General features: G+C 55.9%; 9 protein-coding genes across 47 annotated transcripts; 5 read left to right on the top strand and 4 right to left on the bottom strand.

Moving 5' to 3' along the window:
* Positions 1-10,443: 10,443 nt before the first annotated feature.
* On the bottom strand, positions 10,444-53,297 carry LOC125627376 (potassium channel subfamily T member 2). 14 transcript variants are annotated; one of them, XM_075121751.1, is made up of 30 exons: positions 53,144-53,295; positions 45,033-45,112; positions 44,348-44,450; positions 43,880-43,933; positions 43,748-43,796; positions 42,640-42,699; positions 41,619-41,693; positions 41,093-41,176; positions 40,639-40,736; positions 39,899-40,079; positions 37,344-37,508; positions 34,123-34,259; positions 33,718-33,781; positions 32,667-32,775; positions 31,985-32,093; positions 31,385-31,441; positions 30,862-31,011; positions 30,039-30,337; positions 29,061-29,283; positions 28,341-28,446; positions 27,560-27,732; positions 27,173-27,244; positions 26,696-26,830; positions 26,450-26,561; positions 26,168-26,266; positions 22,623-22,706; positions 19,931-20,059; positions 18,591-18,894; positions 17,736-17,820; positions 10,444-11,386 (listed from the first exon to the last, which is right to left on the bottom strand). In XM_075121751.1, exons 1-30 carry the CDS (start codon positions 53,230-53,232, stop codon positions 11,281-11,283), a joined length of 3,591 nt encoding a protein of 1,196 aa, XP_074977852.1. In that variant the 5' UTR covers positions 53,233-53,295; the 3' UTR covers positions 10,444-11,280. The 14 variants fall into 14 exon arrangements, 13 of the variants coding, with proteins under 13 accessions (XP_074977852.1, XP_074977853.1, XP_074977850.1 ...); XM_075121752.1 differs by having other exon boundaries at positions 26,168-26,269; positions 40,639-40,682; XM_075121749.1 differs by having other exon boundaries at positions 26,168-26,269; positions 53,144-53,294.
* Positions 53,298-56,052: 2,755 nt separating this feature from the next.
* On the bottom strand, positions 56,053-63,001 carry QTRT1 (queuine tRNA-ribosyltransferase catalytic subunit 1). The gene is made up of 10 exons (XM_048831473.2): positions 62,738-63,001; positions 62,218-62,286; positions 60,855-60,993; positions 59,723-59,801; positions 59,073-59,188; positions 58,380-58,518; positions 57,750-57,825; positions 57,453-57,562; positions 57,000-57,084; positions 56,053-56,768 (listed from the first exon to the last, which is right to left on the bottom strand). Exons 1-10 carry the CDS (start codon positions 62,966-62,968, stop codon positions 56,616-56,618), a joined length of 1,197 nt encoding a protein of 398 aa, XP_048687430.2. The 5' UTR covers positions 62,969-63,001; the 3' UTR covers positions 56,053-56,615.
* LOC125627407 (uncharacterized) lies at positions 62,295-69,868 on the top strand. 3 transcript variants are annotated; one of them, XM_048831497.2, is made up of 4 exons: positions 62,295-62,505; positions 67,779-67,962; positions 68,697-68,835; positions 69,347-69,868. In XM_048831497.2, exons 1-4 carry the CDS (start codon positions 62,491-62,493, stop codon positions 69,624-69,626), a joined length of 618 nt encoding a protein of 205 aa, XP_048687454.1. In that variant the 5' UTR covers positions 62,295-62,490; the 3' UTR covers positions 69,627-69,868. The 3 variants fall into 3 exon arrangements, with proteins under 3 accessions (XP_048687454.1, XP_048687453.1, XP_048687452.1); XM_048831496.2 differs by having other exon boundaries at positions 62,295-62,550; XM_048831495.2 differs by lacking the exon at positions 62,295-62,505 and having other exon boundaries at positions 67,548-67,962.
* Positions 69,869-77,408: 7,540 nt separating this feature from the next.
* On the top strand, positions 77,409-141,308 carry DNM2 (dynamin 2). Of its 15 annotated transcripts, none has more exons than XM_075121615.1 (22): positions 77,409-77,672; positions 93,386-93,459; positions 102,245-102,394; positions 102,644-102,847; positions 103,562-103,660; positions 103,986-104,146; positions 104,915-105,057; positions 105,762-105,897; positions 106,758-106,825; positions 108,070-108,208; positions 111,361-111,447; positions 111,900-111,970; positions 113,032-113,061; positions 114,174-114,225; positions 120,267-120,296; positions 123,798-123,911; positions 128,849-128,958; positions 129,901-130,012; positions 131,413-131,577; positions 132,006-132,232; positions 132,595-132,849; positions 138,879-141,308. In XM_075121615.1, exons 1-22 carry the CDS (start codon positions 77,512-77,514, stop codon positions 138,919-138,921), a joined length of 2,631 nt encoding a protein of 876 aa, XP_074977716.1. In that variant the 5' UTR covers positions 77,409-77,511; the 3' UTR covers positions 138,922-141,308. The 15 variants fall into 15 exon arrangements, with proteins under 15 accessions (XP_074977716.1, XP_074977713.1, XP_074977714.1 ...); XM_075121612.1 differs by lacking the exons at positions 108,070-108,208; positions 138,879-141,308 and adding exons at positions 110,625-110,763; positions 133,933-136,588; XM_075121613.1 differs by lacking the exon at positions 138,879-141,308 and adding an exon at positions 133,936-136,588.
* Positions 141,309-143,602: 2,294 nt separating this feature from the next.
* On the bottom strand, positions 143,603-148,822 carry TMED1 (transmembrane p24 trafficking protein 1). Its single transcript, XM_048831498.2, has 4 exons — positions 148,618-148,822; positions 147,523-147,620; positions 146,808-146,991; positions 143,603-146,442 (listed from the first exon to the last, which is right to left on the bottom strand). Exons 1-4 carry the CDS (start codon positions 148,798-148,800, stop codon positions 146,224-146,226), a joined length of 684 nt encoding a protein of 227 aa, XP_048687455.2. The 5' UTR covers positions 148,801-148,822; the 3' UTR covers positions 143,603-146,223.
* A 1,976-nt stretch (positions 148,823-150,798) lies between these two features.
* Positions 150,799-157,654, top strand: C20H19orf38 (chromosome 20 C19orf38 homolog). Of its 4 annotated transcripts, none has more exons than XM_048831491.2 (8): positions 150,799-151,281; positions 152,003-152,326; positions 153,121-153,165; positions 153,422-153,514; positions 155,207-155,234; positions 155,500-155,543; positions 155,977-156,014; positions 157,389-157,654. In XM_048831491.2, exons 1-8 carry the CDS (start codon positions 151,194-151,196, stop codon positions 157,404-157,406), a joined length of 678 nt encoding a protein of 225 aa, XP_048687448.1. In that variant the 5' UTR covers positions 150,799-151,193; the 3' UTR covers positions 157,407-157,654. The 4 variants fall into 4 exon arrangements, with proteins under 4 accessions (XP_048687448.1, XP_048687447.1, XP_074977547.1 ...); XM_048831490.2 differs by having other exon boundaries at positions 156,308-157,654; XM_075121446.1 differs by lacking the exon at positions 153,422-153,514 and having other exon boundaries at positions 156,308-157,654.
* A 1,443-nt stretch (positions 157,655-159,097) lies between these two features.
* Positions 159,098-213,689, top strand: CARM1 (coactivator associated arginine methyltransferase 1). Of its 6 annotated transcripts, none has more exons than XM_048831452.2 (16): positions 159,098-159,282; positions 182,623-182,748; positions 187,029-187,135; positions 187,771-187,875; positions 194,046-194,156; positions 197,090-197,267; positions 203,360-203,450; positions 204,461-204,542; positions 205,900-205,985; positions 206,906-206,995; positions 208,282-208,419; positions 209,261-209,350; positions 209,643-209,755; positions 211,101-211,178; positions 212,108-212,179; positions 212,442-213,689. In XM_048831452.2, the coding sequence occupies exons 1-16, from the start codon at positions 159,135-159,137 to the stop codon at positions 212,576-212,578; spliced, it is 1,752 nt and encodes a 583-aa protein (XP_048687409.1). In that variant the 5' UTR covers positions 159,098-159,134; the 3' UTR covers positions 212,579-213,689. The 6 variants fall into 6 exon arrangements, with proteins under 6 accessions (XP_048687409.1, XP_048687411.1, XP_048687410.1 ...); XM_048831453.2 differs by lacking the exon at positions 159,098-159,282 and adding an exon at positions 179,879-180,253; XM_048831459.2 differs by lacking the exon at positions 159,098-159,282 and adding an exon at positions 179,882-180,159.
* Positions 213,690-214,006: 317 nt separating this feature from the next.
* On the bottom strand, positions 214,007-221,373 carry YIPF2 (Yip1 domain family member 2). 2 transcript variants are annotated; one of them, XM_048831486.2, is made up of 10 exons: positions 221,260-221,373; positions 220,118-220,179; positions 218,757-218,899; positions 218,184-218,264; positions 216,869-216,956; positions 216,443-216,559; positions 215,951-216,117; positions 215,611-215,793; positions 215,129-215,237; positions 214,007-214,713 (listed from the first exon to the last, which is right to left on the bottom strand). In XM_048831486.2, exons 2-9 carry the CDS (start codon positions 220,146-220,148, stop codon positions 215,130-215,132), a joined length of 918 nt encoding a protein of 305 aa, XP_048687443.1. In that variant the 5' UTR covers positions 220,149-220,179; positions 221,260-221,373; the 3' UTR covers positions 214,007-214,713; position 215,129. The 2 variants fall into 2 exon arrangements, with proteins under 2 accessions (XP_048687443.1, XP_074977585.1); XM_075121484.1 differs by lacking the exon at positions 221,260-221,373 and having other exon boundaries at positions 220,118-220,602.
* Positions 221,374-221,390: 17 nt separating this feature from the next.
* On the top strand, positions 221,391-223,005 carry TIMM29 (translocase of inner mitochondrial membrane 29). Its single transcript, XM_048831500.2, has 2 exons — positions 221,391-221,497; positions 222,163-223,005. Exons 1-2 carry the CDS (start codon positions 221,449-221,451, stop codon positions 222,804-222,806), a joined length of 693 nt encoding a protein of 230 aa, XP_048687457.2. The 5' UTR covers positions 221,391-221,448; the 3' UTR covers positions 222,807-223,005.
* The last annotated feature ends 18,466 nt before the right edge of the window (positions 223,006-241,471 follow it).

Genomic DNA, 241,471 nt, shown 5'->3' with positions numbered 1-241,471 from the left:
ATTAGAGCAGGAGGGGCTGGGAGCCTGGACTCCTGGGTTCTCTCCCTAGCTCTGCTGTTCACTAACTAGGTGAGCAGGGGTAAGTCCCTTCCCTTCTCTGAGTAACAGCCGTGTTAGTCTGTATTTGCAAAAAGAAAAGGAGGACTTGTGGCACCTTAGAGACTAACCAATTTATTTGAGCAGAAGCTTTCGTGAGCTACAGCTCACTTCATCGGATGCATACTGTGGAAAACACAGAAGACGTTTTTATACACACAAACCATGAAAAAATGGGTGATTATCACTACAAAAGGTTTTCTCTCCCCCCACCCCACTCTCCTGCTGGAAATAGCTTATCTAAAGTGATCACTCTCCTTACAATAAGAAAAGGAGTACTTGTGGCACCTTAGAGACTGACCAATTTATTTGAGCATAAGCTTTCGTGAGCTGTGTTGGGTCATCCTTCAGGAACACTCTCAGAAATCTTGGGAGACAGGCCAGTCCTTGCCTACAGACAGCCCCCCAACCTGAAGCGAACACTCACCAGCAACCACATACCACACAACAGAACGACTAACCCAGGAACCTATCCTTGCAACAAAGCCCGTTGCCAACTTTGCCCACATATCTATTCAGGGGACACCATCACAGGGTCTAATCACATCAGCCACACGATCAGAGGCTCGTTCACCTGCACGTCCACCAATGTGATCTATGCCATCATGTGCCAGCAATGCCCCTCTGCCATGTACATCGGTCAAACTGGACAGTCTCTACGTAAAAGAATAAATGGACACAAATCAGATGTCAAGAATTATAACATTCATAAACCAGTCGGAGAACACTTCAATCTCTCTGGTCACGCGATTACAGACATGAAAGTTGCGATATTACAACAGAAAAACTTCAAAACCAGACTCCAGCGAGAGACTGCTGAATTGGAATTCCTTTGCAAATTGGATACAATGAACTTAGGCTTGAATAGAGACTGGGAGTGGCTAAGTCATTATGCAAGGTAACCTATTTCCCCTTGTTTTTTCCTATCCCCCCCCCCCCCCCGCCCTCCTTCCTCAGACATTCTTGTTAAACCCTGGATTTGTGCTGGAAATGGCCCACCTTGATTATCATACACATTGTAAGGAGAGTGATCACTTTAGAGACGCTATTACCAGGAGGAGAGTGGGGTGGGGGGAGAGAAAACCTTTTGTAGTGGTAAACACCCATTTTTTCATGGTTTGTGTGTATAAAAACGTCTTCTGTGTTTTCCACGGTATGCATCCGATGAAGTGAGCTGTAGCTCACGAAAGCTTCTGCTCAAATAAATTGATTAGTCTCTGAGGTGCCCCAAGTCCTCCTTTTCTTCTTCCTTTCTCTGGGTCTGTTTGGCTAGCAGCCCAGTGGGGATGGCTCCTGTATGCCACGGGTATGCAAAGTGGCAGCTAGCTAGCCTGCCCGAGGCAGCCTGGAAGTAGAGATCTTCTCGGGGCAGGGGAAGGCAAACAAGGAGAGTCTCTGCCTCTCCCACTGGCCCCTCCCCGCCGGCTGCAGGGCGGCATTCCTGGGGCCCTGCGGTATTTCCTCCACGGCGGGATGCCTTTGACAGCAGTGCTGTTCCAGCACAAACTGGTTGTAAGAGCTGGTGCCAAGGGGAGCTGCCAGAGCCGGGAGCCCGTGGGAGTCCCGGCCCAGCAGAGGATCCTGGGGGAAAGAAGTTCACAGCCCCATGAACCTGTCCCCCGCAAGGCCCTTGTGTACATTGGGTGTAAAGTGCTGTGCGGACAGAGGAAGGATGGGCCTGTGGTTGGGGCTCTAGCTTAGCACTTGGGAGACCGGTGGCAAGTCCCTGCTCTGCCATGGCATTCCTGGGTGACTCTGTGCCTCAGTTTCCACCTGTGTGTGATGCCCTGCCTCTCACGGGGTGTGTGTGTGTGTGTGTGTGTGAGGATCAAGGCACTGCAGATTTGACTCCGCTACTCAGCTGTTGGGGGGACGGACAGAGATTTCCCCTCTAGTGGCTGCTCTGCATACAGGATAACAGCCCACTACTGCCACTTGCTAACAGAGCTGCTGCTTTAGCACAATCCGGAGAGGCTTGTGCTGTGGACTTGAGGTCACAGGGCTGAACCCCCCTGGAAATTATTAGAGTTATTTATTATATCACTAGGATGGTAGCACTGAAAGGCCGCAACCAAGATCCGGGCCCCGTCGTGCCAGGCGCTGCACAGATACAATGAGAGACAGTCTAAATAGACATGCGTGGGGACAGGAACCAGAGACAGTAAACAGGCCACGGTCACACAGCAGGGCAGTGCAGAGCTGGGGACACAACCCAGGAGTCCTGGTTCCCAGGTCTCCCCTGCTCTAACCACTAGACCCCACTCCCCTCCCAGAGCCAGGGAGAGAACCCAGGAGTCCTGGCTCCCCCTCCAGTGCCCCACCCACTCTGCCCCCTTCCTACCAAGCAGGTGTGTAGGAGGAAATCGATTTACCTCCCCACAGCAAAGAGGGGGCCTCCAGTCAGACTTGCCAGGGAACAAGGAATTTGGGGGTCAGGAACTGGGAAAAGGGGGTGACAGGAAAGGGCCAGGCCTGTCCAGGTTGGGGGCTGGGTCCCCGCTGGCTGTAGGTTGGCTCATTCCCCGCTCTCCCCATAGCTGGCGTTGGCTGCTGGGCCTCTGGTGAGCCGGGGCCGCTGGGCAATGGAGGGGATGGCTGAGCGGGCTCGTGCCCAGGTACATGGCGCCTCCTGGGAGAAGGGGATACATCGAGATGGGTCTGTGGGTTTCCGGGTCTAGTGATGCTCACGAGTTTTTCTTTCTTATGGCTGAGCCCACCGGGGGCAGTCCCTGGGCACAGGCCAGGCCCTGGGCTGCAGGGGAATGCAGAGGGGAACACGCCTGCAGGATCAGGCCCAGCGCCTGCCCTCCCAGTGGCTCAGCCTGGGCCCCGTAGGGGTCAGGAGACCCTGGGCGCTCCAGAGCAGGTGCCGCAAAGGGGACATGGCAGCACCACAGCCAGCAGACAGGAAGACGGCAGAAAGAAGAAGCTGCTGCCGATTTGCCACCACGGCCGGAGGAACTGCTGCCCCACACACCTGCTTGGAACGCTGGGCAGGGTGAGGCCCTGCTTGCATTGCTGCTGCCTGGAATCCTAGAAGGGACCTCAGGACATACCTAGTCCAAACCCCTGCTCAAAGCAGGACCAAACCCCAATTTTTGGCCCAGATCCCTAATTGGCCCCCTCAAGGATTGAACTCACAACCCTGGGTTTAGCAGGGCAATGCTCAAACCACTGAGCTATCCCTCCCCCTGGTGCCACCGTCAGTCGAAAGCCAAAGGCCTCCTGACGTAATGCCCAGACTGTTAAAACCAGGCCTGGGAAACGAGGGCAGCACGGGACCAGAACTCAATGGGCCCAAATTGGTGGGCTGAAAATGAGGCCTAAGGTGTGGCCAAAGTCATGGGAGGACGGGCTGCTCTGCCCCCGGCCCGCCTGGGGGTCTCACCATTGGACCTTCGCTGTCCTGATCCCAAGAGATGTGCTGAGCAGAGCAGGCCAGAGCAGGCGACCCAGAGGACACCTCCATCTCTAGGCTGGATCCCAACCACCGCCTGGCATATGAGCCCTTCCCACCCCTCGGGTGGCCTTTTCCTTCCGCACCTTCTAGTTCCCCTTTCCCACTGCTCTCCTTGGGCCTTTGGGTTGCTACGGGTCTTGTTCGATAGCGATTTTGCAACATTGCAGTGAGCCTGTGACCGCAAAGAGTCAGATAAAGCACCACCCAAAGCAGCCTGACACAGGTCTGTGTTTGCTAGGTCTTGGCATGGCTGCCCAGCCCGTGTGCCAGGCTGGTGTTTATCCAGTAATGAGGTGACAAGGAAAAGTTAACGTCAAAGACAACGAACACTGCGGTTCCTGTTCCTTCTTCCCCCTCTGGCTTGTGTTTCTCTGATTTTGTCATCTAGGAACCGCAGCAACACCTGCTCCAGCCCCGCTCAGCCCGTCTCTGTCCCCCAACCAGGCCAGGCTTTAATACCACCCCAGAAGGTCCAAGAGCGGGGCTTTAAACCCCTCCCCAGCTGGGGGCCCGGGGACCCAGGGCTGTTGTTCAAATGAAAACCTTACTTAATACTCTACATTTCAAATGCTTTAACCACCCCTCCCCCCGGCTCCCCCCCACCAGCTTTTCGGTATTGTTAATAAAAGGCTCCAAGGCTCTTTGCTGGTGGGTTTGCCATGTACTGAGCAGAGTCTCCGGCTCCCAAACCCCACCCCCCCTTGGTTTAATGTTGGACAGTTCCCGGGTCGCGTTAACTCCTCTGGCTCTTAGGGTCCATTTAGCCCAGCTCAGTTAATCCCCCAGACCCAGCGCTGGCTGCTGGGCACAACCCGTTGGGACTGGACTAAGGGGCGGGTTTTGATCAGGACGGGTGATGGGCCAGGGCCAGGGCCAGGCCTGGGGTGTTTTCTCCCTCCCTCAGGTGCTTTACCTCGATCTCAAAGCTTTGCTCTAGCTCCACATGAGCTATGGGCTGGACACGGGAATCTGGGTGAGATTGTCAGGCCTGGGCTATGCAGGGGCAGGGGCAGGGTTTGGGGGAAGAACCGCCGCCCTCCAGCTGAGAGACATGAACCAGGGGAGAGTTACCCCAACCCAGACACGAGGAGGGCGCTGCAGACGGGAGGCGGTGGCCCTGGTGCTTGGACGGGGAGATGGTGCTAAAGGACAGTGAGGGGACTGGGGAGAGAAGGCCCCTGAGGGCAGGGTGAGGCCCAGGCTGGCATCAAGGCCCCGGGTGCATTGCACAGACACACGGCCAGAGACAGCCCCCACCCCAAGGAGCTCACTCTAGCTCCATGTCACAGAGCCCCAGCGAAAGGCAGGTTCGGGTCCTGGGCCAGCTACGCAGGCAAAGCTTGTCCTTGAGGTGTCACTTCCCCAGCTATAAACGGGATAACGGAGCTACCCTGCCAGGTGTTACACTTGCGATAAAGGGACGCTGTTGGCAACAGGCTGCTCTGATTGCCCGGGGTGTTGGCTGCTGAGCAGCTGTTCCACACCCAGGAACCGGAGCAGTAAAAATCTTTCTAGAACTCTGGGAGTGCCCAGCTCCACGCACCAGCTTCCCCAGTTTAGAAAGCCTCTTCCCTTTCCCGCTGGGAAGCAAGGGCAGGAGGCGGGATGGCAGGATTGCAGGGGGGTGAGATCTGTTTAGAGGCATTCACGCAGGGAGCCATTAGCAGCAGAGGGGTGTTTAGGAGTAATAGACAGGAGTCGACATTTGCTTTACGAACAGGAAGGCAGCTATGGCAGGCTGCTGAGAGCAGCGGGCTACCCCCAGCTCTGGGACGAGAGTGGGGTCTAGAGGTTAGAGTGGGGGGTTGGGAGCCAGGACTCCTGGGTTCTATCCATAGCTCCGGGAGGTGAGTGGGGTCTAGTGGTCAGAGCACAGTCAGGGTTTCTATTACCTTGTGCAAATTCCTCCCTCGCTCCATGCCTCAGTTTCCCCTCTCTGTAAAAGGGGTGGGAGGATGGTCCTGCCTCTGTGAAGTGCTTTGAATTCCATGGATGGAAAGCACCAATGGCTCTTATCGCCTGTGGTGGGCTCAATACCGTAGAGTCACTAATGGCAGGTACTTACCAGGTGGCCCTTGGGGGTGGACTATTGCTCCATTTCACACAGGGGCCCCAAAGCGGCTCTGTGGCTCACCCACAGTCCGACAGGGAACTGAACCCAGGGCCAGCCCAGTGCTCTAACCACTGAGCTCTCTACCCCCTCACCTACACGGGGGGTGCGGGAGGGAGACTGGAATGAGCCGTGGGGCGTGGGCTGATGGGAGCAAAGGTGACAGCGGAAGCTGGAGCCAGGTCATCTGAGCTGAGTGAAAGGGCGTGGGACAAAGAATGCAGGGCTGGGGGGAATCTGGTTAGAGCACATTTCGGCTGACTAATAACCTGAAAATGTGATTCCCCCTGCACCCCTGGGAAGGACCGGGGCTTGCTGCACCCCAACAGGGAGGGGGAAAGGATCCAACCAGGGAATTGATCGTCTCTTTGAGGGAAGGGCCAGGGACCCTGCTTCTCCCTAATAGCTGGGGAATCGTCCCTCAGAAGGGTCAAGGGCCCCATCTCTGGGGCTAGTTAAAGCCCTGCTAGGATAGGACCAGAGGTGTGTGTGTGTGTGGGGGGGGGGGGGTTACATTCAGCCCCATCAAACCAAGCCGCAGGGAGCGGGCTAGAGACTGGGCCCGATCCTGGAAGCCCTGACAGGCGTGTGCAGCATTACTAGGGTAGCATAGATTACTAGGGTAGCATAGATCACATTGGTGGATGTGCAGGTGAATGAGCCTCTGATGGTGTGGCTGATGTTAGGCTCGTTCACCTGCACATCCACCAATGTGATCTATGCCATCATGTGCCAGCAATGCCCCTCTGCCATGTACATTGGTCAAACTGGACAGTCTCTACGTAAAAGAATAAATGGACACAAATCAGATGTCAAGAATTATAACATTCATAAACCAGTCGGAGAACACTTCAATCTCTCTGGTCACGCGATTACAGACATGAAAGTTGCGATATTACAACAGAAAAACTTCAAATCCAGACTCCAGCGAGAAACTGTTGAATTGGAATTCCTTTGCAAATTGGATACAATGAATTTAGGCTTGAATAGAGACTGGGAGTGGCTAAGTCATTATGCAAGGTAACCTATTTCCCCTTGTTTTTTCCTACCCCCCTCTCCCCCCAGACATTCTTGTTAAACGCTGGATTTGTGCTGGAAATGGCCCACCTTGATTATCATATACATTGTAAGGAGAGTGATCACTTTAGATAAGCTATTACCAGCAGGAGAGTGGGGTGGGAGGAGGTATTTTTTCATGCTTTATGTGTATAAAAAGATCTTCTACACTTTCCACAGTATGCATCCGATGAAGTGAGCTGTAGCTCACGAAAGCTTCTGCTCAAATAAATTGGTTAGTCTCTAAGGTGCCCCAAGTACTCCTTTTCTTTTTGCGAATACAGACTAACACGGCTGTTACTCTGAAAGCTCTCTCTACAGCGGCCTTCCTCATTTGTCCTTGTAACCCGCTTTCTTTCTAATGGTTCTTCCTTCCTTTCATACAGCTTGCTTCTTTCTTTCTTTCTTTCTTTCTTTCTTTCTTTCTTTCTTTCTTTCACATTCATCCATTAACTGTTTCCTTTTCTCTTTCCATTCTTTCTAGCCATTTCTCTCTCTCCCCCACCTCTTTCCTTCACCGTCCTCCCAGCATCTGCCGCTCACCTGTGGGCCGTGCGGTGCCGCCCGTCTGAGCCCTGCTCGTCTCTTTCTCCTGTCCTGTCCCCATCCTGGCACAATTTATTCCACACGCCCTGGGTGCGGTGGGAAGATTGCACAAGGTGTCTGACGACAAAAGTCACACACCCTCCCCACAAATTTCCTGCTTCCCTCCCTTTCCCTGGGCAGGTCCCTGCTGCCCCGCTCCTTGGGGGCAGGGGATGGAGGTGGCTGGCTGGGCACCACACCTTTTACTTTAATACATATTGTAACAGGGTGGGATGGGCCAGCCACTTTCCCTGACGTCAAGGCCCTGCTGTCACCTGGCCCCAGGTAACCAGGATCTGGGCCCCTCCCGGATGTGGGGTCTGGGTCTTGTCTGCCCCAGGGGACCTTCCCCCATCCCAGTCATGGCCAGGTGCTGGGGGTTGGTGATCAGGGCTGAGGATCAAGCACCTGCCCCTGCACTGGGAATGAGCGGCAAGATCCAGCACCTGTCGGTCTCTGGGCCGCCCCCTTGCAGCCCTGGGGCCTGATCCTCCCCCCACCAGCCCTGGGCCTGATCCTTCCCCCACAGACAGCCCTGTCTGTTCTTGTCATAACCCCGTTGATTGCCCAGCGTCCCTTCAGCATCCCAGTGGGGTCCCCAGGCAGCGTTGGGGCTGCTCTCCCCTCCCTGGGTTTTCACCGGCTCTGGCAAGGACCACAGTGTCAGAGGTCGGAGCCAGTGCAGGGCTTGGGGAGCCAGGAGGGGCTCTTCCCTGGGGAGATTTGCATTTGGGCCTCAGGTGGAGGGCATGGCCCTGGCTGGGTCAGGGACGGCGATGCGGGAGCTGGGCTCCATCCCAGAGGTAGCTGCATTTCAGCACTGGGTATGTGAGCCCTGCAGGCTGCCCCTTTGCTCCTTTCAGGCTGGAATCTGACTCCTCCAGCCCCACCCCAAGCCAGGGGCTACAGTACGGACCTGAAGGTAGCAGTCCCCGAACACTTCCTCCCAGAGACAGGGCTAGAACCCCAGAGTCCTGGCTCCCAGCCCCCCTCTGCTCTAAGCCACTAGACCCCACTCCCCTCCCAGAGAAGGGAGAGAATCCAGGAGTCCTGGATCTCACCTACCCCGCTTTAACCACCAGGCATCACTACCTCCTTGTCCTGAGTCGCTTCGCCACCCTTTCGACTCATCTCGGCTCCAGCAGGGGAACGTGCCATGTTCCCAGTTGCTAATAGTGATGTCTGCAGCGCGGCCCCGCCCCGTGCACCATAGGCCCTGGCACTGGATTGAACCCCCAGGCAGCAGGATGCACTGGCCCCATGGGGTGGCAAATACTCCCACACCCAGCACCCGGGAAAAGCTGCTCAAGGCCAGGTTACAGCTCCTGGGCTCTCAGCCAAATACAGCCCGAGGCCCTCAGGGACCTGACCGCACGCACCACTCGCTCCAACCATCCCGGGGCGGGACAAGTAGGTAAGGGCCAAAGAGCAAGCTGCACAGAGGCCGCCCCCAGCAGTAAGATGTAGCCACCTCTGGGGCAGGGTGGGGCCAGAGGGCGCATCCTGGCTGTGGGCTGCAGCCATTCTCAGGCAGAGCCCAGGGCATTGTGGGAGCTGTCCAGACGTAAGCAACACCTGCTAATTGCAGGCCAGGTCGGCTCACCCACTTCCCGGCTTCGGCAGCTGTGGGCAAAGGCCCAAGATTATTTAATGGAACGATGCAAAACTTCCTTCTTGTGTTCCCAGGAGCATCCTGGTACCCGGCTGGCATACGGCCAGGATCCCGGAGCAAGCATCCCGGCACTGAACCTGCCTGGCGACAGCGCCCCCTGCTGGCTGAACCCCGCCCCGCTCCCTGCAGCACAGCGCCCCCTAGCAGGGGCAGTGGCATCTCCTGGGTTCCAGCCAGTTTGGAGCTGAGTTGCTGGCGGCTGAGCCCGGCCCCCCAGTTCTCGCGCACCCGCAGCCATCCCTGCCCAGCCCAGCTGCCCCAGGCCGGGCGGGCACCAAGGCCTCCCCCAGCCGGGGCTCGTTGTTCGAGGGAGCGGTGTGACAGGGTGAGGAGCCCAGTCTGGCCTGTGGCAGAGAACAAGCCAGGCAGGAACCAAACCCCCAGCCCTGCTCCAAGCCAGAACCGTGAATGCCCCCACCTCTCGCCCAGACCCCACCTGCTGCCCTTTCCACCCTGGGGTGGCCCCGTCTCCCCTGCACCTGGAGTCCAGGGCAGCAGCAGCCTGGGCAGGGGGACAGCAGCCTTTCCCACCCACCATGCCCCGCTGATGGGGCCCTCGCTCCCGGGCGGCACTCCAGCTCCGCTGGGGGGGGGCAGGGGGCTGCTCTAAGAGTGCTTTAGTGATGCTCACAGCCCCCACATCCCCTGGGGCCTGAGCCCCCTAAACCTGGGGGGGGGCTAATGCAGAGCAGTGTGGGGGGCCAGAGCTCAGGACCCCATTGGGAGTTGAGGGACCTCTCCCAAACTGGGATTGGGTGAATCTCCCTTGCTCCCCCGAGCCATGCCTGCAGCAGCCTCTGGACTGACTCTCCTGCTGGGCCTAGAACCCATGTCCGTCCGAGCTCACCCTCTCCCCTGCCATCCCTCCAGCACCCGCACCCCAGGGGCACGGGGAGGGGTAAATGGGCCCCGGAAGAGAGCTGCCTGGCCTGAGGTGCCCCAGGAACCGGTGCCCTGTGATGCTGAGGGCAGCGGGGGGTGGTGGTGGTTGGGGGCTGGCCCAGGGGGGAGCCCAAACCAAGCTGCACCCGCAACACACCAGCGCCATAAGCTGAAAGAACCAGGCGGCAAATCGAGCCCCGCTCCCTCCCTTTTGCCCGTGAGCCGAAGGGTTAAAACCCTGCGAAGGGACACAGGTTGGGAGAGGTACTTAGACCCATGCGCTCCTGTTCAAGTAATCACGGATTTCCAACGCCCCAGGCTGGCCGGCAGCCGACGGAGCGAAAAATCACAAGGGCTTAAAGAACCCCAGCCCAGCACCTCAGCTGCCCAAGAGCTGCGGCTTCCAGGGACGGCTGCACAGATTCGCTCACTGTTGGCTAAACAAAAGCCGAATGTCTCCTGTGATCACAGGACTCCGGGAGCTGGAGATTTGTGGGGGAACCCAGGAAATATGGCGAGATTCATGAACACGTGGGGGGAGGCAGGGCTCCCCCCTCACCACACACACACTGATGGAGCGTCTCCAAGGCAGCTAGAGAGGTTTATTGTATCTGTACATCTAAGAGCCCATGTTCACAGTGAGACCAGAGTCGGAGGAATCTCTGGCATTAAGAAGTCCCTTGGCCCATGTCCCAGGCCGGGGAGGGGGGGAGCTACATTCAACCAGTGGCGCGCGGGGAGGGAGGGGGTTGCCAGTGCATTTCCCAGCATGCCCGGCCTTGATCCTTTAACGGGAGGGGTGCCCGCACGGACAGCTCCGGTCCCTGTCCCCAACCCGGTCCCAGCGTGGGAACGGGGAGCTGCCTGCGGGGAGCAGAGGGGCGCACAACCAAATCCAAGCTGGAAGAGAGACTGGGCGTGGGCTGATGCCAAGGAGAAATGCCGTAAGGGCCTTGGCAGCCCAGAGGGCGCCCCCAGCCTGGGGGCCGGATTCCTGTCTCTGGGGCTGGAATGCAGGTGGCGCGGGACCCGTCTCAGCCGGTCAGAGCTGCAGGAAGCATGGGGCAGCGGGCACAGGCATAGCAGGGCAGGCCTGTCTGTCTGTCCCTTGGGGTTCCCAGGAGGGGGCACAATTCTCACAGTGCCCGATGGGTCAGGGCTGCCTGTGCTGGGAGGGACAGGGCTGCTCTTTCCAGAGCCAATGGGAAAGCACTGGACCTGGAACGGGCACGGCCCCCCGGTGCCAAGTTTTCTCAGGGCAGCGCCCCCATGGCTCCGGGAGCCATATAGACTGGGGCCAGGATCGGGCCCGGTGGTGGCAGGTGCCCGGTGCCCTGGGAGCAGATCTTGGCTCGGGGGCTGGCAGAGTCCATTGCCGAGCAGGGGGTCACAGTGTTGGCACGTGTCTCCTGGCTGGGGTCACAGATGGGTGCTGTCCTTCAGGTCCTCGGAGTGGCTGACACTGGCTTTCCGGCTGGGGCTGCTGGCAGAGACCAGGGTCAGGGGGTCGGGCCGGATGAGATACCTGTGGGGAGACAAAGGAGATGTCGGAGGGGCCAGGCAGTCCCCCCGCCAGCCTTCGTTCCCGTCCCCCCGAAATAAGCAGGCCAGCTATACCCCAGCACCTCCCCTCTCTGGGGGGGCTGCTGAGCCCAGCCCCCCTGGGCCCATGGGTGGGGGTGCTCCCTCACCAGGGGACGGCTGGGGGGATCCGGATGGGACTGGGGGCTGTTGTGACGATGTGACTCAGCAGGGAGGGGGGAGTGTTGACCTGGGAATGTGCCCTGGGGATGGGAGACCTGAGAGCCTGTCACCTGAGCCAGGAGGGGGAGGGGGAGGTGACACCTCTGCCCAGGAATGTGAACAGAGGCTGCAGCAGGGAACCTGCTGGGTGGAGTTAGTTGGCAGTTTGGAGGCTGGGGGGAGGAACACAGGGAACCCCAGGGCTGGGGTCTAAGCTCCCTGCTCCCCCAGAAGGACGTGATTGAGGGGTCCTGGTTGTACCCACAAGCTCTGTTGTGGACTGTGGTCCTGTTGTCCAATAAACCTTCTGTTTTACTGGCTGGCTGAGAGTCTCAGTGGATCCCAGGAAGAGGGGTGCAGGGCCTGGACTCCCCCACACTCCGTGACAACTGGTGGCAGCGGTGGGATCTACTGCACCCCGTGAACGGCCGCTTCCTGCAGTAAGTGACTGGGGAACAGTAAAACGAAGGGGAATTGACGGGGACCAGGCGTGCTGAAGATTCAGAGACGGTTTCGGGGGGCGGTTAACCCCTGGGAATGTGTGACCAGAGAGAAAGACTTTTGCAGTAACAGGGTCCCCCGGGGGATTGCAGCGAGCAGTCCCAGGGGCGGAGGAGTCTGCAGCTCGACCCTGGCAAAGAGGTGGTGACCTCAAGAAGGACTGGCACACTAAGGGCTTTTCCTGGAAACCGTGGGAAGCTGCCCGGCCTGCGAGTGGCCAGCAGGGAGATGTACGCTAAACGCCTTAAGAGTGACCTGGTGGAGCTGTGCAGGCAGAGGGGGCTGCGCATCGGGAGGTCCACCAAGGAACAACTGATTGCCCAGTTGGAGGAGAGGGATCGCTTGGATGACCCGATCCCTATCCCTGAGGGGAGCCGCCCGGCAGACGCAGCGTGGGCCCCGGGGCCTGACCGGGCTGGGAGGGGTCAGACTGCTGCCGAGGACATCCCGAGACCCTTCCTACCTATGTCTGGGGGAGGGGTTGGGCGAAGCCCAGCGAATACCGAGGGCACCCTGACCCCAGCACCCAGCAGGGGATCCTCCCGGCGGAGCTCCCCATCCCTGGAGCGGAGGCGGCTGGAATGGGAGAGGGAGATGAAAATGAAGGAGCTGGAGGATCATGAAAAACAACGTCAACATGAGCAGGAGGAGAAGGAGAAACAACGTCAACATGAGCGTCAGGAGAAGGAGAGGGAGCGTCAGGAGAAGGAGAGGGAGCGTCAGGAGAAGGAGAGGGAGCGCCAGGAGAAGGAGAAACAAAGACAGCACGAACTGGAGCTGGCCAGGCTGAAGAGCAGTGGGGCCCCGGCTGTGGTGAGTGAGGGGGGACCCAAGACTGCAAGGAACTTTGATAAGTGCTTCCTGGCCCAGCGTAAGGAGGGGGAGGACATAGATAGCTTCCTGACGGCCTTTGAGAATGCCTGTGAGCTGCACAGGGTTGACCCTGCAGACAGGCTCCAGTTTCTCACCCCCTTACTGGACCCCAAAGCCGTGGAGGTGTACAGCCGGATGACAGGGCCGGAGGCAGGGGACTATGAACTGTTCAAACAGGCCCTGCTCCGTGAGTTTGGGCTGACCCCCGAGATGTACCGGAGAAGGTTCCGGAGTCAGCGTAAAACGCCTGAGGTCACCTACCTACAACTGGCCAACCGGATGCAGGGGTATGCCCGCAAGTGGACAGCGGGGGCCCGAGCTAAAGAGGACCTGCTTGACCTAATTGTACTGGAGCAGCTGTATGAACAGTGCCCTTCCGACCTGAGGCTGTGGTTGGTGGACAAAAAGCTCGAGAACCCCCAGCACGCAGGGCAGCTGGCCGACGAGTTTGTGAACAGTCGGTCAGGGGGTAGCCGGGAGGAGTCCCAAAAGAACAGGCCCCCCCCGATGCAGAGAGAGAGTCACCAGGGGGCCTCCCAGCGGGGAAATAGGGAGAACCCCCTCCCAAGGGGAACGCCTGGCGTCGGGCCCCTCCGACCCGCTCGAGGGGACCAACGTGACCTGAGCTGCTATCACTGTGGCCAGAGAGGCCACGTACGGTCCCAGTGCCCTGGGCTCAGGGACAAACTGAGCAGACCCAACCTACCCAGGGTTAACTGGGTAGGGACCCAGCTGGACGAGGGGCAGACGACTCAGGCAAGGGGGGCTGCCAGTTTACCACCTGCCCCGGAGGGAAGAGTACCCCAGGCCAGCTCCACCAGAGGGCTGGAGGCTCTGGACTCAGGGCGCTCAGTTTACAGGGTGGGCGCGGGGCTGTCCCTCCGGAGAGAGTGCCTTGTTCCCCTGGGGGTGGATGGGAGGAAGGTCAATGGACACTGGGATACGGGTGCGGAGGTGACGCTGGCCCGGCCCGAGGTGGTGGCCCCAGATCGGGTGGTGCCCAACACCTACCTGACCCTGACAGGGGTGGGTGGGACCCCATTTAAGGTGCCCGTGGCAAGGGTACACCTGAAATGGGGGGCCAAGGAGGGCCACAAGGATGTGGGGGTACACCACCATTTGCCCACTGAAGTTTTGATGGGGGGAGACCTAGAGGACTGGCCAAGCAAGCCCCAGACCGCCCTGGTTGTGACCCGTAGCCAGAGCCGGCGAGGGCCACTGCTCCCTGACCTCGGGGAGGGTACCGCACCGGAGGCGCAGGACCCTACCCTGGTGGGAAGGGAGGGCCGAGGGGCACGGCTCAGAGAGGCTGAGGCCTCAGACCTGGCCACTGAGGGGGAACCGGTCCCCATCCCTTCCCCAGCTGCTGAGTTCCAGGCCGAGTTGAGGAAAGATCCCTCCTTGCGGAAGCTCAGGGACCTGGCCGACCTCAGGGTGGTACGGACCATGAGGAGAGGCTGCCAGGAGAGGTTCCTGTGGGAGAAGGGGTTCCTATACCGAGACTGGGCTCCCACAAGGGAAGTGGAGTCCTGTGGGATCAGGAGGCAGCTGGTGGTCCCCCAGAAGTATCGCCGCAGGCTCCTGTCCCTGGCCCATGACATCCCCCTCGCAGGGCACCAGGGAATCCGGCGCACCCGGCAGAGGTTGCTACAGAACTTTTACTGGCCCGGGGTCTTTACCACGGTCCGGCAGTATTGCCGATCCTGTGACCCCTGTCAGAGGGTGGGGAAGGCCCGGGACAAGGGGAAAGCGGCTTTGAGACCTTTGCCCATCATAGAGGAGCCTTTCCAGAAGGTGGCCATGGACATCGTGGGGCCTCTCAGCAGGACGACCCGGTCGGGGAAGAAATACATTCTGGTCGTGGTAGATTTTGCCACCCGCTACCCCGAGGCAGTACCCTTAGCTTCCATTGAAGCAGACACCGTGGCCGATGCGCTCCTGACCATTTTCAGCCGAGTGGGGTTCCCCAAGGAAGTCTTGACAGACCAAGGCTCCAACTTCATGTCGGCCCTGCTCCGGTGCTTGTGGGAGAAATGTGGGGTCCGGCACGACTGGGCCTCAGCTTATCACCCCCAGTCCAACGGGCTGGTGGAGAGGTTTAACGGGACGCTAAAGATGATGCTGAAAACCTTTATGAACCAGCACCCACAGGATTGGGACAAGTACTTACCTCACCTGCTGTTCGCGTACAGGGAGGTGCCACAGGAGTCTACCGGATTTTCGCCTTTCGAACTGTTATATGGAAGGAGGGTGAGGGGCCCCCTGGACCTGATGAGAGACGAGTGGGAGGGGAAGGCCACTCCCGATGGAGAGTCAGTGGTGGAGTATGTCCTGATCTTCCGAGAGAGACTTGCTGAACTCATGGGCCTGGCCAGGGAGAATCTGGCCAGAGCCCAGAAGAAGCAGAAGGTCTGGTATGACCGCACGGCAAGGGCCCGTGCCTACGCCACCGGGGATCCGGTGATGGTTCTCATCCCAGTGAGAAAGAACAAACTACAGGCCGCCTGGGAGGGCCCTTTCAAGGTCGTCAAGCAGCTCAATGAGGTAAACTATGTGGTGGAGCTGTCGAACCGGGCGCACCACCGCCGGGTGTACCATGTGAATATGATGAAGCCATATTATGCCAGGGGGAAGGTGGTGTTTGCCGTGTGTGGACAGTGGGAAGAGCAGGGAGATGACCCTTTAGTAGATCTATTCCCTGGGACCAGAGCTGGTTCCCCCCTGGAAACAATTCCCCTCTCGGATCAGCTAACCCCTGCCCAGCAAGCTGAGGTCAGGGAGGTGCTGCATCCGTACCGACAGCTGTTTTCCAACCAGCCTGGACGCACTAATCTGACTGTCCACCGGGTGCAGACAGGGTCGCACCCGCCGATAAGATGCTCCCCCTTCCGAGTCACAGGGAAAACTGCTCAGGACCTGGAAAGAGAGGTCCGGGACATGCTGGCTTTGGGGGTGATCCAGCCATCTGCCAGCCCTTGGGCCTCGCCGGTGGTGCTGGTCCCCAAAAAGGACGGGTCGGTCCGGTTCTGCGTGGACTATCGGAAGCTCAATGCCATCACTGTATCGGATGCCTACCCCATGCCCAGGCCGGACGAGCTCCTAGACAAGCTGGGAGGAGCTCGGTACCTCACCACCATGGACCTTACAAAGGGCGACTGGCAAGTGCCGCTGGATGCAGATGCCCGGCTGAAATCGGCCTTTATCACCCCTCTGGGGCTCTATGAGTTCCTGACCCTGCCTTTCGGCCTCAAGGGAGCGCCGGCCACCTTCCAGCGCCTGGTGGACCAGCTCCTGAGGGGGATGGAGAGTTTTGCCGTGGCGTATATTGATGACATCTGTGTCTTTAGCCAGACCTGGGAGGACCACGTGTCCCAGGTTAGACAAGTGCTGGACCGACTCCAGGGGGCTGGGCTGACTGTAAAAGCGGAGAAGTGCAAGGTGGGGATGGCGGAAGTGTCTTACCTGGGCCATCGGGTGGGGAGCGGCCGCCTAAAGCCGGAACCAGCCAAGGTGGAGGTGATCAGAGACTGGCCCGCTCCCCACACCAAAAAGCAGGTCCAAGCCTTTATTGGGATGGCAGGATACTACCGAAGATTTGTGCCCCACTTTAGCGCCATAGCCACCCCCATCACTGAGCTATGCAAGAAGGGGAAGCCAGACAAGGTGGTCTGGACCGAGCAGTGCCAGGTGGCTTTCCGGGCGCTGAAGGAGGCTCTGGTCAGTGGCCCAGTTCTGGCAAACCCAGACTTTGACAAGCCCTTTGTGGTGTTCACCGACGCCTCCGACACGGGACTGGGGGCGGTGTTAATGCAGGAGGATGAAAAGGGGGAGAGACACCCCATCGTGTACCTGAGCAAGAAGTTGCTACCCCGGGAGCAACACTACGCGGCCATCGAGAAGGAGTGCCTGGCCATGGTGTGGGCCCTCAAGAAACTAGAGCCCTATCTCTTCGGGCGGCACTTCACCGTGTACACCGACCACTCGCCCCTGACCTGGCTGCACCAGATGAAAGGAGCCAACGCCAAGCTCCTGAGATGGAGCCTGCTCCTGCAGGATTACGACATGGACGTGGTCCACGTGAAGGGAAGTGCCAACCTGATAGCGGATGCGCTGTCCCGGAGAGGGGGCCCCGAACTTCCCCAGGTCACTGGTCACAGTGACCCCGCTCAGTTCAGTCTCGAAGGGGGGAGAGATGTGACGATGTGACTCAGCAGGGAGGGGGGAGTGTTGACCTGGGAATGTGCCCTGGGGATGGGAGACCTGAGAGCCTGTCACCTGAGCCAGGAGGGGGAGGGGGAGGTAACACCTCTGCCCAGGAATGTGAACAGAGGCTGCAGCAGGGAACCTGCGGGGTGAGTTTAGTTGGCAGTTTGGGAGGCTGGGGGGAGGAACACAGGGAACCCCAGGGCTGGGGTCTAAGCTCCCTGCTCCCCCAGAAGGACGTGATTGAGGGGTCCTGGTTGTACCCACAAGCTCTGTTGTGGACTGTGGTCCTGTTGTCCAATAAACCTTCTGTTTTACTGGCTGGCTGAGAGTCTCAGTGGATCCCAGGAAGAGGGGTGCAGGGCCTGGACTCCCCCACACTCCGTGACAGCTGTGAGGAGGGCTAAGCCCAGCGTGGATTTGGCCCAGGGCTGAGGATTGAAGGGGAAGGGTGTAGGAGAGGGTGGAGCAGCCGCTTGCAGCCTGGGCAGAGGGTGTGGGTGCCCCCCAGAGAGCAGCCCCCGCCCCCCACTGGCCGTGCCCCCGGCACTCACACCACGTCGTTGATTTCCAGCCGCGTGTCAGGCGAGGGGTTGAGCAGGATGTAAGATAGTGTGTTGCCTTGGTCCATCATGTCCACTGCAAGTGGGGGGGAGATGGTGAGACCCCTGCCCAGCCCCCCAGCCCATCCCTGGGCGGAGTCAGCCAGGCCAGTATCACCCCCAACCGCCGCTCAGACCCACGGGCCCAGCCCACCCAGACCTCCCCCAGCTCAGCCCGCCCGGACCCCACTCCCAGCTCAGCCCCCGGGCCCAGCCCGCCCGCGACACCCCCCCAGCTCAGGCCCTGGGCCCAGCCCATCCGGGACCCTGCCCAGTTCGGCCCCCCAGCCCAGCCCACCTGGGACCCTGCCCAGCGCGGTCCCCGGGCCCAGCCCCCCCCAGCGCGGTCCCCTGGCCCAGCCCCCGGCACCCCCCAGCTCGGCCCCCGGGCCCAGCCCCCGGGACCCCCCAGCTTAGGCCCTAGCCCAGCCCCGGGCACCCCCCAGCGCGGTCCTCGAGCCCAGCCCCCGGCACCCCCCAGCGCGGTCCCCGAGCCCAGCCCCCGGCCCCCCCAGCTCGGCCCCCAGGCCCAGCCCCCGGCACCCCCAGCTCGGCCCCCAGGCCCAGCCCCCGGCACCCCCCAGCGCGGTCCCCGAGCCCAGCCCCCGGCCCCCCCAGCTCGGCCCCCAGGCCCAGCCCCCGACACTCCCCAGCTCAGGCCCCTGGCCCAGCCCCCAGCCCCCCCAGCTCGGCCCCCGGGCCCAGCCCCCCCAGCTCGGCCCCCAGGCCCAGCCCCCGACACTCCCCAGCTCAGGCCCCTGGCCCAGCCCCCAGCACCCCCCAGCGCGGCCCCCGAGCCCCCCGTACTGTAGCCGGCGGCCGAGAGCCCCAGATGTCTCATGCGGGTCTGCACCAGGGCGCCGAGCTCCTGGCGCTCGGAGCGGCGGGACAGCGCACGGCGCTGCTGGCTGATGCGCTCGGCCGCCGTCTGGCTGGGGCGGCGCCCGCCCTTGCGGCTCAGCCGCCGGGCCCACTGCAGGCTCTTGCGGCGCAGCAGCGGCTGCTCGGCCGGGTCGCCGCCCGTCGAGTCGCGGGGCCCCCGGCGGCAGAGGCGGGCGCCGCGCGGCTCCCGCGTGTCCTCGTCGTCCTCCGCGCTGACCGAGACCTGCGGCTGGGGGGGACGGGGGTCAGCGCGGGGGGGCCGCGGACCCCCCACCCGGGGGATCCGCGGTGCTGGAGGTGGGGGCGGGGCACAGAGGAGTGGGGACCCCCCCTGCCCCCCACGCCCCGCCCTGGAGACCATCCCGTGGCCCCTGAACACACTGGAGGGGGATGATCCTGCTCCTGAAGGGGGGGGGTGAGCGTGAAGTGGGGGGGCCCCAGCCCTGCTCGGGGGGAGGGAGCCCTGATCCCGGGGGATGGGGGCCCAGCTCTGCTCCCAGGGGGAGAATGGGGGGCCAAGCCCTGATCCCAGGGGATGGGGGCCCAGCTCTGCTCCCAGGGGGAGAATGGGGGCCAAGCCCTGATCCCGGGGGGGGGATGGGGGCACAGCTCTGCTCCCAGGGGGAGAATGGGGGCCAAGCCCTGATCCCGGGGGGGGGGATGGGGGCACAGCTCTGCTCCCGGGGGGGGGGGGAATGGGGGCCAAGCCCTGATCCCGGGGGGAGAATGGGGGCTAAGCCCTGATCCCAGGGGGCCAAGCCCTGATCCCAGGGGAAGAATGGGGGCCAAGCCCTGATCCCAGGGGATGGGGGCCCAGCTCTGCTCCCAGGGGGAGAATGGGGGCCAAGCCCTGATCCCGGGGGCGGGGGATGGGGGCACAGCTCTGCTCCCGGGGGGGGGGGGGGAAATGGGGGCCAAGCCCTGATCCCGGGTGGAGAATGGGGGCCAAGCCCTGATCCCAGGGGGCCAAGCCCTGATCCCAGGGGGAGAATGGGGGCCAAGCCCTGATCCCAGGGGGGGGGATGGGGGCCCAGCTCTGCTCCCAGGGGGAGAATGGGGGCCAAGCCCTGATCCCAGGGGGGGGATGGGGGCCCAGCTCTGCTCCCAGGGGATGGGGGCCCAGCTCTGCTCCCAGGGGGAGAATGGGGGCCAAGCCCTGATCCCGGGGCGGAGGGGAGGGGGCCAAGCCCTGATCCCAGGGGGGAATGGGGGCCAAGCCCTGATCCCGGGGGGGGGGAATGGGGGCCAAGCCCTGATCCCCGCACCTCGGCGGCAGAGAGTAGGTGGCACTCGCTGCGGTAGATGCCGATCGGGATGTCGCCCGTGCTGGAGCAGAGCTTCTGGTAGAGGCGCCCGTAGGAGCGGATCCACAGGTCGTCCTCGGTCACCTTCAGCTGCGGGGGAGAGAGATGGGTCACCCTGCGGGGGAGGGGCGTCCCCCTGCCCCCCGAGCCTGCCATCCCCTCCGCCATGCAGCAGTGACTGCTGCCCCCCTACCGGCACCTGCAGGGGGATGAGGAGCGAGCCCCACACCGAGAACAGAAGGGAAAGGGTGGGGGAGACAGAGAGAGGGGCCGTGTGTGGGGACTGAGGGCAGCATGAGGTGACCGACCGGGGGTGCCAGTTCAGATTTCGGGGGGCAACTTTAACCGTGATGCCAGGCCGGGGGCTACTTAGGGATCTGAAAAGTGTTTTGGCAGAGAACTTAGCAATTAGCTGACAGGAGCCCTGGATCTAATTCCTATAGAAAAGAACAAAGATTCAATAAATATTAGACCCATTCAGCCTTAACACTAACATGTTCTGACACCTCGTGGCAAGTCACCTAAGGGACACTGGTTAGGTTTAAATATTTAAAGTTTATTCTTACTTTGTTACTAACTCTGCAGACAGAGAGACTCTGTCAGGACTCCTGGGTTCTATCTCAGCTCTGGGGGTCAAGTGGGGGGCAGATACATCTGGGTTCTATATAAGAACATCAGAACGGCCAGACTGGGTCAGAGCAAGGGTCCATCTAGCCCAGTGTCCTGTCTTCCGACAGTGGCCAGTGCCCGGTGCCCCAGAGGGAATGAACAGAACAGGGAATCATCCAGTGATCCATCCCCTGTCGCCCATTCCCAGATTCTGGCAGAGGCTAGGGACACCATCCCTGCCCATCCTGGCTAATAGCCATTGATGGACCTATCCTCCAGGAACTTATCAGGTTCTTTTTTGAACCCTGTTATAGTCTTGGCTTTCACAACATCTTCTGGCAAGGAGCTCCACAGGTTGACTGTGTGTTATGTAAATACTTCCTTTTGTTTGATTTAAACCTGCTGCCTATTAATTCCATTGGGTGACCCCTAGTTCTTGTGTTTTAAGTGAAGGAGTAAATAACACTTCCTTATTCAATTTTTCCAAACCATTCATGATTTTGTAGGTCTCTATCATATCCACTCTTAGTTGTCTCTTTTCTAGGAAGAAATATGGTGTCATCTTGGTGGGTTTGGAAAAGTGGCATCAAAATTGTGAGCTTATATAGGGAGAAATAATCACAGAACTGGAAGGGACCTAGAGAGGCCGTCCAGTCCAGTCCCCCACACTCAAGGCAGGACTAAGTATTATCTAGACCATACCTGATAGGTGTTTGTCCAACCTGCTCTTAAAAATCCCCAATGATGGAGATTTCACAACCTCCCTGGGCAATTTATTCCAGTGTTTAACCACCCTGACAGGTAGGAAGTTTTTCCTAATGTCCAACCTAGACCTCCCTTGCTGCAATTTAAGCCCATTGTTTCTTGTCCTTGTTAAGAACATTTTTTCTCCCTCCTCCTTGTAACAACCTTGTATGTACTTGAAAACTATTCTCATGTCCCCTCTCAGTCTTCTCTTCTCCAGATGAAACAAACCCAATGTTTTCAATCTTCCCTTACAGGTCATGTTTTCTAGACCTTTGATTATTTTTGTTGCTCTTCTCTGGACTTTCTCCAATTTGTCCACATCTTTCCTGAAATGTGGCACCCAGAACTGGACCCACTACTCCAGTTGAGGCCGAATCAGCGCAGAGCAGAGCAGAAGAATGACTTCTTGTGTCTTGCTTACAACACTCCAGCTAATACATCCCAGAAGGATGTTTGCTTTTTTTGAAACAGCGTTACACTGTTGACTCATGTTTAGCTTGTGATCCACTATGTCCCCCAGATCCCTTTCCGCAGGACTCCTTCCTAGGCAGTCATTTCCCATTTTGTGTGTGTGCAAGATTGTTCCTTTCTAAGTGGAGCACTTTGCATTTGTCCTTATTGCATTTCATCCTATTTACTTAAGCCCATTTCTGCAGTTTGTCCAGATCATTCTGAATTTTAATTCCATCCTCCAAAGCACTTGCAACCCCTCCCAGCTTGGCATTGTCCGCAAACTTTATAAGCGTACTCTGTATGCCATTGATCATCTAAATCATTGATGAAGACATTGAATAGAACCGGACCCAGAACCTATCCCTGCGGGACCCCACTCATTCTGCCCTTCCAGCCTGACTGTGAACCATGGATAACTACTCTCTGGGAACGATTTTCCAACCAGTTATGCACCCACCTTATAGTAGCTCCATCTCGGCTGCATTTCCCTGGTTTGTTTGCAGTTACCTGTGTGAAGTTAACTGTCTCTCTGGGGCTAGGGCAAGCGCTGTGAGCAGACCTCAGGTGCAAAACTCAGGGGGAGCCAGAGCCCCCGCTGCCCTTCCTAAATGGCACCCATTGGACAGACAGAAGACTGCATGTGGGGACGGATGGATGGAGGGCTGTGTGAGGGGACCGATGGACGGACAGAGGGCCATGTGAGGAGATGCATGACCGGCCGGACAGATGTGTAAAGCAGAGGGATGGACAGGACAAGTGAGAGGCAGGCAGAGGGATGCAGACACAGATGCCCAGACGCCAGGGTGAGGGGCAGGTGCCAGGCAGCATCCGGCCGGGTACTCACCGCGCACAGGAAGCCGGAGCCTGGCATGGAGTCGAGCCCCAGGAGCAGGCGAGTGATGGAGATCATGTAATCCTTCACAAACGACTGCAGGACAGGGGGGAGGGTCAACTGGGAGCTTTCTGGGTCACCCCCTGTCCCCGATTCCCCATCTCCCCTTACTAGCAAGGAGGGGATGGGAGCAGATCTCACAGTGCAGATTGGTGAGGCCAGCCTGGCCCCTGGACCCAGCACAGCAGGCTCTGGGCTGCCCCTGCCAGGGCTGCAGGCTGGCATGTCCTATGGTGGGGTGAGGGGGGCTGGGACGTCCCACATGGGGACAGGCTGGCACATCCCACACAGAGGGGGGAGGCTGGCACGTCCCAGGTATGGTGGGGGCAGGATTGGGGGGGTTACCTGGTAGAGAAAGAGACAAGGGGATGCAGGGCTGGACGTGGGGGGGCGGGGCTCCCAGTAGCAGGGAATAGTGGGTGTCCCCAGGGAGGGTACCTGGGGGCAGGGAGGGGAGGTCCCTTGGGGGGTCCGCAGGGACGGGGAGGGGAGGTCCCTGTGGATGGGGGGGGTGATGTTCTGTACCTCGTGGGAATACCCTACACCCCCATGTTTATCCTGTTTGTTTCTTCTACCTGAAGCAGTGCGGTTGGTTTGAAGCGTGTCAGAGGCTCCCCTTGGGAAAACAAGCCTGGTACATCTCAATTTCTTTGTTAAATTGATGAACTCATAGAAGCTTGCAGCGTCCAGCAGCATAACTGGACACTGCAAGACCAAGGTTCCTAGGGTTGTGTCCAGGGCTGGAGATATTGGCCAGTGTCATTCGGTTGCACAATCCAAGGAGCAGCTTCCATGCCAGAGGCTGTGTGTGAACAGCCCAGGAGTGGGGGTCCTCACAGCAGAGCAGGGTAAGGCTGGCTCCCAGGGTCAAGAACTGGAGTGACCGAGCAGATCACCGGTCCGGATAACACCAGAGGGGGACGTCACAGTGGCAGAGCAAGCAGGGTGTATGTGCAGCTTGTTACTCCAAATGAAGTTCACACTTTAAGCACTGATATTTGTGATTTTAAGTGAGTCTTAAGCGCAGTGGTTAAGAACAGTCAGGAGGAGGTCAGAGGTTTGTTATTTTCTGTTTGCGTATTTCGGGAAAGGGAAGTTGGAACAGAAAAGCAGGAAAATGAGTGAAAGCAGTGAAGCGATTGCGAAGTTGGAGCTTTTTAGCCTGAGATTGCAGACAAGGAGCGGGAGCACCAGAGATTATTGCAACTGAAAGAACTGGAGATAAAAGAAAGAGAAAGAGAGAGAGAGAAGAAAGAGAGAGCGAGCAAAAACACCAACTGGACCTGCTAGAGAAGCAGAACCAGAACCTCCCGACCCCAACGACTCCCATCACGCCAAAAATCCACAAGTGGGAACACTTATGTCCTGCATTCAGTGAGGACGATGGTATTGCTGAATATCTGACTGCCTTCAACAGGCCTGTATGTAATACCAGAAATCCTTGATAAGAGTTCCTACCCTGATAGCGAAACTGATGGATGCAGCTCCAATGCCTGTGAGAACAGAGGATTTGAGACCTGGAAGTTGCAAGGTGGTCGTTTGGTGGGAGAGCTGTGGGGAAAAGGTGAATCTGATTGAAGGGTAAACACACCTAGCCCAGAGAGCACGGATCACAGCCCTCTAGTCTAGGGGGCAGGGAAGGACTCAGTGCTGGAGGAGGAAACACTCGGTAACCCCAAAAGGGAAGCTGGATTTTCTGCATGTGTACAGTCCTGGGGTTGGGAGACCACTCCCCAAAGGGCCAGCCAATGTGCAGGATCCCCCTGAACACCTACCTTGCCAGACCCTGAGGCACCAAAACTCCAGAAACATGATTAAATTAAGAGCCCACACAGAGGGAACACTGGAGGGAAGGAAAAGCCAGTGACTGATTCCATGGGAGAGAGTCAAAGGACACCATGGGTAATGAAAAAACTGACCTCAAACCAGACTATCTGAACAGAGGGCGTGGTATCATAAAGATACCTGTAAACGTCCATCTGTGATAAAATGTTTGGTATTAATGTTAAGTTTTGGGGATAAGAATTTTGACACGGATGTTAAACCTTATGGGAACGCTAGTTCTCAGTTAATACATGTAATCAGATTCAAAGCATATCACAGCAGAGAAACCATAACAAACCTGGTTTGCTGTGTGTGAAAGGGGAGACTGAGGCACGCTGCCTCATGGCCATAATAGCTGGATGCCAAGAGAACTATAACACAAACTGCCTTCGAGCTAGTCAGTGACTAACCCTCTTGCAGTAAACTGAGGGGAGATGTGTGATGCTCTGTACCTCGTGGGAACACCCTGCACCCCCATGTTCATCCTTGTAAAATGATTGTGTGGTATCCAATCCAAAGGTTGTCATGTCGGGTGTCTTCAGAAGGCTCATGATGCACTGAGCAGTTGTTATAGTAATTGTTGTTATAGGTTGTAATTTCATGTATATAGTTATGAGGCTGAAAAATGTGCCCTCATGGCTTAAAACAGGGCCAGGCAAAACTCTCTAAGAGCAGAGGGGCAGTTCACACCTCATCAGGGCATGTATGGGACAAACCCAGCCCAGCCTCACAGGCAGAAAGGACACTAGTCTAGGCAGCAACAAAGGATCTGTTGGACTCTGGAGTGAGTCACCGCCCTTCCTTTGGTCAGTCAGGGACTGCAATGAGGTAATGCTCCCCTGACCCTGAAGTGGGGAAGGGGGGCAAAGCCAGGAGGGAAGAAAGAACGTGATAAAAGGAAGAGACATTTGCCAGGCTCTTCCTCGCTCTCCCACCTCCATCGACAGACACCACCACCAAGTGACTGAAGCGCTGATCAAAGGGGAGAGCCTGGCTGAAGGGCAACCACCAGCCTGTGGTGAGAAGCATCTCAGTTTGTAACAACATTGGAAGTGTTAAGATCATCTTAGAATGAGTTTTGCTTTTATTTCATCTGACCAAATATGACTTGTTGTGCCTTGACTTATAATCACTTAAAATCTATCTTTGTAGTTAATAAATCTGTTTATTCTACCTGAAGCAGTGCGGTTGGTTTGAAGCGTGTCAGAGACTCCCCTTGGGAGAACAAGCCTGGTACATCTCCATTTCTTTGTTAAATTGACAAACTCATGGAAGCTTGCAGTGTCCAGCAGCATAACTGGACCAAGGTTCCTAGGGTTGTGTCCGGGGCTGGAGATATTGGCCAGTGTCATTCGGTTGCACAATCCAAGGAGCAGCTGACATGCCAGAGGCTGTGCGTGAACAGCCCAGGAGTGGGGTTCTCATAGCAGAGCAGAGTAAGGCTGGCTCCCAGGGTCAAGGATTGGAGGGATCTAGCAGATCACCTGTTCAGATAACCCCAGGGAGGGTCCCCAGGGGCAGGAAGAGGGGTCCCCAGGGGCAGGGGATTTCCCCAAGGAGGGTCCCTGGGGCGGGGAGGGTCCCTGGGAGTTGGAGGGGGGTTGCTGGGGGTGGGGAGGGAGGGTCCCTGGGGGAGGGAGGGGTGTCCCAAGGGCAGGGGGTCCCTGGGGTACCTGGTAGAGCAGTGTGTCTAGCATGCTGACGCTGAACACCTTCCCTGCAGCGAAAGGCAGACGGAACACGAACACCAGGTTGGAGCCGTTCTCCCGCTCCTTCTGTGGGGACAGAGAGCTAGTGAGTGGGGTGCAGCGGGCCAGGGCACAGCGGGAGACAGGGAGATACAGGGGGGCAGCACGGGGCAGGGGGTGCAGGAGGCCAGGGGGGTAGGGGTGCAGCGGGGGGCAGGCGGGAGGAGCAGGGGAGTGCGGGGCAGCGCGGGGCCGGCCAGGCCGTACCTTCTCCAGCTTGGACAGGGCCAGCGCGTGGCGATCCTTGGCCTCGAACTGCATGAAGCGCATGTTGGCCGGGTGCGTCAGCTCGGTGATGATGTTCAGGCCTGGGAACAGCCTGCCCCGGGCACAAAGACGGGGTCAGACGGGCTCCTGAGCCCAGCCCCCACCCCCTGCTCTAACCACGGGACCCCGCTCCCCTCCCAGCGCTGGGGAGGGACCCCAGGCATCCTGGCTCCCCCGGCCCCATACCTGAACAGCGTCTGGACGTTGACGATGGTTTTGGCGTCGGCCATGTAGTCCTCGTCCGCGATCATGGAGCTCTCCTTGTCCACGACCACCATGCTGGCAGCAAAGGTCACACCGCAGTGCAGCAGGTCGTCCAGGCTGGGGGGCGGGGGGTCAGCTGTTGTGCCAGGCAGCGCTGCCCTGCCCCACACCCCCCCCCCAGCCCCCACTGGCTTGCACCCCTGGGGGCCTCCAAAGCTACCCGAATTAGAGGGGGGTGAGGGCACAGGGCATCACGACGCCAACCGTATGGGGGCAGGCGGGAGGGGGCCGAGCTGGCCCATGCCACCGGCCCCCCAGCTGAGCCCGGGACCGTGCCCCAGAGCCCAGGGCCAAAGCAAGCGTGGCCGGAAATCCAGAGGGGACGAGTGGTTCCGCCTCCTTCCCTCCTGGGTCTGCCCCAGCCCTTGCCCCGGTCTGCCCCGTGCAGCACCTACTCACTTATCGATGGAGCCCACCATGTAATAGACCAGGGGGAACCAGCAAATGGCCTCCAGGAAATGGGTCTCTGGCCTGCAAGGGAAACGGGGGACGGCAGTGGAGGGGCAGACAGGGGGAGGGGCGTATCCCTGCTCCCACCCAGTCTGCATTACTCCACCCCCACCCCCCAGCCTCTGCCCCCCAACCCCACACCCCCAGCCTCTGCCCCCGCCCCACGGCCTGTACCCCCACATGTCCCTGTCCCACTCCCTCTGCCCAATACCCAATGGTGTGCCGGCGAGCCCAGCACCCGCTGTCTGTGCCTGACAGCTGCCCCTCTCCCCCCAGCCCATGCCTGTGCCCTGGTGGCCCCCTCCCCGACCCCTTTACCCCGGGCAGGTCCCTCACATGTTCTCCAGCAGCAGCACGATGGGGTTGAGCTCCTTGCGGGGCCGGTAGTAGGCCCGCAGCGGCACGATGAAGTTGTACAGCCCGTTGCCGGCTCTCTCAGCCGAGACAATGATGAGCTTGTTCTGGAAGTGGTAGGCGCGGGCGTCCTCGTACGGGTAGTGGTGGCAGCTCTGCAGGGCCAAGCGGGGTTCGCCGGGGGGACAACCCCCCCTCATTCCCTGCCAGAGCTGAGACCGGCGCCGGGGACCCCCCAGGGATCTGACTTGGCTGGGGGTACAGCTGGCTTCTGGGGTGCCAGCATGGCAGGGGTTAAACCCCACCGATCCCCCAGCCCAGAGGGGGCATGACCCATCCCCCATTTCCCACCAGCAAAGCGGGGGTTAAACCCCACCGATCCCCCAGCCCAGAGGGGGCATGACCCATCCCCCATTTCCCACCAGCAAAGCGGGGGTTAACACCACCAATCCCCCAGCCCAGAGGGGGCGTGACCCATCCCCCCATTTCCCTCTGATCCCCAGCTGGAGACCTGGGGCTGAGGTGGGGGGGTGACCCCCTCCCCGTTCCTTCCTGGATCTATAAATTGGTGGGGGGGTTGTATCATCCTTTGCTCACTTGTGCCCCCTCATCTGCAGCCTCTTAGGGGGGCCAGCCATGTGTCCCTGGGGTGGCCCCAGGGGGTCACTGGGGCAGGGCAGGGGCCCCTGGGATGGTGCTGGGGGCCCAGCCCAGGGCCCCTTGGCATCGCCCCCGTGGGCGTCTTGCCCAGCCCTGGTGGTACCTTGTCCAGCCGCAGGCAGCAGAAGGGGATCTTCTCCTGGACCAGGTGGCAGAGGGCGGGGGAGCTGCCGATGTAGGGGGAGTTGGTGGGGTAACCCTTTACCCAGCTGGAAGACCAAGAGAGAGGGGGAAGGAGGAGCTGGGGGGCAGGGAGAGGGGGAGGCCAGGCCTTTGGGGGGCCTCGCTCCTCATAGCCCCAAAGCGCCAAGCCGGGCGCATTGGAGCTGAGCAGGATACACAGGCATCCCGCCAAGCCGGACAGCTCCTTCCAGCTGGGTTAGTGCCACGGGGCATGGGTGTCTGTCTGTGCTCTGGGCAGCCCTTAACTCTCGGGGGTCCCTCGTGTACCCCACACCACACGCTCACGTGCCTGGAGACACGCGCACATGCTGTCATTGGCAAACCCCCCTGGGGTCTCCCATACCGGGGGGGAGCATGTGGGCATTGGGGGATTGTGGCTTCCGACCCACGGACAGCCACCTCCCTCCCCACTGCTATAAACATTTTTTCCCATCGGGACCCTGCAAGGGGCGCTGCAGGTCCAGGCCTGAATTCGCGGGGGCAGCACCGGGCGTGCCCCAGAGGCAGGTCCCTACGTGCCCCACTCCCCTCCGTCCCCGTGGCCTCTCCGTGGACGGGGCCAGTCAGGATGCTGAGACCCCCCCAGCTCGAGCCGCGTCACACAGGGCCCCGTGGCAGGCACGGGCGGGCAGGTCCTTACGTGCCGGAGGCGGCTGCGTAGCCGTCAGAGTGGGTGGCCTCGTCCTCCGACTGGTCGCTCAGCAGGTCGAAGGCGGGGCTGGGGATGGCGTCCACCACCTCCAGGACGGGGGCAATGCTGCGGTGCTTCTCAGTGCCCGCCGGGTCGCCCGGCAGGCCCAGCGTGGTCCCGCCCACGCTGTCCGGGCTGCTGCCAGAGTCCGGCAGGTCCATGGCCACCGTCCCTGCACGGCCGGGGGGCAGGCGGGTCAGGGCACTCTCGGGCGGGGGCAGGACCCTGAGCCCAGCCGTCCCGGCTGCCCCCACGTGCCTCCCCCAGCCTGCAGGGGGGCATCTGGGGCCGATTCTGTGACACGCCCCCCGAGTGGGGGCAGGCTGAGCCCCAGCAAACTTGTATCACATGATGCCACCCAGCTGGGCTGGACTGGAACCTGGCCCCCAGCTGGGCCCCGCCCCACCAGCCACCTGGTGCCCTGCCCGGCTGCTTCGGAGAGCAGGCAGCTGGGCCTGTGCTGGGTGGGGATTGGCTGCGGCAGTGCAAAGGGCTGGCTGGGGATTGGTGGGCCCCATGCTGAGTGATGATTGGCTGGGGAAGTGTGAAGGGCAAGTGGGAATTAATAAGGGAGAGTGTGGCCCAGTGCTGGATGGTGATTGGCTGGGGTAGTATGACAAGCCAGCTGGAGATTGGTGGGAGTTTGGCAGGGCCCCATACTCAATAATGACTGGCTGAGGAGGGGTGAAGGGCCGGCTGGGGATTGGTGGGGCACTCTGGGGGGAGTCCCATGCCGGGCGGTGATTGGCTGAGACCTGACAGGCCAGCAGGGGAGGAGGGGAGAAAGCTGGGGCTCGGTGCTGAGTTCCGATTGGCTGCAGCAGGGTGACGAGCCAGCGGGGGATTGGTGGGGAACTGGCGGGCTGCGTGCCGACTGGCCGGAGAGGTGTGAGGGGCCGGCCGGGGTGGGTGACGGGCGGGGCTCACCCATGCTGGCGATGACGCTGTGCACGGGCAGGCGTGTCAGGCCGGGGTAGGCCGGGGTGGGCAGCCGGCTCGGGCGCAGATGCTCCTGCTGGCGGAAGATGAAGGCCGAGTTCTCCTCCTTGGAGATGTTGATGTAGAAGCAGGTATCGGAGGAGGCCAGGATGTGGCAGGGCCCCGGGTTCAGCAGGATGTTGTTCTTGTCCTCCCGGCACACGCCGATCAGGCACACCCCGTACCTGCCGGGGCAGCCGGGGTCAGCGCCTGGTGGAGGGAGGCGTGTGCAAGCCAGCTCGGAGCTCCTGGGGGTGCAATAGGCGTGCAGGCCTGGCTGGGTGTAAGTGTGCTCATGAACAGAGACCACGCGCAAGCTGGATCATGCGTGTGCACAGGGGTGCGTGTGGGCGAGGATGTCTGCGCACGTGCAAGGGCATGCAAATGTGTGTCTGCAGGTGGGGCACGAGTGTACGTGTGTAAGTGTGTGCAAGCACACAGAAGAGTGTGCCAATGTCTGTAAGTGTGTGCATGAGTGTACAAGGACATGTGTGAGCATGTGCACAAGTGTGCGCATGTGCATGCGTGTGCAAGGGTATGCACCAATCAATGTGTGTAAGCATGTGCACCAGGGCGTAAGCTTGCCCACCTGCGTGCAAGCACCTGGAAGGGTATGCCAATGTGTGTAAGCGTGGGCACAAGTGTACGAGCACGTGTGTGAGCATGGGCACGAGCATACACATGTGCGTGCATGTGCGAGGGTACGCCAGCGTGCCGGCATGCGGAGGTGCACACGCGGCACATAGAGCCGCCCTCCCCCGGCCCCGCGCACCTCTTGTGGGCGTGGAAGGAGGCGTAGGTGAAGCTCTTGCCCTGGTATTGGCCCAGGAACTTGCTGTCCCCCAGCCGGACGTGGTAGACCTCGTTGGCCGAGCAGCGGCTGTACATCCTCTGCCATTGCTCCGGGGAGGCGGGGCCGTCCCTGAGGGGGGAGAGACGCCCCCCATGTGCATCACAGCCCTGGGGTCGGGGGGGGCCCTCCCCCGACCCCCGCCCAGGAGGGAGGGGAGCCCTGGCCTGTGGACTCACCCCCGGTGTCGCTGGTGCCTGGGTCACGGCAGGGAAAGTCCACGGGGCTCCAGCCATTCACAGAACGCAGGGGGGGATGTCCCAGAGCTGGGCAGGGTTGGGGCCCCTCCCTCTGCTGCTCGCCTGGCTCTGGATGCGGGGGCTCCAGCCGGGGGTCGGCCCCAGGACGAGGGGCCCCAACGTCTCCTCCTGGCCCGTGACCCAGAGGCAAGTGCGTCCCCTCCCCCCGCAGCACGTCACCCACCCAGGCCCCAGCCCAGACTCACCTGGACAGGGGCTGCCAGGCGCCCAGCCACGGCTTGAAGGGCTCCATGGGGGTGGTTCTGTCCAAAGGCACCAAGGGGCAAATGACAACCGACCCCATCCCTGCCACCCCACCATCCCCCACCCTGGCAATCGGCTCAGGCTCTCTGCACACTCAGGCAGATGCGGCTGGGGCTGGTCTCCCCCACCCTGCTGCTGACTCCTGCCTCCCCCAATGCACCTAATGCTGTTTCCTCCCCCACCCTGGCACTGGCTCCTGCCCCCCTTCTTTCTCAGTGCTGCTGTGGGGGGGCACAGGAGGTCTCCAGGGCAGGAGGAAGTGCTGTGGGGCTCCCTGGTCCCACCCCCCCTTGACTGCCTTCCCTCCCAGAAGAGTTTGAGTACTGACCCCAGGGTGGGTGGAGAGACCTGTTGCTGGGGTGTGATTGGCAGGACCCCCAGAGCAGTGGGGCTGAGAATCAACACCCCACTGGGATGCACTGGGTGGGTTCCCCCCAGCCCGAAAGCAACTGGCTCAGGCTCTGTGCAGACCAGGCAGCGCTGCTGGGTCTAGTGCAGCCCCAGCTGGGGGCGGTCAGCCAGCGACGGGCACCGCTACTCACTGTCCCCGCGAGGTGTGGATCAGCAGCGTGATGAGGGTGGAAGTGGCTGGACACACACAGTTCAGAGCCAACATGGCGTACTTGAATTCTTCTTCGCAGACCACGTGATCTGCAGAGAGAGGCGCACACGGGCTGGGAGCCAGGGCCGAGGCTGCCCCGGAGGAGCTGGGCCTGCTCCCCCAGCTGCTTGCTTCCTTCATCCGTCCCTTCCTTCTTCCCTCCATCCGCCTATCATCCTGCCTCTGCCAGCTCTCCGTCCACCCAGCCACCCGACCACCTTCCCTCCTTCTCTAGCTCTCCGTCCATCCCCGTCCACTCCTCTGTCTGCTCTATTCATCTACCTCCTGCCTGATCCCTCCCTCCATCTCTGTCCACTGTCTGATCTATTCATCTACCCCCCGCCTGATCCCTCCCTCCATCCCCATCCACTGTGTCTGCTCTATTCATCTACCCCCTGCCTGATCCATCCCTCCATCCCCATATACATCCCCATCTCCCCACTTATCCACCCTCATTCATAACCCTCTATCCAGCCAACCCTCCATCCCCATAGACATCCCCCATCTCTCTCCTCTCCCCCGTTGCCGATCACTGCAGGAGCATGGGGCAGGGGCAGGAGAGGGTGCCAGGGGCACAGTGGAGGCAGAGACAGGACAGCGGGGGCCGTGTGGGGGCACCTCACCTGCGAATTTGATGTGGAACTTGTTCTCGGGTTTGAGGATCTGCACGTACAGGGGGCAGTTGGGGGCAAAGTCCTTGACTGCCCAGGCCCTCAGGATGGTCTGATGATCCTGGGGGGGTGGGCAAGATGGGGCAGAGTGTCACAGCCAGGCCAGCCCCCTCACGTTTCCCCCAGCCCCCCGGGTGCCAGGAGGGATCACGCCTCCCCCCAGTGCCTCCCCACAGCCCCCAGCACCCTGCTGCGCAGCGTGGTCCCCAGAGACCCAATCGGCCTGGCGTGGACACAGCGACCCACGCAGGGCGCCATGGCTGGGAAATGCAGACAGCCTGGCAGCTGCTTCCCGCTGCCCTGCACCAGGGGGTCTCAGCCTGCCCAGGTGGGGTCCCTGCGGAGGATGGAGACCCGGACAACACGGCCCCTGCCAGCGCGTATCCCAGAAGCCACTTCAGGAGAGCTGTTGGCCCAGCATCCAGCACGACGGGGCCCCGATCTCGGCCGGGGTCTGGGCAGCGCCCGGCACGACGGGGCCCCGATCTCGGCCGGGGTCTGGGCAGCGCCCGGCACGACGGGGCCCCGATCTCGGTCAGGGTCTGGGCAGCGCCCGGCACGACGGGGCCCCGATCTCGGTTGGGGTCTGGGCAGTGCCCGGCACGACAGGGCCCCGATCTCGGTTGGGGTCTGGGCAGTGCCCGGCACGACAGGGCCCCGATCTCGGTCAGGGTCTGGGCAGCGCCCGGCACAACGGGGCCCCGATCTTGGTCAGGGTCTGGGCAGCGCCCGGCACGACGGGGCCCCGATCTTGGTCAGGGTCTGGGCAGCGCCCGGCACGACGGGGCCCCGATCTCGGTCAGGGTCTGGGCAGCGCCCGGCACGACGGGGCCCCGATCTCGGTCGGGGTCTGGGCAGTGCCCAGCATGACGGGGCCCTGATCTTGGTCGGGGTGTCTGGGTGCTACCCTGTAATAAATACCCCTCCCCCGGTACTATCTTTAACCCTGTGCTGGGTCCGGCTGGGTGGCCCGCAGGGCGGGATATCTATGCGTGGCACCTACCGCAGCGATCCGGTCCCCCTCGAAGCGGTTGCTGAGGATAAAGCAGGCCTCTGCGTCATCCATCCTTTAGCGTGGGGAGAAGAGACGGGGATTAGCAGGAAACCAGACCCCAGCGGGGCAGCTTAGACCACAGATTAGCTGTGGGGAGCAAAGTGGCTGGAGACAGGATGGGACTGGACCCCTTGCTTCCCCATCACAGACAAGGCCAGCTCCCTGCCCCGGCACCCCTCCCTTCACAGACAGGGTGGGGCAGGGCCCCCCCTATGGGTCCGCCAGCTGGCTGGGGGGGGGGCAAGATTTTCTGACCCCACTGGCCAGTTCCATCGATTCCCTCTGTCATTGGCCGACGGGGATGGGAGGAAGGGCCCCCGAGGCATGGGGCAGCCCCGCCTGGCTGGCACTCACTTGGCCCGCATGAGGTCCTGGTCCTTGAGGGCCGAGCCCTGCAGGAAGATGACGCGCTGGGACCAGAGCGGGATCTGCAGCACCCGCCGCACCGCCACGTCCATCTCCGTGGGGCACAGGATCACCACATAGTAGTCCTGCCGGGGAGTCGCGGGGCATGGTCAGGGCACGGCCAGCCCTCTACGCCACCCCCACGGCCGGCCCCCCGGGCCAGCCCCCCTATGCCAGCATGGCCAGCCCCCCCATATCCCAGTACAGCCAGCCCCCTGTGCCAGGTACCTACACCTCCCCGGCCCGGTCCACCCCCTGGGCCAGCCCCCCCATACCAGCCTCTATCCCAGCACGGCCAGCCCCCTGTGCCAGGTACCTACACCTCCCCGGCCCAGCCCACCCCCTGGGCCAGCCCCCCCATACCAGCCTCTATCCCAGCATGGCCAGCCCCCTGTGCCAGATACCTACACCTCCCCGGCATGGCCCGCCCCCTGGGCTAGCCCCCCCCCCCCCCCGCCAGTCCCCATCCCACTATGGCCACCCCCCTCCATCCACCACCCCCACCCCACCCGCTCCCTCCCAGTTTCCCTTTCCCCTCCCGCACCCTTCCATGGGGTCCGGAGGGTTCAGGGAGCGGAGAGCTCCAGCCCTGGGCTACGCCAGCCCTTCGCCTGCCCGCTGAGCCCCTCTGAGCTCTGCACAGCAATGGGCAGCCCCCGCATCCAGGGAGGGTGCAACGCGCATTGCTAGGCCGGACCCCCCGCACCCACACGGCTGCAGAACAGTGCCAAGGCACCAGCCCATCGGGGCCCCCTGGAACAGCCCTTCCCCCTCCCCGCACAGCGCCGTTCCCCTGCACCTCCCCAGCTGGGATCAGGGCTCAGCGCCCCCTTGTGCCCACAGTGCCCAGCTCTTCCGGCTGCAGCACGGGGTGGGGGTCCAGAGCTTCACTCTATGGGGGTCGATGCTGTGATGTTCCTGACGTGAACTGGGACCATGTAGATCATTGTTGCAACCGAGGTCCAGTAGTGGCACCAAAACGTGTATAAAGGGGGTCAAATGAGGTGTCTAAGACGAGGTGATGGTTGGCTGGTTAGGACTGTGCTGTCTGGGTGCGTGTATCTGTTTTGAATTTGAAGTTATCAGTATTGACTCTGTACTGTCTGTAGCTCAAACCTGCGCTCTGCTTCCGGGGGACGCCCCAGACACGTTGGGGTCAGCTCTGCTCAGCCTGCTGGATGGCCCAGTAAGGACCATCAGCGACACAACTGTCCCATTGCGAGAAGGCAGACACGCCTGGGGACTCAGCCGGGCAGGCAGGGACCTGCCCATGGACCGAACTCTGAGGTGTTTCCAGGCCATGGGCTGGGCAGCTTGTCCTTGGGACAAAGAAAGCAGAGGCCACCTGGCAGGAGACTATACAAAGCTACTGCAGCTCCTCCACCTGGTCGTCTGTCCTGCTGCTCACCTCTGGAGGGACGTTGCTACACACGGAAGCTCTGAACCTGGGACCAAAGGACCCCTCCCAGCTGGGGACGTTCTCCAGAGCCTTGATTTGAACCGGCCGCTTATTCCATCCCTGCTACAAGCCTGACCCGAGAACTTGGCCGTTACTGGATGGGACTGATTCCATTTCACCAGTGCTAACTCTCACCAACCTCGGTTTCCTTTGATCAGTAAACCTTTAGCTTTTAGATGCTAAAGGATCGGCAACAGCGTGATTTGTGGGTAAGAGCTGACTTGTCCCGGGGTCTGGGGCTTGGTCCGTTGGATCGGGAGAACCGTCTTTCTTTTACTGGCGAATTGGTTTTCATAACCATGCGTCCCCACAGCGAGCGGCGCTGGTGGGGATCCTGGGAAATGGGCGCGTCTGAGGGCATTGCCGGCCTGACTTGTGGTTAGCCAGTGGGGTGAGACCCAAGTCCTCGCTGGCTGGCGGGTTTGGTTTGCCTTAGTTTGCAAAAGCCCTGCCCTGCTCTCAGCAATGTGTCCTGACTTGGCACGTCTCAGTTGGGTCCCCCCAGAACCAGCCTCGTTACAGATGCCCCCTGCCCCACACCAGCCCCAGGCTGGGTCTGAGCCTGCAACCTCCAGCCCTGCGGTGGAGGAGCGCCCCGCGAGCGGGCAGCAACAGTAACCAACTATCTGGTAGGGCACCGGCCCCTCTGCCAGGGGTACCCAGGGTCTGCCCCCTCCCCCACCCATAAAGCAGCACAGAGCCAACAGCGCTCCATACAGGGCATGACGCCGGCATCGGGACTCCTGGCTTCTACTCCTGGCTCCACACTCTGGAGTAAAGCACCGCCCCTCTCCGTGCCTCGGTTTCCCCTTTGTCTACTTACAGTGGTTACCCTCAATTTATCCTGAGAACCCAGGATCGGGCCCTGAGAGCTTCCAAAGCATGTTTTTCCTGGAGTGGGGAGGGGGGCATTGAGTCAGCTGCCCCACCTATGCCCCCCCCCCCGAGCCCAGCTGCTGGTTCGATTCCTGGGCAAGGGAGATAAAATGGGTCGCTCTGTTCCCTCTGCCCTCCTCCCACTTAGGCTATGCCAGGCACAAAGGCAATGCATGACACAGTGCAGTAGTCTGTGGGGGTGTCTCATTTGCATATATGAATATGCAAATCACCCATTCTGTTAGTTGAGGGCGTTGCTCCTGATTTGACAAGGAGTGAGCATGCTGGCAGGCGGTGGGGGGGCGGTGGGGAAGGGACAGACCAGAGTGTGCAGAGAGTGTGGGAGCGAACATTCACCCCCCCAACATTGCACTGAACCCCCCAAAACCTGAACTGGACCCCCAGATTTTCATGTCCAAATCTTTCCCCAAGCCCCATGCTGATCCCTCAAAACCCTGCCTTGCCCCCAAGCCTCACACTGACCCCCCAAGCCCTGTTCTGTGCCCCAAGTCCCACACTGATCCCCCAAACCCTGTTCTGCCCCCCAAGCTCCATGCTGAGCCCCCCAAGCCCTGTCCTGCCCCCCTAGCCCCACGCTGAGCCCCCCAAGCCCTGTCCTGCCCCCCAAGCCCCATGCTGACCCCCCGAACCCTGTCCTGCCCCCACGACCCTGGCCGAGGACAATGTCTGTGCAGAGCTGGGACGTCAGGAGTGTCAGCATGCCATCGCCCCCAGAGCAGCTGGCACCATCGGTGTCTGGGGGGGCTGCAGAATGCGGGGTGAGCTCCTTAGCCCCCCCGTGCCTCCCGCAGCCTGGCGCCCCGCCTTCTCTCACCTGCAGGCGGGGGTGGGCGTAGAACTCGTTGAGGAAGTCCATGAGCAGGTCGATCTTGAGGGAGCTCACGCACAGCACCACGTGCTTCTCCGTCTGTGCCCGGTACCGGCTGTAGTTGCCCCCCGACTTCTGGCGCTCCATCCATAGGAAGGCCAGCTGCTCGAACTGCGAGAGAGGGCGGGGAGCCGGCCTTAGGGGGCACGCACCCCTCCGAGCTGCTGCTGGCCCCAGCGCAGCGCTAGGGGGCACTGTGCCACCCAGAGCAGGGCGGGGGATCGGCAGGGGGCGCTGGGCTGCGGGGGGCCCTGGGCTGCAGGGAGCAGGGCGGGGGCTCGGCAGGGGGCCCTGGACTGTGGGGAGAGGGGCAGGGGCTCGGCGGGGCACTGGGCTGCAGGGGGTGGGGCGGGGGCTTGGCGGGGGGCGCTGGAGGGAGCGGGACAGCGGCTCGATGGGGGGCGCTGGTCTGTGGGGAGAGGGGCAGGGGCTTGGCGGGCGGCTCTGGGCTGCGGGGAGAGGGGCAAGGGCTCAGCAGGGAGAGCTGGGCTGTGGGGAGAGGGCGGGGGCTCAGCCGGGGGTGCTGGAGGGAGCAGGATGGGGGCTCAGCAGGGGGCACTGGGCTGCGGGGAGCGGGGCAAGGGCTTGGCAGGGGGCTCTGGGCTGTGGGGAGAGGGGCGGGGGCTCGGTGGGGGGCGCTGGACTGCAGGGAGGGGTGCTCAGCAGGTGGTGTGCAGCTAGGAGCAATGTGAGGGTACCTCAGCACTGGGCGAGGGATCCCTGTATAAACAGTCCCCACACTCCACCCCAGAGGTGGCTGCATCTCGGTGCCGGGCGAGGGGTCCTCGTGTATGGTGCACGGGCTGGAAGCAGGCCCATACCATGAATTTGCTCTGGGTTCCCGCCCCCCATTCTGCTCTGGGCCCGGTCATGCCAGCGCCAGGGGGTGGGCTGGGCCCGTGGCTGCTGCCAGCTGGGTTAGCCCCCTTGGGCTGGGATCCCACTCCTTCCTGGCGGGGAACGCGTGTACTGAGAGTCCCTGGGCCTGGCAGCCCGCCAGTGGGGTGGTACCTCTGGGGCTGGGAGTGAGCGTGGGGGGTAATGGGGAGGCAGAGGAGCTGGCAGGCCACTTCTCGGGAGGGGGGTCTGTTCCCTGGGGCTGAGGAGGCAGGAAGCTGCATGGACAGAGTGATGGGGGGGGCGGAATCCCAGCTGCTACAGGTCCCTGTGGGGTGGAGCAAGGGCCCTGCCCCCTCCCTCCTGCTAGAGGGGCGACCCCCCCCCAGCTCCATCTTTATCCCCCCACTAGACCTTCAGCACCAGGAAAAGCTGGCAGCCTGTCTGGGGGGCCCTGTCTCCTGCCTTGCACTGGGGCATCCCCAGGTCCCTTGCCTGCGGGGATGGGGCAGGGGGCCCTGCGGCTCTCACCAGGCTCCGGGCTCCCCAAAAACTGGCTGTTCCTGGCCCTGGGAGCTCTAATCCACCTCTCCCGGAGCTGACAGACGGCAGGAGCCAGCACTTCGTGTCCTCGCCCGCCCCCGTCACCATGTGAGGCCAGCTGCTGCCAAGCCACCAGGCGGGGCTCCCCACACGCCAGCTCCAGGGCAAGGAGACGGGTGGGAAGTACCCGGCACCCTCCAGCCCTGGCCGGGACCATGGACACACAATGCAAACATGCAGCCACACGCAATGCATATGTAGCCACACGCAATGCATATGTAGCCAATGGAGCGAAGGCCACTGATGCCAGCTGGGGATCTGACTCGGTGGATCCTGGAATTTGCCTCCTGTCTCTGGGCCCAAATGCAATGGTGCCGGAAGCACCGGGGGCGGTTCCCCTCCGGGGTTGATCTGGGGTGACCCTGCTGGAGCTGCGTGCTGTCTACACCAGGGCAAGGGAGCTCAGTGGGCCCGATGTGCAGTGGGCCTAGGAAGGAGCGCCCCGGGGCTGGAGCTCCGAAAAGGCAGCGGAAAGGCAGGTCGCCCCTCCTGGCCTGCGGAGAGAGCTCGGCTGCCTCCCTGGCTCCAGCTTTCCCCCTCTGGATTCTCTCCCACCCACCGCACTGACCTGCCCCCCTGTCACCCCAAGTGGCTGGACCCTGCTTCTGAGGAATCCAGGGCCCACCCCGGCCGGAGTCATTGTTTCTTCCCGAGATGCCACGGCCAGAAGGACCTGGTCTGACCCCTGCCCAGTGCAGGACGGCCCTGAGCTCATTCCTGGCTGGCCCCGAGCAGAGCCTGAGCTCAGAGCCGCCAGGGACAGAGACCCCACCGCGCCCCCGGGTTCATTCCCCTCCCTGGCAAACATCGGCGCCGTGTGGCCAGCTGGAACTCGGCCAGCTTCACCCTCCAGCCGCTGAAGCCAGCTCGACCTTGGCTGCTGGACTGAGGAACCGTTGGCTCCCCGTGGAGGCCAGGTGCTCCCCGTGTTACGCTAACGGGACCGAGCCCCGGGAGTGCACCTGGCTCCCCAAGAGTTCGGGAGTGACCCGACCTGCAGGTCCCGCTTTTCCCACCCACCCCTGCCCGTCTGGGCAGCCTCCCGCCTGCCTGCAGCTCACCTGGATGGGCAGCACAATGAGCGCCACGCTGATCATGATGACGACCAGCAGCTGGGAGGGCCAGATCTTGGGGGTGACGTCCCCGAAGCCCACGGTGGAGAAGGTGACGATGCAGAAGTAGAGTGAGTCGAAGAGGGTGAGGTTGTTGCCTGCGCGCTCCAGGTGCTGGATCCCACAGATGCTGGGGGGGAGCCACCGGTCAGCATCACAGCCAGGATCATCGGGATCGCTGGCGAGTGACGTGCCCCGCCTCAGAGCTGGCTGCAGCAGCGCAGCAGGGCGGGGAGGGGCATCCCCACGCTGACCCCGGCAGGAGGGCGGGGGCACAGCATGCCAGGCGCTCAGCCTGGGTGGCTCTGGGGGTTCAAGTCTCCGGGCCCAAGGGGCAGGCGGAAAAGGCCCAGCTGGGCTGCTGTCCATGGTGCTGCCACTGACCTGCCCCTGCCAGCCCAGCTCCACCCACGCCCCACCGGCCCCCAGGGACCCCGCTGAGCCCAGAACCTTTGCTCCTTCAAAGCCCGGCGCACGGGGCCAATAGGGCCACCGGGGGGGCTGCGCTCAGGCCCTGAACTTGAGCCAACCTCAGCGTTGCCCCTTCCCCAGCCCAGCTGGTCTGAGCATTGTCCCTGCAGCTGGGGAGGGGCAGGGCCCCAGCGGGCGGGGCAGGATCCTGCCTCCACTCACCCCGGCCCCACCTCCCCGGGACCCCTCCCAGCCCCTGCTGCCCGGGCCCCACTCACCAGGTGAACATCAGGCAGACCAGGGTGCAGACCAGAATCAGGACCTGGTTAAACATGGCAGAGTGCGTCCGCTGGATGGCGCGGTGGAGATCGTTCTGCTGGGACGAGAGGCGGGGGCTGGGGGGGCGCTGAGGGGCCAGGCGCTGCCGTCCCCTCCCAGCCCCGGCAGGCAACCCACGCACGCACACTGAGCCCGGCACACCTGGGACAGCAGCAGAAATCCCAGGCCCAGCGGGTACACTGGGTGCTGCTCATTGGCATGGAGTGTGCCCCGGGGGTGGGGGGGCGCAACTGTCCCCCAGGGGCCCTGCAGGACGGGGCCAGGGAGCCTTTTGCCACTCAGCTGGGATGGGTCTGTCTGAGAAGGGCCAGCACAGAGGCAAGGGGGGAGGGGGGCCAGAACCGTGTCCCCCACCCCGGGGTGAGCCCCCCCTTCCCCAGCCTTGAGACTCACAATCATGTTCTCCAGGGCGTGCTTGGCCAGCCAGCAGTTCAGGAACACCGGGATGAAGAGATTGCGCAGCGGGGGCCAGAACACCTGAGCAGAGGAGGGGCCGGGGGGAGGTTAGCAGTGGGGGGGCAGAGCCCCCCCCAGCACAGGACAGACCCCTCCCAGCAGCAGGAATCTGCCCTGCCCTGTTATTTGCTGGATGTGGGAGGCTGAGGTCTGGCCAGGGCGGGGGAGGGGATGGTGTCTTGTAGGGATCCCACTTCTGCCACCATGGGCCCCAGTCCTAGGACAGCAACATGCCAAGGGTGTGGGGGTGATGGAACGAGGGGGCGGTTATTGAGGGAAGCAGCGAGATAAGGGTTGGGCTGGGATGGGGTGGTTGTTGGGGAGAATGGGATGGAGAGGTTAGCAGGAGTGGTGGGATCTTTTGGGGCAGAGTCTGGGGGTGTAGTGGGGGAAGGGGGTTAGTGGGGCAGGGGATATAGTGGGGGAAGGGGGGATGGGGAGGGGGCCCCTGGCTCAGACTCACCGTGATGAGGAAAGGTGCCGTGTTCATCATCTCCAGCATGAAGGGAACCCGCAGAACCTGCTCCCACAAGTTCCCCTGGCGACAGGGGAGAGGAAATCAGAACCCAAGACCCTCCCAGCGGGAACAAACAGTAACTGATCCTCCTGCCCCTCATCCCCAGTTCACTCAGGATGGAGGGGCATCGGCTGCCCTGGGCTAGGCTAATGGGGGGCTGGGGGTCGGGATTCAGGGGACCAGCTGAGCTGGGGGGTGCAGGATGAGCAGTTTCCCGAGGTCCTCTCCACACGGCTCTATCAGTCTTTCACCAAATTACCACAGTCTGTTGTAAAGCAGGGGGGGGCCCTCCACGGTGCTTGTCTCCCCCCTGGTCCCACAGCTTTCATGTTACTGCTCAAAGCGGGGAGGTCGTTAAAAGAAACGAAGGGGAAAGATCTGTGAACACCCCTCCCCAAGCCACCTGGGCGGAGAACTGGCCTTGTCAATAACAAGACTTGGGGGGGCATTAAATACATCTACCCTGCCGCCCCCCGCCCCCGGCTTCAGCCTCTCTCCCCTCCAGTCTCAGCCCCACTCCCCCCATCACCAGGGAATGGTCCCTCCCTGCCCCCTCTCTGCCCATCCCTCCTGCCAAAGAGCTCATCACTCCAGGGGTGTCTGCCAGCTGCCCCGGGCTGGGGGCGAGTTCCCACGTATTGGGGGATTGGGGATGGGCTGGAACCCCGAGGGCCAGATCCTGAGCTGGGGTAAACCAGGGTGGGTCTATTGATTTACACCTGGGCAGAGTCTGCCCCCCCGTCTTGTTCAGAGGGACCCCCCTGCTGTAGCAGGTGATAGCAGCAGAAAGGCAGAGATCCCGGGAGGGCGTCAGAGGGGAGGCAGCTGCGGTACCCGCCTCCCAAAGAGAGTCCAGTGCCAGGGATTCCTGCCCCCGGGGCCCACTGCGGGGCAGGGGAGTTGGTTCAGGCCAAGGCGATTTGCACGGAGAAGCCCCCCACCCCCTGCCCCTGCCCCCTGGTTATACCTTGTAGCCGAGATACACCAGCAGCATCGTCTCCAGGAAACTGATCAAAGCCACCAGCACCTGGGGGTGGGAGACACAGGGGGGGTCAGTAAGGGAATGACGCTGACAGCCCCACAGGGAGCCCAGATCTTTCCTCACCAGCGCAGGGCCTCGGGCCATTGCAAGGGACTGGGAGGGGACCCCAGCTCCTGCCAAGCAGCCGGCGGTCCAGCAGGCCCCAGGATTGAGGCTAAGATTGTGTCATGGGTATTCACGGCGCCCGTGACCCATCCCTGACTTTTACTAAAACTGCCTGTGATAAAATGGGCAGGAACTGGGCAGCCGCGGGGTGGCTGGGAGCTCCACCACCTGAGGGTCCCCCTGCCGCCCGCGGCGCTGGGGAGCTGCGGGGATCCCCCTGCTGCCCATGGCGGCAGGGAGTTTGGGGGCCTCGCTGCCTCAGGCGGGACCCTGCAGCTCCCAGCCTCCGGTGCTGATCCACGGAGGTCTTTGGAAGTCACGGAGTCCATCCGTAGCCGTAATGATCCCCTGGGCCCTTGGCCAGAGGGCAGATATCTCACGTCAAGGCTGCCGCTGCTTTCTCCACCCCCACCCCCACCCCCACCCCCAGGCCAGCTGGGGCTTCGGAGTCCTGGGCCTTCCTGGCTTCTGCTCTTCGGGTCAGATTGGTTCCCTTGCCCCTTGTATTGCCCTAAGCTGTTGGGCACCATCTGCCCAGTGGCTGTTAAACTTTGCCAGGTGACCATGCCCCACCCCAGAGGTGGCTGCATGTCTGTGCTGGGTGAGCAATCCCTGTGTGGCGCTGCTGCGTGGCTGTTATACAGCAGCTGCATCCCACCCCAGAGCCAGCTGCATTTCAGCGCCCAGAGAAGCAACCCCTGGGATCCTTTGGGAGGAAAGAGGCTGGTGAAATTGCAGACATGCCACCTCCCTTGATAACCCCTGTGACCAGCTCAATACCCTCCCAGTGGCAGGGGTCCCTCCATGTGTCCATCACACCCCCAAGGCAACCCCCCCAATACTGGGACACAGACTCCTAGGCACCCACAAGTCACTAACCCCCATGCGCTCCAGCCTCCTGCTGCTCCCCCTGGACACCCCCACTCACCTGCAGCCCCCAGAGGGGCAGAGGCCTATTCACCCAGATAATCGGAGTCCTGGAAGAGAAAAGCCACATTGAGGGCACGCTCCAGAGCTCCCCAGCCCTGGCCCAGCCAGCTCGGCGTCTCCGGACACTTACCAGTCAAATTTATGCAGGTGGTGAGCAGAGTGGTTTTGCCTGGGGCAGCCCCAGCTGGAAAAGCAGAAGGAGACAGACAGACAGACAGACTTCTGAGCCCCTGGCCATCTCTCCCCGGAGGCGGAGGCCAGTCACCGGGCCGGCCCTGGTTTCTGCCCCCCACCCCAGAGTGCCCGCTGTGATCTCCATGCCGAGGTTGCTCAGACAGCCTCTCCTGCCCTGCACGTGCAGGCGGCATGTTCCTGGCCGGGGGGAGTGACTGGCGCCCCTGGCCGAACCAGCAAACCAGGTGGTGCCCGCGGCAGAGAGCATTCTGGGTAACGAGGCATGTGGGGTCTGCCCATGGGGCGCCCGTGCCCACCCCACCCTTTCTGTGCGGTTCCCGGCACGGTGCTGCCTGTCTCTACTGGCTGCCCTCAGCTGGGGGGCTCTGAGCTAGTCACGGCCGGGACGGGGGGCCTCACTCACCAGCCCCCTCGGGCCTCCTGGGGGTCATCCAGCAGCACCCGGATGATGTACAGGAGGCAGCTGAGCAGCTTGAGAGAGAAGTTAAACAGACGCACCCGCAAACCTGAAACACACATGGGGGATGAGACTGGCAGTGCCCCACGGGCCACACTGGGGTCAGCACGGACTGCAAGGGCAGAGCCTCCACCCCACTCCCTACAAGGGAACCCAGGAGTCCTGACGCCCAGTCCTCCCTGCTCTGACCGCTAGACACCACACTCCTTCCCAGAGTTAGATAGAACCCAGGAGTCCCTGCCTCCCCTCTTCCCGCACTGCTCTAACCACTCACAAAGTTGGGGATAAACCCAGGAGTCCTGGATCACACCCAGGGATTCCTGCCTCAAGCCCACATCTTATGGTGAAGCTAGAGCTAGCTGGGCACCAAGAAAGACAGAGTAACGCCCATGAGGCGAGGGAGTTGATGGGGCCAGAGGGGAGAAACAGGAGGTTCCTGGGGACTCCGAGCTGTGTTTCAGTCCCATCCCCTGTGGCCCAGGCAGATCCTGTTTGGGGCCCCGGCAGCTGTAGACCCACAGAACCGTCCATCACTGCGGGCTGGCCACGCCCTGCCCTAGCCATCCCAGACTCTGCACCGGGCCCCCCCCCAAAACCCCTCCCAGGACTCAGGGCGGCCAGAGCGACTCACTGGAGCGCTGGTTCTTGATGAAGAAGAGTTTCAGCCGCTCCTTGAAGGTGTTTTCGTTGATGTAAAACGCCACCTGGACCCTGCGAGAGAGATGGGGGCACAGAGTCAGCGGGGGAAGAGCTGAGGCTGCGGGAACCTGCCTGCTTGGAACGGGGCTCCGAGCCCTGGTGATTCCGGGCAGATCCCAGCAGCCTCTGCTGGGCCTCAGTCAGCACCAGAGACAGCTCCCCAGGGTGCCACCTTCCCAGACACAGTCCAGGGGCTTTTATCCACACAGCGCCGCCGGGAGGCAGGGCAGGATCAGTGACTCACCCACGGACACCCCAGGGAGTCGGTGGCAGAGATGGGTGGCCACCCCAGATCTCCGAGTCCCGGCCCAGTGCCTGCATCACACGCCTGGCCACTCCCCCTGGGGTCCTGTCGGATTGGGGTCCCCCTTTGCCTTGTGTCTTGGGCAGGCAGAGCCCGGCTGCTCCGGGCCCCCACCCCAGCGCATCACTTACTGCTGGGTGCTAATTGGCTGGCAGGACCATAAGCTGGACTCGCTTCGTTTGGCCTCCACCGATCGGCATCTCATTAGCTGTGATCACTGAGCCAGAGAGGGAGCCCGGGGTGGTACCAGGCCAGTGGGTGCCAGGCTGGAGGGGTGGGGGGAGGGATGCTGACAGCAGCGATGTGCCAGGACACAGGGAGGAACCAGACATTTGGATTCCAAAGCCCCCTGCGCCGCTGTCTGCCCCCAGAAGAGCAGTGGAGATTGGTCCCTACCCCTCGGCTCCGCTCCAGGCCCGTGGGCGGAAGTGCTGGCTCCGAGACCTGCGAGGCTCCACCAGATCAAGGGCTCAGGTTATGAGACCGGCCCCCAGTCCAGGGCTCCCCCCAGCTCTGCTGGTGCCCCTCAATTCCAGCCTGCAGCCCCCGGCTGCCCCCACACCTCGGTTCTGACCTGCAGCACCTTCCGAAGTAGCTCACTACGTTCAGAGACATCCCTCAGGCTGAGCCAGCTCTCCGGGCCGCCGGAGAAAGACCCCTCTGGCCTCTCCCTTGCTGGACAGGAGCTGATAGGCTGCCCCCCAACTGCTTGCAGGGAGACTCAGCCCAAACCCTCCTGCATCCCCACGGCGCAGCCCTGCTCCTAGAACCGGCCATCTCGCCGCAGGTGCCACATCCCACCCCGGCCCCGTGCCCAGCCACAGGCCTGGCCGAGCGGCTCCCAGCTCCCCACACTGGCACATTTTCACTCCCGCTGGGCCACGAGGCACCAGCTCTGGCAACCTGTGTGTGCCGCCAGATCTCGGCCCTAGGCAGGAGCAGACGCTAACTCCCCGTGTGGCTTCACGTTCAACTGGAACATCCTCAGGGCAAGGACCGTCCCCCGTGCCAGAGCTGGGAAGAGAACCCAGGCGTCCTGCCCTGCCGCACTAGCCATGGCAGGCGGCCATCTCCCCACCGCCAGCGAGCAGCTCCCTGACGTCTGCTGCGGGGATGCTCAGCTGCTGATCTCTTCCCGTCCCTCCCCATAGCAGCTGCCCCCTTTGCATTGGTCAGGGACCCTGCATCAGTCACCCCCATCATAGGACAATGCGCCAGGAGGAGGGAGGCAGCACTGTAATTTCAGGCACTCCTGCTTGCTTGAAACCCAGGACTTGGCTTTTCCCTGGGAACCAGTGGGCATGGGGGGCAGGGCTGGGTTATAGCTCTGCACTGAAACCTAGGCCCAGCACCTGGCATCAGTGCGTGAGAGCAGCCTCGCGACATTCATCCACCAAACGTACAGAATTACGTTTCCAGCCCTCGTAGTTTGCAAAGGAAAACTTTAAAGAACATCAGAACAGCCATCCTGGGTCAGAGCAGGTCCCTCCAGCCCAGTGTCCTGTCTTCCGACAGTGGCCAGTGCCAGGTGCCCCAGAGGAAATGAACAGAACAGGGAATTGCCCAGTGACCCATCCCCTGTCGCCCATTCCCAGCTTCTGGCAAACAGGGGCTAGGGACACCGTCCCTGCCCATCCTGGCTCACAGCCATTGATGGACCTGCCCTCTAGGAACTTATCTAGGTCTTTTTTGAACCCTGGTATAGTCTTAGCCGTCACAACATCCTCTGGCAAGGAGTTCCACAGGTTGACTGTGCGTTGTGTGAAGAAATACTTCCTTTTGTTTGTTTTAAAGCTGCTGCCTATTCATTTCATTGGGTGACCCCTAGTGATTGCGTTATGAGGAGGAGTCAATAACACTTCCTTATTCACTGTCTCCACACCAGGCATGAGTTTACAGACCTCTGTCATATTCCCCCTTAGTTGTCTCTTTTCCAAGCTGAAAATTCCCAGTCTTATTAACCTCTCCTCATACAGAAGCCGTTCCGTCCCCCTGATCATTTCTGTTGATCTTTTCTGAACCTTTTCCAATTCCACTAGATCTCTTTTGCGATGGCGTGACCACGTCTGCACGCAGGATTCAAGGATGAATACTGGATTTGTACCATGGATTTCTATAGAGGCAATGTGACATTTTCTGTCTTATGATCTATCCCTGGCTTAATGATTCCTGACATTCTGTTCGCTTTTTTAACGGCCGCTGCACACTGAGCGGATGTTTTCAGAGAACTCTCCACAATGACGCCAAGATCTCCCTCTTGAGTGGTAACAGCTAATTCAGATCCCGTCATTTTATGTGTGCAGTTGGGATGATGTTTCCCAACGTGCATCACTTTGCATTTATCAACATTGAACGTCACCTGCCATTTTGTTGCCCGGAGGATGGGAGGGCATGTGAGGCCCCAATGTCTGCCTGGGTCTGCAGAGAGCCTGAGCCCATTGCTGTGAGATGGGGAGCTGCCCTGTGTGTGACTGTCGCAGGGACACCAGGGCAGGGGCAGGAGGGACACGTCCCTGACTCCCCACACACACACACACCTTTCAGGACTCACCTGGCAAGGAAGGTGCCGTGCCAGAGCCACAACCCTGTGGGATTTAACCCAGGGGCTGACTCTCCCCTGCCCCCCAGACAAGCCAGCTGGCCAGACAGAGCCTTGGCACTAGGCATTCAGAGTCAGGGCAGGGCCAGACCAGAGTCAGGGTGGGGGCAGACCACCATTCTCACAGTAGCCATGGCTGGCATGACCCACGCCAGGAGGACAGGTGGCCTCCGGGATGGAGGTAGAAACCTCTAAAGGCTGGGGTGCCAGGTCCCGGGGCCATCAGAGACCCTGGGGCACTGGTCCCCAGGGCTATTTCACCAAGAAGCCACTGAGCTGGTGGGAGTTGTCATCATCAAGCTGGTCTCCTCGCGGAGAGAGGCCCTGATTTGTTATCGTTGGGGTGGGCGGAGCCGGGCGCTGGCTTGTTATCCTAGGGTGCGCAGACCCCTATAGTGTTTCGTTAGCATAGGGTCAATCATGAGCAGCTGCATTCACCCGTATGGTAATGGAGGGTCATGCAGAGGTCCGTGTGCTGGTTTGTTATTGTAGGGTCTCTAGGTGCTTTGGGGGCTGAGCCAACCAACCCTATTCCTCAAGTGCCGCCCTGCAACAACACCCCCCCTTAAACCTCCTCACCCGGGCGCCAGCCCCTGCAGCACGACTAAACCAATCGTCCCCCCCATCAACACAGGTAGCCTCAGAAACCCCAATCCTCATTACACCCGGCTGCCAGGACGCAGCCGTGAAGAACAGCCCCCAGGCTGATCGTCCCCACCACCTGCTCCCAGTTACGGCTCCCATGGCTGCTGGCAGGGGCGCTCCGAGCCGGGGCGCTCGCTGCAGCTCCCACGCCAGACAGGCCCCATATTTCAGCACTCCCTGCCTGGCCCTGGGGCTCCCGGCTTCCCAGCCGCAGCGCAGCGTGGGGCGGGGCTGATCAAATCAACCTCAGCCACATGCCTCGGTAAACGTGTCCTGCTGGTAAAACCCACTCCAGTTGGACGCCTGGGCCCGGCGCTGGTGTCAGTCTGGATTCAATCGGGGCAGTTAGGGCCTGATCTCGAGTGTTCCCCGCTTTCCGAGGGGGGCTGGGGGAAGGCTCGGGGGGTGTCTGCAGGTGGGGTTCATGGACCCAATGCAGGGGAAGGGTGGGTGAGTCAGGAGGGGTAGAGCTCGGAAGGGCCTTGGCAAGCAGCGAGTGGTGGGCAGGGGGTGGGGAACCAGCTGGTGCAGACGTGGGGGATAGGAGGGGGGATGTGGCCCCTGCCTGGCCCAGCTGAACACACAGTGCTGGGGGCAGCATGGGCAGCTCCCATAGGCCCCTGGGGCGACTGAGATCAGAAACCAGCCCCCATCCCCCCCACTTCAGGCCAGGAAGTCACACCGGACCTGCCTGCCCCGGGTCTGCTGATGCTTCCAGGGCTTTATCCAATTGGTTCTGCTCCATCTGGGTCTGCCCCCGGGGCCCAGCTGTGGGAGACGTGGGTCACCTCTCCAGCTCACCCTCCCTGGGCCGGCAGGGGCAGGGGCACCAACATATCAGGATCCAGGGGGGCAAGGGGCCAGCTCAGCCCCTCCGGGGGTGCCCTGTATCCATTGCAGGAGATGCAGGCGGAACAAAGCTGTTCGTTCCCACTGTCAGCTGCTCTCAGCGTTCCACTTGGCACAGCCCTCGCGCCCAGAGCCAGCCTTTGCCCCACCCGGCCCCGGGGCACTCAGCCGCCAGCAGATCCCTGCCCCCCATGCACCCCAGAAAGGCCCCGGGGCTGCTGCCAGAGCAAGGCGTCCTGCCCGGCAGGGCTCCGCCAGGTGCAAAATGTTGAACCGGCTGAGACACACGCCAGCCCGGGAGCAGATGACCAGAAGGGACCGTTGTGATCAGCTGCTCTGACCTGCTGCATGCCCCCCTCCCCCAGATCATTCCTAGCGAGACCCTAGATAAATGCTCCCACCACCACATCACAGCTAACTGGCCAAGAGTGCCCCCTGTGACGAAGCGGGACTGTTCTTAATGTTTCCTCTGAATAGTGTGGGGGTGCCTCAGTTTCCCCTATGCAGTTCTTAAGTATCTAGGTGGTGGGATAAGGTTGTATGATCATTGCAGAGCCCTAGAGGGCAGGTGTGTGCAGGGGTCTGGACACAGAGAATGGCCAACACCCTGTTTCCTGGCAACTGATGGCCTGGGCCCTTCCCCCCTGCAAGATGAGAGCTAAAGGGTTGGAGAACAAAGGAATCAGGTGCCCTCCTGGCCCAGGAAAGGGACAAAGGGGGGGGGGGGGGCTGTTTCAGTTTGGTGCTGGCTGGAGACATGGAGTGAAGTGCAGACGGGGTTGTCTGGCTCACTGCCCCCCTCAAAATGGACCCAGCTGAGGGGTCCTGTTCTCTGCACCTACAAGCTCTGTGTTAGACCATGTCCCTGTCGTCTAATAAACCTTCTGTTTTACTGGCTGGCTGAGAGTCCCGTCTGACTGTGGAGTTGGGGGGCAGGACCCTCTGGCTTCCCCAGGACCCCGCCTGGGCGGACTCACTGGGGGAAGTGCACGGAGGGGCAGAGGATGCTGAAGGTGGAAGCCGGGGGAGCTGTGTGTCCTGCAGACAGGCTGCTCCCAGAGAGGAGACTTCCCCGGAGTCCTGCCTGGCTTCATGGGGAGCAGTTCCAGAGCTTCGCCTGGGGATGCCGTGACACCTTTGTCTGTGTTGGCCCTCAGTCCTCCCTTTGTAAGAGGGTGGGAATGATCCTTGGTGAGCTCTCTGGGGGAGGGACGGTCGCTGGGGACCTCTGGAGCTGGGTTGTGGTCTGTGCGCACCACAGCCGGATACACCTGATTAACCACAACAGATCTTCTCCAGCTGTAATTTCCACACAGCCTCTGCCTGCTGGGCCAGATCCAGGCTGGCACGTAAAGCCCTGGAAGGTTCCCCTAGCTGGCACCAGCCGGCAGCCCCAGGTACCTGCTCAGGCTGCAGGGATCTGGCTCCAGGCAGCCTCTGCCCAAGGGGAAGGAGCAGGGGCGACGGGGGGGAAAATGAGTTGAAGTTGAAGAGGATATCCCCCCCACTCCTTCCTGTCTGCCCCCCCCCCCCCGCATCTCCCTGCAACAGCCCGGGGTGCAGCTAAGCTACCCCCGTATCCCTCGCTCCAATGATCAGGCGCTGGAGTCAGGCAGCAGCTGGTGACTGTCGCTGGAAGCAGGCTAGGAGGAGGAGGAGGAGGGGTGTGGGTGGATTGGGGGATGGGGGTGGGAAATGGGCTTCAGGGAAGCTCTGAAAACACCCCCCACCCCCACCCCCAGTCTGGGCTCGCAGCTTCGTTAACCCCTTAGGAGCTGCTAGATCCCAACAGCCCCAGGCCACCGAGACTCGGGTCACTGGAAGCACAGACCCAGACCAGCCTCACGCTGGGCTTCCCCCTGCCCCCAAGCTCTGCCGCTGCCCCTCACTCCTGACCTGCAGCGCCCCGCCGCTAACCCAGCCCCAGAATCCTCCCACCCCCGACGTGGAGCCCCCCTCTGTCCCAGCCCTGGGCTCCCCCAGCCAGCTATGCTGGTGCCCCTCACCATCCAGCCCCAGAGCAGCAGGGACTGGCTGGCCCAGGGGGGTGGGGAATGGGACACGAGGCCTTTCCCCTCAAGGGGACAGCGGCTCCAATCTGACCCCAGGGGCAGGGTCTCCAGGGGGACTGGCTGGCTCAGCCGAGAGGCTGGGGACTGCATGAGCCATGGAGCGTCCCCCGGGGGATCCCTCAGAGCAGGGCTGGGGGTGGGGCACCCAGCCACTGCCTGGAGTCCTTGCCCCCACATGGTGCAGCAGGGGGGCTCTCACTAGGGCAGCCTGTGCCCACACTGGAAGTGCCCCATGGACACGCGACACTGTGGGGAAAGCCCCCAGTGCCTGCAGCGGCCCGGGGGGACACTGCAGCACCATCCCATGCCCCATGCATGCCAGTCAGAGCCAGGGAGACCCCCGGGGACACCAGACAGAGCCCCACGCACTGCCCCAAAAACCCACCCCGTCCCCTGCCCTGCCACAGGGAAAGCGCCCAGCTCCACACACCCTGCGGGACCTGCCCCCATGCTCAGCAGCGCCACACAGAGCCGCCGAGGCCCCTGCTGTGCCCAGGGGAAGCCAGGCAGCCCCCCGGGAGATCCCATACAGCAGCCGCCAAGGACCCTGGGGCGCCAGGTGACACCTCAGGCGCTACGGAGAGCCACCGAAAGCCAGCCGGTGGCCCCTGCCGCTGCCCAGAACCACCCAACATGGGCTTCCCGGTGTCCCCAGGACCGTGCCATCTGTTCTGATCCGGAGCTTACACCTTCCCCAAGAGCTGGGGGGAGAACCCAGGAGTCCTGGCTCCCAGTGCCTCCTGCTCTAACCACTAGACCCCACTCCCCTCCCAGAGCTGGGAACAGAACCCAGGAGTCCTGGTACCCCACCCCCCAGATCACCAGACCACGCTGCTGCTCCCTTCCGCCCCGAGGCAACACCTCCCCATTTGTCCCCATCCCTCTGGCTGAGGGCCCAGAAGCGGCAGGCGACACTGGCATCAGCCGGGGCAGGGAGCATGGGGGAGGCTCTCAGGGTGGTGGCACCGATCGGGGGAGGGAGATTGAGCCCCCCTACCCTGTCCTCAGAGAGGGAATGGGGGGCAGGAGAAGACGAGGGGCCACCCAGCGGAAATCACGCACCCAGCTCCCAGGGCAAAGTGTTTCGGGCAGGCGGGCAGCAGACTCAGAGCCCAGGCCGAGAGCCCGGGGAGGCTGCGGCGGGCAGCATGGGAACCAGGGCACGGGGGCCCCGCCCCAGAGAGCCCGACGCCCCCAGGACTGCCTGGGCACAGCTCGCACCAGAGGTGGGCTGGCAAAGCTGGAGCAGGGACCAGCCTCTCTGGGGCCCCCCATCCAGCCCGCCCCGCGCGTCCTTCGCCCAGCCCCCCCACCCTGCCAGCACCCCGTCCAGCCCGCCCCGCGCGCCCCTCGCCCAGCCCCCCCACCCTGCCAGCGCCCCGCGCGCCCTCGCCCAGCCCCCCCACCCTGCCAGAGCCCCGTCCAGCCCGCCCCTCGCCCAGCCCCCCCACCCTGCCAGCGCCCCATCCAGCCCGCCCCTCGCCCAGCCCCCCCACCCTGCCAGCGCCCCGTCCAGCCCGCCCCTCGCCCAGCCCCCCCACCCTGCCAGCGCCAGGGTGAGGGGCCCCCCGCACCTCTCGTCGGCCTGCCAGTCCCCCAGCAGCAGGTCGCGGAAGCGGTAGCGCGGGGGCAGGGGCAGAACCTCCTTCTCCAGCTCCGCCATGCCGCCTCTCGACGCCGCCGTCCCGCCGGCGCTCGCCTGCGCCCCGGCGGCTGCCGGGCACCGGGCGCCGCTAGCCAGGGCGGCCGGCTACGCCCGGGGCCCAGGGGCACGGCGGGGCGGCGCGGGCGCCCCGGAGCCGCTCGCCGCCGCCGCCGCCCGCTGCCCGGGCTGGGGAGGGAGGCCGGCAGCCGGCGCCATCGGCCTCGGCTCGCCGGCCGGGGGGCGGCAGGTGCCCGGCTCCTGCAGCAGCCTGGGAGCTGCCCCCGCCCTGGCTGCCCCCCCGGGGCGCTGCCGCCAGCCCACGGCCCGGCCCCCGGCGCTGAGCGCGGCTCGGTCTCCGGCAGGGACGGCGGGGGGCGTTTCCAGCAGGAGGGGCCGCGCCGACCCGCCCCTCGCCGGGGGGCTGCTGCCCGGGCTCCCTCCCTCTTAACCCCTCGGGCTCCGGGGACGGGGGGACAAGATGCTCCTCCCTGCCCCGCTTCTAACCGCTAGCCCCCACGCCCCTCCCAGAGCCGGCATAGAACCCGCCCCCCTCTCCCAAACCACCAGACACCACTCCCCCCCCCCCCCCGAGCTGGGGAGAGAACCCAGGAGTCCTGGCTCCCAGCACCCCTCTTCTAACCGCTAGCCCCCACTCCCCTCCCAGAGCCAGGATAGAACCCGTCCCCTCCAAAACCACTAGCCCCCACTCCCCTCCCTGAGCTGGGGAGAGAACCCAGGAGTCCTGCCTCCCACCCGCCCTGCTCTAACCACTAGACCCCACTCCCCTCCCGGTTGTGGCCGTGAACCCCTGGCGGCTGCATTCACGGACAGCCTATCGTATTCTCAGGAAGAGACTCCAGCTCCTGGACCTCTCTGTGTGCGCCCCTGCGTGTGCGCTTGGCACTAGCGTGTGTCTCTCCCCCAGCACCATGGCGCCCTTCCTCTCCCCTATCGCACCCAGCTCCCCCCCCATCCCCAGGCCCTGTTCTCTGCCGCTTCTCCTAGGCCAGGGCACCTCACCCCCACCCTGCCCTCCACGGCGGGCTGCTTACACTGTGTCCGTGCATCACGCCAGGTGCGGCCTGGCATAGGAGATACCTTGCAGGTGGGCCCAACCCATGTATGGCTTAACCCCTTGGTTGCCAACTGCTCTACGTACCTGGGTCCACCACAGCTGGAAGCATTGCCCCGGGCCGGGGATATGTGCCAGGGGAGCGCCCGCCCTGTGATTTTGATAGCCCAGGCAGGGGGACCCCGGCAAGGCCGGTCTCTTTCCCTGGAGGGTTTGCAAAGCTGAATCTGCCCAGAACTGAGGAGCCGCAGCACCACCCTCTCCTACCTGCAGCTCAACAGGAGCCCGGGTAGTGCTACCCCTTCCCAGCACCCTCACCCCTGGGCTCCTTCCCGGGCTGGCAGGGACAAGAGGAACCCGGGTCAAAAGCAGGATGGATGGAGCAGGCAGGGCTAACAAATGCACCGGATCTTCCCAGCCTGCTGCTTTACCGGTCACAAGCCAGGGGGGCGGGAACAGGAACCCACCGGGGGGGAGTTGCGTTGGGTGGCTTAGAGAAAGGGGGCCTCGGAGCCAGGACTCCTGGGTTCTTCTGGTACCCGATCACCCCTCCCCGCAGCAGTCCCTGCTCCAGGACAGCAGAAGCCAGCGCAGGGTCCCCATCAGGATGCCAAGAGCACTTACCGTACAGCCCCCTGCACGCACGCAGCAGAACCTCCCGAGCTCGCTGCAGCGCCACCAGGGCCCCGCTTTCGCCAGGCACCTGCTGCCCCCTACTGGCCGACGGGGGAACCTCCCATTCCCAGCGGCTGGCCCCCCGGGGATGCTTTCCCCATGGAACAGATCACAACCTGCTGGGGGGACCCCCCTGGGGCTGGGCTTGGGGAGCGGGAGAGGCAGGAGTGGGGGCTTGGAAGGGGATGGGAAACGCACAGCGCCACGGGCTGCAGCCGCTCCTGTTCTAGGCACCTCGGGCGCTGCCCCATTTGCCCTCCCAGCCTGCTGGGGAGGCAGGGCTATTAGTGCCACTGGACACATGGGGAAACCGAGGCACGGAGACACTACACCACTGGCACGAGATCACACAGAGAGGCTGCAGCACAGCAGGGACTTGAAGCCAGGTCCATGAGGCCCCAGCTGGTATCCTGGGCCCTGCGTCCCCACCCCCGCCCCCAGCCCAGTGCATAGGGACTGGGGCACCCCGTAGGGTCTGTAACAGGCTGCTGCTGGAGAGTGGCTAGATCTTCCCTGAGCTAGATAGTGGTGGGGGGGTGGGGGGCTGGGGGGGCCCACCCACAAGCCCAGCTCAGCTCCAGGCCTCGGCCACGTCAGCAGCCCTCAGGCACCAAACAGGTCGGAGGTGAGCACCAAAGCTTTCCCCAGACAGCACAGGCCCAGCCCTGCCTCCCAGCGCTCCTGTTCGCTCCATGCACCAAGCACTGGTGCTGTACCGCTGTTGAACAGCTGCCATGTCCCACCCCAGAAGTGGCTGCATCTGAGCGCAGGGGCAAAGGACCCCTGTAGAGACCACCCCTGCACCACAGCCTAGAGGCGGATGCTCTTGAGCAGGTTCAGACCCAGCACAAGGGATGCAGAACAGCTCAGGTGCTCCCTCCCACTGTCCAGGCTGTAAGGGGATTTGCCCACCCTTCCATGTCACAAGCAGGCATGTGCCCTGCCATGTAGGTGTCTCTGGCATCCTGCAGCGGATCCAGGCAGAGGGAGGGGGATGTCGTGCACCTGCCAGACCAGACCGGTGTGGAGGGGCCCAGTCTTTGCCCCAAGCCAGCCACACCCCCACAAGTCAACTCCCCACGACAGGCTGATCCATCTCCACTGGCAGCTTCACAGCCTTTATTGGGGGCTGATGGGCAGTGCCCGGCCCAGTGGGGAGCAGAGCACCTGGCTCCGCCTCGTTAAAAACCCAACCGTTAATTACAAACCGTGTACAAAGAGGGGACGGGACAGTAAAACAAAAAGAAAGCTTAAAATCATTCCCAGGCCCCCTTCTTAATGAGCTTGGAAGCTGCTGGGTTTTAACTCTTTTGACCCCACAACCCAGGCCCTGGCACTGCTCCTGCCACGAGCCCGATCGAGGGCTCCCGTGTTACCCAGAACCCTTTGCACAGAGGAGCTCTGTGCTGCAGACTCACCGACCCCCCCTCGTCCCATGGTGGAGACGCTACGAAGAGCCGTCACCGCTGGGCACGGGCATCAGAAGATGGGGCCGGCTGGGCTACAGGTCTGACCCCTCCGACTCCCGGGGTATCTGCTGGGGGCGGGAAGAGCTGGGATAATCCAGGTCAAGAAGAGATTCTCTGTGCTCCTCCAAGCTCATCTTCTTTGGAGGGGACAGGGAGTGAAAAACAACCTCCCCCCCACCCCCCCATCACTCCAGGGTGATATTGACCGAGGCCAGGGCCTCCACAGCCCATGGCGGGTACCGCTCCTGGCTGCCGTACATGGTTCTCATGAAGTCCCGAACGAACTGCGGGAACCTCTGCTCCACGATGCTCTCCCGGATCGACCGCATCAGATTCAACTGTAGGGGAGGGGAACAGATTACACCCTGAACAGCTCAGATACTTCCCACGTCCCCTCCCCACCGACCGGGGACAGACCCAGGGGCTCGCCACACACCCAGAACCCGCCTGGCTCCCGGGAGGAAGCAGCAGCAAATTTAACAGCCCTGCTGCGCCCCCCCCAGCCTCCAGGGCTGTTAACGCCCGGCCTAGAGGGCAGCACTCCGGCGGGTGGCGCCCTGGGGACCCACCTGGTAGGCGATGTTGTGTACTGTGAGGAGGTGCATGGCAACCGTCTCGCTGCGGACCAGGGCGTGCAGGAAGGCCCGGCTGTACCTGGGACGGGGAAACGTCGCGGTGAAGGAGGTGAAGGCCCCAGGAACCGACCCTCCTGGGGCAGCCTCGGAAGGGACAGAGCTCGAGAGACGCATGGGAGCCCCTTGCGACGAGCCACGGCTGAGAGAAAGGCTGGGATCGGGGGTCAGTACCCTGGGGGAGGACAGAGCTGCCCTCACACCCCCCCTCACCAGGGCAGGAGATCTGTGCCGAAGGTGGGGACCCAACGCCCCCCACCCCCAAGCACCAACTCACTTTGAGGTGCCCAGCACAGCAGCTGGCTCCCAGCCCATCAGCGGGGCGAGGTGGCCGCCACAGGGAGGGGAACGACCCTTGCCTGCCCCCCTCCCCCGACCCAGGGCACGCACCTGCGGCAGGTGGGGCAGTCGCAGTTCTCGTCGATGGGCCGGAAGTCCTTGGCGAACTGCTTGTTCTTTACTGGCAGGGAGCCCCAGGGCACCAGGGCTGAGCCGAAGCGCTGGGAGGGAAAGGATCCGGCTGGTCACTGGGACTGTGGCCAACAAGGGGTTATGGGGTGGGGTGTGTGATCCCAGTTACCTGCCCATCACTATGGGGCATCCCAGCAAACAGAAGAGCAGCCCAGGGTGTAGACAGACAGACTGACCCCCCCACCCCCACCCCGTTCCCTGAGTGCAGCCACTCACCGCTGTCCGGGTGGGGAAGACGCAGTCAAACATGTCGCAGCCCAGGGCAACGCAGACCACCAGGTCCGTGGCGTAGCTGGGGGTGGGGGAGACGACAGCTCTGCAAACTGGCCCGTGAGCACATCAGGTCTCAGCCTAGGGCCCCAGACACCCAGCACAAACCTGGGGAACCTCAGGAGAGAGAGCGAGACGACCCAAGGCCCTCTGGAGGGCAGGGTGAGGCACATGGGTGGGGAAGGGGTGTTAGAATTGGGGCCCTGCCCTGCCAGAGTGTGGGCCATACCTGCCAGCCCCCGGGCACCACCCTCTTGGTGAAGGGTCACATGCTCCCCTCCCATGACCCAGGAGGAAGTGGGGTAACTAGGCAGCCATGTTTCGGCTTCAACTTGCACACTAGGCCTCAAGCGCCTGAACCCCCTTGGTTCCCTGCATGAGGCACTGCTGCCCCAGGCACCTGAACCCCCTAGGTTCTGCAGCATGAAGCACCCCAGCAGCAGCAGGTGCTGCGTAGACGGGACAATCCCTGAGCCCAAGCGGAGGGAACCAGTCCCCCGAGATGCCAAGCCCAGCCGAAAGCCCCAGAAGAAGGGGGGAGCCAGCAAGTGGACGCTGCTCGGCGTCGACACCTACCCAACCCCCATGAGATAGCGGGGCTTCCCCCTGGGGAGATGGTCGGTGCTGAGGGTCACCATCCTCCAGAAGTGATCCTTCGCCTCACCGCCGCTCAGCCCCCCGATGGCGAAGCCGGGAACGTCCCGCTGCGTCATCTCTGGGGATGGAAACAGAGCTAGGAAGGTCCCGTCCCTAAGGGGGAAGGGGTAGGGCAGGATCACTCCTACCCATGCCCTCGTGAGGGTCTCCACAGGCTAAGGGGGAAGAGGCAGCTTCTACACCCCCTTCCTTCGCCTCACCCCCAGGGCATGCCCCCATCCCACAGGGTTAGTCCCCTCCAGCAGCTCTAAATCCTACCCCAAAGCCAGCCGGGAGCTTCCCGCCACAGGCATCATGGCCCCACACAGCTCCCACGACCACAGTAGGGCTGGCGAGCCCAGACCCGGCCCTGCCCGGCTTCCTGGCAGCTCTGGAGAGGGGAAACCGCTCAGCAACACAGGTACGGCCGCCCAAGATCGGGCCCGTGCCAAGGAGCTCACGGTCTATCTGGACACGGGAAGAATTACCATTGTCCAGATGGGAACTGGGGCCCAGAGGGAAGCAGGGACTTGCCCACGGTCATCCCAGCCCCCAAGTCCAGCCCATCCATCCCCGGGCTTGGAGCACAGAGACCAGCTGTTACCGGAGGGAGCAGAGCCAGGTCTCCGTTACCTTCCAGACACTTGGTTCGGAGGGCAGGGTCCAGCCCACCCTGGATGATGGCGAAGAGGTTCTGCTCATCGGGTTTGCTGTTGGCAGCAATGCAGCGGTCCAGCCAGCGAATCGACCTGCAATGCACCCGGCCCGCTCAGTCCCTGCCACCCCACAGGAGAGTTGGAGACAGCGGGGCCTCATGGATAAAGCCCTGGACTGGGACTCGGAAAGGCTGGGTTCTGTTCCTGGCCCTGCCCCCCAACCTGCTGGGTCACCCTGCGCAAGCCGCTTCACTGCCCTGTGCCTCAGTTTCACCATCTGTAAAATGGGGATAGTAATGATAGGGACCTGCTTTGGGAAGCACTTGGAGATCGATGGACACACAGCTCAGCCACACGGGGCGGGGGGGGCGAACTAAGCAAGACGGGAACGCCCTCCACTCGCCCGCAGCTGGGACCCGCCGGCGATGAGGCTCCGGCCTGCCCAGGGTTAAACCCACCCCGTGGAGCGAATGGGGCGAGGAGCCTAGCACCCCACCAGGCTCCTAGGGCGAGGGATAAAGCAGGGGGTGGAGGAGCCCGAGTGGGGCGCTTGCTTCGGGAAGGCTCAGCTGGGCATTATCCGCCAGCCATAGAGGTGGGGGGGGGCGCTACAGAGATTGGACAAACCTGTACATGGCTTCCTCCACCCGGGGCCCCGTGACGGTGCTGCTCACCACGTCATCCAGCTGCATCATGATGTCTGAGCCTAGGAAGGGAACAGGGAGAGGCAGCCTGAGCCAGGAGCCTGCGGCAGCTCCCACTTGCCTGGGGAGGGCCCCGCGAGCCAGGGGAGGGCCAATCTCTAGGGGGATGGCTCTGATTCTCTGCCCTGAGCTTCACATCCCCTCCCAGAGCCCAGAACAGGACCCAAGACTCCTGGCTCCCAACCCCCTGCCCTCCACTGCAGCCCACTCCCCTTCCAGATCAGGGAGAGAACCAGGAGTCCTGGCCCTCAGCCCTCCCAACTCTAACCACTAGACCCCACTCTGCTTTAACCAAAGGAAAACCATCCACAGCACTTAATGTCTTCTGTGCTTTGAAGACGTTAAGAAGTGGGGGTGGGGGTGTTATTTACCCACCCCTCTGGGAGCATCTGGCACTTGACGTGGTCTGAGATCCACCAGACTCATTCCACTAAGCCGCCAGCAGACGGCCATGACTTTCCGTCGTTCCCGCCGCCGGCAGGATTCGAAGGAACCAGAGTGACCCGTTCCCTGGTCTCTCGCGACACTGGCGTGGCAGTATTCGAGGCCACATGCAACCCACGGAAGCAACACACCAGGGCTCAGCCCCACCGGGAGCTGGATTTCCACAGGCAACAGGGGATTAGGGTGGCAGAATGTAACAGAAGTGGGGAGGTCTGGCCAGAGCTCACCACAGGGCCTGAACTCCATATGGAGCTTCAATAACCACAGGAGAGGATCTCACTTCCCCACTTCTTCCCCCAGAGCACAGCAACCCTCCCGTACTGCCCCAGGGCACTGGGATAAACACTCCCAGATGAGCGCCCCACCCTGCCCCGGCAGTACAGCACTGGGGTCAGCACTGCCTCCAAAGGGACAGTGCCCCCCACTGAACCCCCACAGCACTGGGGCTGCAAGGGCGAGTGCTCCCTCCTGAGTTACCAGCTCAGACTCAAAATTCCTTTTCTAGGTCGGTCTGCACCTTGGGGATGCCTTTTTAAAGGATGGCCCCATTGTGCACAGCCACTGGTAGGCACCAGGGACCCAGCCAGCGGCTCCCAAACAGCACAAGTTACCCAGCGTGTTCTGGATTTCGATGGATTTCTCCGGCGTCAGCAGGATCTCTTCCCCATTGTACGGAGACTGGAAGCGGACACCCTCCTCCGTCACCTCGGACAGCTCCACCAGGGAGACCATCTGGAACCCGCCGCTGTCCTGCGAACAAGCCCATCGAGAGCTAGAGAATACCAGGCCAGGGGGGGCTGAGATTTAGGTCAGAGATACTGTCTAGGGGTCACAGGTGCAACATAGGGAGAAGGGAGGCTGGATAGCTTGAGGGAGGGGGACGGAGACTCCAGGCCTCTGCTTTGAGCCCACTCCAGGCTGACAGTGGCCCATCTACCTCAGTTGTTCCATAGGCCCCCATCACTGGAGCATCTGAGCACTTCAGTCATTAGTGAGCTTCCTTACAATGCCCTCTTTACAGATGGGCAAACTGAGGCACAGGTAGTCACTGACTTGTCCAAGCTCCCGCAGGGAGTCAGCGGCAGAGCCAGGAATCAAACCCAGACCCCCCAAGTGCCAGACCACCGCCTTCACCACGAGGCCGCTTGCTAGTCATCCTCTCCCAGGTGCTCAGTGAGGCAAATGGTGCTAAACAGCAGCCTCAGAGGCTTCCCCGCTCGCTGCTGGGGGCAAGGGGCCCCGCTGGGGCAGCACAGAGGCATGTTAGCCATGGGCAGGGGCTTGCCCTGCCGGTGCCCTGGCTGACCCTGTAGATACATAGTGCAGAAACCGCTTCAACGTGGGACGTTCCACTAGCACTAAAGGTACACTCTGTAGGCCCCCATCGTGGCCCATTGTGCTAGGGGCTGCACATTATGTATTACGTGTATTACGGTAGCCCCTAGGCCCCCATCGTGGCCCATTGTGCTAGGGGCTGCACATTATGTATTACGTGTATTACAATAGCCCCTAGGCACCCATCGTGGCCCATTGTGCTAGGGGCTGCACATTATGTATTACGTGTATTACGGTAGCCCCTAGGCACCCATCGTGGCCCATTGTGCTAGGGGCTGCACATTATGTATTACGTGTATTACGGTAGCACCTAGGACCCCATGGCTGTACAAGGTGCTGTGCAAACCCTGAACAGAGCAACAGTCAAGAAAAGCCCCAGATAAGAAAGGGTTAACACAGGGGAAACACACCGGGGCTCCATGCTGCAGCCCAGCTCTGAAATGTCCTGGCACACTGCCCAATCCGGACCACCCACCCTGCCCAGAGGGGCCCCCGATTCACCCCCCCCCCAGAGCCAAGCTCCCATGAGAAGCTGCCAGAGTGCCTGGCTTCCAACCTGCTCCCCCTCTCACCACCAACCCACGGGGACCAGGCCTCTGAAACCCGCCTCCTCGCCCAGCCCTGGTGAGCCCCACTCACCGTGAGCAGGTTCTGTTGCCAGTTCATGAACCCGTGAAGGCCGTTGGCTTGTTTGATGAGCTCAGGCCCCTGAGGTGGGTTTAGAAGGGTGGGAAAAAGCTTGGTTAGAAATTTGAACACAGGCCCAAGGATTCTCCAGAAATCAGAACTCCAGAAGCACCAGCTAACCCCCCCCCCCCCCGCCGCAAAAAACAACAACAACAAAGAACAGGCTTTTACATCCACCCGACAGACTAGGCCGAGATTGCAGGGACAGGGACACTCACTGACCTCATGACCACGTGGCAGGTGAGCAGGGAGGGTCAGACAACCACAAGCCTCACTCATAGCCAGGTGGAAAAGTGTGGGGGGGGAATTAGACCCCTGGGTGGGGGGGGCGGTTGCGCACCGGCCTCACGCCCTAGGGGGGGTGGGGGGGGCGGTCGCGCACCGGCCTCACGCCCGAGGGGGGGGTGGGGGGGGGCGGTCGCGCACCGGCCTCACGCCCGAGGGGGGGGTGGGGGGGGGGGCGGTCGCGCACCGGCCTCATGCCCAGGTGGTAGGTGTTGCCCAGGCAGATGCGGCAGCCCAGCCCCTCCAGCTGCCGGGCCGTGATCCCCTTCATGGTGCCCTGCGTGCCCACGGGCATGAAGACCGGGCTGAGCACGGGGCCGTGCGGCAGCCGCAGCTCGCAGGCCCGGGCCTTGCTCAGCCCGCACTCGGCCACCACGCGCAGGGACAGCGCCGGGCCACGGCTGCTGGGCGCCGCCATCTTGGCCGGGAGTCACGTGACGCCTCCCTAGGCGCCACCATCTTGGGCACGGTCACGTGATTCCGAGCCGCCCTCGTTGCCTGGGCAACGCGGGAGCGGGGGTCGCAGCGCAGCTGTCATGTTCAGGCTTCAGCCTCCCCACTAGGCCCGAGCCCCCTCGTGCCCCAGAGCGATACCCCCCCTCTGACCCAGGCCCCCTGCTCCTGCCCCGAGCCCCCTCGTGCCCCAGAGTGATACCCCCCCCTCTGACCCAGGCCCCCTGCTCCTGCCCCGAGCCCCCTCGTGCCCCAGAGTGATACCCCCCCCTCTGACCCAGGCCCCCTGCTCCTGCCCCGAGCCCCCTCGTGCCCCAGAGTGATACCCCCCCCTCTGACCCAGGCCCCCTGCTCCTGCCCCGAGCCCCCTCGTGCCCCAGAGTGATACCCCCCCTCTGACCCAGGCCCCCGCTCCTGCCCCGAGCCCCCTCGTGCCCCAGAGTGATACCCCCCCCCGACCCAGGCCCCCTGCTCCTGCCCCGAGCCCCCTCGTGCCCCAGAGCAGTACCCCCCCACTCTGCCCCAGGCCCCCTGCTCCTGCCCCCCCATGGCCCGAGCCCCCTCGTGCCCCAGAGTGATACCCCCCCCAGCTCTGGCCCAGGCCCCCTGCTCCTGCCCCCAAGGCCCAAGCCCCCTCGTGCCCCAGAGCAATACCCCCCCCCACTCTGGCCCAGGCCCCCTCCTCCTGCCCCTCCATGGCCCGAGCCCCCTTGTGCCCCAGAGTGATCCCCGGCCCGCTCTGGCCGAGGTTCCTTGCTCCTGCCCCCCATGGCCTGAGCCCCCTCGTGCCCCAGAGCGATTCCCCCCCCCCCAGCTCTGGCCCAGGCCCCCTGCTCCTGCCCCCCATGGCCTGAGCCCCCTCGTGCCCCAGAGCAATACCCCCCTGCTCTGCCCCAGGTCCCCTGCTCCTGCCCCCCATGGCCCAAGCCCCCTCGTGCCCCAGAGCGATACCCCCCCGCTCTAGCCCAGGTCCCCTGCTCCTGCTCCTGCCCCCCAAGGGCCCAAGCCCCCTCATGCGCCAGAGCAAAACATCCCCCACTCTTGTTCCCCCCTGAGCATCCAAGCCCCCTTGTAGCCTAGAGCACAACACGTTTGCTCTAGCCCCCCAAAAGCAAGATACTGCCTTAGAGAGAAATCACCTCCCTAAACCTTATTAGAAAGCAGCTGGGGTTGGTTGGGGGGGCCTAATAAGGGGCAGATTGAATTAGGTGTGGCAAGGGTCAGGTGTGAGGAGTCAGGTTGCTGAGTGAGGGCGTCAAGGCTCCTCATATATAGGGCCAGGGGTGGCAGCTGCAGGTGTCTGTCAGGCAGGTGTAAAGGGAAAATAGCTGGGGGGGTAAGTAAGGTTTAGTTTTATTTTTGCTTGGGTGGCTAAGGTTTCTACGTAGGCTCTGCTGTGCCCCATAGAGGAGTGCAGGAATATTAGTCAGGTAGGGGGCTTAGTGGGGTAGGATTGGTGTTAGGGTATTTTTCTACAGCCCTAGGGTTATGTGTTTTTATTCCTGCTGTGAATAACTTCCAATACTGGGTGTAAGAGGAGGCCCATTTTGTGTGGACTGCAGCTAACTACAGGACTAAAACTTGGGGCAGCCCTTGCAATGAGGGATGTCTGCCTCTAATCCTTCCTAGAGGGAGATGGCTGGGTGTGTTAGTTATGACTGATGACCTTGTTGAGGTAGGGACTGTCCTGACAGGGAGGCTGGTGCTCTTCCTTAACCATGGCAGGTATCTGGCCCTGCAGCAAGGTGGGAATGGCATAGCCTCTGTGCCTACCTAGATCAGGAGGTGGTGAGCAAGAGCCCCAAGCGTGTACAATAAGGGAGGGTATTGGAAAGAGCCTGCCAACTTCTACTCTCCATCTTGTAACACAAGAGCATGGGGACAATTAAAATGCAAAGTGGCAAATTCAAGATGGATAAGAGGAAATACACTTCCAACTGCTGTATAATTAAACCGTGATATTTATTGTCCTAGGCTGTCATGGAAGCATTAAGTATTAGATGACTTTGGCAGGGTTCTCTGGAGTCCTTCTAGCCTGTACCTTTTGGTAAAGGTTTTCAGAAGGGCTCTAAACTTCATGATTTTCCTTCGCAGCAACTAGGTCTGGCTGCTGTTGGAGACTGGCTAGCGAGCTACATGGACCTGGGGCTGAGCCGATCTGGCAGCTCCTAGGTGTCTTTTCTTGTTAGTTGAAAAGTAATGGCCTGTTGATCTGTGTTTGTACAGTGCCTAGCACAATGGAGGCCAGGTCCATGGCTGGTGCTCTGAGGTGCTGCTGCAATAGAAATATGTGGTAATATAGGGGACTAGACAGTAAAGGCAAATGTGGCTTGGGGCGGGCTCTGCCTGCTGGCCTGGATATGGGGTGTGGTGTGAGTAGCAAACCTCTGGACAGATGAGCTTTGCAAGCAGAGGGGGCTGGGTGTTGTGCAGGAGGTGCAAACTCTGTTCATGCTGCATGAGCTCTGTTGCTAGAGCGGCTGAGCACCTCCAAGGAGACAAATCCAGCACCTTTCTCCCACCACCCTGAAAGGCACAGACTCCATAGCCCAGCTGTGCCAGGCTGCCGCCATGGCTCCAGAACAAAAAAGGTTCCCCCTGGCAGTGCTTTGAGTGTGTGTGGGGGGGTGCATTTCTAGGGAGGTTATGGCAAGAATGTGCTGCCCCTGTGTGCTAGAGGGCTCTGTGTGCTAGGTGCTAAGGATACCTAACGAGAGACTGAGAGCCTGACTGAACAAGGAACCCATTGCTCCCACTTCACAGATGGGGGAATGAAGGCACCCAGCTGATGTGAGGTGCTCAAGGGAGTCTATGGCAGAACCAGGAATCCAATCCAGCACCAGAGTTCCAGCCCAGCACCTCAAGCATGAGCTTTCCTCGTAGGCTGAGCTCTGGCCCTTCATGAATGGTTTCCTAGCAGGGCTCTGTCTCGAGTGCAGCAAGAATCCGTAGGAGAAGCCTGGCCCATTTACTGGTCTGAGCTCCCCTGCGTGGGCTCCCGAATGGAAACCAATCGAGGGCTGTCTCTGTAGCTAGCAAACAGCCAGCTGGGAAATCTGGGTAATAGATTTGATCTGGTGAGGGATTTAATTAGTTCTATCCAGAAAGCCGGAGGTGGGGAAAAGAGAAAAATAATTAGCTGCTGGCCCATCACTTATTTTTATGGGCTCCCTTGTCACCTCTGCAGTTCCATCGTTCTGCCTGTTTAGCTCCGGTAATACCTCTCTGCAGCCACAAGCAAAACCCCAATTGTTTTTCTTGTCCTTTCGGAACACTGTGTTCTCCCCTGCACAGCAATTCGGTCTCTGCCAAAGTGGTGCGTTTTCAAGTGAAACCATGGACTCTGGCTGACAAGTGGGTTAAATTGCCCACTGTGTGGGGCATCACGGACTCTCAGGTGATGGGGGTGGGGGGGGACGACAAGTCTTCTCCTTCTCCAGTGCTCAGTTATGCTCCTAGTCGCTGTGCAGCGTTGAATGTGTTGTACTGGCAGGAAGCAGGGCTACCTGCTCTGTGGAAGGAGAAAATATCAGGCAGCGAGTGCCAAAGGCAGGATGTGGGGCTAGCTGGACCAACGGTCTGACCTTGTCTGGCAGGTACAGGGCAGAGGAAAGCTGCCATGTGTCTATCGAACTGAGCTGCTGTGAAATACAAACCAGGTACAATCTGGCCAGGATCACAGAATCTGCAATTCTGCGACTACTAGGCAAAGTGGGGGTGGGGGTGTGAGCATGTAGCATTGGTGGAGGCCCTGCTCTGCAGGGTTATCAGTCTTGCTGAGTATGCAGAGAGAGGTAGCTCTTGACCCAGAAACCCTGAGCTGCGTTTCTGGAAGGGCTGAGCAATTAGGGAGCGAAGCTGCCAGAACACCAGGTGGGTGGGGGTGATGACCCCAGCTGGAGGCAGAGGGGACCAGGACACTGGAGATCTGGGTTCTAATCCCAGCTCTGCCACTGAGTCTGCGTGACCGTGGACAAGTCACGGAGCCTCTCTGGGCCTTGGTCCCCTCCAGTGGGGACATCCCTATGTAGACTGAGCTTGTTGGGGCAGGGTGTGACATGAGGGGGCCCTGATAGCTGTCTGAGCTCTTGGTGGTGTGACGGCATGCCCTGACACCTCTTCAGGCTGTGTAGGTGGCTAGCCCCATGTGTTGCTTTGGGGTCACTTGGGTAGGGCTGGAAACCAATTGCCGTGAGGGCTGCATGCCATCCTGAAGGCCTTGTTTAGCATCAGACCAGGTGTAGCCCAGACAGCAGCAGGATCACCACAAGGGGTTCCCACCAGTGGAGTGTGTGTCCTGTTGTGTCCCTGGGTGGGTGGTTGGCAGCGGGGATCGAACCTGTGATCTCTGAATCTGAAAGCCTGAGCTAAAAGAGCTCACCACCGCTTGTGTAGGTTTGGGTGCCACACAGGATTAGGAGAACATCCCTTTAAATAGCTTGTGAGCCCACTAGGGGTGCTCACTGTGTTGTAGGGGCTTCCCTAGGCCAGATGGTGTAGTAGGATGTACATAGCCAGGCCTTGTATCTCCATAAACATGGGCAGATGGTCCCCATGGTGCCTGTGTGGCTTCTGCGTAGGGGGTTGGTGCTGGGTGAAGCGCGAAAGACCCAACACCTGCAGCCTGCTCCACTGGCACAGCCAGGATCACCTCCACTCGCATGCCAGCTCATAGACCTTCTCCCTGGAGTATTTTGAAGGGTACCAGCTACGGGCTCTACCCTGAGGGTGGGGAGTTGTGCTGGCCCATTCCACCCTTCTGCTCTCTCTCCAAGCCGAAGATGAACGTGGTGCATGCTTTGCGCTCGGAGCGCCGGGCTGGGCCGGGAGTGGAGGCGATGGAGCGGCCGAACCTGCGGGCAGTGGATCAGCTGAGCCCGGAGATCAAGGTGGAGAAATACGTCCTGCTGAGCCTCGATGGAAAGCTGCTGGGGCCAGAACTGAGCCGGATCCGGAGTGGTAGGGCCTCAAGGGGGGAATTTGGGCCTTGACCCTGCTGGGGCCCAGTGGATCCTGTATTGTCTCTGAGGATGAGCAGCCTTCACCTCTTAGGGACCCTGTGACCCCAAGTGCCTGCCAAGATTTGAGCCGAAAAGAGACCGACCCTGTCCCTGAGAGCACCCAGCCTAGGCAGACCAGGGGTGGGAAGGGAACCAGCAGCTCAGAGGTGAAGTAAGTTTTTCCCAGTTCATAGAGCCAGGAAGAGATCCCTGAGTCCCAGGCAACCCCCAAGGAGAAGCTTAGAAGTGTCTCGGTCGAAGATGACCATGGTGCTCCGTCCAGCTTAGCTCTGCGGTGTTGCTCCCATCAGACCATTGGCCTGTGGTTTCACCAGGGCCCCAGCCCGGCACAGCTCCCCTTCTTTGACTGGGGCACCACATACCTTCCTGCCCCTGGCCGGGCCCAGTGCCTGGGGCAGGGTGTCAGCACACAAGCCTCCTTTCACTGTGACTTGGTGCAGAGGGTCTGGAATCCCAGACGCTCGAGTGTCATCAGTGACTTGAGCCTCTCCGTTTTCCTTCACCCACATGGGGGGGTGCTGCTTGCCCAGCTCTCTGACCAAAAGGCTGGTGGAGTCGGTGGCAGGACTCGTTTCAGAGCCAGTGCAAGCGCATTAGCTTTAGGGCACTTTCCCATGGTGGCCCTGGGCCAGCATTACTGGGCTGACACCTCCCTGTCCTCTCCATGCTCAGAGATGGCTCTGCCCCTGGAGCGCCTGGATGTGGAGCTGCCCCAGGATCTGCCCAAAGGCTACCTCTCGCGCCAGCGTCGCTCCCTGCCTGCCTTCCCTTTCTCTCCTGCCAAGAGCCCCTGCAACTCTCCAGGCCTCAGGTAACTATGGGATATTGGCTGCTCCTACTAGACCTGGCATGCAATATAGCCTGTTGCCTTGCCTTGACCCAGGATATACAGCCTGGGGAAACTGACTCCCAGCATGCAGTGCTTCCCCTTGAGCTGAGCAGTCAGCCATTTGGCATTGCAGTGGCCTATTAATTATTTAGTAGGCACAGAGCCCCAGCCGTGGACCAGTTGTCCGTCGTGCTAGGCACTGTACAAACAGTCCTTGTTCCAAGGAGCTGACAATCTAAGGAAACTCATAATCACTCAGATGCCACTAGGCTGCATGCTGTGACCATGCAGAACTCCATGAAGCTGGAACTTGGAGCCCCCTTGCTCCAGAAGGCCCTGTCACTTGAGCTCGAGGAGAATCTCCATTAGCTGTTTGTGCTATATTACACAGCAGAGCAGTTCTGGGCCCATCCAGTAGGAGGTGGTGTCTATTCTGGAAGCTGTGTCCCTTAGCGCTTTGGGGAGGGCAGGCTGACACTTCTTTCTCTTCCAGGAGCCCCAGGAGGAGCACAGAAGCACTGTGTGCTGGCCACTTCCCCTTGGGGCTCAGTCAGCTTGTGACAGGGATGCAGAGTCCTGGGGTGCGAGCCCCTGTGTTGGCCTCTCCTCGGGGCGCAAGAAATCCATCTGCACAACCCAGCGTTTCCCCAGCCAAGGTCACTGGCAGCAAGACCAAGGCAGGTGAAGGCCTATGCCACAGCCATGGGCCCCGGATGCAGCCGGAGTCTGACAGGAAGCAGCAACAGACAATGGGTGGAAAAGGGGCCTGCTAGGAATGACTGGTGGGGCAGGGGGTGGTGGAGGGGACATGAGTCCTGCTCCTGGCTGGGCAGGACTTGTATCCTCTGGGAATTGCTGGTGTCTCAGGGAGGGGGTGGAACTGTACTCGAGAGCCAACTGTTTTACAAACCCAGCAGGGGCCGTGAGTCCTCCAGGCACAAAGGGCCTGGCTGCACCCAGCCCTGCTCCCCTCTGCAGTTAATGTTGTAACCAAAGAAATCCTAAATAAAAGACACTCTGCACTGTGAAGGCTCCTGGGGGCTCGTCCTTGTTCCAGGGAACTGCTTTAACTCAACCCCCCGCTGGCAAGAGCAGGGGCCAGGCCCTCTATTGACAACAAGGCCAGCTCTGTGCCTTGAATACTGGGTGTTACAATAGCACTGATGGACCCAAACAGATGTGGGGGGACAATGACACTGTGCTGGGCACTGTACAGACAGTGAGACTGTCCCTGACCTGAAGAACCTCAGTCTAGAGAGACCAGTGGTGCAGGATGGGAGATTCTTCCCATTTTACATGGGGGAAAATGTGGCACAGGGAGTTAGTGGCAGAGCTGGGACTTGGACCCAGGTGTCCTGAGCCCTAGGCTGGTGTTTGAACCGGGGGGGGGGAGGGGGCTCTACCTTCTGTTGGCTTCCCACCCCAGCTCTGGAATGTTTAAATCCAAACCACTTTGTTGTGTTAAAATAAACCATTAAGACCGTTCTATTCCTATTCCATAGAACAGCTCTCTTCCCTCCTTCACCTGCTACTAGAACCTTGACTGGTGGGTGTAAACTAGGCTTCCACTCAGCTTCTGGTTAATTAAGGGATGTCTTACAGGTACCAGCAAGCTAGTAATTAGCTTTCCCCTGGCTAATGGCACTTACCGCACTAGAGGGAGCCAAATGAGTGACTCCAGGATGTGAGCAAATATATTTCAATGTAATTGATGCTCCCCAGGGGGCACCCCACAGTTTTGGGGGTAGTATCTCCCCATCACCTGCTAGCAGGCAAAGTCTTATCTGTGGATCAGCTCCCTGAAACCACCAGCCTCTGGCAACCCAAGCATGGCTTCACAGGCCTTGCTTTCTATGGACAGGTTAGCAGCTGCTTCACCCTAGCCACTGCATCCTTGGAGTTTGTCCCCTGTAATGTCCAGCCCTGTTCTACTAGATTCGCGCCCCCTCCCCCCAGAATGACCAGGCCTGCTGTTCCCAAAGGAATAATACACAGCAGCTTGTTGGATTCCATTCAGCATCACCACTTTGCTTAACGCCCCAGCACTTAGCCTTGTTTTCACTATAAATGCATCTAACATAACCAAAGAACAGTGGCTGAAGGAGGATATTGGAAACAGTGGTTACATACAAAACAATGACAGGTTTCAGAGGAACAGCCGTGTTAGTCTGTATTCGCAAAAAGAAAAGGAGTACTTGTGGCAACTTAGAGACTAACCCATTTATTTGAGCATGAGCTTTCGTGAGCCACAGCTCACTTCATCAGATGTGTACGGTACACATCTGATGAAGTGAGCTGTGGCTCACGAAAGCTCATGCTCAAATAAATGGGTTAGTCTCTAAGGTGCCACAAGTACTCCTTTTCTTTATACAAAACAATAACATCCTCTAGAGACCGCACTTAACTAGCGGGTTAACCACCTCTCTAAAGATGCTCGTCTCGTCCAAAGTCCTCACCAGTGTTTTCAATCAAATCTGGTTGAAGGCCATTTGTTCATGGAGAAAGTTTGCTGTCTGGCTCCTCTGGAGGGTGACGGGGTGTGTCTTTGTCCTCCAACTATATTCAAATGAACTTTGATGTGCGCATCAAGCTAGGGTTCCCCTGACCTGCTGTCTTTCTGGTTAGTTTCTTTCTGAAGTCCCCACTGACTCTTCATTAGCTATTTGACTTGGAGTGCTACTGGTTGCCCATTAGAGATCAGGTGGGTGAGGGATCTTTTATTGGACCAACTTCTGACAGTGAAAGAGACAAGCTTTTGAGCTTACACAAACTGCTCTTCAGGTCTGGGAAAGGTACTCTGCATCATCGCTAAATACAAGATGGAACAGATTGGCTAGCATAAGTAGCTAACATATTCTAAGACCCGGGTCAAACTGAAGTGACCAGCTAACACCTCTGCAGTCACTGGACCCCCCTGCCCCTCCCCCCAAAAGGGGGGATGGTTAATGGATTACAGATTGTTGTAATGAGCCATAAATCCAGTGTCTTTAAGTCCTTGATTTGTAGTTTCTAGCAAAGTTATGAATTTAAGCTCATCTTTTGAAGGACAGGCCTTTGAGGACAAGGCCTCAGAGGTGAGATATGGAGTGATTGCTCTGTGACCAGGGTTCACCCACAGGTGATGTGGGGTTTGTGTCTTTTATTGCTCCTCTGTGCGAGTTTGTTTCAGAACATTGTGATTGTCTTGTTTCACCCATGTTGGGGCATTTTGTGCACTGGGTGAGGTATGTTGCATGTTAAGGTAGGCATGTGTAGGAGCCATAGATCTCGAAAGGTGTGTTTGGGGGCTGGGGGATTGATCATCCTAGCAGTGGAGATAGGGCTGCAGGTTTTGCATCTGTTCTGGCAGGGTCTGGTGCTGCTTTGAGTTGGGGGGCAGGGGTGGGTCCTGGTCTGTGCAGAGATTGCTTCTGGTGAGGAGGCTGGGGGGAGGTGTTTGAAGGCCAGAAGAGCGGGTGTGGGAAAGATTTCTTTCAGAATGTGGTTCTCATTGAGTATGGGTTGTAATGGTTTAATGATACCCTGTATGGGCTCCAGTGTGGGGTGGTAGGTGACAACTAGGCATGTGAGGACCTCCTGAAAGAGTTCTGGGTATGAGCCTGAAAGCTTGTCTCCTCAACAGACATGGGTCCAATGGAAGGTGTTACCTCCCCCACCTTGTCTTTCTAACATATTTTCTATTAGAGACCTCCCATGACGCTCTGTAAATACCAGGCTCTGGAGTCTTGTAACCCTTATGCCCTCTACTGATTGGCACCAGGAGGTCTGGGTCAGGCAACCTCCAAAGAAAATACAAGGGAGAGTCACAGCAACCTACCCCCCTCTCCCCTGCTAGTGGCTCTGGGGAGATCTGTGTTCTAGTCCAGCTTTGCCACTGACCTGTTTAGTGACCTCGGGCAATCGCTCTGTGCCTCAGTTTCCCCTCCCACCCTGTGTCTATTTAGATTGTGAGCTCTTCAGAGTAGGACTATTTCTCACTGTCTGTGCAGCACCTGGCACAAGGGGCCCCCGGTCATGGTTGGGGCCTCTAGGTTCTAAGATGATATAAATACTAAATGTGGTGCGAGCTCTCGAGTTGTGCTGGGAGAGCGCTACAAAGCAGTGCCTGAGTGACTGGACTTGGCTGCGCAGAGGAACGCGGCGTGTGCTGCAAAAGGTGCAGGCAGCCTGGTTAGCCAACCAAGATTCAAGCAATAACACACACGTAATAACCCAAGTCTATTCTGATGGTCCCAGAGCCCATGGGTGAATCGCTTGCAGGCGGAGCGGGTGTTCCTGAGGGAAACAGGTTGGGAATCTTTCTGCAAAACTTTTTGGTGGGGATATGGATTCCTCAAACCTGTTCATGACACGGGGCTGCTTTGGATGAATCTCCTGACCGTTGGCAAAAGTTTCCAAGTGTCCATTTTGTGTGGGCATTTTTTCCCTTTAAATATCCAACTCCTGTTTGAAGCGACATTTTGCTTTGAATTCCAACCTAAGCAGACGAGAAACAAAACATTTGGCCTGACCCCTGCCAAGTTTTTTGTTGAGGCTGCAGCAATTTTGATTCAAACTCTTGCAAATACTTGCCTGCCTGGAAAGTTTCCTGCCCAGCTGTAGTTGAGTTTGGGGCAGTGTAGATGGGGGAGCAGATGTTAACATGATGCCCAGGACGCTGCTTATAAGAACTGGGTTTCTTGCGTGGATTAGAAGGGGCAGATCCTCCCAGCTGGCTGTCTCCTCTTTCCGTAGGAAACTGGCTTTATTTTCTCTCTGGGGCTCATATTGCATGTGCAGAATAACTTTGTAGACCTTTTTTTCTCACAAAACAGATTTTTAGTAGCTCCCACTCTGCTGCCAGTTCTTGGGCCTGATCCTCAAGGTTGTTGGGATTTGGGTCCCAGCTACATTAGACCCCATCCTCACCTGTGAACAGCCAGGGGGTTGAGCTCGGCTGGGCTGCTGCAGCTCCTAGAGCCTGCGTGAAGGTCCCTGTGCAGGAAAGAACTTCAGCACTTTTGGCTTCATTGTGTCTTGAGCAGATGCTTTCCTGAGGTGGAGTCACCTGTGGGCAGAAGCAGGCATGAGCTGTGTTCGATGGCAGGGAATCTGGCTTGAGGCAAACGTCCAGAGGAGAGCAGGCCCAGCCACAGTCTGATGGTGTTAGGAGATGCTGGGAAAACTTTGTCTTCAAATAGGCCATTTCTCCCTCAGACTGATATTTGGGCCTAGAGTGACCACCTAGCAAGTGTGAAAAATCAGGGCAGCAGTGGTGAGGTTTATACTTTGCTTATATAAGACAAAGCCCCTAATAGTGGTATGATCCTGATCATATTGGGACATCTGGTCACCCTCCTGAACCCCAGAACTATCCCTCCCCTGAGACAAATCAACCTTTAAAAAAATTATCGTTGAAAAAAGCCCAGCCAGAAATTTCTCTTCTCTTCCTTCTTGGGGGTGGGGGGGAGAGAATTAGCAGAACCTCCATGAAGTCTCCTAGTTCCTTTGCCACTGATTTATGTGGAAAGTGCCCAGAACCTGGGGTGATGGGCAGTTGCATGAAAATCCTGGACTTGATGGGAGTGGCCAGAGTACACCCCTGGTACTTCCTCCAAAGGGAAAAACCGGGTAGAGCCAGAGACTCTATTAACTGTCCCAAACCTTTGTATGTGGATTTAGGGTTGGCCAGTGGGACTGTGCGCCTGTCTGGAACATGGACAGGGGCTAAGTGTGCAGCTTCTCTGCAAAGCCCACGAGGAATCTTGCTATTTCCAATCTACCAAGGATGCATGGGGTGGGTAGCACTAAGCCTGGGGACAGACTAAAGTGGCACCAGGAGCCTGCATGTGGTCTCTAGATGCTACTGTAATAACTCTGACAAAAATAGAATGCATATAAAATTACCAAGTTTTAAAATGTTCTGGCAAATATTTTGAGTAGGGTGAGAGATTCATGTCCCTCTAAGCGTGACACTGCTGAACCATGCATTGGGGAGATTCTATACAGGGAAATATAGTAGCTTAATGGTGGGCTTCTATACAGGGCAATATGATATATGGGAGGGCAGCTTCTCTATGGAGAGCTATCCCACCACAACAGGGGATGGTTTCTCTAGGAAGAAATATGGTGTCCTCATGGTGGGTTTGGAAAAGTGGCATCAAAATTGTGAGCTTATACAGGGAGAAATAATCACAGAACTGGAAGGGACCTAGAGAGGCCGTCCAGTCCAGTCCCCCACACTCAAGGCAGGACTAAGTATTATCTAGACCATCCCTGATAGGTGTTTGTCCAACCTGCTCTTAAAAATCCCCAATGATGGAGATTTTACAACCTCCCTGGGCAATTTATTCCAGTGTTTAACCACCCTGACAGGTGGGAAGTTTTTCCTAATGTCCAACCTAGACCTCCCTTGCTGCAATTTAAGCCTATTGTTTCTTGTCCTTGTTAAGAACATTTTTTCTCCTACCTCCTTGTAACAACCTTTTATGTACTTAAACTATTTTCATGCCCCCTCTCAGTCTTCTCTTCTCCAGATGAAACAAACCCAGTTTTTTCAATCTTCCCTCATAGGTCCTGTTTTCTAGATCTTTGATCATTTTTGTTACTCTTCTCTGGGCTTTCTCCAATTTGTCCACATCTTTCATGAAATGTGGCACCCGGAACTGGACACAACACTCCAGTTGAGGCCGAATCAGCGCAGAGCAGAAGAATGACTTCTCGTGTCTTGCTTACAACACTCCTGCTAATACATCCCAGAAGGATGTTTGCTTTTTTTGAAACAGCGTTACACTGTTGACTCATATTTAGCTTGTGATCCAGTATGACCCCCAGATCCCTTTCTGCAATACTCCTTCCTAGGCAGTCATTTCCCATTTTGTGTGTGTGCAACTGATTGTTCCTTCCTAAGTGGAGCACTTTGCATTTGTCCTTATTGAACTTTTTTCCTATTTACTTCAGCCCATTTCTCCAGTTTGTCCAGATCATTTTGACTTTTTATCCTAACCTCCAAAGCACTTGCAACCCCTCCCAGCTTGCTATCGGCCGCAAACTTTATAAGTGGACTCTCTCTGCCATTATCTAAATCATTGATGAAGACATTGAACAGAACCAGACCCAGAATCGATCCCTGCGGGACCCCACTTGTTCTGCCCTTCCAGCTTGACTCTGAACCACGGATAAACTACTCTCTGGGAACTATTTTCTAGCCAGTTTTGCACCCACCTTATAGTAGCTTCATCTAGGTTGTATTTCCATAGTTTTTTTTAGAGGTCATGCAAATTGATTGCTTAATTATTTGCTCCATTATCTTTCTGGGTACAGAAGTTAAGATGACTGGTCTCTAGTTCCTCGGATTGTCCTTATTTCCTTCTATAGGAAGATATATGGTAACAAAAAATTAAAGAAAAAAGAACAGGAGGACTTGTGGCACCATAGAGACTAACCAATTTATTTGAGCAGAAGCTTTTGTTAGCTACAGCTCACTTCATTGGATGCATAACGTGGAAAATGCAGTGAGGATTTTTTAATACACCCAGACCATGAAAAAATGGGTGTTTATCACTTCAAAGGGTTTTCTCTCCCCCCACCCCCTCCTCTCCTGCTGGTAATAGCGTCTCTAAAGTGATCACTCTCCTTACAATGTGTATGATAATCAAGGTGGGCCATCTCCAGCACAAATCCAGAGTTTAACAAGAACGTCTGAGGAACAGTGGGGGGGGGGGGGGAGGAAAAAAACAAGGGGAAATAGGTTACCTTGCATAATGACTTAGCCACTCCCAGTCTCTATTCACTATTTCCACTTTATGCATCCGATGAAGTGAGCTGTAGCTCACGAAAGCTTGTGCTCAAATAAATGTGTTAGTCTCTAGGGTGCCACAAGTCCTCCTGTTCTTTTTGCGAATACAGACTAATACAGCTGCTACTCTGAAAAAAATTAAAGGTATCTTCCACAAGGAGACATACACTAATACATGGCTGGGCTAAATTGAATGCGCGTTCTATCTGAGGCAATACGGTAGCCGATCTCCTCTAATACCTCCTCCGTCGAGTGGGGCGGGAAGAGGAACAAAGAAACCAATCATGATGAGGCACACTGTGATTGACCTTCTGATCACGAATCAGATATGGCTTCTCTACAAATAGCACCCAACCTTTCCTCGAGAAGCCCGCCTCCCCAAAGAATTGGATGGTGTGGTAGAGTGGCAGAAATTCTGACCAATGGAGACAGGGCGGAGTGAGTTTTTTTTTTCCAGAGTGCGTCCCTCTTAGATAGAGCGACAGTCTTCCCCTCCAATGAGAAACCAGAAAAAAGATATTGGGCGGGATCTAAAAGCGCCGCCTTCCTCGACAAAGTCACGAGTGAACTCCATTGGGCGGAAGAAAAGAGTGACCGGAAAAGCGACCAATAGCCATGTGGAAAGTAGGCGAAAGCCGCTAAACACCGCCCCCTCAGATTGAATGACGGGCTGCACGACCGCTCTTTGGGTTAGACCCGCGGGGGTGACCGTGGTGCCGACCAATAGGAGCGGCCGCTGACGGGCCGGGGGCGGGGCGGAGGGAAGGGGTAGGGGCCGGGGCCGGGGCCGGATGAGGAGACGCTGAGGGGAAGTCTGGTGGCTGCCGCCCAGAGCCGCCGCCGCCGCCCGAGCAGCGGGGAGCCCGGGCCCCGCGGCCGCCATGGGGAACCGGGGCATGGAGGACCTGATCCCGCTGGTGAACAAGCTGCAGGACGCGTTCAGCTCCATCGGGCAGAGCTGCCACCTCGACCTGCCGCAGATCGCCGTGGTGGGCGGCCAGAGCGCCGGCAAGAGCTCCGTGCTCGAGAACTTCGTGGGCCGGTGAGTCCCGGGGGGGGGCCCGCCTGCCTCCCCCCCCGGCAACGGCCAGGGCGCGGCGTAGCTCGCCGCAACTCCGCGGGCGAAGACTGCGGGCGCGCGCGTACGCCGTCTGCGTAGACCGCTTTGAGGGGCACGGCCAGGATGCTACGCTGCCGGCGTAGGTGGGGTCTGTGAATCTCGCCCGGCGGCGGCGTAACGTCCTGCGCGCCGCGCGAGGCCGCCGCCGCCGCGGCCCCCTTTGCGGAGAGCGCCTACGTCGGTTGCGTTGGCTGCGCCCGCCCGGGGGGCCTGGCGCCCGCGGGGCCGTGCGCGGGTGGCGTAGGGCCCGCTGGTGTGCTTACGCCGGCGGTGGTAGCCGAGCCCCTTCTCGATGGCGGGGGTGGGAGCGCGCTTGGCCTGGGAGCCTTGTGTGGACAGGGCGGTCCTTACGCCAATGGCTTAAACCGAGGTCTTTCCAAGGGGGGGAGGGCGCCTCAGTGGACGCACTTGGCGTAGACCGGTGTGTGAATAGCAGTGGAGCGTGGTAGTTCCCGGCTGGCTGAGGGGCGGAGGCTCTGGCCTGTCATCCCGGCCCTGCCTCGGGCGGGGAGGGGCTGCTTCCTGGCCCTAGGTGAGGGGGCGCCTCCCTCCTCATCTGTGGGGGCCCAGGAGCACTCCCGGGCGTGTGCCCCCCAATCCTGGGACACAGGGACACTTCCCCCCATTTGTCCCCTGCCCCAGTGGCTGGGGCACCTCCCCCTATCTGGTTAGGAAGCTCTGCTCTCCCCTGGAGTGTCCCGTCCTGCCCGGGTAGCAGGACTTGGGTGCGGGCGGTGGGGGGAGATGCAGGATTCTGCTCCTACCGAGCTGTCCTCTTGCACCTCGGTGGTTGGAGGATGGGGTGGGAGTTATCTGTGACTTAAGGTGGGGCTCACACTGGGCCTGCCCCAGTCCCTCCCACCCTCCTGAACCTTGAGAGCAGGGCTGAGGACTTTGGCACCACATGTTGTGGGCCTTGTGCCTGCTGAAGGGACCCTTGCAACTGTGGCTTGCAGGCTGTGAGGTGCTGGGACTGCATCTTAGGATGGGGGGAGACTGTTAGCTGCCAAAAAACAACTTTTCCTTAACTGCCTCCCTCCCTGGCTCCTGCAGCAGAAGCTGAGGTCTTGCCCACTTTATATGTTCCTCAAAGACTCCATGGTGCTTTTCATAAGGTCCCAGGCGCCACCCTCTTGCCTTTGTCCCCAGATCCCTTCCCCTCTCCATCTCCATGGTTATCCTGGTGTGTGCTGTATGTTACCCCAGAGAGAGAGAGAAGAGGGGTAATCCTGTTTGTCTTGTGGTTAAGCTGTGTCCCTTTCAAGTCAATGGGATCAGAATTGGGGCCAGTAACTTGTAATGCCCGTTGGGATCCTTTATGATGCAAGAAGCTAGAGATGCATGAAATGAGCAGAGTAGGCCTGCTGGTATGGAGGGTTATTCTAACATCAGTCTTAATTCCTTATGCTCCAAGGAGGAATGTCTTTAATCTTTGTACTGGTAGGAGCCAGCACCATGCTTGATATTACTGATTGTACATTAAACAAATTTTCATGTATACCCTGAAGACACTGGATCTGCATTATGGTACTGAATGGACTATGTAATTTGAAGTGATGGTCCCCAGTCCAGTGATAGTTTTCCAAACCAGTGAGAAATGGAGCAGCTTGGGTTGTTGTGTTACTGACTGGCACTTACCTTGCAGATTAATTTGGGTTGATGTCAGCATCTTTGAATTCCTTAATCTTTACCTGCAAGACACTTTTAAAAATTGTACAAGGATCTACAGGAGAACAAGTGTCGGAAGGGGGCGGAGGGAAGTCTTATGTCAAAGTAGCTGACAAGGTATCCTGAGAGCAATGCTTAGTAAAAGGCCTCTAGAAACTGGAACCTGTTATTTTTAATAGTGTTCAACGTGACTGTATTAATTTACTCAAGTTAATCTTAGATTTAAAGCTGAGTCTGTGTTTTCAATCTTTTTGCTATGACCATGGCAATAATGTCCAGTGGTCTCAGTTCAAATTGGGTCTGCTAGTGCGGTGTACGCACAGACTGGAAACTAGACACCTGTATTGGAGTCATTAGGCTTCTGCATGGGACCCACCCTTTCTGGATCTGGCTGCAGGATCCAGGAAGACTAAAACAGGCCCCTGCTCTGAGAGAGTTCACATTCAAAGACAAAATGCAACAAGTGGGCTTGACAGACAAGGTGGGGAGGTTGGGGAGAGGCTGAGGTGATAGTGTCAAGGTAATGTGGTGACAGCGGGTAGCTACTGCACAAGTGGACTTCAGATTCCATAAAAACCCAAAGCTTTAAAAGACTTGACTTACACCTGTCTGACTCTCTGGAGATGAATAGTAGCTTTTAATAATTTCTGCTTCTACAGTGCCTAACACCTGTGACCTGGGGAACAAAGTCACTTCTTAGGTCACAAATTAGGACTTGTAAGGGGCTGTATTGTCTTGCTAGAGTGATCTAAGTTTTCTGTGTGTGTTAATCTCTGCCTTTTCTACAGCTTGTTCTAGCTTTAAAGGATGGTGGTGAAGGGCTGGTAACTGTGTGACTCTTGCTACTTGTAGGATTTCTTTATAATGTACTAACAACTTAACTAAAGGGGTATATCTAGGATCTGTATCTCCAGTAGTGCCTCACGGTATCGGATGGTAGATAGTTTCAATAAAGATCAATTAGGCACACTGGGAAGCACATGGTCCAATGGATAAGACACTGAACTGGGAGTCAGGAGGCTTGGGTTCTAGTTCTTGCTCTGCCACTGACCTGCTGGGTGATCTTGGGTAAGTCACTTTATCATGTTGCCTTTCTGAGGCTCTGTTCCCCTCCCACCCTTAGTCCTGTTTTAGACTGCATAAGGTCTCTTGGGCAAGGATGGCTTCTTAATATGTCTGTAAAGCGCGCAGTACAGTGGGGCCCCATTTGGGTTAAAGCAGATGCTGTATTAGGGTCGTCTTGATATGTAGAGTATCTGAGTGTGCCTAAAACTCTGTCCTGAAATTCCACTCCCCCCATCCTCTGTAATGCCTCTGCTTGAGTTGAAGTTGTGCCTTCATCTCTTTTCCAAAAAGCAGTGTTCTGTTTGACTCAGGCTGGGCTGTTTTCCCTACATTTTTGGATGCTTTAGCCTCTTAATCACAATGATCTCAGACCAATAATTTATTTTTTCTGTTAGAAGAAGGTCACATGGGGTTTTTCAATGTCTTGCTCCTGTGGTTAAACCTTTTCATTATTTAAAATTTTCCTAGGTTGGTGACCATATGTGCCCATATGTTTGAGATCAGAATCAGGGGCCTTGTGGTGTGGCATCTAATGCTTGGTCTTTCATTATCACATGGGTTTGAGCCACGTTTTGGGTTAACAGCTTTCCAAAGAGGTGTTTGTGGTAGGGGGAATTGGAAGCCCACTGATTCCATTTTTATTACTTGCTAGATTTATAAAAGGCAGCTGGATCAATTGAAATCCAATTTTGTAAAACAAAACTTGCACCTGGACTGGTGCATTGCGCCAAGCTTTGTCCCAACTGGGATCAACATGGTCATGTTATTATCTCCTCAAAAGCTGCCAATGGATATACTGGCAGCCTGTAATTATAGTGACACTGAAAGCCCAGCACCATAATTAAAAATCTTTGTTTCATGGCTTTTAAGCCTTCAACAAGGAGGCCTTTAATAAGGGGTTAACCAAAATCTATAGAATCTCTTTCAATACGTGCCTGAATTAGGCAGGTTTTACGTGAGGCAAAATCCTTGTAAAAAAATTTTTTTTTGGGTAACCTGGAATCTTCCACACGAATCTTGTATTACAGTGAGGCCCTTGTGTTCATAACTGAGGGTAATTATTATGTCTGTGTTGAATTTTGCCTTCACTTGGTGTCCTCAAAGTAGCGTTTCAACACTCTAAGCCACAAGATCAAGAAGATTCTTACTGTGTGGTAATAACAATGGCATGGTACCTTCCACTTTTCTCTTTCATGTAGTTCTTTCCCTACATAACTACAAAAGCATTTGGGACAAAATTAAAAGGGAATGTAGCTCTAAATACCTATAGTTATAAGTTTCAGAGTAACAGCCGTGTTAGTCTGTATTCGCAAAAAGAAAAGGAGGACTTGTGGCACCTTAGAGACTAACCAATTTATTTGAGGATAAGCTTTCGTGAGCTACAGCTCACTTCATCGGATGCATCCGATGCTCACGAAAGCTTATGCTCAAATAAATTGGTTAGTTTCTAAGGTGCCACAAGTCCTCCTTTTCTTTTTATAGTTATAAGAGTGCTATTCTGTTCTAGCTGCTGCTTTGCAGTAGGGTTCAGAATAAGGGATTAGTAGCCCTGACACAGGTAACCCAGCATTAAGATTGTAAGAAGTTCAAGGCTGGGACCATCTGCTTGTATTATGGCACCATGTTTAATGCTACGTGTTACAACAATACAAAAGCTTACTAAGTTCCATGTTCTAATTCTGCATCTGAATGAAGGCTGTACACTTACTCTGAGATAGACCTGGATTAGTCTACTTTGGGACAGATCTAATATTTTGTGTGAGAGAGGGTGGGGGCTGGATGTTGGACAGTTCAGGCTTTTCGGAATGAATGCTGACTCCATTGTGCAGGGTGCTGTACGTTGAACAAAAAGATGGTCCCTGCCTCAAAGAGCTTCCAATCTAGGTACAAGACGAAATGACAGGTGGGTACAGACAGATTGATGGGCGAGTAAAAGGAAACAATGAGACCGTATGGGTCAGCGTGGAAGAAGTACACTCAGCACACCAGCAGCTTAATTGTTAAGTCTTTGTAGGCATCACAACAAAGCAGAGTTTGAAACAGGACAACGAGGGAGCTTTGTACATGTTTACAGGGAGCTGCTCCCACATGCGAGAGGCAGCTGGGGGGAATACATGAAGGGGCATGAAAATGTAACAAGCGGGTGCTGGGATCTTGGCTGGTCAGAGATGGAAGTTGACATCTAGTGAATGAGAGAGAAGGCATAAATGCCTGGCAAGTGAAGCCAAGCAGCCTATGTTTGATGCAGTAGACAAGGGGGAGCCGTTGGAGGGATGCAGAGAGAACCATGCTGCATAACATTTGTTGTAGATAGTGAACCTAACAAGCTTAAGGTAAGGTGGGTGAGGTGGTATTTTACTGGACCGGTTTCTTATGGGGAGAGAGAAGCTCTTGAGCTTGCACAGAGCTCTTCTTCAGGTCTGCATGGTTACAACAACACTGCTTACAAGCTTAAAGTAAATCGTTAGTGGGCCAGAACCTTTGAACTCTTAAGCACCTGCTTAATTTTATTTGCAGGAGTAGTCCCATTTATGTCAACAGGACTTCTTGTATGTGTAAAATTAAACTTATGTAGGTTCTGGCCCTGACGGTGATAAGTGTCCTAAAAGAACCTGAATAGAAAACCAAACATCTAACCTCCTTAAGAGCCCATAGGCTTTGAGTTTTATTTGCAACACTTAATGGAAATGTAAGTAATTTCTATGTAAATCGTCTGTTTGGTTGTCAACATCTCTGGGGGATATTTGCAATCCAAACAGAATGGTACTGGGCTGATGCATGAAAACAAGGTGGTGAAATAGACCAGTCCTGTTTGTTGGTAAGGTTATGGGGAGCTGAGTGAAGAGTTGAAATGTGAGTGACACCAACAAAGAAAAGTCAGTTAGGTTTTTTTTTTTAAACTTCGCTTTTCATTGGCTCTCACCATGGCATATTGGAATAATGGCTAATGTTAGTAATACATGAAATTATTTTGATCAGTTTCCATCTAACAATTTACCAGCTTTGTTTATAAAAATGTCCATCCTTTTGTGTTATGAAACTACTGACCCTCTTGTCTATAAATGGAAATATTTTATGCTGGTAAATTACCCTTTAAGATTTTTGTTTGCTCTATCATACTGGTCTGGTTTAATAGTAATAAATTGGAGGGCCAGCTAATGTGTGGGTTGTAAATTATGGCCTAGGAAGTGTGTCATTAATGGCCGAGCAATTTCAGTATCCTGTCCCCGGAAGTGTCGGAGGAAGGGGCAAGATTCTCCAGTGACGCCACCACATCTCAGGCTACCTTAAATTCAGCGCTGCCTTAATTAGTTAGGCACAGAGAAATCCTGAGAGATGCCTGGAAAAACTACCACTTTCTAGCAGTAATGAGAGGTAACATTTCAGGTCCGCTTCCCTTGATAGCAGAGCGTGTTCCCAGGCTGTAATGGCAGCTGAGCTCCAGTACTTCCTGTTCAGAAAGCAAGGAGAATGCTTTGCTTTACCTGCTTGGGTTAATCACAAGCCTCGAGGCTTATTTAGCTTATTTGCCAAAGATAATGGGGGGGCGGAGTGGCACAGTGAGGGGGTTTGGATCCTTGTGACATAAGTTAATTATTCAAAATCAATTTTGATGTATTTGTTTTGTGATAGAGCCTAGAGGCCTCAATTAAATTGGGAGCCCATAGTGCTGGACACAGTGCAGACACAGGAAAACAGCCCCTGCTCTGAAGTTCTCTCAGTCTAAATAGATGAGACAAAGGAAGGTTTATGAGCCCCGTTTTACCAATGGGGAAACTGAAACATGGACAAAATAACTTGTCCAGGGTCACATAAGGAGGCTGTCGCAGAGCAGGAAGTGAGCCAGTGTAAGTATGCTAATTCTTCTAATGAGATGCAGGGATTAAAATGTATTCAGGGTGAAGCTATTTTGCCCTTAATACCCAAGGGGAAACAGAATAGTGGGTGATCTTGCCAATCATAATGCACCTCTCAATAGAGATGAATCACTTCAACCGTCTTATGGAGAGAAACGTGTAAGAGGAAATATAAAGTGGTGGATTAAAATTGCATTACGAACAGTATTATAACCCATCCTGTTGATGTCACAATGAAATGTGCATTGACTAATCCATCTTTGGAACCCTTACAGTGTCAGTACAAATGTGCTAAATGCTCTGAGACTCCCACTGGCCCTGCAGTGGCTTTGTCAGTGACATCCTGACAAATGGAAGTGTAAAAGACATTTCAATCTACATAAAATTTGACCGTTGACTTGTAGTGGGTCCTTGGCTCATTGGGCCCGAGGATCACAATGGAGTCATTGTGAGCCACATAGTTGGGAGGTCTGTCCATTGACATTTGATTCCTTGAATATATTGTCAATGTGGCCATTATATCTTGTTCATAACATGTTATCAATACTGTTAGTGGTTGTAAATAAAACATTAATGAAACCAGGAGGGATGCAGATGAAGTTTCTTGGCAACTTTAAATACCTCAGTTCTGGTGAAATGCAGCAGAAGTTGTGCTTCTGAACAGCTCTGTACTCATCCCGCATGCATCCTGCAATCTCTAGTAAAACACGTGCAGTCCACCATTAATAGTGAAATGTTGGCGCAACAGCAATGCGCTTCAGAGGAAATGGATCAGATAGGCAACAAATAAATAAATACGTATTTATAAATCTAGCCTAAGGTGGAGAGAGAGAGAACTTCCAGAACAATGCCAATGGAATATTTTGATGTTTCACGGTAGGATAAAGATACAAATGACCGGTTCTTACATCAAGTTGCTGGGTAGTAATACTCAACAAATGGTCTCAAGATTTTCTGAAATCGATAGTGGCAGGTTTCAGAGTAGCAGCCATGTTAGTCTGTATCCACAAAAAGAAAAGGAGTACTTGTGGCACCTTAAACTAACAAATTTTATTTGAGCATAAGCTTTCGTGGGCTACAGCCCACTTCATCCCTAATAGGAGACTAGTGCAGGGAAGCCACGGAGCCATGAGCCTGACAAGTGCAAGCAAGACCTTCCAAGTGGTGAAATACAAAGAAACTTGAGAATAGGGAGCTGACTTTAAGTGCTTTTGCTAATGGAGATGGTGCAAGTAACAGATGGGTATTAAGTGGCATCCTGCTAGCTTCAGAAAGTGGCCCTCTGCCCTGTCAATCTAGCTAAGTAAGCTAGATGGGCTGATATTGGGTAAACTGGAGGCAAGTTAGCAGGTGCAGAGCAGCAATAAAGGAAGTCTTGTATGCTGTGGCAGTGTCTTGAAAAGACAAGGTGGGTGAGGTAATGTCTTTTATTGGACCAACTTCCGTTGGCTTTTGAAATATACTTTTCACATGCTCAAACCCTGGCCACTAACAGCTCTCAGAACTGGCTATTCCAGTTCCTGCCTCACTTAAGCCTGATGGCTATGTACAACAGAGCCATTTCGACCCTAGTATTTTAAATGGGGAAAGGACCTTTGTGTAGGGTCCTAGTCCCCTTTGACACGTCCTCTGGACTGAAGTTTCTCATGGATAAGAAGACTCCCATTTATGCTGCCCACGAGATAAGCGTGCCTGAACCGAAGTGAATGTGGCAACGCCCTTCAGTTGTAAAACGCCCACACCCTTTCCATTCATGGACACCACTTAGGAATGGGCTGGCTTCTGTACCACACAGAGCTTGGCTTACATCTCATTTGCAGCATAGGAGTTCCCTCTCCCCCTCAATAAAGTAATCTCTTGTTAAACAGCGGATACAGAATCTCCCTTGTAGCTTTACATTCAAATAGAAGGTCACCCTGCATTCTCCTGCATGATCAAACCATGTTCACCTTTGACCCTGGGACTTAATGGCAAACAAGTTTGTGCTGTATGGCCTGATTCCTTTGGCACTGTGTGAAATTAACATGCAGCAGGAATCGGGTTCTGTTTTCTGCCTCTGCCCTTGACTCACAGTACAGTCCCACTTCCCTTTGTCACTGGGGTTGTGAGCACTAATTATTGTAAAGTGTAAAGTCTTGTGTGTACTCATGCTATTAAACCTGATGGAAGACTAGACAAAAATCCGTGGAAGTGCAGCTTGTTGTGTTAATAACCTCTGCTTTGCTGCACTGTAACAGATTAATATGGTATTGTAAAGAGCTAACCGTTTATAGAGAATTGGGTGTGTGTCTCTTTACAGTCTAAAAGAGCAAGGTTCATGCACAAAAGGATCTTAAAATAGAGCTCAAAATGAACTTCTGTTATGTAGGGGAGGGAAGTGAATGGGCACTGAAGGCAAAAGTCACAAAGATTTAGCAGGTGAAATGGGGGGGGGGGGGGGTTGTAAAGATAAAGCCCCCAATGAAATCTCAGAAGGTTGCCCTGGAGAATGTGGGTGACTCTGAGTTGAGGCTGGATTACGCAGCCTGCTCAGGGGTCACCTTTTAGAAAAACAAAACAAACATGGGTTACAAGAAACCTTTTGGTCTCCTAGTTACAGAACACAGAAATGAAACATTTCCCCCCCGGGCCGCCAGTAGAGGTAGCCTGTACTTTTATCTTGGGCCTTCCCTGTCCCCCAACTTATTAACTGGGCAAATAGTGCATGGGCCTTAAAGTGGTTCTGGGCTTTCCTAGCCTCTCCCATTTAGTCCATAGCATGGTTTAATCATAGTATGGACAGAACCTAAGGTTTCTAGAATTGTATTTCAAGGCTCCCTCTACACTGCTTTTAATTCCGCTTGTCCAGCTGCTGTTAATGGGGCCCAGACACTGAACCCACAATGAAAACAACCTTTTAAAAAGAACATACATTTCCTAATTAGAAAAAGGGACCAGAACATCCTTAGAGATAAATGGTATGTCAATCATCAGTGTGCTCTCTGGTCCAATACAGAGAGTATGCCACTCCAATTCCAAACAGTTTTAAAATGGTATTTGGAATGTCTTCTGATGATAGCAGCCATGTTCCCGTTCTTTCTGAACAGAATGTTATCATTTATGTATCTTGGTGCTCTAGGGCCCCAATAACCTTGGTATAAAAGTGTCATGCAGGTGCATGATGTTTTGAGATCAGGCTCCTGAATTGGACAGTATAATGTAATTCCAACAGTCCCTGGTGAATGGGAGAGAGGCAAACAGAACAGGGAACAGGTTACTGAGAGATATGGTCTTATTTTATCACCCATGTTTAAGATGGGTTTTAACAAACAGATCAGGTCTCCAGCAGTGACCATGAGATGGTGGAGTTCAGGATCCTCACAAAAGGAAGAAAGGGGAGTAGCAAAATATGGACCCTGGACTTCAAAAAAGCCGACTTTGACTCCCTTAGGGAAGTGATGGACAGGTTCCCCTGGGAGGCCAATATGAGGGGGAAAGGAGTTCAGGTAAACTGGCTATATTTTAAAGAAGCCTTATTGAGGGTGCGGGAACAAACCATCCCGAAATCTTTGGTGAGCTTAAACACAAAAAGGAAGTTTACAAGAAGTGGAAACTTGAACAGATGACTAGGGAGGAGTATATAAAAATTGCTCGAACATGCAGGGGTGTAATCAGGAAGGCCAAAACACAACTGGAGTTGTAGCTAGCAAGGGATGTGAAGGGTAACAAGAAGGGTTTCTACAGGTATGTTGGCAACAAGAAGAAGGTGAGGGAAAGTGTGGCGCCCTTAATGAATGGGTGAGACAAACTAGTGACAGATGATGTGGAAAAAGTTGAAGTACTCAATGCTTTTTTTGCCTCTGTCTTCACAGACAAGGTCAGCTCCCACGCTGCTGTCCTGGGCAACACAGTATGGGGAGGGAGGTGAGCAGCCCTCAGTGGTGAAAGAACGGGTTAAGGACTTTTTTAGAAAAGCTGGATTTGCACAAGTCCATGGGTCCAGATCTAATACATCCAAGGGTGCTGAGGAAATTGGCTGATGTGATTGCAGAGCCATTGGCCGCTGTCTTTGAAAAGTCGTGGTGATCGGGGGAGGTCCTGGGTGATTGGAAAAAGGCAAATATAGTGCCCATATTTAAAAAAGGGAAGAAGGAGAACCCGGGGGCCTACAGACTGGTCAGCCTCACATCAGTCCCTAGAACAATCATGGAGCAAGTCCGCAATGAAACCCTTTTGAAGCACTTGGAGGAAAGGAAGGTGATCAGGAAGAGTCAGCATGGATTCACCAAGGGCAAGTCATGCCTGACCAATCTGATTGCCTTCTATGATGAGATAATTTGCTCTGTGGATATGGGGAAAGCAGTGGACATGATATATCTTGACTTTAGCAAAGTTTTTGAAACCGTCTCCCACAGTATTCTTGCCAGCAAGTTAAAAAAAGTATGGATTGGATGAATGGACTAAAGGTAGACAGAAAGCTGGCTAGATCGTTGGGCTCAACGGGTAGCGATCAACGGCTCGATGTCTAGTTAGCAGCCGGTATCAAGCGGAGTGCCCCAGGGGCTGGTTTTGTTTAATATCTTTAGTAATGATCTGGATGATGGGATGGATTGCATCCTCAGCAAGTTTGCAGATGATGCAAAGCTGGGGGGAGAGGTAGATACGGTAGGGTAGGGATAGGGTCCAGAATGACTTAGACAAATTGGAGGATTGGGCCAAAAGAAATCTGAGGTTTAACAAGGACAAGTGCAGAGTCCTGCACTTAGGACGGAAGAATCCCATGTACCACTACAGGCTGGGGACCGACTGGCTAAGCAGCAGTTCTGCAGAAAACGACCTGGGGATTACAGTGGGTAAGAAGCTGGCTATGAGTCAGCAGTGTGCCCTTGTTGCCAAGAACCTAACGGCATATTGGGCTGCATTAGTAGGAGCATTGCCAGCAGATCGAGGGAAGTGATTATTCCCCTCTATTCAGCACTGGTCAGGTCACATCTGGAGTATTGCGTCCAGTTTTTGGGTCCCCCACTACAGAAAGGATATGGACAAATTGGAGAGAATCCAGTGGAGGGCAACAAAAATGATCAGGGGGCTGGTGCACATGACTTACGAGGAGAGGCTGGGGGAAGTGGGTTTGTTTAGTCTGCAGAAGAGAAGAGTGAGGGGGGATTTGATAGCAGCCTTCTACTACCTGAAGCGGGGTTCCAAAGAGGATGGAGCTAGGCTGTTCTCAGTGGTGGCAGATGACAGAACAAGGAGCAATGGTCTCAAGTTGCAGTGGGGGAGGTCTAGGTTGGATATTAGGAAAAACTATTTCACGAGGAGGGTGGTGAAACTCTGGAATGCGTTACCTAGGGAGGTGGAGGAATCTCCATCCTTAGAGGTTTTTAAGGTCTGGCTTGACAAAGCCCTGGCTGGGATGATTTAGTTGGGGTTGGCCCTGCTTTGAGCAGGGGGTTAGACTAGGTAACCTGAGTTCTCTTCCAACCCTGATCGTCTGATCCCTCCCATAAGGTGGGAGTAGATGGGGCTGGAGTAGAAGTTAGTGGCAGGAAGCCAGTTGCTGATTTGTGAAGGAGTGTGTGGCTGCTTGGCCCACATCGGGAGCAAGAGAACAGTGATCATGTTCCAAATGGCATGTAAGGACTGGTGTGAGACTTCCATATCGTGGGTTATTCTGGGGGTTGTGGCTGGAAGGTGGCACTAGAGAAAAGCGAAGCACAAGGGAAAATAAACCAAGGAGAGCAGACCTCCATGACAAACTAAACACTTGGTCTTCCTGCTGGTTTCCGCCCGTGGCTATTGCAGGAGCAGACGTTATGTCCACAGAATCTGTATTTCCAGTCTCGTGGGAAGATGTTTGTTCCACATGCTTGGTGTGAAGAGTTCGTTGGACTTTCTCGGACAGCTCATTTTCTCGGCTCTACCCCAGTTCAGCTTATCTGTGCTTGAGCCAGGTGTAGCACCGCTCTCTTCATGCAGCGCGCTCTGTGTGGCATGCTTCAAGACCACATTTTGCTACCGAGCTGTGAGGCGCTGCCGCACAGGCCACCAGCTGGGCATAACAGTGTCCTCTCCCAGCCTGGTCTTCGGAGCTGGCCCATATTGCCGCCCATGATGGTCAGATTCTGCACAACTCAAGCTTCCACTTGTTGGACGCTAACCTTGCAAATGTGAAGTGTGGTCTCACTGACATCTTCTTGAGTCTGCAGGCAGCCTGAAACAAACCTGAGCGGAAAACTGCCATAGCCTGTTAACCCTGGGGTCTAATGAGGGCACCCAGTGTGCCAGGCTTTCCAGTTTGCACATCTAGTATGTAGAATTAACACACCTGTACACAAATGTCACTCACGTGTAATAGCTAAATAAAGGGCAAAATAGTGGAGATGCCTAGCAGGCTTCTTCATACTGGTGATGTGCTTATCTTACCCCTTATCTGAGGGAGCAAATGGCACAGCTGCAGAGCATCACAGCAATAGTGGAAGCGATAGGAGTAGGAAGACCAAAAGCTTCCCACTGCAGGGGGATTTGGAGAAGTCCAGATGACTCTGTCTGGTTGAAACAAATGGGAAAGCTCTCAGTGCAGTCTTTCCTAGGGAGCGTTTCTCTCTCCCATTTCAAAGCAAGTGAAGCCATGAATGCTAGACAAAAGAACTGCTCAGAAAACCTGCATTAAGTGCCCCTCACTCCTGCCCTAGCAGCTCTTGTTCTCAGTGCTGTCATAGAGAAGAACTGTAGCCATTCAGTCTTCAGTAATTGTCTCTAACAAAACAGCACCCAGGATGTGGAGGAGCATGATTTCCAGGCAGAAGAGTCCAACATGTAGGCCTCTCACAATGGCTCTGCCCACTTGAGTTTCTCCCCAACAGAAAGGGGCGGGGGTGACTCGCTCCAAGACTTCTGTCTGTGTCCAAGGAGTGTTGCCAGCTCTTTGTCTTCTTCTGCAGTTGATCAGAAATCCAGCCCTTCTGGGAAATAACTCGAAACACTTAGCCTGGGTGGCTTCCAAGAATAAAGAAAATGACTGAGTGTCTTTCCCCTGTTAAACAGTCTGTCTTTGAGCTCGCCATGATGAGCACACACTTTTTAACAACGCTGCAATCTGATCATTATTAAAATGTTGATGACTGGAAAACCAGACCCTTCTGCTGTGAACCTTGATATCAGCCACTTACAAGCTGTAAGGCCAAGGGGAACCTGAGGACATGGGAGCTGTCCCTCCCTCTGTTTCACAGTGTGTGCTTCTTGTCTCTCCAGATACTAGAGCAGGGGTGGGCAACCTGTGGCTCACGAGCCGATGTTTAATTGCACACTGCTGCCTGCCGGGTCCCAGCCACCGGGTCCCAGCCACCGGCCCCGCTCAGCCTGCTGCCGAACCCAGGCCAGGACTCTGGCAGGCAGCAGCGTGCCATTAAAAATCCTTCCTGCCCTGGCCCACTCTTCTCCGCATGCCCCCCCCCCCCCCCCCGCAGGCTGAAAAAGCTTGGTCCTGCCGGCTGTTCCCCTTCCCCTGCCATGCTGGGTTCCTGCCCCTCCTCCTCTCCCTCCCTGCCACCGATCAGCTGATGGCCCTTGTGAGGGAGGGGGAGAAGCGGAGCCCAGTGCTCGCTGCTCCAGCGAGAAGGCAGAGAAGAGGTGGGGACGGGGCCTTGGGGAATGGGGGTGGAATCAGGGTATATCCCCTCCAGACCCTGCTGTGAGCCCCCCCACGACCCCAGCCCACACCCTCTGCCCTGCACCCCTCCCCACGACCCCAGCCCTGACTGCAGCACCCCCCACACCCCTTGCTCTGACTCTTGCACACCCCCCCCACATTCCCACCTGCTCCCCTCGCACCAGATGGGAGCTGCCCAGGTAAGCACTTCACTCCCAAACCTCCTGCCCCAACCCTGATCCCCCTCCCTCATTCTAGCTCCTGGCCAGACACTGTACCCCCCAACTCCCAGCCTGCTCCTTCACCCCCAGCCCTGTTCTCAGTGCACTCCCACCCTCAGCTCAGTGCAGAGAGAGGAAGAGAATGGGCTAGAACCAGGGAGAAGGTAGGTACCCACTCTATGTGGGCAGGACCAGGATCCCAGACTGGCAGCGGGCTGAGCGGGGCCAGCAGCTGGGACCCTGGCTGGCAGGAGCTGGCAGACGGAACCCCAGACCGGCAGTGGGCTGAGCCACTCAGCCCACTGCCGATCTGGGGTCCTAGCCGCCGGCCCCGATCAGCCCGCTGCCGGTCTGGGGTTCTGGCTGCCGGCCCCTTGCCAGCCAGGGTACTGGCCGCAGGCCCCGCTCAGCCCACTGCCAGCCTAGGTGAACAGAACCCCAGGCTGGCAGTGGGCTGAGCAGGCCGGCGGCGTAAGATCAGCATTTTAATTTAATTTTAAATGAAGCTTCTTAAACGTTTTGAAAACCTTGTTTACTTTACATATGACAATAGTTTAGTTATATAATATATAGACTTATAGAGAGAGACCTTCTAAAAAACGTTAAAATGTGTTCCTGGCATGCGAAACCTTAAATTAGAGTGAATAAATGAAGACTCGGCACACCACTTCTGAAAGGTTGCTGACCCCTGTACCAGAGCATGATGTGCATGTAAATACAGCTCCTTCTATCTACACCAGCACTGCTGTAGCAAAAAACTGGCAGCATCCTCTCCAGAGGCCTCAGGAGAGGTTGTATTCTGGTAGTCAGGAGAATATGAGAAACTCATTCCTGTAATGAGGGTCCAGCCTCTTTCCTGTTTTCCTCTCTCAGAACTGTAACTATGAGAGACTAACTTAAGTTAAAAACTGAATGGAAGGATGGTCTTGTGGCTGGAGCGCTGGGTTCTGCCACAGATCCCCAGTGTCTGTCTTTTGTTGTACCTCAATTTCCCAAAATCTCCTCCATTTTACAGATAAGTCACTTGCAAGCTCAGCAGGGCCAGGAGCATGTACAGGGTTTGTCACAATGGAGTCTCTAGGTGTTACCATTATACAAATAATAAGGTGCTAGTATGCTACTGCTCACTGTAGTATCTGAATGCCTTACTTGTTTAGCCTTGTGAGTAACTCCATCTCTTTTATTTCCTTACAGAGACTTTCTTCCCCGTGGGTCTGGAATTGTCACCCGACGTCCTCTTATTCTTCAGCTAATCTTCTCAAAAACAGGTACAGTGCGGGGCTGAACAGCTTGTTGCTCCATAAATCAAAACACCAGCTGTTCCCTTACGGATATGGGTTTGGGGATGTTTGAAGTTTGTTCTTCCATTTGGGTAACAAGTCTAGTACCCTTGGCAAATACTTCTTTCAATATTCACAGCAGATCAGAGAAAGTGCAAGTCTGTTTGAATGTCTGTCTGTGTTTGAAACCCTTGTAGTCTTGCCACTTAACAAGTTTATGACTAGGGCACAGCTCAGGCTCTCTTAATGCTTGTGGGACAAGATTTTTTTTTTTAAACTGCTGGAAAGAAAACGTGCACTCAGGAGATGAAAGCTGCCTTGTAAGTGGCAAATGAGCTAGGAGGCTTGTTTTGTGTAATTTGGCGTTAGTACTGTCATTTCAGCATGCCGCTAATCAGGAACGTTTACCACAGGCGTAGATCACTGGGTGGAAACTCTATGGCAAATAACTTCTGCATTATTCTGTCAGTTTACACTGCAAGTTAAGCAGTATCGATTAGTCCATATGAACTTATTCTGATTTGTTTTAAACAAATCCAGTCCTTCATAAACACAAAACTCTGGCCTCTTATAGTGCAGTAGATTGTCATAATGGTCTCTTCTAGCCTAAAATCTCAGAAATACGTGATGTCTGAAAACCAGCTGTAGCCCTAAAGGTTTTGAGAACAAACCCACTTCTGGTCTGGGCAGGGGTCCTAGCACTGACCATGTCACAGGCATTAACACTGCAGGCATTAACATTACCTGAAAGTTTCCTTTTCCTTGTTAGTTTTCATTTTCCTCTCTGTCCCCGTCCTCAGTCCCTCCTGGGTCATGCAGCAATCACTGATATTCATGCTGCTATTCTTCAGAGCAGAGAGAGAGTTGGGCAAATTGATCTCTTCCCATGTAAAAGACCAAATGGAGCTGTCAGGCTGAGCTCCCTGCTGATACTGTGACATGGTCAGTTAACACAGCCATTCCTGTTCTCCCAGCGATAAGCTCGGGGAGTTGCTGCTTTACCAGAGCTGCACTTTGGAGAGGGTTTAATTTACTCCACCAGATTGTGAAGGCGGTGCTTTTTAAAGAAAAACAAACAAAAAAACCTGAGGCACTGAGACGCTTCGTAGCTTCTCTTACATGATCCGGAGCATTTAGTGATCCCAAACCCCATTCTCCTGGTGTGAGGGGGTGTGATTTTTGCACAACTTCTTTAACTCTTCATGAAACAAACTTGCTTATAAAACTGGCCTATGTCTTTTCTCCTGCCACTCTAACTGTTACTCCTTACTGTGTGAGTGTCAGAAGCAGTAGAAACAGACCTTGATATTGGATCATGGCTCTCTGCCCCAGAGATACTGATCATGATAAATGTGAAAAGGCTAAAAACAAGCCACAACTCTAACCTGAGCACATGCTTAAAATGCCAGCGAACCTGATCTCAGGGAAGATTTCTCTTGGTACGTTACTTTGAATGAAATATGCATGATGATTCCCTTGCTTTGTCCTTTTTCCAGGAGGGGTGGGTGTGCCTCTCTACCTCTTGGGTTTGGAGAAGTGTAGTCACAACAGTCTACAGCCATGCATGATAGTGGATGGCAAAGCACCATGAGGCTGTGTTGTCAGGTGGGAATTCTGTATTGATTACAAGATGGGCTAATTCTTTTGGAGAGAGTACTTTCCTTCAGATCTCTGAGGGAAGTGGGGGAATAGACCACCAGCAGTAAACTCTTGCATTGCCACCCCTGACAACAGGTAGGGAGCAGGAGCTACTAAGGGTCTATTCGTATTGATCTGCAGATGAGGTGGTTATCGCTAGCCCAGTAAGCTAGCATGTTGTTAAATGTTATGGAAAGCTACTGCAGCTTTGCAGACTTCTCTCTTTGGAGCATTGACTGAAACCAATGCCCCAAATGTGACTGCATCTTCGTGGCATTCATAGAGCAACAATCCTGATATCTGGTGTGCAAAATACATGAAGAGTTAGCAAAATTTCATTCAAACTGTGCTCATTGGTTTGTATAAAGAAGTGGGGATTTTCCCTTGTTGTATGCAAGTCTTACTGTTTTCAGTGAATGCTGTGTGTGCCTCACGTTTCAGAGTGGTAGCTGTGTTAGTCTGTATCAGCTAAAACAACAGTCTACAGCCATGGATGGAGTGGATGCATCTGATGAAGTGGGTTTTAGCCCACGAAAGCTTATGCCCAGATACATTTGTTAGTCTCTAAGGTGCCACAAGGACTCCTCTTTGTGTGTGCCTCAGTTTCTCTGTGTATTGCACCAATGTCTAGGTGGTGGGAATAAGCATGTGTGACTTTTGTGGGGGCTGCTCCAGCTGCCTGCATGAATGCTGTGGCCACCCCTCGTAACCTGAGACCCGGAGGGGGATGCGACCAGGTGACTCTTGGCCTGGGAAGCGAGACAAAGGCCAGAGGAGGAGCAACAGCAACGGGCAGGGTAGGGCAGGGGCCAGACAGCAAGTGAGTCAGTCTCAGCTGGCTTGGGGAGGAGTCTGTTGCACAGGACCAACTTCAGGGACCTCTGGAGTGCAGAGGATTTGTTTCCAGCCGAGTCCTGGCCTTGTTTCCAGAGGAGTGTAGGCAAGTAGGAGTAGCTGGTGTTGCTATGATGCAGTGCTTTTTGCGCTACCAATGGAGCGACTGTGCTGTCGGGCTGAATGCCCATTAAAATCAATGGAAGACTCTTTCCGTTGACTTCAGTGAGCTTTGGATTGGGGCCCTAAACTCTCATCTAGGGCAGGGGTTTTCTTTCTGAGGTCCCCCCAACATGCTATTAAAAACTCCACAGCCCAGCTGTGCCATAACGGCTTTTCTGCATACAAAAGCCAGGACCAGCATGGTGGGGTAGCAAGCAGGACAGTTGCCTGGGGCCCCACAAAGCTAAGTTGCTCAGGTTTCGGCTTCAGCCCCATGTGGCAGGGCTCGGGGCCCTGGGCTGCAGCCTTGGGTGGCGGGGCTTTGGCTTTGGCTTTCTGCCCTGGGCCCTAGCGAGTCGAACGCCAGTCATGCTTGAAGGACCCCGCAAAACCTGCTTGTGGCCCCTGGGGGCCCCGGACCTCTGGTTGAGAACCACTGGTCTAGAACTTAGCACAGGCACCGTTGCTAGCACTGAGGAGACTTGCACAGGCGTTTTAAATACGGCCAAGGGTCTCTGGTTGATTTGCTCACTGCCTTGCATACGTACAGGCAGCAGCTGCTTTTGGTGCATCCGGCATAGTTCAGTTCAGCCATTTCAAGCCAACCACTGGTTCGAAGGCATCCCCAAGGTTAGAGGAATGTGGCTGGGTTAATATTTACATGCTGTCTCCGCAATAAAATTGCTCACTGGTGAAGGTGAGCCTCCAAGCTCTTCATCTCCCAAGACCCAAGTCCAGGGTTCTTTGCCTAACACAGGGGTCGGCAGCCTTTCAGAAGTGGTGTGCCGAGTCTTCGTTCATTCACTCTAATTGAAGGTTTCGCGTGCCACTCATACATTTTAACGTTTTTAGAAAGTCTTTCTATAAGTCTATAATACATACAACAATAGTGTAGTTATATAAAGTAAATGTTTAAGACGCTTCATTTAAAATGAAATGAAAATGCAGAGCCCCCCCGGGCTGGTGGCCAGGCCTGGGCAGCGTGAGTGCCACGGACAATCCGCTCACAGGCCGCCTTTGGCACGCATGCCGTAGGTTGCCTACCCCTGGTCTAACAGTTCGGTGGGTGGCTGCAGGAGAAAGTGAAACCTGAGCGGCAGGTTTTGGCTGATAGGTCAAGGAGGGGAAGTGATTTTCAGCTGCAGTCAAATCTTGCTGCGTTTTCTGCTAGATTGCAATGGAATGCTCCGTGCAAGTGATGACTAGAGAGTTCTGCTTGAAGTGCAGAACTTGCCAGTGTGGGGGCATTGGCACTTTCCGGGAGTCATGCTGCTCTTGTCAACACTCGCGGGATGTTAAATCCCAAATCATCAACTCTGTTTTCCCTCTTGTCTTCCTCTGATTGGATGGAAACTGCTCTGGGACTGGATGGGTGCAAGCCATGGAGCAAATTAAGATAAGACAAGGAGTTCCTGAGGACTCAGTACTTCACGTGGGCTTTGAAATGTGCCCCACAACCAGCCAGCTGTTTTGGGGGACCAGAGCCTGCCTGCCTGCTCTCATGGCCCTGAGGCAGGTGACAAGAGCTAGTGATAAACCCTTTTCCTAACTTTATTGCCCTCATAGAAAATGACCTGCTTCTGGGAAATGCCAGTGAGGTCAGAGCTGCTTTCAAACTTTGCATGCACTGCTACCCTCGGTGACAGAGGTACAAAGAGTCACATGAGCTAGCATTTGATAGAACCTCCGCTCCTTTGTGGCAGGGCCTGTGTTTGTGCAGTGCCTAGCTGTCTCGGGGTCCCCGGGCGATGCTCGGGAACTGCTCCCTATGAAGCCAGTCAGGACTCTGCGGGAGTCTCCTTTCTGTGAGCAGCCTGTCTTCAGGACACGCAGCTCACCCAGCTTCCACCTTCCTGGGTCTGACCTCGGAGCATTCAGCATCCTCTGCCCCTCCATGCGCTTCTCACAGCGAGTCTGCCCGGGCGGGGTCCTGGGGAAGCCAGAGGGTCCTGCCCCCCAACTCCGCAGTCAGACGGGACTCTCAGCCAGCCAGTAAAACAGAAGGTTTATTAGACAACAGGAACATGGTCTAAAACAGAGCTTGCAGGTGAAGAGAACAGGACCCCTCAGCCGGGTCCATTTTGGGGGGCAGTGAGCCAGACAACCACGTCTGCACTTCACTCCATGTCCCAGCCAGCCCCAAACTGAAACTCCCTCCAGCCCCTCCTCCTCTGGGCTTTGTCCCTTTCCCCGGCCAGGAGGTCACCCGATTCCTTTGTTCTCCAACCCTTTGCTTTCACCTTGCAGGGGGGAAGGGCCAGGCCATCAGTTGCCAGGAAACAGGGTGTCGGCCATTCTCTGTGTCCAGACCCTTGCACACACTTGCCCTCTAGGGCTCTGCAACAACCATACACCCTTATCCTACCACCTAGATACTTAAGAACTGCCTAGGGGAAACTGGGCACACAATATTCAGAGGAAACATTAAGAACAGTCCTGCTTCGTCACACTAGCCCAATGGGATCCTGGGCCATGAGGGGGGATCCCAGGTGATACCATAATACTATTACCAAGTATGCCAGTTAGGGGCATCAGTATCATGAGAGAGCCCCCGACATCAGGCTTTCCAGATAGCATGACTGCTCTCCCAGAGGTTCCAGCCTGCAAACCCCTTGGCCTCATTCACTGAATGGGCTCTTCATAGCAGTGGTGGGAAGCCGCCTCAGCGTGACCCACGGGATCCCAGGCGAGGCTCAGTCTGTATGACTTTCTTTTCCTTGGTCCAACTATTGAAATTCATTAGTGCCTAGGGGGAGGGGAGAACAGAGCCCCTCCTTCCTTGCACTGCTAACCTAGATTGTGCCAGGGGGAGGGGGCTGCAGAGCGGGATGGTCTTGTCTCGATGCTGTGTGTTTTGTCTCAGTGGCAATTGGTATCGAAGTGTGAGTCGTGGGGAGTCTAAACGTTTATCTTAGAAGTTCTCTGGCCTGTGTTATACGGGAGGTCAGACTAGATTACAATGGTCCCTGCCACCCTATACTTGGATTGTAAGAAAATTTGAGTCCGTGTCCGTTTTTCCCCCATCCTCCCTCCCCGCCATACACACAACCACACACCAGTGGCAGAGCTGGTGGGGTGTGTGTGTGTGTGTGAGAGAGAGAGAGACAGACAGACACACTTCCATGCCTCAGTTTCCCCTCTGGGAGGACACCCACCTCACTCCCAGCGATGTCTAGGATTAGTGTTTAAAGAATGGACAGCGCTAACCTGCTGCTCCTCACTGGAAGTGAAATTAATGTAGAACTTTTGTCAGCACAGATCCAAACAGGGCTGATAGGCAGTGACACCTGCCATACTGATAGATCCCTGAATGGGAGCAAGTCATGTGAGCTAAACATAACGCTGTATCTGCTCCTTCACGGCTTGGTGGCCAGAAGGGCTCTCTCATGGTCATGCTGTGACTCTCACCTGGCATTCACACGCCTCAGCGATGAGCTGATAAGAACCTGCGCCTAGAATGTTGCAATTTGTTTCCTCCCAGTCCACAGGAGCCATTCAGATGCAGCCAGTGAGTGTCTTGGCAGGTTAGACTCAGGTCTTTCTTCAGGGCTCGAAGACCCAGCAATAAAGTGTTTAAAATGATGGGCAGAGAATGAAAGGCAAACAGTCCTTCTGCAAACAAACACGGGCATTGATGTCTAGGTTCACCAGCCACCACTAGTGCTGGAACCAATGCCCAGTTTGTGCCAGCATCTCACCCCTGGGCCGTTTCCCCTCTGGAAAGGAAAGCATCCCTTCATGTCCACATCAGAGCCACTGCTAATAGCACAGAGGCTGCAAGAAAAACCTTGGCTGGTGTAACCTTAACCTGTAGAGCCAGCTGCCTTCCATTGCCTCACTCCTTCCGCCTTAGCCAGAGGAGACTGCTAGACCGGTTTAATCCTGGATTAGCAGCAGCCCCAAATAAACACACACAACTGGGTGACCTCTGGGGAAGGGAGGGCCTCTCCTTGGGTTGCTTGCTGGCTTTCACAGCGTGACTATTTGGCCAGCTTGAACCTCTGGCTCTGTTCCACTTGCCACAGAATAGGGCTTCCTTGTTCTACCCCTTCAGTGGGCTAGAGAGGGCCACCTACAAAGCACGGTGAGCATGTCTACACGTGGAACTATCCAGGAACAGCTCTTGCCCTTCACATTCATACCGCTTACCTTTAATTCAAATTAACTGGCAAGCGTAGACAAGCCTTGGGCCCTCTGATGTGAGGGGCACAAGAGCAACGTAGCTTATGGACACTAGGAATCATTTCAGTTCAGGGGTGGCTTTGTTTCTATAATGGCCTTGACTAGAGCAGTGCAACTCTAATGTACAGCAGAACGGAGTTTGTGGAGGGCTAGCAGGAGTTTGCATGGCTAATCCGGTCTCCACTGTAAGAGGTGGTGTTGTGTTAATATAATGAAAGAAATCTGTATTGTCCTTCAGTTACCATGACTTATGGCTGGCAGCAACATAGCTTCTTAATGAGCTAAAAGGGCAAGCAGGTCCTGAGCTGTGCCCTGTACCTGTAATCTTAAAGGCAGGTGGACTCTCAGCCTTAGTTTGGGAAGAGAGGTTTATTATTGGTGTTTAAGCTCTGCAGGGGAACAGTCTATGAAAGTTCACTTTGAAAACGAAATGGCAGTTCACCCCCTCTTCAAGTGTACTCAGTGTGTAGCACTAGGACGCCTGGCTTCTATTCCCAGCTCTGCCACGGACGTGCTGGGTGACCTTGAGAAAATGGCTTCCCTTCTCTGTGCCTCAGTTTCTCCTCCTACCCCTCATCGATTTAGATTGTCAGCTCTTTGGGGCAAGGACTGTTTCACTCTGTGCAGCACAAAAGGGCCTCGATCTAAGAGCTTGCTGGCTGGCTGGAGGAACAAAACAACTCGGGCCCATGTCCTCCTTGGAAAGCTACTTCTCTGTGCCCTACCCTCTGCTGTGTGGGCTCCTGGACCTCTAAAAGGAGAGACCTCCATTTCTTTTTCCCCAAGGCACCCGGAGATCCTAATCGGGAACGAGCATTTCAATTGTGCTCTGTGCTGCGCAAACCTACAGGGTCCCTGCACCAAAGGCTTAGCTGAATTTGAAGGCAAGGTGCTTGTCGCAAACAGGAAGGCAGATGTGGGTTGGCTCTAGCAGTGAGCTAAGGTCTAGGGGGATGTGCTCCCCCCTCTGGTAGCTGTTGGAAGAGCACTGGAAATGATGTGCTAGAGAGAGAATTCTGTCACTTCCTGGTGTTATGAAAAACCTCTGTAAAATCATGACTGGTGTGGAGAAAGTAAATAAGGAAGTGTTATGAGAAGGAGTAAATAACGTAAGAACTAGGGGTCACCAAATGAAATTAATAGGCAGCAGGTTTAAGACAAACAAAAGGAAGTATTTCTTCACACAGTGCACAGTCAGTCTGTGGAACTGTTTGCCAGAGGATGTTGTGAAGGCCAAGACTACAACAGGGTTCAAAAAAGAACTCGATAAGTTCATGGAGGATAGGTCCATCAATGGCTATTAGCCAGGGATGGTGGCCCTAGCCTCTACTTACCAGAAACTGGGAATGAGTGACAGGGATGGATCGCTTGATGATTCCCTGTTCTGTTCATTCCCTCTGAAGCACCTGGTACTGGCCACTGTCGGAAGACAGGATACTGGGCTAGACAGACATTTGGTCTGACCCGTATGGCCATTGTTCTGTTCCACAGTACCAAGAGAGGCAGCTCTCATCACTTTTGTACGCTCGCAAGTGTGGTGCTTCTGAGAGGAAGTGTCACCTCTGGGGTTGGGTGGATGTGGTGGGGCTTTGAATTAGTCTCTAGCAAACATTGTTGCCTTCTCCTGATTGGCCCGACTCCTGCATTAGACTGTCCTGTCTTCCTGCCCCCAGCTCTGAATCCCCATAATGCTCACAAAGTGTAGTGTGACTTCATGACTGCTTTCTGCACCAGCATCTCTTCTCTGGCGTGTAGCTCAGGGGGCTCCCGTAGAGCTGTTGCTGCATTGCTGAGTTTCAAAGAGCAAGGGCCACATTCAGGCTTGGTGTAAGCAGCAATTTTGCTGGGGCCTGGGTCTGTTTACATTGGGACTGAACTCAGCCCTCTTGCTGGTAAAGGAAGGCTAATTGCAAACCAGTGTGTTTCATTACAAACCTGGGGGGTATCTCTCTTCCAGAATATGCTGAGTTTTTGCACTGCAAATCCAAAAAGTTCACGGATTTTGATGAGGTTCGGCAGGAGATCGAAGCAGAAACAGACCGGGTGACAGGAACCAATAAAGGAATCTCTCCTGTTCCCATCAACCTGAGGGTATATTCACCACATGGTGAGTGAGACTTCCATTCTTCCAGTCAGTAAAGAAACAGCACCGCAGAGGTAGATTTGAAGGTCCCCAAAGACCAGGATCTGTTTCCGCGCAGCAAGCTTTGCAATGACCTACGGAGGACAAACAGAATATCCTAGCTGGTCATCTGTGCACCCCTTGCATGCCCCTTCCTTACCCCATACACTGCAGGGATAAAATGTTCTGCTTCCCTTCACACAGCATGAGCTCTCTGCTTTCCTATCTCCTCAGTACTGAATCTGACGTTGATCGACCTTCCGGGTATCACCAAGGTGCCGGTGGGAGACCAGCCCCAAGATATTGAGTACCAGATCAAGGACATGATCTTGCAGTTTATCAGCCGAGAAAGCAGCCTGATTCTTGCAGTGACTCCAGCCAACATGGATCTGGCAAACTCAGATGCTCTTAAAATGGCTAAGGAAGTAGATCCTCAAGGTAAAACAAACGCACCCACCTGCTGTATAATCCTTTAACAAAGGGAGGAGAATATCGGGATTCCCATGTGTTCTGCTGAGCAGCTTTCGCTACTGTGAGGAATCCCGGCTGGCTCTGCCGAGTGGAATGTGCTATTAGAACAGGGTATTTTGATGTCCTCTAATCTTTGGAAGGAAATCCTGGCTCTCTTCTCCTGTCCCCATCAGGGGCAGTGGTTGCTGGTCCAGCCGGGTCTCCTGCTGACAAGTTCCCCACCTGTGACACTCTTCCTACCACCCTCCTGTCCTCTGTCTTCCACTAGGTGTGTTCTTTATCTCCCATAGTCTTCCAGGCAGACTCACAAGGTGACCTGTTGGCTTGCTTGGCTGACAGCTTTCACTGAAGGGTGTGACTTGACATGCTGAGGTCTTGCCTAATGAGTTATGTGACTCTTGTCACTCAGGGTGCTGCACTAAACTGTCCAGTCATGGAGTTAATAACTAGCTCATCTCGCCACACAAGCCAGCTGTGAACGTTGAAACTGCAACTTAAGTGCTGCAGGCTGATTTGAGGGTTATGGCTCCTGCTTACGGAAAGTGGGAGCTGTTGTCTCTGCACGTCTAACTACAGACCTGGTCAGCTGCTCTCAATGTATCTGGCAAGGTGGGGGATGTGATGTTGATTAGCTGCTTCTCCAATGATCTTTCTTACCACCCCCCCTCCCCCCACACACAGGGCTACGGACAATTGGTGTGATCACCAAACTAGACCTGATGGATGAGGGCACCGATGCCAGAGACATCCTGGAGAACAAACTGCTTCCTTTAAGAAGAGGTAGAATGCCACCATCCTTATGTAATAAGCGTTCTGCTGAGATCACAACACCTTCCTCTCTTTCACTATTTATAGAAGACAGGGAAGTCCCAGGCTCTTCTCTGTTGCAGCAGCTGTGCATGGTATCTGCCAGCAGGGGGTGTGCTCTGCAGAAAACCCTAGTTACCTTCTTGGAGATATTCTCCTTTGTGCAAGCAGTATAAAGTTCACCTTTGTAACTGTATCAATCTCAGGGTCCCTTGCAGGGAGCACAGGAGTTCAAGGCTGGTGCGCTAGCTGTGTCATTCTCTAGAAAGAGCTAGCATGTGGAATTGTCCCGTTGCAGGCTACATTGGCGTTGTTAACCGGAGCCAGAAGGATATAGAAGGCAAGAAGGACATCAGAGCAGCGCTGGCCGCAGAGCGGAAGTTCTTCCTTTCTCACCCAGCCTACAGGCACATAGCAGATCGAATGGGCACACCTCACTTACAGAAAGTCCTCAACCAGGTAGGCCAGCCTGAGGTTCATGTCAGTGCTTCGGCCCTACTTAGTTGCTTAGGTGGAGAGTCAGTTAACTAACAGCTCTGAGTTGAAGTGGGGAGTGCATTGTCAAGTGATTAGAACAGGGGATGGGAAGTTAGATTGGATCAGTGCCTAACCCACATAAAACATAATGTGTGATCTTGGGCCAGCCGGGGGTTCCCCATCTGCAGAATGACTAATGAAAATCCCACTTGTCTGAACACCTGTGCATCTACCAGTGTGAATTCTAAGCAACGCTAAAGATGCTTGTAGCCAACAGAATGGAGGGAAAATCTCTTCTACTTGGCTTAAGTGGTGCAATTGGCCACCAGTGTGCAGTCAGTTTCGTTATTTTCCCCATATAGACAGCTCCCCTTGTTCATGTGGGTCTTTTTCACAAAGCAAGAGAAGGCAAAATGCATTACAACTGAAAAATCTGACTTGTAAAGCTGCAGAATGGGGCTGGTTCAAGGCCTGAGACTGTCCTAAAGTCTTTGAAACTGATTAGTGTCTCTTTAAATAAACAGTAGCAGACCTGGACTATAACTTATTTCTGATCTTAATAGAGTGACCCGTTCAGTGAAAGCATTCAAACCTGATCAATAGACAAGCATTTCCTCAAGTCTCCTGTTGTGCAGTGTTGGCTCTTGCCTCTGGCTTGCCTGTCCATTCTCAAACATCGCTTGTAGTGATGGGCAGCTCGTGCAGGTGGGGGGACCAGTGGCACTGACCACTTCTCCAATCCTCTTGTAGCAACTGACCAACCACATCCGTGAGACCCTGCCCTCACTGCGCAGCAAGCTGCAGAGTCAGCTACTCTCCCTGGAGAAGGAAGTGGAGGAATACAAGAACTTCCGCCCTGACGACCCCACACGGAAAACCAAAGCCTTGCTACAGTATGTTGTTCCAACCCCTCTTCGATATGACAGGCGCTGGATTTCGGCCAACCTCGCTAATGAGAGGGGAAGAGAGTCTAGCCTGAAATTGACACTTATGGGTTTTAACATAGGTCCATATTTAACTAGCTCTTTGCTTGAAGCACACAAATCCCCACTGGCTGCTGATCCCAAGGAAATACACAATGCCCAGCACTGGCATTAGAAATTGGCACTGTGGGGGCAGGACATGCTAACTTTAACGGATGGAGCCATTAAGAGTTGGCATGGACATGAGACTAAATATCCTGCAATGCTAGGCTGATGGGAACATTGGGAGGGCTCGTTAAATCTGTAGCTATGATGCCTGGCAGAAAAGCTCTGTGGGCAAATAACTGGCATTGTCTTGGTTTTGTGTGCCTACAACAAGGATCCCCTGTATAATCCACTTTGTTAAAAGCCTTGTGTAAAAGCAGAGAACAAGCATGTACGTTCTTAAGATCTAAAAGAAGGTGAATGACCGTTGTTTTTGTTTCCCTAATTGTAGCAAAAGGGAGATGAAATTCTCTCCCCGTAGGGTTCGTGGAAGTAGAAGAGAATTCTCAAATGGCCCTGCCCAGATGAAATCGAGATTATGGCTAGTGTGGCCGCAGCCTGAATGGCTGGTCCGTTACAGCCTTTGCCGTATTTGGCTAATGTCCGTTACTCCTGCTGGTTCTTTGCAGGATGGTCCAGCAGTTTGGGGTGGACTTTGAGAAGCGGATTGAAGGCTCGGGAGATCAAGTGGACACACTAGAACTCTCTGGTGGTGCCAGAATTAATCGCATCTTCCACGAGAGATTCCCCTTCGAGCTGGTGAAGGTGAAGCTAACACTGGTTTTAATACTTCTGTCCAGTGGTGTTGATTTCTCTCTCCACACAAAGCGGAATGTTGCTGGTTGCCAGCCATATGGCTGGGGGGAGTGTCTCCAGTGTCTATGCCATTCTTCAGGCTTTCTGCTTGTTTAACAGCCAGCAGAAGGGTCTGTTGACCATCCTTCCCTGGTGTTGGGTTGATCTACTGCTCAGCTAAACCAATGAGCTGGTTAGGAACCTCCCTCTCCTGCCACTTATCCATTGCTGCATGGCATAAGAATCTTTGCCAGAGCAGAGCTGTGAGATGCACACAGACTAGCTTGTCTCCTCATCTTGAGAAGACTGAGGGATGGGATGTTGTCGTTGGGATCAGCTGTCCTGGGGTGTGGCAGAGCAGCAGTTGGTGCTGATGTTTCTAAGTAAGCAAAACCTCCTCCCTGACATATAAAGCAGGGCAGCCGAAAGGTGTTCTACCTACCTACCTACTCCAGACACCCCATAATAAAGCAGAAACACATCAGGTCTTACGGGAGGGGGGGGCAGTCTGCTGTACCCCCACCTCTGTCACACACAGGGTGGTAACCAGATGTGCTGTAATTCACTGCTCATTCACACAGCCCTTCTACTGCTTACCTACATGGCAAGCTCCCTGGGGGAGAGGGGCAGTGTCTGTTTACAGGTCTGAAGTACTTAGTGCCAATGACATGCTATCTCCATCTACAAACAGGTAAATGTATGTTTGCCTCTTGTGGCTGTACGAGAAAGCAGTTTAAAAATGAACCACCTTCAGTTTGAATCCTGAGCCGTGATTGTGCTTCACCCCAGAAGGGCCGTGCTGTAGAATCTAACTGCTGTTTCTTTTTTAGATGGAATTTGATGAAAAGGACTTGAGGCGAGAAATTAGCTATGCAATTAAAAACATCCACGGCATAAGGCAAGTATCGGAGCAGGAGATCTTTAGCGCCAATAACACGTCTTGTTTTCCTGTGAGCAGTTCGGTCATGTTTGTACCATTATTCTGTGGTAAACACTTGTACCATGAACCCTATGTAGCTGTCAGTTCTGAACAGCTGCAGCCAGCTGGTGTGCCATGTGGGAAGTAAAAGGTGTTTGGAACTGAAATTCTTTATTGGAAATGGGTAGAGAGAATTAGAGGGTTAACATTTACGTTGCCGATGTAGTTTTCTTCCATGTGTCTGGACAGTGTAGGATTTGATCTAATGCTCTGATTCTGGAGTAGGGTTCTCCTGGCTCCACTAATGGAGAAGGCTCCTCTTGAGAACCAAGAGCAAACTCTAAATGTTATCCCTGTTAGTCTCGCTGGCAGAGTTTAGTAAAGGAGAGAGATCTGTTTCCTCTTGTCCCTTTAAATCAGAGGATAAAAGAATTCCTCCATTGCCTTGTGCATCTTCCCAGATGGGCAGAAGATAGCGTGTGGGGAGTGTATATTTTGAGATCTAAAATTCCAACTAAAGGAAAAGGGATCCAGGTTATTGCTGTACCGTTGTGCTTGGGAAATTCTGGCTCAGGGATGCTGTCAAAGAAGATGCATTCCGCATGGACTGAGCTCAGTGATGGAGCTGCACTTGGATGAATCCAGACACTCAGCCCGTACTGTCCCATGCTGCACTGAGGATGTAGCTCTGAGAACTAGGGAACCGTAGGCCTGACAGGGCTGAGTGTATCATCTCAAAGAGGCCTCCTCTTAGCATGTCTGCCTTCCTGGGCTGCTCCGACTTGTGTTCCCTCTGCCCGAATATTGACTCGGGAATTGCCTACTCTGCTCTTGAAATGCTGCATGGGGTTGAAAAGGCTCCTTGCCCATCCACTTGCAGCATAGATGTGACCTACAATAAAATAGCCTTCGGTGTCTCTGCACTAGGCAGTGACTCCAGATCCCATGTGCTAGAGAGCAGCTTTGTGTGCATCTAAGTCACAAAGCAGCATCATGCTCTCGATTTGAGGCTTAACCCACCCCCACTCCACGGTATAATTGTGGCTGCACACCCCCAAGAGAAGGTCCTGTTAGTATCGAGGCCTGTCTGTCTTGGGGAGGGAGTCGATGTCTGCTGCTCTCTCATCAGGTCACAGACCGTTGCCTTTAAACCTGTTCACCCATTTTGTTTTTTCTCTGCCATGTCTCTGCCCTCCCTCACCCCTGCGTGTGGATGCCTGTAGGACGGGGCTTTTCACACCAGACTTGGCATTCGAGGCCATTGTGAAAAAGCAGGTGGTGAAGCTGAAAGAGCCTTGTCTGAAGTGTGTCGACCTGGTTATTCAGGAGTTAATCAATACAGTTAGACAGTGTACCAGTAAGGTATTGAACCTGCTGGAGGCTCTCCAGCCCCTTCCTACTAGTGGGGTGGCAAAGCCGGTGTGCTGCCAACATGGCAATGTCCTCTCCTGCCTGGAAAACTCCCCAAAGCTGGATGTGGGTAGGCAAAAGAGATCACGCTGACACTTCACTCCTAGCCTGCTCACTAACCTAACGTGAACACCTCATCATGGACCTGATTGGCATGCCTGGCCCTGGACAGAGGGAAGGAGGGTTGCCTCCTTCACACCTGAGATGCTGGCATTGCCCAGCTCTAAGGAATACCGTCCCCACCTTGGGTCGTGATAAAGATCCAGGCACTGTCCAGCACCATGGGACCTCTGTCTCAGTGTGGCTTAGTGGATAGAGCACTGAACTGGGACTCCGAAGACTGGGGTTCTGTTCCCAGCTTTGACCCTGGCCTGCAGGGTGACCCTTGAGTGTGTCACTCCCCTTCTCTGGGCCTCATATCCCGTTTGTAAAATGGGGTTCATGTTACTGATGTGCTTGGTGTAAAGTACTTCAAGATCTACTGATGAGCAGTGCTATGTAAGAGCTAGGGATGATGATTCTCCTAATGCACATAAAGTCTCTGGGCTCTGTCCCTGTGGGAGGATCTATATCCATGTGACCTCCAGCTGCAGTGATCTGTGGCCGATTGGAACAGATGTTGCCAAGGCTTTTGCCTCAGAGTGCTTTGGAGTCTGCCAGGCAGGTGGGCAGGCTATTCCTGGGCTCTGGTGCCTGTCTTAGCATGTGTCTTCTCCATCTGTGAGTTCAGCTGCTGCTTTGCTACACTCTGGGAAGCTGTGGAGAATGGGAGCAAAAGCCGGAAGCAGCTATTGTGGTAAATGATATTTACGCTCATTGTGGTGTATTTATAAATCCTGCAATTAATGAAGTGCTTGATAGTGAGCACCATTTCAAAAGGGTTCTCACTCTCCGGAAGTGTTAATTTCCCTGGTACTATGTCGTAGCCCAGGATAAATCAGCCACTCCCATATTTAATAACTAGCTTCTTGGGACAACTCTGCTTTTTAGCTTCATCTGGTAGTAATGGATTGAGGAAATTTCTTTAAAAAAATAAATAAAAAAAATAAAAATTCACACCTCTAAAACTAGCTGTTCCGAGGCAGGATCCTGGGTTAGAGGGATCCTCGGCTCTGATCCAGTCTGTCAAGTTCTGGATGTGCCTGGTAGACAAATGTTTATGTCCGTAGTAAAAGGCCATTTGCCACTTTGAGGCCATTCCAACAAGTGAAATAGCCCCCAGCTCCTGCTTCCCAAAGTGTCTTGCTTGAGCAGAGAACTTCAGCACTCATCCAGTGGTGCATATTGTAGGAGCTGCGGGGGGTTGTTTCTGGGTCAGGAGTGGTGCTCTGTTTTGCTGTGGTTGTAGTGATCTGTGTCACATGGAGAAGCCAGCACTTGCTGCCAAGGTTCCTTCAGTCCCAGCTAACATGGTGGGGAAAACTCTGACTTCTTCCTTGGAATGAGTCAGCACGGTGGCTTGCAGGAGTAACATGCAGATGAGTTCTCGTAGGCATGTCTGCTTCCACGGGAATCCCGATCCAATCAGAACAGCCTGGTCAAGCGGGGCTTGAGATGGTCTCAGCAGGAACTTCTCTGGCGCCAGTAGTGCTCTTTATCAGGTACCACCCACCTGGTCTCGACATGCCCTGTGTCACTGGAAACAGGTTCTAGCCCTAATATAAACCAGTAGATTGGGGAATCTGGAAATGGCGGCAGTCGGCTTCTTCACCCGTCCCTCAACTTCCCTGTGATGCGTAGCAGTGGATCTCTCAAACGGCTAAAGAAAGAAGCGGGCGCTTCATGCCGTCAAAAGGCAGCAGGCAATGTCACTTTGCCCAGGGTAAAGCAGCAATCTTGAAGCCTAGCAGGGCCCTAGATCAGCTGCTGTCTTGAAGCTTGGGATGGAGGGAAGCAAAGGAACCTTTACCTTTATTAAAGGTCCAGTTGAGCAAGACGTTCAGGGCTCAGGTTCTGGTGGGATGTCATCTCCTGCTTTTGGCTCCTGGAAATGCCAGGGGGTGGGAAAGATTCACCATCGTCCCACCTGTTGTAGTCACTTTGTGCCAGTGTAAATGATCACATAACGGGCACAGCAGTGGTGAGCCAGTGAATGACAATCAGATCCTTATGAAGTCCAGGATTTAACCAGATGAATTAAGAATCTGATAGTAAATGAATTAAATGCATTTTTAAAATGAATCTGAGGAAACTGAAGGAATTTCCTGGGGCAAGTGCTGCTGCTTTTTCCTTTGCATGTTACTAACCTTGTTTTTGGTTTAAAAAAAAAAATCTCATTTTCTTTTCTTTCTGTCTTTGTTGCTGTTTTTTCCACCCTGCGTGCCTTTTGGTGTCTCATCTTTCCGCTCTTGTGCTCTGCATGAGGCAGGACGGGGCTCTTCACACCTGACATGGCTTTTGAAGCTATAGTGAAAAAACAGATTATAAAGCTCAAAGAGCCCAGTTTGAAGTGTGTTGATCTGGTGGTCTCAGAGCTGGCCACTGTCATTAAAAAGTGTGCGGAAAAGGTAACTGGTCTTAATTCTTCCTCTGTCTAATCTGAACATCTGGAATGTATTGGCTCGCAAGACCCAGCTGATCAAAGTGAGTTTGAGACCATTAAACTAACATTTTGGGGATCCGTGTCCATGGACATCTGAACACCTTCAGCCAAGGACACACTTGCAAAGTCTAGACTCATAACGTTAACTTGGCTTTCTGGCATGGGTCCTGCAGAGGCATATTGCACAGGTGTTACTTCACACCATAGCAACAAAGGCTAAAAATGCTCCTGAATTCAGTTAGCCTTGCTTAGCATTAGCCCGTGCTTCATGCCTGGGGGATCTGCTTATCCGTGGGGGATGGGGAAGAGACAATACATTTGCCAAACACACTTAAGGCCCACCAAAAGCTGATCCTGCTGATCTCTTCAGAAACAGCAGAGAACTGACTTTTCTTTGCTGTCCTCTGAGCCCCACTTCTGTCCTACTGACAAAACTGGGGGTTAGTCCAGTCCTTTCCTGCCCTCTTCAGTTTTGTGAGTGCTTCTATGTGTCAAGCTTTTTGTGGCTACCGTGATGGCTGCTGTGATCTGATCTTACACTCTCTTACTCCCTGCTTCTCAGCTTGGCTCTTACCCCAGACTACGAGAGGAGACAGAGAGGATTGTTACCACTTACATCAGGGAACGGGAAGGAAAAACAAAGGACCAGGTAAGCTCCTTTTGTGATGTAGGGAGTGTTTCTGTTCTGTGATGCATCCAGCACTTTGGGGGTTGTGATCCATATGGAAGGCGAAGGAAAACGTGACTTGTTCGGGACAGGAGGATGTCTGACCTCAGTGCTGTTTGGGGAGAACCTGACACTCCAACCAGAGCCGTACGGTAAAATAATGTCCAGCTCCACTTTGCGAATCCTCTGAGCCCAGCGCACCTTTTGCACAGGGCACCAGCAATCCTACAGTACCCTCTGCTGGTAGCAATGCAAACTGCACCTTTCTGCAACCGCTGTTGATCTCTACAGCAGTGTGCCGGGCTTTCCAGACCAGTCTTGGTGCTGCGAAGCAGCTTTGATTGACCAGCGCTGACGCCTGTTGTGCTGAAAGTGGCACTTTCATTGTAGGCCTGTTACTGTGTTCAGCTGACTCGGGTGTACGTGTCTTCCAGATTCTCCTGTTGATCGACATTGAGCTCTCTTATATCAACACTAACCATGAAGACTTCATTGGATTTGCCAAGTAGGTTCCTCCCTGCTGTAGCTGGGAAGTGTGGGTTGCAGGACTTCTCGGTAACCAAGGCTCTTAATTGCAAGTAATCGATGAGCATTGAAGGGATGTAGCAGCAGCTGCGCAGAGTCCATAGGGCAGGGAGCTGCAGGGTCCTGAAAGCTGCAAACCTGTTCAGTGGATGTCAGAGACGTCGCCTCCCTCTGTTACGGCTGCTGAGCTGCTGGCCGGGCTGGAGTCAGGTGCCTTAGGGCTGGGTGCGGTCGGTGGGGGCAACACTGGCTTCACGTATGCCGTTCCCATTGCTTCTCTAAAGTGAATCTGGTAAAGTACCTTTGTTCTAGGCCTTCGCCTGAAGGAGGCAGGGGGTGTAGTGCTTAGGGACCAGCCAAGGTCTGGGGCACCATTGTGCTAGGTGCTGTACAGAGTAATGGAAGACCCCTGCCCCAGAGAGCTTAAGATGAAAATAGACCAGACAGAGGGTAGGGGAAAGGGTAGTAAGTCTCTTATCGGTCTCACTGACTGGTGCTTGTGTTTTGGCCAAGGAAACAGGGATCTTCTAAATGTCCACCAGAGCAGACAAGATCTTTTAACGTCTCAAACAATGTAGAGGGTATGAACTAAACCTTCCATAGCAAAGGAAGAACAGAGCCAGGGACTTGTCTGCACATGCAAATTAATCCCTAATACGGTAGAGCATAAATTTAAAGTGGATTAACTCTTCCTGATTAACTCCCTGTGTGGATGCCTGTATCTGGAATGAGAGTATCCACAGCTGGAGCTAATAAAGAACAACTCCCCTTGTAGGCAAGCCCCAAGGATGGAAGTGCCCTCTTGTTGGTTGAGTGAATGCAATCAGCCCAAGGGCTGTTTTATAGCAGCATGATCAGGGCTCCCCTTCTCACCTTCTTCTGATTCATTTCTGGTTTTCCTCTGGTTTTTCCCCTCTCTTTAAGTCTCTGCTTTTTCATACTTCATTCACGGTTCCTTCCTCTCATAATTTTTCCTGTTTTTCCTTTGAACCACCTCACTCTTTCCTCTGGACTCTTCTGAATCTTCTCTAACGCCCCCAGCTGTTACACTGAGCAGCACTTGACAACAGGGTGGGTACCTGTCGGAAACAGTATGTAATTAGGGTGACTTGTGGGAACGGACTCCTGCTTTCCTTTACCTTCAGCAGCGTGGAAGGATGCGGTTACAGTAGCTGGAACAGCCTTGTGAATGCTGATTTTAAATTAGGCAGAGCCAGAGTGCCTCATGGAGTGATGCTGAGCATTTGACAAACAGTCCTGCCTCCCAGCCTGTGAGGGAGCAACTGTGAGTCAGTTACTCCGGTAGCTTTCAGGTGCATGTCCAGAATCTAGTCAGTTGCACCCAACTTAACTGCAGGTGTCTCCCCACACAGACACCCTTGGATTTCCTCTGGCCATCTGCTAGTCTCCTTCAAACCCCACTTCCCCAGCAAACTGCTACCTGCTACTACAGCCTTGGGCTCTTTGATTAGCCTGTGGAGGTTGCTGTGGAGCTCTGGGCAGCACCCCCTGGGCATGCCCCATGCCAGCGTGGGGAGCAAAAGGACTGTAGATACATCTCAAATATCTAATACAGAGCAAAAATGTTCAAACTACCCCCTTGGATACCATGGTGATGGGCATAGCCCACACATGGCTGGGTTCACTAACCAAGGCCTTGAATTCTTTATCCTATTGCCCTTTTAGTGGCCAAATACAGCTAATGTGTGACGCTTCCTCCACAACAAGCTGTAGTCTGTCCCTGCCGGCTGCCCAGGAGGAAGCGTTGCACTAGGGTGAATCAGCCAGATGCTCTGACCTGGAGGCTCCCGAGCTGCACTGGTTTGAAAGCCCCATAGTGCCCCGTGAGCGCTGGTTGTTTGTGCAGCTGATAAACAGAACACTTCAGAAATCTCCTAGCCTCTCAAGTTCAGAGCTCCGATAGCCTCAGATGCCATCAAAAGAGACTCAGTGTTGTGTTCTGTCCTGCAGGCTTTACCCCTCAAGGACTAGGCATTTCCCTATTCCGCTCCTCTCCTCGCTGTCTGACTTAACTAAGTGCTTGCAAGGTACTACTTAGCGCAAACTGCTGATGTAGATGGTAGCCAGTGAATGCAAGTTGGGTCTCAAAGGCCACAGTAGCTGAGTGTTTATCAGTCACCTTGTGCTGTTGATGTGAAGCTGTTTTGCTTTTTTTATTTCAGTGCCCAGCAGAGGAGCACCCAGCTGAACAAGAAAAGAGCCATCCCAAATCAGGTACTACGCACCAGTTGAATAACTGCATCTCTCTTGGTAGCATAGGCAGAAGTGGCTGAGTATGTTTGGGTCCCACTTGAAGACATGTAAACCTATTCGGTACAATCCTAGAGCTGCATTTTGCAGTCCTAGAAGTCTCTGTGGAGAGCTTAATTCAGACTAGTTGCCGCATTATCCCCCTGTCTGAAGGTGCAGAAGGTTCTGTTTTACCCTGTGTATTTGCAGACACAAAATACAGATATATGCTGCAAGGGGTAGAACCTCCAAATGCCTATATAGCTAGCTGCCCACCTGCATCCGTTCTTAGGGGAATAGGTCTTTACACATGGTCTAGGCAAGTGGGAAAACAGCACCAGAGGGCATGTGTAAAATATCTGTGCCCCATCTTATCACAAGCCAGATGTCTAGCAGGGGACGGGCGTGGGGAAGGCTAGCATCAGAAAGTACCAGGTAGTGATGTTAAACCTTGATTCTCTCTCTTCACACAGCCTTCCAGTTCTGAGTGGTATTGCTATTTAGTCTGCATGATTTGAGAACAGGATTAGAAATGTCCCCATTGCATGGTGTCAGTATATGGACATTTGCTTCTTGTTTGGAAACACTGTAATGAGACATTAACACTGTATAAATATAATTAATAGCATGTAATTGTTTTCTTTTGCTGTTTTTCTGCTTTTTTTTTTCTACCATTTTTGTGCTTCCTGCTTCTTCCCCCTCATCACTTTGTTTTCCTCACTGTTCTGTCTCCTCGTCCTTTTTTTTTCCTTTTTACCTGCAATCCTAATTTTGCGCACCTAAAGGGTGAGATATTGGTAAGTACCTGTATAGTGTGATAGTGAACTATAGATGAAGCCTAGTGATGGAGACACCCCGTTTAAAACAAAAAAAACAAAAACAACCCCCCCCCCCTGCAAATCTAAGAAAGAGGCACTTCTCTTCTTAAAACCGAGTACACTTACTGTCTAGAAAAGCAGGCACCTTCCAAATGGAGCAACATGGCTTTTGTTAGGATCCTCCTTTGCAGAGGGAAACCTTGTGGGATCACCTGATCTGACTTAAAAACTACTGGACTCCTGGCATATTGTGGGGAAAGAGACAGGTGTGAAGTGGGGGGCATAGACAGCCCTGGAGGCTGAAATGCCTGTTTATTACCTAAATCCCCTGTGCTGTCTCCTACCTGCCCTGGACGGACCCAACAGTCTTGGACTGAGAGGGCAACTCAGCCCACAGTTCATAACACTGCAGCCCTTAACAGATGTTGATGCCCTGAAGGTGGGGTCGAGCCATAGAAATACCTAGGATAGAGGCAGTGAGAGATCCTATTCCCCCTTCGATCTCTTATCTCTCCATCTGCCTGCTTCCATGCTCCTAGGGGCATTTGTGGGGGAAAGCGTATGGCTGGAGTACATTGCATTATGGGCACTTTCTGCCATCTGAGGCTAGGACAAGAAGCAGTGGTCTTAAATTGCAGCAAGAGTGGTTTAGGTTCATAGAATATCAGGGTTGGAAAGGACCTCAGGAGGTCATCTAGTCCAACCCACTGCTCAAAGGAGGACCAATTGCCACCTAAATCATCCCAGCCAGGGCTTTGTCACGCCTGACCTTAAAAACCTCAAAGGAAGGAGATTCCACCACCTCCCTCGGTGACACATTTCCGTGCTTCACCACTCTCCTAGTGAAAAAGTTTTTTTTTCCTAATATCCAACCTAAACCTCCCCCACTGCAACTTGAGACCATTACTCCTCATTCTGTCATCTGCTACCACTGAGAACAGTTTAGATCCATCCTCTTTGGAACCCCCTTTCAGGTAGTTGAAAACAGCTATCAAATCCCCCTTCATTCTTCTCTTCTGCAGACTAAACAATCCCAGTTCCCTCAGCCTCTCCTCATAAGTCATGTGTTCCAGTCCCCTAATTATTTTTGTTGCCCTCTGCTGGATGCTTTCCAATTTTTCCACATCCTTCTTGTAGTGTGGGACCCAAACCTGGACACAGTACTCCAGATGAGGCCTCACCAATGTCTAATAGAGGGGAACGATCACGTCCCTCGATCTGCTGGCAATCTCCCTACTCAGACAGCCCAAAATGCCGTTATCCTTCTTGGCAACAAGGGCACACTGTTGACTCGTATCCAGCTTCTCGTCCACTGTAACCCCTAGGTCCTTTTCTGCAGAACTGCTGCCTAGCCGCTCAGTCCCTAGTCTGTAGTGGTGCATGGGATTCTTCTGTCCTAAGTGCAGGACTCTGCACTTGTCTTTGTTGAACCCCATCAGATTTCTTTTGGCCCAATCCTCCAATTTGTCTAGGGCCCTCTGTATCCTATCCCTACCCTCCAGCGTAGCACTCCTCCCAGTTTAGTGTCATCTGCAAACTCTCTGAGAGTGCAATCCACACCATCCTCCAGATCATTAATGAAGATATTGAACAAAACCAGCCCCAGGACCGACCCTTGGGGCACTCCGCTTGATACCAGCTGCCAACTAGATGTGGGGCCATTGATCACTACTCGTTGAGCCCGACTATCTAGCCAGCTTTCTATCCACCTTATAGTCCGTCTATCCACCCCGTACTTCTTTAACTTGCTGGCAAGAATACTGTGGGAGACTGAATCAAAAGCTTTGCTAAAGTCAAGGAATAACACGTCCACTGCTTTCCCCTCATCCACAGAGCCAGTTGTCTCGTCATAGAAGGAATATTAGATTACTCAGGCATGATTTGCCCTTGGTGAGTCCATGCCGACTGTTCCTGATCACTTTCCTCTCCTCTAAGTGCTTCAGGTTGGACATTAGGAAAAACTTTCTAACTGTCAGGGTGGTTAAGCACTGGAATAAATTGCCCAGGGAGGTTGTGGAATCTCCGTTATTGGAGATTTTTAAGAGCAGGTTAGACAAAAACCTGTCAGGGCTGGTCTAGATAATCCTTAGCCCTGCCTTGAGTGCAGGAGACTGGACTAGATGCCTCTCAAGGTCCCTTCCAGTCCTACAATTCTCATGGGAAGCAGAGCGTGAGTTGGAGTAAGTGTGGCTAAACCCAGTGAGCAAGATTGGCTGACTGGTGGGTGGGGGGCAGGTCTCTTCCTGGCTGGCTGGCTGCCAGCCCTGCTGCCTGCATTCCAACTCCTCGAGTGGCTGCACGAGTGTAAATGGCTGGTGGCACCCAGCACTGCCTGAAATCAAGGTTAGCTGCACCAGTGCAAACTGCCCCCTCTGACAGGGATCTGCCCCCAGGCAGGTACCCTGGGGAAGATCCCCTCAGATGATCCTTCCTTTTGTGTAAGGAAGAGCTGAGTAATTTGCCTGCCTGTATGAAAAGCTGCCAAATAGGGCTTTTCCTTTAAGTGTACTTGCTTCTAAGGGAGGGTGAGGTCTCTCTGAATGAAAACCAGTTTGCCTTCTCGGACGAACAGTGCCCTCTGGAGGGGGTGGGTCGTGAACTGGCTGGTGTGTACCTGGGGCTCAAATCTCAGACTGCCCAAGAAAATGGAAATGCGTGCTGCTTCTGGCTGGAGGAGTCTTTAACCTTGGTCAGGGTGCCCCCGCTGGTACTTAACAGCTGCCGAAAACGTCCTTTCCCCAATGTTCCCCTGGAGATATACACAGACACACTGGAGGCAGTTTAGGAATGGCTCGTGAGAAGATCCCTTCTGTCTGATGCAGTCAAACCTCACGAGGCTGTGGTGGGGCAGAGGTAAAAGGAGCTTTAACATCACCACCTTCATAGGGAGAGAACGGCCCCCTTTTCCACGTGGACTGGAAACGTGCCTGACGCTGGGTCCAGAGGCAGACCTGGTCCGAACTGGGATTGGAGAGAAGTGGTGCCAACCACCCTGCTTCTCTCCAAAGTGCTTTATGAGGATTGGCCGTCACATGGTGGAGCAACTGAGGCGCAGAGGGGAAGGGCCCTGCTTGAGTTTGTCACACCTGGGAGTAGAAAGCTGGGTTCCCTGCCGCGCTGCCGCTGTGCTCAGACCCACTAGATGTTGGTGTGAGTTGAATAACTGAGGCTTCTGGCCACTTAGTCTATGGCAGGGGTTCTCAAACGTCATTGCAGTGCAGCTCCCTTTCGACAATAAAAATTACTACATGACCCCAGGAGCGGGGACTGAAGCCTGAGTTAGCCGGAGCTCCGGGTGGGGGGCGGGGCAGCCAAAGCGCAAGGGCTTCAGTCCTGGGCAGGGGCCTGTAATCTGAGTCCTGATGCCCAGGACTAAAGCCTTTGGGCTTCGTCCCTGAGCCCCAGCAAATCTAAACGAGCCCTGGCAACCCCATTAACGTGAGGTCACGACCCACTTTGGGGTCCTGACCCACAGTTTGAGAACTGCTGGCCTCTGGGGATTTTAAGTGTTTATCTCCCTGCCAACTGGGTGGTTTTGAGCCAGTCGTGGGTCCCCTTCCAGTTTGTAGTGGCTCAGTGTACAACAGAATTTGGCTTTGACCCTAGAAGATGACACGTACCCTTATGGAATTCCAGCAACCCTTGGCACTGCTCTGGGTATCCTCAACCTAAAAAGCTAGCAAGGAACTGCGTGCAGCTGCCACTAAAAACGGCGAATAAACTAAGGGGACCCTGAACCATCTGCAGGTCCAGGCTCTCAGGAGAGAAGCATCATAGGAGCATCGGGGTATCTTATGAGCCTGGCGAAAGCCTCGGCAGCAGAGGCGTAAAGAAGGCTTTGCTTGCCATCAGACATTCTCCTGGGATAGTGGCGTTTTGCAAGGCACCAGTCCCAGGCAAGAAGGCAGGTTCTGATGCAGGGGTTGTTGATGAGACAAACCAACCCCTCCCACAGTTGAGTCAGTGCCCATTCGTGCTCTCCCTGGGGAAGTTTGCCCACATAAAGATGGCATAAATGGTATTGCCCCATTAGTCATTGGAGCTACAGTCACTTACACCAGCTGAGGTTCTGGCCCAAGTACCCGTCTAGTGATCTAAGCTTGATCTCCGTACTTTTGGAAACTTACAAGCCTCTATCTCAGCCATTGGTAGCCATCTTGTAAGTTTCCCAGAGTTCTGTTGCTTCCATTTCCTTGTGGCGTCACATGGACTTTTCCGAAGCACTAAGTGAATCCTCCCGAGGGCCTGTCTGTTGCCTCCCGTGTCTCCAATTCGGTCCCCTTAAGGCTGGTCCTCCATCACTGGCTGAAAGAATGCAGATTGTAATGCGGTGATGGGAAGGTGGAGATCTGACTATCCGGGACGTAAGCTACCAATCATGCTGGGCCGCTTCTGATTTGGAGTGATGCAAAGCTGGAGGCAAGAGAGTTGAATTTACATGCTCCAATCCATCGCTGCAGAGGGATCCCACCTGCGGTGCCAGCCCCAGAAATGTGCTTCACGCACTCCCTGTTGGGGTCTCGCTCATCAATGAAGGGGAAGTATTCACTCTTCAAAGGAATCTCCTTCTGGGTGTTCTGCTGTGCTGCTTCTGTCACTGGAATGCTGTACAAACGAGCTAATCCGCTCCACCTTCCTGGGAGCTGGCTTGGTAACAGTGCCTCACTTTGCCCATTTCTCAGGGGCAAGAAAGGTACCCTGGGCCTCCCAGCTAGTCCGTGCCAGAGCTGAGATTAGAACTGGGCATTTCTGGCTCCCAGGAATAAGTCCTTCCTTTCTGCTAAAACTTCTCTTAGCTCCATGCTACATAATTGATCCCTTAACATCCAGGCCTCTGCTGCCACAGCTCTCCCGCCCTGCCCTGTAACTGCTGTTCCAGAAACAGCTGTCTCTTATCTTTCCCCGGTGCTGCTGATCATTGTCTTCCCAGGAGTCCAGGTTTAAGCCTCTGGATCTGCTACTAATCCACCAACCCAAGTCCTGTTTCTCTGCGCTGTGCCTACAAGCCAACTCTGTTCTAATTCTCTCTACCTCTCAGACGCCCTGCTTCCGCTCTTCTGCCTCTGGTCCTTTAAAACCAAATTCACTTCAAATTCAGATTTGTTTAAATGGGAATCAGAATCTCAAATTTAAAAGAGAACCTAAAAGGGAATGAATCTAAGGGGTGAAATCTTTAACCTGGTTTCCTTTTTGCCGTCTCAATTTCAGGGCTTCTTCCTTCCCTCCACCAGAAAATCTGTATGAGTTAAGTTTTAGCTCTAGCAGCCTGTGCCCGCTGATGCACTGAGCTTTGTGTGTGTGTGTGTGTAACATGTTTGCCTTTGTTGTGGCTTTTATGTCGGTAGCCACCTGAGCAGCTTTGACAATGAGAACAGCCTTAGTGTGATTCCCTTGACACTAGTTCCCAAGCAGCATCTGGAACAATCATGGCATGAAAGGCTTCTCTTGCTTCGCACACTAATCCTGGCACTAGAAGCTAATATGAACTAAAGTCCTGCCCTAGTCAGATTCTCAGCCACAAGTTCCTGGGACTCATATCACTGCTGCTGACAGGTGGCTCCTATATAAGCAATAGCAAAGAAATTCCGAGATCTTGCGTGTTCACTTCTTCTCCACATACCCACGTGGGTCACTTACCCCCCTCCAATCCATCCATTGGACTGATTTGAGTCAACCCTCTAGGCATGTGCTGAAAGCTTTTTCCCTAGTGTATGTGCATTACTAACCGGCATGGTGATACTAATGTGTGCGGAGCGCTTGGGTAGAGTGACCGTAGCCCTCGATGTTCCTGTGATCAACCCTGCTTGGGCAGCCGAAGCCTCTTGGCCCCTCTAAATGTAGTCTATGTGGATGACTTTAGTTCAGGCCTACGCCCGACTGCAGTGCAGTGTGTTCTGCTGGAAGCACAGAGTCTAGGCACTAAGTGATCATCCTATTGTGAGCCCTCTAAAAGAGGGTGGGGTTGCAACGTAGAATGTGTTTCAAAAGAAGCTATTGAAGCCCAGTTCTTAGGATATTGTAACTATTGAATGTTGGGCCAGAGAACAGTTCTCCAGACTGTAATCTCTTCTGGGTTTACCAAGCCTGTGCTGTTACTACAGGATCTGATGCCTGTTAAATGGCTCTGTTTATAACAGGCTTCTCATACTCCCTCTTATTGGTTTTGCTGTTCATCATAAGTAGCTTCCCAGACAATCCTCCACCCTGAGGAGTTCAGCAGGCCAGAAATAGAAGATTTACTGGCATCTGGTAACATTAACGTTCAGAGAGCTGATAAAGGCCGTTTGGCCTGATCTAATGGAAACGAAAACCCAGGCTTGAGCAGTTGGGTCCCCTTGGCATCTGGAAATGGGTCATGCAGGCAAAAAGGACTAGCAGAAGACTAGCATCAGGTATCTGTGTGCTGTAGTCTTTGGGCTGGGCCAGTTGTGTCTCATTGGCTTTCACAGTAGTCCTTTATGTGAAGACCCTGAGGTAGAGGTACAAGCATGTAGGGTAACGCTGCGGACGAGACAGGGAAAGACTTTCCAGAGGCAGAGGAAGGGGGTCTGTTGTATTCAGACAGATCGGGAATAACCTGCAGTACTCCTCCCCTCAGTGGCTATTGCACAACAACAGTGAAAGGGCCCAAAAGGCATGGAGCAACTCCTTCCTGATTTGAAACACCGAAAATTCTCACCTTGCCAAGTATTTTGGGGCAGGCTCTGCCATACCATTGTAGTCTCCAGTGCTACTGTCTGTCACTGAAGTTACACTGATCTAACAGTATACAACCTAGCCCTGTTTGGCTGAGCAGTGAGCTGCTTGTTAGCCCCAAGGTTTTTTTTTGGTACAAAACAAAATGGGATTGTCTGGAGAGTGGCACCAATGATGACTCAGGTTTCAGACCCTTTTTCAGTGGCCCATCGGGGGGCTGCCAAGACTTGCCTTTGTGGTGATCAGTTATGAAAAACTTCAACAAAGGCAAGGGGTAGCAAAGACAAACACTGGAATATCCAGACTGGAGACTTCTTTATACTGTTCTAAAGGACTGTTCTTTATACTGTTCTAGGGAACCCACTGCTGGGAGTTGCTCTCCAAAGTCCATTGCCTCTAGGACAAAAACCCATCTTCTAGGACCAGATCCTTCCCTGGCTTTAGCGGAGCGAGCTGTGTTCAGAGCAGGGATGAATGTGGCTCAGTACATCTCTGAGCACTGGGATTATGGCAGTCAAGACTCAGGTTGTTCTTTTAGGTGGTCTCCAGCTACTTTTTCCTCAGTGGAAAGATAAAGGGGAGAGAACAGTGCCTTAGTTGTTATCAAGAACCTTTGCAGTGAAGGTGATGGTACATGCTATAGATCAGCCAGTACTAGAGATCACACGCAGCTGTAATTCGGCTTTCTCCTAATGCTGTGCTGTGGGGGGGACAGGATGTTGGCCAGAATTAGTCCCCTTCCAGTCCAAATTATGATCAAGATAAGTGCATGAACAGGGTTATCTGGCAGGGTGACCTCTGCTAGCAGATGACCTAGAAGGTCCCTTCCAGCCCTACGTAAGAGGGGTCCGAGTCACGCTGGCCTCTGTTTGCTCATTGTGTGGTGGGAAACGCTTCTGCCTGCCCTGGAAAAGCTGGCTGCTGCGCAAGCCTCCAGACCATGCAGTGCTTCCTCCTCGTCTCGTAATGTGCTGCTTGCGAAGCTGGGCTTGGGCAGTACTGCTTCACTGCTGCTGGCCCCGGCTCCCGTTCTGCTGTTGCCGTCCTGTGCGTGTCACTCAGCACTGGCTTGGGGAGCCCCAGCCTTTCCGAAGGCCATGCAGGAGCAATGGTTTCACAGGCTTTCCAGTGGGAAGTCCAGGGCAGCCTCGAAGGAAGCCGGATGTGCTTCCTGCTGTGAGTGAGTGCAGCTTGGGGAGCGGCAGAATGGAGGGATGGGGAGATGCTCACCCCCCTGTTCAAACTAGCCATAGTGTTGTCCTGGCCATTCTCAAAGGGGGCGCAAGGTCATGCGGACTCACTTCCTGCTCTGAAGGGGATGAGGGGAACAAATACCCTAGTTCCTGGACTGGCTATTCAGGGGGTCCATTGAGCCTGGCTTATTTCCAGAAAGCTCTTTGGTCCCCTGGGTGAGTAGCACCCGGGTAAGCTATAAACTGCAGGCTCAGATCTCCCGTCCCCTCGATAATATTGCTGTGGCAATAAGAAGCTGGATTTGAGTGCATCTGCTCTGCATTTCTGTGACCCAGACCATTGGTGGCGGCTGGCGGAATCACCAGGGGAGAACTCTGCAGTGTGGTCTTGCTGTACAGACGCTGTGGCCAGTGCCTCTCTGGTCTGGATTCCCCCAAGGGGCCCCTCCCCCTGCCTAGAGAGTTGTAATCTAGGTGTGAAGGCTGCTGAGATGGCCAAATCTGCAGGCCTGTCCTATTACTCTTGGTAAAACCTGCTTTGGACTCCTGGCTGGAAAAAATGTGCCAGGCTCCCTTTGAGAAATGGGGCTGCTTCCCTGCCTATCACTGGTAGGTTTCCATGGGGCAGACCCTACTCACAAGCTCTCCTGCCAAGACGCAGAAGGAAAGTAGGGCCCAGGTTAACGATGAGCAGCAAATTAGGAGTCCCAGAGAACCCCAGACCCCTCTCTGCTCTAGGCAGCTTAAAGTTGAGCGGGTGGCCAGAAAATAAGGATTCCAAGCTAGCCTGTAACCTATTCTCTCTCCCCTGCCCCACCCCACGTTTTCCCACTCCTCTTGTTTCCTTCAGGTAATCCGCAGGGGCTGGCTGACGATTAACAACATCAGCATAATGAAAGGAGGCTCCAAGGAGTACTGGTTCGTGCTGACTGCAGAGTCTCTGTCCTGGTACAAAGATGAGGAGGTGTGTATTGGCTTGGCTGGTGACCGTGAAAGGTGGTGCTTATGGTCCGCATCTGGCCTGGGGCACTCTGCCCTGCCACTCTCTGGTAGTGAACGGCCTCATGCCACTTCACCACCAGGAGCAGCTCATTCAACTGCTGCTGGTGGAACCGGTTGGGTTGACATGCAGCTTGTACATCACTGCAGAAACCCAGGGGGAGGGCAGGTTTTGGGCCGATCAGCCCCTGGATTCAAACCCTTGAACTGTAGCTGCATTATGGGAATGTCTAGAAGAATGTGACTGAGCAGCCAGTTCCTGGCACTTACCCTGGATTTGTCACTATGGCAGGTTGTGAGTGTGGGTCCGACATGCTTTGTAACAGCATGTCCTGGGGCTGGCTGCTAAAGTAAAACCTCTCTGTGGTCATTGTGAGCTTCTGGGGCTGTTACCAGTGACTGCTTTCCTGCCATCACTTTAGAACCCTGTTGTTGCCCTCTGAGCAAGGTGATGGGCATGGCCATGGGACACAGGCTGTGGTGGGGGCATGTGGGATTGGCAGAGCAGGGAGTTACCAAATTCAGCTGCCCGTGAAACCGAGGGGAACATGGGTTAGTCTCAAAAGATGCTTCGGCTCATACCCTTCTCATGAATCCAGTGTGGTAAAGTTTGGCTGACTCCCCTCAGGAATAGCCGGGGTGTGGGGAGCGTGGACTTGCGCTGGGCCCGAAGTCTTGGTTTGCTGGTTTTGAATCCATGGAAGGTTCTGCTGACGACCCCACTGGACTGTCCGTGATGCCCAGCCATCTCCCTGTGTGCTAAAGCGCACACAGGAATAACCCCGACTCCTTGTCACTATATGGGCAGCCATTCTGAATCAGCAGGGTCCCAGCCAGCACATTCCATGTCTCCAGGCACTCCCAGGGAGCTGTCTGTTGTGTAAACAGCAGATAAGAAGTGAGCTAGTGGGACTCTTACAAAAGGCAGCTGCCTTGGTTTAGTGGAGACCAGGTCTAGTGTGGGCAGCGGATCGCACACCGCCATGACTGCAAGTGCCAAACAGATCATCATAACCATGTCTCTACCCCATTGTCTCGGTGGTTTTTGTCTGATGTAACCAGCATTGCAAGAAGCTTCCAAAATCATTAGCCCCTTGGCTAGTAGAGAGAGCAGGGCCCCCCCTCACCTCAACTGAACCAATGTACACTGAAATACACAAGATTTCAGACCCGAAGGGGTACTGAGCCCCTAGGGAACTCTCCGCGGTACAGATCCAGTGTGTGCACACGCGCCCTAAACAAGGGAAATTTAAATAATCCAAGATGCAGAATTCTCCTGGTAAGTGCAGCTAGGGACATTGCAGAGTAGTTCAGAGAGATTTAGGAGGCTTTTTAATAACCAGTGTCTGTAGAATAGTCATTTGGGTTTAAACATTGCAGGGCTGTGCCGGTGCAGGAGAGCCAGAAAGGTACGGGAGGTCGAGTGAATTTCACTAAGTAAAAATCAGTGGGGCAATCCGCTTCATTGTCGGGTTCTAGCCTTAACCTAAGGGAATCCGCTAGCTGGTGAGCGTGGGTCCGACACGCTTCAGAACAGTGTGTCCTGGGGCTGGCTGCTAAAGTAAAACCTCTCGGCATTCATTGCAACCTTATGGGGCTGTTACAACTAACTGTTTTCCAGCCATAACTTCAGAACCCTGTTATTAACCTCACAGTCTTATGGGAGTTGGGAGCGCTCAGAGTAATATTCTATGCTGGGGAAGTGTCTGAAAATTCACCCTTGGCAGTATCCTCTCCGCAGTCCCTCAGGAGGTTCTTACTGGGTTAGTAACCCATGTGCTGAGGTGGTACCGAGTGCCTCCCGCATGCAGTTATTGGAGTGGACAGGGAGTGCCTTCAGGTTTAGACAAACGTGATCTGGGCTTGGCAGTAGCTGGCCACTGCCTAGCCGGGTGCTCTCAACAAAGGTAGCCCCTAGCGTGCCAGATCTCCTGAACTCGAGGCTGTTGATTGTCTCTCCTGGTCCCTGGAGGAAGGGATAGTGGTGCTCAGAAGCAGAGGTGGCCATGTGTGGTGTGGGCACGCAGCTGGGATGTTCAGAATGCAGTAGCAAATCCCTCTGATCTGACAGGCATCACTGCTGTGTGGGCGCAAAATTGCCATGTTGTCATCCTGCAGGCCCCTCGGCCAACTGGACGCGAGGAATTGTTACTGAATAACACCTGGCTCTTACTTAGTGCTTTTCAGAGGTCAGGATCACTGGCCCCATTGTACAGATGGGCAAACTGAGGCACAGGGAGGGAAGTGACTTGCCTACAGTCACCCAGCAGGCCAGTGGCAGTGTTGGGAATAGAACCCAGATGTCCTGAGTCCCCAACCATTGCTCTGGCCACTAGGCCATGCGGCTTTCCTAACATTCACTGGATCAGTCCCCATAGTCCCCTGCTTTCTGCCTGGAAATTAAAATGTATTACGCCAGTGCGGCAGGTCTTGGTGAAAGCTGGTGCCTCTTTGGGCTAAGCCCTCTTGGCTAGGGAGATCGGGCCAGAGCTGTCGTATCCTAGCCTGTGCTCCTCTCAGCTGCAGGGGCTGGAAGAAGAGGAGGGGAGGCAGTGTCCCTTCTTAGCACCACTCGGTGTCTGGAACCGAGACACCACACTCACATTTTCCAGCACTTCCACCCCCACAGTCTGAAAACCGGATATTTTCCCTCCCCATGTCACCCGTCTCGCAGCCAGGCTCCAGTGGCTTGGCGTTGGTGCAGGGCTGGGTGGAGAGGGATGGACCAGGGGGCAGAAGAGAGATCGTGAGCGGGAGGCTCTAGTTTCTGTGAACATGCTGCTCAGAAAAGGAGATGTTAACAGAACTTTATTTCCCCATCTCACTGTACAGTTTAACATCCGCTCCAGGAGGCAGCCTCCTTACCCGAGGAAGACCGACATTCTTTGTTCTTGTCCTTTCTTCCAAGGAAGCTGCAAAGATTAACCTCTCTCTGCAGAGAGGCTGTAAATCTAGATAAATTTAAAAAAACTTAAATCTACCTCCTAAAAGAGAAGGAAACATGTAGAACTGATACATTTCATTCTAGCCTATTCCCCTACCCCCATCCCTGGCAGCCTGTTTCCTGTGAGGAGGCCTCTCTGGGGGCGCTTGTCTGGCCCCTCTGCTGTGGGTAATGAGAACCAGCAGGCTGCAGATGAATGAGGCTCTGTATTCAGCAGGCACAAATTGCCTACCCCCCATGCCACTAGAAATGAGCTGCTGCTTGCAGAGAATTTCCAGAAACACCCAGCTGCTGCCGGAAAAGCACTTTAAAAATAGCACCCCATAGACCTGGTCTAGGCAAATGCGAGGGAAAGCATATTAAATATGGAATAATAAAGCAACATGGGTTTAAACATCAATCCGACTAACCCATCTGTGACTGGAGTAGCCATGCAGCCATAAGAACTCATGCACCTGGTTAATTCTAGCCGATAAGAACAGTAACGATAAACATTTGCTCCAAGGCTTACGGTAAACGAGGGCAAGCGAAGTCTCGAATAGCTGCATACGTTGCCTGCCTTACCTGGATCTGCTGAGCTGCTCCCGGCTGCCGCTTTACCAAACCCAATCTAACCAATGTGCAGACTACTGTACACCTTTATAGCCTCCTGAACAGGTAGTCTGAACACTGGGCAGGCTGGGCTGGAATCTGTTTCAAACCTCCCCTGGCATCCATGTTTTTTGTGGGTTGTGTTTTTTTTTTTTTTTTTTCTTCCCTTTTTCCCCCTCCCGGGTTTTTATAAGAGAAGCTGTTCGGTGAAAAGGATCCGCTTTGTCTCATCTGACGTGGCAAAGTCTGCAACTGAATCCAGTCTGGAAAAAAGTTGTGGGTTTTTCAGGAAATCGTATGGAGGGGTGGGGGGTGGCTGTGGGGGGAGGGTTTAGGTTCATGGCCTCTCTACAAAGGAGAACGTCACTTTTGGGGCTGTGTGTGCGCAGCATCTGGAGACACAGGGCAGTTGGAGTTATAAACAATTCCAGATGTGGCGTTTCGGCAGCAAGACGGCTTGTGTGACTCAGTTGGGTGGCCCCTCACTTCACTGGCCTGCAGCCTGTTAAATAAGCAGTGTCCTTTGTGCCAGATTCCTAAAACCGCTTCTCCCCGCTCCCCGGGAAGGGGAGGGGGAAAGACGCATGGACTGTGTCCATAAGCCCCTCGGAGCTGTTTACAATGCAAAATGGGTTTACAGCTGTGCTGCAGCTGACATAAAGTCCCAGCACTACCCATGGGGCCTGTAGGGGACTGGATCTCTTCCCCCCCCACCCCCCCGGCCAACAAATGTAGCCTCCGTTCTAGCACCTCTTTTACATTTATGTTGAAATGAACTAAGCCCAGTGCCCTTAGGACCATGTGGAGAAGTACGGCATGACATTTTTAGCCTGTGGTTAATAATTTAGACTCCGATGCTAGGGCTGGGGATTGTCAGCCTGGATCTAGAGAGCACTGCATTGCAGAGCTGAGTGTCCCTGCGCTTTGGTGGATGTGAAGCATCAAAGTTTCCAAACTATTTGAGGTTAGGTGGGAACTTTCCCTGGAGGCAGGTTCTCCCATTACCGTCTTCTGGACAGTGGTGGTTCTGAAAGCAGCTGGTACTGGCCTCTGTCAGAGTCCAGATACTCGACGAGATGGGGCCCCTGGACTGAACCAGTCTGGCAGTTCCTGTGAACACACTTAGTTGCTCAGCTGAAATGAGTCTGTACCTCCAACAAGGCTTGCTGTGAGGTAGAGGAAAAACCTGGTCCACTCAGTCAAGGGAATCAACCCCACTCTCTTCACTATGTGCCATGGGATGGATTCCTCTCTCCCCCCCCCCCCCACTGCAGTGCTTGTGGGGGTGTCGGAGAGTAATTAGAGTGGGGAGGAAACGCTGCACAGGTCCCAGCTCACACTCATTCCTGCCCTTTTCCCCCTTCCAGGAAAAGGAGAAGAAATACATGTTGCCCCTGGATAATCTGAAAATCCGGGATGTGGAGAAGGGCTTCATGTCTAACAAACACGTCTTTGCCATCTTCAACACAGAGCAAAGGTAGGGAGTGTGGAGACAGATGCCTCTGGACAGAGCTTGAGGGGTCTTTGACAGTATTTCCCAGACTCCTAACAGCTGAACCCATCAGGGAAACCAAAGCAGTTATGCTGCCTACCCTTTAGACCCACTACAAGGGGAGGCCTTGTCCCAGACAGCTGGGCACCCAGTGTAGATTGTACGTAGAGATGGCCGAGGAGATTCATGTCTGACGGCCCCATTCTTATGTGCTCTCGGTGCTCCAAAGATCAACACAGTTAAGTCATCGCTGGTGAATGGGACAACTCGTATCACTCCAGCAATCTCCGGCTCTCTCGAACTTACATCATTATCGCTGCATTGGTTGTGCTTCGGAGGCTTCCTTTGCAACCATGATGATGAGAAACGCTTTCCCTCCCCCTCCAACTAAAGCAGCCGCTTTGGAGAGCCCACACCTCTCCCAGTTAGCGTGGGGCGCCAGCCCAAAAAACTCTGGAAAAGGCTGCCCTAGCCCTTCTGTGCTTGGCAACGCTCGGATCACATGCCGTACTGGTTAATTAGACTCTGATTCTGTTTGGGGTGGTGGGCGCTCATCTTGAGGCGGGTGGCGTGCTGGGCTTCGCTAGGGGGAGCGCTCCCGGCGGGCAGCAGGTGGGGCTTAGGGCGGGGGGGGGACTTGAGTGTTTACTGTCAGAGGTGGGAGCGGCTGTGATCTAATGAGGATTATCCTAGGAGGAAGGAAAAGCTGCCAATATTTACACAGGCTTTCTGAAGGGATTTCAGACTTCCCTGTCTGGGGCCTTGCATTAGCACCATGCCTTGTCTAGACCAGCCCTGTAAGAAAGAGATCCTGCATGTGCCAGCAGGGATGGTGGATTCTGTCAGTGGCCTTGAGCTGCCTGGTCTAGGCCATGATTGTAGAATTCCTTTCCTCTGATTATATCCCTGCTGTTTCTTCGTGCCTAGGAATGTGTATAAAGATCTCCGTCAGATTGAGCTGGCCTGTGACTCCCAGGAAGATGTGGACAGCTGGAAAGCCTCCTTCCTCCGGGCTGGTGTTTATCCAGAGAAAGACCAAGTAAACATTCCCTTTGCCTTGATGATGTCCTGGAACTGGCTGGGGTCTGTTGGGGGTGCCAGCTGTGAGGGCCAGTGTGGGGGCTGCCAGCAGCAGCAAGTACAGGAGTGTCAAAAATGGACTCATGGCATAGGTTCCCAACTCTGGCTTGTCCAGTCCTGGGCGTATGACGGTAATACCTAGAGGCCCTAGCGGAGATTAGGCCAGTGCACAGAGGCATAGGAAGAGTGGTTAACTTTGGAGCAGGCTCCCAGGGGAGGTGGTGAACTCTCCCCCTCGTGATGTCTACAGATCCAGCCTGGACGATGCTTTAGCAAAACACAAGTGACTGGAGTAACAGGGGAAGTTCTCTGGCCTGTGCTATCCCGGAGGCTGGGCTAGGTGATCGAATGGTCCCTTCTGGCCTTAAATGCTGTTAAAGCTCCAGGCTCCAAAGAGCTTCCAGTCTGAACAGGCCAGACAGGGGGTGGGGACAGAGAGGTCAAGTGTCTTGGCCAGGTTCACCCAGTAGGTCAGTGGCAGAACTGGGTTTAGAACCTAGGTCTCCTGAGTCCCAGTCCATGAGCCTACACAGCCTCTCCCATACCACCATGTCTCCTCACCAATGGCAGACGTACCTCCTTTCCCTCTCGTTAGCAGTTCATTGCTGTGATTGCAGCCTCTGCTCTGGAGAGAGGAGGATGAAGGCCAAGATTATCAAAAGTGATGTGTGGGTTTTTGGGGTGCCTCGTTTAAGACCCCCTTAACGGGGCCTGACTTTTGCAAAGTGGTGAACTCCCTCTCTCTGAAAATCAGGTCTGTTCTAGTGTCAAGCTGGGCTCCTGAACTTGCCAGTCACCTCCCAAACTGAGCTTTCTGGGTGGGGGTGGGTATGTAGAGCACCTAGCCCACTGGGGCCCTCAGGATGCTACTGCAGTACAAATACTAGATGAAAACAACAAGGAGGCCGGTGGCACCGCAAAGACTAACCGATTTATTTGGGCATAAGCTTTCGTGGGTAAAAAAAACCACTTCCTCAGATGCAGGGAGTGAAAATTACAGATACGGGCATCAATATACTTAGTGTATATTGATGCCTGTATCTGTAAACTATAAATATACATCTGTAATTTTCACTCCCCGCATCTGAGGAAGTGGGTTTTTTACCCACAAAAGCTTATGCCCAAATAAATCGGTTAGTCTTTGAGGTGCCCCCGGACTCCTCGTTTTTGTGGATACAGACGAACACGGCTACCCGCGATACTAAATACTAGATGATGAACTGGGAAGGTCTGTGAAATTGGCACAGGTGCTATCGATGCATGTGATGCGCTCACCAGTTCTTAAGGGGGACACTGTCCACAGCTCCAAGCTGGGTGTCTGCAGAATCCCCGAGTGACTGACCCGCTTTCCCCGGGCAGGTGGAGAATGAGGATGGGGCCCAAGAGAACACCTTCTCCATGGACCCGCAGCTGGAGCGCCAGGTGGAGACCATCCGCAACCTCGTCGACTCCTACGTGGGAATCATCAACAAGTCCATCCGAGACCTCATGCCAAAGACCATAATGCACCTCATGATAAACAATGTGAGTGGGTTGGGCCAGCTGGGGCTGCTGATCCGCATCGCTGGGCACAGAGAGGCGCTGTCCTCGCCATGGCCTGTTTGTTTGGGGGGGGGGGGGGGGGAGCCTCTGGGCTTGTCACTGTGGACACGACTCCTTTCAGCACCAGGGGTCAGATCAGTTGCACCGGGTACTCCTGTGCTGAGATACGTAATTATGTATTTTAATGACCGTTTGGTCCTTAACTCCCTGTCTTACCGAAATCAAGGGGTAAAGCCTGTAAGGCCAGACTCTGATTCCTGGCTTTGTCCCAGACTGCTACAGCAACCCAGTGACAGTGGCCTAGAATGACACCAGGAGACCTGACTCCCGGCTTCCCTGCTCTAACCACTCAACTGTACTCGAGCTTAACTGCCACCTGCATGTTGGTTCCCTTGCTCCCATCTCTGCAGACCAAGGATTTCATCCATTCGGAGCTGCTGGCCTACCTGTACTCATCCGCAGACCAGAACAGCCTGATGGAGGAGTCGGCCGACCAGGCGCAGAGGAGGGACGACATGCTGCGGATGTACCATGCTCTGAAGGAGGCCTTGCACATCATCGGGGACATCAGCACCAGTACGGTCTCCACGCCGGTCCCGCCGCCCGTGGATGACGCATGGCTGCAGAGTGGGAGCAGGTACAGCTAACTGGGGAGCAGGTGGCATGGGAGACTCTTGCCATGCTGCCTCTAAGCGAGGATGATGGCACTGGAAGGGGGAGGGGCAAGGGGCTATTTGAGGTGGGAGTGGGGTTGAGGATGGATGGCCTAGTGGGTAAAGCCCTGGCAAGCTGGAGACCTGGGCTCTGTTCCTAGCTTTTCCACAGACTCCCCGAGACAACCTTGGGCCAGTGCTTTGGCTGCCCTGTGCCTCAGAGCAGGAGAAGCCTCCTGCCCAGGGGTGCTAGAAACGATCAGGTGGGGAGGAGGGACAGATAAGGACCTAACTACATCGGTAGGGATGGAGACGCTAATTCTGCTGAACTTCCTTTCCCCTGCAGCCCGACGCCCCAGCGCAGACCTACCTCCACCGTGCTGCCGCCGGGCAGGCCCCCAGCTGTGAGGGGCCCAACTCCAGGGCCCCCTTTGATCCCTGCCCCTACAGGGAGTCTCTCTTCCTTCGTGGCTCCTCCCATCCCCTCGCGTCCTGGACCTCAGAACGTATTTGCTGCTAATAACGATCCCTTCTCAGCCCCTCCTCAGATTCCATCGCGGCCGGCACGCATTCCCCCTGGCATTCCCCCGGGCGTGCCCAGGTAAGAGATCCCTGGACCCGCTAGGTCGCTCCTCTTCCTCCTGTCATGTCTCCAGCGATTGGCTCAGTGCTGGGGCTCCAGTTCGCCTTGGGTGGCGTGAGATGTGCCAGCACGGAGGGTGGTAGCAGGGCTCTCCTGTTACCAGAGCTGGAGCCATACCGGGGTCACGTGGCTTGTGGGAGGTGCTGAGCTTGTATCAATCCCTAGAGCTGGGATCCCAGCCTTGTAGCTCAGGCCAGGTCTGAGCTATTTCTGCTTTGATTGCTGGTAATAAGGGACTAAATTCTGCCCTCCGGGGGGGTGTGTGCAGTGGGGGGGGTGTTGCCTCCTAGAGTGGATGTGCTGCATGTGTCTGAGGTTGGATTCCCACGGGACAGACAGTGTTTCAGTGTAATACAGGAATGACCCCTGCATCCGCCTCGTCTCCAGGCAAACCCCAAGGGACAGGGTTAGAAATGGCTCCCCTCCCAGCAGGCGCTGTGCCCTGAGGCCACTGCAGGTGACTTGCTCCCCCTTCAGCCAGAGCCTGAGTGGGCCAACCCCCTGAGTGGCCCTCACGTGCCCTTTCCGGAGACAGCTCCCAAGGGCTGGGTGTCAGGTCAACCTCTGACACAGCAGGGGTGAGAGCTGCCCTGACGCCGTTTCATGCTGATCGGATGTGGTTGCTTGTGCCCTTGTCTGACCCCTTGCCACCCCCGTCCCTTTACAGCTTCTGGACCAGTGCCCCGGGGTAGCGCCGGGTGGCAAATGCCAGGGTCCCATCTGGATAGTGGAGCCAGCTCAGCAGCCCAAAGGCCATCGACACATCATGCAGAGGGCTCTGACGTCGGCCAAGCCTGTGCCCTGGCGGGGTGGTGCTGGGAGAGGGCGGTGGCCTGCAGCACTGCACCCAGCCCTCCTCAGTAACCTGCTCCAGGCACAGGAGCCCTCTGGCTCCAGGGCAGGCGGGGGACCCGGTCAGGGTGTGGCCGTCGCTAGCCCTCTGTCCGCACAGCGCCCAGGATGCTAGCCACCCCGTGGCAGTGACTCCTGCTCTGCTCCTTCCCGACTGCTCTCACCTCTCTGTTCCCATTCTCTCTGCAGCAGAAGACCCCCTGCGGCGCCGAACCGGCCGACCATTATCCGACCGGCTGAGCCCTCCTTGCTAGACTAGCCCCCCAGGGGGCTGCTAGTGACTCCTGTGTGCCTGTTGCGGCTGCCCCACACCTGCTGTCTGGGGCAGGGAGGAAGAGGGGAAATCCCCCCCATGTCTAATCTCTTGTTTAAAAAAAACCTTACAACTGTGATCAGCTCTGCAGAGTGGCTTTAGCCAAGGCCAATTCCTGTTAGCCTGGTGGACTCCTTCTCTGGGACGGGCGCAGCAGGCTCCTTCCTTGTAAATACCAGTGGCATCTGTTAAGGACAGTCGCTGGGTTCCTTGTCCTGATGGCCCTCCCCTCTACCCAGAGCTCTCTGCTCTTCGAGCTAGGAAGTGGGTAACTGGCATTATACTCTGGGGGGTTGGTTCAGGAGAACCACCACCCCTCTGAACAAATGCCCCAGCGTGGCCCCCGCCCCCACCCCCCGCTGTATAATAAGCAGAGGATTCTATTTTTGGGGTTGAATTTTGCACTTTGTTGAGTAACACACACAATGAACCCCAGCTGGGTTCTTGTGTTGGGATCATCTGAATGTAGGAGGTAGAGACGGGAGTTCTGAAAGGGAGTTGAAACAGACTGTCCTGTTTCTCACTGTGCAGAATCTCCTTAAACTCCTGCTATTCAGGCTGATCAGATTTCTGTGTCTCTGGCTCCTCTTCCAGCCCCCCCTCAGCCAGCCAGAATTGTTTTGTATTGTTAATATATTCTGTATAAAACACTTAATGATTTCCCCTCCCGAGGCCCTTCCCTAAACTTGATTGCTAATCTGATCATAGGCTATATTTCAGTTCTATAGCGTGGAGAAAGATTTATATATGAGAAATAATGGGACTGCAGATAGCGATTTGCTAATTAAATCTAATTCACTGCAAACAGGAGCAGACTTTTCAGGTTAGCCCTTTGTCAGGAGGTGCTTAGTTGATTGTGAACCTCAGGTATTCTTCATGCAATATCTGCCCCTGTGCCCAGCCCCCCAGTGGGGGCGTATGGTCAACTAGTAAGCGACAAACTTTGATTGTGTTCTGTGAAAGAAACACTTAGCCGAAGGACCCTGGGCTGAACACAACACTGTGATGAGCAAAGTACCAAGCCAGGTTCAGCCCCAAATGGGCAATGGAACGAGCATAAGGGAGACCTGCAGAGCGCCAAAATAGCGGGTCCTCTGTAAGCAGCAACTTCTGTCACCAGCTGGTTGCTTTGCTCCTGTTCTCAGCTTGGTAAGGGTCCTAGGCCAGCTGGAGCAGCGGAGTGTCTAGTAACCAAAAGCCAGGGCTTGGACAGCTGCGAGTAGGTTTGAGGGCTAGTGCAGGCTGTGTCCTTTCAGTCGTAATAGGCGATGTGGACAAAGGTCTGTCTGAAGCCTTTCTAGGAGCAAAGGAAATGTGAAAACTTTCCCTGGAGCTCCACGTCCCGTGTCCATGAGAGACCAGCTGTGTGTTCCCTCCTGCTGGTGGGCAGCACTGGTTGTAACAGGCCCTGGTGTCTAAAACCTCAGGTGGAGAACGTGGGGTGCCTGCCAGATGAGGGCAGGGAGGCTATGGTGCCCACAGTGCTATGGACGTGTATCTAGCCCAGGAGCGAGAGGCTCTGCTGCCCTGTGGGCATGTGACTCCTCACTGGGGAGGAAGCTGAGGGGGTGTATTTAGCAACTGGAACCTTGCTGGGGAAGGCTTTGGCGTCTTATCTGTTCTGTGCCTCTCCACGCACCTCCCCTTCCTTCGAGCGGCGCCTTCTCAGCTGCCTTGGCAAAGCACTCCGCCCCAGGGCTGGAAGCAGAGGCTGAGTGTGTGTATATATAAATATATATTTTTAAAGATTATGAATTGTAAAATCTCGAGGTGTTTGGGGTTTTTTTTAATCCAGTTCAAGCTCAACCCTCTGCTCTCCGAGAACCTGTAGGGTTGATACTTCGCCCAACAACCTCCTCTAGCCAGAGAACTATGGAAAAGATCCACGAACCAGCCTGCCTTAAATAACCTGTTTCAAAGAGCTTGTCTTCAGCGTGGCCTCTCTCCTTCCTGCGTGGTGGGAGGGGACCCTAACCCCTTTCTTGCATTGGCAATTGAACCTTAGGGCAGGCACTGGTAACCAAAAGCGTTAATGCTTGTATGGAGACAGGGCATGGTGGCAGAGTGCAAGCTGACAGCTGGCCTGGGCAGCCATGTTGCTGGCTTCACGAAGCAAACCAAAAACAAGTTGCTGGCCATTAAAACTCGGCTCTAGCATGGGGCAGCCTGGCCTGCTGCTTGTAACAAGCTCTGATTGACTGCAGAGCGATTTCCTTGCATTAGTAGCAGCTGCTTTGCTCTAGGCTGGCTTGTGCAATGCAGTCCTTAGCCGGCTCCAGTCGGTGCCTGCACGGGGGTTCCTGAGGTCCCTTTGCTTGTCTGTTTTTTACAAAATCCAATTGCCTCTGTTCCGCCTCCTGCTGGCTCTCCCTGATGTTCTCACATGTGAAGTGGGCTCTGGAACCTCTCTCTCATCTCGTGTTGATTACAAACCCCAGTCCACTTCTCTCCTGTTCCTTCAGTTTGCTGGCTGTGTAAGTGCCTCCCTTCTGTATCCTATTAATAAACTAAACAATAAAGGGAAAAAAATTAGCTGGTGGCAAGTCTCTGGCACTTTGTGGTGTGTTTTCTGTCTCCTCCTCCCTTCTTTTCTCCTTCTGTCTGTTCCTGAAGGGGGGAGCCTGGGGTAGAAGGGGCTGTGCCGCGTCTCGTTAAAGCACTCACAGGGATGCCAAGGAGCTCGGAGAACCTACGGCTGACAGTCCTGATGCTCCTCTTGTGACCATGGCCATACCCAACCCAGCTCAAGGGTCAGCTGTTCTGAAAAGCTCCCTGGCACAGTTCAGACCCAGTTCCCATTGCGATGTCATGGGAAAGAAGCATTTATTGGTCGCAGGGGAGGAGCCCTGCTCACGGAGGAGGACCCTATTGTGCTGTACAAACAGACCAAGCATCCACATCTCTTCTGACTCGACACAGCTGCCCATCACTTGGTATCTGAGCCCCTTTTCCCTTAAGCAGCTTTGAAAAATCTCAGCAGCCAGCACTGTTGTAGGTGGTTTCAACCATATTTTTACCAAGGGTTTGGCTGCATGGTGACATTTCTTCTTAAATCAACCAGCCTCTTTCTGCTTTTGTCAGGGATCTCTTCAGAACCTCCAGCTCTCAAACACTCTGCACTATCCCTCTTCTCCCCCTGATGTGGCAGCCACCCCAGTCGAGTTCCAGTCTTGCTCTTTTCTGTATGTACTTCATGGCCCAGCTAAGCTCCCTAGGAGCTGCTGGTGAGCTCTGGTGCAGCCTGACAGCTGCAACTGTGGGCTGAATCCCTTCAACAGCACGCCCTGCTCCACGAGGGAGAGGATGCTGGGCCACAGAGAGGGCACCAGTGTTGGATTCGCTGGTGGGGCATGGCCTATAACAGCCTTATGTTCATGAAGCAGAACCCTTGGGGAGCGAAGAGCGGGGTGATCAGGTTTCATGGGTGAGCTACTGCTCCCCTCCTTTCCTATTCACTTTGCCTGCACCGCCAGCCTTAGGCCTGAGCTGGAGCGGTGTTGATTTAAGCAAGGGTGAGCTAATCCTCCCACCTGGACATCTTAGATACTTGAGAATGGGCCATTGCTCGTCAGGCTTTTCTGTCCTTTCCCCACTGCCAAGGAACGTCCTCTCTGTGCAGGCAGGAAGGAATCGCAGCAGCCCTTGAGTCTTAGGGCAAACCAGCCTGGGTTTGTCTGTAAGAACTCGTAGCTAGAATGGGAGCTGCACAAGGACGGAGCAGGCCGGTCCCTAGCCAGTGGTGCAGGCCCTTGGATTAAAGCTGTTTGCTCAGAGCAGGCTCTGCTGCAGCTCAGTGAGGCGAAGTCCACGCGGGAGAAGAGCAAGTGTGCGCGGCAGTGGGAGCGCGCGGAGCCCTTTCACGCGGCCCTGCCTGGGAGGGAATTTCTGCCTCACGGAGTGTGGGTTGTATCTGCCAGGGGTGCACAGGCCACCCGCTGTGTAGGAAGCTTTAGCCCCCTACCTGCTTGCAACAGCAAAAGAAACCCCTCTCGGCTCTAGCTGGGCGCCGCCTAGCAGTGGCTGTGTGGGAAGCACGTCATTGCTCTTCCCCGGGTGGGAAGCTGGGGTAACTGTTGAAGTCCTGCACTCGTTCATTTACAGCTGTGGCTTAGAGCAGACCCCAGCCAGTTCACTCGTCTCCTGCAAACCGGCCCAGGGCCTCGCTGCAGTTGGTTTGCGATTGCCCCAGCTGCTGTTCTCTAGCCTCCCGGCAGGCCTAGCTCAGAAAATCCCTGGACGAGCGTGGGTCAGGCTAGAGCCTGTCTGAGGAGTCACTGAAGGCTTTTGTCTCGGACGTGGGCACCCACCCAAAGGAAAAGGGAATCTAGCGAAGGTGGCTGCATTTCTAGTAGGCTGATGGAGAACATAGAAATTTAAATCAACTACCTCAACCCTGCTGGGGGCAAAATTAACCATCTGGCCCTGACTTCGCTAAGGGATGCTTTGCCGTAGCCCAGCTGCAGATCTCAGCATGCCTTAGGAAGGCAGCTGCTACCCTTTCCCAGAGGCAGGCCCTGAGTCACAGTGATTCACTTGCAGTCATGACATCCTCTGTGCTCAAGCCCCAGGAAGGAAGTAGGGTGAAGCTGTAACGGGGCAGCTGATCTCTGCTGGCAGCTGCTTCGAGAGTTCTAGGTGGAAAAAGCGTCAGCCTCCTCTCTAGGCCCCTCCCAACACCCAGCCTGATCTCCCTGGGCTTTCCATCCCTTCTCCAAGGGGGCTCCCCCAGGCGGCCGGCAGGAGCCAGCCCCCACCAACGCTCACAGCTGAGAAACCTTTCAATGGCGTTTTTGTTTTGTTTTTCTCTCTCTCTTGTGACCAGGCGACCGGCTCCCTCTGCTCCCTCCCGGCCTTTCTTCAGATGAGCCACCTCTTCCGAGACCCATCGCTGCCCCCCCAGTCATTTAACCCATTTGAACCTGCTCCTGGGGATTTTGCTTTGTTTCTATCTAGACAACAGCCCGCTCCAGCCAGAGGAGAGAACCTAGCTCCATCTCTGTCCCCCTAAAGCACCAAGAGGGGCTGCGGCCTGGCTGTTGTGCTGGGAACAAAGCATGCTGAATGCTACAGTCTGTGCAAGAGGTGTAACGCCCCTGTCAGCCCACCCAGCAGAATACCCCCTCCCCCTGGAAATCAGACTCAGGGAGCGGATCCTCCCCTGGAAAAACCATGATCTCGTGGCGTTGGACTGGGCTTGCTCAGGATGAACCCTGGCTGCCATTTTCTTCTTTCCTCAGTTATGGTGAACGCTTTGTGATCGAACTGAAAACAAACACGGCTGGGCCCCTCGAGCTTGGAAGTGGCCCCAGCTAACGGCGACTTGCTGTGGTTTCTAAACGGCAGAGTTTCCTTACCGCCCTCACCCTACCAACTTCAGGGCCCAACGTTGCATTGATGAAAAGGGAGTTTTGTCCCATTATTTCTTCACCTCCTGCGGGACCTTGGCTGCCTCCTAGCCCCACCCTCACTACTCCAGCTGGGCAGTGATCTATAGAAACAGGCCGCTGAGGATTTACCCCCTTCCATCCCCTGTCTCGAGTGAACCTGCCCAGCCAGCCCCTCCCTCCATGCCGGGTTAGACAGGGCAGAAGCACCAGCCCCAAGCAGTTGTTTACCAGCTGAACTTTGTAAGTGCATTTAGTAGTGGAGCGGGGTCCTTATTGAACACTGTGGTTCTTGCTTTTATTTATAAGCCATAGTTCCCACCCCCGTTCCCTGAAAGCAACATTAGCGGGGAGGGTATTTTTCAGCCCATTCTTTCTTACGTGCCTGCTAATGCTGGGAAGTTGGTGAAGAGGCTCAGTTCTCCCAGTTCCGCATGGTCACTGAAACACCATTTCCCCCATCCCGGTGAGCAGAAACTGGGCAGGAATCAGCAGAGAGACTCCCGAAACAGCGGGAAGGGGGATTCCTAGTCACACACTCGCATGCGTCTCCCTGCAGCTTACGGCTAGCACCGGAGCAGGGAGAAAGGCCGGGTTCTGTCCTCCACTCTCGAGCTCAGCGGCATTCGCCCATTTCAGTCCTTTCCACTGCGTTTAGGTAAATGGGCTTTGGACCCTTCCTGTCACTCCCCCCCCTGAACCTTTCAGGCAGGTGGATATTAGAGACCTCAGCACTGGCCCCGTGGGACTCCGGGCCAGCAAGGGTGTTGGCTAAACACAGCCAGGGAGCTAGCCTTGTAGACCTTCGGTCTGCAGATGCCAAAGTGTAGAACATGCCCCCACGGGGAGGCCTGATGGATGAGCTGCAGGAGGGGGCTCGGCCCGGCCTGTCATTTCTTCTCCAAGCTGCGCTGCCCTTTAAAAACCAGCCCCCGCTGTTCTGGTGACAAAGCAAAGCTTCAAGGCGGGAGCTGAGAGTATCTGCTGTGCCAAAGACATTTCCTGAGGGGGCAGAGTCTGAACCAAGAGCTCAGCGGTTCAGCGGAGACAGACCCCAAAGCCAGTGATGTCAGTGGTCCCTGCCCAAAGCTTTGTAACAAAGGAGAGGACGTATCTTCTTAGGAAGAGCTATTCTGAGCCCAAAACTGGGATAGGACCTACAACGGATATGGCAGCAGAGCACCCAATTGCTTTCATTGTCCTGGAGCAGGGGACTCAGCGGTCACAAGCAGGAGCAAATGCTGCCCTAATTCAGCTGTTTAACAGACGGCCTCACAGGCAGGCAGCGCTTCAGAAGTATTCTGGTAGCACCGCGCTGGGCACCGAGGCCAGAACCTAGCATGGGTAAAAGGCAGTGGACAGATGGGTGCAATAAGATGGTTATGAAGTTATCCTTGCTCCCTCCTTTGAGCAGAAGACGCCACAGACCTTCAGTGAACATCAGAGCAAATACAGATTTAACCGGAGCAAGGGGCCAGCCCCACACCTGCCCTTCACTCAATTCTGTTGTCATACTGGGCCAGCGGTGTGAACTGACCCCACAACCTCCGGTGAGTTCCAGGATGCACCTCTGTTAGCTCAAGGGCTGTAGCAGACTCAAACTACCTAATGCAGCCACTAATTCCGGTATCACCCTGCACCCCGTACGGGGTCACCGATCAACAGCAGAGCTCGTGAACTGCTCTGCTTCGCTCTACCCTGCTGTCGGTACCTGCATGGAGCCAGCAGTGTCCCCTCCAGCCTAGTGGCTTGCCGACCAGTTGCCCCGTGGTGCCCTCTGTACAAGGTGTGTGTGTGTGTAAAGAGGACAGCATGACCCACCTCTGTATAATTCTTCCCCCTCCCACAATAAAAAATCCTGGATCTCAGGGCCAGTGTTTCATGAATGTCATTAGCAAAGGCTGGGCTAGGTGCATGGCCCTGTACAGTGCTCAGGGTGCTAGCAGTGATCGACAGTGGAACAGCATAGTCTCATTCCTCCACGCTGCCCCCTGGGGAAAGCAGGCTGGCCCCCTGCCTTGCCCTCATTCACCCTGGAGCTGGGGCTGGGGGGAGCAGCTCCCAGCTGCGATTCTGCTCAGAAAAGTGACTAAAAAGACCATCAGGGCATTGCAGAGCCTGGCCGATTGGCCGAGAACAGTGATGTCTAAGCCCCCATCGCTGTTCTGTCTGTCACACGCTCACAGCGAGTACCACAGCCGCTCAACTGCAGCATTTCCGGGGCACGTTCTAGACTGCGCTGGTCAGAACCCTCGGGCCTGTGGTGAAAACTGGAGAAGGAAATCGGGGGGGGCACAAGGGACATGGAGCCCTGGGCATCTTCTGAGTAGAACTAGCAGCTTCAACCACCTCTTCGCCTGCCCAACCTTCCAGCCCGCTAATCCCTCCCCTTTGAGCTTGGTTCGTATTCCCAGTGGTTTGAAGATGCTGACATCCTGACAGGAGGGATGAATGGTGGGGTGGAAGGGGGGGCACAGAATTCCTGGCACAGGGGAGAATGGGTGTCTGGTGTGCCAGCTCTTGAGTCCTGAGCCAGCAGCGTCCCCTGCCCCTTCTCACTGGGCAGGTAGGCAACCTTACCACCATCGACAGGCCATGCTGCAGCCCTTTCACCAACCCTCGTGCAGGCAGGGAGCGAACCCTCCTTGGCACAGGAGTAAATTGCACAGATGCAACTGCAGTTGGTCTCAGCTGCATCCCGCAGCTGGACAAGGCCTCATCCATTCATGGTTTTACTCCCAGCTGCTGCTGATCGCAGAGTGAGCTGGAGTCTGAGCACTGGCAGGAGCCTTTCAAGGACAGCTGCTCTTCCTACATTGCAAAGCCCCCCTTCAGGGACCCTGCCACCGCAGCTGCCCCTCCTAACACTGCCCCAGGAAGGGCTGGGCTCAGGCAGTTGAGTTTTACTGCTCGGCTCTCACCCTTTCTAGGACAGCTTTGGATTCCCCTCGAGTCAGACCCACCCGAGTGATGCAGTTGCAGAGCGACCGAGCAACCACAGTTAAGAGGGACGTTTGCTCGGTGTCTATGAAAACCAGCCCCTTGTGCCAGGGAATTAATCAAAAGAAACCGGATCCTTATGGCACCTTTGCTACAGGCGATTTGCTTTTGACTCTAGTAGGCAGGGGCAGCAGAGCGTACCGTGTCCTTGCCCCGGCTGCAGAGGGTGGGAAGTTAGAAGCCAAGGTGACCTGCTGCAGCCGATACACGCCCATCCCCTTTCACTCACCGTTACCAGCTCTTTATTGCTGCAGAATTCCCTCACATGTGCATTCGCCATCAGGTATCACCTAGCGCCTGCTTTCATACCATGCATGGCCAAGGATCCATGGCAGGCCCAATCAGAGGCTGTTTCCCTTCCTTCTGGAGCAGGACATTCTACCCCATAATGAGTCATTCCCTTCCGCCAAACCCCAGAGAAAGCATCCAAACACTGGCTTGGGACAGCAGAAAGTGAGCTGGTTGGCAGGGCTAGGGGGATGCAGGCTGCTACAGGGAGCGGGAGCAGCGAGTAGCAAAAGGGGCTCTCACCAATTTACCAGTTGTGTCAAACAAAGCAAAGAGTCATACTTAATAAAGCTCTCCAAGAAAAGTCAATGTCCCAGAAAGAGGAGTGCCTTAGCTCTACTGGGAGACGTCAGTGTCTGCCGGGTTATCACAGCAGACTCGTGGCCTGCTATTAGGAATGGAACAGGAGAGCTGCTGTCTTAGCACCTCGAGAACAAGCCGCTCTGGACAGTCGAAAGGTTCTGCGGAGGAGAGTCAGGTCACTGTTACATAATAAGCAGGAATTCAGATTCTTTCCGTCTCCTGGACAGTGCACAGAGTTACAAACCAGCTTGTCCAGTGTCAGTCTGGCCGCTCTGACCTTGGGGAATGCAGGGCTCTCTAAGAGGCCCTGAATTCTCAGTCCTGCCAGAACACATGGTGCTGTATCATTCAGCTGCCACTGAGTTGCGCACTTCCATGCCCAGTAACAATTTAGCCATTGAAGGCAGTTTTCCTTTGGAAAGATGGATCATGTTCTCTGCATGGTTATACGTGCAGTTTAGGCTACAGATAACGGGAGTTTGGTTGTCTCAGATGTCAGAACGCACTCTACAATCAGCAGCAGTGGGGGGGAAAGGAGCGCAGGCCCAATACGGATTCACAACGACACATCTTAAACAACTTCATTTAATGTCCTTTCTTTCGTAACGTCAAGAATAAATACTAGATTCCTTTGTAAAAGGCTCCGCAATATGTATTTGCTAGAGAGAATGGCTCCATAGCCCTTTGGTCATTTTAAAAAACCCATCACAATCAGCGCCCCACATGCATACATGTCATGTGTTACTGACGAGACCAGGCTGCAGCTTCCACTACGAAGCAAACAATCCCTGCGCAAGCGTCGGCTCAGAACTTCACTGGGTTGTCACAATACCTGCAGGGGGAAGTTGAAGGAAAAGGGTCCCCAGTGTCAAGTCTGATCAGTCTCAGTTTCGCTGCTCAAAGCTGGAGTCAGCCCCGGCCAAAGCGCAGAGAAGGGGCACAAAGGACATGAAACAGAAGTTGACAGCCCTTGGCAGGTTCCAGGCTGCTATTCATACACCTCTCTCCAGAGTCTTGGTGAGATCAGCCACTTGTGCTGTATGCAGAAAGTTAAAAAAATTCCAAGCCAGGTCCGTGTCTGCAGGAGATTCTGGAATCACCCACCACGCAGGCCCCCTAGACATAATGGTGGGCAGATCGGATCAGAGCACCCGCCTGTGACAGGGCAAAGCAGGCACCATCATGGAGTCTCTCCAGGCACCTTGGCTGTCACACAACAGGTGGTGATGGGGAGATCAGGACTATTTTCCCAGCGGGGGTGGTGTGAGGAGGGCACTTTGGCACATGCTATGGTAACAAAGCAACACCAGTGGCCTCATCAGGCAGTAGCAGCCCCTCCTTAGAGTCAATCTTGAGGAGAGGGGGTTGGATCAGCCGCCCCCAGGAACCCAGCTGTCCTCGGCAGATCCCACTAACACTTCCTTTCCCTTTCTCCAAACATGTCTCAGTGCTGGCCTGGAGAGGCCTGCTCTCCCCGGCCCTCTCACCCTTAGCCCCTCTGCTACGGCAGAGAATGGGGCTATTGACAGTGATGGCTGGTGGTGCAGATCGTTGCCCACAGACCAGCAAATACATTGAATCCTTAATGACTGCATCTCTGGCTCTCAGCGCTCCAGATTCCATCAGCCCAGAACTACCCCGTGATATGGAATCTTGCCAACCCGCCCATGCCCTCAGGAGTCACTGTCTACAGCTTGTCCTGTTGACTGGAAGCAATTCCTCACACCCCTGCTGCTGCCTCAGGGCACCCCCCACAAAAAAAAAGTCTGATCTGAGCCCAGCACTGAAGAGAGACCAGCTCAGCCCAGGAAAGGAGTAGCAGGGCATTGGCAGAACTCAGCTCTAAAGCAATGGCAACTCCTGCTCAACTCAAATCCTGAGGACCCAGCCAATCTCTCCCTCCTACCCGCAGCAGGAGACGCACACCTTCCCCACTGCCAAGGTGCCCACAGTCACTGCCCCACTCAGATCCATTGTCCTGTGCCACTCAAGGGACTAGTGAAGCTAAGATCTCAAAGCAGACAGGCAAACAGGACAGTGAGAAAAGGCACTAGAGGCAGGGAAATCACAGAAGGGGTACAATCCACTGAGAAGCAGAACTGGGTTTTTCTTCAAGGATCTGAAGGAAACTGGCCTGTGATCTGATCCATGAGACCTGAAGTAAGAGGTGCTCATCGGAACAGGGCAGCAAAAGAAGTGAAATGTCATCCACATACAGCCAAGAACAGTGGCTTCCATTGCTATCTGGAGCAAAAGGGATGCCATGGAAACAGGGGCAAATTATACACACAGCGCTAAGCAAACCAAGCCACACGGCTGGACCCAAAGCCAAGGCTCTCCCGCAGCAGCCACACTGCAGCAGTAAATAGCGAAGAGGTTGCTTTTCCTCCAGGGGTCAGTATGGAGGCCAACTGGAGCCAATTCACTGCTGCACAGGGGGCCAGAGTGCGGGGAGACCCTGGAGACATGGGGGAACATTCCCCACCTTCTCTGCTAAAAGACAGTGGAAACAAGGCGCTAAAGGGGCAACAGGACACAGCAAGGCCGGGGCTGAGGTCCATACAGGCCAAGAGCTGCTGTTAAGGCACATAGGAGGTTTCTCCTTTGACAAAAATGCAGACCAGAGGAGAGATTCTGGACAAGGAACAAGTTCGGTTGCAGGCCAGGGGATCCTGCCCACCTGTAATTGGCGACGGTCAGAACCAGAGGCTGCAAGGCCAGACCCCGCTTTACTGAGTGGGTCTAGGTACCGAGACCACCTGCTGCTCCCCTCAGCTGCCATCCACCATGCCCTGCCTTGCTTTATTCCTTCATCCCACCCTCAGGGATGTGTATTATGGCACAGGCTGGTGGCTGTAGAACCCCCTTCCCCCAAGCCTAGGGATTCAAGTCCATAGAGAATCAATTTCAACCCATACTGCCCATCCCATCAGTCAGACCTCTACGATCCACCCCCCTCCCCCAATGCCCTCTGGCTTCAATGTACCTAATGTGAACTCTGGTACAAAGCAGGCCCATTTAATCCCTCTAAAGTATGCCCAGAAGAGAAGCTGCAGCAATTTGACAGAGCTATACACAGTTGATCTATCAGATGCTGGGGTGTCGGGCTTTGAATTCACCAACCTCAGCACCAGTCTGGCTCTGTACCTGCCCCTTGCAGGAGATATGGAGTCCATTTCTCTCCCTCTCACGCTACGTTCGGACCTGCCTCTTGTCTTCGAAGAGGCTCTTCAGCATGTAGACCTGGAGGAAGGCCACTACCACCAGCACCCCCAGGTTAATGGCTGACCAGAAGTTGACGCGGCTCATATTGCTTTCCTGCAGGTTGCGGTCTCTGGCTTCGAAGGCTCGCAGCAGTGTCTGCATCTGGATGCTCCGCTCCAAACGGTTCTTCATGGTCTCAATGGATTCCTGGAGGACAGAAAGGGGATTGGGGGGGGGATATCAGCTACTGCGCACAGGTGCAGGAAGTGCTGATGATGCTGGAGTGCAGCTAACAAATACCTCCCCAAGAGTTCAGTTCGCTGGGGGCCAAAGCCTGTAAGAGTTTTGACTCCCTGACACTGGACACCCCACCGACTCAGATCACAGGGACAGATCAGCCATCTCCTGAGATTTCAAGGCCAGAAGGGATCATGAAGATACAGCCTGCCTGCTGGCACCACATGGGACACAGAACTTCACCCAGTGGTTCCGACAATCAAAGCCCTACTAGCAAAAGGCTCTGCACTGCATTGCCCAAGGCCTCATTGCCCCCCCCCCCCCAAATCACCCACCTTAATATCTTCTATCTTCATATCCAGCATCTCCTCTGGCTCCACCACCTCAGACCAGTTATCCCCATCCTCGTCCTCCTGGGGGCTGTCAAAGATGAGCTCGAAGAAAACCAGCTTCTCCGAGATGGTGCTGAAGGAGTTGTCAAAGCACAGTTTGTAGTCACCTGCTTCCGTGGGCTCAATGCTGGGGAAAGAGGTAAACACTGTGAGGATGAGTCAGTCCCGCACTCAAAGCTCACGAGGCCAAGGCAAACGAGCAGTAACTGTGACATGTCGCTCTGTTGGAAAACAAGTGTAACTGCAGAGTTATGCCACCAAGGGCAGTGAAACCACAGTGGCTGACGGAGACATGCTCCCGGGGCTGGGGGAGAATGGGGGACCTTGGACTGGGGGAAATGAAGTCCACAGAACCCCTGGTGGGGTGGATTGAGGAAATGGGATCACTGAAAACACCTGGCATGGGGGGGTGGGGGGAATGGGGACACAGGGAACCCACAGAACCCCTGGTAGGGGGAGACTGGGGAGACCCTGAAAGAGAGGAGGACAGCATGCAGGGAGTGTGAAGAGCGCAATGGGGAAAAGCCAGGAGCCCCTGGTGTGTGTGATGAGCTCAGCTTATACAGGCTAAGAGCTATGTGCTCCCCCCAACGACCAGGCTGGCAGGGGAGTTTGGAGGTGCCTGGGTGCCGCAGGAGGCAGAGCCAGCAACACTCACGTGTGCACCCCGTCCGATTTCCGGTACTCGTTGATCAGCAGCATGCCCGTGGGGCTCTCCAGGGAGAAGTCGATGTCCAGGCCCGCACCACCGATAACCTGTAAGGCACAACCACAGGGGTGAGTGACAGGGTCACGCTGCAGGGGGGTGAACGGGCCCCAGCACAGCCTAGGGCCCACTCGCGGCTCAGATCCGGTGACTGGCTCGCTGCCTCTACCCTGGGCCCTGGCCCATCCCCACCATTGTGGTGACCCCCCACCCGAGACCCAGCCTGGGCCCCTGCTTCTTCACCTCCCCCACCCCGGCCCCCTGCAACCCCAGATCCTAGTCCCTAGCCTAGCCCAGCCCCATCCGACACCAGGCTGAAGCCTCTGTTCCCCCCCATTAACAGCAAGCCCACTCGGTCCCAGTTCCCCTCCTCTCACCCCCCCAGCTCACCCCACCCCCCAATTCCCTCAGATCCCAGCCCCCAAATGCCCCCTGCCCCCCTCCCCATTGACATACCTGCGTTCTCCTCCCCACAATCCACCACCCGCCCCCCCCCGGCCGGCCCCCCTATCCGGCCCCCCCCGGCCGGCCGGCCCCCCTATCCGGCCCCCCCCGGCCGGCCCCACCATCCCAGCCGGCCCCCCTATCCGGCCCCCCCCCGGCCGGCCCCACCATTCGTCCCCCGTTCCCTCCCCCCCGGCCGGCCCCCCTATCCGCCCCCCCCGGCCGGCCCCCCTATCCGGCCCCCTTTCCCCCCTCCCAGCCGGCCCCCCTATCCGCCCCCCCGGCCGGCCCCCCTATCCGGCCCCCTTTCCCCCCTCCCAGCCGGCCCCCCTATCCGCCCCCCCGGCCGGCCCCCCTATCCGCCCCCCCCGGCCGGCCCCCCTTCCCCCCTCCCAGCCGGCCCCCCCCGACCGGCCCCCCCATCCGCCCCCCCCCCGGCCGGCCCCCCATCCGCCCCCCTATCCGGCCCCCCCCCGGCCGGCCCCCCTATCCGCCCCCCCCGGCCGGCCCCACCATCCGCCCCCCGTTCCCTCCCCCCCCGGCCGGCCCCCCTATCCGCCCCCCCCGGCCGGCCCCACCATCCGCCCCCCCGGCCGGCCCCACCTGGAACTCGGCCTCCATGGAGCCGTTGCCCGGCGCGGCCTGGTAGAAGCACTCGCGGCGCCCGGCCGGCAGCAGGAAGGTGAACTCGGCGTCCTGAGGCGGCGGCAGCGCGGCGCGCGAGCCGCCCCAGGGCGCCAGCAGCAGCAACCGCCACCACAGCGCGCGCCAGGCGGCCGCCATCATCCGGGGACCTGGGCGGGGCGGGGGGGGGTTGAGCCACGCCCTAGCGCTGAGCGCGCTGATTGGCCGCCCCGGCCGCTGGGGACGGTCGGGGCGCGGAGAGGGTGCTGGGAGGGCCCCGATGGGCCGCGGCGTGGGGCAGAGGTGGCGGCGCTGAAAGCCTGATCCGGGGGCAAACGGACGCAGCAGCCCCTACGCGGCAGAAGCCTGCCCGTGGGCAGGGGCCCCGCCGCCGACGCTAGGGAAAGCCGTGAGCGAACAAGCGCAGGCAGGTCTGTCAGGCACTTGTGTAGACACCTAAAGATGGCCAAGGCGGCCCTCGGGGGTCTTGGTGGCTCTGAAGGAGGGATTGGCCCAGGCGTGTCCCACCCTCTGCAGTATCGGATGAGCTCATTGGTCCAGCCAGCCTGACCATCATGCAGAATCAGAACAGTGCGTTGGCCGAGCTGGACCCAGAGTCCCCGCCTCCGCCAGTATCAAATCAGGCCATTGGTCCATCGAGCCCAGCGTCCCAGCCCATTTGCCCATTGGTCCATCTAGTTCCCAGCCCATCAGCCCATTGGTCCCGCTATAGCAGCGTCCCAGCCTGTCACCCATGGGTCCATCTCGTTTGGTCCCCCCTGCAGTGGGCAGTCTCTGATGATGCTACAGAGGGAGCCAAACTCCCATAATGCACCTGGCGAAGTGGTCAATGGCCAGGGCCAGGGCCAGGGCCAGGGCGGGATGGATGGATGGATGGAGAGGGTGGGCAGGGAAGCAGAGGGGGCCCAGGCAGGACTGGGGGTGCGGCGGGGACCAGACCGATGGAGGGCGTCTGGCCTTTGACTGCCCCTTTGCAAGTGGGGCACATTCAGGGAGCAGAACTTGGGGTGTGTGTGTGGGGGGTATCTCCTCGGGGAAGCCCCCCTCACGCCCCCCTCCAGGAGGATGGGCTCAGACAGGAAGGGCGGCTTGGCTGGGCTTGTGGGTTAAGGCACTGGGCTGGGACCCAGGAGATTTCGGTTTCAGTACTCAGCTCTGCCACTCTCCCCTGTGTGAGTCACTTCATCAGAGAACGAGCCTTCCCTGCCTCACAGGGCTGCTGGGAAGATAAATGTTTTCATGGGGCTCAGAAGCCATAGGGAGTGGGGCCGGATAAGTGCCTGGCTAGGCACGGGGAGGAAGTGGTATGTTCCCCTCTCACCGTGCAACAGAATTGGAAGGAGGAGGCTGGGACAGAGCCATGACAGAGTCCATCTTGCGGCTGCAACGAACAAGAAGCAGCTGCCAGTATCCCAGGGACTCAGGTGAACTTTGAGTCACAATAATTTGGCGTCTCATGAGTGTGGCAGTGAGAGATCCTCCACAGAATAAGGCTGGCTGGAAACCACGATATGAACTCCTGTAGGCACAAGCAAGGCTGATGTCAGCCTAGTAGGGGGCTGTGATGGACACGTGCTCCACACACCGCTTGTGTGTACACACTCTGTCTACCCGTGCACAGACACCACTCACGCAAACAACACTTGAACGCACAAATTTATATGTGATGGCTACTATCTTGGCCAGCATACCAGAGACTGAACAGAGAACTTTGTGAGTTTCTACAAATTAAAGAGCCAAGCTCATGGTCTGAGAGCTCTAAGAGACACGCACTCTCTGGGTTGGGCGCAGAGGGAGAATTCATAACACGTGCACACACAAGACCACGTGCAGGTACAGATACATGTGCATCATTGCACCGCTGATATTCAGCGACTGCATTTCTACTTGTGCTTGTTCATTCTACTTGTCCCTACTGCTAACCTTCAACTGGGGCGTCTTTTCTACCAGCTAGTCATGAGGTTATTCATCATTTCCTGTCAAAGTGTTGTGCAAGCCGTGCTGTGTTCCACTTCAGTAATGGGGGAAATGATTTCTATATAACTTGGAAAGTATTTGGAGATTTAGAGAAATATAAATGGTTCTTAGCCTTGGCCTGAAAGCTGCAATCCATTGATGTACTGTAAGATCATAGGAAAATGCCACAAGATTTAGGGCCTGAGTTAGATCTTAGTTACGCTTGCTGTAAATCTGGAGTAACTCCACTGAGGTTACTCGGAATTTACACTTGTACAGCTGAGATCACTGGGCCCGACAGTAACTGTCGAAGTCAGTGAAATCACACCAGTATCAAATTGGTGTGAGAAGAGAATTGTGCCCAGAGCCTAGCATGTAACTTACACCATGGCTGAGGTGACCGGCGGTCTCAGTCCTTTGGCTTTTATGTGAGGCTTTAAATTCTATTTGCTGTAGGAAAAGGAAGAAAAGCCCTTTTATGTTCAGGGACATTCTGTAATTTCCTCCCGAGATGTTGAAATTCCATCTTGGGCAAAACTTCCTTCTCCTTTTCATTTACTTCTAGCTAGGAACTTTCCATGCATGTTGGGCTCCTACTGTCTATTTACCAAAGATCCAGGATGCTCTGCAGAAAGATGAGCCTGAGGATTCTCTTTCTCTTAGCTGGTATGTTTTCTTCCCCTCTATTTAAACTGTATTTGAAGCTTTCCCTCTGAGTGTTCCTCCAGGACGAGGGACCTGAAGAAGCTCATGCTGTATTGTATGTCTGAGGCCAGTTATAGGTGGGAGGTGAGGGGAATAAGTGACCGTAGAAATTGCATAATGATTTGGTAACCGTAGGGCATGGGGGTGAGATGCTGGGCTTTATCTCCAGAAGGGATCTCAGCAGGAAAATGGAGGGAGCTGTCAATGCAGCAGGATCACGTTTATTTGACCCATTTGAGCCTTTGGGTCAAGTTTATCTCTGGCGTGAACTTTGGAGGGCTCTAGCCCCAGCCCAGACATCTACACTGCAATTGTTAGCCCTGCAGCCCAACCCCGGGCTCTGAGACTTAGCACCACAGGGGTTTTATTGCAGTGTAGATGTACCCTCTGAGGCCTCTTTTGGAGAGCTGTGGATCAACTCTTGGGTGTTTCCTGAAGCTCGCGCTGCTCTGCTTCCCTGTGTCCCCAGGGGCAGGACAGGGTGTGTTGGAGGCTCACTCCAACTAACTTTATTGTGCCTCCAGGGGCAGGCAGGGCAGAAGCTGGCATTGCCACAGCCCATGCTGTCCCCAGTGGGCAGGACAGGAGCCCGTCCTGTGGCGTGCAGGAAGCTGCCAGTACTATGCCAGTCTATGGGCACCTTGCATCATCATTTCGCTCCATCTTCCCCTGGCTCTTCCAGGCTCTTTGGCAGGTCCCAGCCTAACTCCCGCCCCACTTTTTTACCTGGACATGTCTTCCGACCCCCCTGCCCGAGGAGACTCCGCCAGGCTCGTGTGCATCGCGCCGAAAGCCTACGTGGACAGCGAGTTCTGGTTGCTGAAGACAGGTCTGGCTCAACCTGTACAGATGCTGTTTGCCTCGGAGGCCCAGCACCGCGTCACTTTCATCCTGGAGAACATCACCGGGAAGGACGCCGGGCAGTACCGATGCAAGTACCACAGCTACAACGGGAGTGCCAGGCAGATGTCAGAGTTCAGCAATGTGGTGGAGATCGCGGTGGCAGGTGAAGGGCTTTTAGATCCGAAGGAAACTGGCTGGGATGCCAAATTCCTGGCTGGGATGATTTAATTGGGTATGGGTCCTGCTTTTGAGCAGGGGGTTGGACTAGATGACCTCCTGAGATCCCTTCCAACCCTGATATTCTATGATTCTATGGCTGAACTGAGGAGAGAGCATGGGAGTGTGGGCAAGTGTAGTGCAGTTCTTTCCTCCCCGAGCTCTGCCGGCACCCCTCAGTCCTGAGCCACGGGCCCCGGCTAGCCCAGCCCTGGGCGCCCCCAACCTCCTTTGATGCCTCTCAGCCCTCTAGTGCTCTTCCAGTCCTAGTCCGCTGGGGCGAAAGGTTGGTGCACCAAGCCAGCTAGTCCAACTAAAAGTGGCTGGTGGAGGCTGAGCTGAAGAGTTTGTGTGACAGGTGCCTTCCTGGTGGTGAGAGCAGGGAGATGCTGTTGTGAAAGTTACTAAGGAGTGCTTGGGTGTTAGACTTCTGGGCTGTGATCCTGGTTCTGGGAGAGATTTTGGTCTAGCTAGAGCAGGAGGCTGAGACAGGACTCCTGAGTTTCCTTCCCAGAATTGGGTGGGAGTGGGGCCTCGTGGGTCAAACAGGAGGGCTGGGCGTCAGGACCTCTGTGTCCTGGCTGGAGGAGGGAGTAGGGTCTAGTCTTCAGAGCAGGGTGTGGGTTCCCAGGACTCCCGGGGCCTGATCTTGACTCTGCAAACCGGTGTGAATAAAACAACTTTTCAAACTGTCTCCTCCTTTCTTTTCCAATGAAAATATGTCAACATCCCCTCCCCCAGCAACTCCGACGGCCCCTCCCCCAGTTTCCATGGCTGCTCCAGAAGGTAAGGGCAAGGACAGAGGGAGGCAGGGAATCTGCCAGGGCTGGGAAATGAGACTAGAGCCCGGAGGAGGAGGGGGCGGGGCGAGAACCATGGGGAAGGCCATGGCTGTGGTGGAGATTGGGGGGGTGCTCACCCTGTTTCAAAACTGCCCAGTTGCAGGTACAGTCTGGTGCTCGGAGTGGGGAGGGCTGTGTGGGGTCCCTTTGATATCTGAATAGGGCCAGGTAACGCCAGCTGCTTTCTCTGCATTGCCCAGGTTCCCCGTGGCTGCTCCCTGTGTCCCTCAGCGTGGCTGGAGCTTTGCTTCTGACCGTGGGCCTAGTGGTAGCAGTCGTGGCAGTCAGGCGAGGTACGAGGAATGCAGAAACTGGATCCTGGGCTGCCTGTGATGAGCTGTAGAGGCCACCTATAGCTCGGCTGGTGTGGCAGGGTGTTGTTATACCGCAGGGGACTGGGACTCAGGACTCCTGGGTCTGATCCTGACTCTGCCACTGGGTGTGTCCTGGCCAAGTCATTGATGACAGTAATATTCCAAAGGGTCCACTAGCCAACTAGACCCCCCTAGCCTGATATACAGAATTGTTGAGAACCCATAACTCCCATTGATCTCAACTGGAGACGTGGGAGCTGAGCAGCTCTCTCTCTCTCTCTTTATCTAATTTATCTATCTATCTATCTCTCCCCATACGCCCATCCATCTATCTATCTATCTATCTCCATACACCCCCTCCATCTATCTATCGATCCCCATACACCCTGTGACGTTGCACTCCATATGATTTTATGAAAATATGCTAATAAGTGTGAATATAATGTAACTGGAATATGCTTCATGCAAAAGGTCTCTTGTAAGGTATCATTACAAAGCTTATAATCCACTGAGTGTAGTCATCCTATTTGTATGTACGTATCATTCTTAGTATCTGAAACTAGCAATATGAAATATAACTCTGAGGTCCTATTGTAATTATGCAAAGATTGGGCCATTAATGGTGGTTTGGAATCTTGATGGCTCCCATTAACCAGGACAACTGACTGTAGATGGCTCTGTTTACTTGCAAGCCTTCCTGTGAGTCAGGCCTGGAAGAATGAAGGCTTGAGGGGTCTCACAGGACATGTGACCATGTCCCCTGGTACTGGAATCCGTCTTAAACCTGGTGCTTTTCCATTTAGAAGAAGGGGTGGGGACCCAGAGAGACAAAAGAGTCCCACCTTGTGCCAAAGCTATAAAAGGGGGTGGAGCAGAACAAAGGGGGCTACAGTCATGAGAAATCCCCTAGTTACCACCTGAGCTGGAACAAGGACTGTACCAGGGGAAAGGATTTGGCCCAGTCTGTGGAAGAAGGTTATTGGAACATCGCCAAGGGCGAGATTTCATCTGTATTCAGTTTCCTATTGTATTAGGCTTAGACTTGCATGTTTTGTTTTATTTTGCTTGTAATTTACTTTGTTTTGTCTGTTATTACTTGGAGCCACTTACCTCCTACTTTTTATATTTAATAAAATTACTTTTTGCTTATTAATTGACCCAGAGTAAGTAAGTAATTCCTGGGGAAGCAAACAGCTGTGCATATCTCTCTATCAGTGTTATAGAGGGCGGACGATGAATGAGTTTACCCTGTATAAGCTTTATACAGAGTAAAACGGATTGACTTGCGGTTTGGATCCCATTGGGGACTGGGTATCTGGGTGCTGGAGACAGGAACATTTCTTAAACTGTTTTCAGTTAAGCCTGCAACTTGTGGGGGACGTGCTTCAGACCTGGGTCTGTGTTTGCAGCAGGCGAGTGTGTCTGGCTCAACGAGGCAGGGTACTGAAGTCCCAAGCTGCCAGGGAAAATGGGCTCAGAGGTAGTCTAGGCACATCAGGTGGCTGTCCCAGGGGGGTTTCTGTGACCCAACCCGTCATACACCCATCTATCTATCTATCTATCTATCTATCTATCTATCTATCTATCTATCTATCTATCTATCTATCTATCTATCATCTTACCCCCAGCATTGCTTTTATGACACCATAACATCTGTTTCCTTTTTACCAGTTAACGTCAGAAGACAACAGCTGAAAAGGTGAGAGACGCTCAGGAAATCTAATGTCACTTAGGGACAGTGACTCACATGGCCTAAGGTGAAACTCTCCCCACTTTCAAAAATCACTTAGGAGCATAATTCTCATTGACTTTCAATGGGATTTAGGTGTCAAAGTGCCCATATCCCTTTTGAAAATTAGACTTGGGGTCCTAAGTCATTTGGATGATTTTGAAAATGTCTCCTGGGGCTGGAGCAGGGCAAAGTGTCCTCGTTAGTTATGGATCTCACTGTGTCTGTTTTACAGGGATCGGGAATCGTGCTGGACAGAAACGAACTTTCCCACAACAGGTCTGTGTTAGAGTCAAATACCAAGTGCTTGTGAGGTCAGAGTGACCCTGACACAGCCTTGACAGCTGCCAGGAGGAGGCTGTGGGTGACGTTTTCAAAGCAGTGTGTACGGAGGCAGAAGGACCGGGGGCCAGGACTCCTGGGTTCCACTCATGGCTCTGCGAAGGCTTGTGGTCTGCTGGTTCAGTCAATGCATAGGCTCCTGGGTTCACTAACTTGCAAATGAAGTAAGTCAACCTCTCCAGGCCTAAGCATCATTTCCTGGCAGTTTCTGTCCTGTCGGGTGGCATTGCTGTGCACTGTGAAATAGTTGTCATTTTCCACCCCAGAGGCAGTTGACATCAGCAATCGGCAAAGCGATCCCTTTGGGGTGAGAGGGCTGCAGGTATGCAAGACCTGGCCCCAGTAACCTCACTCCTCTCTCCTTTTGCAGACATGTCGTTCGATAACTGTCTGTTCACCGTCTCAGCGGTAAGTCGTCGACCGAGGGCTTTGCAGAGGGGGTGTGAGCTGCCATGGGGGACATGGGCTGTTCTCAAGCTGAGCTCGGCTGCTGGGTCCATGGGCGAGTATTTCCCGGGGCAGCCCCCTAGTCAGGGGCTGAGCTTGCATTGCAATGGCATGATGCAGCCATCTCACCCCAGAGGGTGCAGTTTGCAAAGGGTTAATGGTTACTCCCCCACCCCACCTCCAAGCTGAGCCCCCCCATAGATCCTTACTTTACCCTCTCTTCCTGTCTTTCCCCCCACCTTCCATTTGGCAAGAAAATGGACCTGGAAGCCACAGGCAGCCAAGATGCCTGCATCTCCCCAGGCTCCAGAAAAAGACTCAGCTCAGCTTCCTCTCTGGGAACCAACAGCTTCAGCACATTCAAGTCCTTGCAATGATGGCCCGGGTTGAGGCCGGCCCCAGATGCTCCAGCTAGTGACCCTGGCCCCAGGCCCGGCCCTGCCCTTAGTTCTTCCTTGGGCTCAGTGTCTCCCCCAGAACGAAGCATCTGCCAGAGGGGCCGTAACTGGGGTGTGATTATACGTCTTCTTCACTGGGAGGAGAATGAGCTTCAGTTAAGCCTTGTGGCCCGCTGTGTGCCTCCAGGGCCACGTGACATGGGCACCATGAAAGGACACCCAGAATATAGTCTACCTCCCTCATCGTGAGCAGCATCACCGGCTCAGCCCTGGCAGCTGCATCGATCCCTGGGGCTGATGCTAGAAGCAGGAAGAGCCCAGCTAGGGTTGCATGTGGTGGGAGCAGGATTTGTGTGGCTGGCAGTGGATTCTTCCATTGTAGCCAGAATGACATTCACACCAGCCAGCCACCCCTTTCTACCCCTCCACAATCCCCTTCCTCCAAGCAGCGTTTCCCCAGGATGACCCGAGATGGGGGGAGAGCCAAAGACTCCATAAAGCCCACTGCCATGAAGGCTGTCGGCAGGCTATTGTACACGGAAGGTGCTCCTGGATTGTGGTGATGAGCAGCAGCTCTAAACCTGAGATGGACAGAGGATGCAGATAGGGATGGATGGATAGATAGAGGAGTGTGTCTGTGGATGGATGGCTGGGGATGGACAGGTGTGGCTGGGGATGGACATATGGGGACGGATAGATGGGTGCATGGGAGTGGGGATGGATGGATGGATATGCGGCTGTGTCTGGGGATGGACAGTTGGATTTGCACACCAAACACATTTAATCTGGAATCACCGAGAGAGAATGAGCGTGGAAGCCCCAAAGGAACTGCTTTCCCACCTAACTGCCCCCAACTCTAACTCCCTCTTCTTTTGCCTGTGACTTTCACCGAGGGGGCCGTTCAGAATGTTTATATGTTTGCTTTTTGTTTCTGTAGGAAGTGAGTGTGGTCTAGCAATTAGAGCAGAGAGCCAGGACTCCTGGGTTCTATCCTCAGCTTGTGATGTGACCTTAGGAAAGTCTCTTCTCCTCTCTGTGACTCAGTTTCCCTATCTGTAAAAGGGATGATAATTCCCCCCCTTGAGGATTGTTTCCCAGGCTCTTTGAAGATATTAAGCCCGGAGTATTACAGTGGTTCCAGCTGCCACTGGAAACTGTAAGGTCATTTTCTGATTCAATAAAGATGTAAATTTGTTGTTGGGAGAGGTGTGAACTGTTCTGGAGAATTCTCTGTCTCCTTGTTGATGAGCCGGAGAATGTGTCTTGTCACTACTGTCCTCTCCTGGACGGAATCAGAGCTGTTTGGTTGGGTGTCACAAGCCCTATACTGCTAACAACAAATGGTGATCCTCTTTTCACTCCGGGAGGATGAGAGGATGCACTGGGGACAGAAGGAACTGGGTTTTACACTGTCTGTCGCACTACACAGCGTGGCAAGGGCTGCGAAGAGTCGTGCTGCAGAGCCCAAGCTTTAGTTCTTTAAAATCAAATCGCTCTCGCCCTTCACAGTGTGAGCCGCAGCAATGCTGTGTACCTGAGTCTGCAGGCAGCCTGAACCCTACCTCTGAGAGCAGTGAACTGGCGTGTTCACAGACACATAGAAACGGGGGGGCTGCCAGGGACATCGAGAGGTTGCCTAGTCCAGCCCCCGGCGCTGGGGCAGGACCAAGTAAACATAGACCAGCCCCGACAGGGGTTTGTCCAACCTGTCCTTAAAACCCCACCAATGAGGGGGATTCCCCAGCCTCCCTTGGCAGCCTGCTCCAGAGTTTCACTCCCCTGGGCATTAGAAGGGTTTTCCTGGCCTCGAACCTGGATTTCCCGTGCTGCAGATTAAGCCGATTCCTTCTGGCCCTCCCCTCCGGGGGCCACGGAGAACAGCCGATCCCTGTTCTCCCGACACTAGCTTTGGATACCTGGGCAGGCTCATCATGCTTATGGCTGTTGACTCTGGAGCCTAATGACCATGGCTGGATGTCTGCACCTTTGACTCTCATGCTGCTGATGGCCTGTGCTCCCCAGGTGCTGCCCCCGGCCCGGCCCCCTCCCCGGCCCCTGGAGCTCTGCTGACATCATCCGCGGTGGGGTGGGGAGCGGGTGTCCTGCCCCATGTGGCCAGGCCAGGATTGGCAGCGAGTAGGTGCCTGGTGCCCACTGCTGGAAGGAGGTGCTGTGGGCGTGGCCGGTGAGGTGCTGTGGGCGGGGCCGGGTGGGGAGCGGGGCCGGTAGGGGGCCCTGGGGGCGGGGCCGGTAGGGGGCCCTGGGGGCGGGGCCGGGCGGCGAGCGGAGGGCGCGGCCCGCAGGGGGTGCCGGGGGCGGGGCCTAGCGGGGGGCGGGGCCCGTAGAGGGCGCTGGGGGCGGGGCCCGCTGGGGGCGCCGGGGGAGGGGCCGAGCGGGGGGCGGGGCCCGCAGGGGGCGCCGGGGGCGGGGCCGAGCGGGGGGCGGGGCCCGTAGAGGGCGCCGGGGGCGGGGCCGAGCGGGGGCGGGGCCCATCGGGGGCGGGGCCCGCAGGGGGCGCCGGGGGCGGGGCCGAGCGGGGGCGGGGCCCGCAGAGGGCGCCGGGGGCGGGGCCGAGCGGGGGCGGGGCCCGCAGAGGGCGCCGGGGGCGGGGCCGAGCGGGGGCGGGGCCCGCGGGGGGCGCCGGGGGCGGGGCCGGGCGCGGGGAGGCGGCGGCGGAGCCAAGATGGCCGCGGCGGTGTCCGTGTTCCCCGGCGTGCGGCTCCTCACCATCGGGGACGCCAACGGCGAGATCCAGCGGCACCAGGAGCAGCAGGCGCTGCGGCTCGAGGCGCGCACGGGGCCCGACAGCGCCGGCCTGGCGCTCTACAGCCGTGAGTGGGGCGGGCTGCGGGGGCGGCCGGGCACGAGCCTGGGGGTACGTGGGGCGGGGGGGGGCTGTAGGTAGGGGGTGGGGCACGGGGAATGGGGGGGTGTCGGGGTAGGAGCCTGGGGGTAACTAGGACTGGGGGGGTGTATGTCGGGATGGGGGCTGGGGGAATAGGGGGTGTCTGGGGGTTGGGGTAGGAGGCTGGGGGTAACTAGGACTGGGGGGGGTGTATGTCGGGCTGGGGGAATAGGGGGTGTCTGAGGGTTGGGGTAGGAGCCTGGGGGTAACTAGGACTGGGGGGGTGTATGTCGGGATGGGGGCTGGGGGAATAGGGGTGTCTGAGGGTTGGGGTAGGAGCCTGGGGGTAACTAGGACTGGAGGGGTGTATGTCGGGCTGGGGGAATAGGGGGTGTCTGGGGGTTGGGGTAGGAGCCTGGGGGTAACTAGGACTGGGGGGGTGTATGTCGGGATGGGGGCTGGGGGAATAGGGGGTGTCTGAGGGTTGGGGTAGGAGCCTGGGGGTAACTAGGACTGGGGGGGTGTATGTCGGGCTGGGGGAATAGGGGGTGTCTGGGGGTTGGGGTAGGAGGCTGGGGGTAACTAGGACTGGGGGGGTGTATGTCGGGCTGGGGGAATAGGGGGTGTCTGAGGGTTGGGGTAGGAGGCTGGGGGTAACTAGGACTGGGGGGGTGTATGTCGGGATGGGGGCTGGGGGAATAGGGGATGTCTGAGGGTTGGGGTAGAAGCCTGGGGGTAACTAGGACTGGGGGGGTGTATGTCGGGATGGGGGCTGGGGGAATAGGGGCTGTCTGGGGGTTGGGGTAGGAGTCTGGGGGTAACTAGGACTGGGGGGGTGTATGTCGGGATGGGGGCTGGGGGAATAGGGGTGTCTGAGGGTTGGGGTAGGAGGCTGGGGGTAACTAGGACTGGGGGAGTGTATGTCGGGATGGGGGCTGGGGGAATAGGGGGTGTCTGGGGGTTGGGGTAGGAGCCTGGGGGTAACTAGGACTGGGGGGGATGTATGTCAGGATGGGGGCGGGGGCTGGGGGAATAGGGGGTGTCTGGGGGTTGGGGTAGGAGCCTGGGGGTAACTAGGACTGGGGGGGGTGTATGTCGGGCTGGGGGAATAGGGGTGTCTGAGAGTTGGGGTAGGAGGCTGGGGGTAACTAGGACTGGGGGGGGTGTATGTTGGGATGGGGGCTGGGGGAATAGGGGGTGTCTGAGGGTTGGGGTAGGAGCCTGGGGGTAACTAGGACTGGGGGGGGTGTATGTTGGGATGGGGGCTGGGGGAATAGGGGGTGTCTGAGGGTTGGGGTAGGAGCCTGGGGGTAACTAGGACTGGGGAGTGTATGTCGGGATGGGGGAATAGGGGGTGTCTGAGGGTTGGGGTAGGAGGCTGGGGGTAACTAGGACTGGGGGGGTGTATGTCGGGATGGGGGCTGGGGGAATAGGGGATGTCTGAGGGTTGGGGTAGAAGCCTGGGGGTAACTAGGACTGGGGGGGTGTATGTCGGGCTGGGGGAATAGGGGGTGTCTGAGGGTTGGGGTAGGAGGCTGGGGGTAACTAGGACTGGGGGGGTGTATGTCGGGATGGGGGCTGGGGGAATAGGGGATGTCTGAGGGTTGGGGTAGAAGCCTGGGGGTAACTAGGACTGGGGGGGTGTATGTCGGGATGGGGGAATAGGGGGTGTCTGGGGGTTGGGGTAGGAGGCTGGGGGTAACTAGGACTGGGGGGGTGTATGTCGGGATGGGGGCTGGGGGAATAGGGGATGTCTGAGGGTTGGGGTAGAAGCCTGGGGGTAACTAGGACTGGGGGGGTGTATGTCGGGCTGGGGGAATAGGGGGTGTCTGGGGGTTGGGGTAGGAGCCTGGGGGTAACTAGGACTGGGGGGGTGTATGTCGGGATGGGGGCTGGGGGAATAGGGGGTGTCTGGGGGTTGGGGTAGGAGGCTGGGGGTAACTAGGACTGGGGAGGTGTATGTCGGGATGGGGGAATAGGGGGTGTCTGGGGGTTGGGGTAGGAGGCTGGGGGTAACTAGGACTGGGGGGGTGTATGTCGGGATGGGGGCTGGGGGAATAGGGGTGTCTGAGGGTTGGGGTAGGAGCCTGGGGGTAACTAGGACTGGGGAGTGTATGTCGGGATGGGGGCTGGGGGAATAGGGGCTGTCTGGGGGTTGGGGTAGGAGTCTGGGGGTAACTAGGACTGGGGGGGTGTATGTCGGGATGGGGGCTGGGGGAATAGGGGTGTCTGAGGGTTGGGGTAGGAGCCTGGGGGTAACTAGGACTGGGGAGTGTATGTCGGGATGGGGGCTGGGGGAATAGGGGGTGTCTGGGGGTTGGGGTAGGAGCCTGGGGGTAACTAGGACTGGGGGGGGTGTATGTCGGGCTGGGGGAATAGGGGGTGTCTGAGGGTTGGGGTAGGAGCCTGGGGGTAACTAGGACTGGGGGGGATGTATGTCAGGATGGGGGCGGGGGCTGGGGGAATAGGGGGTGTCTGGGGGTTGGGGTAGGAGCCTGGGGGTAACTAGGACTGGGGGGGGTGTATGTCGGGCTGGGGGAATAGGGGTGTCTGAGAGTTGGGGTAGGAGCCTGGGGGTAACTAGGACTGGGGGGGGTGTATGTCGGGCTGGGGGAATAGGGGGTGTCTGAGGGTTGGGGTAGGAGGCTGGGGGTAACTAGGACTGGGGGGGGTGTATGTTGGGATGGGGGCTGGGGGAATAGGGGGTGTCTGAGGGTTGGGGTAGGAGCCTGGGGGTAACTAGGACTGGGGAGTGTATGTCGGGATGGGGGCTGGGGGAATAGGGGATGTCTGAGGGTTGGGGTAGGAGGCTGGGGGTAACTAGGACTGGGGGGGTGTATGTCGGGCTGGGGGAATAGGGGGTGTCTGGGGGTTGGGGTAGGAGGCTGGGGGTAACTAGGACTGGGGGGGTGTATGTTGGGATGGGGGCTGGGGGAATAGGGGGTGTCTGAGGGTTGGGGTAGGAGCCTGGGGGTAACTAGGACTGGGGAGTGTATGTCAGGATGGGGGCTGGGGGAATAGGGGGTGTCTGGGGGTTTGGGGGCAGCTGGGAGTGCGACATACGTTTGGGTCAGGAGGCGCCTGGGGCACGGAAGAGGCCTGGCCTGTGTTAAGGGGCTTGCGGCCCCGTGTAGCCCTTCGGCTCCTGAGCTGGCTGCGTCTCCCCCTCCAGCAGTGGGGCCGCAGCAGCCCCCTGGTGGCTCAGGGGCCACAAGTCTCCTCTTCTAGCCGTGCTCGCGGTAAAGGTCGCCATGTGTCAGCCTCTGGTAGCGCCAGTGCCTTCTGTCACCTGGGTCTTTGCTCTTGCTTAGGCGGGCGGGTCCCTCCGTAGGGTTCATGGGGGCCCTTTACTGGTGTGCCAAGCTCGATAATTGTCACCAAAGTGCAGGCAAGGGCAGATTCCCTGGCAGGAAGCAGCTTGAAGTCACTGAGTGTTTGCCCGGGAGGGGCCCTTACCCTGTGGCTGGGCTTTAATCCCTTGTTTCAGTTCGGATCTTGCAATATTTAGTCTTGTCTTCCTTGTTTTTGTTTGGGGAGGGGAGGAATTGGAGGCGGCGGGTGCAGGGTGCAAAGTCTCTGGGACAGGTCTGTGGAGGGGCATGTGTCTGGAAGCTGGGCAGGAGCAGAGATTGCTGGGTGGTGCTATGTCTCGGGTGAGGCTGTGTTCCGTTTCTATGGGTGCCTAACCCGAGGTTGTTTCCACTGGGCAGGAAAAGCCTCTGCCAGACCTTGGGGTGGATGCTCGAGGCCACTGGAGGCAGCATCCCTGTGCCATGCTGCATTTCCTAGAGAAGTCACCCCAGTGGTTAGCGTGGCATTCCTGAGGGGTGGCTAGCAGCTCCTTTCCCTTGGGTGGAGTGACCGTCAAGAAAACTTTCTTGCCATTTGATGTGGGTAGTTTGGTTTTGTGGAAGGCCGTTAGTGTCTGCTCTCCCTCCTGGAGCTGCTGTACCAAGGGAGGGGGCATGGACTGCAGTGTTACCGCCATGTGGCCTAGCATCTTGAATCACTATCATGGTAGGAGCCGCAGTTGAATTTCCTTCACCCCCAGAAGCAGCGTCGCTGGGGTTAAAAGCAGTTGCTCCAGGGGTGTTCCTGGATGAAGTTAGCTGCCCACCTTGAGGGCGGTCTGGCCCGGAGTGTCACCTTGCTCTGCAGAAGATGCACTCCCTGCAGAGTTGGGGAAGGAGTGCATATCCCTCCCTAGTCCCACCTTCTCTGATCATCTCCGCTGAGGGCTTTGGAGACCACAAGGGCCAGGCTGCCTCTGGAAGAGGAGCTGTCAGGGCTGGGGGAATGCTGGCTGCTGTTCAATTGTTCATTACAGTCTCGTGCTGTTCTTGGAGTTCTGGGCCATGCTGCCGGGCCAGCTCTTCCTTCTGGGGTCCCTCGCTCGCTTTCCTCCCCGCAGCAATCTTCTGAGCACTGTGATCAGTTAACACTGCCTGTCGTGGGTAGGAGTGCACAGACTGGTTGTAGCTGGGGGTACCCAGGGCCCAGCGCCTCTCTCTGTTTCCCACCTTCAGTATGCCTCACCTTGGCATTCCCATCCCCAAAATTAGGGGTTGGTTTATGTGGCACAAAGCAGATCCAACACTGGTAGTATAAGAACCTTCTTTCCTGAGCGAGATCCCACGCGCTTTAATCTTTATAGCAGGGTTAGTTTATACAGCGAGACCAGATTCATCAGCCGTGCAGATTATATTAATTAGATAATAATGTAAACTTTCAAGTGAAAACCTTCCCTGTGTACTGCTTGCTGCCTCAGCCAGAGGACTGGATAGTGACAGAGGTAATGGGGTCTAATGGCTCGGCCACTGGCATGGGGTTCAGGCCTTAGTTCTGTTCATGACTCTGATCTTGGGCGAATCACTTCACCTTTCAGTGTCTTTTTTTGCCTGCTTCCCTCTCAGTCCCTGTCCTGAAGAGCTCAGAAACAACCACCCTCTTGTGCCTGAGCAGCCACTGGCATGTTGGGGCCTAGATCTCAGTTGAAGCCTCAACATGCTACTGTAATATAAATAAGTGAAACAGACAAGGTTATTTTCATTGTTTGCCTGAGACCCACATAACATGCTCTTTAAGTGTTCTCTGTTTTGACATTCACGTGGGGCTAGAAGGAAATTTGCTTTTGAATGTATTTTTTTTAAATCTGATGTTATCCCTTTGTCAATACAGTTCTGAAACCGCTTTTGAGTCAATAATAAAGCACTAATACCGAGATCTGATTTTCATCAGATTTCAAGATGTTCTATTGACTTTCCGCATTTGATCCCCTTTGACCAGTGCAACATTTTCATGGAGTAAATCTGACACAGTTCAATTGATTTCCCCATTATTGACTTCCACTTGCACCAGCTGTCCAGCTCTCCAAGTTTTGAGACAAAAGCGTAGGTGAGCTATTTGGTGAGCTGACCAACATGCTGCGCTCAGTCTACGGGGTAACAGTGCACAAAGGACGTGTACTCATGAGTTTATTCTTGGGGGATGCTGTGTCTGAAGCACCGTCCTGTCTAAAGTTCTGTACTGGGGAGAGGCGTATTACATTTTTAGAAATGTGATGTTCTTTAGCCTGACATCTGGGATGCATCCAGCGTGACCGTTTGGCCTGGGAGGGTAGTTAGGATGGGAAAGCAGGTGGTGGTGGAAAGAGACAAGGTAATGGAAAATGTGAATTTGTCCTAATGCTCCATTTCAATGCAGTGTGCATGGCGGGGAGGTGTCTAAGTCCTCCTGTGTGGGGTTTCTTGCTTATTTATTAGAAGTCTAACGTCCTGCCCCACAGATCAGTGCCAGCTGATCTTTAAGCATTCACCAGTGCATGTGTCTATGCAATTGTTGGCCTCATACTGAGCCTTTAGTTTACAGTTTCTTAAACTAGGAACATTCCTGCCTCCGATTACTGGGGGGGGCTTCCTTTCTCACTATGATTTGCTAATGCAGCCGCTGCTCTGAGCCATTGGAAACCTGTCCCAATGCTCTGGAACGAGAGTGACCTGGCCTTAGCGTCCCCCCACGAGCCACAAGGGATGTTGCAGTGTTACACCCCAGAAAAGACTGAGGTGGAACTTGATCCCCTTCCTTTGATCTGAAATAGCATGAATTTGTCGCCTGTCCAGGTACCCTACAAAACGCCATCTTTCTGAGAGGATGTGTGTCCTATAACGATGGAGGGTTGGCCAGGGGTTTCTGAAGGTGTCTGCCTGGCTGTGTGCCTGTTGAAATGATTTATACAATGTTGCTAGGATTTTCTTGTGCTGCTGAAGTATGTGTTTAGGGCATGTGGGGCCACGGAGAAGCATCTTTTTAATATGATCGAAATAAAAATAAAAAATAGATTGGTGTTTGTCAGGGGACATGGAAATTCCTGTGGGTTAGTTTTTCAAAGCAGAGCTTTTTCTTTTTCCTTAAGGTTCATGCAACAATCTTTCCTTTCCCAAAGACACGCTTTTTATGCTCTGCATTCTGTGCGATAGCAAAGGCACATAGCCTTCACTTCTATTTTAAAACAAGGATTCCCAAGCGCACACAGCTCTCCAGATATCACTAGACTTAATTTCTCTTCCTTTTTGTTGTCTTAAAGGGACAGCGTCAGGTTAAAATTAATCTGTTCAATAAACACAAATTTCCTTTTCTGTTACTAATACCTGAAAATGATTAAAACCAATAGAATTTAAAACAAGCAAACAAAAAACACTAAATGTCTCCATTCAAGCTGTTTGCTTTGTTTCACTCAGGTTGGACAATGAAATAATTTAGTCAATTTCAGCTCTTGTTTGTAATCAGTTTCATGTGCAGGTTATCAGGTTGCAAATAGAGATGCTTTAATTCAAGCAATCTCCTTTTTTAAAATCCTGAAAATATTCTTAAAATAACCCTCTGAACATTTGGCCTAACCTATCCAATTGTTCCCCTTTACACTGACACATGGAAGCTTGATTTTGCTATCGTATCTTAGGAACACAAGAATCTCCAGACTGGATCAGACCTGAGGTCAATCTAGCCCAGTATTCTGTCTCTGACAGTGACCAAGGACAGTGCAAAAAACTCTACAGGCAGATATAGGATGATCTGCTTCTCTAAAGGTCTCATCCGAATCCGTAGTAGTTGGAGATTTAAGACCTGATGCGTGAGGTTTTGTATCCCTTCAAAAACTTTTTGTAATTATTGTATTCATGTTTATTGCCGTTGTGCCCGGGGACAGCCAAGAACAGTGTTTGCTATTTTAATTCTTGCTATTCTTGTTATCCATATCAACATCTATTTTCAATCTTGCTGAGTTCTTGGCCTCAACGGTATCATGTAGCAGTGAGTTCCTCAGGCTACAAAATATTTCCTTTCATTTGCTTCCTTTTAGTTTTATTGACATGGCCCCTTGCTCTTTTGTGATGAGGCAGGGAGAACAGACCGTTCCAATGTCAGTACCGTTGATTATTCTGTACACTTTCATCGTGTCTCCTTTTTTTTAAAGTAAACTATCCCTGGCTTTTCAGTCTCTCTTCATATCGCATGCTGATGCTCTCCTGCTAAATATTGACTGTTTGAAGTCCTGGCAGTCCAAGCCAGGCGAAAGTTTCTCTGTGCCAGATTTCTTCTAGTAGCATGAGTGTCTCAAACATACAGCTCGCATCACAGTTTGAAAAGCTAGCGAATGCAAAGCAGATGCCTAGGGCACCTGTTTGGCATCTGTAATCAGAAAACTAAATATGGGGGGGGGAACTCCTTTTAAACCTTTGAATATTTGTGCCCTTTTCTAGCATGCTGTAAGTGGCTGCCTAAATGGGAACACGTGGAAAGCAGATCTGAGTGCACGGAGTGATCTTTGTGCTTTAGGATGTCTTTTGCCGACTATCAACAAGGTGTAGCATGGCCTGTAACATCACAGCTGGCTGCATGGTCCAGGCCTGTCATTGGACACAGGGAGTCCTTGCTGAGTGAGTTGCCACGTGGGCCCAGCCCCAAGGAGTTTAACTGCCTAGCTGAGGCACTTAGGCAGTCCTTGTTACTGGAGTCTGGCCTCGTGGATAGAGAACTGGACTGGGTTTGGGGAGACCTTGGTTCTGTTCCTCGCTCTGCCACTGGCCTTTTAGGGGACCGTGGGCAAGTCCGGGCCTCGCTCTCTGCCTCAGTTTCCCTGTCTGTAAAATGGGGGTGGTGATCCTGGGCTCCTTGGTAAAGCGCTTTATGATCCATGGCTGACAAGTGCTGCATGGGAGCGTCCCTCGCAACCCTCTCATGAGGCAGGGCAGCGCCCAGAGAGACAGGGACTTGCCCAAGGTCGCTCAGGGCGTCTGTGTCAGGGCAGGGAATTGAACCCCAGTCTCCAGAGTCCCAGGTTGCTGTCATGAGCCCTGCCCCATCCTTCCTTTTCCTCTTGCAGCACGAGCTGCGGTCGGCATAGGAAAGCTCTGTTCAGAGGGGATCTGCAGGGAAGGTGCCCCCTGCGGGCACAGTGGAGAGTGACACGAACCCTTCATCAATGGCATGGTTCATTCTGAGGCCCTGGGATGCTAGGACGGAGCTGGCCTGAGTGACAATGGCGTTGTACGCTCGGTGGCATGGTTCTAGCTGCAGTGTGCATGGGGCCAGGTGTGACGTGTTTCCAGGCTGCTCGGCCCATGCTGGCTTCAGTGCACCCTGGCTGCGGCTTTGGGAAATATTTTTCCCACTTTGGACCTTCCCTTGGTTAGTTTGCGCACTTCAATGTGGGTGGGAAACGCCCTCCTCTTGGTGTAAAGGAAGATCCCAGAGAAGGTTTTGACTTCAGGCTTTTCTCCACGGTAGATGCATGGATCTAACCTATTGGTGGCTACAGAAGGAGCGTCTCTCAGGATCTGTAATGTGCCAGCTTTGTTTGTGGTCCGAAGAACCTCAAGACACTCGGACTAGGAACCTTGGTTCTTTCCTCTTTGCTGTTGCTTGGGGGATGCTCTGTAGAAACACAGTTCCTAAAATCCAGAGAGAGGTGGTCCAGTGGTTGAGGACCAGGAATTCAGGACTTGGGAAATGCTCTTTTCTGATTCTCTTTCTAGTCTGGAGCATGTCTGTCGCCTTCTCTGCCTCAGTTTCCTCATTCTGCCTTACAGTGAGACTTGGAGAGCTCAATTGATTTAGCTTAACAAAGAGAGGGTGAAGGGGTCACTTGATCTCAGTTTGTAAGTGCCTAGAGGAGGAACAAATATTTGACAATGGGCTCTTCAACCTAGCAGAGGAAGGTCTAACGGGATGCATCAGCTGGAAGTTGAAGCTAGTCAAATTCAGACGGGAAATAAGATGTCAATTTTTAATGCAAGAGTAATTAATTAACCACTGGAGCAATTTCCCAAGGGTCAGGGTGGATTCTCCATCACTGACCATCTTTAAATCCCTATTGGAGAGTTTCCGGAAAGCTCTGCTCTAGGAATTCGTTTGGGGCAGTTCTCTGGCCTGGGTTACGCAGGGAGTCGGACTTGCCAAATGATCCCTTCTGGCCTGGGGATCTCGGAATCCAGTTTGTCCAAGAGACGGTTGCCTGTGGTGAGAGGGTCGGTGATTATCCTAGTGCGCAGGAGTTTCCGTCTCTCTCTCACTGTCCTTTCCAGGATATTTGAGCTCTCACAATTATTGTCCCCGCTAAGCAGTTTGAACAGACTAAGTTAGATTTTACAAAGCATCTCGGGTGTTAACAGAGATCAAAATATTTTAAAAAATACCTGTTTGTTTAAACTGATGGTGCCTCTTCAAGTCATTCAGACCTGCAGAGAAAACCTGAACGGGAACAGTCCTGGGTTGGTTGGAGGCTCGATTAGGTGCAGCAGGTCTCCTTCCCTCTCGGAGCTCCATGGCTCAGTGATGGGAGTGGGCGAGCTGGGGAGAGGACCTAGCGCCGTTCAGAGGGCAGCTAAGCCATGGGCTGGGCTGGATGCGTCGCTCAAGGATTCTGTCCAGAATGCTGTTCAGAGGAGTGTTCTGTGGGAGATGGGGTGTCCTGGCCGCCTGCTGACCAGTGCTACAGCTGGTCTGCTTTGCTGGCCTGCTTTGCTGGCCTGTTATGTATCTGTCTCGGCCAGACAGTTGTCTTGTAGACTTGTCCTGTAAAGCACTGGGAGTGGGATGGAAAAGCAGCAGCGTGGAGAAGGTTTACATTTATGATTTCCTCCCACAGACTTGAGTGTTACCCAAGGTCGCTCGGAGAGTTAAGTCTACTCCGCTTTCATGCATCCTGCAAACGTTGCATGAGTGTAAAATGCTCCAGGTATGGGGCAAGCAGCTTCTCTGAGCCAGAGTGCCTCTGATGCAGCGCTGGCTCTGTCTTGATGCTTCACTCAGTGGCTCTGGGCTTCCCCTGGGGTTTGCCAGCCCCCCGTAGCTAGCGTTGCTGCGATCGCAGTCGGGGACCTGAACAGGTGCAGAACTAAGGTATGGGAGCTTCTCTGTTGACTGGGGTGGCTCAGGTGACGCTAACCTCTCTGACATGGGAGCTCTTAGCCTTCCCTGAGGCTGTCCTTGGGCTGAGGGGTTCTTTTTGACCAGGTTTCAGAGCCTCTGTTGGGAGGGACCTAAGGCCAGGCCCAAGACACTTGGCAAAGCACTTTCTGCCCAGGTTGGTTCTTGCTCTGCTGATGGTGTTGGATGTTGGAGCAGGGCGGAGTAGGGGTCGCTCAGCACACAGCTGCTTCTCGGTCACTGTCCGCCCCACCCAGCGCTGCATCTGTAACAGGCAAGAGTCCCCTTTGGACGCTCGGAATGGCGTTTCTCGGGGCAGCCGGGGGAGCCTGTGATGCCACACCAGGGATGAGTTTGAGCCCCAGCTGCCCACGCGCTGGGCCAGCGTGCATTAGCGAACTCCTACTTGAACCCATGTGGGAGCTCTGCTGGGGCAGAAGCAGGGAGAGCCCGCTGTGCACGTGGCGGGGGGTAAAATCATGGCGCTCCCTCTGCCTCTTAGCGAATACCCCAGCTGCAAGTGTTAAAACAAACAAAATTCCTTTGGGCCTGAAAGTTCCCAGTCTCGGGCCAAACCGTTCTGCCGCTGGTTTTTGCTCCATTTTCTGAGGGAGCCTTGTCTAGTGAGTAAAGCACTAGTGCCTCGAAATCCAGGTGCTGTTCCATTGCTGCCTCACGTTGTGCCTCAGTCTCCCCATCTGCAAAAATTCCCCTTTAAAGTGGGTTGTAAGGCTTGGTTACTTGCTGTTTGTAAGTGCTTTGAGATCTACATGGATTTGATGGGGGGGCCGGGGCGGAGGAGTGACAGTCTTGCTGTCAGTATCCACTGGCTCCCCCAAGGTGGGTCTTGGGCATTTAGGAAGGCAAAGACCATGCAGCCTGTGGCCGTCCTTGGCTAACTCCTCCCTCCTGTCAGCAGAGGAGTTTTTGTGATGTAGCCAACTTCCTGTCGGTCTCCCGCTGCCCCAGGAGCACAAGGTCTCGCCCACCTAGCTAACCTGAGGTGGCTGGAGCTGCGGCAGATTAGATCAGCTCTCCTTGGGGGTCCGGGGCTGCTAGGAGAAGGGATCTGCCCTTCTGCACCTTGGCTCTTAGCCCCAGTTTGCTGCCTGAGTCCCCATCAGGTCGGGAGACCCTCGCTGCCTGGTTTAATTACAGCCTCAGTATAAATGGCCTCCTGCTTCGTGGGGTTTCTGGCAGTGCTGCTATCCTGCTGTGTTACTCTGGGAAAGGGGTATTTAGTGTTTACACAGCGCTTTTCCTCTTCACACTGCTTTGCAGACGCTGCCTACTTCATCCCCCGAGTGAGGAGGGTCTGGATCCTTATCCTCTTTAGACAGCGGGGAAACTGAGAAACAGGTGCAGTCACTTACCCACAGTAAGTGGCTGATCCGGGACTCCCTAGCTCCCAGGACTGTGACAGGACGGCTAGGCCACGTATCTTCCTTCCTTCCTTCCTTTGTCTAAAGGCCCTTCCCTCCTCATCTGCTCATCCCCCTTGCTCCCCGAGTGGTGATCTCTCTTGAACTGAACCTCAGTAAGCTTTGAATCCCTCTTAGCATGTGTGGCTGTTGTGACTTCAGATTTTCTCCTTCCCCCGCGTTAGTGAAAGCGCAAAGTGGTTCTGAAAAGTGACTTCGAGGCCCAGCCCCTGTGGAGGAAAATGTCTCAAGGTCCAGTATGTTTAGGGCCTGCTGTTCTGACCCAGCCTGTCCTTCCTGCTGGCTCAGAATCCTGTCCAGGCTTCGAGGCCCAGCTCCCAATTCTGTACTGCCTCTCCAGCCCTAGCTACGGGCGCTCCCTTCAGAGGGTTGCCCGCACTGCTGTTTCTTAAACCATCAAAGGAGGAATAAACTCCCCTGACCAGGGGCCGGCAACCAAGCCTTTGTGTAAAGGCAGGGAGGAGGGACAGGGACCCCCCTTGCACATAAATAGGGACCCTCGCTAGGGTAGCCTCTCTGTAAATTATTCGCCAGCCTTTCTGTTCTTTCAGCCTGCCTGGAAGCCCAGGGCACATCTGCGGTCCCTTTTATTGCTCACAAAGAAGCCAGGGGCCCTGCTTGACAAGCTGATTAACATGGATGCGAGAAATTTGCATTTAATAGCTTTCAAAAGCAGCACCTTGAGCGGCAGAGGGCTTCTCTTTGGCTGGGATTGTGCCACTTTCAGGAAACCCGCATGCTTTGGGGTCCTTCCCCTCTCATTCCCAGCACAAGTCAGTCTCCCGGACATTGTCCTTCAGGAGGCAAACCTGTTTGGACGCCATTGTTCTAATTCTCTCTAAGTGAGGATGTGTTCGCCTGCTGAGCCGTGGCCAGGTCTCTGGCCTCACGTAGCCCTTGCCTGAATGAGCAGCCGCTGGTTTCTGCAACACGGGTTCTTTGCTCCTTCCTCGTGGCTGAGATCCCTTCCTAACAAGCAGGAGATCTCTGCGACTGGGACACCCAGATTGTCGGCACAACTTCCCCCTTCCCTGCCTGGTGCGTCTCTGCAGCCTTTGAGAGACGGAGCGAGGTGCTGGAGGCGCAGGATACAGCAGATCGGCAATTGGAGCATTTCAGAAGTGTCGGTTGCGTTGCCACTTCGACAGTTTGCAGCATCCCAGGTTTAAAAAGAGAAGCTGGGTCTAAACACCTGATTTAATCTTTGCTACGGAAAGCTCAGCTCCTCCGAGCCCCCTGCTGGTTCCTCTGGCTGCTCCGCAGTAAAACCATGGGGCGACTCCGTGGTTCATTTCTTCACACATTTGGCACTTTAAGCCAGCAGGGACTTTCTTCCTGAGTTTTTCACTTAACTGGCAGCGCTTCCCTCCTCCCAAAATTAAAGTAACTCAGTGAAAAGTGGGAGGGGCTAGGAGGCAGCCCTGGGGATGCAGCGTGGGGCCTGGCAGCACGTCTCTGGCCTGCCCTAGGAGGACAGATGAGGGGAGTTGGTTCTCCAAGACTGGTTCGATCAGTAGTTCCTCTATTGAGATGGCCAGTCGCTATCTGACTTTTGCCCCCTCCCTACCGAAATCAGAGCAATAGCTAACTCCTTAGGAGGACAGAACTGAGTGGTATTGTGCTCCAGACAGATCAGATGAGGGTCGGGGGCTTCAGGCAGCAAAGGGGGACCCCCACACGCACCCAGGGAGAAGAAATCCACAACCCAGATTCCGAATGAACCTTTCCCATCTCCTCCCTGCCTTTATGGCACCGCTTCAGCACTGGAGCATCCTCTGTCCTGTAACCCAGCCCTCCCGGTGCTGCAGGGTGGGGAGACAGGAGAGGATGGCTGGCTGCTGCTTTGCTCTCCTCCGTGGGCCAGATCATGCGGCCTGATCACCCCCTTTGTTGCTTTTTGCTTTCAAGGTAAGATGTAAGCAGCTGCTGTCATGTTCCTGATCTGATTCCTAGCACTGGCAAAATCAGCGTCAGGGTAAGGGCTGTTTGCACAGAACTGTCCCTGTCCCCACTGCTCACTTCCCTCCCAAGCCCCCCTTGCCCACAGGCAAATCTCAGGCTGCAGACTTGGGGTGGAAAAGGTTTATTTTGGCTAGGGGCAGCAATTCTGGCTCGGAGTCATGGGCCCATGAATGAACGGATCAGAGCCCAGCGGCTGGCCAGTGTGCTGGGCAAATCCATGGCTAGGAATCCACATTTGCATGGGTCTTGAAGGCAGCGCGTCTGAGGTTAAATGAGGCTGAAGATGCTTTTGCTGCTGTCTCCCTCTCTGAGCGGTAGGGAAAGGGGGTCGCATAAGCAAAGAGCACATTTATGGTTGGGGGGTGGGTGGGTTGGTGTTGGAGAGAGACCCTGCATTGGGGTAACTGGCTCTGGGGATCGGAAATCTCCTCTTGGCTCATCCCTAATGTGGGTGATGGGCCGGGGTCTCTGGCTCATTTCTTTCCTTCTCAGCTTGATAGCTCTCTAGAGGGCCACCCCTAGGAGCTGAGGAGGCTCGGTCGAAAGCTCTCGGGCTGTGTCAGTTTCCCTGTTCGGCCGGTTCGACTTACTGTGGGGTGCTCTGCAGATGCAGGGTTCTACGGACATTTCCCGGACGCACTGATGCAGCGACTCTCTCGGGTAGCGGGTGGGTGTTGAAGAGATGAAGCCAGATCCCTCCCTCCATCCCCTTCGCAGGGCCCATTTGCCTCCAGGTTTTCTATTACTGCCCATCACCGTAGTGTCTGGGCACCGTCCGTGTCACCCCCCCCCCCATCGGGGGAGGCGTAAACGGCAGAGAGGATGGGTTTTCTGGTGTGTCCATGTGTCAGCCTGAATGAAAGCTGCATTTTCTGGCCTTCAGAGGGAAACTTCCAATAAACACCCAAGACTGGGGCTGTATGTGCAAATAGTGACCAACGCTCATAGATCTACATAGGGAAATGGTGGGAGGGGAAACTGAGGCACAGAGCGACTGGGACTTGTCCACAGTCACCCAGCAGGTCAGTTCCAGAGCTGAGAATAGAACCCAGGGAGTCCCAGACTAGTGCTCTAGCCACTAGGCTATTCTGCCTCTCCATTTGGCAAGTAAGCGGCTTCAAATGAATGACTCCTCTAACCTGTGCTGGGCGAGAGGCTGGTGTTTGGAAGTGTGGGGAGGGACTGAGAGGCTGTGAGCTCAGTGGAGAGATCCAGGAGAGACAGCCTTTGTTCTTTCTGCACTGCACCTTGCCCAGTTGGCTCCTGGTCCATGCCTGCAACAGAAATCGGAACGGGACCTGTGGAGACCCAGTCCGGGAGTCGTGATTTCTCCCAGCACGGACTCGGATCACCCCTCGTAAGAGAATGCAGGTCTGGAGCCCCGGACCCAGCCTGGCAAGCGTGGTGTAACGCAGAGCAAGCAGGATCTGCCTCTGAACGTGGTCTGAAGAGAACGCTTCCTGACCTGCGGCTTCGCTAGGCTGGAGGCGTGCTGGATTCGCCTTGCGTTCGCTTGCAGGGAAAACCCCCTTTGAGTAATGACCAGGGTGGAGCTGTGCAGTTGGGGTTTTGGCTTGGCGGCGATAGGACTGGGAAGAACAGCTTTAATTACAGCATCGGCATGAGAGCCTCTTTGATTCTGGGAGTAAGATGTGTGTGAGAACCCAGCTTGTGTAGGGATTAATGATACACTCAGCCCTTTCTGTCTTCAAAGCTGCTGGCACCCAGCCCTCTCCTGGCAGCAAGGTCAGCATTAGCCCTGTTCTGTAGACCGGGAAACAGGTGTGGTGGAGAGGAAGGGTGGTGCAGTGGTTAGAGCACACCTTGTGACTTGAGGGACTTGGGTTTGAGTCATTGTCTTCTGACCTCTGCAAGTCATTTTAGCTTCTCTGTGCCACAGGCCCCATCTGTACCCAGAGGCGGGGGGATTTCTGTTCTCAGAGGGATGTGGGGAGGATAAAGTCATTGGAGACTGAGGCGCAGATACTCTGATAACGAGGGCCATGTATGTGCCTTAGATGGGACTTGCCCGAGACTACCCACTGAACCAGCAGCAGAGCTGGGACCTCAGGAGACCTGGCTCTCAATTCTGCACTCAGCCCATGTCTTGGATTTCTGCAGAGCTGGGAGTTAGAACCCTGTATCTGTGGAGGAGATTGGCCTATTGCAGCTGAGAGATGGGGTGGAAGTGAAGCATTAAATTTTCCACGTAACTAAAGGCAGATGGAACTTGACAGGTGAGGTTGGCTTAATGCCTGTTGATGGATTTATGGCTGCAGCTAAAGGCTCGCATCAGTCTGACTCTGCCCACTAGACGATGCTCCCTCCCCGTGGCACGTGGACAGAGCTGAGTGAATGAGCAGAAAAGTCTCATCGTGGAAGCTAGCAGGGGTGGCCTGGCCAAGATCTGACCTCATGGTCCAGTGGCTGTGGAACTAGGGGGGAGCCCTGGGTTCGAATCCCTGATGCACCAAACTTCCTGTGTGACCCTGGGCAAATCCCTTAGCCTCTGTGAGCCAGTTTTCATGTGCACCACAGGGATAATAGCCCTGCCTCCCAGAGGGGCTCTGAGAGTAAATACACTGGAGATTGTGAGGCGCTCAGGGGCTCCGGTGATGGAAGCCAGGTGAGTACCAGAGAGAGACTGACCCTTGGCATCTTCCGTGTTGCTGGACCGGAGATGACACCATCAGCAGCAAGCTGTCAAGGCCCCCAAAGGAGATTCACTGATTTTTGGGGTCAGCCACAATTGAGCAAGGACATGAGCCAGAGGGGGCCCATGAGGCAGCAGCTGCTGCTCTGGGGCCCTGGGGAAAGCTGGAGCTCTGGTTTTATTAGTGACTTTGGCTTTTTAATGATTTTCCCTCATTGTCATCTTTGTCTTCCCGGGCTGTAGAATCTTTTTCCCCTTTAATGGCGACAGCTTGAGTCTTTATTTCCAGGGGGAGGGAAGTGCCATAAAACCCTTTGCATTTGGCTGAGCATGTGGTTTTTTCTCTTCTCCCCCCTGTAAGTCTGCTGAGATAAATAGCTCTAATTATATTTTTATACAGATTCTGTAGCATTCAGCCGGCTAGCGAGGGGGAGGGCATGAAACACACAGTGCTCAGAGCTTTGCCCTGGCCTCTTCCGCCTAGCAGACAGAATTCTGAATTAAACAAAAAATTCAGGAAGTGGGGATCCAGGCCGGTAAGTTTCACTGTGGGTCCTTCACACCTTTGGCGGCTCGAGAGAGCATAATTGTGCTCTTACTTTTTTGAGTTGCAGTCTGTTCTGGCGGGTTTGTTATCCAGTGGTTAGCATGGCGGTCAGGACTCCTGGGCTCTTTTCTCTGCTCTGAGGGGAAAGTGGCCTAGGAACGTAGGAATGATCAGATGCGAGGTCCATCTAGTCCAGTGTATTGTCTCTAACAACAGCCAGAACCAGCTGCTCTGGGCACCCATTGCAGGGGGTGGATTTGAGATATTCAAGTCCCCCCATAAGTCTCCTCCTGGTCTCTCGTAGCCAGGGATTGGCTTGAGCCTTGAGCTTCAAGGCTCCTGGTCAGAGCAGTGGTCTGGCAGACAGTACGCCTGGGTTCCATTCCCAGTGCTTCAGGAAGTGGGGTCTAGTGGTTAGAGGAGAAAGGACTGGAAGTCAGGACTCTTGGCTCTGGTCTCAGCTCTCGGAGGAGAACAGGGTCTAGTGGTTAGAGGAGAGGTCTGGGAGTCCAGATTCGTGGCGTGTTACCAATTCGGCCACCAAGTGAGCTCTTGGGCAAGTCACTAAATATCTGCCCCTGGGGGTTCGTGAGGAACGTGAGGCTTAAATCATGTGTTTTGAGGTCATGTGACGAAAGGCTCTGTAGATAGGCACAGTGCAGTGAATTGTCTTCTCCAGGAGTTCAGGGAGGGAACCCACCGATCTGATCTGTGATCCACGCTGGCTTTCCAAGAGCAGCTAGCGTCTTCTGGATGCTCAGCCTGAGGCTCCTCGGAGAGGGCTGTCTTCAGAAAGCTCTGAGCACCCCCCTGTGAAAACCAGGCCCCTGCTAGGTCCCCAAACCACTAGCTCTTGAAATGTCTGGTCCGGGGCTCGTCAGATGCATTTGGTTTGTGGTTTAATGTGCATCCTGCATTGCTCCTGAGTGCGTCCAGTTCCCAATCCGTGCTGTTGGTGCCGAGCCACTACCCATGCTCGGCCTGTCTGTGGGATTCTTCTGGACGGCGGTTCCTGATGCGAGGCAGCCCAACGGGGGGCCCTTGAACGAGGGGAGGGAGTTTGGAGGACTCAAGTTCAGCATGAGTGATCAGGAGCCCCTGACTCCCAGCTCACTTGGCATCGAACCCGGGCCAATAAGGAGTGGAAGATGCTCGATCTGATGGCCGGTCGATAACCTGTCTGAGATGAGTTGCCAGATCCAGATTGCCAACCTAGCGGCATAGCGTCTCCCTTGCTGGCAGGCAGCTCAGGGTTGAGTGGGGCGTGGAGTTAAGCTGGCTGGGGCAGGTGAGGCTTGTGTGTTGGGATCCTGAGATTGGTCCCTGCTGCCAGTGACTTGTTCCCGTGTCCGGCGCCATCCGTTGGACCAATGCCGAGTCACTTACAGGCAAACGAAGCAGGAGAATAAACTCTCTTTCTAGAGAGGCTACAGCCTTTGCACATCCTGCCTCAGGCAAGGACGATCCCCACCAGAGGGAAAGCCCAGAGCCTGCATTTATCTGTCTTGGGTCCTTATCTGGCCCCTGTCACTGCAGGGTGTGCACACCTCCCAGGGGTAGGGGCATGCTGCTGTCCCTGTCAGGCACATGGAGCCTGGTGGCAGAGTGGGATCTTGAACCCAGAGACCCAGACTAGCTCTCTGACTGCTGCCCCATCCTTCCTCTTCCTGCTCATGCCCAGCACAGTCTGCAACATGACCCCCGCTCGGCTTGGGGTGCTGCAAACCCCCGCCCTTTGTCTGCTGTCCCTCGTGGCGTGTCAGTAGCCGGGGGCAGCGCGGTGACATCTGAGAGCCAGACTTGCCAAAGGAAGGCGCTTCGGGGAAGGAAGTGCCTGCAGCTGAGAGCGTCCGTCTGTTGGAGACGGCATTGGAGTCTCTGTGCCCAGCAGCAGAAAGCATCTGCCTTTTGCAGTGTAGCAATCGCCAGAGCCAGAGTCGCCACGTGCCACAACAGGGGGAGGTGGGGGGTCGCTTGCCTGATTTCCACCAAGGAGGCTTCTCTCCAGCTCCTCTGCTTTTGGCGCCCCAGATCTCGCTCCGCTGGTAACGGGACAGCTCGGAGGATGGGGAATAGGGGATGATGGAGCTTTTAATAGATTCCAAGGTCAGAATAGATTCCTTGTGATCTAGTCTGACCTCCTGTGTAACAAGCCAGAGACCTGCCCACAATAAGGAGCAGAGCTGTTAGAAACACATCCCGCCTTGATTTAAAAATGGTCAGGGATGGGGAATCCACCAGCCTGCCCCCCCCCCCCCCCCCCCCCCCCGGAAAATGGTCCCAATGGTTAATTGCTCCACCCATTAGACACTGACCCCTTATTTCCAGTCTGAATTTTGTCTAGCTCCAACTTCCAGCTGTGGGAGCGTGTTCCACCTTTCTCTGCGAGAGCGAAGAGCCCGTTGTTAAATCTGTTCCCTATGTAGATACTTAGAGTATGATCCAGTCCCCCCTTAACCTTCTCTTTGTTCAGCGAAGTAGGTCGAGCTCCTAGAGTCTCTCACTTTCCGGCAGATTTTCTAATCCTCTCATTATTCTTGTGGCTTTCTGACCCCGCTCTGATTTGTCGGCATCCTTCTTGAACTGCGGGCCCCAGAACTGGGCACAGGAATCCAGCAGCAATGCACCAGTGCCAAACTTAGGGGTAAAATAACCTCTCTGTTCCTACTCTAGATTCCCCTGTTTATGCACCCAGGATGGCATTAGCCCTTTTGGGCACAGTGTCGCGTTCGGCGCTAATGTGCAGTTGCGTATCCACCAGGGCCCCCAAATCTCTTCCCCCGCCACCCCCCACCCTCCCCCCATGGATCTCTGGTTCCCGTCCAGTCCAGGTCGGGGGAGACTGAAGTCTTTCACCGTTCTGTTACAGAGGGGCTGTGTGACGTGGGTTTGCCCAGTTCCTAGTGGAGTAAGTGGCCCAGAGGCTCTCACTCATGTTTGTGGCTGGATTTTTGGTCCAATTCAGATACACGTGAGTGTGCTCAAAGGCAAAATGTCCCCGAGTTTCCTCTCCCTCCCCCCCCCCTTACCAGCATCTTGGCCTGTTGACTGTCCATCTGCAGCCTCCCCCCAATTTCCCCCCCCCCAAGAGAATAACCCTTCCCTGGAGAGGGACTTTCTGCTGCTCAGAGAGCTAGCCCTAGAATTGTAGAGAAGTGGACTACAACTCCCATCATGCACCAAGGCAGACCAGCTTCATGCAGGCGGGTTTGAAATGCCAGGACTAGGGAGCCTGCGCTGTCCAGCTCCCGCTTGGCCTCTGAGTGTGGAAATCTTAGGGGGTGGGGAGAGCACGCCAGGCGGCGTTGGCTTGGCCCTGGGCCTTGTACGGGAGCTGAGTGGTGCAGATAAACCCCAGCCAGCGCCCTCGCCCGGCTGAGCTATCTGCATGGACAGGCTGCTGCTTGGGCCGCAGATGGGGGGGATTTGCAGAGGGCTTCTCATCCCTGGTTCTGCGTGTGCTGATAACATGAGGCCCCCATGGCTAAGTCTCCTGGGAGCTAACAAGCCCTCCTCCCCTCCCCCTCCAGCGCATCCATTAATCCTGCTGTAATAGGCCGAACCCCTTTGAGGCTCTGAGCAGCAGAAAGGGCTTGGGAGGGGCTCTCCTTTCGCTGTGCCCATAAACAGCAACGACTGCGAGGAGCCGGTGGAACCGGCCTAGCCAGACGCCATGCACAGAACAAGGCTTCCCAGGAAACTGGGCCTGCAAACTCCTCTGTCTGCTGCAGAAAGGCTCCTGCGTGCGTGGTAGCTGCCTGCCAACTTGGGCCAGTGTCTCCTCCCCAGCTTGCCCAGCATGAACCTCCAAGCACCTGGCTGATGATCTCATTGGCGAGTAAAGGGGGAGCAGCTCACTGCTGTGGCTTTTCTGGGGTAGTTGGAAGAACCCAGGAGGGTGCTGCCCGGTGCAAACACTTGTCTTCAAGTGAGCTTTTGTTTGTTTGTGCCGAAGGCCATTTTAAGGGGGCACCTCACCTGCAGATGGGTTACAGGTGCCAAAATCTGGGGCTGTTCCTCCTTAAGAGGCCACGGGAGCTGGTGAAAATAGAACAGTCAGTGAACTGGTGTTTGTCCAAGGGGCAGGATGAGTGGGGGGAGGTGGGTTAAGAAACCCCCTTTAGAAATCAGAGTTGGCTCACAAGTGAAATGAGTGGGGGCCAGGGGGCTCAGCCTCCTTACTGATGGACTTGGGCCCAAGTCACCGGATAAACTTGACCAGACGTCCCTGCTTGGGAGGAAAGGGGGCGAGACTGAAGCAGCTGGAGATGCTGCAGATGGAGATTGAGGGGCATCTCGGAGCCCAGGGCTGGGCTAGCAGGGGGCTGTGGATCGGGACTGAGGGGCACCGGCAGGGTTGTGTGGTGGAGTCCAGGGCTGGAGCAATAGGGAGACCGGCAGGCCAGGACTGGGGGCTGTTGGGAGAGCTGGAAGGATGTTCGTGGGGTCCCTGCTGCGCATGACGCCATTGTTGGGTTGCTGAGCGGTCCCATCCATCCCATTGCTGCAGTGTAGCCTTCAGCTGGTCTCTCCCACTCCTTCCCTAGGTCTGTCCCGCTCCCCAGAGCTGGTCCCTCCTGCAGCCGGCAGGATGGTGTTCCTGGGAGGGAGGGCATCTCTGCGACCCCAGGGCTGCATGGCCACACTGCAGCCAGTGCCTCGTACGTAGCGCACAGGCCGGCCGCCTGAGACAGATTCATCAGCGCGCGACAGGAACGGCCTGACCTGTCGGCGTTGGTTGTCTCCTCGGAGCGCCTGCCCCCACAGTCAGGAGTGCGGATCCGACCTCTCCGGTTGGAATCTGCTTGTCAGCCAGGTGCAGCCCAGACCGCCCTGCCCTCGGCACGCCCATCCTGGCTCAGCGGTGGGACCCGTTCCTCAGCAGGAAATCCTTCCCAAGGCCGACAGGAGTGTGTGGGAGAAAGCCAAAGGGATCCAACTAGATCCCTTGAGGCCACGGGATGGGCTCTCCCCGCTCACGGAGGATAAGCTGTGACATTAGCGCATCCTTAGTGGCAAGAGGAATTGTGGACCCCTGAGGCTGCATTTCTCAATTAAGACTTAAAATATGCTGGTGGCCAAAGAGGAGCATGGCTCTGTTGTGCTGTGTGTGTGTGTGTACACCTCCTGCCCCAGGGACCTTCCAGGCTCAGAAAGCAAGTGATAGAAATATACAGGAAGCCAGTGCCCTCTGTCCCCTTGCCCATCCAGCTGTTGCTGATTGGTTGGCGTCTCCGTAAGCATTACAACAGGAGTGACAGGTGGCCTTACCGCTCAGTCCAGGGGGAACGGATTGTGGGTAAGGGACAGCTGGGAAGAGGGGACAGGTGTGCGTGTGACGGGCATAGAGGCTAGCACTGAGAGGGGAGGAGGTCAGGGAGAGAGGCTGGCAGAGAGGCTAAATGGCTGAGTCAGCAGGGGGAAAGGGAACAAAGTGGCTGCAAAGTTTCAGCCTCCCCAGATAGCCTTGGCGATGATCCGAGAGCATCCAAGGAGGAGAGGGTGGAAGTGGGTGAGAGCAGAGGGCTGAGGAAGGTGGTGGGGCATGGGATGGCAGTGACAGCTCCGTGCAGGAGAATGTAGAGCTAACTGGAAGTAGCAGGGGAAGCAGACCCCTACTCCCCAGCAGGCTTCTCTGGGGATGAGTCTAGGCGGGTGAGGGGTGCGGCTCCTTTTCATCTGTTATTGCTCAGCACTTCTCTAGCGCCAAAAACATGACTCTTCTGATGCATGCCCTGCCCCGCCGATCCCAAAGCACACTGCGCTCTTGCCTGCTGATTCCCACGCCTCTCTGATCCCTGCGTGTGGAGGAGTTCAGTCCCCTGAAAGCTCCCGTACCACTCTGCCAAAGAAACGCCCAGGTGACATGCCCCTCCTGGTGCTTCTGAGGCCAGAGCAAGTGAGATTAGAGCTGTCTGCCTCTGGGAGGGTGGGATCCAGAGTTCTGGGGTGGTCTGAGCATTGGCTTCTTGCTCCAATGCTTCTCAAGACCGCGGTCGCTAGATCCGCATTGGAGCATAAGTGGGGAATCAAAGCAAGGCGAGAATCGGAATGATGGGATTTGAAAGTCTGACATCTCTGGGAACCCCTCCCACCCCCCTTGTTTGGGGAGCTGGTCCTAGGTCTACCAGGCCTTGTGCCACCCTGTCTGTGCAGCGCGTGAGGCCTTGTGCTAGCCTGGCCCTGCTTGCTGCTGAACTGCAGCCGCCTCTGGGGTTGAAAAGTGGCACGTGCCCCATCGTGGGAAGCGTGGCCCCCGTGGGACACTAACCCCTTGTTTCTCTTCTCCTCCCCCAGATGAAGATGTGTGCGTATTTAAGTGTTCTGTGTCCAGGGAGACGGAATGCAGCCGCGTGGGCAAACAGTCCTTCATCATCACGTTGGGGTGTAATAGTGTCCTTATGCAGTTTGCAACACCGACTGGTATGTCCCCTGGTCCTTTCTGCTTGCTAGTGGGCGGGGGGGAGGGGTTGGCTGCTTCACACCTCTGGGTTGTCCCCAGTTATACCCAGAGGAGACGCTTCGGCTACCCTATCAGTTGCTGTTCCAGGGCAGGCTTGTTCCCACAAGTTGATTCGCCAAACTCCTGGCTCTGGGACTCAACCAGCCTTCTGGGGCCTTTCTCTTTGGCCAGTGGTAATTGAGATCCCACCCTCAGGGCCTGGCCAACCGGACAAAGCCCTGGAGCACCTGCTGCAAGGACAAATCCAGCCCCTATGATGCTAAGCTAGTGGGGGGTTAGGGTGGGGTTCTCTTCCCCCTTCTCAGTAGTATCCTGGCTGTCCTGTGAGTCCCCCTTACCCCCATTTCCAGGCCTGGCTGCCTAGCCTCAGTCCCTGCAATGAACTGCCCCTCCTTGTACAACAGTGACCCCAGCTGGCTGCTGTGTGGAACAGCACAGAATAGAAATTAGGGGGTCGGTGCTGGTGGCTGGGCCCCCCCAGCCTACCAGGGAGGGGGTGAGTCCTATGTGCATCTCTGTAGTCTAGTCCCTGTTTCTAACTCCTGTGCCCAGATCCCCCTCCTTAGTGAATCGAGTCCTTCCCCCTCCCCTGCATTTCACTAGCAGCCTCAGGTCCACCAGCAGAGCTCTGTGTAACCTGCTGGGGTCTCTGTTCACCCCTTGGGTGCTGATCTCTTCTCCTGTCCCCCCCAATCCCAGCCAGCTCCTGTTCCGCTGCTTTACAGGAACCTTCCCCTGAAATGGCTGGACTGTCTGGAGTGCTGGCCCCTCCCTACAGGCCGTGTGCGCCAGCCATGCCTGCTCCCCGCCCCTCCCCTGGATTCATGTTCTTGTCTCTGAATCGGTGCTCAGGAATGTGAGCAGCGGCTGCTGGCTGGAGCCAGGCAGGTGCTCTGCAGACTTGTTCAGCATATGCGCCTCTGTCCTGAGCAGCAGCGCCCCCTGCTGTTCCAGTCCTGGCACGGGCGCCCAAGTCCTGACCCCAGCACCTCTGGCTCTCCCAGTCCTGAGCTGCTGCGGCTCCTCGCCTCATAGCGATGCTCATGCCCCTTTTGGATTATTATATCCTGGTCGGCTCTGCGAGCCGCCCTCTCCCCCCGAGCCAGTCCTGTCGCCTACCCAGGGCAGAGTCTGGTGGGATCGGTGTGTTCAGCGGCTTGGGCCCAGTGGCCTGGAGTTAGTCTGCCCAGGAGGCCATGGGTGCAGCTACTGACCAAGCCCCACGTCTCGTACCTCGCCAGGATTCTTGGAAACATTTCCAGCTCATCATCCTGGGCCATCGGCTGCGTCTCCACCTCCTGCTAACCTGCCCTTGCCCTGTCCATCCGTCCCTGGCATCTCTCCGAGACTCCCGATTTCAGGGCATAAAACCCAACCGTGCTTTCCTCCGTTCCCAGCTGCAGTTGATCCCAGAGGATCCTCTGACTACGTCTCATACAAATCTCTGGGTAAAGAGAAACGGGGTAAAAAATAGCTGTGACATCATGGTAGTGACACTACTAAGGTCGCCAATCAGGAAGAGGAGGGGGATGAAGCGTTTCTAGAACAAATAGAAGAAATATCCAGAACCCAGGACCTGGGAGTAACAAGGAACTTGAACTGCCCTGGACACCTGTTGGAAAAGTAATATAGCAAAACAAACCTTTCCACTAAGTTCTTGGGGTGTGCTGGGGACAACTCTGTCTGTTTCAGGAAGTGGAGACAGTAGCTGGGGGGCCAACCATTTCAGGCCTGATTCTGACCAACTGGGAGGAATTGGTAGCAAATCCGAGAGTGGAAGGCAGTGTCGGTGAAAGGGTTCGTGAGTCGGAGTGAGTGCAGTAGACTAAGGACAAGGGATTTCAAAGAATTGGACTTTAACAAACTCCAAGAACTGGTAGGTGAGGTCCCCGGGAAGAAAATCTCAGGGAAAAGTTGTTCAGGAGAGTTGGCTGTTTCTCAAGGAGATGGTGTTAAAGGCACAACGGCAGCCTAGCCCGAAGCAAAGGAAAGGCAGGAAGAATTGGAGGATCCATATTCGCCTCTTGCTAGAGCTCCTTAGTGACCTGGGAATCCAAAGAGAATTCCCCGGGAAGTGGAAACGTGGCCTACTTGCTAAGGAGGCGTACAGACAAATATGACAAGCACTAGGGGCAACATCAGAGGCTCTGACACACGAGTTACTCCTGGCAAGGGCAGAGAGGTTCTTTAAATACCTCAGGAGCAGGGGAGAGCAAGGCCTGTACTTAGCGGGGCCAGAGAACTAATAATTGACTTCAAGAAGGCTGAGGTGTTTAATGCCTGTTTTTGCTTCAGACTTCACCAAAAAGGTTAATGGCAACCAGGTCCTCAGTACAATTAATATTACCAAGGAGGAAGGAATGCAAGCCACAATAGGGAAGGAACAGGTTAAAGACTTTGATCAGTTAGCTGTATGCATGGCAGGGCCTGATCAGATTCATCCGAGGTACTGAAGAAGCTGGCTGAGGAATCTTGGAACCGGTAGCAATTATCTTTGAGACTTCTGCAGGGTGGGTGAGCTCCAGTCCTCCAGGACAAGTGCAAACATAGTACAAAGGGTCCCGGGCACTATAGACCAGGCAGCCTGACTTCAATAGCTGGAAAGATACTGGACCAAATGACTAAACCATCAGTCTGCCGGCACCTGGAGGATACTGGGGTTAGAAGGAATAGCCAGCACGGCTTTATCCAGAACAAACCCTGCCAAACCATCCTCATTTCCTCCTTTGACAGGGCTTCTGGCCCAGGGGGGAGCAGTAGGCATGATAGATCTTGCTGTTTTAGTCAGGTTTTTGACATGGCCCCATGTGACGTTCTCAGGAGCAAGCTAGGGAAGTGTGGTCTAGATGGAATTACTGTCAGGTGGGTGCACAACTGGTTGAAAGAGCACACTGAGTATGCTGCCAAACTGGGCGGGGTCCCTCTGGGGTCAGTCCTGGGTCTGGTACTGGTCAGTGTTTTCATGAATGACTTGGATAATGGAGTGGAGAGTGTGCTTATAAAATGTGCAGATGACACCAAACTGAGGGGGGGTTGGAAGCACTTTGGAGGGCAGGATTAGAATTCAGAACAACCCCAGCAAATGAGAGAATTCAGAACAACCCCAGCAAATGAGAGAATTCAGAACAACCCCAGCAAATGAGAGAATTCATCTGAAATCGACTAGATGAAATTCAATCATGTGCTACGCTTCGGAAGGAAAAGTCCAACACCCAAGTACACAATGGGGAGTTATTGGCTAGGAGGTAGTACTGTTGAAAGGGGCTGAGGGTTACAGGGGATCACCAATTGGATGCACGATGTAGTTGCCAAAAAGGCTAATATTCTAGCGTGTGTTAACAGGAGTTGGATGTCAGCCATAAGACATCGGTGTCCTGGTCTACTGGTGGAGTCCTGTGTCCGATTATGGACTCTCTGCATGTTAGGAAAGATGTGGACAAACTGGCAAGTCCGGATGAGAACAACCAAAATGATCCCAGGTTTAGAAAACCTGAGTTATGAGGAAAGGTTACAAACTCCCTGGGCAGGTTGAGTCTGGAGAAAAGACTGCAGGGGGGCAGAGGAGACTGGAAAACAGTCTTCTGATATATTCTGGAGAAGATGGGGGTCAGTTGTTCTCCATGGCCACTGGAGGTAGGACAATGATCCGCTTAGTGTGTAGTTTGGTTCGACACTAGGGAGAACTTTCTAATGCTAAGGACTGTTGAGCTCTGGAATAGCTTCCAAGGGAGGCTGGGGAATCCCCATCGGTAGAGGGTTTTAAGGACAGGTCGGACAAACCCCTGTCTGGGCTGGTCTAGGTTGACTCGGTCCGGCCTCAGCGCTGGGGGCTGGGCTCAGCGACCTCTCGAGGTCCCTCCCAGCCCCACGTTTCTGTGATTCTGCCCTGCCCATGGCTGTTCCTTCTCCTTCCTTGCCCCTGCCCTGATGGTCAGGGATCTCTGGTTCCTGTGATCCCAGCCTCAGGGCAGTCCTTAGTGCATCTCAGAGGCTTCCCCACTCATGGCTCTCTGCAGCCATATTTCCCCTTTGTTCCAGTGACCCTTCCCTCCCATTCAGCTTTCATTTCTTGCCCCTTCCCCCACTGCAACCCCATGAGGACCAACTGGGGCTGTCCTTGGCCCCGTTGGCCAGTGGGGCACACGGCTCATCAGGTGAGGCGCTTCCCCCCCCCTCCCCCCCGTTGGGTCTCTGCCAGCGATGACCCCTCTAAAGCCCCAGCGCTTGGTTCTGCTTTCAGATTTCTGTTCCTTTTATAATATCCTGAAAAACTGCCGGGGTCACAACATAGAGCGGTCAGTGTTCAGCGAGCGGACGGAGGAGTCTTCCGCAGTGCAGTACTTCCAGGTAGGAGGGCCCGCTGCTGCCCGATCTCCTAGGAGCTGCATGTGTAGATCTGCAGCTGTCCCTGCCTGGGGAGGCCCCCCGGCCCGCAGAAAAGGCCATGCGGCATACCCTCAGCAGTCCGTGCTCCGGGGGAGGGAGGGCAGCGTTGAATTGGTCCAGGATCCTCTTGCAAAGTGTGCCCCAGATTCGTTAATGACACATGGGAGGGAGGGTGCAGCAACCCAGCGCCCCTGCCCCATTCGGGACAGTAGCTGGCATGGGGAGGAGCTCCATTTAGCCCTGCTGCTTGCGGGTTAGCACCCCCTAGAGTGATGCTTGAATGTTGGGCTCAGTATTGACCATGATGGATGTGTGCCCAGCGCTGTTTTCTGCAGTGCCTTGGGTTTTCCTTGGAGATCTCCTATCCCAGGACCAACTGGCCCGCCCTGCCAAGGCCGCAACCTGAGATGGCATGGCCCCCGAGCTGTCTAAGGGGAAAACCCACCAGCACCCTGCCCCTCTCCCGAGCAGTCACCCAGCTGCTCTGTGCCGGCTTTGTTTTGGGAACCTTCGTCTCTGGCAAGATTCCATCCTCCCCCAGGCGAGACCCGCCTCCCTTTCTGGGGCGTAAACGAACTCTCTCATGTCTCCTTTAGTTCTACGGCTACCTGTCCCAGCAACAGAACATGATGCAGGACTACGTCCGGACGGGCACGTACCAGCGGGCCATCCTGCAGAACCACAGTGACTTCAAAGACAAGGTGAGGAGGAGGAGAAATCCTGCTACCCCTCTGTCAGACTCCAGAGGGGGGGGCTCATGGAAGAGGGCGTGGCCGGCACAGCATTGGGATCTCCCCTGCGGCAGTTCTCCTTTCTGATCACTGGGCAGGTCTCCGTACGCTGTTTCCCCTGCCTAGGGTGTAGGTCAGGGATGTATTTGACGAAGGCTGGGTTAATCTTCACCCAACCTCTGAGATGCTGTCACCGCCCCTGCTAGGATCCCTGTAGCCTTTCTGCATTGGGTTTGGGATCAAGCCAGCAGAAGGTGTTGGACCGGCCGTGTCCCGCGAGCCCTTGGATCTGTGCTATGGCGCTGAACCCTGTGTTTCGTGCTGTCTGGGGTCGGATAGTCGTGCCCACCACCAGGTGTGGGGTTTTTTGTTTTTTGTTTTTTTTTGTTTTTTTTCCAATAAAGTAACATGCAGCCAATAGCCCCAGTTCTCCGTGCGCTCAGCTAGTTACACCCGGGCTCCGGGCTGCTGGCCTGATCTCGGCTCATGTCTGCTGATAACCACGGAGAGCAGCAGCTAATGGAATATCCTGGGCAGCATGTTAATTGAAAACCTGCGTTGCTGGCCAGAGCCCCTCTCTTCCCATGTGAGCTTCTTGCCAACGCGTGCAAAGAGAACGAGTACGAGCTGCTGGCCGCGTCGGGCTGCTGAACTGGGTTTTCCGCTGTCTTTGCCAGGCCTGAAGCATCATTAGATCTAGTCTGAGCTCCTTTGTAACAGGAGTCAGAGAATTGCTCCCCATCCCCCTGCACTGAGCACAGTCCCTGGGGTCTGATTAAAGCATCTTGTTCCGAAAGGCTCCTGATTAGCAGATCTTGAGAGGTGGAGCAGCCGCCGTTCGCTGGCAGTTTGTTCCCCTGGTTAATCGCACCTCGCTGTTAAAAGTGGGGCCTTGTTTCTGATGAGAATGTCTGGCTTCAGCTCCCAGCTGTTAGTTCTTGTTCTCCTTGCTCCGCTACGCTAATGAGCCCTCTGGCACCCCCCGGTTTCGCCCCAGGAAGTTTGTAGACACTCTAATCAGGTCCCCTCTCGATCTTGATGATCCAAAAAGATTGAGCTGCTTCAATCTCTCACCCGAAGGTGTTTTTCAAGCCTCTGAATCATATTTGTGGCTCTTTTCTGCACCCTTCCCACGTTTTCAACCTCTTTTTTTAAAAATGTGGCCCCAGAACTGGCCACAGTGTTGGGCTCCCAGTGGCGCTTCGAGGTGAAATCGCCTCTCTCCTCCCCTGTTTTATATACCAAGGGTCACACCAGCCCTTTTCTCCATACAGGGCACTGGCAGCTCCCCTTGGTTTGCTTGTCTGCCATGAGCCCTACGTCCTTTCAGAGTCGCTGCTCTCCAGTCCCCCGTTTGTTGGGCTGGCTGCCAGCCCTTGTTCCTAGAGGGATAACTTGGCATTTGCCTGTGTTGTAACTCGTGTTTGAATGGGCCCAGCCTGCCAAGCGATCCAGATCACTCTGCGGGTCTGTTATATTTATCAACAAACTTGTCGTCGTATCAAAAACTGCACTCAGGTTTGTGAAATGTGACCTATTTTTCCATGTTGACTGGCAATAATTAGATTCCTCTTCTTTAATTCTTTGAATCCCATATCAGGTTTTTTACTATTTTGCCTGGGATTGATGTCCGGCTGGCTGGCTTATGGTTATCTAGGTCATCCTGCTTGTCCTTTTCGAATATGGCCACAAAGTCAGCACTCTTCCAGCCTTCTGGAATTTCTTTGATATTCTAGGATTCATGAAAAATTAACAGCGGTCCAGAGATCTTCTCCTTGCCCAACTATTTTAAGTCTCTTGGGTGAAAGTTATCCAGACCTGCTAATTTAAAAACGTTTCTACCTAGTGAATGCTGTTTAATGTCTTCCTCTTTCGCTAATGGACTGGAAAGTCTGAGTACATTGTCCTGCTTCATTCCAAATACAGGACAGAAATAATTACTGGACACCTTTGCTTTTTCTGTATCATTCATAATTTGCCCGTTTCCGTCTGGTAATGGGCCTGTACTGTTGGCTGGGGTTTTTTTTGGTTATGTGGTGAGTGTAGTGGGAACCAAAGTTGTCAGGTGTGGATCTGGTCCCAGAGAAGGTGGTGGCATTTCTCATCACACTGCACCTTCCGTCCAAGGATCCTGAGGCTTCCTGGCAGTAACTCCGCCCTCTGGGAGATGGGGAGTCTGTTATAGAGGAAAGTGAGGCACGGAAATGGGAAACGACTTTCCATGCGGCTGCGGCGGAATCAGGACTCAAACCCAGGAGTCCTGACTCCCCATCCGCTAGAGGGGACCCTAGTGCTGGGTAGTGGCTGGGATGGCGAGAGGAGGAAAGAAGGGCAAAGCAGTAAAAATGCAGCCTAGGTTCTCCGTGACTGCTTTTGGGGGGATCCTAGTGGTGCTTTAACTTCCAGGTGCCCTGGGAGGGGTGGGGTAAATCCAAGGGCTGTATCTGCCGGGACAGCTGTCTTCTGAAACAAAACTCAGTGTAGAACTCCCCAGGGCCGTGGGTCCCGTGGTGATGGGTACCCAGAGTACTGGCTCTGTTCAGACTCTTAGCCCCTCCCGGCCGGCTGTGATACGGGGCCGTTGGCCATGCTCGGGAGGAAAGGCAGGCGGCTTCGCAAGGTGGGCAGTGGGATGAATTATGACAGGGAGTCAGGAGCCTCCTGCCTCTGGAGTGGACTCCCATGGGAGCTCCATTGCCCGAGCAGCTAGACGAGACAGCGTGCTAGGAAAGGTTCTGCTGGGAGCTACTCTCTGGTGGGGCACTGATCACCTGCTCATGCCGATAGGTAGCTGCACCCAGAACGTCCTAAACCAGCCTGAGGAAGACAGCAGCTGATCCAGAGCCACGTGTTTCAGTCTGCGTGGTCTGATGCCTTCCGACCCTGCAGGGCAAGGGCCGGGACCGGAGAGCCCCGTTCTGGTACCGGCAGCATCGGGCTGAGCCGTGTAGACATTGCTCCCGCCAAGGGCTGTGCCAGGGATCGCACTGTGGCGTCGCTGGGTACGGGAGGGATTTCAAACACTGGGGCAGCAGGAGCCTGGTTCTCTCCAGTAATGGCCTCAGCCAGGCCTTGGGAGTGCCTGTCCACCCCCATCCTCCTCATGAGAGAGGTTGTGTTCCTTCCAGTGGGGGAGTTCAGTGTCTGACTCAGACAGTCCTTGGTCTCTCGGCTGAGTCTCCCCTTACTGTGATGGGGGCACAGAGCTAGAGTGGGCCCCCGCCCTTCTCACAGCCAAGAGCCATCAGAGGGCAGTGACTCCTGATCACCAGCGGCTGGGCCAGCTGTGAGCCAGCGACCTGGAGGTGACCCACGGGTGGTGCCTGTGGGTATGCCGCCCCCCTGCTCCCTGGATGAGGCAGCTGAAAGTATCGTGTATTTTCCGGACAGGCAGAAGCTTGTGAGTGGTGATCAGCGCCTAACCCAGTGGGATCCTGGTCCGTGCCGGGGGCATCTAGACGCTACCGCCGTACACCTTCTAAATACAGCAGGGGCTCCCTAGTCTCGGCTCTTGGCTTGCTTCCTGGGTGCCGGGAGGCACTCTGTTCCTAGCAACCACTCCCCTAATGGACCCACATGATCTGGGCACTAGACTGCCTGACTGACGGGTATAGGCATTGATGGCCACACCCACTTCATGCCATCTTGGTCTATGCATGTGACCATCCCAATTCCCACCATCCATCACAAGGAGACAGAGTGGCCTAGTGGACAGGGCAGCGACTGGGACTCTGGAGACCTGGATTCTATTCCCAGCTCTGCTGCTGACCAGCTCAGTGACCTTGGGCAAGTCTTCCACTCTCGGTGCCTCAGTTTCCCCTCCCAGCTTTTGGCTATTTAGCCTGAGATCTTTGGGCAGGGACTGTCTCTCGCGCAGTCTGTGCAGCACCTGGCACAAAGGGGCGCCCCGTCTTGGTCGCGATCTCTAGGTGCTTCTGTAATACACGTAATTAATAATTGAGATTAAGACTAACCAATTAGGCCACGCTGTCAGCCAGGGGACCAGCTGGCTTTGTATGTGAACCTTGTTCCTGGAGGGTCTAATTAGAACTCGCGCAGCGGGGGAATCGTGTGGAACTCGTGTCTGCGCTTGCGTCGATTTCATCTCCTGAGATTGGCAAGGGAGCCATTTGTATCAAAAGCTCTTTCTCTCTCTTTACCCTTCTTATCCTGACTTGGGCAGCCAGGTGATGGTTTGGTCTGCGGTGAAGATCCAGCTAACACACCTGTGTTGGACTCACTGGGGATGGGGTGAACAGTATGATCCGGCCTGGAGGGAGGATGGCAGATGCTCCTCCTGCATCGTCCCTTCACGTGCCTGGTCCTGTGGTGGGATTGCTTGGCCTGTCTGCCGGGAAGATTTGCCTCCGAGGAAAGGGAAGCTCAGCAGTTCTGGGCTAGTGGCAGGTGCTGTAAAGTCCCTCCCATCCCCATGGGAACCGTTCTCTGTGGGTGCGACCCGAGTGACACTGTGCTCTGTCAACTCGAGGGCTTGGCTTTCCTCACTAGCCTCGGGAGGCGCTAGGCCTCGGTCCTGAGTTATAGCCAGCGATTTTGCCTTGCACAGCCCCTGCCACCTGAGACCCTCAAACCACCCACAGAGACTTCACTGAACTGCACCCCCTGATGGGCCCGTTTTACAGAGGAGACAGCGTGGTGGGAGGCAGGTGACTTGTCAAGGTGGCAGCCAGTGGCATATCTGGGAATAGAGCCCGCTCTGTCCTAACCCGCTAGATCCCACTCGTGGGGATAAAACCCAGAAGTCCTGACTCCCAGCACCCCCATCCTAACCCACTAGATCCCACTCCCCTCCCAGTGCCGGGGATAGAACCCAGGAGTCCTGACTCCCAGCTTTCCATGCTCTTCCCACTAGTTCTCACTCCCCTCCCAGAGCTCAGAATGGAACCCAGGAGTCCTGGTTCCCAGGGCCTTTTTCTGCCCTTTCAGCTGTGCTTGCTTTCAATATTGCAGACGTACAATGTAGCATTTGTACACTGCTTTAAGCTACTGTGGGAGTGCTCAGCGTTGCTGCTGTTTGATCCAATAGGGTTAATTGGGAGTAAACATTTTTCCGTTTTATTGCCTCCCGGGGTGGGATTCTCTCCGGAGCAAGCAGGCGGTGAAAACCGTGACTCTGCCAAGGCAGGGGACCCCGTTCTGTAAATCTCCTGACAGATCAAGATCTTGGTGAATCTTTTTTTTTTTTTTTTTTTTTAAATGGGGCAAAGTTAGACACTTGAAGCAATTTCTCCCACCGCAAGCAGAGCTCTGAAAGCCGCGTCTTTCTGCCGGGAACGGCTGTTTTGAAAGTCTGTCTTTGTGGATAAGCTTTTTAATTTCAGTAGCTTCTTATCAGAAGCCAGCACAAAGATCTACATGCGCATAAGAGCAACTGATGCAGACGGGCGGTTCTGTCTTCTGCCGCCATGTTGCTAATTAAACGATACGTGCTTTGTGCCCTGAGAAGTCCCTGCAGCCTCGGTTCGCTTGTATTTGTGAGTCATTGTCTATAAAAGGAGCCCAGTTAAAATTCACCCAGTTGGAGCCGAGGCCGTACGACCCCCAAGACCGCTCTGAACTATGGACAATCCCAGACTCTTAGGAGCTGCTGAAATGCAGCTCCCTCTGGGGTGGAGCTTAGCAGCCAGTGCATCGCCCAGGGGAGATTTGACCCAAAGACATGGGGACCAAACCCCAGCTGTTGTGTAAAAGGCTGTGGGATCGTTTTGGTCCCTGCTGGTGAGAGCTTGGTTTGAGGTCTCGGGCGGGAGACTGGCCTGGCCCATAGGTGGCGGGATCTGTGGGGAGTTCAGAGGTTTCAAAACAGTTGTGGGGGGACTTAGCTTTCCTTTCTCCAACTCAAGCAAATATTTGGGAGCGCTCCTTTCCGAGGGGCGGCTTGTTTTCAATCCTCCAATTTTGGTGGATGGCCCTGAAACAGGAATTCTTCCATCCTGAGCTGCATTTTCAACCTGGTCTCTGGCACAGGCAAGCTGCTGGGAGAGCGAGGCATGCCGTTCCCCGCGGCGCACATGTCTGAACCAAAGGGATTGAACGAGCCCACTGGGTCAGTCGGTAGGTGGAGGGCGGGGGGGACTATCGGCAGCTGCTTCCTCACTCTCTCCCTCCTCTCTCCCCAGATCGTCCTGGACGTCGGCTGCGGCTCCGGCATCCTCTCGTTCTTTGCCGCACAGGCTGGGGCGAGAAAAATCTATGCAGTAGAAGCCAGCACGATGGCCCAGCAGGCGGAGGTCAGTACGGCTCACATGGCAGCTGCCTGCAGGTCAACACTCTTTGCCTTGCAGGGATGCTCCTCTGCCAAGGCGCTGTGGGCTGCTCTCCTCAGCCAAAGAGGAGACAGTCCCTGTGCAGCAGGGTGCTGGGTGCGGGAAGATCATCCTCCAGGTCAAAGAATCACATGATTGTGAGGGAGCTGAGCTGCAGCCTTCTGGGGCAGGCTTTGCCAAGCCAGCCAAGGCGTTACCTGGCTTGAAATCCTGTCAAGCATTCAAGCTTCCTCGTGGGGCTCCGTCAGGACTGGTGCCTCTCTCAGCCCTGGGGATATGGGAGCGCCAGTTCAGAACGGTGGCTGAGCCAGCGAACCGGACACCGGTGGAGCGTTGAGGAAGAGCCACCGTGGGAACTCAGCATTGCTCAGTCCAGCGTCCCAGCGCTAACTTCTGGAAGCCGGACCGGCATCAGCCCAGGCATCTGGTGAAGCGCTGCTTAGAACAGCGAAGGCTTCGTTTGATGGCATCTAACCGATGCGCAGACGCACCAGGCTTCTCTCTGTGCTGCGGAGACTCAACAGGTGCTCACGAGAAACAGGCCACAGCGCAAGACCTGGTACACGATGCTGCTTTTATACTTGGGCGTCAAAAGGAGCTGAGGGCCAGTGGGAGGCTCTGGAGCGACATGGTGGCACTTTGGCTGTATTATGAAGCTAGCCATTCTCATTTAGAGAGAGCCCCCCTCGGTCAGCTGGGTCCTAACCTCTTTTTATGGATGGGGAAACTGAGGCATGAGGAGGGGATGTGATTTGCCCAAGGACGCCTGCCATGTTGGTGGCAGAACCAGAAATAGAACCCAGGCATCCTGCACTCTAACCATGAGACATGCAGGACTCCGGCGCTGGAGTGTTTGCGGGACATAAGGAGATAAGCTGAAATAGTCTGAAAAGCAAAGTTTGGAGCCAGTTGATGAAACTGGGCCAGCACCAAGCCCAATTGGTTTATCCAGAGTGTGATTGTCAGGACTTGGACAGTTCCCAAGAGCGGAATTCCCAGGTTTGGCAGGGTCTGGGGAAGATGGAGTGAGATCAGAGCATCCCTAAAAAAAAGGGCAGAGAAAAACTGGCCACGTAGTTTGCTGGCAGAACTGGTGCTGGCAGGGTCCAGTGCACACGGTGGCTGGGAGGAGCCAAATCCATGCGGCTGGTGGAGGCTGGAAGGATGTACTTCAGATGATGCCACAAGGGTAAGGTCATGGCAGAAGGAGGCCGTGGTGATGTGTCCCCAGGACGGGGTTCAACGTCAGGGAAGCAGTGCTTTTCTGTCTCCTGAAGCCTCCAGACTGGCTGGCTGGAAGACAAGTGTTGGTCCAACACGATCCAGTGAGTTAATCCAGGGGTAGCTGCGTGAAGTTCTCTGGCTTGCTATGCAGGAGCTCAGGCTGTGGGGGCTCCTGGTCCCGTCTAGCTGTCAGATCTGTGGATGGGAACGAGCAAACGGTCAGCGTGCTGGCGGTGGGGATGACCTGGTGGGGTCTTCCCCATCAGGAAATGGCAGCTTCCTTGGAAGCACACACCCCTGCGGAAGACAGGAAGTGACTGAAGACCCCACTGAGGAGACAGGCAATAGCTGCGCTGTTGATGAGGAGTTGCTGCTGCTGCTATCTGCCTACTTGGTTGCAAGTTATGGCAAGTGTGCGGAAATGCCGGATAGCTTCGGCATTCTTGTATCTCCCGGCTGCTGTGGTCCTGCCCTCGGGACCCCAGGATGCTGCTGGTTAGTTGACTCTGAAAGCAAAGACCCGACAGGCAAGCTCTGGAACCGTGGTTTTCTTCTTCCAGGAACTCTTGTCCTGGGGTTCTAGATCCCTTTTGTTAACCGGTCACTCAGCTGATAAAGTGTTGCAGACCCCACATAAAGCACGGATTATTTTGGGCTCTGTGCGGAGGGGAGCCCTGTACTGATGCTTGGACTCGGAGGCAGGAGCTGAGTCGGGTGTGTGCGGGGAATCTGAGAGAAGACCAAAAACTGGAAGGAAACTGTCTGATGTATTGGCCCAGAGAACCTGGGGGGTCTCCTTGAAAGGATCCTCCTGGATGGCTCACCAGGATTCTAGCACATCAGGAAAGGGAGAGCTGGGATTACTCGTGCTTCAGGCTGGCAAGGCCTATAGGGAGAGGAGCCATGAGCCAGGGTCTCTTGAAGGTGTTCCAAAGACCATCAGCCCAGAAGTTGCTCATTTCGTAGCCTCTTCCTGGTTCCATGAGCTCAGGTCTGTTGCTGTGTATTTGCAGCTTGGTCCATTTTTCCTCCCTGAAACGTTCTCCCCCAGTCAGTGACCAGAAGCCCCCATCCATTTTGTATCATTCCCTCTCCCAGTGAGGATCACAACCTGAATTTCCAGCCTATACAGACCGAGCTTTGACTGGTATGCTCTTGACTCAGTCTGACCTGGGGCAGGTCACGTCCTCTCTCCTGCCTCGGTTTACCCATCTATGCGATGCAGGTGTCAGGAGGTGTGACCAGGTAACCAAGTGGTTGGAAGATGCCAAGTGCTGGATCCGGAGAGGAAAGTGGGGTGAAAGGACTTGAATGTGTGGGCTGGAACATGACCCTGACTGGGTTATGCATGGCACTCCCTGCCACGGTTCCTTGTCTTCAGAAGATCCCCTGCTCTTAAAGACTTTGGCCCAGTCTCGCTCAGCTGGATGAAATTGACTGACTTTGCCCTCCTTTGAAGCTGTCTCGCAGACGTTCAGTTAAACTAGATCATTTTTGCCCTGATGTATTTTTAGCACAATTCGTGATAGTCCCAGCAAACCCCACTGCATGTTCCTGGGCTGGTGCCAGCAGCAGATACCCACAGATCATTTTGGATCATGTGGCTGGCTTAGACCCGGGAAGTGGGGGCCGCTTCTCTTTTCCTTTCTCTGACTTTTTTTCTCCTCGCCCAGGTTTTAGTGAAAAGCAACAACCTCACGGACAGGATCGTGGTCATCCCCGGCAAGGTGGAGGAAATCTCGCTTCCCGAACAGGTGGACATAATTATCTCGGAGCCTATGGGGTATATGCTCTTCAACGAACGCATGCTGGAAAGCTACCTGCATGCCAAGAAGTACTTAAAGCCCAGTGGTAAGTGATCAGTGCTGACCGAAACACCCCATTCCACAATATTCCTTTCCCCACAGACATGGGGAGGGGTGTATTCAGGGGCAGGTGAAATCAAATCCCTTTTCAACCAGTCTCTCAATGTTTAAAGGCAAGCTGGTTCAGTGTCGGAGGTGGGGATGGTAGGGCAGATAATCGGCTTTTGAGGATGCTCTGGGATTTCCGTTGCTGGGGGAATATCAGCCGTGGAGCCCAAGAGATCTGGGTCTGTGGGCCAGAGCGTTACAAACGATTGGGGCTGGCGAGGGCGCGAGAGCTGGGTTTCGTTGGCTGGCTGGCTTTCTCGCTATGCTCCTCGTTCAAAAACGTAGCCCACTGGCGCGCCCGTGGGAGCTGCGTGTGCAGGCTGCGGCGTCTTACGCTGGGTCAGAGAACGGCGGCGTCCTCACTGGGGTGAGGGATTCATGTGTCACGCTTAGCGTGCTTAGTGACTGGGGGTGGTTCTTGTGTCCATTTCGTCCTGGCTTCACCCATAGGTGTCTAATGCACTGGGTAACGTGGTTTCATGACCCCGACAGCGTGAGGATAGCCACTCGGTGAGCTGCAAACCGCACGCAGCGTTCAGCCACCCAGGGGCTCTGAATACAGACTGCAGGGCCCCACACGCAGCTGCTCCGGCGTGAGCCGAGTGGCCCTATAGCATTGCATGCTGGGACGGCTAGCCAGGCAGCTCCTCCTGTATTCAGGGCAGCTGGATCTCCTCTGGTCTGGAGACCAGGTCCGGGCTCCCAGGCAATACGGCCCCTCTGCTAGGCAGAGTCTGGGCTGCGTGAGCTGGTGCCCCTGGATATGTAGCAGGCCCCTCCAGCGGAGACGCTCGCTCAGGGGCCTGATTCGATGACCAATGCTGCCTGGTGGGGTGGAGCGGAGAGCCAAGGCCCCGGCAGGGCGTGGTGCTGGTCTCCACCTGCTGGTAGGCTGGGGAACAATCGGGCGTTCCAGGCTGGTGTGTGAGTCGTGGTTTGACCCCTCCAGCCCAGGAGCAGCTCTGCTCCTCCGTGAGGGCTGAGCTACACCATTGGGCGTTTAAGCAGCTGGCTGCCCTCCTGGGCCTCGGGGCTGGTGCGAAGAGGGGCCTGACTTCATCTTGTGACCCCCCAGGCTGAGCCCACCAGGCCCCTCCGGCTCTTCAAAACAAAGTTCTCTACAGCCAAGGGGCTGCTGCAAAAATGTGACCACAGGAGAGTGGCTGCAAGAGCTTTCAGGCTGGGGGATGACTCGCGGCACCCGCTCCTGGCGTGGGAGGAAAGCAAAGGGGGCTGCCTGCTGTGAAAATGGGAAGGCCTGGGCTTGTCTGTGGGGAATGTTCTCACATGGGGGTTGGGGCGGGGGATGCAGGGCAGTAGAGAGAGAAGCTGCGGCTATTGCCCCTGGAAATGGCTCTTCCCCCCCCCCCCCCCCCCCCCGGCCTGGTGATGGCCAGGCTGCCCGAGCGCGGGGATAGCTGGTTTGGAGCTCTGTCTCTTTTTAAAAAAAATCTTTTTTACTGTTCCCCCCCAACGGATCGCTTGCCATCAGACAGCGGCTTAGCCAAAGGCTGCATGTGCAGCCGCCGGACTCCCGAGCGGAGAGGTGATTTGCAATGCAACGAATCTCGAAATGTCATTAAATTGTGTTCCAGGCAATTTCCCAAAGGAGCTGACATGACTCATCAGCCCTAATGTATTCCGCCCTCTTGAACAGGCCTGACCCCGTCCGTCCCTTTGGCCGTATTTTAGTCCCTGCCTTCATCCAAAAGCAATGCTCCTAGAAAAATCAATAGCCTAGGGCATGTGTAGTTGCCTTCCTTACCGGGGGTGGGCTGGGGGAGGGCGGGACCAGATCAGTTTTTAACTTGCTGGAGAAGGGATCTGGAACAGTCTGTTGCTTCTGGTGGCGAGAAAGCAGCATGTGTGTATGCTCTCGTTAGAGGTGTTGGTATTTGATTAAGCTTGGCAAATTAAACTGTTCCAATATGTTGCACAGAGGTGGTGATGGACTCTTACCATCTCTAGTCCCACACTGTTTTGAAAACCCTCATTTTTAACTTCTCTGCCACCTGTCTGCAAGGAGCAGCCAGCTCCGTACGGAACACGTGCTGCTCAGAAGAGTCTCTGTAACACGGGCCCGGAACCGGTTTGTGAGAGCAGATCTTACAACACGCCTGCTTGAGGCCTGATCCTGCAAACTCAGCTTAGCTTCAGGCTGAGCGTGGCCACAGGCTTGGGCTCTGACTCCGGACATAGAATCCCCCTGACTTTGTCAGTTCAGAACGGTGATTTGCGGGTCTTGTGTTTCATATCCCCTAACCCACTAGGGCTTCTGCAATGCTGGGCACTTAACTAGCGACTTGCGAGCTAGGAGCGCTGCCATTGATAAAGAGCAGGGGAGGGAGACGTTACGCAGGTGAAGAGCTGTTTTAGGCTGAAATTTAAACAGGGAAAATCATCCCCCAGCCTGCAATGGAGACCAAAGGAGGGGCGGGGGGAGTCTTTTTTGCATTTAACATGCGGGCAAACTAGTAACATCTACCACTTCGATATTTCTGTTCTCACCTGAGTCCCCTGCCAACATGCTAGTCTTGGTCGCCGCTTGTGTTCGCAGCAGCAGTGCCTGACCTCCACGCTGATTATCCCCAGACCACCAGCCTTCAGCAACCCCCGGAAGCCCGGGTAGCTTTTTTGGATATAGATCATTAGGAAAATGGACACACTGAGCGCACGGGGGTTTTTAGTCCCTCCACTGAATTGCAGTGGCTGCACCAAAGATTAAAGGTGGAAATGGGAATGTGACTGTAACGGCCCTGCCCGCGACTTTCAGCCCAGGCTCCCTGCAGAGCGATTGCTGCCGGCCCCGCGGGCTCACCAGCCCTTTGAGCCACTTACCAGAGCCGCTCCGAGGACCGTTACTGTTTGGAAATGTTGCAATGTCTCCAAAGCACAGACTTTCAGACCCTGACCAGGATCGGGGCCCCCTGCCCCAAACAGCTCAGCTGGAGGGGAGGCACCAAAAGGGGCAGGAGGCTACACAGCAGGTCAGCGGTGAAGCTGGGCACGGGAGCCAGGTCTCCTGAACTCCAGTCTGGTGCCCTGCCCTGGGCCACACCAGCTCTCCTGGCGACCAATGCGTCTTTAGTGGGGGTTGGGAGCAAGGTGTGGGGTTTTGTAAGTTCAGTCTGCCCTAGTCATAGTTCCCACTCTCTGCCTGCCCCTCCCGGTCCCTTCCCCCCTCCCCTGATGCTGAGAAGATGGTGGGGTCTGTCTACACTGCAGTTAGGCACCCACGGCTGGCCTGTGCCAGCTGACTGAGGCTCGTGGGGCTGTTTCATTGCCGTGTAGATGGCCCTTCCCCTTCACAGAGCCCTGGTGCCCGGGTGCCAGGCTGAGCATCTGCGCCACAATTAAACAGCCCCTTGGCGCGCACCTGAGTCAGCTGGCAGGGGCCAGCCGTGGGTTTTGCACTGCAGTGTAGACGCACCCAGAGGCTTCGCCACCCCTCCCCGCCCCTTGAGCTGCGCCTAGCTCCTCTCCCTTCAAGGGGTGGGCGTCAGCCAGGAGGAAAGGAACCCAGTTGTTTGCTGGGAGGGAGGAAATGAACCCGGGTCGGCCGTCGTTTTCTGGAGCGGGGCTCAAGTCGCTGAGCTGGTCCCGAAGAGGTCTGGAGCTGCGCTAGGTAATGGGGAGGTGAAGAGGTTTTAAACGGAGTGCGTAAAGCGAAGGAAGGCTCGGCCAGGCAGCCTCCGCCAGCTGGAGGGGCCTGGAAGAGCTGGGCTACCAGTCTAGTCCTGGCCATGCCACGCTGGGGTGGAGGCAGTGCTGCTCTCTGGCACGGTGAAATCTGGAGGGCGGGACCCCCATCAGCCTGTGGATAAGCAGGGTCGCCAGCTCTCGGGATTTAGAGCCCAAGTCGGGGAATATTTGGGGGATTTTCGTAAAGCCTCTGCTCCTGGAGCCACGTGCGTCGGAGACTCTTGTCTCGAGTCCGTTTTTAACCCTGGAGACTGGAGAGAAGCCTGGAAATGTGAACCCCCCCCCCAGGCTGTTCTCTCACACGTTTCATTTTTAGGTAATTTTGATTTCTCTGGGCTCTCAGGGTTGGCAGTTCTGCCAAGGTCCTGGGCTAGCTACAGTTCCAGCCCGGTTTAGCTAACAAGTCAGATGTGGCCTTAGATGCTCCACTCTTTAATCTTGAAACTTTAACCGCTAAAGCCCCTGAGCTGTGCTCCAATCCCAAACTCTGCTGCCTGGCTTCTTACAGTCCAGGCTGTCCCCTGTCCTGGAGAACCCATGTGAGGGACATTCGGGCATTAGCAGGGCTTCAGAGAATGTTAAAGGGCGTGATTAGGACCTGTGAAACTCTCCTGGGGGGAGAGATTGCAAAGAGTGATGGCTGACCTTAGAGAGGGGACATAAATCTCTGGCGAATGGGGGAGAGAACGGCAGATCAGGCTTCTCCCCATCTCATCAACCAGGGACTCAGTGAAACTGAAACAGCAAATTCAAAACCAGTCCGAGGCGATCCTGTTCCACATATCGTGACACTGCGGAACCCACTGCCACTGGATGGCTTTGGGGCCAAGGACTTGGATGGATTCTAAGAGGTGTTGGCATTTTCTACAGCTCCCCAGAAGAGCCTGAGTAGTTGTTAATGGTAGAGTTCTGGAGCTGTAAAGCCATCTGCTTTGGGGTGCAAACGAGTCAAACTGTTAGAGATCGGGAGGCTTTTGTGGGGGGCAGATTGTTCCATGTCTGCTACCGCAGGCCTCTCGCACCTTCCTCTTCAGCATCTGCTGCTGCCTACTGTCGGAGGTGGGATTGTGAGGTAGATGGGCGTCGGGTCTGACCCGGCCTGGCAGTTCCTTTGAGGGCTGGCGTAGCTATCGGGGTGGGTGGTGAGAGCGGCCTGCCTGGAGGAGACAGAGCGCTCTGGGGGCTGCCGGGGAAGGGGATAGAATCGGGGGAAGCATCTTGGGCAGTGTCGATGCACATAGCTATCGGCAGCTGTGGCCATGTGGAAGAGAGCCCAGATCGCAAAGCCAAGGGGAACCAGCCCAGCCAACAGCCCTCTGCTGCTGATCTGCCGCAGGCCGCGCTGTTTGAACATTCCTCAGTGACCTCGTTCGGTCGAGGAGTTCGGTTTGTTAGCTAGGGGGATCGGCTCTGTGCCCCTGCCGGTCTCCGTCCCGCCCAGCCATAACCCAAGTCAGACATCGGAGGGGGGAAGGGTGCGGCTGGTGGGTTCGATGTGCTTGAGACCTGAACAAGGCAGGAAAATGACGTGCGTATCTGTGCATAGCTCTGAGCTCTGCTTTGGGCTGCCAAGGGGGTTTTGTGCCCATGCACATGCCAGCCCTGCAGCCCCCGCACAGTTCAGTACCTACCGAAATGCACCAGATCGGGTGGCATTCGGGCCAGCTGCTGCCTGGGGCGGGGGTTGGCCAGAGACCCAGGCCAGATCCCAAATCAGTCCTCACCTCCTTCCGAACACATGATGCATTGGGCCTGTACCTTTGGCTCTGTGCTGGGGAAATCCCTGGAAAGGGGCCGGGCATTGCTGGGGTGGGCCAGGCATGCTCTGACCCAGCCAGGGCTGGGCTGGGGAAAAATACACCCTGGAAAATTTGGGGGGGGATTTGGTTTTAGTTGAAAGTTTCTGCTGAAAACTTGAAAGTTCAATATTTTTGCTGACAGTGAGTGGTGCAGTGCCTCATGGGAGATGTAGTCCAGCTGGGGATCCCTGCCCATAGAGGAGAATGAGGACACAAGGTGCAAACTGCATCTCCCATAATGCATCATGGTCTCCCTCCCAGGAAGGGGAAGGCCCTGGTGTATTGTGGGAGATGTAGTCCTGGTGGGATTCTGCCTAGCAAGAACAATGGGGACCCAAGGGGCTTTGAGATGTTTGCGCTAAAAGCCGACACTTTTCCTGACACATTGTTTAGCGGCTGAAGCGGTTGGGAGGGAAAACTCCCATCCAGCGCCCTAGTAACCTGGCGTGCAGGGCAGCCTGTGCTGGAGGGGTAGGAAGGGACTTGGCGTAGCCCTGCGGGGCGCTGACCCCCTCTGCTCCCCTTCCAGGTAACATGTTCCCCACGATCGGTGACGTGCACCTGGCCCCGTTCACAGACGAGCAGCTCTACATGGAGCAGTTTACAAAGGCCAATTTCTGGTGAGTCCTTTCCCTGGCGCGAGGCTGGTGCCCTGCCCACCGGGGTGGGCCCAGGAGGCGCTGGCTGGCCCAGCAGCTGGTTCAAAGCACGGCGGGGGCTGTCACCGGTGGGAGATAGTGCCCCCACGGTGGGAATATTTGGGGGGGGGGAGGGTGGATCTATGTTTCTGTCTCTCCCCCAATATCTGGGAGGCGAGCGGCCTCGGAGCAGATAGGATAGCCCGGTCCTGCCTTCCAGCCGCCGCAGGTCCTGGCAGAGACACCCAGCCCGGGGCAGGGGCGCATTGTCAGCTGCCTCGATGGGGTGGGGACTGCGTTTGTTGGGGCTCAGGGGGGCACCAGCCGCTAAGGAACTACCGGGACTCCCCTTCCCAGTCTGGAGCTGCCGCACCGCTCCCTCCCCCTCCTTCACAGGGAGTTTCCACCCCGGCTTTAGCCCCAGTGTAAATGGCTCCATAGCCCAGGTGGGCGTGGACCCAAACCCCCCACGTGTCACGCGTTTGGGTCTCACTCCAGTTCCCCAGGGGTCAGGTGCCCAAAGCCTGTCGGTCCCGTTGTGGTCAGCCTTGGCCGAGGCTAAGGACTGAATGGCCCCTAGAGATAATCCCCCCCCGCGCCCCCCCTGGATGAGGGGGGTTTCAGTGCTGGTTGCCTGGACTCTCTGGGATAACGCCCAGGGCACGTGGCACACGCTGCTTTGATTTGGCGCCCGCCTGTCTCTCAAGATGATGCTGAGCTGTCGTCTGCTAATACTGAGTCCCTCGGGGCCGGAGGGCTCCAAGCGGCGCCCCGATCTTCTTGGCTTCCCCGGTCAGCCCCAGCTCTGCCCCGATCCGCCTTGTGTCTGCGCCGGAGCCCCAAAGGGAAGTGACTGTCAGCCACGTAGGCTTGAGCTCTGCTTCTGGGCAGCTGTGCACCTCCGGCGGGTTTCCACACCTCCTGAGCCGGCCCACGTGGGCGGGTGGAGCTGGTCAGCGCAGGCGGGTTTCCATGGGTGTCTCCTCTTGCAGGTACCAACCGTCCTTTCATGGTGTGGACTTGTCGGCGCTTAGAGGAGCCGCGGTAGATGAGTATTTTAGACAGCCTGTTGTGGTGAGTTGTGGGAGCCAGCCGCCTCTGCCCCCAGCTCCTCCCTCTGGACCCAGATCGGGCCGTTTAAACGGGCTGGGAGGGAATAAACCGGGATCGCTGGGCGGCGGCTGCTGGAGTGAGACGGTGGTAACTGGTCACCAGAATACAGCAGCATTGTGCAGCTGCTTAGGGCAGGAAGAGAAGGCTGGGCCAGTGGGTGGAGTACCGGACTGGGGTGCAGGAACCCTGGGTTCTGGTCCTGGCTCTGCTGCTGGGTGACCTTGGGCAAGTCACGTCTCCTCCCATACCTCAGTTTCCCCATCCCTCAAGCGGGGAGGGTGATACTGACCTGCTTTGAGATGAGTCATTTATTGAAGTCACTGGTGAGCCGCCGAGTAACTAGCAATCAGATGCTCAATAGACTCCCAGGTTGTGCGGGAGCCTCCCCCTGGAGGACATTGCTCTGGGGAAGCATTTCTGCTCTGCGCCCTTTCCTGTACCCGTCCCTCCTGGGGTCCGTCTCGGCTCTCACAGCGCTTACATTAGCCCTGTGCCCAGGGAGGTCACACCCGGCACCTCACATCTTGAAGCCTGATGTCTGTTGCTGGAGCAGGTTCCTCCGCCCTTCTGCAGCCCAGCCTCCGCTTGAGGGGACAGAGCGCCCTGAGTAGGGCTGGGCTATGCTTCGTTCCTCCCCTGGCAGAGCTGGGATGGCTTGCCATTCGCTGGCCTGGCTTGCCGAAGGCTAGGGGGTGCTGTGCTGAGAGGTGACCTCTTGCTTGAAGAGCCAGATCTGCAATTCTGACCCTCTGATCCTTTGGGACCCCTGGCACTTCCCAAGAGAGTCAGGGCATTAGCTCCAGCATGCTGCCCACGGTCGTTACATGCCACCTTCCTGCGTCCCCCTGGTATGGGCTTGGGCTTGACTTCCCAGCGTTTGCTGTAGGGTGGTGTTGCTCTGAGCTGTTCAGCTGCCTTCCTCCCCAGAAGTGGCTGCATTTCCAAGGGAGTTTCCGGGGCTTCCCAGTGTTCATAAACCCGGACAGAGCTGAGTATGTTCTCCCCAGTTCTCTCTCAGTGGGATCCTAGCCCGACGCGGGATGCTGGCAAGACCATGAGCAGTTTGGGCTGCTCAGTAGCAGGATCTGTTTGGTTCCTCGGGTTGCCCCGCTGAGTCCCTTTTCCTGTTTTCCCTGCCTCTGCAACTCCCGACTCAGTTTCCTTCCCAGAAAACGCTCTTGTGCGCTGTACTGTGTGCGCCCATTAACGGTGCGTCCTCGCTGCCAGGCTGGAACAAGGCTGCGCTCCGCGGTGCCCTTCGGCTGGTGCACCCTCCGATTGCGGCTGGGACACTGACCAATGTGCCTCTCTCTCCTAGGACACCTTTGATATCAGGATTTTAATGGCGAAGTCCGTTAAATATACAGTCAACTTCTTAGAAGCCAAAGAAGGCGATTTGCACAGGTAGCTGTTCGCTCTTTCCTAGCGGGAGGGTGGGGAGGTGGGAGCTGATCCCCGCGGGTGGCAGGGTAGAGGGACCAATGCCCACCAGCTGCCCCCCAAGCATCCCATTGTGCTGCAGGGAGGTGGTGTCGTTAACCCCGCCTCCCTGTCTGATGTGCTTTGCTTACTGTGGAGGTGCCTCTGGCAGCCAGGATGTCCAGAGCCGCAGCCTCCAGGCTCTGATGGAGGTTCCCAGGCCCTGCCTGTGAGTGCCAGTCACACGCCCACCCGTCCCTTCGCCCACACCTGTGGGGCTGGAACCCGGAGGGGGGACCCCCATCAACCCTGTCAGCCACGGCAGCATTTAACGTCCCACAACGCAGTCCCGCCTTGCCCACCCCTGGCAGGACCCCCCAGGATTGCTAGGGCTTTGTCCAGCCTAGTCCTGAAATGCCTCCCCCGGGACTAGCGCGGGATTGGACCCTGAACGGAAACCCACCGGCCGTCACGAAAGATCAAAACTCCATGGTGGACGCTGGGCGGTATTTATTAGAGGAATTACGGTAGCGCCCGGGAGCTCCAGTCACCCCCAGACCCCCATTGTGTCGGGCGCTGGTACAAACAGACCAAAGACAGGCTCCGCCCCCACAGAGCTCCCGTGGCTGGTCAGTGGCCACAAGCCAATGCACTGGAACGTGGGGGCTCCGTAGCTCGGCCCGGCTTTCTGTCAGTGCAGAGGCGCCCCCGGCTGAGGGACTTGTCCTCACGCCCTGGCCGGGGGGCCCACCAGAGGTGGGGCGTGTGTGGGGAGCTGTGAATTGGGTGGGAAGCGATGATCTGCTGTGGGGGGAGCCGCTGCCAGGCTTTGACTCCCCACACCTCTGGGTGCATCTCCCCAGGTGCCCCCACCCCGCTACTAACTGCTTCTCTTTGGTTTGCAGGATAGAAATCCCCTTCAAGTTCCACGTGTTGCATTCAGGTCTAGTCCATGGCTTGGCTTTCTGGTTTGATGTAGCCTTCATTGGTTCAATGTAAGTGGTGGAGGAAACAATGCAGAGCCTGCCCCTACCTCCCACCAGAGCTTGGGGTTTGTAAAACAAATAACTGGCTATCGCTCCTATTCTACATTGCAATAAACTGGCAAGTTCCAATTCCGTCACCTTTTCGCTTGTGGTCCTGTCTCGATACCCGTACACGCTTTTGCCTAACCCCGCTGCAGTGAGATTTCTTTAGCAAGAACTCTGAGCCCAGCCCCCCCCGGTCTGTTCTGATCTGCCACAATCCTATGCGGGGGCTGGGGGTGCTCTGTGGGGAAGCCAAAATCCCCCTGGGATCCTGGATATGCCACGAGATTTGGGGCGGGGAGGGGGCGGGTGTTCTCCCTGTAGATTCTTCCTAAAGAGATTTGACTGTAGATGACCGTTTTGGCTGGCCTGAGATGGCGTTGTGTTTTCAATACGTGTATGTTGACTGAAGGTGCTTTGAATTTCTTGGTGCTTAACTTGGATCGGCTCTAGGGCCAGGCAGGAGGGGAAAGGAGACGTGTCCCATCCCAACAAACTCTGGCAGCTGTTTCCGAGCCATAACGAGACGCCAGAGTCCTGGTCCCACCTGTCTTAACTGCATCAGTGCCTCTGGCATAAGTGTGATCCGTGAGATGGCACCATCCCGCCGTATGGGAAAGCAGCTGGTCGGTTACCTGGACTGCTGTGCCACCTTCTCGCCTGTAACTCCGTGCCCCAGTGCCCCTCCGGAGCAGTGGTTCCTAAGCCCTAGGGAATTGCCTCTGCCTCTCTCAGTGAGCGGTGGGTGCTGTACCCTCACCGTGGAGTCAGGGCTGACGCTGCTCCTTCGCTCCCAGCCCTGTGGCAGATGAGACCAGGAACCTGAGCTGGAGGCTGGGACCACAGAGATCTTGGTTCAACCCCTCACCTCCCTTCGTGTCTGCCCCTGGCTGCTGGGCTCTGCTGGGCCAGCTGCTGCCACCCCAGGGGGAGTTCACTTCTGGAGCTCGTCCTTAGCATAGCTGAGACTCCGATGTCCTGGGCCTCCCCCGCCCGGCTGGACGGGCCCAGTGGGACTCAGTGGCTGGCGCTGCCCTGTCCCCATCACTATGGGGTGGGAGGCTCCGGCAAACAGCCATGTGGGGCTGCAATTGGTTGCTTTACAAACACCTTGGGCCAGCAGAAGACACCTCTGCCCCCCACCTCCCCGTTCCCCTGGTGGTGTGGCTGGAGCGGGCTGGGCTGGCAGGACGGTGATTGCAGCCAGTCCCCACGTCTGTTGCTAACTAGGCGCTGTCCCCTCTCTCCGGCAGGATGACAGTGTGGCTCTCGACGGCCCCCACCGAGCCGCTGACCCACTGGTACCAGGTCCGGTGTCTGTTTCAGTCTCCACTTTTCGCCAAAGCCGGGGACACGCTCTCAGGGACGTGTCTGCTCATCGCCAACAAGCGGTAAGGCAGACTCCGCGGGGCGCGGGTTTGGGGCTGGGAGGGCTACGGATCCCAGCATGCACTGCTCCAGCAGCCAGGCTGAGCTGTATTCCAAACGGCTCCCTGCACTGCACTGCACCCCGCTTCTGGGCTAGTCTGTGGGTCGTGCTGCTGTGGGGCCTGGCCCTGGGTCTGTGGTCGCCTGCCTAGCCCAGGCCTGGGGGCCCTTGGAAATACCTTCCGTCAGCTCAGCCCAGTTGCCCCGTCTCGAATGGATTTCTCCCTGCGGCCAGCAGGGCAGGGCTGTCACCCCCACGTACAGCTGGGAGCTGAGGTCCAGCAAGGTCAAGTGACTTGCTCAAGGTCACATGGAGTCTGTGGCAAAGCAGGGGTTTGAGCCCAGGTCTTCCAAGCTGGTGCTCTAATCACTGGGCAGCCCTCCTCTCTGCCCAGCGCCAGCCTGTCCTGCCCAACGCACCTCCAAGCCCGGCTAGAGCAGCAGTGACCGGAAGGCCTGTGAATCAGGTTCGGGGGGGGTCCTCAGGCCAGTTCTCCTTGGGGGGACATGCAAATTGCCACTCCCCATCAGTTGCAATTTGGGCGTCTCCTCCTCTCCACAGTCAAGCCCTCAGCGCCCCCTTGTCTGCCCCTGCACTGTCCCAGCATTCGGCCCAGCCCTGCCAGAGATGGAATTCGCCCTGGGGGGGGGCGTCTCTGTCCTGAGGTTTCTCCTCTTTCCCGGCTCGGCCCTTCCCATCTTGCTGGGGTCTGCAGCTCCAGCAGGGCCAGCCCTCGCGGGAGGGTTGGGCCAGAGGGTCCCGCGCCGGATCAGTCTCTGACATGCGTCTCCCTCTCTCCACAGTCAAAGCTACGACATAAGTATTGTCGCCCAGGTGGATCAGACGGGTTCCAAGTCCAGCAACCTCCTCGACTTGAAAAACCCCTTCTTCAGGTACGGCCCCACCCTGCAAGCCGGCTGCCTCAGCGGCGCCCCCGATCCGCTGGCAAAGGCAGCAAGACCCTGCGCTGGCCATACCCTCCCCCCCGGCTGGGAGGTGCAGGGTCACTGGCCCCGTTCTGCCTTTTGCGGGAGCCCGGTGCTGTGTGGGAAGCCTCGTGCCGACAGGCTGACCTGGCTGGGCAGCAGCCCGTCCCCCTGCAGCCGCAGTGACTGGCGGTGGGGCCGAGGTTTCTCCCGCCGCCCGTCCAGGCCTCGCTGACGTGTCGTCACGTGTCTCTCACAGGTACACAGGCACGACTCCTTCCCCTCCGCCGGGCTCCCACTACACGTCTCCATCCGAGAACATGTGGAACACGGGTGGCGCCTACAACATGAGCACGGGGATGGGCGTGGCCGGTAATGTACCCTGCCATCCGGGGGTCCTTGGGGGGGCGGGGAGCCCATGGGGCAGGGAGCCCATGGGGCTGGCCAGTGCAGACACACAACCCGCTCTGTGCTGAAGCAGCTTAATTGGCTGCTGGATCCATGTCCTGCTGAGCCATGGTGCGTGCAGCCCCTGCCCATTCACCGCCATGCCCCTCCTGCTCTGGGCACTGCCATTGGTCTGCACTTCCCCTTGGGAAAAAGGGAGGGATCAGTGCCCAGCACCCCCAAGCCAGGCCGATCCGGCCCAAGCCCCTCAGTGCAGCTGCTCAAGCCAGACGCCAAGCCTGGCCCGTTGTCTCTGCTGAGCTGGGATCGGCTCTCTGGGGCTGGGACCTCGGGAAACTCCCCCTGGTGCAGGGCTGGGCCCCAGCTGTCCGTCCTCCCCTCCCCCTGCTGGCTGGGAGCCACCCGGGCTCCAAGCCCGGCGCAGCCCGGCTGGGGACGCTGAGCAGCTCAGGCTGTTGCTAGCTGAGAGTGGAGGGTTCCCTGCTGCAGGACTCGTCCCACCCTGCTGGGCTGGGTGTCCTCTGAGCCTCACCCCGCAGCCTTGGTCCCAGTGGGGAAACTGAAGCCCCAAGCAGGAGAGTGACTGGCTCCCTGACTGAGCCTCCAGCCCCTCCCTCCATTTCTGTGCCTTCCTGCCACCCTCCCCTACATCCTGCCATGGGCTCAGGGACCCGGCCACAGGGCGGCATGTCCTGGAGCCCCAGATTGGGGCCTCTGGGCCTGTTTCATGGCCGGCTTCTCTCCGGCCCCCTCTTGTGGCAGGCCCTGCTGGCAACTCCCAGCCTCCCTGGGCCCCGAGGCGGCTGCTGGGCAGGGCGGCTGCCCTGCCCTCGTCATGCCAGCCTGTGCTCGGGAAGAGCTGCTGCCCAGTCCCTGGCCCTGGGATCCAGAGCCCTGCAAGCAGGGGCCTGGCGCGCTTCCAGGGGGGGCTGCTGGGCAATGCTACTTCCTCTGGCCACAGTCCCGGGGCTGCTGAGCTCAGCTGGCCAAGTGCCCGGCCCTCCCCAGGGCACTTCCCCATGGCAGAGAACCCTGAAGCCAGCCTCCCTGCCCAGCCCCAGGGACTGTCCTGGGCTGCCTTGGCCATCTCCCCGCTGGCCTGTGGTTCCCCTCGAGCCAGGGCCCCCAGGCTGCAGCACTGGGCAAATCCCGGCCAGCCCCACGCTGGGGACCCCTCGGCCGCAGGGGGGCAGACGCGGAGGCCCTTGGATGGATTCTCTGGTTGGTTTTGGGGTCCCCAGTGCCATGGCTGGGGGTTGAGGGGGGCGTCCCATTGCTGACCCCTCCCCATCTCTCCCCCTTGGTGCAGGGATGCCCACGGCCTACGACCTCAGCAGTGTTATTACCGGTGGCTCCAATGTCAGCCACAACAACTTGATTCCTCTAGGTGAGTGTCTCAGCATCTGAACGGGAATCCCCCGGCAGGAGGGGTCAGCCCTGGAACTGGGGTCCTGCAGGGGGGGCCCCTGGTTGCGGGTCTCTGGGGGACATGGCCCCTGGCAGCTCTGGGCTTCAGTCATGGCAGAGGGTTTGACGTGTGACTCTGGGGGAAGCCCTAACTGCCTGGACCAGCTCACTTCAGCCCGCAGGTGCCGCAGTGTCCCGTTAATTAGGGGTCGTGCCTGGGCCCAGCTGAAATGGGGGGGCCCCGTTGTGTGGGGTGCAGCACAGACCCCAGCTGAGAAGGGCCTCAGGCTGAACATCACATCGGAGCCATGTCCGTAAGACCCACGTGTTGCTCTGGATCCTGTTTGGTCCAGTCCCGGGGCTGGCTGGTCTTGTCTCCCTGCTCCAGGCGTTGCGGCTGTGGGGGTCCGCGGGGCCCAGCTGTGGTGACAATGGTAGGCCGGATTTGAGTGAGGGGTGCTGCAGCCCCAGGGCGAAGGCCCAGCCCCCTCTCACCAAGCTGGGGGGCAGGGCCAAACCCGAGCGGTGCGACCACCCCGGAGCGGGGGAGCCGGCACTGTGGGGTGAGAGCCAGGCAGAGCCCAACCCCTCCGGGGGGCAGGATCTGACTGAAACCGCCCCAGGGCCTCCACCCCCAGCCCATCTACTGGGTCACGACTGGCCATGAACAAATGGGTCCTGAGAACCACTGGACTAGAGCCTTGCTGGGAGTGGCTTTTTGGGACACAGCAGCGCCCACTGCTGGCAGGTTGTGGGAGTGCATCTGTAACCCTCGGCTGTGGAGCAGCTGCTAGCCCCTGGGCCAGAGCTCCCTGGGAACGGGCCTGTGCTGCCAGGGGGTTGGGGGAGGCCGGGACCCTGGGGGGGGCCCTCCCCTGCTCACGCAGCATCTCCCGTGTCTCCCTGCAGCGGCCAGCGCGGGGATTGTCAATCACACGCACTCCAGGATGGGCTCCATCATGAGCACCGGCATCGTCCCAGGTAACGCTCCTGGCCGCGCCCAGCTCCGTTCCCCAGGGATCTCTGCGTTCCTGAGGGCGTCCTCCCGCCTCCACTGCCACCCGCCATTGGCCTTGTCCACGCGCCTGTAACTCGGGCGGTGGCCTGAGCTGCAGACTCCCCTCTGCTCTCCCAGGCAGCCCCCCAGCGGCGGGCGGGGGAGGCCTCGGCTCGGGGCACCACCCCGCTGGAGCTCTCGCGGGGTGGGCGGATCTGATGGCGACTCCTTTTGTCTCCTCCGCAGGCTCCTCCGGCAGCCAGAGTGGAGGCGGTTCGAGCGCTCACTACCCGGTCAACAGCCAGTTCACCATGGGGGGCCCCGCCATCTCCATGGCCTCCCCCATGTCCATCACCACCAACACAATGCATTACGGGAGCTAAAACCCCTCCGCCCCGTCTCTGAACTGACAGCGCCAGGAAACCAAATGAAGATGACCCTTCCCCCCTCCCCCTGTGACAAACTGTTCCCCCCTCCCCCCCCGCCAGCTGGCTTGCTGGGGCTATTTTTACCGGCCCACAAGCCCAACCCACCCATCAGCTCCTCTGCTCTTTGATATCGGACTTGGACAGTTTTTTATGAAATGTCAAACCTCAGATTCTCCGCCCGTGTCGAGCCCCCAGTGCTAGCTGTCCCCTGCCACCCGATCATGTAGTGAAGTCCTTTTAGTTCACCATCTTCCATGCTAGCCGGGGCTGTGCCGCTCGGCGGCGCCATGGCCTTGGCTGGGCATTTCACAGAGATGGCCGCGGCAGTGCCCGGTGTCCAGGATTCCTCCCTAGCTGCAGCTCTGGGGCTTTCAGGCCCGGCCCCCTGGTCTCCCCTTGCTCCCTGCTGGTGCAGGGCACCTGGGCTGGGCAGTTGTTTGGCCAGGCAGCCGGCAGCAAGGCTGTCAGAGTAGCCCAACGGAGCCCCTGCCCCCAGCGACTGCAGCAAATCCCGTGCCTCATTGGGGAGAGTTTTTTTTATCATCCCAGCCCTAGTCTCTGCTGATGTCTGAGGCGGTGGCCTGGCTGCTCATCAAGGCAGCTGTGACCAGCAGGCCTGGTACCTGCCTCCAGGGAAATGCTGGTGTGGCAGGAGAGCATTCAACAAAACTTAAATGTCCCTAAAACTGTGGCTGCCGGCTACCTAACTCCTTTATGCCACGGGGACCAGCAGTGCCAGGGTCTGCTGCCAGCTCCACGTCCCCTCTGAGCAGGTGGCTGGAGCCTGCTGGATCACCCTGCCCCCTCCTCTTGGCAGAGCAGAGCCAGCCTAGCCCATGGCCCTGGTGCCAGCTGCCAGGGCCTGGAGTTAAGGAGCTGTGGCCTCTGCTGGGAAAGCCCCCTGTAGCCCCCCAGGACAGTGCAGTCCGGTAGTGTAACCGCCACCCAGGTAGAGCGCGGATGGTTTTTGTTTTGTTTCCTTTCCAAGAGCCCCCCGTGGTGATTTTCGAAAGGATTTTGCAGGGACCCCTCTGGAGAAAACGAAATAAAGGAATTATGTGTTTCATGGAGGCAGTTTCCTTCAGCTCTGGGGCCGGGCTGGGCCGGCCCAGCCTGGCTGGGCCGCCCAGGGGGGCACAGAGCTGCTGTGGCACCCAATAAAGCAGGAGGGGTTTGAAGGGCTGTTGCCAGGGTGGTTGTTTGACACCTCTAGCTGGAAGCTCCTTCCCTGCAGCCTGCCAGGGTGGGCCTGGGGCCTGTTCTCCCAGCCTCTGGCACCTGCTGCCCCTTTGCAAAGCAGCCTCCTGCCAGCAGCAGGGAGGGGAAGGAACCCAGCCAGTGTGAGTGATGCCACCATCCCCCCAACACAGGCACCAGCCCTGGTCCTAGGTGGGGCAAAGCCCCAGTTTATTTCAATCACCTTTGAATAGAAAACAGCTGACAGCTCCCAATCCTTGGGCCTTGCCCAGGGAGCAGCCAGCCCTACCACTGCCCCCCATGCCCTAGAGATGGGGGTGGGAGAGCCCGAGTACCTTGCTAGCAGAATCCCCTTGTCCATTATCCCTCCATAGCATGTGTTCTGTCCCAGCCTAGCCTGGGGGGTAGCAGGAGAGCTGTTCCAGGTCAGGGGCAGCTGTGCTGTCAATCAGGACCTGGCAGTGCTGAGATCTGCCCGAGGAAGGGGCTGCAAACATCAGCCCTGGGGCCAGCAGAGGTGTCTGCCTCCCGGTGCTGCAAGGACGCCCTGAGAGCAGGGCCCGGGCTCTGTCCTGGCGGGACTCCTGCCACTGACTGAGCCAGGCTCGAGTTGGAGGCTGGTCTGGTCACTGGAGCTGATGCCCCTGCTCCCAGCTGGGAATGAGCCAGGGCTGAAGTGCTGATGCAGGAGGAGAGGGGAAGAATTAGACGAGCCGAGTGTCCTAGGCTCAGCCACTGCCAAGCTGCCGCCCCCTCCCTGTGCAGCGTGGCTGAGCTCCACGGGCCGGGGGACAGGCCGGAGGAAGGGTCCTTCCTAAGCCGGCCGGAGCCTGGACCGTGGCCCAGCAGTGGCTCCGGTCTTTCGCCTGTGCCCAGTGCTGGGGGATCCACACCTACAAAAGCAGAAGCCCACGGTGAGAGAGACGAGGTTACAAATCCCCACCTCGGCTCCTGTGGGGCAAGAGCTCAGCCTGGTTTGGCACTGGGCCCAGCCCCCAAGGGGGTTCCATGGCTGGAGGGGGCAGGCACTAATCCAGCCCCTCTGAAGACCAGATCATTCCCAGCTACTAGGGCCCCATGGGCTCCCCAGCCCCCTGCAGGGCACATGCAGCTCCCCAGTTTTGCGGGCAGAGAGACTGAGGCCAAAGATCTCACTCTGTGGGGAAACTGAGGCACAGGGGCCTGCATCAGAGCTGCTGGCCCATCCCCAACTCCTGAGGAGCAAGTTCTGTCTCTTTCCAGCACCCATAGCCCTCGCTTCCCCCGCCTGCATGTTCCCCCAGGGCCCGAGTTCACCTGCTGGCTTACCTCACTGGCGGAGGGGGACCGAGGCATTGGCTGGGGGAGGGGGCTGCTGGGCCGTGACCAGCGTCTGCAGGGGAGAGACGGTGCTGGGCAGCGTCCGGAAAAAATAGAGCTACAAAAAACAGGAGGAGGGCAGGATCAGCTGGGGCCAGAACTGGCCCTGCCCCTCTGGCTGATGGGGGGAAGGGGGTCATGCCCCACAGAGGACCTTCCCCAATGGAGGGGGGCTATGCCCCTCGGACTGCAGAGCACCTGTCCCCTGAGGCTGGAAAAAAGCCATCTCCCCCAGATCTTCTGTGCGTCAGTTTCTCCATCTGTACTGGGCCAGTGCCACGTTTCAAGCAGGGTCCCCAGAGCTCAGGGCCTGCATCTCCTCTTGCAGCAGCCACGCTGGGGAGAACAGGAGCCGTCTAGGCCCTGTGGGTCTCCTCTCCCCGCTGCGCAGGGCAGCACCCCGGACAGGCGGCCGGAAGCACTGTTCATACCTTGCAGCCGAGGGCCAGCAGCACGTGGAGCGAGACCATGGTGGCCAGCGTGGCCAGCGTGGCCGGCTTGCTGTCGGCGCGGAGCAGCGGCCAGAAGGCAAGAACCAGCACGGAGCCAGAAAGCGCTGCAGCACAGGCCAGCAGGACCCACTGGAGCCAGGCAGCCGGGATCAGCCACAGGATCTGCCAGGGGGTGGGAGAGAAGGGAAGGGGGGTCAGGCACCCGGCCCCAAGGGAGGCGGGGCTCCCCCCCTCAGAGGCTTTTGGGGCACCCGATTGACTCCCCGCCAGGGCAGGGGTCTGCCGGCGGGTTTAGCCCCTCCATGGGCCGGCCGCTCACCGAGGTGGGGATGTAGACGAAGAGCGAGTAGCCGTACACGCAGACCGTCTCCAGGAAGCTGTAGGAGCCCACGTGGAGGCTGAGTCCCTTGCGCCACTGCAGGTAACCCCAGAGGGCCAGGGGCACCAGCCAGGCGTAGCAGTAGATCACGACCCCGGCGACGGTCACTGGGGGGGGGCAGAGACACTGGTTACCGGCAGGGACGCGCAGGCAGGGAGGAGCCAGGGCTCTGCCGCCTGGCCTTGCCCACAGATAACAGCAAAGACAAACCACCGCCCGTGAACAGCAGCAGGGGTTAGAGCAGGGGGCTGGGAGCCAGGACTCTTGGGTTCTAGCCTGGCTCTGGGAGGGGAGTGGGGTCTAGTGGTTAGAGCCAGGGAGGGGGGGCAGGTGCCAGGACTCCTGGGTTCTGTTCACACTTCTTACTCGCTGCGTGGCCCTGGGGGAAACCTCCCCAGTGTGGAGAAGAGCCCTGCCCCCGCGGGCGCTCACCTTTGTGGAACTGGGGGCTGTAGTGAAAGGCAGGGTCGCCCCGTTTCTCCAGGGCGTGGGACACGTTGCTGCTGACGGCGAGCGTGAAGGCCAGCGTGGCGCAGATCCAGAAGGGCCCTGGGGAGGCAGATGGGGGGCAGGGTTAGGAGGGGTGTCGACAGGAGCCGGACACCAGCGCCACACCTGGCAGCCCTCAGGGCTCCCCCCAGATCCCACCGTGGAAGCTGACCTAGGACAGCCAAGGCACCAGCGCAGCCGGGTCGGCGGGTGCGGGCGTCTCGGCTCCTGGGCCGGCGCTATGGCTGCCGAGCCGAGGAGAAGGGGTGCAGGTTAGACGAGTGAGTCGCTGGGAACCCAGAGCTGCCCCCGGGACGTCGGGGACCACCAGGGGGTCTGTGCGGTTCGGCCCGGCCTCGCCGTACTCACCGTACAGGTCCGGGTCGTTCCGTAAGTGGTGCCGTACGAAGTTCTTCCCAGGCAAGGGCAGCAGAGACCCCTTTATCCTGTCCAGCACCTGGCGGATGGGACCAGACCAGGGTTAGTGGGTCGTCTCCAGAGCCACGACTCTGGCCTGTCACTGCCTCACGTACTTCGCCTGCGAGCTCCGTGGGCCAGCACCTACCACAACAGGGACCTGCCCCTGCCCAATGGTACCAGCAAAACTCCCCTTTAGCCCCCCGGGGCACTGCTGTGCATGCTACGCCCCGAGTTACCGGCTCCAGGCCGGGCTCACGGGGCACAGGGATCGGGCCCGTGCCATGCAAGAAGTCAGAGGAGACCCACAGCGCTCTCAACCCATTTCCGTTTCTCGGTTGGGACAGTGCCGTGGGGCTAGTCTGTGTCGATCTGGTTCCACTTCCCCGTCCTCGGGTCCCAGCCCAACGCTGCAGGCCGGGTCGCAGAAATGGCCAGGAAAAGGAATCCGAGGTTAAGGCGTTCAGATCCTCGGACGAGCGGCAGAGCAGAGAGCTCGTCCGCACCTCTGTGGGGGTGTAAGCAGGGAGAGCCACCCCAGGGACAAGTCTGGCCTGGCCCCAGCTACAGGGCCCAGCTGTTTAGCTCAAGCTCTGGCTGCTCATGGCATTTCAGTCCGGAGAGCCAGGATTCAATCCCCAGTAGCGGGTTTCCATCCACACCAAGCAGGCTCCGAGCAATGCGAAGGCCAATGCTGAGACGCACTAGCTTTGGGCCTAGACATCCAGCCAGGCCTCAGCGTTTCCAGTCACTGGAAGCTTTTGTTTTAGGTGCTTTTTGCCTTCATCGGGGAAACAGGCTTCCCTCCAGCAAGTGCCAACCGGGGGTCCAGTTGTAACTACCTGCCTCAGTTCGTTCTAAACTCGGCTGAGATCCGGCCCCCGTCGGGCCGGGCGCTGCCCAGAGACATGAGGGGAGTTCCCTGCCCTGAAGACCAAGGAAGGGTCATTTCACAGGCAGGGAACTCCCACGGCGTGACTTGCCAAGGTTGCCCGGGCTGTCTGCGGCAGAGCCGGGAACACCTTCACAAGACCAACCTCCTTGCCAGGGGGAGGCGTGTGTCCATCTGGGGACGTCCCTGCCCACACCGAGTGCAGGTCCATGTCCTGCCTCCCTGGAAAATGGAGCCGCCGTTTTGGCAAGGCTCCTTGGGCCGCCATAGCCAGGTTGGCGCGATGGCCCGTTTGCCTCTCCCGAGTTTTGCTGCTCCTGCCCGCGTCACTTTCCAGCCGACCGGCGGATACGTTAGACAGGGAGATTCTGTTACCTGGTAGGTGTCGACATCAAAGAAAGTCTGGTAGTATTCGAAGGTCCAGAAACTGGGCTGCTTCTTCTGGCCACTGAGGAGCTGCGTGGATGAAAAGACGCGTGACTGGATGGTCCTCGGCCCACGTGCCAGACAGCCGGATCTGGCTCGCGGCAGAAATCTGAGCCGCAGCCAGGACCCTCTGTGATGGCGGACAAGCCGTCAGCCTTTCTGCTGAACCCGGGGATCAGGGTCGATTTCCGGTGCGAGTGACTCCCTCCCCATCTTGTCCCCTGGCCGCGGCTGTCAGAGCCAGGGTTCTTCTCGGCAGCCAGACAGGGCCCCGATTCAGGGAAAGGTTTAAGCACGTGCTTGGGCCCCACCCAGCGCAGTCTGGGCTGGTGATTTTGACAATGAGGATACTCGGGCCAGGGGCCCCTCCAGGCTGCCTCAACTGGCAAATGGCAACTAGTCACTGCTGATGGGGCAGCTGGGGCCCTGGGATGGGTTGGGTCTGGTGCCTCCTGGAGGGGAAAGACCCTGTAGCCCACTCAAGCCAGCCAGTCCTCCTCCCTGCTCAGCTTTTCCTCTCACCTCGGTTTTATCTGTCTCCTCCCCTAGCTCACCCTCCTCGTAGCCGGTGCTCACGTCCACGGCCACGTGGCTTTGCCGCTCGCTGATGCTGGTGGTTGTGGCGTCAGGGTTCACGGCCAGCAAGTCGGCCGCCTCGTCGAATTCTGCAGGGAAACCCCCAGCAGTCAGAACAGGTTGGAAATCAGCATCCACAGCTCTGGGATCTCTTTGGCTGGCAGCTGCGTCCCGAGCCCTGCTCTGGTGCTCCCCGGGCAGGCTAAAGCCCTGTCCATTCTCATCGCCTGTGCTGGCTCAGATCTGCCCAAGCACGGGTGAAATCCCTGTATCAAACCAGCTCCCAGCCTGCCCTTGGGCAGCCTCAAGCACGACCACTATCGTCCCCCTCAAAGGGTTCAGACCCCCCCTCCTCCCTGGGGAGGCCCAAGTGAAACTGAAAAGGGGAAGAGAAGGGATGGGCCAGTTAGCTCTTTTCTTACTCGATGGATTTCAGTTAGGCCACAGCAGGGGATAGGTCAGATTAGGAACACAAATATCACCAGCTGGGGTCAGCCATGGGGCCCAACCTGGCCAGGACCAGCTGCTGCAGAGGAAAATGCAAGAAGCCCTGCAGGTGGGAGTGATGCGATAACCTGCCCCCAGGGGCAGGTAGCTCCTGATCGCTGCTGGTCACAGGTTAGATCAAGCCCTGAAGCATCTTCCTAACTTGTTTATTTACTATTCTGACTCTGGACACTTCTTGTTATCCATAATAACATCCAGTCCTCTTTTAGACCCTGTTAAGTGTTTGGCTTCAGGATATTCTTGTCGTGGTGAGTTCTGCAGGCTAACTGTGGCCAATCACTGCATGGCTTTGCTTTAATCAAAATAATAATCCCTAGTTCTCACATAGTATTTTTCATCCACCAATTTCAAAGCACTTTGCAAACGAGTCAGTATCATTATTTCCATTTACATATGGGGAAACTGAGGCAGGGAGAGGGGAAGTAACTTGTCCAAGGACAGCCAGCAGGCCAGTGGCAGAGCTAGGCATAGAATCCAGGTCTCCTCAGTCCCAGCCCAGTGCTCTATCCACTAGCCTCCTTTAGCTGAGCCTGAGGGGGAAAGAAGCTAGCAGGACAGATCCTGGAGATGAAGATGGCCCCAGGCCTGAGATGCAGAGTAGCCTCCTGAAATGAACCAGCCTCTAATACACATTTTCAGGGGGTGACGTTCTCCCCAGTTAGGGGAGACCCAACTACGTTACAGGACCCAGAAGAGTTTGGAATCCTATGTGAGAAACAACAGACAAAAATACCCATCTCTTCCTCCCCCACGAATTGCGATGCTCGAGACTGAAACCTTTATGGAAGGCAAACACTCACCATGAAACTTGAGCTCATCTGACGTGGCCATTGCTGCAGGTTATCGCATGTCAGGGACTCTGCTGCCAGGGCAAAGCAAACAGCGTTTGTGACGTGAAGGCTGGACAGAGCAGCTGGGAACAGCTACGCACTGAGCCCCTATGGGGCATGACCGAAGTTCCCCATCTCGCCCCATTGTGCAGGTGGGGAGAGGAGTCGCCGAGAAGGGAAAGTGACTTGCCCAGGGTCACACAAGGAGTCAGCGATGGAACCCAGGTGTCCTGAGTCAACCCACTTCCATCCACCAGACTACACTCCTTCCCAGAGCTGGGAATGAAACCCAGGAGTCCTGACGGCCACCCCCTGCCCCAGCTCCTACCACTCGAGTGCCCGGAGCTCTGGTACTTTGAAGCTACTTCCCTTCCTGCACATGCATTTCATGCCAGGCAGCGGGCGAGGTCCTTTTAACGCTCGGATTTCGCCGCACGTCCAACGCAGGGACGCCTTCAGCGCCAAAGCAGCCAGGCCAGGAACCCTGGAGGGGGGCAGGGCGGGGGGAGCAGCAGGTGGTTTGTTTACCCGGCTGCCTTCCAGATCTGCCCCTGCCCAGCCCCACGCACCAGGGGAGCGGCTCCTCCAGGGACAAGCCACGCCGGTGCCAGCGTGGCACCGGGCGCTGCCCGTGTTAGAGGGGCGCCCCGCGCCCGGGAAGGGAGCTGGAAGGGGCAGCCCGGGGCGGGCAGCGGGGCCCCCGTTTGCCCCACCCGGCTGACAGACGCTCCAGGGCGAGTGGGGGGGGGGGGACCCTGCTGAATCCTTTGGCCTCCCCCCGGCCCTTCCCCGCCCCGCCGCGACCTCCCAGCAGGGTTCAGGCCCACTGTCCCCATTCTGCGAGGGGGGGAAACTGAGGCAGGGAGCAGGCTGGGGCTGCGAGCCATGGGGCGGGTTAGAGCCGCTGGTTCCTGCCATGGGGGCACCTGCCTGGCCGGGGGGGGGGCACCCCAGCTAGGGGAGGAAAGGGGGGGCCCAGACTGAGCCCCCCCCCCGCAGAGCTGGGGGAGGGGCTCATGAAGCAGCCCACTGCCCCTCCCCCCAGGTCCCCAGCAGCCCCCCGAGTCTCCCCTGTCGTCGTCCCCCCCCCCCGCCTCTCAGCCCCCCGGTACCTGCCCGGCCTCCCCGCCCCGCTGCTGCGTGTCGCTCTCCGCCCGGCCTCGCGCACCGCCCGCGCGCGCGGGGGAGCACGAGTGTTTCTGCCCCTCCCCCCCGCGGGCCCGCTGAGATGGTCTCGCCCGGGTCCGTCCCCATTTCCCGGCCGGGCGGAAACCACTTCCGGTCCGGGCAGCGAGCGGCCCATGGCGGGGGGTGGGAGCCGCTGGCAGCGGATCGGCTCCGGCCGTTTGGGTGAGGGGGCGGCCCGGACGCCTGGGTTCTTTGGGAAGGGGGTCGGAGCCGGGGGGCGGCGGCGGCCCGGACGCCTGGGTTCTTTGGGAAGGGGGGCAGAGGCGGGGGCCCGGACGCCTGGGTTCTTTGGGGAGGAGGTCGGAGCGGGGAGGGGCGGCGGCCCGGACGCCTGGGTTCTTTGGGAAGGGGGTCGGAGCCGGGGGGGGGGCGGCGGCGGCGGCCCGGACGCCTGGGTTCTTTGGGAAGGGGGGCAGAGGCAGAGGCGGGGGCCCGGACGCCTGGGTTCTTTGGGGAGGGGCGGCGGCCCGGACGCCTGGGTTCTTTGGGAAGGGGGTCAGAGCGGAGAAGGGCGGCGGCCCGGACGCTTGAGTTCTTTGGGAAGGGGGTCAGAGCCGGGGGCCGGATGCCTGGGTTCTTTGGGGAGGGGGTCGGAGCGGGGAGGGGCGGCGGCCTGGACGCCTGGGTTCTTTGGGGCACGCATTAGATTAGGGCGCTGGCAGCCCGGTGTCCTGGGTTCTGCTCCCCCCCCCGCGATCATCCCTAGACTCTTCCCCTACTTGAGCCCAGCCCCCCCCGTACCCAGACGTACCCGCCCCCAGAGGCCTGGGGTGTTCGGGCCTCGCTCCCCGGAGCCAGCAGCACCTCAGCTTTCCCTCCCGGCACAGGTCTGTGGTGCAAGAGCCTGCTGCACGATTACGCTGACGCCTGCCGGGATGTGGCCCTTGGCTTCAAGGAGCGGCCTGGGAAAGCCGGACTCTACCTCTCGCTGCTGGCTGGAGCCACCGCCTGCAGCCTCCAGGTCCCCTGCGACGCCTCGTTCGAGTCCTCCCTCCTCGAAGCCTCGGGCACCCTCCTCCTGCTCTCCCCCTGGATCCGGAACAGCGGCTCTGAGGGGCATGTCCAGCGCCTGATGAAGCTCCGGAACCAGGGGCGGCTGCGCTACCAGAGCCTGGTCTTCTTCTCCCTCGTCTACCAGGCCCCCTTTGATGCGGAAGCTGCTCTGTACCAGGCTCACTGCAAACACCTGAAGCCGCGCTGGACGGACTTTCCCGGGCGGATCCTGGATGTGGGGTTCTTGGGCCGCTGGTGGGTTTTAAGTTCGAAAATGAAGGATTCTGACATCAATGAAGAGGAATTCAAGTATCTCCCTGAGCATCTCAGGACCATCTCCCCCCAGAACCTCCACTCGGCAGCCAACGAAAAACTCTTTGATGATAAATACAAACCCGTCGTCCTGACAGAGGAGCAGATTGAGCGGGCGGAAAAGGAGGAGCAGCAGCAGTGGCCTCCGGGAGCCTTAAACCAATGATCTGAACAAAAAGACTTCTGTTTTCTGTGAGCTCTCAGGGACAGTCGGTCTAGGAGCTAGCACTATGGGAGGATGGGAAGATGAAATACGGAAAAAATCCTATAGTGAAATATAATTGTGCTGATCCAAGCTATTGCTCGCTGCCTCGTGGCCCAACTGTGCTGAGGTCAATAAATCAGTTCTGTGAGTTTTCCATTCACCAATGAGCTGTTCCTGGGATAAGTTAGCCACTGGTTCCCCTTAACTCGCAGTCGCCATCGCTGGCCCGATGTTGGGTGTTCCTGTCTAAGGCTGGTCCATATAAAGGGGCTGTATTCCAAAAGGAAACCACCTCCTTGTTCAGTCATTGTTTGGGTGGGGGACCTCAGTGGAACAACAGTGCACTAAAGAACGGCCAGACTTGGGCAGACCAAAGGTCCATCTAGCCCAATGTCCTGTGTTCCGACAGTGACCGGTGCCAGGTGCCCCAGAGGGAATTAACAGAACAGGGTAATTATTGAGTGATCCATCCCCTGTCATCAAGTCCCAGCTTCTGACAGTCAGCGTCTTAGGGACACCCAGAGCATGGGGTCCCTGCCTATCTTGGCTAATAGCCATTGATGGACCTACCCTCCATGAACTTATCTAGTTCTTTTTTGAATCCTGTGATAGTCTTGACCTTCACAACTTCTTCTGGCAAAGAGTTCCACAGGTTGACTGTGCATTGTGTGAAGAAGTATTTCCTTCTGTTTGTTTTAAATATGCTGCCTGTTAATTTCGTTGGGTGACCCCTTGTTCTTGTGTTATACAAAGGGGTAAATAACACTTCCCGATTCATTTTCTCTACCCCAGTCATGACTTTACAGACCTTTCTCACATCCCCCTGGGTCGTCTCTTTTCTAAAGTGAACAGTCCCGGTCTTTTTAGTCTCTCCTTATACGGCAACCATTCCATCCCCCTTATCATTTCTGTTGCCCTTTTCTGAACCTTTTCCAATTCTAATGTATCTTTTTTTGAGATGGGGTGACCAGAACTGCACAGAGTAGTCAAGGTGGGGATGTACCATGGATTTATATAGAGGCTTTATGATATTTACTGTCTTCTTATCTATCTTTTTCCTATTGGTTCCTCACATTCTGTTAACTTTTTTGACTGCTGCTGCACATTGAGTGGGTATTTTCAGAGAACTATGTATAGTTGAGATTGTTTCCCAAGATACATTACTTTGCATGTATCAACATTGAATTTCATCTGCCATTTTGTTGCCCAGTCTCCCACTTCTGTGGGATCTCTTTGTAACTCTTCGCAGTCTGCTTTGGACTTAACTATCTTGAGTAATTTTGTGTCTGCAAATCATAGAATCATAGAATATCAGGGTTGGAAGGGACCTCAGGAGGTCATCTAGTCCAACCCCCTGCTCGAAGCAGGACCAATTCCCAGTTAAATCATCCCAGCCAGGGCTTTGTCAAGCCTGACCTTAAAAACCTCTAAGGAAGGAGATTCTACCACCTCCCTAGGTAACGCATTCCAGTGTTTCACCACCCTCTTAGTGAAAAAGTTTTTCCTAATATCCAATCTAAACCTCCCCCACTGCAACTTGAGACCATTACTCCTCGTTCTGTCATCTGCTACCATTGAGAACAGTCTAGAGCCATCCTCTTTGGAACCCCCTTTCAGGTAGTTGAAAGCAGCTATCAAATCCCCCCTCATTCTTCTCTTCTGCAGGCTAAACAATCCCAGCTCCGTCAGCCTCTCCTCATAAGTCATGTGTTCTAGACCCCTAATCATTTTTGTTGCCCTTCGCTGGACTCTCTCCAATTTATCCACATCCTTCTTGTAGCGTGGGGCCCAAAACTGGACACAGTACTCCAGATGAGGCCTCACCAATGTCGAATAGAGGGGAACGATCACGTCCCTCGATCTGCTGGCTATGCCCCTACTTATACATCCCAAAATGCCATTGGCCTTCTTGGCAACAAGGGCACACTGCTGACTCATATCCAGCTTCTCGTCCACTGTCACCCCTAGGTCCTTTTCCGCAGAACTGCTGCCTAGCCATTTGGTCCCTTGTCTGTAGCGGTGCATTGGATTCTTCCGTCCTAAGTGCAGGACCCTGCACTTATCCTTATTGAACCTCATCAGATTTCTTTTGGCCCAATCCTCCAATTTGTCTAGGTCCCTCTGTATCCTATCGCTGCCCTCCAGCATATCAACCACTCCTCCCAGTTCAGTATCATCCGCAAATTTGCTGAGAGTGCAATCCACACCATCCTCCAGATCATTTATGAAGATATTGAACAAAACCGGCCCCAGGACCGACCCCTGGGGCACTCCACTTGACACCGGCTGCCAACTAGACATGGAGCCATTGATCACTACCCGTTGAGCCCGACAATCTAGCCAACTTTCTACCCACCTTATAGTGCATTCATCCAGCCCGTACTTCTTTAACTTGCTGACAAGAATACTGTGGGAGACCATGCCAAAAGCTTTGCTAAAGTCAAGAAACAATACATCCACTGCTTTCCCTTCATCCACAGAACCAGTTATCTCATCATAGAAGGCGATTAGATTAGTCAGGCATGACCTTCCCTTGGTGAATCCATGCTGACTGTTCCTGATCACTTTCCTCTCAAGTAAGTGCTTCAGGATTGATTCTTTGAGGACCTGCTCCATGATTTTTCCGGGGACTGAGGTGAGGCTGACTGGCCTGTAGTTCCCAGGATCCTCCTCCTTCCCTTTTTAAAAGATTGGCACTATATTAGCCTTTTTCCAGTCATCTGGGACTTCCCCTGTTCGCCACGAGTTTTCAGAGATAATGGCCAATGGCTCTGCAATCACAGCCGCCAATTCCTTTAGCACTCTCGGATGCAACTTGTCCGGCCCCATGGATTTGTCACCTCACTGTTTACCCCTTTTTGCAGATCTTTTCTACATCTGTTGAACAGCACTGGTCCCAGTACAGATCCCTGGGGGAATCTCGCTGTTTACCTCTGTCCGTTCTGAAACCTGAATGGAGGTCAGTAGTACATGGAGGTCAGTAGCTCCAGATTTTGAGCTCTAGAATCATTGGTTTCGTATTACTTCTGGCTTCTTAGACAAAAAGTAAGACTTCAGCCTGTGTGTGGGTCTTCAGGGGGCATGCCCAGAGCAGCATTGCATTGAAAGGGATCGATCTGGTTAGTGTTTAGCAGCAAGGCCTGACTCCTCCATGATACTTGTCTTTCTAGAGTGAAAAGAGCTCGCACGCGGACATTCGCGGCTCTGTAGAGCTGCGTGAATAGCTGACTCTGGGTCATGGGCCAAACCAAAAACCGTTGTGGCTGGAATAAAACGTTCCCTTCGACCCATAACCACATGGTTGGTTTTTACTTTTTTTCACACTTTAAAAAAACAGCGAAATGAAACTGAAGCCGATTTCTAACCCAAAAGCCATTTTGAATCAAAATGTTGGGGATTGAAAACATCAATGTGAAACGTTCCTATTTCTTACATTTTTTTTCCCCAACCAAAGCGATTTGGCGAATTTGACACAATTTTAGGGTCCTAGCGACACGAATTAACAAAGTGTTTCCATCTGCATTTTTTTGTTGTCGGTGGTGGTGGAAAAGAATTGTTGTCTGTAAAATTTCACCTAGCTTTAGTTTTCAGAACAAGTGGGAACTTTTTCCTGTTGGATCCTAAAGAGGCAGCAGAGGGCACTAGAGAATTAAGGAAAAATTCCCCTGTGCTGCTTCGGCGGAGGTGTCGCGCTACCTCTTGCCGTTCTCTTTTGGGCGGACGTTCTCTGTAGCAATAGGCCATGGCTGGGTTGGCCCCTGTGGGAACGGTTCCATGGTCAATTGGTGGGTGTTGCAGATCTGCCCTGGCTTGGGGGGAACTGCCAGTCCAGTGACAGAATCACACTGGGGCAACCGGCACTTCTCTCTTCTGGGAAAGGTGATGGGGGAAGGCAGGAAGGGGAACATGGCTTCACAGACCAACCAGACTGTTTGGCGGCTGGGTTGGAATTGCGAGGCTGCGTACAGGAGCACGTCGGGTTCTTGTGAATGCTGTCCGAATGATTTATTAACCTTTTTAATAAGTGATCAAACAGCTGCAGGGCCAGGCTCTGAGAGGCTTTCACAGCGGAGGGATTCCTCTTTGAGTTGCCGGAGTCTTTGATTGCGGCACGTCGGCTCAGCCTGCCTTTGAGCTCCACTCGAGACAATAAGTGGCCTCTGGGCTGTGCTGACTCTCGGTTCTCTGAAGGCCCCTTTAGGCCGATCTGGGTCCTCTGACAATCCCTGCTGGGAAGGGGCCTTCCTCCTGGCTGGTGTGGAATTGGCATAAAGGCCCTGCACCCACCTTGTTTCCAGCCTCCGGTGTGGAGGGGCAAATCAGGGGAGCAACCAGAGCTTGCTGCATTACAGCTATTCTCTGCTTCCCAAGGGCTTGAGTTAGAGCAGCCCCAACACTGCTCTAACTTACACCAGGGGTCAGGCAGCCCCAGAATGCAGGAGCGCAAAGGGAACTTAAAGCCACCAAACCCCTTTCCTTCTCCAAGCACAGGAAGAGGGGAGCTGAGAATCAGACCCACAACCTATCCAGTGCTCGTGCCCCACTCGCAGAATGAGAGATGGGGATGGTGTGTTAAACACACACTGTGTGTGTGTCTCTGTAAAGCTAGAAAGCCCATGAGCGTGTGACAGAAAGCAAGAGGGAGGTGTGCAAAGGAGTCTGGTATGTGGTGGAGAGTAAAGCTAGAAAAATGTGTGTGTGCGCACGCACCCAGAGAGAGACAAGGGAGACTGAGTGTGTTTGCAGCGGTAGAACTGTAGGTTCTGTGCGTGAGAGAGAACTGGAGAGACAGAGATGCTGTGAGTAGCTATGTTCATGGTGTGGGAAAAGAACGACCCATGATCTCACCATTCTCCGCTGTCCAGCGGTCAGGCATGTAGGACGAGGCCCAGCTGACCGGAAGCCTCAGTAAATCCTTCTGCAGGAACAGCCCATCTCTGCAAAGCTGCAAGCCCTTCCTGGCGGTGGGTGGGAACGGGAGCCCTGCAGTTCTGATTGGTGCATAAACTCTCAGTGCCTTTGGTACAGAATGGCTTTCCTAACCCAAACTGCTCTGAAGGTCTCTGCGCAGCAATATGTGCTGTGTAAACACAGAGGAAATTTGGGTTTCAGTAGCAAACTGTTCCTGTTCTGTGTTTCTTATTCTCCTTTGGCGTGAGCTTTATTGCTCCTACCTGGTTAATTTCACGCCGTGGCTTGTTTGTCATGCAGACCTCTTCTTTATGGCCTTCCCCTTGTCCTGGGAGCAGTCCCTTCCAGAGAAAAAGCGTTGTCTGTAGCAGAGTCGAGCCCTGCACACCGAGTAACACCCCTGGCTCCGATCTTGGCGCCGTCCAGTTTTCCAGAGATTCCTTTCTCTGGTTTTAATGCCACGGATGAGCTAAAGCAAGACAAGCAGCAGACGGGTGTAGTCACGTCACGCTGTTGCCAGAGATGGGAGGCATTTGTGCAGTGTCGGCCTTTTAAGGGTCGTTGAAGGAGTTGGTCTGATGCTCTGGACAGGCCAGCTCTTCAGCAGAAGAGAACGCCTGGCGCGGGTCATGTACTATTGAGGTCTAGTGCCCCTGAGGACCTGTGCTCACTGGGACCGTACTGGAGTGGGAAAGCGGTCAGCAGCAAGTGGTGACGAGGGCGCTCCCCTCTCAAAGCTAGTGCTGTGCGGGGGTGGAGGGGTGCTGTTGAAAATACCATTTGTGCAAACCAAGCTGAGGTCCTGGCCACTTGTGGTGATGAGAGCCCCCCATTGCAGGGCGTTCGCCTCAGTTCCGACGTGGCCGTTCTGCCTCCCTGATGTGCATCGCTCTGCTTCTGTCCAACGCAAAATTTTTCTTTGCACCTGGTCTGAAACCACTGGGAAGTGTTTGCTGTGAGCTGCTTAACAGCTGCTGCCTCCAGCCCAGAGGTGGCTGCATTTTAGCAGTGGATGAAATTGTAGCTCCGCCTTCAAAACTGGACTAATTATACCTCCTTTCTTCCCACCCTTGGTTTATACAGACTGTGCGCCCTTCAGAGCAGGGCCTCTCACTCACTTAGTGTCTGCAGCGCCCAGCACGATGGGGTCCCCAATCACAGTTGGGGTCTTCGCAGCGCCTGCCACGACTGGGGCCCTGATCTTGGCTGGGGGTCTGGGCAGCATCTGGCACAATGAGGACTCCGATCTCCTTTGCTTATGATAGACACTGGGACCCTTTAGGCTGAAAATCTCACCACTTAAGTACTCAGCTTAGGAGCATCTGGGCAATCGCAGACTCGATGGCCAATAAACTACACCTGTTAGTGAAGATTTCTCTGGGGTGATCTCTATTCTAGATGGAACTGTGGCTTATTTCCCTGGTGCCAACCATCCTAGTCAATGCAGCTCAATCCACAGGCATCCTTTTCTGTTGATGGAAAAGTCACAGCTTCAGCCTAAATGCAGGTCCCTAACCTTGACCAGACACGGGCACCCAGAGACAGGTCAGCGTCCCTGGTTCTTTGCCATATTGTGTCTTCTGTTGCCATTTACTGCACTGCAGGAGCATTTCCTAGCTCCCCAGGCCAGAAGCGATCGCTGTGACCATCCAGTCTGACCTGCTGCATACCCCAGGTCAGAGACCTGCCCCCAATTCATTCCCAGAGCAGAGCTTTTCAGGTCACATCCAAGCAATGATGGAGAATCTACCCCCACCCTTGGTACGTTATTCCCAGGGTCAGCTTCAGAAAGAGGCGCTGGAGCAGATTGGTGGGGTGGTTTGAGGAGGCAGCAAGTAATCTTGGTGGCTTTCTTGTGATAAAGGGTTTGGGTGGAACTTGCTGTCTTTGGCCACATGCTGCTGCTACCTAGGGGCTGTAGGCACGTTGTACGTTCACGTGTTTGGGGACTTTGGGGGGCGGGGGGAAGAGATGCGTTTCCCCACGTTGGGAATGTTCAAAGGAAGAAGGAAAGTGACCAACCGAGAAATTGGCCTCCTTGAAGGGAACAGGCTCTGCCAGTGGCAAGCTGGGTGACCTTGGGCAAGTCCCTTCACCTCTTTGCCTCAGTTTCCCCTCCCACCCTTTGTTATTTAGACTGTAATCTCTTTGGGGCAGGAACTGCCTCTTATATGTTTGTGCGGGGCCTATCTCTGGTGCTTATACAGGCCCTATTAGCGTAGTAACTGAGCCCCTTGCACTCTTCGTTAGGTACCACTGAGGTCCAGAGAAACGGCGCATCTTGCCCGAGCTCGTACATGAAGCCTGTGGCGGGGCAGAGAATTGAACCGGGGTCTCCAGAGTCAGGCAAATACCCCCTGTGGGGCAGCCTAGGCTCCTCGTTCTAGCCGAGCAAGGGAAGACTTCACACTGTTGTAAAAGGCACCGGTAAGGCCCTCACCCGGATACGCTCTGATTCTGGACCAGGTGCAGGGAAGAGCTGCCAGGCTGATCGGGGAATAGGGGACCTGTCTTCGGAGAGGAGACAGAGAGGCTGGCTCAAGGAGCCTAGCAAAACGAAGGGAGCAGATCATGCTCTATGAATACATCAAGGGGGAACCCACTGGGCAGCAGAAGAGCCAGTGAAGCTCAGGGCAAGGCGGGCACAAGACCAAATTTGGATGAACTGACCGGGAACAGATCGGGGCTGGCCACGAGAAGCTGAGGACGGAGGGTCTGGGACAGTCTCCAGTTGGTGCAGGGAGGACAGCAAGCCAACTCGTGTGCCGATGGAGCAGGCTGGGATGAGGGAGTCACTGCGGTAGCAGGGGCTGGACTCCAGGAACCAGGAGCTGCCTTCCAGCCCTGGGTCCTTTATTCCAATGAGTCCTAGACCCCTGCCCTGCCCATCTTCTCCTCCACAAAGGGACCCTGATCTCTGTGGGGATCTCTAGGCATGGCTGTGTGTGTTCTGTGTCGGTGCAGCAGCTGCCCTGCCCTCTGACTGGCTCCTAGGCACTACCGTAATACACCGAGTAAAGAACGTACAGCGCCAAGCACAGCGGGGTCCTGATTCGTGATTGGGGCTCCTAGGTGTTACCATAATACACCTAATAAATAATTCAAGACACAGATTAATAAGTGACTCAGGGACAATCTGCCATGGAAAAGCATTCAGCTGTAAAGACGCTAAACACAAGTTTTTTTTGTCTCGGCCCTGAGGTCAGTAAGTTGTTTGTGGCTCAAAGCTGCTGGCTCCGAGTGGACAAACAGCAGCAGTTTTGTGAAACAGATTTGAGTTGGAGACTTTAGCTCAGCTCTGGTAACAAGTTCAGTTAAGTCTTTCCATTGGGTGTTTTATGAAGAGCGGCTGTCTGGCCACTAAATGGAAATTGATTTGTTAAGAACACTGTCACAGGTTTTAAACCTCTGTATGCAACGCATGCAAATATCAGCAGCTTCTTAAATAGATCTTAAATAATTAATTCCTGCAAAATGATTAGCTAATGGATCCTATGAAAGGGAGAGTAAATGCGCATTGCAGACACCTTTAGAAATGTTACTAAAGACACTGATCTGAGCTTTGAAATTCTTCATGTAGGGAGTCCCTCCTGGTAACAAACTTTTGTCATCTGAACTTCCCCCCCTTTGTGCAATGTTGAGAAAGGAATTCTCTTAACTAGTTGAACGGACAGTGCTGAGATTAGGGCAGAATGCTTGCAGGGTCCCTGCGAGAGATGCTAGCAGGGGAGTACGTATTAGTGATTGGAGCAGGTTGGCCAACTATTCCCGGTTGGTGACCTCCAATCTGACGTCAGAAATGTTCATGACCCCCTTGCCTGGCTGGTACAAGTGTGGGTAGAAATTGTATCAAGGCTAAGCCCATGGAAACGACTTGGCGCGTGGAATCCTTCACCTTGAAAGGTCAGCATGCGTGGAGGTGAGATTTTCTTTGCTTTAGATTGCACTAAAGATATTCACTGCCTCCACAGCTGGCTTTCAGATCATGACACCCCCACCCACCCCCCATTGGAGAAACCCTGGGTTGCAGCAAGGAACTGGCACTCAGAGCCGAGAGTGAGCCGAACTCTCCTCCCAATTAAGGTTTCATTAATTAACATCTGTGCAGCTGGTTAAGATCACTGATGAATGGCTCTGGAGACGGGCAGCGGATTATTAAGCATCAAGGGCTGAGTTGTTTTGCTTGTGACTGGAGAGGCTTGTCAGGCCACTGATGTGAAAAGGGCCGAGGCTCTTTTGATGAATGGCGTTTGCTTTCTCCCCATCTCTCTTCCCCCTGGCCGGGATCTGAGCCTTCCAATCATCTCTGCTCCTGACACAGCCAGGAGAAAGCGGAGAACGGCTTCAAACAGCCCTGCGAAGAGAGAACCTCGGACAGAGATGAGCTCGCTCAGCGAGGAAATCACCAAAGAGAAGGCGCCCTGGAGCGAGTGAGTAGCGAGTTCTGGAGTCGCATGCTGCCTCTGGGGTGAGATGGTATTTCATGTTCCCGTGACCGTGGAGGAGATGGACAGGTCCTGGCTGACATGGCGGAGTTACAGTCATTGGGATCGGGGGTGGGGGTCCAAAGAAGAAAGGGCGTGAATTGCTTGCATTAGAGGAGCAGTGTGAGAGCCTGATTGGGAGCCAGGACTCTGGAGTTTTATTCCCAGCTCTGCCACTGACTTCCTCTGGGAGCATGGTCAGCTTACCTCCGCCATCTCGCTTTATTCCTTACTTTCCCATCCGTGAACTGGGGATGATAATGCTGACCAACCTTGCAGGGGGTTCAGTCCGGGCCCCAAGAACTTCAGTGGGAGCAGCCGACAGAAATGCTCAGGAAGGCCCTGCAAGGAGCTCTGAGTTCTGCCCCGGTGCAATTATTTGCAAGTTTGCGGCCATTGTTATTAGGCAGCCACAAGCAGGCTACACAGCACCGATTTTCCAGGGGTCCTGACCCCCCCCCCCCCCAGCCTTGCTGTGCTCAGTAGGCCATGATCCCTGCTAGCCCAGCACCACTCTGGGAGGGAGAGATGGTTGATTCAGAAATCAGCACCTTTAAGGTTAGATGGGCCCATAACAGCCATCTAGACTGACCTCCTGGGTAACACAGGCCGGAGGATAACACTGCGTGATTCCTCTATCCAGTCTGTCACTCTGGTCTGAGCGAGGTCGTATCCGTTGGAAAGAGACACCTAATCTCGGTCAGCATTGGCGAATCCACCTCCTTCCTAGGGAACTTGTTCCCAGTCTTGCACCTGTTGCGAGCACAGAGCCCCTTCCATGGTGGGAACACCCTCCTCTTAGCGCTCCCCGGGGGCCACTTGGGGAAGTGCATTATTAGGCTTGTGGGACGTTGTGAGCCTGCTGCCCTGTTTGCTTGGTCAGAGCGGAATGCAAACCTCTATAATTTGTCTTAGGGCAGCTAATATTTTCCTTTGTGATTTTTTTCCCCAACTAAAGCATTTTGCTCTCCAGGAACCAGGATTTCATTCTTTTCCAAGCTCAAGTTTAGCCCCAGATTTCCAACAGACAACTTGGGGTTTTGGGCATCAGGTTTGGAAATACGTGAGCTCCACCTCTGTGCCAGGGGCAGAAGTGTGAAGCAATTGTAGAGACTTGGGGCTTCCCATCGCAGGGTGCCAGCTGGGCAAATTCCACCCCCTTCTCCTTTATGCAAACGAGCTGCAAAAATACCTCTGGAGAAACTGCTTGCGGCATTAATGCTCTAATGGGGCATTCCCCTCTTAGCTGATTAATCATAACGGCACAGGCTTGCTGGCATTATGGTTTTACATGGGCCGAGCCGACCGTGTCAGGGGTGCAGCAAGGGAAGAGATGAACCATGGGGAGGGAAGTAACTGGTAAAAGATGGGGAAGGAATTTGAGCAGGGGTAGCAAAGTCCTGTTGGTTCGGGAGGAAGTAGATTAGCGGGGCTGGGGCTGGGGGCAGCCCAGGGCTGAGATAGCAGTGAGGCCGTGGGTCAGGACTGAGGGGCCTGGCAGAGCGGGGAGCTCAGGGCTGGGAGAGCAGTGAGGCCGTGGGTCAGGACTGAGGGGCCTGGCAGAGCGGGGAGCTCAGGCCTGGGAGAGCAGTGCGGCCGTGGGTCGGGACTGAGGGGCCTGGCAGAGCAGTGCGGCCGTGGGTCAGGACTGAGGGGCCTGGCAGAGCAGTGCAGCCGTGGGTCGGGACCAAGGGCCCTGGCAGAGCGGGGAACTCAGGGCTGGGAGAGCAGTGCGGCCGTGGGTCGGGACCGAGGGCCCTGGCAGAGCGGGGAACTCAGGGCTGGGAGAGCAGTGAGGCCGTGGGTCGGGACTGAGGGCCCTGGCAGAGCGGGGAGCTCAGGGCTGAGGTAGTAGTGAGGCCGTGGGTCGGGACTGAGGGGCCTGGCAGAGCGGGGAGCTCAGGGCTGGGAGAGCAGTGAGGCCGTGGGTCAGGACTGAGGGGCCTGGCAGAGTGGGGAGCTCAGGGCTGGGAGAGCAAGGTGGCCTGCAGGTCACAACTGAGATGTTTTGCCCCATGTCCACAATGTTTCCTTTGCAGGCAAATGTTTTCATGGTGGAGGGAAAGTTTCTAATAAATCCAACGATTAAGCCAAACTCTTACTACATTTGATATTCAACTCCTAGAGCTTAAAGCCAGATGGGACCATTAGATCCTCTAGTCTGACCTGTCCAACACAAGCCATTGCATTTCGTCCAGCTCCCGCTGAGCTGGGCCCAGGAGTTCTCTGTGGTTGTTTTCATGGGACTAGTGGGAAGACACTCCATTCTACTAACTACATTTCCCTGGGAAATAACTACCGCACTTGGCTTGTTACCATTCCTGCCTGGGTTTCACACTGCGGAAAATCTAGAGTGGCTGCTCTGGAAAGGCGAAAGTCCCTGAAGTGCGAAGGCTTAAGGAGCAATTTTTCACAGTTTAGCACAATGACAAAGCAGCAGGGAATTTATTCTTTACATTCTTGTAGGCAAACAATAGTTGCATTGTACAGGTAGGCTGGCTTCCTAGTGGCTGCAGGGCCCGTGGCACAAAACACGACTTGTTTGCCCTTGCAGTGGGCGTCAGTCCTAGGACTGGAAGGGAGAGGTCACCTAGTCCAGTCCCCTACACTCATCAAAAGAAAGTGAAAGATGCGTTAACATACACGGGTGTTTGTGGAAAGCTGCACGCTGCGTGTCTAGTGGTAAGTACCTGGTTCCTGATTCCAGAGAGTGGGAAGCAATTGCTGGGGTGGGGCTGGGAGTCAGGGCTCTCCTGGGCTCTGTTCCTAGCTCTGGGAGAGGGGTGGGAGCTAGTGGGTTAGAGCAGGGGAGGGGAGGGAGTCAGGGCTCCTGGGTTCTGTCTCCAGCTCTCTCCTGATTTGGGGTATGTCCATGGGAGGTCCCAGTCCCATATCCCAGCCCGATATTTAAAACACGGCCCTGGAGTCTCAGACTGGAGAACAATCCTGCCTCTTAGGGTCTCACCAGAGCCCCATCAGCTGTACTTGCCACTGTTCTGCGAGCTGCCCAGGGTGGCTGATGAAAGTCTATAGCCCGAACCACTCGGGTAGGTTCATAGATTCCGAAGCCGAAGGGACCGTCTAGTCTGGCCTCCTGTATCACACAGACCGCAGGACCTCCCCAGCCCCATCACCAAAGTATTGCTCAAGCAGAGCTTTTAGAAGCACATCCGGCCCGGATTTTGAAATGATCAGTGACTGACACTCCAGCACCACCCTGGTCAGTTGTTAATTACTCTCACCGGTAAAAATGTGTTCTTTGTTTTCCTCCTGAATCTTAGCTTCAATCCCCAGCCCCTGGATCATGTTAGACCTTCCTTAGCTAGATGGGAGAGCCCGTTACTAACTCTTTGTTCCCAGTGACAGTATTTATAGACTGTATGGGGGACACTTGATTACAGTCCGTAAGAACAAACGGGAGCGTGTGCTGGAAGTGAGAACTGCCTTATAAAGCCAGAGAAGTTAGAGATGGAAAAGCCCCATTGAGTCCCACCTTGTCCCTCACCAGTAGGGGCTCAGATTTATCCCTCCCCTCACACAAACTGTGCCCGGGATCCTGCTCAACCCCCCCATGTCACAGAACCCTGAGCTTCAAGGCTTTAAATGGAGGAAGGCGCAAAGCCCTTGGCTCTAGCCAGACATCAATGCCCTGCAGTTTTTCAGGGTGACTCGCTGCTCAGAGAATCGCCAATATTTGACGGTAACTCCATGGAGCAGCTGAGACCACCAGCGGCAGCCGGTCACGCAGCCTAGCTCTGGCCTCTGTTTCCCTTTGCTGCTCTTCACCTACGTTCTCTTTCTTTCCCATTCGCTAATTGAAGGCTCGACCTACAGTGAGCCTCCCGTACCTGAGTGGGGTAGCTGCACGGCGGGCTGAAATCAGGGCTGATCAGTGTAGACTAGGCGGTCGTGAGGTTATTATGTGGGGGTTCCCAAGCTGTCAGCCTCTACCCCAAACCCCTCTTTGCCTCCAGGATTTATAATGGTGTTAAATATAAAAAAAAGTTTTTAATGTATAAAGGGGGGTTACACTCAGAGGCTTGCTGTGTGAAAGGGGTCACCAGGACAAAAGTTTGCAAATCACTGGTGTAGGCGAAGCCAGAGTCAGTGAGTCTCCAGATGGAGGGCAAATTATCAGCCAATGAGATCGGGGAGAAGTGCTGAGTAATTTCTTGTGTGATGGCCAGATGTTGCATTTGGGTCACTGCCTGGTTCTGACCCAAGACCGTCACAGGCTCATGTACCATGATTATCTTGTGTTTTTTGTCAATTTACAGAGCACATACCAATTCTATGAGTGGATCTTGGGGGTTTCAGGACATGGACGTACGTCTGTGACACTCCGTCAAGGATTTTGATCAGTGTGACTTGATGCTTCCTGGCGTTTGCTTTGAGTTCAGGTGTGAACACACCAAAAATTGAGCCGAGACCATATTTTAGCCTCCCATTTGATCACAGCTGGGGGTAGATTCACCCCAAAAGTCCATGAACCTTTCAAGTAATGCAGGCTGGATTTTGTAATCCAAGTGACTCACGTCCTGTCTCTTCCCCGTCAGTGATGCTTCTCTGCGGTTCGTTTTGCTGCTGGTAATAAGAGCCATGAGAGCTTGGAGACCGTAAAAGCAATGTTGTTGCTTTTGCAGGCAGGTCAAAGGCTGTCTGTTCTGCCTCCATGAAACCACCGGCTTTGTTGCATCTCACTTTTCCTGGTTAGAGGTGTTTCTCTCATGGCCTGTTCCAAAGCTCATACTCCACAGAAATGTTGCCTCTAGTGAAACACTTCCTCTTGTCAGCCAGGAAGTGTTTGCGTTGGCCACCGGGAGGTTCTGCATGGGTGCAAATGGAAGGGGCGAGATCTATGAGTCGAGCTTTCGATTCAAATGTGACACAGGTGTAAGAACCACTAGCTCCCTCGGAACATTTGTGGGTTCAGGAAAGATCTGCTGTGGAACTGGGACGCTCAGCTCCGACACCCAGGTAATCCTGTGACTGCCACTCACGGATTGAAGATGGTGGGTGCTCTGGTGGTTAAAGCACTGGGCTGGGACTCAGGAGATCTGGCTTCGCTCTCCAGTCTTGTCCTGGGAAGGTCACTTAGGCCCAGACACCTTTGACAGACTCCCACTGAGCATCTGGCCTGTAACATCTTCATGCCTCAGTTTCCTTTCTGTGAAAAGAGAATAAGCCTTCCTTTGCCTGTCGTGCCTAGCTTGCGAACTCTAGTGGGATCTTTCTTGCTATGTGTCTGTGCAGCGCCTGGCACTATGGGCCTCTCACCTCTGTTGTGGCCTCTAGAGCAGTGGTTCTCAGCTGAGGTACGTGTACCCCTGGGGGTGAACAAAGGTTTTCCAGGGGGTACTCAACTTATCTTGATCAGTGTTTCTCAACCTGGTGGTTACGGGACAGGTTTGGGGGATTGTAAGTGCAGGGCCGGCCATAGGGGCTGGCAAGCAGGGCAGTTGCCCAGAGCCTCACACCACAGGGGTCTCTATGAAGCTAAGTTACATGCTTCAGCCATGGGCGGCAGGGCTCAGGCTTCAGACAAGGCTCACAAGTGGAAAAAACTGGTTGAAGTATCACACTGAAATGTAACTGCAATATATTCCAATCCATTTATTTTCTAATGCTATGGTAAAAATGAGCAAGTCAGCCATTTGTCAGCACTAGCTGGCTCTGACACTTTTGTATTTTTATGTCTGATTGTGCAAGCAAGTGGTTTTTAAATGAGGTGAAACTTGGGGTACGCAAGACAAATCAGACTCCTGCAAGGGGTACAGTCATCTGGAAAGGTTGAGAGCTGCTGGCCGAGACAGAGCAGCTGCAGCACCATTCTCCACAGGACTGAAGAGCACTTTGCAGAGCTGGGCAGCTGTCATTTCCACCTGGTTTACAGATGAGAAAACTAGGGCAGGTGATTTGGCCAAGATCACAAAGTGACTCAGTGGCAGACCATATTCTCTCGCTGCTGCTTATGAGTAATGGGACAATTTTCTGACCCCAGGCCTGTCCTCTGACCACTAGGTAACCGTGTGCACATTGAGAGTGCAAGTTACTAGCATAAAACTACCGATGGTACCGTCTACCCTCTCTGGCCCTAATCATGGGACAGAGCTGCTTTGAATCGTGAACTGTGTTAGAGATCTAAGTCACAGAAACGTTACGCCGTTCTAGAATTACATAATGCAGTTAAACGCCCTGCACATCTTAATGCAGCAGGAAAAGCAACGAGGAGGCGGATGGAGGCCCGAGACGGAGAGCAAAATCTGTGCAGAAGCTTTGTGCGTGCGTAGGGGGGAGACGGCAGGGAAGGGAGACAAGAAGACTGTTCTGGGTAACTGGAAGGAGCCGGAGATCGAGAGATACCAGATACCAAGAGAGGGGTTAGGGCAAGAAGTATCCCAGTTTTGTTGGCTGTTAGATGGTAGTAACCTTGTGCCACCCGCAAGGCAAACCTGAGTTGAGAGACTGGCTCTAAATGTGATGCTCCAGTGGGCTTAGACCAACGCAGTCCCAATGGCTGCCAGCGATGTAGGGGGCACCTTCTCCCCACCCCAGCCCATGTAATAAAAACCCTCAAGAGCCCAGGGGCTGAAACGGGCCACATGTGGGTGGACTGGTGACTCACTGCTCCATCTTCCTCCACAATCCAATCTTAAATTCTGGGGCGCTTTGTTCTCCGTGGCACTGCTCCGGCATGGGAAAGGGGCTTCCAATTGAGCGTCAGTTAATCTGTGCCCACTGTAACGAGGCCCTTTTTGCTGCTGAATGGCCGTAAAGAGGCCTGCGTGTACATGGGAACCGGGCCCTGTGCGGATCTAAAACTGCAGTTCTCCCCTTGATAGATCGCTCGGAAGTAGACCAGAGTCCACTGAGGAGTCTTCTGGGCTTTGGACCAACTCAGCAGAGAGATGGGGAATCTTAAAGCAAGAGAGATAAACAAACAAGCCCGAATATCATTTCTTCCCTTCCCCTCAGTTGTTCCTATTGTCCCTAGGAGACAGACAGATGAGGGTGATTTTAATAGGGTCTAATGTTGTCATGGAGACAACTGCTCCGTTGCTATTAACTGCGATCGTGCCAGCTATTATCCTGGTAAAAAGAGTGTGAAGAAATTAATGTATCAGAGGCACCCAGGAATTGGGGAGGCCGCTGCTGTTTTTGGTGGAAAGTCTATTACATTGTCTTGTATTCAGAGATCGATGCCTGCCTGCCTGAGTGGCAAGCACCCTGCTAGGCCAGGGCTAAGGTCCCGAAGGAGGTCTTTCAAAGGCACTTTCCCCTCCGCCGCTTCGTTTGAAGGTCACAGGGAAATAAAGCAGCGGCAGTGTTAGATGTTGGTAGAAAACTGTTAATGGGAAAGAATCCATCTTGGAGACAGTTCACACTTAAACAACAGAAACAGAAAGAAGAGGTGGTGGGGGCAGATAATTGGGAGTCAGGACACCTGGGTTCTATTCCCAGCCCTGGAAGGGAATTGGGGTCTAGGGGCTACAGCAGAGGAGGTGGGGACGGGTGTCAGGACTGCTGGGTTCTGTTCCAAGCTATGGGAGAGGAGTGGCGGCCTAGTGGTTAGGGCAGAGGAAATAGTAATAATGCCTAGCTCCGATATAGTGTTTTTCCTCAGTGGATCTCAAAGCGCTTTACAAAGACGGTCAGTAGCATTATCCCCATTTTACAGATAGGGGAAACTGAGGCACGGAGCGGGGACGTGACTTGCCTGAGGTCACTCAGCGGATGGAGCAGCAAGTCACTCCGTGTCGCAAGTCCCAGCCCAATGCTCTGCCCACTGAGCTATGCTGCGTTCCTGTGGGGAGGCCCAGCTGTGCCACTGCCTGGGAGCAAGTCGCCTCCCCTCTGTTTCCTCACATATCCCAGCACTAACCCGGGGATGATGCAGACTTCCCGGGGCTGTTCTGAGGCTGAGTTTTCAGATCCACGGATGGAAGCACTGGGGAGAGGCACGTATCCCCTCTCTAGTGTGCACGACCCTCTCTGGGCAGACTCCATCTCCTAACAGAGGCTGGGAACCTACAGGACGTACTTTTTTGCATACAGGAATTAAAAAAACCTTCCCATTTGTGCCCATGCGCAGCCCTAACATGAGGCATGAAAGTCTGCTCCCAGACCAAGCCATTCCCGATAAACTGGCGCTCGTTCCTCTTCCATGAATAACCAACTCAGGGCCAGAAGGAACCATTGGGCTCATCTAGTCCGACCTCCTGTGTACCACAAGCCAGAGAACTGCCCCAGGATCATTCCCAGAGCAGAGCTTTTAGACAAACATCCAGCCTTGGTTTACAAATCGCCAGGGATGGAGAATCCTCCATCACACTTAGTGAAGTTTAAGCCTAACAATTCATTTCCAGAGGCCTCCGTTTGCCTCTTGTCCAAAGGGAAAATTCCAAGTGGCTGCCATGGAGCGAGACCTCGGGGCGCACTTGTCCCAGAAACAGAATGGGGTGACCTATGGCTGGGATCCCAGATGGCCAAAGCAATGAGCGAGGATATTCGAACTTTGGTGAAGTCCCTGGCCCTGGACTAGGTCCTCAGCACCGTCACCCTCTGGAAGAGAGAATGGGAGGATATCTGGACAGTGAGCTGTTTAGCACAACATTCAAGTGCACTAGGGAACTCTGTTTGCACTAGCAGAGTCTACGTGCAGCCATTAATGTGTGCAACACGTCAGTGCACTTTAGAAATCTCACCTCTGTAGCGTGTGTTGCCGCTCCATGTAGACAGAGTCTGTGTCTAAGGGTTGCTCTGCACACAGTTGTTGTACGGGTATAACTCTCTTGGTTGGGGTGTGATTTGATTTTTTTTTTTTTTTTTTAACCTGCAAAAATTTAGGTGATTGGTTTGGCTGCTAAGAGGTCAGGAAATGCAGCACTGTGTACACAATGTGTACGATTTTTTGGAGGAGGGGGGAGTTGGTTTGCGTCTTGTCTGTGTATCATCCATGAATGCTCGTGGTGTGCAACCGGGCATTTCATCAAACCCACGTAAATAAAACTAAGGAAAGTGAAGGAGACTTCTCCATCCAGGGAACCTGCAGGGCGGATTCAGGGAGTTACAACATTAGTCACCCTAGTTAATGGTGGGTTAATTCCTAGGCTCTTATCTTTAATGATCACAAGAGCCAGGGCCAGGGCAATGGTGCTTCCCAGGCATCTCCGACACCTAGCATCTTACTGGGGCTTTGGGGTTGTATATGGTGTCCTGCACCCCCGACGC

The sequence above is a fragment of the Caretta caretta genome, chromosome 20, assembly GCF_965140235.1.
Source record: "Caretta caretta isolate rCarCar2 chromosome 20, rCarCar1.hap1, whole genome shotgun sequence".
Classification (NCBI taxonomy): Eukaryota; Metazoa; Chordata; order Testudines; family Cheloniidae; genus Caretta; species Caretta caretta.
Note: the sequence above shows the minus strand (reverse complement) of the source record. Positions and strands in the feature narration are given on the sequence as shown.

What these genes read in the sequence shown, in the direction of transcription:
- LOC125627376 (XM_075121749.1), bottom strand. Translation starts at nt 53,232, where the DNA reads ATGGCGGAGCTGGAGAAGGAGGTTCTGCCCCTGCCCCCGCGCTACCGC. An exon ending in TGCCCCTCTGGGGGCTGCAG is followed by an intron (nt 42,700 to 43,747) that starts GTGAGTGGGGGT and finishes TCCCACCCCCAG; the next exon opens with GTGCTGGTGGCTTTGATCAG. An exon ending in GTGCTGCTGCTGGAGAACAT is followed by an intron (nt 27,245 to 27,559) that starts GTGAGGGACCTG and finishes TTTCCCTTGCAG; the next exon opens with GCCAGAGACCCATTTCCTGG.
- QTRT1 (XM_048831473.2), bottom strand. Translation starts at nt 62,968, where the DNA reads ATGGCGGCGCCCAGCAGCCGTGGCCCGGCGCTGTCCCTGCGCGTGGTG. An exon ending in ACCACCTGGGCATGAGGCCG is followed by an intron (nt 62,287 to 62,737) that starts GTGCGCGACCGC and finishes AACCCACCTCAG; the next exon opens with GGGCCTGAGCTCATCAAACA. An exon ending in CGCTATCTCATGGGGGTTGG is followed by an intron (nt 57,826 to 58,379) that starts GTAGGTGTCGAC and finishes CCCCACCCCCAG; the next exon opens with CTACGCCACGGACCTGGTGG.
- LOC125627407 (XM_048831495.2), top strand. Translation starts at nt 67,665, where the DNA reads ATGCCAGCTCATAGACCTTCTCCCTGGAGTATTTTGAAGGGTACCAGC. An exon ending in ACTGAGCCGGATCCGGAGTG is followed by an intron (nt 67,963 to 68,696) that starts GTAGGGCCTCAA and finishes CTCCATGCTCAG; the next exon opens with AGATGGCTCTGCCCCTGGAG. An exon ending in TGCAACTCTCCAGGCCTCAG is followed by an intron (nt 68,836 to 69,346) that starts GTAACTATGGGA and finishes TTTCTCTTCCAG; the next exon opens with GAGCCCCAGGAGGAGCACAG.
- DNM2 (XM_075121612.1), top strand. Translation starts at nt 77,512, where the DNA reads ATGGGGAACCGGGGCATGGAGGACCTGATCCCGCTGGTGAACAAGCTG. An exon ending in GAGGGTATATTCACCACATG is followed by an intron (nt 102,395 to 102,643) that starts GTGAGTGAGACT and finishes CTATCTCCTCAG; the next exon opens with TACTGAATCTGACGTTGATC. An exon ending in AAAAACATCCACGGCATAAG is followed by an intron (nt 106,826 to 110,624) that starts GCAAGTATCGGA and finishes TGCATGAGGCAG; the next exon opens with GACGGGGCTCTTCACACCTG.
- TMED1 (XM_048831498.2), bottom strand. Translation starts at nt 148,800, where the DNA reads ATGATGGCGGCCGCCTGGCGCGCGCTGTGGTGGCGGTTGCTGCTGCTG. An exon ending in AAATCGGACGGGGTGCACAC is followed by an intron (nt 146,992 to 147,522) that starts GTGAGTGTTGCT and finishes CTCTTTCCCCAG; the next exon opens with CATTGAGCCCACGGAAGCAG. An exon ending in TGAAGATAGAAGATATTAAG is followed by an intron (nt 146,443 to 146,807) that starts GTGGGTGATTTG and finishes TCTGTCCTCCAG; the next exon opens with GAATCCATTGAGACCATGAA.
- C20H19orf38 (XM_048831490.2), top strand. Translation starts at nt 151,194, where the DNA reads ATGCATGTTGGGCTCCTACTGTCTATTTACCAAAGATCCAGGATGCTC. An exon ending in TTCCATGGCTGCTCCAGAAG is followed by an intron (nt 153,166 to 153,421) that starts GTAAGGGCAAGG and finishes TGCATTGCCCAG; the next exon opens with GTTCCCCGTGGCTGCTCCCT. An exon ending in GTCTGTTCACCGTCTCAGCG is followed by an intron (nt 156,015 to 156,307) that starts GTAAGTCGTCGA and finishes CCATTTGGCAAG; the next exon opens with AAAATGGACCTGGAAGCCAC.
- CARM1 (XM_048831452.2), top strand. Translation starts at nt 159,135, where the DNA reads ATGGCCGCGGCGGTGTCCGTGTTCCCCGGCGTGCGGCTCCTCACCATC. An exon ending in ACAGTGACTTCAAAGACAAG is followed by an intron (nt 187,876 to 194,045) that starts GTGAGGAGGAGG and finishes CTCTCTCCCCAG; the next exon opens with ATCGTCCTGGACGTCGGCTG. An exon ending in GAAGTACTTAAAGCCCAGTG is followed by an intron (nt 197,268 to 203,359) that starts GTAAGTGATCAG and finishes CTCCCCTTCCAG; the next exon opens with GTAACATGTTCCCCACGATC.
- YIPF2 (XM_048831486.2), bottom strand. Translation starts at nt 220,148, where the DNA reads ATGGCCACGTCAGATGAGCTCAAGTTTCATG. An exon ending in AGGAGACAGATAAAACCGAG is followed by an intron (nt 218,265 to 218,756) that starts GTGAGAGGAAAA and finishes TCATCCACGCAG; the next exon opens with CTCCTCAGTGGCCAGAAGAA. An exon ending in CAGCCCCCAGTTCCACAAAG is followed by an intron (nt 216,118 to 216,442) that starts GTGAGCGCCCGC and finishes GCCCCCCCCCAG; the next exon opens with TGACCGTCGCCGGGGTCGTG.
- TIMM29 (XM_048831500.2), top strand. Translation starts at nt 221,449, where the DNA reads ATGGCGGGGGGTGGGAGCCGCTGGCAGCGGATCGGCTCCGGCCGTTTG. An exon ending in GATCGGCTCCGGCCGTTTGG is followed by an intron (nt 221,498 to 222,162) that starts GTGAGGGGGCGG and finishes CTCCCGGCACAG; the next exon opens with GTCTGTGGTGCAAGAGCCTG.